Source organism: Amphibalanus amphitrite, unplaced genomic scaffold (genome assembly GCF_019059575.1).
Source record: "Amphibalanus amphitrite isolate SeventyFive unplaced genomic scaffold, NRLGWU_Aamphi_draft 000065F_arrow, whole genome shotgun sequence".
In the NCBI taxonomy this organism is placed as follows: Eukaryota; Metazoa; Arthropoda; class Thecostraca; order Balanomorpha; family Balanidae; genus Amphibalanus; species Amphibalanus amphitrite.
The window spans coordinates 167477-442473 of NW_024881561.1; the positions used below are offsets into that span (position 1 = coordinate 167477).

The 274997-nt window shown below is 49.8% G+C and overlaps 11 protein-coding genes and 2 long non-coding RNA genes across 18 annotated transcripts; 8 read left to right on the plus strand and 5 right to left on the minus strand.

Moving 5' to 3' along the window:
• Positions 1–18988: 18988 nt before the first annotated feature.
• Positions 18989–23404, plus strand: LOC122378800. Its single transcript, XR_006256079.1, has 2 exons — positions 18989–21148; positions 22732–23404. It is a non-coding gene; the product is annotated as an uncharacterized LOC122378800 (long non-coding RNA).
• A 16820-nt stretch (positions 23405–40224) lies between these two features.
• LOC122378766 (adenomatous polyposis coli protein-like) lies at positions 40225–69904 on the plus strand. Its single transcript, XM_043360232.1, has 20 exons — positions 40225–40507; positions 41424–41566; positions 43093–43180; positions 46749–46854; positions 47493–47603; positions 50066–50236; positions 50722–50943; positions 51108–51276; positions 51948–52128; positions 56664–56793; positions 57157–57339; positions 59097–59245; positions 64516–64801; positions 65228–65497; positions 65561–66517; positions 67722–67819; positions 68112–68461; positions 68811–68832; positions 68941–69138; positions 69733–69904. The coding sequence occupies exons 2-20, from the start codon at positions 41479–41481 to the stop codon at positions 69902–69904; spliced, it is 3951 nt and encodes a 1316-aa protein (XP_043216167.1). The 5' UTR covers positions 40225–40507; positions 41424–41478.
• LOC122378801 (lectin BRA-2-like) lies at positions 47985–48961 on the minus strand. Its single transcript, XM_043360306.1, has one exon. The coding sequence runs from the start codon at positions 48921–48923 to the stop codon at positions 48300–48302; it is 624 nt and encodes a 207-aa protein (XP_043216241.1). The 5' UTR covers positions 48924–48961; the 3' UTR covers positions 47985–48299.
• Positions 69905–71060: 1156 nt separating the features above from the next.
• LOC122378802 (MAP7 domain-containing protein 1-like) lies at positions 71061–79018 on the plus strand. 2 transcript variants are annotated; one of them, XM_043360307.1, is made up of 2 exons: positions 71061–71281; positions 76511–79018. In XM_043360307.1, exon 2 carries the CDS (start codon positions 76519–76521, stop codon positions 78499–78501), a length of 1983 nt encoding a protein of 660 aa, XP_043216242.1. In that variant the 5' UTR covers positions 71061–71281; positions 76511–76518; the 3' UTR covers positions 78502–79018. The 2 variants fall into 2 exon arrangements, with proteins under 2 accessions (XP_043216242.1, XP_043216243.1); XM_043360308.1 differs by having other exon boundaries at positions 71061–71181.
• On the plus strand, positions 72380–73797 carry LOC122378767. The gene is made up of 2 exons (XM_043360233.1): positions 72380–72773; positions 72989–73797. Exons 1-2 carry the CDS (start codon positions 72380–72382, stop codon positions 73795–73797), a joined length of 1203 nt encoding a protein of 400 aa, XP_043216168.1.
• Positions 79019–79650: 632 nt separating the features above from the next.
• On the plus strand, positions 79651–101196 carry LOC122378803 (cytochrome b5-like). Of its 2 annotated transcripts, none has more exons than XM_043360309.1 (5): positions 79651–79938; positions 90746–90895; positions 98682–98810; positions 99334–99398; positions 100649–101196. In XM_043360309.1, the coding sequence occupies exons 2-5, from the start codon at positions 90779–90781 to the stop codon at positions 100722–100724; spliced, it is 387 nt and encodes a 128-aa protein (XP_043216244.1). In that variant the 5' UTR covers positions 79651–79938; positions 90746–90778; the 3' UTR covers positions 100725–101196. The 2 variants fall into 2 exon arrangements, with proteins under 2 accessions (XP_043216244.1, XP_043216245.1); XM_043360310.1 differs by having other exon boundaries at positions 79936–80024.
• A 580-nt stretch (positions 101197–101776) lies between these two features.
• On the plus strand, positions 101777–114321 carry LOC122378804 (small nuclear ribonucleoprotein G-like). Of its 2 annotated transcripts, XM_043360312.1 has the most exons (5): positions 101777–101874; positions 101918–102061; positions 108404–108426; positions 108737–108861; positions 114148–114321. In XM_043360312.1, exons 2-5 carry the CDS (start codon positions 102030–102032, stop codon positions 114196–114198), a joined length of 231 nt encoding a protein of 76 aa, XP_043216247.1. In that variant the 5' UTR covers positions 101777–101874; positions 101918–102029; the 3' UTR covers positions 114199–114321. The 2 variants fall into 2 exon arrangements, with proteins under 2 accessions (XP_043216247.1, XP_043216246.1); XM_043360311.1 differs by having other exon boundaries at positions 101816–102061.
• Positions 114322–115633: 1312 nt separating this feature from the next.
• LOC122378805 (high mobility group protein I-like) lies at positions 115634–117700 on the minus strand. 2 transcript variants are annotated; one of them, XM_043360313.1, is made up of 4 exons: positions 117542–117700; positions 116786–116863; positions 116485–116628; positions 115634–116326 (listed from the first exon to the last, which is right to left on the minus strand). In XM_043360313.1, exons 2-4 carry the CDS (start codon positions 116861–116863, stop codon positions 116243–116245), a joined length of 306 nt encoding a protein of 101 aa, XP_043216248.1. In that variant the 5' UTR covers positions 117542–117700; the 3' UTR covers positions 115634–116242. The 2 variants fall into 2 exon arrangements, with proteins under 2 accessions (XP_043216248.1, XP_043216249.1); XM_043360314.1 differs by lacking the exon at positions 117542–117700 and adding an exon at positions 117369–117514.
• An 830-nt stretch (positions 117701–118530) lies between these two features.
• On the minus strand, positions 118531–120953 carry LOC122378806. The gene is made up of 2 exons (XR_006256082.1): positions 120670–120953; positions 118531–119565 (listed from the first exon to the last, which is right to left on the minus strand). It is a non-coding gene; the product is annotated as an uncharacterized LOC122378806 (long non-coding RNA).
• A 3541-nt stretch (positions 120954–124494) lies between these two features.
• LOC122378808 (probable inactive tRNA-specific adenosine deaminase-like protein 3) lies at positions 124495–127808 on the plus strand. 2 transcript variants are annotated; one of them, XM_043360317.1, is made up of 2 exons: positions 124495–124705; positions 126056–127808. In XM_043360317.1, exon 2 carries the CDS (start codon positions 126126–126128, stop codon positions 127386–127388), a length of 1263 nt encoding a protein of 420 aa, XP_043216252.1. In that variant the 5' UTR covers positions 124495–124705; positions 126056–126125; the 3' UTR covers positions 127389–127808. The 2 variants fall into 2 exon arrangements, with proteins under 2 accessions (XP_043216252.1, XP_043216251.1); XM_043360316.1 differs by having other exon boundaries at positions 126095–127808.
• Positions 127809–127943: 135 nt separating this feature from the next.
• On the minus strand, positions 127944–138286 carry LOC122378807 (phenylalanine--tRNA ligase alpha subunit-like). The gene is made up of 10 exons (XM_043360315.1): positions 138175–138286; positions 133374–133522; positions 132741–132878; positions 132219–132436; positions 131636–131973; positions 131232–131419; positions 130791–130926; positions 130177–130399; positions 129834–129935; positions 127944–128973 (listed from the first exon to the last, which is right to left on the minus strand). The coding sequence occupies exons 1-10, from the start codon at positions 138227–138229 to the stop codon at positions 128226–128228; spliced, it is 2295 nt and encodes a 764-aa protein (XP_043216250.1). The 5' UTR covers positions 138230–138286; the 3' UTR covers positions 127944–128225.
• Positions 138287–139688: 1402 nt separating this feature from the next.
• Positions 139689–173103, minus strand: LOC122378809. Its single transcript, XM_043360318.1, has 3 exons — positions 172912–173103; positions 169843–169958; positions 139689–142272 (listed from the first exon to the last, which is right to left on the minus strand). Exons 2-3 carry the CDS (start codon positions 169929–169931, stop codon positions 140652–140654), a joined length of 1710 nt encoding a protein of 569 aa, XP_043216253.1. The 5' UTR covers positions 169932–169958; positions 172912–173103; the 3' UTR covers positions 139689–140651.
• An 84727-nt stretch (positions 173104–257830) lies between these two features.
• LOC122378810 (zinc finger protein SNAI2-like) lies at positions 257831–259682 on the plus strand. Its single transcript, XM_043360319.1, has 2 exons — positions 257831–258032; positions 258261–259682. The coding sequence occupies exons 1-2, from the start codon at positions 257951–257953 to the stop codon at positions 259268–259270; spliced, it is 1092 nt and encodes a 363-aa protein (XP_043216254.1). The 5' UTR covers positions 257831–257950; the 3' UTR covers positions 259271–259682.
• Positions 259683–274997: the final 15315 nt, after the last annotated feature.

The following is a 274997-nucleotide window of genomic DNA, read 5'->3' on the forward strand; positions in this document are numbered from 1 at the left end:
CTTTTTCAGTTCCCCGTCATTTGACCTTTAATTTGACCTTGAAGTTTGACCTTGATGAAAATGGTTTTCGATGTGCGGCTAGTACTTTGCACGCGCTACATTTTGGTGCCAAAATTTTGAAAATCGGACAATGTTTAGTGGCACTTTTTCAGTTCCCCGTCCTTTGACCTTGAATTTGACCTTGAAGTTTGACCTTGATGAAAATGGTTTTCGATGTGCGGCTAGAACTTTGCACGCGCTACATTTTGATGCCAAAATTTTGAAAATTGGACAATATTTAGTGGCACTTTTTCAGTTCCCCGTCCTTTGACCTTGAATTTGACCTTGAAGTTTGACCTTGATGAAAATGGTTTTCGATGTGCGGCTAGAACTTTGCACGCGCTACATTTTGGTGCCAAAATTTTGAAAATCGGACAATATTTAGTGGCACTTTTTCAGTTCCCCGTCCTTTGACCTTGAATTTGACCTTGAAGGTCAAGGTTTAGGGGTGAATGGGTTCGATGTTCGTGATCCTCATGGTCCAATTGACCTTGGACGAGGTTTTGGCTAAAATCGGTGCTCGTCGCTGGAAAAGTCGCTGGTGACGTAGCATTTTTAAAGTTCCCCGTTCTTTGACCTTGAATTTGACCTTGAAGTTTGACCTTGATGAAAATGGTTTTCGATGTGCGGCTCGAACTTTGCACGCGCTACATTTTGGTGCCAAAATTTTGAAGATCGGACAATATTTAGTGGCACTTTTTCAGTTCCCCGTCCTTTGACCTTGAATTTGACCTTGAAATTTGACCTTGATGAAAATGGTTTTCGATGTGCGGCTAGAACTTTGCACGCGCTACATTTTGGTGCCAAAATTTTGAAGATCGGACAATATTTAGTGGCACTTTTTCAGTTCCCCGTCCTTTGACCTTGAATTTGACCTTGAAGTTTGACCTTGATGAAAATGGTTTTCGATGTGCGGCTAGAACTTTGCACGCGCTACATTTTGGTGCCAAAATTTTGAAGATCGGACAATATCTAGTGGCACTTTTTCAGTTCCCCGTCCTTTGACCTTGAATTTGACCTTGAAGTTTGACCTTGATGAAAATGGTTTTCGATGTGCGGCTAGAACTTTGCACGCGCTACATTTTGGTGCCAAAATTTTGAAAATCGGACAATATTTAGTGGCACTTTTTCAGTTCCCCGTCCTTTGACCTTGAATTTGACCTTGAAGTTTGACCTTGATGAAAATGGTTTTCGATGTGCGGCTAGAACTTTGCACGCGCTACATTTTGGTGCCAAAATTTTGAAAATCGGACAATATCTAGTGGCACTTTTTCAGTTCCCCGTCATTTGACCATTAATTTGACCTTGAAGTTTGACCTTGATGAAAATGGGTTTCGATGTGCGGCTAGAACTGTGCACGCGCTACATTTTGGTGCCAAAATTTTGAATATCGGACAATATTTAGTGGCACTTTTTCAGTTCCCCGTCCTTTGATCTTGAATTTGACCTTGAAGTTTGACCTTGATGAAAATGGTTTTCGATGTGCGGCTAAAACTTTGCACGCGCTACATTTTGGTGCCAAAATTTTGAAAATTGGACAATATTTAGTGGCACTTTTTCAGTTCCCCGTCCTTTGACCTTGAATTTGACCTTGAAGTTTGACCTTGATGAAAATGGTTTTCGATGTGCGGCTAGAACTTTGCACGCGCTACATTTTGGTGCCAAAATTTTGAAAATCGGACAATATTTAGTGGCACTTTTTCAGTTCCCCGTCCTTTGACCTTGAATTTGACCTTGAAGTTTGACCTTGATGAAAATGGTTTTCGATGTGCGGCTAGAACTTTGCACGCGCTACATTTTGGTGCCAAAATTTTGAAGATCGAACAATATCTAGTGGCACTTTTTCAGTTCCCCGTCCTTTGACCTTGAATTTGACCTTGAAGTTTGACCTTGATGAAAATGGTTTTTGATGTGCGGCTAGAACTTTGCACGCGCTACATTTTGGTGCCAAAATTTTGAAAATCGGACAATATTTAGTGGCACTTTTTCAGTTCCCCGTCCTTTGACCTTGAATTTGACCTTGAAGTTTGACCTTGATGAAAATGGTTTTCGATGTGCGGCTAGAACTTTGCACGCGCTACATTTTGATGCCAAAATTTTGAAAATTGGACAATATTTAGTGGCACTTTTTCAGTTCCCCGTCCTTTGACCTTGAATTTGACCTTGAAGTTTGACCTTGATGAAAATGGTTTTCGATGTGCGGCTAGAACATTGCACGCGCTACATTTTGGTGCCAAAATTTTGAAAATCGGACAATATTTAGTGGCACTTTTTCAGTTCCCCGTCCTTTGACCTTGAATTTGACCTTGAAGTTTGACCTTGATGAAAATGGTTTTCGATGTGCGGCTAGAACTTTGCACGCGGTACATTTTGGTGCCAAAATTTTGAAAATCGGACAATATTTAGTGGCACTTTTTCAGTTCCCCGTCCTTTGACCTTGAATTTGACCTTGAAGTTTGACCTTGATGAAAATGGTTTTCGATGTGCGGCTAGAACTTTGCACGCGCTACATTTTGGTGCCAAAATTTTGAAAATCGGACAATATTTAGTGGCACTTTTTCAGTTCCCCGTCCTTTGACCTTGAATTTGACCTTGAAGTTTGACCTTGATGAAAATGGTTTTCGATGTGCGGCTAGAACTTTGCACGCGCTACATTTTGGTGCCAAAATTTTGAAGATCGGACAATATTTAGTGGCACTTTTTCAGTTCCCCGTCCTTTGACCTTGAATTTGACCTTGAAGGTCAAGGTTTAGGGGTGAATGGGTTCGATTTTCGTGATCCTCATGGTCCAATTGACCTTGGACGAGGTTTTGGCTAAAATCGGTGCTCGTCGCTGGAAAAGTCGCTGGCGACGTCGCCAACTTCACGGACATGGTTGATGCGTGATACTGTGATTGATGCATAAGGTGATGGGCACATTGTAATGGCGTTTTCTGTTGGGATTCATTACTAGTTTCTTGCTTTATTTCTAAGGGAAGGGGAATGTAGTGTTTGCATGTTGAGTTCATGGTGCTGCCAAATAAAGGTATTTCCCTATGTGGCAGCAATGGCACATTGGTGGCGCACACGTGACAATTGTAGTACGGTTTTGGCGCCAAGAGTTGACCTCTGGTGACCGGTGACCTGAGGTCAACAGACTGGTCTGGATTGTGGCTGAAGAAGCATTGATACTGTTGCCATTTATCTTGTTATATACCATGTAATTGTCAAGACTTGATTGTGTCAAGACACTACAAAAGCAATGCAAAGACCGATGATAGTGCCAGTTTTGAGCTTTCCAATGAAGCATTGCAATTAATAGTAAGGTAATTATTACCTAAGATATCTTCCATCAAATATTAGAATTCTGCCATTGTCTTGCTGTAGAACAGGGTTACGTTCAGTCTCTTGGGAACACGATTTGCCGGTCTCAGATCGAAAAACACTTCAAAAAGCGGTAATAGACAATGAAATTTCCCACCTGATAGCATCTCGGGTTTTTATATATCCTGTCTAGAATTTTCATAAATCAGATGTAAAAATGGCCAATTTCGTCAGATTCCGAATTTTTGCCATTGGGTCTAATGTAAAGCATGGCTACTGTCAGTCTCTTGGGAACACGATTTATGTACCTCAGATTGAAAAACACTTCAAAAGTCGCAGATAGTAGACGATTTAATCTACAAGATAGCATCTCGTTTTTTCTGTATCTAGTCATGCATCTTCATAAAACCCTCTCAAATACAGTCAATTTAGCATTAAAGTCTATGGATTTAGAAGAATTTTCATATCCGACTAGATTTGGGCTACCATGTCTGTTGACCGGGGCCCGGTCTGTGGAGTGTAGCCTGCAGTTAACGCGACGCAGATTGACGGTGACACAGAAACATTTTTCATACCGAGCGGCGGCGGCATGGAACCGGCTCGCACCAGCAGCACGAACCGCGGCGTCGATGGCAGCTTTTAAAGCTATCATTAGAAGTGCCTGATGTATTTTATCGAGTGTGCTCTGATGTATAGGTCAGTTTTAATTCGTTCTTAATTTACATTGTATGCTTTTACTTGTCTAGTTATTACACCTTTTTGCGTTGTTCGATGGCCAATCGTTATAACCATTCGGCATCAGTTTGGACAAGCGTCATTCAGAATAACCCATCGGCGGTGTGCATCACTGTTTGACGGTCGGCAAAACAGGCTGGACTCCATTTAGGTAACCATTCTGCATAACTCTTTGTCATTGAGCACAATGTTCGTCATAGGCAAAACACTGTCAGATTGTCATTATGCTTCGACATTTCACAAAATGGTTAGTCGATGTGCAAAATTCATCGGCACTGCGTAAACAATGACTGTTTATTTAAAACTTTCGTCAATGATCAAAATGTCAATGATGTAGTGCTTATCTAGCCATATTCAATGTTTAACGTTAATCACGCATTCAGGGATGAGGCTTATGACAGTTCCAGCTCAATTTGCAACCAATTAACCATTGAATTCCGAAAAAGGCAGTTATACCATAGCTACGAGGAGACTGCCGGCGCCATACCGAGTAGGCATGTAGATTCTTGAGCGTCGGACTCCTAAACGCTTCGATACAAACCACGAAGTCGGCCGTCATTATCGCGTCACTGTCCGTGCGATGTCATGGGACAACGCTTCGGGCGGCCGCGCCGGTCGGACTCGCGAGGGAATGGCTGACAGATGGCAAGCCGGGCCCTGACGGCCGGACACCTTGGTTTTTGGGGCGGGGCTGACTTATCCAGCCTGTGGCCCGTTCCTTGGTGTTTGAGGCGGGGTTAATTTATCCAGCCTGTTGCTCTGTTGCCTGTCCATTTTTCAATCAGCCGATAACATGTCAGCTACGTCCATCTACATTGTATAACTATTCTATTTTATGTACCTATGGCGCTCATGAACGCTACCGATTTTTATGTGGATCAATGGTCTACGAGTTTCGCCACCTATGCCTCGCACTGCACTGTATAAACGCGGTCATATTTATGCTTCTCTGTAAAGGGGCGATCTGTTTTTAGTTTTGACGAAATGTTATGAGGAATGCCGAAATTAGCATGGGGATGTTTTGGTGAACGACGAAGGGATATTAACGAATGACGAAGCATTTATCCAAATCGTCAAAGGTTTTGCCGGAACTCAATCAGTTATGGCGAATAGCGAAGGTAATACCAACTGACGAGCTGTGGAGTGGGATCAGCATTCCGTTTTGCCTGCATATGCTGAAGGTTTTGCCAGAATGCCTCTCACTGGCGCCACCTATGTGCTGATCGGACGAATGGGTTTTGCTGATTGGCCATCGAACAACGCAAAAAGGTGTACTCGCTTATCTTTGTATACCCATTGTACTGACGCTAAACCGTAAAAGCCACCTTGTGGAAGGTTTAAATACACTGATATGATATGATATATGATATATGAACCTACATGTCTAAACACTTATGCAGCCCTGACAAGGCCGGTTTTAGAAGAAAGCTTATACATAGAGTTGTGTCGCTGGCCGCGCGGTGGCCGGCTGGTGAGCGGGCCGACCGACCGGTGAGCGGTCACCGCCCGAGGCCGCCGACCGGTCACGTGACTGGACGCGGCCGGGCGGACGGGGTGCGCCCGGCGGCCGGACAGAACTGGCTGGAGCACGGAGCCGGACGGGGCGCGGTCCGCGGCCGGCTCGCTGAGTTAGGGTTAGGGTCGTACGCTTGATTCACTGCTTGTTAGTCTTATTTGCTTCGGTTTTCTCATTCTCTTTTGCAATCAATCATGGTCTAGTTTCGGTTCTTTCCTTCGCGATAAGCACGCACTACGCTTACAGGGCAGTTTTTTCACTTTCACACTGGGATATCCTGGCATGGACTTCACCGGGGCAGTTACCGGTCCCCGCCAGCTCCGGCAGCGGCTCCTCGCGGCCCCGACTCCGGCTCTGCCAGCAGCGCCAAAGACCAAAGTCTCGGACTTGCCGTGCCGGCTGGCGTACAGGCGTAGGCGTCGCTGCAGACCCAGGCTGCTGATAGCATGGGTCACTCGCCACCAACAGGTACCCGAACAGGTCCGACATCGTGTGGAGGCTCGAGTCCTTGCGTATGCCGCCGCAGCCGGTACTGACTGAGGCGCTTGTTGGCAACTTCGGCAGCCTCCTCGGTCATCCCTCCGATTGACAGGTGGCACGAGTCCACAAAAGCTGCCGAGTAAGCCAGAAGCTTGTGGAGAGTAATCAACATCGGGCGCCAGCTGTAGCCTGTAGTGTACAGGGACCGGAGACGTACAGTTCAGCCGTCTGCTGGCAATGGCTGGACAAGGCGGCGGTGTCCAGCCGGTGAAAGCAGCTGACTGCCTGAAGGATTGTGTTGATCCGGCTGATCAGCTGCTGGTCGACGCCGGTACAGGCCACGAAGTCGGCCGGCGAGCGGAAGGCGCGGCGGGCAGTGTTACCGTCGTTTGAGTTGCCGCTACCTCCCGTCCGCGGCTCGTCCACTCGCAGCCCCATCCGCGACCTGAACACCTCCTTCACCTCTTCCTGGCGCTGCTGGCGATGCTCCTCGCTGTCTTGGTCCTCGAGAAGCTGGTAGCTTAGATGGAGAAGCTAGAGTAGCATCTGATCCAGCAGTGCAGAGTGCTAAGCCCGTACTGCAGGTTGGAGACGAGCTGAGCGACGACGGCTGGCAGGTCGTTAAACTCTTCAGTACGAGGCCACACATGCTGCAGCGCTGCGAAGAGGCCGTCCCTGTGGCGACGTTAACCACCTTCCCGTCTACCTGCCGGAGAAGTGAGCAGTGAGTTCGTTACATTTGCGACACACATGTATCGAAATATTTGGTACAGAATCGGATTAAAATTTAGTTCCGTCTCGGCTGCATCGAAATACATCGAAATGCATCGTGTATCGAAATATTTGGCACAGTATCTGAGTAAAATGGAAGTCCGTCTCATCTAGTTCCGTAATCGGTTATCTATGCATTCTCCTGTTTGATATTTTCATACTTCTCATTGGTCATGTTATCTATTATCTTAATATTTATCCTTAGATGGTTCTGACAGCTAACCATCTTTCGACTAAAAAGTTCATGACTTTTCCAATTTGAAGTAAACGCTGGTTATAATAGCAACACAACGTAATTGCCGGTTATGAAAGGTATTTGGTGACGGATGGGCCGGCAGAAGCGGGTGGAGTTGGGCGTCGCATCCTCCAGACCACGGTACCGCGCTCCGTCTGTCTGCAGCTGCAGAGGCACGAGTGTCGTGGCGTTGGTCATCCTGCCGAACGCCGGCCTGCTTGTAGGTACTGGCTGTGGCCAGACGAGCCATCCATTCCCCACTTGCAGTGCAGGGTGAGCTGGATCGGCGCCTCGTCCGTCAGGCTCTCCAGTACCGGCTCTTGCAGCCGCAGCAGTCTGGCTGCCGTGTGCTCCAGCAGCAGTTGCAGCTCCGCCTGTGCCTGTTCCGGTAGCACCGTGATGGCCTCCGGCAGCGGCAGGCACTTTGTATTCGCCTTGAGCACCTTCTTGTAAGCTGGGTACAGCGTGCAGCCTCGATCGACGGCAGATAGCCGCATGCTGTTGTACTGCGCTGTCGTCAGATCTAGGTCGACCATCAGCGCCAGCGCCTCGTCCACGGTGTAGCTGCCGTGCGTCTCGGGGGGTCGCTGCCGCCCTGGCCACCAGCAGGCTGCCTCGCCGGGAGGGCCAGCTTCCTCCAGGGGATGAGACTCCCAGCGTCGACCATCCTGATGCACGGCGGAGGCTGCAGCGAAAACCAGCGCGGGCGTGCTGGCTGAACGACGCAGTGCACCTCTGGCCTTCTGCCTCGACCTGCGTCCCTTACCGGTAAAAGGCAGAGCTGGCCGCCCCCGTCGGGCCGTGTTCCTCCGGAGGTGCTGCACATGGGCTCTGCGAGACACTCATCAGGCCCCAGCCATAGGCGGCTCTTGTTCTCAAATATCGCCTTCGTGCAATGTGTTTTTCCAGCGGCTGAGCAATGGCAGTAAGATGTCTCTTCGAAACTTCTTCAGCGTTTCTTCCGTTACCTCGAACTTTTCACCAATGGTCTGCTTTTAAAAACAATGGAATATCTTCGGTAGCTGCAGTAATTATGCGTTTTTTTCTACAAATAAATATACAAAAATTGCCCTTCGCTGAAAACAAATGATCAGCAGTGCAGGACGATGCGGCCTTACTTTAAACGACAGTGCAAACAAGTTCATCACTCTGTACAGAACACGAATGAACAAGCTTCGCCGAAAGTGACGAGTTATTAACACCAGCCAATCATTTGTTTTTTAATTTTAAAGTGATGGTATTCCAGAGATGTCAGTGTCAGACCCTGCTGTCCTTCGGACCTGATTGCTCACTGATGGGTCATTTTTGCCGAGGTTCCCGATGACACTCAGTGCGTAGGGCGTGGCTCCGACCCGCACCCCTGCCGTCCCTCGCTCTGCGCTATAGGAGTAGGCAAACTGGACGCCCACGTTGCCATCAGGTGTGTCGTCTCCCTCGGGGAGTCTCTCCATCACGGGTTCACGGTATACGCCGTTATCATCTGGTCGAAGTGGCTCAACAAAGATCATTGGACTTGCAGTAATCTGTGTGTTATCGACATACCCGGACGACGGACGTGACAGACGCACGCCGCGTCTGCGCTACAATCCGTCGATAAATCGACGCGGACACACTGCCGGCACGCGCTGCCACCCGAGGAGGTATGGGCAGGATATGCACCGTCTCGGCACCGGCGGCAGCTATGCAGAGGACCAGCTCCTTGAAATACAGGCTGATAAGCCTAGGGCTGAACTGTGGGCTGGCCACATCATTGCCTCCGACATTGACCAGGACGTCCGAAGGCTGCCTCAGGTGCACTGTTCTGATCGCCCAGCGTCGAAAGTCCTCGTTAGTTTCTTGTTGCGAGTTAGCTCTTTCAGCGGCGCATCGTTGCTCATGTGTAGTCGAGGGTAGGCCCTCTTCAGCTCTGTAGGGCTGACTCTTCTGGACAGTTTTGCCATTCAGGGCGTGCTCCTCCCTGTTATGGGCGGCCGCCAGGGCATCCAGAAGGGATACCAGGCAATAGTCTTTGATTTTCGGTACCGAAGATGTTGATCGATGAAAGTCTTTATCCACCCACGGCTTTCTGTTTCCGGGAAGGAGGCCTCGATCCCCCATCCGCCCTATGAGCTCCTCAACAGTCGGAGGATTACCGAGTCCCCGTCCCTGTCAGCCAGCACAGAGGGCACACCTTTGACGTCATCAGGACACTCACGGCCCTAGGGAGTTGGACCAACGCACACAATAACCCGGCCCACATCTCGTCCTCTGGGACCTTCTTCCCTGAGATAATAGACATCATGGTCTTCGTGCCGACATACCCGATCCTCTCACCAACCAAGGCTCAATATCACCAACACCTGACCGAATCCATCGGACATTCCCCGGGCAGTACGAGTGTTGCGTCTCAGAAAGTCAGGTCTCTGCTATTCCTTGTGTCCAACCCTTGTCGATCGCGCTCAGGATTGAATCTGTCGCAGCTCGGTATGACCAGTTTGTTGCTTCGAGGAACTTAGGAGATCTTGCGTTCACCTTATAGGGTCTGGTCCTCCTCACGGAGTGCGCCTCTTGTCCAGATGATCTCGGTTGCCCCACTCCGGCTACGTTCTCTGCCAGCGTGTGTTTATCTTCGTCAGGTAGGGCATCGTTCTGAGAGGGCCCACCCCCGCACTCAGCACTCAGCATACGCGTCGTCCGAGCCGTGTGGTGCTTTCACACCTGTGGGGATGAGCAGAGCCTCTTGATACTTGAGTCCGTGGTCCGTACCGTGATGACCTACGAGCACGTAGAAACGTCCATAGGTGACGAACGTTTTGTTTGCTGTTTCAGGACCAAGTGTTTTCTCAGTGAACTTTTCCATCGCTACCACAGGGGATGCAATGGACTGAGTGTAGTATTTGATCAAGCCGCTGAGTGTCCTCGGATCCTGACGGATGTCTTCAACCGGGACTACCGACATCACATATTTAGTCAGTTGCTCTGTTTTGTCATTGAAGAGCGGGACTTCCTCGATGTCAGTCTCCGCGATGTTTCCGTATAAGGGTGCTTTGTGGACGACGGGTGCTTCAACCTCCGAGACGGACCTGACATGTCCCACACTGGGCCCGGGGTCGGTTAAGCTTGGCTGCCGAAATCCGCGAGCTTGAGAGGTCCGGAGATGGTTTCGACGTCCCCAGCCCTGTTAAAAGAAATCCTTCGCACCCTACCATTTCGCGTTTTGAGTGGTTTCCAGGTTACCCACCCCGCTGATGGGACTGCGAAGGGCGTCCACCGCCCGAACGGTTTTTTACGCCTCCTCCACGCTTTTCAGGATTGCCGCAGTTCCCTACGTGAGAGAAGGTTATGTCCCTCTCCCCCGGCTGATAATCCCGGTGAAGCCGAAATCGTCCCCGAGCAAGGACGGCGAGATCGTGAAGAGGTTGAGGGTGTCTATAGTTCTACAAATTTTGGCCGGAGAGGACATATAATGAATATAAAAACTAATATAGAAACTAAAAGAGGCACTCCGCATTGTCCATTTCATTTTGGAATCATTTGAGGACGTGGGTCAGACGTGGGTCACGGCAAATATACACCCAGTGCCATTGGTGGCTGTATGAAGTGACGTTTAACAGTCGCAGGGCGGCAGCGGTGCGGCGGGCGCGAGCCTGTCCGGCCGCGCCGCCCCGACCTACCTGACCTTTTTTAGGTAGGTCAGGTCACGCCCGGCGGGCCGCCGAGACGTGTTCAAAGTTGAATTGACGGCAAATAGGCAAATACTGACAGCCAAAACTTGCTCGCTCATGTTAAGAAATGTGCAGAGTTCAGCATCATATCCATTTTTATCCATTTTGATATTTTTCATCTTCATGAAATACTATTTTGAGAACAGTACACATGCAGGGTTCCTGTTCTAACTCCATTAACTCGAAAACCTTTCATCAGAAAGCTACCATGATAACAGCAGCTTCATTATGAATTATGTGCCAGTTCGTATAAGTAACTTGGATGAGCGCGCAGCGAGATATTCGGCTAGAGATGATGACGCCAGAGACAGTCCATGCCAGCTTGCTCAGACACACCGCAAGAGCAGGATGTGTGACACCCAGTGTTGCCAGGTCGAGTGATGCCAATACCTCCAGAAAATGTTGTAAAAACCTCTAGAAACCTCTGTTCCATTGCCGCTGATTATGAAGTATATAGAGGATTCTTCATTGCTCCGAGTGGAAGATAAGGATATCTTTTCCAAGCGGGTTACTGAAAACCGAGCGACGAAGGAGCGAGGTTTTTCTGGAACACGCGAGGAAAACATATCCGATCTTCCACGAGTGAGCCATGAGGAATCCTATATCTTTCTACGTTGAGGTTTATTCTTAATTAATTAAACATTATATTAAATGTTCTCATCTATGGAAAATAGATTTATAATACTTTGTTTTATTATTTCATAAGTTTCATACACAAACAACCATTAAAATGGTTCGATTATTCACCCATCATCACTTGAACTCTTGATTTTTAGCTATGAACCCTCGAGACCTTATCTTTGCATCTCAGAGGAGTGCGAGATAGAAATATCCCTGCACTGTAGACCCAATGGCAAATAAACCTCAACTAGAAAGATATATACCTCCATACCTACCTCCGTATCACAAACCGTGGCGCTGTTTCAAAGCACGCTGCCATTCGCCGCCAGCGCGTGATGACATCATCAAGCCCATTGCTCCAACACTACCAAAGGGTCTGTTCCAGTCGCACTTCCTAACACCTCTAAACTCCTCCAAGATAGCTTCCCTGTCACCCTTCCCTGGCACCAGGTTTACATAGCCTTGGCGCCCACGTTCACATAGCCTTGGTGCACCCACGGTATATATCGAAAACTTTTAGCTGCAGCCGGCGGCCAGAGCCTCAATAGTGAACAAGCCAAAAGTAGGCTTTTCGTTTCCATCAATCTGTAAATAGTGTGTTTAAATATTAACATGGAATTTAGTACCTAAATAGTTCTCAAGAGACCTTGATGCTAATTGTCTTTTCTCGCATTTTCGTATTACCTCTAGAAAACCCTCTAGAATCCGGCATTTTTCAAAAACCTCCAGGAGCCCCGAAACGCTCCCCTAAAACCTCTAGATCTGGAGGTTTACCTCTAGGCCTGGCAACACTGGTGACACCGGAGCGGAGCAGCCGACTGTGGAAGTCGCTGCCGCTCCAGCAGCACTCAGTGATGTCGTCAGAAGCCAGCTCCCTGAGCCCGCTGTCCCAGCTGCCGGCGAGAGCGCTCAGCAGACTGTCGATCGGCCGTCCGAGCGAACCCCGATCCCTGACCGGTTCGACAACAGCGGCACAGAGCCGACAGCAGCGGGGAACCCTACTCGAGTACAAGCTATGGCGCAAAGATCGCCTGTTCAGCTTACCCCTGAGATCTCGGCCCCCCTTCCACGCTCACCCACCAGTACCACTGTTGCCGCCACTGGCGGCCCACACGTTACTGTGCAGCGTCCAGGCCAAGAGAGCGCTGTCCGCTCAGCACCGGACGCGGTCGATGATGTGACTCGTTCTATGGACATTGGCCGACTTGCAGAGGCAATAGTGTCTAAAATGCAACGCTGTGCTGGCCTCAAACATGGCACAGACGGCAGCGATAGCGACAGCGACAGCGGCGAACGGCTGAAAGTAAATCGGGGGAACGCCCAGCCGATCCGGGGCCGACAGAAGAACCAACTGCAGTCTACGCGCGCCCCACCCGGACAGGGCTCTCATGATGCCGGCCGCCGACCACAGCGCAATAAGTGGAATGAATCCGAGCGCTGGAGCCAGAATCAGCAGCCTCAAAGGTCTCGGCAGGGAGCAATGCAGCGCCGCAATCGCCAGTTCCAAGGAAATCGTACTCAGCGTAACGAGTTTCGGAACTCACTGTATGCCCCAGCAGCAGTGCCGTCCATTGTGCCTCTGCCGGGCCAGCTGCAGACGCCGCAATGGCATCCACAACAGCATCTGGCTTACCCTACCCAGTCTCTTCAGGCCCAAACGGTTGAACAGCCTCAGGGATCACAGAGGCAACAGCTTGCGCCGCAACAACCTTGCCCATGGCAGCACCACACACAGCTACTGCCTCAACCGTGTGGCTGCCAGCAGATGCAGCAATTCCAAAGGCAATGGGCACGGCCGTCTCGGATCCAATGTCCAAGCTATCCGGATCTCCATCGGACAGTACCTCAGCCTCAGGCGACACTATCCCAAGTGCTGCCTCCACAGAAACTCCATACCGCGCCTCAGCAGCATATCGCAGGAGCAGCCACAGCCATGGCGCACCGAGCACTCCCGGGACTGGAGCGCTCATCAGCCGCCACCCTGTCTCCATCCGTCCTGGCCCCAAATGGTGCCGGCACCGTTTGCGGCCCCGCAGCTACAGCAGCCGGTCCCGCCTCTGCAACAGCAATCAACGCTGAGCTCACCTCCGTCGCTGTACCAGCAGGCTACAGGAAATCACTTTAATCTCGATCGCAGCCATTGCTTCTTTTGGTGAGTTAGTTTTCTCTTTGAACGATGAGGAAAGAAGTACTGTCCGACGTCTCGAAAATGAAACAAAAAAGCTAAATAACACCAAACATGCTGTCGTGTTTAATGACATATATATATATATATATATATATATATATATATATATATATATATATATATATATATATATATATATATATATATATATATATATTTTGGGAACAATCCATTAGCTAGGCATGTCTCGTTAAAGATGACCGAGTTTCTCGCGTGAACTAATTTCTTTTGAACTTTTTTCTAGAGAGCGAACTACGTTAGGATTACATAGTTGAGAGAGGAGTTGTCCAAGTACAGTCATGTATATTGTTAAATTGCAACCGGTTTCATCATAACCTATGACATTTTCAAGCAAATTGTACCTAATACATATTTGTTTTGTACCCGTAAAGGTGCAAATTAATGGTGTAGCACCTGTTTATGATGTAAAGACGTCGTGTAGCACCACAAACTGGTGTACTTACAGTGATTTAACGCCATACGCCAGTGTATGTGCCTGGTGTTACACCAGGATTCAATGTAAACTTACACCAACGCTTGGTGTTGAAACTACACCGGTGCAGGTGCTCAAAAACGGTGGGGTGTAATGTAAACATTTCCTAAGAAGGTGTAAACACCAGCAGCGGGTGTGAATTTATTTTCAGTGTATTTGAGGTCACTGATACTAGGTCAGGTCACAGAGGTCATGTCACTGAGGGTCACAACATGAACATATCATGTGATGCATGTTTTATGGTCCATTTTATATGCCAAATACGATTATGTGGGTCAGGCAGCCTTTTGGGTCAGTTTAGATTATGTTCCGGTGAAAGTCAGGTCAAGGTCAGGTCAAGATCAGGTAAAATTAAGTCAGATTTCAAAGTTGATATTTTTGCATAAAATGGGTATTGATTCGATGCAGCTCGTCACGGGGAGTTCAGTGGTGGTTTTTGTTTTGCGCTACGTGGTCTAGAATTGCTAAAAATTGAGTTACAAATAGTACGTCATTAATTTTGAACAGTTTTTTCGCTACAACTTGGCCAAAAATGGAGTTATCGATCTAAAATTTGGTATGTATATAGAAGAGCGCAGGGACTATCACGTATATTACGCTGTTTTCGAAACTCGGAAAAACTTTTGGATTTTTTTTTGCGTTTTTCTAAAAAAATCAATTTATTGAATTTTTAGGGGTCAAAATCCCATAGTTCTGAAAATTCGAGATAGCAGTTTTGTGGCGCTGTCTTTTGTCTACATGACCCACTGAACTCTATAATGTGGAAGGCGCATCGGCCGCCAGATGGTGTCCAACGGTGCCGCCATGTTGCGCAGACCAGGAAGCGGCCGCCGCCTGTGTTGGGGAATAGGGAATTCGGGACCTCGATTTACGTTTGCGGTCGCTACATCCGTTACGTTCAAGCTATGTGGACACGGAACCCGGCATCTTACGCAGAATTGAGTGGAGAATAAGATAAAATCATAAAAAAATTCTCAGATACAAGGAACTAATACGTTAAACCCTTATAAGTCAATGGGGAAATATGAAAATTGCTATTTTGGCGCCGAGAATGATCTGAAACTATCTCAAGCATATAGAATCATGATTTCATGCACTCCTTGCAAGGTTCTATGCTTCATATTTGCATTGTTGCCCTTGCGTGACGTCATTTGTGACGTCACAGGGGTCACAGTTTTTCTTCAATAACTCCCGATCAAATTGAGCTAGCGAGTCGGGAAAGCCACCAATTGACTCAGGAAGACCTGCCGAATCGAATGATATGCGACATGACCTCTTTCGACCAACTTCGTGACCTGGGGGTGCTGACCAGACCTTGACCTGAGGTCAACACCCTAAGTTGACCTGACCCGAACAAAAAGTATATCACTCGATGCGCCTGAGCTAGCTTAACACGATGATGCCAAAATCGCGGCTCTACGGCCATTTTTGGCGAAGTTATTTACCAAAAACCGAACCCGTCCCTTAGATCACTTGACCTGACCTCAGAGGTCACCGGTTGACCCGGGACCTTTACAGTGGGTTCCTACCAGTCACTCTGCATTATAATTTGTCGCAAACGACCACTTTACCGCTTAATTCTAGTTTAATTAGCGGCGCACTAGCGAGGTGGGTTCAATCAACCCCCTCGGCCGGGGCAAATGTAGGTCCGGCGAGTGAATTTGAGGAATTCAGAAGATACGATCGTGTTCCCCACTCAATTCTGCGTAAGATGCCGGGTTCCGTATCTACGTAACTTGAACGTAACGGATGCGGCGGCCGCAAACGTAAATCGAGGTCCCGAATTCCCTATTCCTCAACACAGGCGGCAGCCGGTTCCTGGTCTGCGCAATATGGCCGCCACCGTTAGACACTACGGCCAATAGGGTTGAAGCGGCAGTGCTCCCCTGTGACATGACCAGATAAAGAACATTGCAATTGCTTGGTAACTGTAGCTTTTGTGAGCGTTTCAAGATTTCATTTTTTTTTTTTTGCTCATTTTTGCTCGAACATGACCTCAGTTTGACATCAATAACTCCTGACCTAAGGTGACCCAAGACTTGAAATTTTGTGTGAAGGTCTCAAATTGATGCCCGGGAAGGTATTGAAAATTTGGCGGCGTTTTCTTGCTATTCAGGAAAAACCACAGGGGGGGGGGGGGCAACCCCCAGCGGGGCGAGGGATATAGCAGTTTTCCTTCTACCGCTGGCATAAAATCGTGTTACAGCGTACTTTTTATGATAAAGGCCATGACCTCACTGCTGGGGTTCTCAAACTGCATGGAATAACACGTTCGCGGAGCCGCCGCCGCCGCAGCCGATGACGCGATACTTTCAAGAGAGACTATATTCCTCGTTCATACCCTCGTCCGTTGCGACGAGTTGGTGGCCCATGGTCGCCGACCTGCGCGCGACCTGCCGCACCCTGGGGCGTAATCAGCTGACGGCACGTCCCAACAAGGCTTGGGCAGAGGACATATGCCAGTTGCATTGCTATGTGAAGGGAGAAGAGGAGAAAGGGCACCTGCAGCCGGAGAGCGAACGACTTTGGTGAGTGACAGTTGGTAACTCAGAAACTGCTATCATTGAACTATGAAATATATGTTTCTTGAATATTAATTATGCGTATTATAGGTAGCGCATGTCGGTCTATAACAGACACCTTCATTGCACCGTGGCTGTTGCAGCAAAATCGTAGATTGGCTCTGGAGCTGTATGTTCGCTACACGTGCTTCCTTGATAATTTATTAGCATAGTTCAGTAGGTACCTGATAACCGCAATTAAATAATCATTATGTGTCCAGTTTGTGATGAGATTGTGAGCTGAAAGGTGGCTATGACTTATGAGGCCTGCCACAGCACGCACAGCTGATCACGATGGTCGGCTTTTGATCGTGCATTACCTGTGAGTTCGGCAGGGTCACCATGGAAGTTTTCTGTCAGGATTTATTCTCTCAGTAAAGTGTTCTATATAGTTCTGGAAAGCTGATCGAGTCTGCCAGATAAAGTGTCCGTGCGTCAGGAAGCAATGACGCAACCTATATGCTTCGTCAAGTGGGAGCGTCTCCCAGCCGATCCATCAAAGTCGGAAGAGCGCAGTCCTGCCCGCCGTGACGGCTGCCATCCGGTCACTCCTGCCCCCGATCGGCATGTATAGTGAAGAGGTGCAAGAGAGTCGAAATAAGCACAACCGCGAATACTGCGGCACGACCATAAAAGGGCAAAAAACGGCACGCCAAAACACCATGGTGAGCCTGTTCCGCTGTCTGCTGATGATCAGTGACCCAAAGGTGGCGCAAATCACTTGTGAGGTGGATAAACCGCTGCGCAAAAAAAAAAAACCGCACCGGTGGTCACCAAACGGACATCGGCAGCAGCAGGAGGCGTCAATTAGTATGCAGGGGAATGATTTTACATGCCAATGCATATTGCATATCACATAATACACCATACGTCATGTTTTGTATGTCAAATTGGTGATGACGCTGTTCCCGCATTGGGAAGTCCAGAGTCTTATTTTTTTAACTTTAAATTGCGTGAATTTGATGAAAGAAATGGTAGAAGGCAGCCCGAAACTTTTACCAATTTATATTGCGTTTAAAAAGCCTTTGAAACAAGCCTCTAGCCACGAAAGGGCGTTCAATGTCCCCTAAGGTCATCAACGTTAATAAACAAGGTCATGTCCACAGCCTTAACTTGCCTCGTCGGTTAACCTTGCTCGGGTCTACGATTACTCCAAATCTACAAACGAATGCTCTTGAATCATAGCGAGGACATAAGGATATTTTTCATTTTTGAAAATCGTGACACTTGCGACGTCATCAACTATCACATAGATATCTGGTTGAGAGGTGGCAAAACTGGAAAATTCTGGGAACCGGACCAAGACCCGGTCCGACTGAGTCATCGTTGGAGCCGGTCACACCCGGTCGAAGTCAGAGTTGGAACCAGATGGACCCGTTCCCAAAAATGAAAAAAAAAATGAAATTTGAGTGCACTGTTGCGGCAAGTATTCTTTTTCACAATTGAAAAATACTTTCTTTGCAATTGCACAGGCTTGAATAGCAATTTGAAAAGTGGAAACATCATGACAAGGTCAGTGCCCTGGTACGACATATTTTGCACTTACAATGATTTTTAATTTCAAACGTTTCGTTTGAGCCCAAAAACACGTCTATATCTCGTATAGTTTCTAAGTTACGAGCCCTGGCCAGTTATGGGCCCGAGTTAAAACAAGTGCGCCGGGATGGACTCCCCGGCCGCTGACCAGCCTGCTGCCTGCTGACCGTCCGCAACAGGGCAGAACGGCTCGAGTTCGCCCGGCGAGAGCTGCAACTCCATCCGGACGAAGCTTACTGAACAAGTGTCATCAATGCCAACGAGAATTGACCTTCGATACGGCGAGCCATGGGAGACAAATCGTGTATCGCGTGGTCGGCACCCGCTTCCACCCCCAGGACGCGGGTCATCGGCAGGTCAGCGGCCGTGTTACGATCCACTGGCGGGGCTGTATGGACGGCCAGGGGCTTGGCACCCTTCGCCGATCACCAGGTCGGTGCAACCAGCGTGCATCACAGTCGCGCTAGCAACTGTCGTCCAATTTCACTTCTGCCAGTCATGTCAAAAATCGCTGAACGTGTCGTGTGCACCCAATTATCCCACTATCTCAAAGAAAATGATTTACTAGGTAACAGCCAGTATGCTTACCGCAAGGGCCATTCAACGGAAGACGCTATCCTCGAGACCATTGCCTGGACTACTGATCAAAGCGATGAGGGCCACATTGCTTCAATAATAGCAATAGACCTGAGCAAAGCGTTCGACAGCGTCAATCATGAAATGCTTTTAATATATTTTAATGAAACTAGCGTGGCATGGCGTCCCATCACACTGGTTCAAAAGTTATCTGAGCGGTCGTGGTCAAATGGTTCGAGGTCAGATTCTGAGGTTCTTCCCGTGAAATTCGGCGTCCCACAAGGATCAATCCTGGGACCTGTTCTCTTCAGTCTATAGTCGCAACTGACCTACCGCTCGCCGACCGATAGCGAGTCTCATCCAGTTCAAATGGCGTTTGGAATCTTCAATGGCCTCAGTGCAGACATGTTTCACTGCAAACTCATTTAAAATGAACGCAACCAATTTGCCTTTCTTGACCTTTGATTAAAGGGACTATCCCACCTTTAACATGGGGTTTGAGTTGAGATAGCCAAGTTTGCGGCGAGGTTCAGAAACCACTATCTATCTAGGTTGCAACCCCCGCGGCCTCTTGGTGTTGAAGAAATTCGTTCCCTTCATTTGAAAATGGGCCTTGCGCAAGGCCCTATCTTCAACATGGAGCGACCGTTAGTGTGACGTCACCTCGTTTAGTCATTCTGATTTAAATGGGTTTGTTCGTTGAAAAATCGCTTAAAACTTGGTCTGAACTTTGTTGTGGGCATGTTTTTTAATCCCACCCAGAAATGACAAACAAGCTCCCTGATTGGCCAGTTGCCGGCCAGTTGGACTTGAGCCAAGGCCATATATCTTGAGCGGTCGCCATGGTGGTATGGGGGACTCGGCCGGCATCGTCGTTAGGTGTTGAATTATGTGTTTCGTTGTGCTAGATATTGCCAATTTGCTTTGTTATTTGAAAAATAACGTTGGCTCATTCTTTGGTGACCTTGCATACTAATACGACGATATTTTGATACCGATTATTATGCATCAAACATCATGAGACAAATGTGGCGATTTCTACACCCTTTTGCAGTGCCCCCTCCCCTTGTGTAGTGAGTTAACAGGTTTGTAAGAACCAAGTGAACCATTTTTTAGTCAAGTGGTCATGATCGTCCCTACATCTAATGGATAATAGTCTTGCGCAAACTTATAAAGTACTGGAGGAAGCAGAAGTTACGATTTTGGAGTACGCAAACTTGATATTAAAAAATCTCAGGTATTTTGGCTATATAAAGTGGGAAGAAAAGTTCAATTGATCATTTTTTATTACAATTGCAATAATGATAATATCATGATAATTATACTGTCAGGTATTGATAATAGTCATGTCACGTCATGCCACTAACCAGGCACACAGACACAACACATTTTCATCTTTATGTATCTAGGCATAAGGTATTACAGGCATGTTTTTGCACACCTCTCATGTGCGAGTGGGCATGACCTCCTTCACAGTTTAGTTTTGGCTGATTGTGCTCAAATTTTATAAGTAGGTACCTACATGTAAAGGGATGTAGATACAGTTAATCGGGCACTCTTCTTAATTCAGTTTTGTGCACCACTTCCTGCTTTCACCATGCTGTGCCCACTCTGCTTTACAGTGGACAGCTGCTTCTGTGGTGACACGCATTAATCTTGCGTTCATTGAAACACTTAGTTTTGAGTGTTTTGACTCAGCTTTGTTGTAACGTTACCTGTGTTTATATTTTCAATAACTTGTTTTGGGCTTCTCATATTTATCTTTTTTTCTTGGCTTAGCAGGTTTAGTGTAAAACAAGTTTTAGCTGACATTTTACATGTTAAGATTACATGAGTGCATACATTTTATAAAAGCTATTTCAAAGTACTGTAGCCATGTGTAACATGCATATGTCTTAGTGAATGACTACTCAGCATGCTGCTTGGTGCTCAATGGTAATAGTTTGATTTGTTTTTGACATAAAGTAAGAATTGATTTTTGTTTCTGAGATTCCAATGTTATTTGTGGCAAATATTTTCCAAAAATCCTCCATCTAAAGCTTCAACTGAATTCTAAAATGCCTGCATTTTCTACCAGAAACATTATCATTGATACCTCCTACAATATTTCATTTTGTCACCAGGTACCTGGACTGGTGAAAAGTGAAAACTGAAATTCATTCATGTCACCATTATCCTACGACCTACCCCTAAATGGAATTGATCTTGTTTCACAAATGAGTTGTACATTGTACAATGTCTATCGGCTGATGTCTATTGTCTATCTCTCTTTCAGCACAGAAGATCCTCAGTCATAGTTAACAAAATGGAAAGAAATTAGCTGTGTTTTTAAGATTCCAGTGGTGGCCATCAACTGCTCAGGAAAGCAGCCCAGAATCACTTCACAACAGGTATGCTGATGCATGTACATTTACATTGACATCAATGTCTGAATGCTGAAGAATTGTTGAACAGGGAACACATTTACCTAGCCTCTAAAAACCACAAATCCTACATTACTTACATAAACATTTTTTCTATAGAACTTATAGTATCTACTTTCATCTGGCTAAGGCTTTTTTACATTATATTCCCTCTGTTAAACATGAAAATATGATGAGTTATAGACTAGTATAACAAGCTGGTAATTATATCTGCCTTGTCAGCTTGGCCAACATCTGCATCATGTCTATCACAAAATATGACTGCTTTCCTGACATTTGCATTTGTTCCACTCACCAATTGACCACTTCTACCATCTGCTTGCTCTATGCACAGACGTTGTCATAAGGTCTGTTCCAGTCGCACTTCCTAACACCTCTTAACTCCTCCAAGATTGCTTCCCTGTTCCAGTAGCAGCTTTCGCCCCTACAAAGCCAAGAAACAGATTCGGAATTCGGAAATTCCGGGAAAAGTTTCATATGTGCCGCGGAACGGACTTCGGATTCGTGATCAGCGTATCCTGTTTGGTCTATATGCCCATTTTGAGCCGATTTGAAATTGTCCGGAATCTGCATGCAGATTCGGAATTCGGAAATTCCGGGAAAAGTTTCATATGTGCCGCGGAACGGACTTCGGATTCGTGATCAGCGTATCCTGTTTGGTCTATATGCCCATTTTGAGCCGATTTGAAATTGTCCGGAATCCGCATGCAGATTCAGAATTCGGAAATTCCGGGAAAAGTTTCATATGTGCCGCGGAACGGACTTCGGATTCGTGATCAGCGTATCCTGTTTGGTCTATATGCCCATTTTGAGCCGATTTGAAATTGTCCGGAATCTGCATGCAGATTCAGAATTCGGAAATTCCGGGAAAAGTTTCATATGTGCCGCGGAACGGACTTCGGATTCGTGATCAGCGTATCCTGTTTGGTCTATATGCCCATTTTGAGCCGATTTGAAATTGTCCGGAATCTGCATGCAGATTCGGGATTCGGAAATTCCGGGAAAAGTTTCATATGTGCCGCGGAACGGACTTCGGATTCGTGATCAGCGTATCCTGTTTGGTCTATATGCCCATTTTGAGCCGATTTGAAATTGTCCGGAATCTGCATGCAGATTCGGAATTCGGAAATTCCGGGAAAAGTTTCATATGTGCCGCGGAACGGACTTCGGATTCGTGATCAGCGTATCCTGTTTAGTCTATATGCCCATTTTGAGCCGATTTGAAATTGTCCGGAATCTGCATGCAGATTTGGAATTCGGAAATTCCGGGAAAAGTTTCATATGTGCCGCGGAACGGACTTCGGATTCGTGATCAGCGTATCCTGTTTGGTCTATATGCCCATTTTGAGCCGATTTGAAATTGTCCGGAATCTGCATGTACGAGATTGATATCAATCTGCATGCAATTATACGAACGTAGCCAAGAAGGGCCCTGCTCCAACCTCCTCTATCTTGCTCTTTGAGGAGTTTAGATGTGTTAGGAAGTGCGTCTGGAACAGACCCATAGCAAAACAGTTTCATCTCCCTGAGTCTGTACTGTCCTTTTCCAGGTTTCCAAAGGATCATCATTCATCAGCACAGAAGGGTGGGAAAGAGAAGGCTGTTCAAATTCTGAAAAGCCAAAGCTGCAAAGGAGGTCAAAGATGCAGTGCAGTTGGCCCACTCAGTAGAGTTTCACTAGTGATTCTGATGTGGACTGAAGATTACACGCTGGATTGAAGTGGCCGGTCTGGAGCAGCTGTAGTTCATCATTCTTGCTGATTGTGGACGAGTAAGAGCCCGCGTTGGCCCCGATCGGCGATCGCTGGCCAAAGCCCACCACCAGTTTGGTGATAGGCGTTGGCTGTGATATCTAGTGTCGCCTATGTGTGAAAAGGACAAGTTCATAACAAAACCTGTTGCGCCATGTTATTAACCCGCGCCCGGGTGGCCCTCAGCCAACTCGGTGTGGGGGGGGGGGGGGAGGTGTATTCGGCCACACCAGGTTATCTTGGAATGTAGCAAAGCTGGAAAGACGCAGTAAAATCAATCTATAGATCGCTATTTTTCTTCAGAAACATGCAGGTCATTTTTGATCAGGTCATCGCTGAGGTCACTGGAGGTCACCAAAAGTAAAATGATGACGAATTTTGGCCCCCGATTTTGACAACTTCACAAATTGGTTCATAATTCGGGAACCAAAGAAGCTACAGCGCCGCGGAAAAGCGAATTCGATAGCTCTTTCGAAAATCTTTCAGGTTCTCAGATTTGAGCTAAGGTCAACTAGGGTTAAGCCTCCAAAGGGCAAAAAACTGAACAATCGGCTTGCTTCGGAAGTCGTCTTTTCTTTAATTTTTTTTTTAACTGATTCCAACCTTTTATTACGTTGATTTTACCGGCACTGCGTTTCTCTCGTCTTCTTGGCCTAACAAGGTCAGCTTAATAAATTTGACCTCAGGTCAATGTCGCAGAAAATGCCATTTTGCATGTCATTGATTCGTTACATTGAAATTGAGATTAACATCAGTAGCGGCGGAACACCTTCAATTAAAGGTAGTGTGCCACCTTTGAAAGATTTCCCATTTTATTTTTCCTAGGATAAGAAGCTTCTGTTTTTACCTAATATCGCAAAAAAAAAATCAAAAATGGGCCTGGAATAGTGCCTTTTTCGCCTAAAAGTTTTTCGGTTTTTAGATATGTATAACAACTGTAGTGGGCTCACCTGCAAACAGGCGTCGGGCAACAATCGCGAATGCGGCGCACTTGTGACAATAAGCAAAGGTCATTATAGTGTTGCATATTTACGTCTGGACAACGAGTTGCGGGGAAAAGTGCTGATTGTGTTGCAGTTTTAGGAGTCGGTGATTAGGCTGGATTTTTGGGTTACTTTTTCGTTCCGATTCATGTATTTCATAGTGTTTGGCTTTTGAATATTTTAGTTCTTTCAGATAAATATTACTTGCTATACAACTTTTGTAAAAACGTTTCATTTTTTATAAGCCGACGTTCAGAGTCCTAAAAATACATCAGCACTACAATCATTGTAAACAAACAAATGGAGCACCACTTGGCTCTGTTCCAAGGCCATTTTTTAGTTTATCTGGTGGTTTTCTTTCTCTTGTACGTCGTTTTGTTGGATGTTTTGAATCCCTTAAGATTGACTTATATCACATTTAAGAAGCATGTTGACTGAAAACAATCTGAAGTATCCAGGAGGCTGACAGAGGTCCTGACTACTGAGCAATATCAATATCAAGTTGAATAAGTTATGAAATTTTGGTTAATAAACGCAAGTTGAGCGGGCTCATATATCAGCAAGAAAAAGTAAAATTAAAAGAGCTTATTGTCCAAAAACAAGCTATAATATTGCAGACCTTGGAGCAATAGGTACTGAAGAGCACGCTGAGCAGGATCATGCCAGAAAATGTTGACTGATGAGCGCATATTGATGTATTGGTATGAATATTGAATGATAACTTACAACAGCAAGATAAATTAGTGCTAACTATCAAGTTAAAATCTAGAATGAATGGACTTGGGCAGTTTTACTATGCTTAGATGCTATGCAGATTGTAATGTGCATCAGGTACTCAGTGTCTGGCAAATGAAACATGCGATCATTCCATTGCTACTGGAGGAGAAAGCTTGGATCACTAAATCCACTTTATGTTGATTTTGATGTTAATCATCATCACTGTATTTCTTGAAAAAGGATTGTAGTAAAATTGTAAATGTGACAATCCATGCAACGATGTGATCATATTATGTGTTCATAGTCATTCGTGATAGTCATTATTGGTCCAATATACAATGGCAAAGCTCTCAGTCTCAGCGTTTCTTCCTGTGGATGGCCAGCAGTGACTCAGAGCTTAGAAGTATTCGTTTTCTTCACAGGGCTGGGATAAAAAGTACTGAGGGTAATCTTCCACCAAGGAACTCTACTTTGACATGGTATGAGATGTAGGCACAAGTAGGTAGGTGCTCAGTTCCTATAGTCAGTAGTTGTGTATGTTTAGTCGAGTTAGCAATGAGCATACCTGAACCTGACTAACCTGAGAGCTGACCTAGCCTCAATCATCACACATATTTGCAGCCTACCCAAGACCTGCATGGCAGTAGCACCCAGTTATAGGTAGGCACTCACCCTAACTCAATCTTACCTGCTAACCTTCAACTTCAACTTGCCAAAAGTTAGCTCACATTGCCAAGCTGTGTCCAGGGAAACAGTCAACTGAGGAACTGGCTCATTGGGTGGCTGGTGTGAGTCTGTGCATTTAAAGCGTTTCTTCTCTGAAGCTGCTCTGCACTGCTGTATGTCATGTTAGATGCTCAGAAAATGTGGGAAATGATTACTTAGCTACTTTAGTGCTTTGTTAATGCTCGAGACATGAACAAGTACAGATCCTGCAGGGTACAGCTGAGTTAGGTGCTAGGTGAGTATGTTATGTGAATGTGCTGTTCCCTGTTTGACCGTAAGTATACAAACAAGCACAGGGTCACAGTTATATTCAATCTCCACATAAACATACAACAAAAACGGCCATATAGCCTAACTCCGAACACACCACAGATAACTTAAGCCTTTGAAGGCACAAAAATGTTTTGATTAACAGGACAGGTTTACAATATATCCTCTGTCCTTGGGGGATCTTGCTGCCAAGTTGAGGTATGATGACTGAACTTCAGGATTGATCAACCTTTTCTTAGCCACTGCTTATATACGAGAAAGACCAAATGCTTGTTTGTTTTGATTTACAGGACATGTATACAATATATCCTCTGTCCTTGGGGGATCTTGCTGCCAAGCTGAGGTACGATGACTGAACTTCAGGATTGATCAAATCAACCTTTTCTTAGCCACTGCTTATAAACGAGAAAGACCAAGACCAAATGCTTGTTTGTAAGCTGCGTTGAAAATTTAATGATCCACCTTCAATTCTGACATGAAGGCACAAACGAAATAGTTCCCTCTACTTTTGGAATACACAAAGCAAAATATTTAATAAATTTTAGTGGATGGACAAGAGCAATTACCATAGCTTTCCCTCAAGTTTACTTCTTGCACTGTTGATGAATTACACCAAGGCTGTTGTTGTTGTTGTTGAAGAGTTAGGGCGCGCAGCAGCTTGGCTCAAGCGTCCAACAATTACACCAAGGCAATTACACTGACGCTTATTCGCTTCATATTTTGTAACAAACGCGCTAAAACTGCAATATAACAGCACTATATGCTTCTTGACAAAATGCAATAGTATTAAAAATTTAGCCCTGATGGCATTCATTCTTGGTGAAAACGTTATTAAAAATATTTTGTAGTAACTCTTAAATTCCGGCCGAGAACAGTGCACGGTTTAAAAAAGAATCATTCCAATGACGGTCCATTCTTGCGGTCCTGAAATCGCCACTATTTCCGGCCTCTCCAACGCAACTCGTTGTCCAGACGTAAATATGCTATAGTGTTACGACCATACGACGTACGGGAATGAGTTATCAGCTGTCTAATCGTAGACAACACAATGTCGAGCCTTAAACTGTAAGCCCTTATTGGTATTGTTTCTTTTATTTGGCTGTCGAACATTATTTATGGTTTGAAATATGATTTTATGTAAAATAATTGATATGAAAAAGCCGTCTTATAAGTTATGACCCCATTTCACCACACGCAAGTGGCAGAAATGACAATGATCAGCTGACGCATTTTTCTTGGCCGAAGTCAGAGCGCGCGGCCCGACGCACCACGCGTATTTGGAAATTCCGACCTCGACGAGCATCAGAAGCCACCTAACAGGCGTGTTCGAAACCGCAGGAGATGATGATGAACGGGTTTATCGAAACTTGATTGGATGAGCATATCGGTAATAGCGATTTCAGTGTGTGCATTTATTGTTCATAGTGGTGTGAAATGTGGTTGGGGTACGACCGACAACCCGTCGGGGCGAATTTCGCACTGGGGTACTCAAAATTTGAAGAATTTAAGACGTTTCCATGAGTTTTGAAGGTATGGATAAGTTCTAAAAATCCGGTTCTCCTTATCTGGGCCATTAACTCCATACGGTCCAAGAAAGCTGGCACACTACCTTTAAGGGGGCATTGCCGACTTTTGGTCTCATTCTTTCCATGCAACGCCCATAGGGCTAATGTTAAAATGCCAAAATCAAAGGGGGCACGGTCCCCCGGTGCCCTCGGCCTGTTCCGCCGCCTATGATTATGATGCTTTTAGCGCTCTGGCCACGTTCCATCTAAAATCGATGTACAAAAATAAACTGTTTGGAGGCGTTACATGACCTGAGATGACCTCAGGAGCATACGATAGATCCCGATGTTTGAGTGCTTTTGTTTCAAAAGCAGAACATTTCGAGTTCCTCATACTGACTGAAACTGGAGACGTCGCAAAGTTGACCTGACCCTAGGTCACCACCGATATCAAAATTAAAGATATTCAAGATGTTTGTACTGATTCTCTCATGCAATAGATCGAGTTTCAAACTTCTACTTCATGGTGACCTGACCTGACCTTAGGTGACATGGGGTTACTTTTTTCACAATTGATGCGAATCGATGCATTATACATAAGCTATATACTAAGTTTCGTGTCGTTTTATCTATGCAAGCACAAAATTGTCAGGTGTGGCCAAAAACGCCCCCACGGCCCACCCACCTGGGGAACGTTAAAGCAGTGATGTATTTTTTCGGTGTATTCCACGATGCATCGATCGGTGTACTTGATAATGCATTATTTATTGCTGCGTGTGTACGCTTTTCCTCTGTTCAGTGTGATCTGTGATAGGAAAACTACCGATATATCTCCACGCGCATGACTGAAAGAGCTGGCGTGATCTATAATATTGGGTGTCTGTTTTTGTTTGGCATTTTATAAATAATGAGTCAGCTGTGATCGTTTGATGAGACACTGGGACAGCCGGCCTGTATGATCAGCGAACGGCAGGCGGTGGGGCAGTGGTCCGGTGGCTGCTGCATGGGACTGACACCAGCAGATTCAGAGCTGCGATACGCGGACGTTATGTTCACAATACCTTTGCAAAATAATATCTGATAGATATCATGTCCTCGAAAATGTTCTCCAATCAATATGATTTTACCTCCTGGCTTATTCCATGGGGGCCGAAACCGATCGTTTTATGCACGCCTTTTCTGGGCCTCGTTCTCCTCTAAATGCGTGTAGGTAGCAATTTTATTCAAGGGATTGAAAGTGCCTCCGATTGGTTTTCAGCGTAGGTGGGATATGGCCGTTGAATGTGAGGCAGTCGATAAGGAACGTCGAGCTGGAACGGTCATTGGGTAGGTACCTACTAGGTAAGCTATGTGAAAGGCAGCAGTGGAAAACAAGGAAGAGAGGCGTTTGGTGTGAGGTTTCAAATGCTCTATGCATAAGAAAAGCTCATTTGATTATATGACACCGTCCTTTTTATCGCGATACGTGAGCAACGCATGAGACGCTCACTGTTCAGACTTGTAGCGTTAGAGACAGGCTGAGAAGGGCTATTTCCGCGAAAGGATATTCTGGAATTTGAATTGATAGGCATTTAGTTTTGAAAGCATCAGTACTTCTTAACACGATACTGACTCATTTAAAATTTCAATTTTTCCCCATTGCGATAACATAAGAAACAGACTGCGGTGTCCCCGTACGCAGGATTCTGGAGACTGTCAGGCGGATGTTAGTAGCTAAAAGCTTTTGTTCAGCTTTTGTTCTTTATTTAACAGATAACAATCATTTCTTTTAATACTTTGTAACACCTAACTCACTAGAAACAATCTGTACGGGCTTCCAAAAATGTTATATTTAACATGTTAGATCCATTACAATATTTTAGCTGCCCTAACCTGTAAATGTAACGGATGCGTCATTATTGAAAACGTGCTAAAGCATAGTATTCTATTGCTGACAAATATTCTGCGTCTGTCAGCCAAAACTGGCCAATCAGAGGCTTTGTTTGTCATTTCTGGGTGGGATTAATAAACATGCTTGTTGTGGTGCCTACAGAGTAAAACGAATCAGCTTTATGACAGTAATGTGGCCTGGGGAAGGAGGTAATTTTGGGCTGTGACGTCACATATTTGAAAGTTTGTGTTTGGAATATGGGAAGCCTAAGATGTTTAATGAAAAATAAATGCCAGAACCGTGTTCCTGGTCATCCAATCTATAAAGTCGGGCACAATTTAACTGGTTTTAACAACATTTTAGAAGGTGGGATAGTTCCTTTAAAGTCAGACCTTCAGACAACTAATAACTTTTTTCAGTTTCAGGTCAGTATGCTGACCTATGGGGTCACTAATAAACCTGTGCATGACTAGAAAATACCGTAACCTAGCAACACTGACACAGCAATAATAATTTCTGAAGTGGATGTTATGTTCAAAATTCGGGAAGTAGCACGCTTTCGCGGGCTGACCTTTTTTCATATCATATTTTTGTGCACGGGTCAGCTGGAGTCAGCTCAACCAAGAAATATTCCATTGTAAGTGCACGTGAGAACACTGACACTGCTCATTTTGCAACAGCTATGACGTAATCCACTCCCCGGCCCGGCATATGAGCATTGCTTTCATACGTCGCTTACATGATTTCGTGGCGTAGTTTTGTGTTTTCATGGGCTTTCTATGACTTCACAGGTGACGTCAAGTTGATCCTTATAGGCCGTCACTGTGTGTCGTTAATAACTCAATGGTGCAATGGCAATAGTGTCCCAAATTTAATTACCTATACCATACCATGTCATGGCATCATATCGTATTGCCTCCGAAGTAGTAAATCGCGTGGCTCACCCAAATGAAATTAAGTGATAGTGAATGCGAGATGATTTACATAATTAATCATCGCAGATGCTCTTAAAACACTACTCGCGTAGCATTCCGTTCATATAGATTTATTCACATCTTAAAGGAAAAGGGCCACCTTCGTGAAATATGAAGATATCGTTGTTTTTCATTTTGACATTATAATTTTTCATTTTCTTTTTAAAACTGGTGCCAGAAGTGCACAATTCGCGAAAAAGTATTTAAAACTATTAAACATATTGGTACTATGTTGATACTCTCTACGGCACCTACTATATGATGGCATAGCGATGACGTCACACTCAAGCCAATCAGCGTTCAGAAGACAGACTCGTCGGATTGTGTCAGATAAGCTGATTGGTTAAAGCTGAGCTGGTTGGAGCTGATTGGTAAAAAACCAAAGCCTCGCCGCGGGTGGCTGTATTGTCGGATAAGAACGCATTCCTGGGATAAGGACGCATTCCTGGCGTATTTTCTTTTAAAATTGCCGATAACTACGAATGGAGGCCGAAATCGGCCGTAAGGAGGCAGTCGGAGAGGTTTTCGGACACGGGCTACAAGATGGCTATCTCAGTTTCAATCCCCATGTTAAAGGTGGCCCTTTTCCTTTAACTTTCCAGGCGGGGGGGGGGGGGGTGCATTTTTGCCCCCTTTAGTTTTTCGATATATCTGCAGAACCGCTGCGCCGATCGTCACCAAACTTTCAGTACCCTCCCGTGAATAGCTTTTGCACATTATGACCAAAAATATTTCCAAAGGCTATGATAGGTTGGCCGCTAATGCCGTCGGAGTGACATTATCTCTGCCATTTTCGACAAAAAAGGCTTCGCGGGAAGAGCTGTCAGGCCTACAGATTTAGAGATACAGGAAAATGTTTAACATAAAAGGTGAAGAATTAACAGGGCTACAAAACTGACATCTCGGAGTTTTGAAAATTTTGGATTTTGACCCCCAAAAGTAAAAGATTTTTTGAACATAATAGCCCAAAAATCCTAAGAGTTTTTAATTTCGAAAAAAACGGAATATATGTGTTACATAAAGTTTCAAACTCAATTTTTGGCAATTCTGGACCTCGTAACGCAAAACAAAGACCACCATTAGACTCCCCGTGACGAGCTGCATCGAATCAATACCCATTTATTGCAGAACTATCAACTTTGAAATCTGACCTTTTTTGACCTGACCTTGGCCTGACCTCCACCAGAAAGTGACCTAAACCGTACCTGATGGTCTTATAACCAACACCATTGAGTTGAAAATGAAAAATTGGCCATAAATCATGCATCGCACAACCTTAGTAAAGTTCGGTTCATGTGCTGACCCTTGGTGACCTGACCTGTGACCTGACCTGGTATTATCAGTGACCTCTAATAGCAACACATGTACTAGGCAACTGACGCCCTATCGCTGATTTTCGACGAAATGCGTTTTACTCGGTGTTATAACGCATTCCCTAGAAGACCCGTGAACGGTGAAACATGTTATCTTTGACCTGACCTGCGACATCATCGGTGACCCCGAGGTCAATGAAATTTGGTTTCCTTCGACAAATTTGACAGGGCTATCGAACGCCGTTTGAATTTTACGAATCCGTCCAGTAGTTTCGGAGATACGGGGGGGGGGACAAAAAATGCCCCCCCCCCACCGCGCGGAAAGCAGCCAGGAGGCCCACCGCCTGCCGGGTTAACCCTCGCCCCGCTTGGGGGGCCAATTTGACCCCCCTGTGGTTTGTCCTGAAAAGCAAGAAAACGGCGGCGGGCAGCGCCGCCAAATTTTCGGTACCTTCCCGGGCATCAATTTGACAACTTCACACAAAATTTAAAGTCTTAGGTCACCTTAGGTCAGGAGGTATTGAGGTCAATCTGAGCTCATGTTCGAGCAAAAATGACCAAAAAACATGAAATCTTAATTCTTAGCTATAGGGTACCAAGCAATTTCAAAGGTCTTTATATGGTCATGCAGACAAAAGACGGCGCTACAAAACTGGTATCTCGGATTTCTAAAAGTTTGGGATATTGGGATATCAAGTTTGAGCTCAAAGTTCAAAAAGTTGATTTTTAAAAACGAAAAAATCCCAATTTTTTTCCGAATTTCAAAAAACGGAATATATGTAGTAGTCCCTGCGCTCTTCTATATACATACCAAATTTTATATCGATACCTCTTTTTTTGGCCAAGCTATAGCGAAAAAAAAAACACTTCAAAATTGATGACGTCGTCATATTGTTGAACTCAATTTTTAGCAATTCTAGACAACGTAATGCAGAACAAAGACCACCATTGAACTCCCCGTGACGAGCTGCATCGAATCGATACCCATTTCATGCAAAAGTATCAACTTTGAAATTTGACCTAACCTTTGAAATTTGATCTAGCCTCAGGTCAAGGCCAACCTTCACCAGAATACAAGCTTAACTGACCCCGAAGGCTGCCTGACCCACATAATCGCATTTGGCATATAAAATGGACCATAAAACATGCATCACAATTCACATGATGTTTTCATATTGTGACCCTCAGTCACCTGACCTCTGTAACTTGACCTGGTATCTGACCTCAAATAGCAAAATATGTGCTTGAAGAACATTTCCCCATCGATGATTTTCAATGACATGCATTTTACTCGATTTTGCAACGGAATTCTTGAAATCCCTGTTAACGGTGAAAATTCGACATTTTACCTGACCCGTGAGGTCATCGGTTTGATCTAGGTCAATGAAATTGGGTCACAAGGTAGTTGTTCCCTGTTGGGGCTATCCAACACCGTTTGCTGCTTGTCGCTATGTTGCGTGGTTTTCGAGATCTTAGGGGGGGGGGGGGCAAATTGCCTCCCCCAACAGGGCGCGATGCTCGGCAGACCCCAACGGGGCGCGGGTTAATGCATGTTAAGATAACGAATAACAGCACACAAAAACTCAAAGGCACAAGTATGATTTTCGTGAGATGTCAAATAACAGCAAAAATACAACATTTTTGATTGTGGAAATTAATGCGTCTTCTCACGCATTAAATGACAACGAAAAGCAACGCAGACGAACTGCAACATAACAGACTGCACATGCAGCCAGCACGTTTGAGACTTTGCTGTCAAGTTCTGGCAAGATTCACTGCGATTCGTCCTGCGGCTGACTTTGTGCAAGTGCCATTTGGCACGTTAGTAGCTGGTCACTCATCTAGCAGCTTCAAGTTTCAACAACCTGCTGTAGTCGGCGAGGCACAGAGTCGGCTAGGTTCTCCAACAGGTTGTGTCTGGCTCGCATGCTATCCCACTTTCTATCTACCTGTTTCCAGAGCTCCTCGGCGCCGATGCGATCACCGTTACTGCTTTGCGACAGCTCTCGAACCATAACGGACCAGACGTTCTCAATAATGTTCAAATCAGGGCTTTTAGCGGGCCAGTCTAGCACGGTGATATTTTGTTGAGCTCCGAACCACTGCCTCGTGGACCGGGCGGTGCGTTGTGCAGCGTTGTCTTGTTGGAACACATATGGTGCTCCTCCCGGTCCTCCAGTGACGGAAGCAGCACCTCCTCCAACAGACGTCTGAGTCAGCGGTGCGGCGCCCGGTAATGCGGCATAGCTCGCCGCATCCAGACCCATCCACCCATCCCCAAACGTGAACACTGCCTATACGGCCTTCACTCTGCCTGCCACTTTGGTATTTGATGACAGTGTAGGGCTCTTCTTGTCGCGCTCTCCTTACACGGACGCGACCGGAGCTGTCTGTTCTGAATATTTTCTCATCCGAGAAAATGACAGACCTCCAAAACTCCGCCGGGTGGCGTTCCAAGCCGTCGGACGCAATCGCAAGTCTCCCTGCCTTATGCGCATCCGTGAGCCTCAGCTTCCCACACGGTCTGTATGTTTTCAGACCACCCGCCTTCAGTCTGTTGGAGACCCATGTGATGTGTGCAGGGGCACCGATCCGGTGGCCACCAAGACGTCTTGCAGCGGCTTGAAAGGGTTGTCCTTGGCCACCTGTGGAGAAAAAAATGGAATAATGTCAAAATATGAGACTCTTAACACGAAAACCCCAGGCCCATGTCAGGTATTACGCCATAAGGTTTTTGGAATAGTGTGGATGATTCAAGCTTAAAATACAGGGTGTCCCAAAAATGTCACACCTTTCCAGCGTCAACCTTTTATGAAAATAACAAACATGATAGGCGCGCTTTTCTTACATATGCAATATGCATCCCACCTTCTCCCTGATGCGGACAAGCATACGGTCCGGGACATCAGACATCAACATGTCTAGCTTCTGTGGACTGATCTTGGACCAGACAGATCGAACGTTCCTGGTCAGCGTGCGTTCAGGTTATCCTGGCGCCGTTTTGCTCAGCTCTTACAGGACGATCGCCCAAAGATTTTCTATCGGCGACAGGTCGGGGCTATTCACCGGCCATTTGTCCTTCTCCCAGAATGCTGGGAAGTTCGATCTGTAGGTACCAGTCCTTCGTCGTTCTAGCTCGATGAGCCGGGGCGCCAACTTGTTGAAAGATGGCCCTGGACATGTTCAGCAGAAGTTTTCGGCTGGAAACGTGGCTCGTTGGGCTTCAGCTTTAGAGACATCCTCCGGTACCGATGGATTATCAATTTGAAGACTGGATGACTGTTGGCAATCAGCCTCCTTGCCAGTTTCCTTGTGGATAAGCCCGTCTTTAGCTCCGCACTTCGCGATGACTATCTGCGCTACCCGGCTGGCGGAAGTCTTCCTGCTGCGACCTAGCTTGTTCCCAGGCGTCTATCCGCTTCTGTCGCGTGATAACCAGCGCCAAATCGTGCGACAACTCATGCCCAGTACCTCGGCGACCTGGCCGTGGGTCATGCCACCGGCAACCATGCCGACTGCCTCGCTGCGGGACGATTTGCTCTGCAGTTTCGCCATCCTGGACACCTGACTGGTCCGCGCGCGCTGGGTACTGCCCCGGAAATGACCTCCGGCTCCGTACACCCCTTGACCGGTCAGGGTTACAAAAATTCGAAGGTCACAAGACTAGAATGTAGCCGATATGGTCTGGGAGCCAGTACCGGTGAAATTATATTGATATTGCGCAGTAGAAGGCAAAACAAAGGTTGTGGGAGGGTGTGACATTAATTTTGGGACACCCTGTATGGCTAACACCTTGAGTGATTATCATGTCAGTTCCCGTCAGTCATTCCGAAATCCTGTTGAACTAAGCCGTATTGAGATAATCCCGCGGATGATTTTTCACTTAGATCAATATCAGGATAACCAGAAGTCACCAGAGCTAGAGGTCAAATTTCACAGAATGCATGGATATGTTGTTAGTCAACTTGCTATGCCAATAGGTAGATGAAGACAGAGAATATCGCAATCGGTAATATCAAAGTCCCTGAAAAAAGGTTTGCTCACACCTCAAAATGTGTAAAACTAACTTCTGAAAATGTCAACGTTTGATGACGATTATTTGCAAGACTGGAAAGACATGGGAGGAAATCCGCCCTGCCTCCTTCTCAGGGCGCGGAAACCAGCAAATAGACCTATGAAAGTGGCGCAAACATAAAACAGTAATTAAAATGATAGGTACACGAATGTATTTCGGTAATCACACCAACCATTATCAGCAGCTTCATCATCCCCTACATTATAATATGTGCAAAATGATTCCCTCTGATATGAACTTTGATATTAAGTAAAACTTGGAACTTGAACTTATACTTAGTTAAATCCTCGCACTTATAGGGGGGGGGGTGCAAACAACGTGTGACGCGAGGCTTACTGATGGCCTTGGTTCACTTTTTCGTTCGAGTTTTACATGTTTTATGCTAGTTTTTGGAGCTGATTTCGAATTCAGCAACTACTTGAACATTTACGAAGTAGTTTTGGTGCCTTCGTAACAGGCTACGAAGCATATGTCCTTGTACGAAGCTGTCAGTGCTGGTTGACACCTATTGTGAATGAGGCAGGACGCTTAATGGTTGACCTGACTTGACCTAACCCGACCTGGCCTAAATGCCTGAAGACATCAACTGTGATCAAAACTAACATTAAATTCGTTATCTCATCACCCCGAAAAAACGTAACAGCCTCCCTTTACCGAAGTTCTGACAGGTCCCGATTTTCCCGACTGTTGGGTATTGACCTGACCTGGTATTAGGTCACCAAATGACCCGGGACCTTAGAATTGGGTATCAACGGCTTCCTTTCGTCACGGGCAGCACGCTCGTTTTTTTATTTTGTGAAGCTCTTGCTCGATCAGAAGCCGAATGGCACCTTCCTCTACAGTCGTTCGCGGCTGGCAAAACGCCAATACGGGTGAGGGACGAGGGTTAACCCTCGCCCTGTTAGGCATAGGCGGTCCCAGGGGGGCCACGGGGGCCATGGCCCCCCTTTAGTGCCGAAAGGTGGGGCCATGCTTTCTTGCGCCATCAAAGGAAGTAAATTTCACTCATGAGTGGGCTCAGTTTCACATTCTGTCAATTTGGCGGTCAGTGTCGCTGGCACCGGTTCACGAGGACAGCCAGAACTCATGTGGAATATCGGGGTGGGTTTACTTGAGGCTCTCAGTCTCGTAGGCACAGAATTGGCTGGCATGAGACTCTCCTCGGCATTAGAGACCCACTTCGGCACGCTCATTTGGCCCTGCCAAATGAGCGTGGCTCTACGACACTAAAGTATGACCTCATTGGATGGCGCTGTGCAACTCAGAAGCCCGGTGGTGACCCCGTATGCCGGCCGGCTTGGTTCCTTAACCCGCGCCCCGCTGGGCTATTCAGCCATACGCGCCCTGCTGGGGGGGGGGGGGGGCAGATTCTGCACCCCCTGTCTTAGGTACTTCCGAACTGATGGTCGTAGAAAGACGGGGAAAACTGCAATCGAAAGCTCTCAACAAGACGGATCTTAAGAGCCCAATTTTTTCGCTTAATTAGGTCAGAGGTCAGGTCAAGGGTACAAAATGCAAGTTTCTACAGTAGGTATCGGCCTTGCACTGTAGTTGCCGAAGAATGGACTGAGACTGATTGCCCAAAACGTGTTCTTAGGCCACCAAGACAATATACATTGCATACAATGTCATGCAAAGGTCAAGGTCAAGGTCAGGTCAGGTCACCAAAAACGAAATATAGAAAAGGGTATGTGCGACAGATGTTTTATGGGTCATTTTATTCATAGAATTCAATAGGCACACTCAATAAGTGATATGGACCACATCTGGATGAAGTTCAGGTCAAGGTCAGGTCAAGTGAAGTCAAATTTTGAAGTTGATTGTTAAGGCCTAAAAAAGTGTCTATATGATGCAGTTTTTCACGGCAAATCGAATGGTGGTATTTTTGTTTCCGTGCGAGGTCTAGAACTTAAAAAAATCATTTTTCAAAAAATTTTGTGTGTCGTGACGTCATAAAATTTTGCACAACTCCCACACTTTTGAACGGATTCTTAAAAAAATGGTATGTAGGTGCACATAGGCCACTTCTCTGACATATATTCCGTTTTTTTCGATACAGGATTAGGGGCCATTTGGGATTTTTAGTTATTTTTCCAAAAAAGTCAGTTTTTTAAATTTGGGCCAAAATCCAACATTTTCAAAAAACGAGAAAGCCATTTCATGGACAAAGTGGAATCACGTATTACCTTCTTTGTTACGTCTTGATTCCTTTAAAAATGAAGATGTTTGCGGCGTTTGAAATTTTACCGTTTTTGAGGTGAAATTGGCGGACATGACGTCACTAAAACGTCATTTTCTAAAAAAAAAAATCCGACGGATTTCGCTCAAGTTTTCAGGAAACATCTTAAATTGATGTATGATAAGGTACTGTAAGTTTGACGTCGTTGGCGTAACGCGTTTAGAAGTTATTGACGAAAAACGGGAGGGGGCAGATTCTCCCCCCCCCCCCCAGCGGGGCACGGGTTAAGGATTAGCGCGGGACCTCCAGGGCCTGCGTATTAGAGATTGCATGAACCAGTATGTGATCTCAGAGGCCTGTGTTATGTGATGGGAGGGGGGGATCAGGGCTATCCCCCAAAGGCAAATAAGGGGGCATCATATAATTTGCTCCTTCCCCCCTCCAAAGAGCCGACGGGCCCCCATGAGCGTATGTGGCCCTGGCCCTTATCCGATTGTCACGAGGCTCAAGAAACCCACGCCCAGCTATTACCTAATACATAGCTCCCACACCGGTCTTCGAGCGTCCTACACTGAACTCGTGAGGGCCCTTCAATGGCGGTCAAGCGCACATATTGACCGTTAAGAGCCCAGAACGACCTCTGATGGCCCTCCACTGGCCTTTGAGGGCCCCTAAACCGGCCTCAAGGGCCCCAACCGGCGTCTGAGGGCCTCACGCCGGTCTCTGGTGGCCTTATTTCTGTCTCTGGGGCCCAAAGGCCAAAACTAACCTTTAGGTGCCTATGAGGGCCCGTACTGGCTGCTGAAGACCCGATGCCGGCCTCTTAGGGCCCGCATCGGCCTCTGATGGCCCATCTTGGCCAACGCCGGCCCATGCCGGACTTTTAGGACTTACGCTGACATCTGAGGGCCCCATGCCGGCCTGTAAGGACCCACATTAGCCTCTGAGGACCCAACTCGGTCTCTGATGGTCTCAACCTACTGGCCTTTGCAGGCCCTGCACTAGTTTCTGAGGGCCCTAAACTGGCCTCTAAGTGAAAACATTCAGGGGTGGACTTCTTAAGTTCTGAGCCAATCTGAGGACTCACGTAGACTCCTGCAGAGCCTAACGTTGGTCCCGATGGCCCCGCGCAGATTCCCTCATATTTCGGCGCCGGGGCCGCATGAGCCGGTGTGGGTCCTTGGCTGACAGGGACCGATGAAGTCTACAGGGCCCAGGGAAGTCTTTTTGAAACATGCTATACGATCCAGGGACTATACGATCCAGGGACTATACGATCCAGGGACTATACGATCCAGGGGCGCAGAGAGGTCAGAAGGGCGCCGAGCAATCAGTAATGCTAAGTTAGTGGGGACGTAGGGGCGCCAGACGGTTACGAGGGCGCCGTGAGACCATGAAAAGGGGCGCCATTCTCCTAGAAGGGCGCCAAGTGATTTAAAACGCTATGTGGTCCAGGGGATGCACGGAGTCGAGGGATGCACGGTGGACAGAGACATACCTAAGAGAGCGAGACTTTCAGGAGGGCGCCGTTAGACCATGAGAAGGGCGCAGTGCTGTCAAAAGGGCGCCATTTTCCCAGAAGGGCGCTGAGTGATTAAAAACGTTATATTATCCAGGAACGCGAGACGGTCAGGAGGACGCCGTTAGAGCATGCAAAGCGCGACGTGGTCTCGAAAGGGCGCTTGTAAAATAAGACTTGTGGGTGCATTTTCATCATTGTGGGGGCCCATATTTCAGGATTGTGGGTGCACCTGCCCTCACAAAGAGATATAAAATTACACCCCTGAAAACACCACCAGTCGATTCAGCGCATTTGATTTAATCAGCCGTTTCGAATATGGTGACATCAGGTGACCTCGGTGACCTTTTGAGGTCGTGTGACCTCAGTCCCAAGGTCAACGAGGTCACCTGAGGTCACCATATTCGAAACGGCTGATGAAATCGCATCGCTGAATCGACTGGTGGTGTTTTCGTCGCTATCGGCCCAGTAGTTCCTGAGTTATAGAATGGCTGCCATAGGGGCCACAGCGGTCATGTGACCTCCCCTCCCAAGGTCAACGAGGCCACCTGAGGTCACCATATTCGAAATGGTAGATGAAATCGCATACGCGGATTCGACTGATGGCGTTTTCGTCGCAATCGGCCCAGTTGTTCCTCAGTTATAGAATGGCTGCAATAGGCGAAAACGTCAAGTTGACCTTTTGGGGTCACCGAGGTCACCTGAGGTCACCATATTCGAAACAACTGATGAAATCGCATACGCTGATTCGACTGGTGGTGATTTCGTCGCCATCGGCCCAGTAGTTCCCGAGTTATAGAATGGCTGCCACAGGCGAAAACGTAAACTTGACCTTTTGAGGTCACCAAGGTCACCTGAGGTCACCTTATTCTAAACAACTGGTAAAATCGCATACGCTGATTCGACTGGTGGTGATTTTGTCGCGATCGGACCAGTAGTTCCTGAGTTATAGAATGGCTGCAATAGGCGTCAATGCCAAGTTGACCTCTTGAGGTCACCAAGGTCACCTGGGGTCACGATCTTCGAAACGGCTGATAAAATCGTATCCTCTGATTCGAATGGTGTTTCGTATGTTTCGATCGGTCCAGTAGTTCCTGAGTTATAGGATGGCTGCAAGGGTGGCGGCAAGATACCTATAAGAAACGGTGGCGGTCGAATAGTGTTGTCCGGTTACAAACATTGCGCGGAAGTTTCGATAATTGCGCAAGCGTTTATTTCCTCTCTCTATCTATAGGAATCTTGCCTCTCTCATGCTTTGAACACTCATCTAATGCATGAACTCATACTAATGCTTTCGGTTAACATATTTTTCTGGCAATTTTATTTTAATTTTAATTTTGAAACGAACTGAAGTTCGTCCCGGCGTATAAAGTGCGGCTCAAGAAGGGTTTGGCAATGAAACTTCAAAGTGATACAGCCATGAAGAATATTGGATGGAACAGTGGTGAATCAAATTCAAATTTTATCAATGAATTCGGCGGAGTGCCGAACCTTTTGAATAATTCAAGCCATGCATTACAAAATTCATGATGTAGAACAATGCTAATCAAGCAAAGAAAATGAATCTAGGTTAAGCTGTATCGGAATGTTCCATATTTCTAGATTTCAGAGCCAGGGACAGTCGCTTACAAACATCTTGTAGGCTATCAAATTAATGTAAAAATTGTGCTGTGTGCTTTCAGCACAACTTATAATTATCAAGTGGTTTAGCTTTGATGTTGATGTAAGGTATGTTTGGAACACAACTAAATGGTGCTGGTGGTGCAAAAAGTAACATCTGATCTTTACACCAATGACTGACGTTGATCGCTACTGGGCGATTTCAGGTTATCAAATGTGATTGTAGCACAACTTGTAAAAGTGGCACAAACCCTGTTACTTTGAACACCTGATGTGATGTGTAACACTGATGGCTGATTTCGAGTCTAATTGGCAAATGTTGTTGGTATCAGCAGTCTGTGTTAGAGTGGGGTTGCCTAAAGAACTGCTGCTTTGTGCAGCAGTTCTTGCAGGCCTATGCTGCTTTGTGCGCAACAAGTGCCACACTTTCAAATAAAGTCGCTAGGAACAGCAAAGATCCCAAAAAGTAAACAAAAGTAAATGTGTAATATCTTGAAAACCGGTGAACATTTTTTGATGAAACTTGGCAGATACTCATTTTCGCTTTTTCTGAACCATGTGACATCACTTTCATGCTAATTCATTAACTTTTATAAAGGTGGGATGGTCCCTTTAATCCAAGGCTATATAATCTGCTTAACCCCAGCTAAGACTGAAAAGTTGGTAATAACATTTGATATCATGTGGAGCTGTCATATATTTTGTTACCATAATACCATACTGATGCGATGTATTTCCAGGATACGTTGATAATGATTCATGATGTGAAAAAGTACTTAGTTTTGTAGAACCATCATGTCCACCTCATCTGCCAACCACTGCTTTGCTGTGGCTGATTCCGGTGCAGCCGGAGTCCAGGAAAGACCACAACTGCCCAGGCCTGGTCAGTGAAGTGAGCTAAGTCTTTCCTCCCAGAATATCTGCATTCAGCTGTCAGTTAATCATCTCTGTCAAGTGTCATATCAGTTGGGCAAACTAGGCTTCTGGATCACAAAATGGAGGCATAAAAAAATTGATTCTTCATGACCATATTTGGGATAAATGTAGACCGTTTCGTAATCATCAATCATCTAAGAATAAGCCAGTGTTTCAAGAAGGAACATACTTATGTTGAACAGAAATGTTGGAACTCTACTGAGCACAATAACATTGCTTTACCTACTCATAGTTATCTGACTTCTGAAGGGTAGTGAAAGGCAATCAATAAATTGATTCACTTTAGACAGATGATCAAAATATTGATTCCATGCTCAGCTGGCTAATCATTATTTTGATTCACAGGTAATGTTAACAGATAGGCAACAATGGCTTGCAAGAATACAGCATTCATCTTGCCGTCATTCTCATTTAGTGGTATCCTCAGCACCACAACAGATACCTATAGTGTTGTTGTACTTTGCCTTCACTACATTTGATAACAATTCACCATTTTTAAATGTCAAGAATACAAAAACTGAAGCAACAGGTAAAAACCATATAATAACTGGGAGAGCACTACAACAATGAAAATTAGGGGTTTGAAAATTTCATTTTCCCATTTGACACAAATACCACTAGAAGTGTGTGATCATGATACAAAAATAACATACAGTGTGATTTTTCCAAAGCAGCTTTTACATGATGCAGAGTGGCTCTTTCTTTTTCCCATTCACAAGGCCAAAGTGACAATTTCTTAGTTTTGAAGTAACACTTTTTGCATACCTACCACATTTTTCTACCTACTTGAAGAAAAATCTCACTACCGTCATGGGCCTTTTTCAACCGTAACGATACATTTGATTTTGAAGTCAAAAGTGTACCCAAATGAATAAAAAATTGATTCCATGCCCATATTTGGTCATGGCTCCTACCACCTGAAACAAATTATTGATGCATCCATATTTTGATTCCAGAAGTCTAGTTTGCCCAACTGATATTATCAAAACTTTCATTTCATGAACAGCTGTCAAGTGTCACCTCACCTACCTACTTTTAGATGTTTCAATAGTCTGGTGTATTATTTGTAGCAGTAGATCAGATGTCCGTTGGGATTGGTACAACCTTTGAATATCATGAACCACTGTATTTGTAAGCAAGACAGTTTCTTTTTTTTTGTGCCAAATCTCTGAAAGTTTATTTGATTACTATTATGGCTAAGCATCAGGTAATAAAAGGAGCATAGAATACCTCTAGATAAACATGGTAATCAAATGTAGGTACCCAATATACCTACTTGACTTGCAGCCCCCAAGCTATTGCTGTTTGGTTTTTGTATTCTCATTAATAAACAAAGCATAAGTACAGAAACGTTATATAATATACATTTGCCACAGTTGCCACACTGTAACCCATAAATGACGCAAAAGTTTAAAGCTGCTGCGTCATGGAGTCTGTCCCACTGACAAACATCTTTACCTATGTGCCTACCAGACGAGAGTCCGCCATCGGCGATGACCATCGGCACGTCGTCTCGGCGCCAGGCGCTGCTCAAAAGCATCGCCGAGCTGGAGACTGAGAGGTGAGGACGGCTCGGCTCCATCGGCTGGCCTAGTGGATACTGGGCTGGGAGTGCACGGGCGCGGGACCGGTGCACTATGGTTGGAAACGGCCTCACGGATGGCCGGGAGTCAACGCGAAAAAATGTTTTGCCCATAACTTGTTAATGCGTAGACCGACTGCGATGAAACTTTGCATAGGTATACCAGTGTCTTTCGTGCATCATACAGTAACTCAGAAATGACGAGGTCACGTCACGTCACGCGTGTGTGACGTCATCATTGCAAGTATGCTATAAGTCGCCTATGTCTTTCGTTATGTTATCGATATCGCTAGGCATTTTGAACATGTTTTGAATACTGCTATTACTGAATGGATATTGTTGTTATGCTTTAGGGCGAGAAATATCAACGTAGTGACGCACAGTGTCTTACTATTGGTCATAAAGGGTAAAAAATTTGGAGAAAGAGTATTTATGATTTTTTTTTAGATTGGGCAAAAAAGTAAGAAATAAAATGACGATCAAATGACAAAACATGCGTCAGATTAACCCAGCAGTTGCTGGGGTATTTCCCCATCCGCCGTTTGCCGGGGGGGGGGGGCGTTCAACGCCCCCAGCCGATAACTCGCGAACAAATAGGCGCAGCGAAACGCACGAGGCGCGGCAAACGAAAGAAGAACGCGACGAGACGATTCACATGAATACTTTAAAGTTGAATTTCGAGGTCACAGATCGGGTCAAGGTCAGGTCAAACACTTGAAATCGGGCTTTCAGTAGCATGGACTTTAGAACCTCGCAATCGGTGCCTCGCGTTTCGCGTTTCGATTATATCGTCATCAGTTGGTCCTAAATAAATTCAGTCATCAGTTGGTCCTAAACAATCTGTCACAACTGTCATAACTGTCACAACCCTTCATATAAGTGCTAAAAGAGTGTCAGATCAATGTAGGGGTCAGTCAAACACAGGCCACTGGCCAGGGTCAAAGTCAGGTCAATCAGGTAAGCACATAACCCCGAAAATTAAAACTGGTACCTATTCGCAGCCCATGCATGACACATGTTTTATGGGTACTTTTGGGCGTAGAACACGATGGTGACATTCATTTTATCATACGAGTACGTGGCTGGTTGAAAAAGAGCAATTTCAGAAATGCATGCATCATGGTCGTGAAGTAGTCACGAGAAATTGCCAACATTCAGTTCAAGATTTTGGAAAATGTAGAACGATGATCAAAAACCATAGATAGCCATTTGATTTGCCATGGTATTGGCAGTGTAATGGCGTTTACAGCATGTCTGTATGTCTGCTCTGTCGGTGGTTATCCATATCCATACTCCAGGATATCCATACACGTTTGCACGATATCCATACTCCAGGTGCAGGGGCGAGCAGTTACTTCTTACGAGGGGTGCGGAGTCGAAGTCAGAGTCGGAGTCAGAGTCGGAGTCGGAGTCAGAGTCGCCCAGAGTCGTGGCAACGAGCCAGGAGTCGGAGTCGGAGTCGGGGTCGGTCAGGAGCCCGCAGTGGAAGTCGGAGTCGGTCCGAATCGGAACAGCTCCATCACGACTCCGAAACACTGGCAGGGGTCCGGAGTCGGAGACAGAGTCGGCCGGAGTCATGGCAACGAGTCAGGAGTCGGAGTCGTAGTCGGAGTCGGATTTGGCGCCACCACGACTCCGCAAACCTGCTTCTTACCATCATTTATAAGGATAAGCGATTGCAAGACTGACGAGCCGACCTGGTGCTAACGAAGCGACGGGTAGGTACGCCTCGGGAGATGAAGCTTCACGGACGATTTTGCGCACAATTGCGCAGTCTGCTTTTACGTTCCCCTTACGCAGAATTGAACAGAGATTTATTCTGCCAAAAAGCTCAATGGAGGTCGATGGAGAACTTTTTGTATGTCCAATGAAACATAAACGTAATTTTGCAAATATTGCTGTGGTGACACTGCAAACAGAATGCAATGCCGTTCCTGATTTTGAACACGCATGGGAAAAAGAGTCACTCCACTCGATAGCCAACATAACAAGGATTATTTTGATATATAATAATCCAGTTTTACAACGTCATGGAGGTACTCCACATGCTATCACCAGCGCGGTTGTTTAAACCTTTGACGGCGCACCAAAAAAGCCACTATCAGAAACTCCCGATTCCACGTACAATAATGGAGACTAAATGCGCAACTAAATAATTTTTTCTGCCCAATTCAAAACATTTCATCAATTTCCAACAGAATGACACCCCAAATATACATAAATTCCGAAATTGCCCACGGCCATCCGTGAGGCCGTTTCCAACCATAGTGCGGTGGCCGGGGAAGGTGGACTGGGTGGTGTATAGACGTGGGACGGTCCTCTGGTGGGCTGGGGGGCGGGGGGGGGGGGGTTGGCGGATGATCCGCACGGCGCCCCAGGTCTCCGGGGCGCCAGAGAGAGGCGGTTGAACTTACCACTATCGCTTGGAACTAGGAGCGGAGTCAGAGTTTGCGTAAGCACCATCAGTTCTATTGTTGTGTATCCGGTGACACCAGGGCGATTCGGAAGGGAGAGATGCGATTTCCGCGTGGGAGGCGGGCTGTACGCGATTTGTGAATTTAATGGATGGGAGCAGGAAGCGATTTACCAACTAGGCGCGATTTGTACGCGTTTGGAGAAGTTCAAAGGTAATGAACTCCCCATTCTGAACCCCAAGGCTGTGACCAGAGATGATCTCTGTGACCTGACATGACCCAGCGGTAGTGGTATTACCCCCCAGGTGGGTGATGGGGACTGACGTGTTACCCTCCCCAGACGGGCGGTAGGTACACTGACGTGTTTCCCTCCCCAGGTGGGCAGTGGTGGGTATTGAGTGACATGTTACCCTCCCCAGGTGGACAGCGGTGGGGACTGACGTGTAACCCTCCCCAGACGGGCGGTAGGTACACTGACATGTTTCCCTCCCCAGGTGGGCAGTGGTGGGTATTGAGTGACGTGTTACCCTCCCCAGGTGGACAGTGGTGGGGACTGACGTGTTACCCTCCCCAGGCGTCTGGCGGTGGGTACTGTTACCCTCCCCAGGCGGGTATTGACGTGTTACCCTCCCCAGACGGCTGGCGGTTGGGACTGATGTGTCACTCTCCCCAGACGGGTGGTTGGGACTGGCGTGTTACCCTACCCAGGCGGGTGGTGACCCGGGTGGGTATTGACGTGTTACCCTCCCCAGGTGGGCAGTGGTGGGTATTGAGTGACGTATTACCCTCCCCAGGTGGACAGTGGTGGGGACTGACGTGTTATCCTCCCCAGCTGGGCAGTGGTGGGTATTGAGTGACTTGTAACCCTCCCCAGGCTTGTAACCCCCCAGGTTTGGGACTGACGTGTTACCCTCCCCAGGCGGCTGGCGGTTGGGACTGACGTGTTACCCTCCCCGGGCGGCTGGCGGTGGGTACTGTTACCCTCCCCAGGCGGGTTTTGTCCCTGGTGGGTACTGACGTGTTACCCTCCCCAGACGGGTGGCGGTGGGTATTGACGTGTTACCCTCCCCAGGCGGCTGGCGGTGGGTACTGTTACCCTCCCCAGGCGGGTATTGACGTGTTACCCTCCCCAGGCGGCTGGCGGTGGGCGCCGTCTCGGCAGAGGACGAGGAGAAGCGCTGGCTGTATGGCCAGATCGCCGCCCTCCAGAGGAAAATTCAGCAGCTTCAGACGGGACAGGTGAGGGAAGGGGGGGGGGCTGAGGAGGGCACTGTGGTCAGGTGAGAACACGAGGGAGTCAGTGCTGACTGCGGGGCCAGGCCGGTCCTACTCCGTGGGGAACTTGCTGGGACGGGTGTGTGCTATGCTAGCGGAACACCATGTGCTAGCCAGCGTTGTATTTCACATGTCAGCTCGCCGTGAAGGAACGGACCGGACAGTAGACACGATACGTTCACGGTTCAGCAGGCCGTATCCCAATTCCCATGTCTGTCACTGCTTCACTTTAGCCAGTCGGTTGGAGTCTTTTTGGTTGGCTTTGATGCTGGTGGATGTCGAAAGCCACACAACTATTACTCCATGAGTCCAGACCCTGTCCATTTAAGTAGAATGTGACCCGTCAAAGTCCATCTAAGTAGGGTGTGGCGTATAAGATTTATAATAGTTAAACCTTAAAGCAGGCGGCATAAAAAGGCCGGCTAAGGTAAAACAAAAGGCCAGTCCATTTACGCCATCCAGTGTGGCTCTCCTCTTCTCACCTCCTCTCGTGGAACCACCTGTTTCTGCACCGGGCGCCTTTCATAGGTCGCCCGTTTCGCCCCGCCGTCCCCCGATGCGCCGCCTGTTTGACCCGCCGCTGACCGGCCCTGTGTTCGCAGGTCGGCGATACGCCGGCCGAGAACCCAGAGCCGCCAGTGGCCGGCTCCCAGGCCCGCCTGGAGCGCATCGATGCCGAACTGAGCGGCCTGCGCGGCCAGCTGGAGGCGCTGGTAAGTCTCCGGCCGGCGGCCGCGGTACCTCGAGTCTACACGTACCACTGGAGCCTAGGAGCGACGGGGTGTCGCTCGCCGCCGTGTCTACGCTATCCGCGAAAACTTTGGCGGGTGGGGGGGGGGGGGGGCATGCCTGACTGGGCGAGGGTTAGGTACCAGATTATCATCATCATGACTCCCGGGCGCACTGATCCGGCCCAGCGAGCGAGCACGGCCCAGCATTCGCCACTGAGTGCTCCCTTTATAGCACCTTCCAACTGTGTCGCTGAGCTAGATGAGAACAATCATGCTTTCATTGCTTCTCTGTAGTCAAAAGGTGTCCATTTATACGCTTGGACCCCACTGTCTGTGGTGGTCATTTTTCGTAAAACGTCACATTTGTACAAATTTGCTTGTTTATTAACAGAGAGGCATACAAACGCGGTAGCGAACCAGTTTATGAACCAGAACCAGACCCAGACCACTGACTAGGTTATGACATTTCGCCATCTGGAAGTTTCAAAGCGTTTTTTTTTCTCTCGATGCGTAATAATTATTCTCAGTATATACAATTCGGCGGGTTTTTACGCACCCTGGGTGGCTTGTCAGCACTCCAACATTGGTCTTAGGGGTCTTGTAATATCGGTCTTCTATAGGGTCCTAAATAATCAGAAACAGCCAGCTACCACATGCCGGAAAGGCTTACCGGCGAGCTCACTGCACATTCAGGTCAATACGACACAGGAAGTGAAACGAGTCCGAACACGAGGCATCATTCCAGTGTCCGGTGACCGACTGGTGCTGCGGTCCGTACACGTGCACGCAGTGCTCGGACGGGTTGTTTGGCTCGCTCGGAGCCCAGCTGGCGAAATCCACCGGGCTGCCGTCCGTCCAGCCGAATGTGGCGGCGCCGGTGCGCGCCAGGCCGATCCAGACCATTGGGTGGCCGGCGCCGCTGACCAGCTGCGCCACGAACGCCTGGTTGTCGGGGTGCACGGAGGCCAGTCGGGCGCGCCGGTCCAGCTGCGCACAGCCATGCTCTGCCGCCGGCCAGGAGTTGGGCAGCGGCGGGATCAGGTAGCAGCTGTGGCCATGCCGGCTCCAGGACGGCGGGCAGGCGGGCGGCGGCGGCGGGCGCGGCGCCAGCTGCTCGCGCAGCGCGGCCACCTCCCGGCGCAGGCCGGCCATCGGGGCCGAGACGGCGTCGGTCAGTCGGCGCAGACACACGTCGGCCAGGCCCGCCACCAGCCGGTCGCTGGTGTCGCTGGCCGACTGTGTGGCGCCGGAGCCGGTCAGCCAGCACGCGCACAGGACAGCGGCGGCAGTCGAGAGCAGCATGCTGGCGCTGGGTCGGCTGACGGTGACCGCCCGCCGGCGACTGAGTTCGCAGGGGCCGCCGCCGACCGACCCAGGCGGGCACTGTATGCCTACACAGTAGTGTTGAATAAACAGTTTATAGCGATAACTGGGGCCAGAACCCTGCCCTTTCAATCGTGTTAAAGTGCGACTGGAAATCCCGTACATTGTTAGTGCACAGTTGGAGCACTGGCTGCCGTTTTTGTCCGAGATTTAAATCATTCTGCAATGCTGCATATCATATTTGCTCAAAGCTCTGACTTTTGTGTAACGATTGCTTGGTTTTGTTTTCTACAGCAAAACAATTATGTCGAATAGTGGTCTTATCTTTTAAACAGAACTTTTAGTTGCTCCATTATCATTTTGTATAATATATATATATATATATATCTATATATATATATATATATATATATATATATATATATATATATATATATATATATATATATATATATATATATATATATATATATATATATATATATCTATATATATATATATATATATATATATATATATATATATATATATATATATATATATATATATATATATATATATATATATATATATATATATATATATATATATATATATATATTTATATATATATATATATATATATATATATATATATATATATATATATATATATATATATATATATATATATATATATATATATATATATATATATATATATATATATATATAACAAAAACATTAATAAGCTGTCATCTTCTGTTTGTGGGTTTTGCTTCAGTTTTATCCATGAATCCTGGGCTCCCCCACTGGTGACTGGGCTCAGTAAGGAGTTTTCCTTATAACAGTGTTAGAAGTTCATATCGGAATATACAGACATTTGCCGCCAGAGCTGGAAATTGACTTTTTTATGCGTGCAAAGGTAGAAGTTATTGATGCTGACAACTTTGAGAATATATGCAACATCTTGTTGCTTGTTGCACCCATTGTGTTTCTAAATGTATGACATTTAAAATTCTTGAATTATGTGCTTATGTCCATATTTATATGGATAATTGCATCCTGTGGTGCAATATAACGAAGTGTGCACCTCCCTATCACTATGACCTACATCGGTGTGTGTTTGCGTTTCCTTTCAGTCGAGTTCTGCGTCCTCCTCTGACGAGCTGGCGGACCAGGAGGAGGGCGGCGGCGGCGGTGGGCCGGGTGGGCGGCGCGGCGGCGCCTCCGAGCGGCCCTCCAACGGCACCGCGGCGCGCGGCCGCTCCTCCGCCGACCGGCCGCGCTCGCCGCTGCCCGCGCCCGCGCAGGTGAGGACCGAGCGGCCAGTGACGGTCTGCCGTGCAGCCACTGCCGGCCGGAGGCGCGGCCGAACGTCCGGTGTGGACTGACTGTCCCTCCCCGAGCTTCTCGTTGTGAGCCTACAGTCCATTTCTCCCTGCTCAACGTGCACCGACCTTTCCTCCTCTCTACTCTGCGTGTACTGATTGGTCCCTCGCTCTGTACTCTGTGTGGACTGACTCCTCCTCCCCTCCCCGCCCCGCTCGATGTGCGGACAGGCGGCAGAACTGACCCCTCCCCTCCCCGCCCCGCTCGGTGTGGGAACAGGCGGCAGAACTGACCCCTCCCCTCCCCGCCCCGCTCGGTGTGGGAACAGGCGGCAGAACTGACCCCTCCCCTCCCCTCCCCGCCCCGCTCGGTGTGCGCGGCCGGCAGAACTGACCCCTCCTCCCCGCTCGGTGTGGGAACAGGCGGCAGAACTGACCCCTCCTCCCCGCTCGGTGTGCGCGGACAGGCGGCCGGCGGCGAGTCGGAGCTGGTGGTGTCGCTGCTGGGCCTGCTGCGCTCGGCGGACAGCGCGCTGGTCACCAGCACCCTGCTGACCATGTCTGCTGGCGCCGAGAGCGGCGCGGCGCTGCGTCAGGCCGGCGCGCTGCCGCTACTGGTGCAGCTGGTGCACCGGGGAGCGGCCACCGGCGACGGCGGCAGGCAGGGCGCGCCGCGGCCCGACAGACAGGTGCGCTGGCAGACTGAGAGGCTTAGTCATAGTATGGACGGCGACTGAACATGTTGACCGACTCCTGTCATCATAGTATAACTCTTCACACTCTGTGCGATATCCTGTCTTGCCAGCCGCTCGTGTTGTACCGTGTCTGACCGGGCGCTGCCGGTGTGTTGCAGCTGCGCGCGGCGGCGGCGCGCGCGCTCCATAACCTGGTGCGCAGCCAGCCGGACGGGCGGCGCGCACGGCGCGAGATGCGCGTGCTGCGTCTGCTCGAGCAGCTGAGGGAGTTTGCCGAGAGTCTGTGGCAGCAGGTGGACGAGCGCGGCCAGCCGGGTCTCGCCGACGGTGAGAGGGAGGGCGGGGCCGGCGAGAGCGGACAGAGGGAGGGGGGATGGATAGAGGGGGAGGTCGGGCAGCTGGATGGATGAGTCCAAATGGTCACATGAGATGCATGGAAACTGCGTGGAGCTGTCAGGTCTGAATTAGTTTGTTCAGTTACAGCAGAACTTTGGTAGCGCTTTGCGTTGTTAGTTTTCTACAGGTCGCTGACGGACATTCGATGGTCAGTGCGGTAGTGTGATGGCCGCTGGCACAGACACGTTAATATCCGACTAGTGGCTGGGTACCGCTCGTGTCTCAGCACGCCAACCTGCTTCTGTGACCGCGCTCCCGTGCTCTGATCCTTCCATCTGCCACGTACCGCTCATGTCTCAGCACACTGACCAGTGTCTCAACTGCGGCGCTTCTGACCGCGCCCGCTCCGGCAGACGCAGCGGACCAGCTGCGTCGCCCGGTGTCGGCGACGGGGGCGCTCAGCTGTCTCTAACGGTACCCGCTCCTTTCGCTCCTGACCAGTGTCTCTACTCTCTAACCGCGCCCTCTCCTGTCGCCCCTGACCAGTGTCTCTAACCGCGCCCTCTCCTGTCGCCCCTGACCAGTGTCTTTGAGTCTAACCGCGCCCGCTGCTGTCGCCCCTGACCAGTGTCTAACCGCGCCCGCTGCTGTCGCTCCGGCAGACGCGGCGGACCAGCACCCGGTGTCTGCGATGGTGGCGCTCATGAAGCTGTCGTTTGACGACCAGCAGCGCGCCGTGCTGTCGCGCCTGGGCGGCCTGCACGGCCTGGCCGAGCTGCTGACTGCTGAGCACGAGGCGCACGGCGCGCACACGGACTCGCCCGGCTGCTGCAGCACGCGACGGTAAACAGCGGCCGGAGGGGTAGCAGAATCGGCGGCAGCTGAGACTTGAGAGAGTGGAGCGGACAAAGTCAGAGATTGCGGCGTGCATTCTGAGATGTCGGAGGCGTTTGCCTTTATCATTGTTTCACTTCTACACAGTGTTCCATTTTTGGGAATTTTGGGTGGAAAATCACACCTAATGGGCAAAATATTTTCATCCCCAAAACCAGGTAAATTGGAATTCTTTCATCTTTGAAAAACGCTCAACGCATGCTCAACAATGAACAGCCAGATTACCACATACACCTAGCAGCGCCACGATTGAACTTACAGGTTTGCTACATAATGCATAATTTCCATGAAAAAAGATGCTAAATCAAGGCACAAACCCAACAACTCACCCTGACTGACAACGAAAGAAAATAACCTTGCACACTTCCAGCTGTTAATAACAAATATGCGTTGAATGACCTTGATCACCTCAACTGTTTGTAAAAACCAGGCTTGTGTTCTGAATAAATGCTTTTGGATATTCATAACAACTATTATTGGTGGTTTGCTGCCAACGCAAAACGGATGAGCCGCTGCTTGCGCAAATTAAACACTACCTCTGCAATTCGCTTTTGACTAAGTTACGCAGGATACGCCTACAAAATTTTCCTCTTTGGACCCGCAGTCAGCTGGGCACACCCTGCGCACACCCTAGGGATGAATTTAAAACTTGGTGGGCTATAACTTGTTTCATATACAAAATAGGGTTATAAGACCGATACCAATTTATTCTACATTCATTTCTGATCCTATTGTATCAATTTCACCACAAATTATGTCCGTCAATGGTTTCTAGAGGACTTTAAAGCTCGATGCGTCGGGCCTGGCAGAGGTCCAAGATGAGAAAAGCCACCCTGCGCACACCCTAGGGATGAATTTAACCCGCGCACCGACGGGGGGGGGGGGCGGATATCCGCCCCCCCCCCTGAGGTTTTTCGCGAATAGCGGGAAAACCGCGGCGCGTAGCGCCGCGAAATTTGGTATGACTATAACCTCATCAATTTTACACATGGTGTGCAAGTTTGAACCTCCTAGCTTTTAAGGTCAGGTCACCAGGTCACTTTGAATGACCCAACCTCAAGTCACTTTTTTGCAACTTTGTCACCGTGCCAGAGCTACAGTAGATGTCGGAGGCCTTTGAAAGTCGCAGGATATTATTAGGTCATTAGTAGCTACAATTTGTATATCTCGGAATTTTGATATCGGTGACCTAAGGTCAGGTCAATTTCGCGACCTCCCCATTATAAGTCAATGGGGGAAAAATCAACTCCCTGTTTTTACCACTAAAACGGGTCGGAATGGCCCCATATACCATACATGACTTCATATACGATCAACCTTCACTACCTTGAGGTCTGTTTTGCTGTTGGGCAGCTGTGAGGTCATGTGACGTCATCAAAGGTCACCAAAGGTTTTTGGCCAATAACTCCGTACAGGAACAAGATACAGACGCGTGGATGGTCTCATTGTGTTCAGCTCGTCAAGACGCATCGAATGATATACATGATGACCTCGAGGTCACGTGACCTGAGGTCAACCTTTGACCTTGACCTTTCGAGGTCAACATATATATCATTCGATGCGGATTGACGAGAGGATCACGATGATGCCCTTAGTTTGTTCCTATCTTGACTAATTCGAAAGTTATTCGAGAAAAACTCTCTCCATATCTAGCGCCGCCATTTTGACTTTTTCGACCCCTGTGACGTCATCTTTGACCTGACCTGAAAATGACCTTAGTAAAAATTGTAGATCTTGGCCGTGCGTATCCGATGCCGTCTACCGCTTGTCGCTATCTTGCTTCGTTCTCGAGATCTCAGGGGGGGGGGGCGGTCATCCGCCCCCCCCCCCCGTCGGTACTAAGTTGGCGCAGACCCCCGTCGGTGCGCGGGTTAAAACTCCGCGGGCTCTGGCTGGTTTCATAGGTAAAATAATGTTTTGAGACCGATCCCAATTTATTATGCGTTTATTTCTGATCCTATCGCATCAATTTCGCCACAAATTATGTCCGTCAATGGCTTCTAGAGGACTTTAAAGCTCGAGGCGTCGCGCCTGGTAGAGGTCCAAGATGAGAAAAGCCACCCTGGGCACACCCTAGGGATGAATCTAAAACTCCGCGGGCTCTGGCTGGTTTCATAGGCAAAATAATGTTTTGAGACCGATACTTATTTATTCTGCGTTCTTTTCTGATCATATTATATCAATTTCACCACAAATTATTAACGTTATTAGTTTTTAGATGTCTTTGAAACTCGAGGCGTCGGGTCGGGCAGGGGTTCAAGATGACTGACATGCCACCCTGGCACACCCTAGGGATGAATATGAAACTCTGTGGACTCTGTCAGGTTTCATACGCGAAATGAGGTTATAAGACCGGTAATGATGTATTTTACGTTAATTTCTCATGCTTTTGCAATAATCTTACCGCCAATTATTCATTTCAATTAGTTTCTAGAGGTTTTTAAACACGAAGCGTTCGGCCGAGGGAAAGCCAAGACGAGTGAAAGGATACCTTGGCACACCTCTAGGGATAAATTTAAGATACGGTATCCCCAGATCTGCCCAATACATGTTCTGAAGCTGGTAGATGGGATTAAGAAGGCCCTAGCTTTTTAATAAATTATCCCTCGCCCGTATGGGGGGGGGATCGAACGAACCACCCCCTCGTTTTTTCGAGAATAACTCGCGTAAAAAGCGGCCGATCGGGACGACACTTTCAGGACCCTCGAGTCAATTAATTGGACACCTACTCTGAAAATCTCATATTCCTGACCCAAATGACCTTTGACCTGTGACCTATTTCTTGAGGCCATGTTTGGCCGGAATCGCGATTCGGCGTATGTCGGCTCGCATTATGTCCTGATGTCCTGATCAGCGATGCCCTCCGTTCCGTTGCAGTTGCTCTGATCACTGATCACTGATGCCCTCCGTTCTGTTGCGGGTGCTCTGATCACTGATCACTGATCAGTGACGCTCTCTCACTCAGCACTTACCACGTGACATGATAGGTAGCTACCGCTCAGTTTCGGTGGCCGGTCATGAGGTCGGTGGCATCCTTTTATCATTTTTTTTTGCATCCCGTTCCGTTCCGATACGGATGCCCTGGTTAGTTGCACGCTTTTTATTGCGATGTTGCGTATTATGCTGCGCAGTGCACATCGTTCCGTTTAGGGTGCCCTAATCAGTGACCCTTTTTCTAGTCTCATGTAGTGCACCGTTCCTTTCGAAGAGTTGCGCTGACACCGTTTCCATTTTCACTATGCGTAATGAGTACCGACTATCGCTGGCCGTTCCGGCGTTCGGGCCGGGAGATTTCCGGCGTATGTCATGCTGCATAGTGCGACTGCAATTGCATACTCAATGCTGCGTCCCGTTCCGTGTGCTCAGAGCAAAGGCACCATTTCCAGTATCATCCCGGCCATTGTCATATCTGTTGAAAATGGAAAGCTCAAAGCTATACTGTGTACACTGTACGAATATTACCAGGTCAGATGCGAACGGAAACTACAAACTTATATTGCCGCATATTATCTCAAATATACAGTAATCTTGGAAGCAGTGCTGCCATATTGTAGGCGCAAAACGTCCCAGAGGCCAGAACACATGAGTTACAGATTTCAACAGAATCATTGCATCTTCTGCTTCTTAATTAAGGACCTAGTTCGCTCGCATGATGGCGACTGGCGTCGCGAGGATGGAGGTCCGCGGATGATCTTCTTTAGGAGAAATATACAGGCAGAAGGACCGTCCTGGATCCGTGCCAGTAAGCATGAGTAGGAACGTAGCAGATGCTGACGGTAATATCTGCTGTCTGCATCTGAAACGGAAAGGAAGGCATTGATTTAAGGCTAGGAGAAGGATGGCCACTGGACAGTCATTCAATTGTGACAATGCATTTTGACTTGTGAGGAAAATGAAATATCACTGGTTGAAGTAGGTATTCATTCTTTGCTGTATAAGAGACAAGGGTGATTCTGAAATTCATTAGTCTCAATCAAACACAAATGTTGGGATAAAATGGGACGGATTTAGAAACACTTGGCGATCAGATGTTAAAGTTATAATTCTGTCGTAGATCATCCTTACCTATTTGCATCGTCTTTTTCGGTTAGTTTTGGTGGTCAGGAATGGTATGTTCTTTTATTATCAGCCAGCGTAGCGTTACGCCTTTATTGCGAAAGTGATATAGGTTTTCACTTGTTTTTTTTTTCTCATCCTAGATTTTTTGGTCATCATCGTCACACCCAACCAAAATCCAATTTTAGAACACTGCTTCACTTCTATAATATTTCTATATCATGTGTGGTGTGCAGTACAAAATTTTAAGGGCGGGTTCAGATTGTTGATATTTTGAAAATGTTGCCATTTTGTAGCAACGCTGTGGATCAATAAGCTTACCATCCGCTGCTTAGTGTAGCTCGTCGCCCTCTAATCAAGGCATGGCTGCCCCCCCCCTCCCCGGAGGCTGAGGGTGACCGTGACCCCGTCCCGCCGGGTGTGTGCAGGTTCGCCGGCATGGCGCTGACCAACCTGACGTTCGGGGACGGCACCAACAAGGCGCTGCTCTGCGGTCTGCGGCCGTTCCTGCGCGCCTTGGTGGCGCAGCTGCTCTCGCCCAGCGACGACCTTGTCCAGGTGCGCGGCGGGCAAAGGCGGGGTCATATTATCACAGGGAGGGATGGGGTGCAACAGGAAGCCCGCGTGGGTAGTGCCTGGCCTGGTATGTAAGTACATACGTGTGGAAGGGGCTACATGACAGGTAGAGGATACGCTTGATTGGCTTTTATTTCGGAACGTTGACATTGTGGGAGGCTTTCAGGAAACAAACAATTTATTGATTTTTTTGCCATATAACACGATATCTGTAGACTGCAATTGGTTTAACTGATTCAGTTCACAGCTGCAAGCTAAAGCTTACATTTCCAACAATTTCCGTCAACTTTTGTTAAGGTTCCACTTCACCACTATCGGGACTCGAACGGGCGCCGGCTGTTTCAGGTTACTGCCAGCGTGATGCGCAACCTGTCGTGGCGCGCCGACCCGGCCAGCAAGCAGGCGCTGCGCGAGGCCGGCGCGGTGCCGGCGCTGACTCGCGCCGCGCTGCGCACCGCCCGAGAGCCGTCGCTCAAGTCGATCCTGTCGGCGCTCTGGAACCTCTCGGCCCACTGCGGGCTCAACAAGGTAGGGCCGGCCGGTTGGCCGGAGCGGCGCCGTACCCGCGCAGCGCTGGCAGCAAGGCGAATCGCTGTATGGGGTAGCCAATTAGGTAACTGGTGTCGAATCCTTGGTAGCGAAATCCTTGAAAGCAATGCACTGTTTATAAGAAGAGTGATAAGCCGTCTACATTGAAACCGATTTTGCGATAAAGCGCACTTTATCGGATCACGGATGTGAACTGTCAAACACCATGCTTGTCTGTTACCCTCGCTTTTAGTAAGCCCGATTCCATCGTGTAATATGGGAGGTGTGAACGGCTGCTCTGACCCGACCGACCCTGTGTAACGCCGGGCCCTCTGGCCGGTCTGTGTACTGTGTACTTTGTAACGCCGGGCCCTCTGGCCGGTCTGTGTAGTGTGTAACGCCGGGCCCTTTGGCCGGTCTGTGTATTGTGTAGTGTGTAACGCCGGGCCCTCCGGTCGGTCTGTGTACTGTGTAGTGTGTAACGCCGCGCCCTCTGGCCGGTCTGTGTAACGCCGGGCCCTCTGGCCGGTCTGTGTACGGTGTAACGCCGGGCCCTTTGGCCGGTCTGTGTATTGTGTAGTGTGTAACGCCGGGCCCTCTGGTCGGTCTGTGTACTGTGTAACGCCGGGCCCTCCGGCCGGTCTGTGTACTGTGTAACGCCGGGCCCTTTGGCCGGTCTGTGTATTGTGTAGTGTGTAACGCCGGGCCCTCTGGTCGGTCTGTGTACTGTGTAACGCCGGGCCCTCCGGCCGGTCTGTGTACTGTGTACTGTGTAGTGTAACTCCGGGCCCTCTGGCCGGGCTGTGTACTGTGTACTTTGTAACGCCGGGCCCTCTGGCCGGTCTGTGTAGTGTGTAACGCCGGGCCCTTTGGCCGGTCTGTGTATTGTGTAGTGTGTAACGCCGGGCCCTCCGGTCGGTCTGTGTATTGTGTAGTGTGTAACGCCGGGCCCTCCGGTCGGTCTGTGTACTGTGTAGTGTGTAACGCCGCGCCCTCTGGCCGGTCTGTGTAACGCCGGGCCCTCTGGCCGGTCTGTGTACTGTGTAACGCCGGTCCCTCTGGCCGGTCTGTGTACGGTGTAACGCCGGGCCCTCCGGCCGGTCTGTGTACTGTGTACTGTGTAGTGTAACTCCGGGCCCTCTGGCCGGGCTGTGTAACGCCGGATCCTCTGGCCGGTCTGTGTACTGTGTACTGTGTAACGCCGGGCCCCCTGACCAGTCTGTGTACTGTGTAACGCCGGGCCCTCTGGCCGGTCTGTGTATAATGTAGTGAATTCCGGGCCCTCTGGCCGGTCTGTATACTGTGTAGTGTAACGCCGGGCCCTCTGGCCGGTCTGTGTACTGTGTAACGCCGGGCCCTCTGGCCGGTCTGTGTACTGTGTAACGCCGGGCCCTCTGGCCGGTCTGTGTACTGTGTAACGCCGGGCCCTCTGGCCGGTCTGTGCTGTACATATATTGTGTAACGCCGGGCCCTCTGGCCGGTCTGTGTACTGTGTATTGTGTAACGCCGGGCCCTCTGGCCGGTCTGTGTACTGTGTAGTGTAACTCCGGGCCCTCTGGCGGGTCTGTGTAGTGTGTACTGTGTATGTTTAACGCCGGGCCCTCTGGCTGGTCTGTGTACTTTGTACTGTGTAGTGTGTAATTCCGGGCCCTCTGGCCGGTCTGTGTACTATGTAGTGTAACGCCGGGTCCTCTGGCCGGTCTATGTATTGTGTAGCGTGTAACGCCGGGCCCTCTGGCCGGTCTGTGGGCCCGCAGGCGGCCATCTGCGCCGAGGAGGGGGCGCTGCCGTTCCTGGTGAAGACGCTGACGTACGACTCGCCGACCAAGTCGCCGGCCGTGTCGGAGAACGGCGGCGGCATCCTGCGGAACGTCTCCAGCCACGTCGCCGTCTGCGAGGAGTACCGGTCAGTCAGGGGGAGGTGTCTGGCACAGGGGAGGAGTACCGGTCAGTGGGGGAGGTGTCGGGCTGAGGAGAGGTCGAATACCGGTCAGTGGGGGAGGTGTCGGACACAGGGGACGGGGAGGGGGAGGAGTACCGGTCAGTGGGGGAGGTGTCGGGCAGAGGGGAGGGGAGAGGAGTACCGGTCAGTGGGGACTGGGGGAGGTGTCGGGGAGAGGGGAGGTCGAGTACCGGTCAGTGGGGGAGGTGTCGGGCAGAGGTAGAGGGGAGGGGAGGAGTACCCGTCAGTGGGGTCAGCTGGGGGGGGGGGGGGGGGTGCCGGGCACTGGGCAGAGTGTTCGCTCTCCTCTGGTGAAATGAACCGGTCAGCTGCAGATGGACCGTTCAAAAGAGGACCTTTCAGTAAGTTACGAATGGATTTTTACGAGCGAGCGAGCGCAGCGAGCGAAGCGAAGTCTTTTCAATATAACGGGAAAATCTCAGTATGAGCGGCCCGGCCAATCTTGGCCCGGCCCGGCCCGGCCCGGCCCGGCCTGTAGCGCTTTTGAGAGGCTTATATCTCAGCAACCGCTGGACCGATTTGCCTGCGGTCTTTTTTGCTGGGTAGCCCCATCCCTTCTACCCCGTAATTGCCTACTTTTGGCACATCTCAGTGACCGTCGTGGCACGTGCCACGTGAAAGTCAAGGGTGTTCAAGCTGTTTTGCAGAAGTAGTGATTTTGAGAGGCTCATATCTCAGCAGCCGCTTGGGCGATTGCCTTGCGGTAATTTTTGTAGGGTAGCTGCATCCCTTCTACCAAAGGTCGGATACTCTTGATCTATGTGAGTGACCCCCGCTGCACGTGCAAAATGCAAAAAGAAGAGGTGCCAAATTTGTTCCCATTTTAATAACTCGGTAATTACTTGGTCGATTTCGCTGAAACTTGGCATAGAGGTAGGCAGTTACTATGTATTTCAGACCCCATGAGACCCTGTTTTTTGGCGATTATTTATTTAATATTTGTCCAATTTGCTTCAAATTTTCACAATGCACATTTCAGCTCAAGCGCCAATTTTCGCTAATATGGTCTCTTAACAAAATATCAATTGTTAGGGTACTTGTCGTTGCCTCGCAATGCTAAAATCATCTCCGTAAATCCGTCAGTGGAGTAGAGGCTATCCATACGTAGGCGTGACGTCACAGGCACGTGACCATTAAGCTCCGCCCTCCCGGCGGACGGAGCGGTGACCTTGGCCGGTCAGTCGGATGCGTGGAGCCGACGGGGCAGTAGCTGCCGGACCCAAGGCCGTATGCCGGACCGGGGCGGCTCGCATTGGACATGGCTGCCTTGCGGTTGCCGTTGCAGTAATAACGATACAGCAGAAACTAGCGCTCGTAATTAGCGCACTAGCCTTCGTTATTGAATTTATCGCAAATTAACCTACACCATGTCAATCAATAAAGATATACCTACTTTAATGCTAAGTTCAGGGCTAGTGACTGCATTTTTCTTGATTGAACGTCATTAAAAAAAAAAAATCATGGATGTCAATTGACTGTGAACTGATGCAAGACGTCGGTCAGCCTACGTCAAATTTGCAAGACATGGTAAACAGTTACACCGTAGCATTTAAGAAGTGTGGTTGCAATATGAAATATATTATGCTTATGCGTATGCTTGAGATGGATTCATGTGATTACGGTGCAACATGAACACCTTCACAGCTAACCCATTTTATAATTGACTAGATTGAGATCACCGGACTGACTTGACCCCAGGCTTTCGTGTTGAACTGCAAATAATCAAAACACCTGTAAGTAAGTAACCTACTGCCTCACTATTGGAGAGCTTGAAAAATTACTTTAGTTTCACAAAAAGACGCGATTTCTTTACTAGCCTATGCGCCTGTTTCCCTTATTTTGATGTCACATTACATTTCTACCATGCGCAGTAAATCGCACATCACAATTCTGCTTCCCGAATTACGAACACAGCTCGTGGAGCGATGTCTTAGGCAATCGGAAGTGCTCGCGACTCATCATCCTACTCTGTTGTTTTCTGCATAGATATAACAGCGTCTTCAGAAACAGCGATTGACGCAGCCAATCATATCGATATTTTCGAATGGTGCAGAGACTTCTCATGATGTCATAGGTGACAGAATAGTGGCACGACCTGACCATGAGATAGGCGCCAGAATGTGCATTCATCCAGATATTCAGATAGTGCATGACTCAGCTGAGTCAGCTCTCTATTTAAAGTTGGTTCTGGGGAGGTTAATATCCTCATTATGAGTATTCTTCATATTCTGAGCTGGATCGGTGTTGATATACTAAGAAGGGAGAAGCGGTTACCAACTCCCCCAAATGAAGAGCAAGCTTTCGCTCAGACACTTCCTGTCGATTCCATGAATGTTTCCAGTGCGCGGCCCCCGTGCGACCTCTCCGCGGTGCTGCCGCCGACTGAGCCGGCATAGACCCAGCGCGGTCACGGCCAGTGGGCGGAGTTTAGTTGGGTCCGGCGCAACGTGATTGGCCAGCGCTCCCATCCAATCCGCTGCGGTAGCGAACGAGCCTCTATCCGGGTGCAAAATATTATTAGCATTACGAGCCTATGACAAGTGCTCTAAATATTGATATTTTGTTGAGAGACCATATTGATGGAAATTGGCGCTTGAGCTGAAATGTCTAATGTCAAAATTTCAAGCCAATTAGACAAAAACCGAAGAAATTATCGCCGAAAAACAGGGTCTCATGGGTCTGAAATGCATAGTAGGCACCCACCAGGCAATGCATTCCCATGTGTTGCGGTTAGGGTGCTTCTGCACGTGCGCACGTGCAGGGGGCGTTTCCAGATCTCGAGAACGGCTGGGCCGATTGCGCTCAAATTTGGTACACGGTTGGGGACCGGTAAATAGGGTGCCGTGCAAAAGTCAGTTTGGACCCCGTTTGCACGTGCGCACGTGCAGAATGCCGCTTCCAGATCGCAGGAACGGCTGGGCCGATTGCGTTCAAATTTGGCACACCGCTAGTGACCGGTTAGAAGGGTGCTTTGCACAAGCCCCGTTGGAAGTACCCTCTCGCCCTTCCGCACGTGCAGGGCTCACTATCTCGCTCGCTCGTTCTTCGCCCAAAAGGCGTTTTACTGGTATTATTCATGACCAGCTTTGTGATTTTGTTTGGTTTGTTGCTAAGACAGGCTTCCTTCCATCAGCAGTGGTACATGGGAGGGCGATGTGAGTTTTGAACGGTCCGAGTGTCCGACACCATTATCGGAAGCCCGGCGTTGCGCTCGCCGCCACCTCTGGTATCGATGTCGGGCCGTTCAAAACTCTATATCATGCTCCAAAGTCGCGTCATAATTTGCACTTTTATTGTCATGATACTAGTTACGATTCGCAGCACAATTCCTAGTTTGCGTGAGACTCGGATTGTGACTTAATATGTGCAAGATGCAGAGGTGTCATAGAGACATAGACATTCAGCAATGGGTGAAGACTTCCACTGGTGTCCAACTGGCGTCTAACTGAGCAGACGTCCAAGTGGGCGTCCAACTTAGCGCGGACGGAGACTTTCAAGCTAGACGCGCCCAAAGTTAGCGGTCGGCAGCCAGACGCAGTCGCCGTCCAGCTAGACGCGTCTAAGAGTTAGACGTGTATAGCTAGACGCGAAATGGAAGTATCCACCCAATATATTCGTGACATATCGTACACTACTATGCATTTCAGACCCTCTGGAACAGTCCTTTTTGGCTCTTTCTCGTCACTTATACGCTTGATTTCAACCAAACTTTGACACAATGAGTTGCAAGGCCCTACCTAATTTTTACTAATATGGTCTTTTAACAAAATGTCAAAATGAAAGGCATTTGTCATTGACTTGTAATGGTAAAGATTGATCGGAAAACTCTGCGCCTTGGTAGAGGCTAGCATGGCGTAGCAGCGTCAGCTGTTGCGCTGCAGCTAAGCTCCGCCCACTGCGCCGCGACACCGAGACCGGTCATTCGCCGCCCGGGGTCAGAGCAGTGCGGAGCTCTGACTGATTGGAACAAGACACACGCTAACGCAGGTATCCTTGCGTGAATTTATGTCGTATCTCGCGCGGAGAGAATAAGGATGAAGAATGCAATGCATATCGGTGTGTGTATAAAGCGATAAGCACTGCTTCCAGCGACAAATAAGATCCAGAATGTTATTCCCTATAAAATTAAAAGAATCTTATATAATTTATTGGGAGCTTCTCCGCTGCCCTGTTTTCCTACAGGCTATGGCGCAGTTAAGGAGTAACGAGACAGAATCTACCGGATTTTCTTTAGGTACGCATCACGCATGTGACATTCAGCGGCCTTATTTAATTGAGGATATCCACATACCTATGCATGTACCGGCGTTTAGTTTTTTTTATTTGAAAGATTTTTTTTGGGGGGAGGTAAAAATAGTCGATCTTTCCATAATATTTCCACAATGCTTTAAGGATATTGCTGATAGATCTTAGGGCCGAAAAACAATAGAACAGGGAAAGATAGGATGATTCAATCTGAAAATGCAGATGTGCAATATCGAGAGTTAATGACCTCCCATCCTTCACTCCCCCTGTCAGTCTCTCGTCTCTAATCTCTATCTCCGTCACTTGTCTCTGGTCTACCATCATTGTCTGTCTTTCGTCTAGTCTTTGTCTCCGTCTCTGCTCTAGCGTTAATGCATATGTATTGTTTGCTGTCCACAGACCACTAGCCACCGTCTACCGCTCGTCTCATTTTCACTTTGTCTCCTCTTCCTTTTTCTTACTTGCTCCGTCCTTATTTGTTGTAGTAAAAGTTCATGACATGCAAACAAGTGCTCCACTCCGCTGCGCTGCGCGTGCGGCCGGCACGCCGGCCGGCCAGACGGCGACTGCCGCCGACATGACCCGAGGCTGGACCGCAAGTGGGCGGAGCCAAGCCGCAGTGCGCTAGCACGCCACGACCAATCAGAGGGGAGACAGCGCCCAGCCTGTGGCAGCCTCTAAGCAGGGCTCTGACGACCTTAACATTATCTGTCAATGACAAGTGCCTTTATTTTTCATTTTTTGTTATTAGACCATATTGATAAAAATTAGGTAGGGATCTCAAACTACTATTACCAAAGTTTGGTTAAAATCAAACGCATATACAACGAGAAATAGCCTAAAAGGACTGTTCCACAGGGTCTGAAATGCATAATAATTGGATGCGCTCTCCTGATCCGTTGTCGAAGACCAGGTTACCTCACCTGTACACCTGTATTTAGACTCCCGACTGTGTGTTCTGTTCGCAGTCGGGTTCTGCGGCAGCACAACTGTCTGCAGATCCTGCTGGACCAGCTCAAGTCGCCCAGTCTGACCATTGTCAGTAACGCATGCGGCACGCTGTGGAACCTGTCGGCGCGCTGCGCCCATGACCAGCGCACCCTCTGGGAGCTGGGCGCCGTCAGTCAGCTGCGCGCGCTCGTGCACAGCAAACACCAGATGATAGCCAGCGCCAGTGGCGCCGCCCTGCAGAACCTGCTCTCGGCGCGCCCGGAGGCGGCCGCCGAGCCCTCCAGCGCGCCGGCCACGCCCGCGCGCCGGCCGCGCGCCGCCGCCGGCTCGGCGCCGCCGGCCGAGCCGCCGGAGCCGCCGGCGGGCGCCGAGCTGTCGGCGGCGCGTCTGCACGGCGCGGCGCCGCTCTCCAGCAGCCGCGACTCGGTGCGCAGCGCGCTCTCCGACCAGAGCTTCGACCGGCGCCGCTGGGCAGAGCCGCCGCCGCCGCCGCCGCCAGTCGGGCCGGCCGCCGGCGGGGCGCCCGAGCGCGCCCGGCTGGCCGGCGTGGTGCGCGAGGTGGCCCACCGGATGGGTGTGACGGAGACGGAGCTGCGGCGGCTGCTGCTGCAGCCCGACCTGGCCGGCGGCGGACCGGCGCCGGCGGCCGACACCGGCTGGCGGCCGCGCCGTGACCGCGCCGGCTCCCTGCCGCGCGAGCTGTCCGTGCCGCGGCCGGCGTCCGCGCAGGAGCACGACACCTCTTTCCACGAGGAGGAGAGCGACCACCCGACCGACTTCAGCGCGCTGTATGCCGAGGGGCGCGAGGAGGACACGGTGGTGTTCAAGAAGCCGCCGCCGCCGCCGCCGCCGCCACCGATGGGCCGCCCGTCGGCCAGCTGCCAGCTCGACGAGGACACCGTGCACACGTACGCCACCGAGGGCACGCCCTACCAGGCGGGCACCCCGTACAACTTCAGTACGGCCACCTCTCTGCTGGACCTGCGCGAGCCGCCGTCGGCTGGGCCGCCGCCGCCGCCGCCGCCGCCCGCGGGAGAGACGCGCGGCGGCGGCCGGCGGGGCCCGGGCCCGCCCGGCTCCTCGGCGCCGGCCTCTGCGCTCGAGACGCCGCTCATCTTCTCGCGGTCGAGCTCTGTTGGCTCTCTGAGCAGCTTCGAGGGCGCGGCGGCCACCGGCGAGCAGGGCTCGGTGATCAGCGAGTACAGCCGCCAGGTGAGCGGCGCCGTCTCCCCCAGCGACCTGCCCGACTCGCCCAGCCAGATGCCCGGCACGCCGCAGCCGGTGCGCAAACAGGCCAGCGCCGAGCCGCCGCCGCGCGCCGCCAAGCCGGCCGCCGCGCCGCCGCAGAAGGCCGTCACCACCGGTGTTTTCGAGGAGGCACCGCGTCACTTCCAGCAGGAGGGCACGCCGCTAGGCTTCTCGCGCGCCACCAGCCTCAGTTCGCTGACGATTGACGAGCCGCCGCTGGCGCTGCCGCTGCCCGGTCCGCCGCCGCCGGACAGCGACGGGCCGCAGCAGCAGCCGGCGGCGGCAGTCAACGGCGGCGACGGCTCCGACGGCGGCGGGCAGCGCCACTCGGCCGACAGCGGCTCCAGCGACGACGGCGACGACGACATGATCTACGCGTGCATCAAGTCGGCCATGCCCACGCGCAAGTCGCACAGCGTGCGGTCGTCGCGCGAGTCGGGCGGCGGTCCTGCGTTGCCGCCGCGCGGCGCCGCCTCCGAGCCGGGCCGCCGGGCCGGCTCCGGGCGGCACCAGCACCCCCCGCCGCACGCGGCGCGCCGGCCGGCCGCCGCCGCCGCGCCGGCCAAGAGCGGCTCCCGGTCTCCGGGCGGCGGCCGGCTGAACGGCTACCCGCGGCTGTCCCCGCGCAGCTGCGGCGCCGGCGCCGACTCGGCCGCCGACAGCCGCCGCCACCGGCCGCCGCCGCCGCTCATCGAGCGCAACGAGTCCGACTCGGGCTCGTGCGGGGACGACATCCTAGAGCAGATGATCCAGCAGACCATGAACCGAAAGGTGGGCGACCGTCGGCGCGGCTGTCGGGGCAGTGCTCGGTCGTAGTGGGAGCGGGTATAAGGCTGATCGCTTCAGGGTGCTACCTTCCAGCTGGCTTTACTCCTCAAGGTATAATGCAAGTTGTATCAAGCTTGAATATTTACATTGGTTTTACTCGCGTATTTTATTATGAATTTTCATGTCTTTCTTTAAATGTGCCAAGGCTGAGCACCTTAACCCTAGAACGCCTAGGGGGGGGGGGTTGTATCAACCCCCCCCTGAGGTTTTTTCGAAGTGCACGCTAAACGGCTTGTCGTAGCGGGCTGAAATTTTCAATACCCTCTGGGGCAACCTTTGCGCATCTTTTGCCGAAAAAAATTGATCGGGTCATGTCAGGTCACGGAGTTATGACGTCATAAGAGGTACAGCCTCCGGCCGGATTTTCACAAACTGAGTGCCAACGCCCGAGGTTTCCTGCCGGTGGTACGGACATCGGTTGATGGATCGTGATGAAACTTCCCATGCATGTTGGGGCAAGTATTGGCTATCATATGGTATAAGAAATTTGACCGGGTCAGGTCAGGTCACGGAGCTATGACGTCACAAGAGGAACAGCGTCCGGTACTATTTTTGAAAAGCGCCCGAACCACTATTTTGCTAATTCTTGTCACCTCAATGGGAATATGCAGCAATATTAGCTTCTATAGGGAGCAAATGGACCTCCCAAATCCAAAAATACAATCAGATTTCAAAAATTTAAATTTTGATTTTTCGAATTTCTGCCGCCGACTGTGACCTTGCCGACTTCCGGCGCTCCCAACGCGCCATTTTTAGAGCTAGGGAAACGAAATACATACCAAACGATAGAGAATGGATCAAGGAACACGATAGTGAAGGTTTCTAGTCGATATCTCCCACCGTTTTGCCGCAATCGCCGCCGAAAGTTGAAAAAAGTCTATTTTTCCGAAAATTTGACCTTTGACCGGTCAAAAGTAGGTCAATGCTGACCTAGGACCAAAAAATATACCACCAATCGCGAGATCTCGTTGAGAGCAATCCGTTGGTTTTTTCCGCTAAGCTCTACGACCTTCCGTTTCGAAACGCCAGGGGGGGGTCGTAACAACCCCCCCCCCCCTGGTCGTTCGTGTTATGAGAAATGGCCTGGTCGTGCGAGGGTTAATCATTATTCCCGTGCCGCTGTGTGACCGGCCGCCCCCGCACGCAGGATGACCGATCGGGGCTCGGCGACTCGCCCTCCCGCCGGGCGGCCGGCGCTTCCTCGGCGCACCACGGCCAGAGCTGGAGCGTCAAGCAGTACCACCGGTAAGTAGCTGTATTCAGCGTGACAGTCCACTGACCGGTCTGCTCCCGAGGGATCGCAGGGACCGACTGAGCTCACCATTGACCGCGCATTGTTCTGTATGCAGAATACATATTGGTACCATTTTCGATGTGCGTACCCGGGGAGTACCTCTGGCAGTGTCTGTTACCATCTGTAGTGCAGCAAGCGCTTTTATATTGTTATGTTCGATGCTTTGCAATTGTGTGTTAAATATGTCCTGACGTTATTCCTACACCCCTGTTCTGACCTGCCGTTCGCTCCCCGTCTGACCAGGTACACGGAGCGCCAGGCGAGCGGCGCCGCCCGGCTGGCGCGCGCCGGTCTGCCGCTGCCGCCGCCGCCGCCGGCCGCCGAGCGGCCCCGCCAGTACGCCGTCGAGGGCACGCCCGTCAACTTCTCGCGCGCGGAGAGCCTCTCCGACCTGGAGCTGGAGGAGGCGGAGCCGGCCGAGCGGGCCGCGCCGCCGCCGCCGCCGCCGCCGGCGCCGGCCGGGGACACGCCGACCGTGTACGCCACCGAGGGCACGCCGGGCGTGTTCTCGCGGGCCGACAGCCTCAGTGACATCTGCGCGGCGGTGGAGCGGCCCGCCGGACCGGACGGCCGGCCGTCTGCGGCCACTAACGGTCAGTGGCCGGCGGCACTGCTGCCGGAGGGAGCAGGTGGTGGGCTGGGTTAGTCTGTGAGACATGTGAGTGAGGATTGGTAGCTCATGCATGCGGAAGTCAGTATTGGTTGGAAGGATTCAGCCATGATGGCATCATTTCTAAGTTCGGACTGTGGTGTTACAACTGAGTAGGTTTCCCGTCCGACGTTTTCGACATCATATGCATTATGAATTATGATCCATGTCTGACTCTGAAGTCACGTCACATGCTGACCGTGCCCTCACGCTATGTCTTCTGTACTCTCATCCTGTCGGTATTTCGCGCCTGGCTTGTCTGACAATGTCCCGACCTCTGGTCTGGTCTGCAGGTGTGGACGGCCACGACTGGCGGCAGCCGCCCGCGGCTGGCGGCGGCGGCGGGCGGTCCGTCGGCTCGCCGCCGGGCGCCGCCGGCGGCACGTCCGCCCTCTCCCGTCCGAGCTCGCTGAGCTCGCTCAGCCTGCACTCGAGCGGCGGCGACACGGACAGCGAGACGGACGACATGCTGCTGGAGCGCTGCATCAGCTCGGCCATGCCCAAGACGAGCCGCTCCGACTCTGCGCAGCGGCGCCGCCAGCGCCGGCGGGCGCACAGGAGGAGACGCGGCGCCGGCAGCGGCGACGGCGAGCAGTGGCCGCAGCACCAGCAGCTCGACCAGCAGCCCCAGCAGCAGCAGCAGCAGTCGCGGCGGCGGCCGTGGCCGGCGGACGGCTGGTCCCATCTCCCGGAGGGTGGCCACTCGGAGCCGGCGCGGCCGCTGGCCGGCTCGCGGTGGTCGGAGCCGGGCCGCGCGCCCGCTCACCACCGCCGGCCGCCGCCGGACGCCGGGCGCGCCCCGCCGGCTGCCATCTGGGTGGACGGGTACCCGCCGCCGGCGGAGGGCGGCCGCGCCTCGCGCCGACAGCCCGGCCCGACACCTAACGGCCACCGCGGGCCGGGGGAGCCGGGCGGAGCGGACCACCCGACCGGTGCTCCTCAGCAGCAGCAGCCTCAGCCTCAGCCGCCGCGCCGGCCGACGGAGGCCGGGGAGGGACCGGCACCGCGCCGGGACTTGGCCGGCGCTGGAGACGGTGCCAGCGGTGCGGAGGGCGTCCGCCCGGCGGCGGCGCCGGCTCTGAGCGGCGGCCCGGCGGCGGACGCGGTCGGCGGCGCCGGCCGGCCCGTCCGGTCCCCCGAGCCGGTCCGCGGCGCACCCAAGCCGTGCGTGCCGCCCAAGCCGAGTCTGGCGGCGCGGCGCGGCGCTCCGGCCAGCCCGCTGCTGCCGCCCGCGGTGGCGCCCAAGCCGCGGGTGGTCAGCGACCGGGCCGCCGCCGGCGCGACGGGGAGGACGCCGGAGCCGCCACCGACCAACGGAGACCAGAGCGACACATCGGCGGGCGACGGCGCGCCCAAGCGCAAATCGGTCATCATCACCTCCCTGTGAACCCGCGGCGGCGGCGGCGGCCGCTGTGTCGGGTACAGACGTGCATTACAGACGTGCCATAAGACGCTGTGAACGCTGTTTGTGAGGAGCGCGTAGCCGGCGGCGACAGACGGGCTGCTCCTCGACCGGGTTTCCTCGATGAGCCGGCTTTTTAAACATATGCTGAAAAGCAAGCTTTTATGCGCCCATGCCTGTGGCCCGTGCTTTTTGTGGCCATATGCTATTTTGGTGGCGTGCCATGTGATTTTATACTCATGCGCGTGCAATCGTTGCAGTCCGAAAATAACATACCCTCCCCTCGCTGTATTACCATGCGGAGTGTGACGTAGTGGTTGTGACGTGGCTGCGCTTGGCTCGTGAATCGTAACAATACACGTTTGAACAATTTATCTCGGTCATGGCTACCTCTCGGCATAGGCTGACACAGTCCGTGAGTGTTTATAGGGTCGGGGAGCAAGATAAACGGTCTTATGCTTATGTCAAAGCCATACATACCACTTAATAGTTTCTCCCGTCTCCCGAAACGTTTTTTTTTTTTTTTGCAATGGGTTTATGATTTTTCTAAGCTAATAAATGATCAGCAAAGAAAATAAAACCTTTTTATAAAAAAAAATATTCTAGGAACTGAACTCTTCAGTTTTAAAACAGGGAAATGACCCGTGCAAGGCATACATTACTCAGCAAGGCACTTTTTCGGGACGAGAAATGGAATATCTTTGCCTAGGATGATCGTTGGGCCGTAAAAGCTCCTGATTTGTGCTTGTCTCAGCTCAAGCTACGGAACTGCTATTCCGGTTCAAGACCCGAAAACTCCATGTGGCCATGTTCCCTGCTAAATACACTGTAGGCTTTGGCCGAGGGCTTTGAGTGACTGCGTGAAATGTGGCATTGGGCCCCACGGATTACATCGAAAAAGTTATCGCATTTCGGTGAATTTGCGCGCTGCTGATATCTGGTTCGCGACTGGAGATGCTGACTTTTCAGTTTTCAAAGTATATTAGTGCAAAGTGAGTAATAATTAGTATTGTTTTAAAAGAATAGGTTCATACTGAGGCAAAATGGCTGCTATTTAGCACACGTCGTTTTGAACTCCGTGGCGCTTTTTGCATTTCTGGCGCGGTTGGCGCTTGGGGCAAGGCCCTATATACCGCTTGGGGGGCCTGGGGCTTGAGTAGTTATTTGCCGTTTGTTTCCCAAAATTGTTGTTGACTGTGTTGACTGTTGACCCTCAAATTTTGAGATCAAGATTGGGCCCTTGAATTAAGAAAGATAATTCAGTAAGCAGTCTCTGGGTGCAGGGCGAGGAAAGCTTATTCAAACCTTTCAGTCCGAGGGGAACAGTCAATTTTAGATTTCTATTCTTGTCCAAATCTCTGGGTAAGAAGGTTGGTGCAGCATGCACTATTTTTAGTTGTGACTTTCTCTTCTTTCGTATGCTTGCTTGGAATAAACTTTTGTGACTTTCTCTTCTTTCGTATCAGTATGCTTGCTTTGAATACTTATTGGTCAGAGAGTGGCACATAACCATAAAGGTGGGCATCCACTGGTTAGGTGCTTTATGCGCGCAATCATCTGTCTTGTGCTTAGTGCGCACAAAATTGGAAGCATTTTAAGTTGTGAGGAGAAGAGAAGTTAACTAATCTTCAGTTATCAGTGTGTGATTCAGCGCCAAACAGGTGCCAAATAATCAGCTGACTGCAATTCATAATGCATTTGATGCTGAACAATGTTTGGGGCACCGCCCATAGACTCCAATGTTAAATTCAGTGTGTAATCAACCAGTGGATGGTGACCTTAACATATCCAAATCACATGCAGGTAATGATTTGAAGGCACATTTGATCTTGATGCTTGTAGTCTTTTTGAAGTTGTCTTTTCAAAAGTTTGCAACTGGGTTTTGTGTCCCTATGTTTTTGTTTATGCTTGACTCCATGTGTCGGCGGTTGCTGTGGTATTGAATGTGACTGTAGTGTGTGAGTCAGGCATTGCAGCATGCCCTGTGAGCCCGCGGCGGCGTCGGCGAACAATGGGGCCGGGTCGTCTTCTTCACTTGACCCCCGCCGCTGAGTGATGGCCACCGCCGCGACGGGCTGGTGTGGGGTGAGTGTGCCGGCCAGCCAGTCCTGCTCTGGCTGGCCGGCCGTGCGGTCCATATATACAGTCTACTCGTGGTTGTTCCCGTTTTACTTTCTACAAGCTATTTCGGCCTTACGCCAGAGTGAAGACGTCTTGACGACGACAGCTTCCGCGTCAGAGACGGTGCTGACGTCAGTGACAGGGCCGGTGATGTCAGTCACCTGGCCGGCAGCAGCGGCGGCTGCCAGTCACCTCAGCAGTAGCGGCGCCCCCAGCCAGTCGCCTGGCCGTCAGCGGCCGGCGGCCCCAGTCGTTTTGCCGCCATTACCCTTCGACGTCCGCCTAATCCCCGAGTATGACGGCAGCACCGACGTCGTGGAGTGGTTTGGCCGGACTGAGATGCTGTGTCGGCTGCGTGGTGTGCCGGTGGAGTCAGTGCTGCCGCTGCGGCTCTCGGGCGGTGCGTTCGCTGTTTGGTCACAGCTGCCCGCCCACAGCCAGTCCTCGCTGGTGGCCGTCCGCGGCGCACCGTATGCAGCCTTCGCCCTTGACCAGCACGCAGCGTACGAAGCCTTCTCAGCACGGCGGCTGAGGCCGGGGGAGTCAGCTGACGTGTTTCTGGCCGACCTGCGGCGGTTGGCGGCCCTGTTCGGCGGACTGCCAGAGCGCGCGCTGACCTGCGCGTTCGTCGCGGGGCTGCCGGACGACGTCCGCCAGACCATTCGCGCCGGCTCCAAGGCTGAAGGACTGGACCTGACTACCATCGTGGTTCGCGCTCGAGCCATTCTCAGCAGTGAGCGAGTCTCAGCGGCGGCAGTGCAGCAACGGGCCGTGGCACCGTCCCCCGACCAGCGTCCTGCCTCGCCGCGTAGTCGGCCTCGGCGCCCTCCGCGCCGCATGCGCTGCTGGGCTTGCGGGGAGCTCGGTCACATCGCGGCGAGGTGCCAGCAGCGATCGGGAAACGGAACCGGGGAGGACGGGTCAGCACCGCCGTCCTCTCCTGCGCAGCACTGAGCGGTGCGCTGCCCATCACGCGGCTGAGGGTGGAAGGCCGCGAGTGCAGCGTCCTGATTGACACCGGCAGCACAGAGAACATCATTTACGCTCCCCACTGTACGCAGTGGAGACCGCGGCAGGTGCGCGTGACCACCATCAGTGGGGGTCAGCTGGAGTGCTGCGGTGTTGGCGCCGTGGTCGTGGAGGCGCCGACGGGCCACCGCGGCACACTCGAGACGGTGGTGGTGGAGAAGCGGCCTCTGGGAGTGGATATGGTCCTCGGGATCGCAGGCGTCTCTGCACTGGGTGGCGTGACCGTGCTCTCCCCATCTGAGGTCCGCTTTTGTGGAGCGGTGTGCGGTGAGCCACTGGGCGTGGATGCGCCGGACTTCCGTGTGTGCTTTGACTCGGCGGAGCGGAGATGGACCGTGGCCTGGAAATGGCGTGACGGCGAAGGTCCCGAGTGCCTGACGAACACTGTCGCCCAGTATACAGTGCCGTCAGCCGCACGCCGTGAATATGACGCGGAATTGGACGCATGGATCGCACAGGGCTGGCTAGTGCCGTACGATGAGGACCGCCATGGGGCGGCGAAGGGGCTGGTGCCGCTGATGGCTGTGCAGCAGAGCAACAAGGCCAAAGTGCGCCCGGTAATGGATTACCGCGAGCTGAACGGTTTTGTATCGGCTCACACAGCCGATGCTGATGTGTGTGCTGATCAGCTCCGGAAGTGGCGCCGTCATGGCGCAAACGTGGCGGTGATAGACCTAAAGCGCGCCTACCTGCAAGTGCATGTAGAGGAGCGGCTCTGGCCGTACTAGACTGTGATGGTTCGAGGCCAGAGGTTTTGCCTGACACGCTTAGGTTTTGGCCTTAATACAGCCCCTCAGATAATGAAGGCCGTTGTGAGGTCCGTGCTGGAGCAGGACCCGGACGTACAGCGTGCCGTCCTTCCGTATGTGGACGATCTTCTGGTAAACGAAGACGTGCTGAGCGCAGACAGTGTGGTGGCGCACTTCGAGAAGTTCGGGCTGAACTGTAAGCCCCCAGAGCGGGCAGCCAGCGGAGCTCGGCTGCTGGGCCTGCGCGTCCAGACTCCAGGCAGAGGGCGGCAAACTGCAGTGGACTCGGGACAACGCGGTGGGAGCGCCGCCGGCACCTGTCACGCGCCGTGCCGTGTTCTCGTGGTGTGGGCGGCTGGTGGCACACCTGCCCTTGTGTGGATGGCTCAGGCCTGCGGTGGCCTGGCTCAAACGGCGTGTGAACCAGATGACTCGGGCGTGGGATGACGTCACCGATGACGCAGCGCTGCGTGCTCAGCTGGACTATGTTGCAGGCCGCTTGAATGGTGACGACCCAGCCCGCGGCACGTGGTGCGTTGAGGGTGACGCCATGGTTGTTTGGACGGACGCCAGCTCCCTGGCCACCGGAGTCGTGCTGGAGTCAGCGGACGGTGACGTCATCGAGGACGCGTGCTGGCTAAGACATAATGAGGCCACGCACATCAACATGGCCGAGCTGGACGCCGCCATCCAAGGCGTCAACCTGGCTGTCGCCTGGGGAGCGCGGACAATCGATCTCCGCACCGACTCGGCCACTGTTCATCGCTGGCTTGATGACGCCATCAGCGGCCGCGCGCGCCTCAGAACAAAGGCGCACGGTGAGCTGTTGATTCGGCGACGTGTGGGGATCATCTGTCAGCTGGTCGGTGAGCTGCGGCTACGACTGTCGGTGACGCTCGTGCGGTCGGCTGAGAACCGAGCTGACGCACTGACGCGAGTCCCCAAAGACTGGCTTCGTAACGTGAGTGTGACTCGAGAGTGCGAGTCTCCATCGCCCGGAGTCAGTGCGGCGGTCGTCTCCGAGCCGCCGCCTCTGGCCTGGCCGGTGCCGCCGCTGGGCGTGCCGACGGCGGTACGGCGGACGAGCTCCGTGCAGCCGTGTGCCAGTCACACGATCGGGCCGGCCACCCCGGTGTCCGTCGGACATTGTACTTTGCCCGCCGTGATGTGTCGCGTGACGTCACCCGGGCTATGGCTCGTGCGGTGGTGGAGAACTGTGACGCGTGCCGCTCGATTGACACGGCCCCGGTGCGGTGGAGACATGGCTCGCTCGGCGTGTCTGTCCCGTGGCAGCGCATATCCATCGACGTCACCCATCACCGCGGACAGAACTACCTCACCATCATTGACTGTGGGCCATCGCGCTTCTGCGTATGGCGCTCGCTGCGTCGCGCCAACGCCATCGAGATTGTTGGCCACCTAGAGCAGCTATTTCTCGAGCGCGGAGCCCCTGAGGAGATCCTGACAGACAATGACACGGTGTTCCGTGGCCGTCATATGGCTGTGCTCGCGGCGCGGTGGAGAGTGGCTCTCAGATTCCGAGCTGTCCACGAGCCAGGCGGGAATGGTGTGGTGGAACGGTGCCATCGGACAATCAAAGTCATCGCCGCGAGGCGCCAGTGTACCGTGGCCGAAGCGGTTCACATTTACAACGTGACCCCGCGCGATGGAGTGACGGCAGAGTCCGCCCCGGCATCCGGGGTGTATCAGTACACCGTGCGGGATTGTATTCGGTCCGCGCCGTCTGACGCCGCTGAAGCTAGCGAGCGGCACTCACCCGAGTCTGACGACCGGTGTCGTGTTAGGCCGCCGCTATCTGACGCCACGGAGGCTGTGGGGTCACCCCCACTTGTATCTGACGGGGCGCGTCTCAGAGTGGGGGACAGGGTGTGGGTGCGCCGACGTGGGACACGCTGCACAGATATGTCACGGCGCGGGACGGTGACGGGCTTGGTGTCGCGACAGGTAGTCGAGGTCGATGGGGTCCCATGGCACGTCAGAAGCGTTCGTCACCGATGTGACCGGCAGGACAGCGACGGGGACAGTGACAGTGTCGATGACGGCGACGGGGACAGTGACAGTGTCGATGACGGGCCGCGATTGTACGTGGACTGTCACTGGGAGGCAACCGAGGACGGCGCTGACGCGGTTGTAGACAATGGAACGACCGTGCGTGCTGTGCCTGAGACACTGCAGCACGCCACGGAGCAGACGGGGACTGAGCCCCCTGCAGCCGAGCCGGCTGTGGCTGAGCCTCCTGCAGCCGAGCCGGCTCAGGTCGAGCCGGTGCTGCTGCGGCGGAGCGCCCGCCTGCAGAGTCGGATGGTCCGTTAGTGGTGCGTACTGCAGTGTGGTCCACTGAAAATGTACTAGTATGATTCTTGAGTATCAGGTGGGAGTGTGTCGGCGGTTGCTGTGGTATCGAATGTGACTGTAGTGTGTGAGTCAGGCATTGCAGCGTGCCCTGTGAGCCCGCCGCGGCGTCGGCGAACAATGGGGCCGGGTCGTCTTCTTCACTTGACACCCGCCGCTGAGTGATGGCCACCGCCGCGACGGGCTGGTGTGGAGTGAGTGTGCCGGCCAGCCAGTCCTGCTCTGGCTAGCCGGCCGTGCGGTCCATATATACAGTCTACTCGTGGTTGTTCCCGTTTTACTTTCTACACTCCATTCACAGCCCGCTTTGTGCCGACAGGATACCCCATGGAGATGGACACCTCAGGGGACTGGCCAGAGGAGCCGCTGCGGCTGGCCGGCCTGCCGCCTGCCTGGGATGAATTCAACCAGCTGTCGTCACCCCCGGCGCCATCACCGTCGCCGGCGCGGACCGCCAGCTCGGCCCGGCGCAGCCGCCGGCGCCTCTCCGGGATTCAGCCCTGCTCCTCGCACCGTATGACGCTGCGGCGCCGCAGCGGCGTGGCCCCGCTGTCCCCAGTGGAGCGCTCCCTGGGCGCCCTGCAGCTGGGAGACGGCGGCCCCGAGGAGCGGCCGTCGTCGACCAGTCCCGCGCCGGCTGCCGTCGACGTCCCGCCGTTGTCGCCACCGCCGCCGCCGCCGCCGCCGCCGCCGCAGCCTGGTACGGCGGAGAAGCCGGCGCGGCGTCCCGCCCGGCGCCGCTCGCTGGTGCTGCTGAACGCCCCGCCGCCGGCGCCGGCCGCCGAGACCACGCGGAAGTCGCGGCGGCGCTCGTTCGGCGGCCGGTCCGCGGCCGACAGAGACCTGGCCGACGCGGTGCCGGAGCCGAGCGACGGCGTCGACAAGGAGAACGGGTGGCTGGGAGACGGGGAGCGGCCGTCGTCGCCCGTCCAGTCCGGCCAGGACCGGGGCCGGTCGGCCAGCGAGACCGACCTGCTCAGGGAGGTGGCGGAGTGGCGGCGCGGGGCCAGCGCGGGGAGCCGGGCGGCGGGGCCGGAGGGAGACACGGCGGACGGCTGCGGGTCTGTGGCGGCCCGCGACACGGCACAGGACGCCGCCAGTGCCGACGAACCAGCCGCCAGCCAGCAGCCCCGCCGGCCAGCGGCGGCTAGCCGGCGGCAGCGGCGCCGGTCCGCCGGCGGCGCCCTGTTCCCTGCCGCCGAGCTACCGGCCCCGCCGGACTCCGCGGCCGCCGGTGCCGAGACGGAGACCATGGAGTCGGCAGCAGCAGTCACCTCTGTCGCCTCCGACACCGCCGCTACAGACACCGCCGCCGGCCCCTCGGCGCCGACGCCCGCAGCCGGCACCTCGGTGCAGTCCGCGACTGGACTCCCGGCCGAGCTGGTGATGTATTATTTGAACCAGAACTACCAGCCGCCGGCCGAGAGCCGCCTGCCCACCATCGCGGAGGAGGTGGCCGAGCCGGCGGCGCCGGCGCGCCCGGCCCGGACGGCGCGGCGCCGCTGCGCAGCTGACCTGGGTGTGGTCAGGAAGTGCGCCATGGAGCTGACACCGGCCAAACAGCGGCTCCGAAAGCTGAAGGCCCAGCGGTTGAACGGCAAGGCGCGCAGCCGCAAAGGTCGTCCGACTACGCTCAAGTTGAGTAAGCAGCTGGACGCGCGGCTGAATGAGCTTGATTTGTTCCACAAAGAGCAAGAGGCGCGGGAAAGGGCGGAGCAAGAGGCTCGGGAACGGGCGGAGCAAGAGGCTCGGGAGCTGGCAGAGCGAGAAGGGCGGGAACGGCAGACGGCGGCCGTCCCAGACTGCGCCGGGTCCGCAGAGAACGAGCCTATGGACGTGGAGTCGGCCCCTGCACCGCTCCCGTCGCCGCCGCTAGCGGGGAGCGCGGCCCGCTCGCCCGGCTCCGACTGCGGCCAGTCGCCGCTGCTGGGCCGTCCGCCGCGCTCGCCGGCGCCGCTGGGCCCGCTGCCGCTGGTTGTGCCCGACCTGGACGCCACCTGGACCCGCTCGCCGGCGCTGGGCGACGTGGACCTGGACGGCAGCGTGCTGAGCCGCGCCGGCTCCGAGCTGGTGCTGGAGCTGACCCGCTCCAGCGTCGACTCGACCCTGTCGGACGGGCGGTCACCGGACGGCCCGCCGCCGCCGGTACGGAGGGCGGCCGCGTCTCCTGTGATCGTGGGCGGCGGTGAGTTGAATCTGGCGGCGCTGCGGCGCGCCGACCGACTCAGTGACGGCGAGGAGGCGCCCTCGCCGTGTGTGGGCGGCCGCCTGGACCGGGCTGTGCTGCTCTCCCCCGGCGACTCGACGTGACGGCCCAGCCGCGTGCCGGGCGCTCCCGGGACGCTGGGCGGGCAGAGTGGGGACTGAGGCGTGGGCCCAGCGAGGCGTGTGCTGAATTCAGTGTCGGTGGCACGTGGCGGTGCTAATGCTACGTCAGTTGTGATGACGTGACTCTTAGTAGATTTTCGGACTTGTGTGATGGGATATGTTGATATGGTGTCGGCGTTACGTGATGCATTGATCGGAGCTGTTTTCGGTGTGGGTACCGATCCGAGGACCACCCTGCTGCTCTGGATCTGAGGGGTCGCCCTCAGATTCTGCAGCTTCAGATCCCGTCTCTGTGCACGCGTCGTCATGTCAGCAGTGGGTGAAGTGTCTTGCAATCTACTGTCATACGTGGAAGTAGTGGAATATTTTAGATCTTGCCCAGATCGTGCCATTACGCGACATCCAATTCTCGTGTGCTCCAATATGCCGAAGTTGTCGGCTCTTTGGTTCTGTGTTCTTCGCTAACGTGCTACACTGTAAATACATACGAATGTCGTAATCACCGCTGTGATCGTCTTCGGCCTCCTGTCAGTGTGCGACTGACAACGGCGGAGCTTACGCGACCAACAAATAAGGCGATAAATCGGCGTGCCTTACTTTTATTGGTGGTTTCTTGTTGACAAAATATTGCTAAGAAAGCGCTATTTAGTATGGGAAATTAGAATGAATGATGGGATTTGGGGACCCTATCTTATTTACTGTAAATCTGATGATCTTGCAGGCGGGGAATCAGCAGAACTGATGTTGACCGAGCCGAGCCCATCTGAAGACGTTAAATGGGTTTTGGAGTTGAATGAATTTTAGATAATAATAAGATCCAGCTAATCATTGACTTCTTATTTGTACAGCATGACGTTCTAGGACAGATACAATTTGTATTGAAATTGCCGCAGCCCTCAAAAAGCACGACTGAGTATGTATGCATAATGAATGAATGACCTTAGAGATTGTGCCGATTGTGCTATCTTGCAGAATGGCTTTTTATTTATATATTTAATGAAATAGTAATTATTGATCAATGATGATCCAACCATGACGTCTTTAGTAAATGGATCGGCGGATCTCCTGTTTTAGTATAATGATGAAACATTATTTCTCGAAATTAATCATTTGGTGGCGGTGTTCTACATCAGAAACGTATCATGCAGGCCATGATCGAGCAAGTTTATCCTCATGTGCTTGCTCATGTGTTTCGTGCTCTTCGACTTCCATTCGCACACGTTCACGGAGAGGTTTTGTTGCGGATTGGTTTATATTGCGAAACACAAATTCAACTGAACAGTTGTGGGAAATGGTCATTGGCAAGGCGTGTCAGGCTTGAGTGTTTCGAGTGACGCAAGGAAGGAAAGAAGGAACGGAGATTTCATCCGGCGACGAGTCAGAGTCGTAATTTGAATTTATTTTTAGTTAGAAACAAAGGTAAGCTGATTGTTCGACATATCATTCAGGTATGTGTGCGGCTGCCTGTGCTGTGTTATTTTTTACGGTGATTGGTGCCACTGCTGGTGAGTGGAGTGGTGCCCGACTGGAAAAAATGCCTCCACTACGCTGAAGTTCTCGGCGGAGGCAGGGGGCGTCGAAGTCTAGTTCCTACCAAACTGGCACCAAGGCCCTATATACCAGGTAGGGTCGTCCGGCGATTCTACCTTTTCGTGACGTCAGCTCGTGACGTCATTTGGAGTCAAGTCTCGAAGCCCCGTTCAATCCCCATGTAAATGAGCGATTTTCGAAGCACTGTAGAATGAAGTCTGCACAAGATATATCAAACCTAAGTATCTTATCTGAAAGAGCAGACAATTTTCTGCAAGTTATCTATTACATGTTTTTCGCTAAATCTTTTGCTTTTTTCACAAAAGCGTAAAATGTCCCCCTATGTCTCCGCAGCCTCCCTGCCGCCGGCCGCCGCGCGGTCGCGGTAGTGTAGTGGTTAGCGTGCCCGCGCAGTATTCCAAAGGTCCCGAGTTCGAATCTATGCGGTGCGGAACTTTTATTGCAATTCCAAGCTGAATATACGCACATCCATAATAAATTATTATTCGTATAGCTAAACTGTCACCAAGCTATCCATATAAATTGACTTCACCCAAAATATCGGCAAGATTCTATTAAAATATATTTCAAATATGGCGGCTTGGACTGCCGCGTGCGTTAGGCTCCGCCCATAGCTCCGCCCACATGCGTGACGTCATTCGTGTTAGTGGACACGCAGAGAGATAGGGGACGACATGGGCCTGACTGGCACTCCCATGCCTACGTCACCACGAGGACGCCCGAGGGCATTTACATGTTGAAGATAGGGAAATTGCCATAGTTTAGAGCCGCCTGGAGGGCAACCTTGAGATAGATGATAATGTAAATGTGTGCTAATATGATCTTTAACATGTTATTTATCCAAATCCAGGGCCAATTAATCGATATCTTGTCACGTTTTCCAGTGGTGATGCGCTAGCTTTCGTGGTTCTTGCAGCCAATAAGGGTGTTTCATAGTGCGATTCATCCGCATTATCGACTTTAATGCCATAAACCGCCACGGAACATGTGATTTGCAGCTCCCTGGCGTGATAGCTGCCAGTAGGGCTCCGGAGTCGGAGTCATGAAGTCGGTCGGAGTTGACAGTTCTGACCTGAGTCGTCGAGTCGGAGTCAGAGTCGATTTTATAAGCTGGAGTCTGAGTCAGTCACCGAAATTCGATCCCCTCCGCAGACCTTTCAGGGTTCCGTAGTCGGAGTTGTAGTCGGTCCGAGTCGACAGTTCTGACCAGAGTCAGAGTCGTCGATTTTGAAAGCCAGAGGCGGAGTCGGAGTCACCAAAAATCCATTGCCTCTGCAGACCTGCTAGGGCTGTGGAGTCGGAGTCGGTCAGAGCCGACATTTGAAATCAAAGTCAGAGTTGATGTTTGAAAGTCTGAGTCAGAGTCGGAGTCATCAAGAAACCCATGGACGATCTGCAGTGCCATGCAGTAAGGGCGCTGCCGATCGATGCCCTGAATTGCCTATGATTTATGAATTGAATGAATAGATGGCAATTAATTAGGTACCTTCTATTATTCATCCCTTGCCACTTGGAGGACTTACTTTCAGTAGAAAAAGACGCATTATTTGTTTGTTTATTTATTGACAAATATTTCTTTAAGCAGTTAGGGATACAGACACAAAACACAATGATAGCATAAGCACCTCGCTGGTGCAAATCATTGCTAGATAGATGACAGATGTTGAAATGTGTTGCCATTGAAGTATCTACTGATTTTCCTGGCGGCTCTCGTTTTCAAGTAACTACTGGTCTTGTAAGATCTCTTGATTGCTCACCGTCTGGCGTCTAGTTCCAAGGTTTTCTGAAAGCTAATCAAACGTTACCATGGCTGCTCTTGATGGCATAGCGCTTGCTGGTTCTGGGTTCTTATTTGGTGGTTCTTGCGTCTGATCTTGTTGCTTCATGTTCCATCACATCACATTAAATTTCTAATGGAACAGACACTTCTACCTTTTATTTCACTATCAGTCGACTTGCATTTACCCATGTGGCCTGCTGGCCCTTTTATTTCCACGAAAGAATCTACCAATTATTGAAAAAGCCTCGGATAAAAAGCAAGAAAAGTATGTCAAGTTAAATAATTGCGACGGTCCTAGAAAACCAGAAAAAAATATCAAATAGCCTGTCCATCTCACTTCCCTCACTTCATAACAAAAACTTCGCAGCAAAACATGCGAAAGAGTCCTTAGCAACGCCTTAGCAACGCACTTGTCTGAAGTGCGCAATATGTGTCACATCTGGAAAATTTAGTAGCTACTTGATTATTCAACTAGAGTTGGACTATATAAGCTAGGCTTTTAATAATAATAATAATAATACCGTTTATTTCATGCCATCAGAGGCACATAACACAAATACAGACAGTCACCAACACAAATACATACCACAGAGAGACACTGAACATTCCAGCTCGTTCGTGTTCACAGGCTAACCATTTTCGACTATGCGTTTGAGCGCTGAGCTAAAAACATTTGACACATCAGCATGACTCACAGAGCTCAGATCCAGCTGCATGAGACGGTATTCACGGCGAATGGCACCATGCAAGGTAGCCATAATGCCTGTTCTGCCAACCTCACCATCAAACATAGTGCGTATGATAGCATTATCACATGATAATAGTCGTATGTAAAACAGAAACTGCCTATACGCCACATACATTTTGCAAGGCAGAATGGACAGTGCCTGGCATAGTGGATGATTCCTTGACGATTTAGGTACACCTACTAATTTCTTGATGCAAGAGTGATAAGCAACACATAGTTCACGAAAGGCCTTCTTATCACTCATCATATCCCAGAGCTCACAGCCATACATATTTGCACAATATGAGCGAAACAACTTCACCTGAATTCCCTTGTAGGCATCTCCAACAAGAGAAATAAGCATATTTGTATTATAATATAAGGTACGTTTGATCCTACGCATGTCAGAGCCATCGCCAAGCTTATTATCAATTATGTGACCCAAGTATCTAAACTGATTAACCCAGCTAAGGTTACCGCCTCTGAGAGTTATGACCGGTGGCTTTGAGTCCGACAAGTGAGCTGATGGGTATGAGCGATGCGGAGAGAATTCCATGCATACAGTTTTCTTTACATTGAATTTCAGGTCCCTGGACAGTGCAAACTCTTCGCACTTGTTTACTAATTTCTGCAGCCCTCCCCTCGATGGCGAGAGCAGGACAATATCGTCTGCGTAAGCCAGAGCATTCACAGGCTGACCATCAATATGACAGCCAACATTCATTGCCCTCAAACTCTCAAGGAGCTCATCAATATAAACACTAAATAACAGTGGAGATAAGTTTCCACCCTGTCGGACACCATTTGTAACAGAGAAAGAAGACGACACACTATCAGCCCATTGGACTCCCATTTTTTGCGACCTGTACCATCGAATAAGAAGTTTAAGATAAGGCAAAGGTGCTCCTCTTCCAGCTAGAATTTGGAAAAGCTTCGAATGACAAACTCGATCAAACGCTTTGCTTGCATCTAAAAAACAAGCATATACAGGACTTCCCTGTTTTGTGTAAAAGTGGACCGTTTCTTTCAGAACAAGGGCTGCATGTGTGGTTGAGCTCCCTGGCTTAAATCCAAACTGAGCATCGTTCGTTTGCAAATACGGCTGTAAGCGCTCCACTAAAATAAGTTCCAGAATCTTTGAAATTGTGGTGGAGAGGGCAATAGCTCTATAATTTGAAGTATCATCAATTGTTCCGTTCTTATCCTTGATCAAAGGAATTAGCAGTGAAAAAGTCAAAGCATGCGGTATTCTTCCATGGTTGAGGCAACTGTTAAATAGGATCGACATGACATTAAGCAAGTCAGGCTGAAGGGAATGAAAATGCTCAGCTGTCAAATGATCCCACCCACCTGATTTCCCTCTTTTGAGTTTCCCTACTGCTCTGCAGATGTCATCCGTAGTTACAGGAGGGACCTCTACCATGGGTGCTTGAATGAGCTGAGCAAGTAGAGCAGCATCACTAGTACAACTAGCATCATTGAGCAGCTCTTCAAAGTGTTTGGCCCACATGTTAGCAATATCATTACTTCCGCAGACATTGCCAAAACTAGGAGGAACAGGGGTACCACCACCTAACCTCTTCCTAACTAGAGCCCAGAACTGCCTTTGGTCTTTGTTAAAGAAAGAAACAGCTAGCTTATTAGCTTTAAGAGCAGTTTGCTCTCTTCTGTGTTTCCGGTAAGCATATTTAAACGCAAGGCGGCTTGTTCTCATTTGAGCAGCTTCCTGGCCCGCAGCCGGTGAGCCGCATGACCTCCACCTAAGGAATGCAACACGAGCAGCATTGTGCTTATTTTTAAGCAGGTCATTCCATCCAGCTACAGCCCTTGGGTGACGGCAGTTCTTATTTACATGCTCGAAACATTCAAAAGCACAATCGTGAAGTGTCTGAGCAAAGTTATCAAAGCATCTGGTAACATCATTAATGTGAGAGTCGTGCTCGCAGTCACTAGTGCAAGAAGCTTCGAGATCTCTTATTACGGCAATCAACAGCTCCATTTTATTTCGAACTAAATCATTATAATCAGCAACCTGCTGATTAGTGGCACTACCCCAGTCAACCTTTGAACGAAATGTTACTTGTGTAACTTGAGTGAAGGAAGAGGGAGAGATTCCAAGCTTTACAACAAATGGAATATGGTCGGAGAGACAAGCATCGTATTTAATAGATAAATCACAAATAATGGAATGCAGGCATGGGCTACAGATACAGTGATCCAACCAAGAACAGGTTCCATGAGACCCACTTACAAACGTGTAAGTGTCCTTAGTTAATCCCAATAATAGCACATCAGACACTACTAGTCCATTTTCTGTACAAAACTCTTCCAGCTCATTAAAGAACACTGAGCCATGAGCATTGGCATTACAGTCCCCAATTACTCCAATATATTGGGTTTTTGTAAATGTGGTGTCTATAATACAAGCTAACTGTCCAAGGACCATGCAGAACCGGTCATAGCTATCAGAGTCACGGTAGTCTGTTGGCAAATAGACATTGTAAAGAGCTACAATGCCAGCATCAGTCGAAATTAACATTTCCATAATACGTTCATCAATCACTTTAACTTTGACGCAGCTCTGCAAACACTTTTTCCATAGGATAGCAACTCCACCGTAAGGTCTACCTCTCAGTAAGGTATTTGACGAATTAACAGCTGAGACACCCATACCAAGAAAGTCAGGGTGAATACGATTGACCATGGATAGTTCAAATTTGCACAACCAAGTTTCCTGCAAGAATATGACATCATTTCTATCACAAAGCTCTTTAATATCAACAACGGAATTTTTCAATGAGTTGCAATTGTAAGAGCAGACGTTGAGCATGACAATCAGTGATAGGATGAGCCGCATAGGATCTTTACACACTGACCATTAGATTACCCAGACTGGCACTGCGAGAAATGGCACTATGACGGGTAGCTAAGGGCACTGACTTCACAGCTCCCTTCGGACGGAAATATTTCCGCACGGCTACATGATTGGGCCACTTATCCGCATGCAGTACTAGCTCAGCTGTTTCAGCAGGGACAGTGACTTTGAATCCCTTGTACCCGTAGGAGGCTGCACAATGCAGAATCTCCGACACAGCTGCCTTACCCTTTCCTTGCAGAATCCAGTTCACGTGACACTCGACGGCCTCACTGGTTGTCGATGCGTCAAGACTTTTATATAGAAAATAAGTGTTTGCTTATCGAATTTATAGCAACTGGTTGCTTAACTTCGAAATAATGATTTATTACAGAAAAAGCCTGTTTGCGACATATTTGTAAAGAAACAACGGAAATAGCTTTGACTCGTACGCTATTCTAGTACATTTTTGGTAGAAAACTTCGTCCAACCTTATGTTTTAGGGCCTTGGGCGGCTTGGGCGGAGGTGATGCGCCGAAATTTCGGCGCAATGGTTTATGCGCCGAAATTATTTTACCAAGCCATGCTTCATGCGCCGAAAATTTTCAAGGCTTACTGATGGCTGCAGGCTGTAGCCACGTACTTTTCGTCGAGGGGGGGGGGGGGCTGGCGTGTGTGTGTGACTGTCTTCCAGTGACTACTGTCTACAGACGGTTGTTGGCACGGTCGACGGGATCGGGCAGACAAAAGACATCAGCAGGCCATGCGGGACCGAGCACCAGGGTTCGCTATCACAAAATCTCCTAACTCACAAACTCACTGGCATGTTCCATAACGTAACCTTTATTTTGTTGCCCGGCTCTGATCAGCAGTAGTGCCCAGCCGGTGACTGACGCCTGACGGGGCCTTCAACAGGCGTGGTGCAAGCACGGCCGATGGGATCGGGCAGATACCAGGCCACGCGGGACCGATTGCAAGCGTCCGCTCACAAACCACACGCCGGAAATACAGGAATCACAACGGTCAATACGCACACGATAGCATACGTTATCTGAACTAGGGGATCCGACAATCCATAACCTCACTCTGGATCGTTGAACTGTTCCCGCCGTGGGAGAGTCGCAATCAGGTTCACTGAACATGACTTAAATACCCTGAGACGAACACGAGACAAGATAAGTGATATTTAAGATGTTTAACTCCCGAAGACATTTAACCCTCGCCGGCCGAGGGGGTTGGTGCCTCCCCCCGGACGTTTTTTTTTCGCGATTTACGCCGAAGTACGCCGAAAATTTCGGCGCAAGCCGTCGATTTACGCCGAAGTACGCCGAAAATTTTCGGCGCAAACGCCCAACTACGCTCGAGTTCTCGACGAAAGCGTGCATTTTTTCCAGTCGGGGAGTGGTGCGGAGAAGGATGTGTTGAATTTTGACACATATCAATATTGTATATTTACATGCTTATGACTCCACATATATAAAATATTTACCGTACCAAGTACAGAGCCAAACTTCCCAAAAAACACTAAGCCGATGTAATTAATTCCCCCATTGCCACCATGGGGCTGGCACGTCTGTTCGATGACATGGTTTTCTTCTCATTCCACACCTCCCTCGTCGGGCATGGTGCTGAGTGAGGAAACCCAACGGGTCAGTTTTATCAAGTGGTTTTGTGATTTCAGTTATCTTTGTTGGCAATTGTAGCTCAATAAAAATGTTTGTTTAGTGCTGCTACTACATTATCTGCCTACGGTAGGAAAGGTAAATTTCAAGTGAATAAAGTCACTTGATGTGAAGACTTCAAGTGATTTGAAGTGTAGACTGTGTGTAGGTATTTCTGTGGTAAATCATAATGATGATCAGCTGAGCAAGTTATAACAGGCAGATATAATACTGTAGTTTTTAATACTGTAGCATGGAAATGCTGTATTAATAATTTCGTGTGACCCTGAGATCATATCTCAGGTCGTGAAAGGTCACCATTAGTTTTTTTACTTTAAAGGAAATAGTTCACTTTCACGAAATTATTTTTTTTTGCAACGATTTATTATTTTTTATGTTCAAAATAATCAGCAAAGAAAATAAAACCTTTTTATAACAAAAGATTTTTTTTTCTATCTTTTGATATAGGAAGAACTTTTCAGTTTCTGTAAGGCACAAGCGATCCAGTATGAAAAGAGCATGGGTCCCGAAAATTCTTCAGAAACAGAGAAATTATCGCAGCCACCGGCATTTGGGCGAACTGCTCGATCTGATAATGTTCCCCTGAATGTCCTAATTGATCAGAACGAGAATTTCTCTAGAGTTCTCGTAGATAATTTCTCTAGTTTCTGAATAATTTTCGGGACCCATGCTCTTTTCATACTGGATGGAAATATATGCAAGGCACACATCCTCAACGCAAGACACCTTTTTCGGGACGAGAAATAGAATATCTTTGCCTAGGGTGATCGTTGGGCTGTAAAAGCTCCTGATTTATGCTCGTCTCAGCCCAAGCTACGGAACTGCTATTCCAGTTCAAAACCCATGTTAAAAAGTGAACTATTTCCTTTAACTTAGAAATGAGCTAGAGCGGTGAAAGCATCAGATTTGTTCAGCTCGACAATACAGATTGACTGATATGCAACATGACCCTTTCTGGTCAAGTCATGACCTTGATCTGAGGTCAGATTTTCAAAATGACCTTTCAAGGTCAATTTATAGTTCATTGGATGTGTCTCAACAAGAGGAACACAATGCTGGCAAAAGTAATGTGGTGGCCCCCTTGAGTCAAAACACAAAAGCTATTACCGGAAACTTTTCCATGAAAAAGGCTCTTTTTAGAGCTATTGCCCTCTGAAGGCTAAATCGTTGACCTGAGGTCAAATCTGAGCACATGTTGCCGAAAGAGTGTTGGAAGAGCTATGGAATGCGCTTTTCCGCGGCGCTGTAGCTCCATTGCAGTGGTCGGCAGGTCTTTCGGGGTCGTACCACCTTTATGGGCACCAGGCAGGGCCATTGCCCCCACCTACCAGACCCCATTGCTGACACAATGACCAAGTTTACTGAAACTCCAAACCTGACCGTAACTCTTGTTTTTCTGCATTTCCAATGCATCAAATTAAAAGATGACAGGTCTTTCACAAAACATCGCATGTATCAATTTAATTATCGTACATGTTGGGGCAGCAGGTGCTAGCGTAAATAACTCGCGTAAAAGCGCGGATCCAGGCGCGTAACCACGAGGCCGAAGTCACTGGGGACCACATGGAGGGCTGCGAAGACCAAAATTTATATTTCAGGATCAGCCTTCGCCCGAGTGGGGGAGGGGGGGGGGGGCGTTTTTGGACACACCTGCCATTTTTTGCGCGTTTAAGGGAAACCGCCGCTCGCACCGCCGCGAAACTTGGAATAGCTTATGATGCCTCAATTTCGCATCATGTGTGAAGATTTTGACCCCAGGTCACCTGAGGTCAGGTCACCAGGTCAAGTAAAGTAACCATGCCTCTAAAAAACTATGCGACTGTCATTCCTACAGTCAACATTCCAAAAGTTTGAAACTCGAGCTTTAGCATGAGGAAATCAATGTGAAGAATTCGTATATCTCTTAAGTCTTCACATCGGTGACCTAAAGTCAGGTCAATTTTGCGAGCTCTCCATTTTCCAATTTTCCAATTTTCTCCCATAAGTCAATGGGAGAAAATTGAAATGATCTTAAGGCCGAAGACACATTGAAACACAGTGACACAGGTAAAAATGGCACACTGAACCGGTTAATTGCAACTGTGTACAACTGTATGCCCTTGAGGTCATCTCAGGCCATGAAACATCTCCATGAGTTTTTTACCATAACTTTAGGTAGAAATATGCTAGAGCGCTGAAAACACGATGAATGTGTTCAGCTCAACAATACTAACCGAATGACATGCAACATGACCTTTTCCGTGACCATGACCAGAGTTCAATATTTCCAGACTTATAATTTATTCGACGCGTCTCAACGAGACGAACGCGATGCCGTAAAATCAGCGTCATTTGGAGGCAAAAGTTATTATACAAAAACCTATCCCGCAAAAACGCCAACCTGGAGGCTAAACCGTTGACCTTAGGTCAAATCTGAGGACATTGATCAGAAAGGCCTTTAAAAGAGCTATTGAATGCGCTTCCCCGCCGCATTGAAGCTCTATTGGTTCCCGACTTATGCGCCGATTTGTGAAAAGCTGTCAAAATTGGGAACAAAAGTTTGTGAAAATTTTACCTTTGGTGACCTCCAGTGACCTCAGCGATGACCTAATCAAAAATAAGCGTAATTCTGAAACATACGCAGCGAGCTATCTATTGCTTTTTAATGCGTCTTTCTAAATTGCTTACTTTCCGAGATGATCTGCAGTGTGGCCAAAAAGCCCCCTCCCCCCATGGCGAAGCTGGCTGAAACTTGAAAGGCCCACCCGGGCGAGGGCTAAACAAAACATCCATAGTTTTGTCTTATGTTGACTACATCGATTTAGATGTAGTCAACAGAAGACAAATCGACTCTTCACGTCGATTTAGAGACAATATTTGGCTATTTAAGCAAATTGAGGAGGTCGTCGGTTTTACTGGGGACGGTCCCCAGTAACCCAAAAGCTACTGGGGACCGGTCCCCAGTGTCCCCAGTGGTGGTTACGCGCCTGCGCGGATCACGGCAAAATTAGCTTCAAACCGGTCATTTTTTTACCCGCCCAGAAAACATGGCTTTGACCCAATTATAAGCATTGACTTGTGAGCTCTCTTCTGAAATCAATGGAGGCCATAAGATCTCACTTCTAGAAGTTACAGTTGGTCCCGATTTTCTCGACACTTGTCATTGACCTGAATAAGCAAAGCTCAAGCCTAGAGGTCGAGAGGCCGGAGGTCCGATAGGCACCTAAAATGATTCCAACGCCATCCCTCTTTCCATCCGTGGATGGATATTGGACTGGACAGTGCATGGATGCATGACTTGTATGGCCTTTGGGTGCGGCGCGCCGGCGTGACTGGCTGCTGAAGTGCTGAGCCGATGGCGGCGCCACCGCCCTCTTTTGTCCCCCTCCCCTCCCCGGCCGGGGAGGGGGGGGGGGGTGCGCCGCGGCGGCCGGCGCGGCTCACTGCCGCTCCGTCGTCCGCCCGGCGCGCCCGTCCCCGCTCCGCAGTCCGCTCCCGCCGACCTGCCGCGCCGGTGTGACCACTGACCAACCCGGGTCTCAGTCGGCCGCGCGGGACGTCCGAGCTGTGTGTGACAGCGGCGCCGGAGCTGTGCCACTCGCCGGATCCGGCTGACTGGACTGGCTGTGACGCACGCGCCGCCGGGTGTTCAGTGTCCGCAGGAGCGCCGCCCCGCTGCCGCCACCATGCCGGCCGAGATGAAGGTCTACTCGCTGAAGGAGGTGGAGGAGCACGCCAGCGACAAGGACGTCTGGATGGTCATCCACGACAGGGTCTACAACGTCACCAAGTTCCTCGACGAGGTGGGTGAACGCCGGGAGAGGGGTTAACGCCGCGTTCAAGGGGGAGGGCGTCAATAAAGTTTCCCCCAGCATGCTAGGTATGAGGGAGATTGGGCGTTGAAATGTCATGTCCACCGTCCATCCATTCATACCGTGACTGCTGTGGCCGCTGGTGATGCTGCCCTCAATTTTTTTTTGTGGCTGATGGTTAAGAAACGCATGCCTTTTCTTTACTGCACTTTTTGTTATGCAGTGGTACAAGGCACAGGGTATTACACTATTACAGTGCAACGGGCGCCAATCCTCATTTGTTTATCTCTGTCTTTATATCGAAATGCATATGATTGACATGTAGTAACCTATTGACTAGAAGTACGTAATGCAACGTAATACGGCGATCCGATATCGTGTCGTGCATAAGCAGTCTCACCGGATGCAGTCGCGTTCCATCCAGGGTTTCGTGTGGGTACATATGCCGGTTCGTTGATAACCTGCGGCTTCTTGGTAAGGCGAGTAGCGTCTCGACAGCCCCGGTCCGGTTGGGTCCGTTGGAGCGGGGCGGGGTGCACTCGGTCGGAGACTCACAGCTGGGCGGCCCTAACAGCTAACAGCTGGAGGCAGATTGGCCGGCCATGGGCAAATTGGCCGCCACACCTGGGCGGTAATCGACACAAGTGAATCAAATGGCAAGTCTAATTATTTGTCATTACTAGTGCCACTACACGGAAAGGTATCAAAGCTCTGCTTTCCGCCCAAATAGAAATACATATTATCTAGATGGGCTATAATCGATCAAATTACTCGGCTAGGGGCCACTTGGCCGCTTTGCAGCCATGTGTATGAAAATAAAAGGAACGTAACGCCTGCCAGGGTTAGAAGCGTACAGGAATATACCTAGCTACTATCAGCTTTGTTAATGAGCCATGCTTAGGTATTTCATTTATGAATGGTACGTTTGCCCCCTAAAAAATCTGAGCGCGTTTGTTTTTCCTCTTAGTTAGTATCGTCTTTTGCTAGCCTCTAGTGTATTCAAGGAGGGCAGGATTTCCAGTCTCCTTTCTTGTATTGTCCGAGTCAAAGATCGCTGGGGCGGCGGCCGATTTCATAGAGCTTGAGAGTATTTTACACCAAGGTGTATTTTACACCCTGAGAAACTAGACCCTCAGGAAATGGGTGGTTTCATTAGGATTGAAGGGCATGCGGGATGATTTGGTTTGATTTTAACTGTAAAATGTGATCATTGGGAGTCAGATGACCACGATCTGTTTGCGTTCAGCAGAGACTTCGCTAATCAGACATGTCCATGATCCGCGTGATGGGCCTATGATCTCAGTGGATATCAAAGCAAAGGATAACTTGCGATCTATGATCCCACGGGAGCCCGCAGGAAATATACCTATTATATCCTGGATCTATGGTCTCATAGGATCTGTCGATAAACCGAGAACATGGATCTATATCTGAGTGGATCCCACCATGCACAACATTTGAAATTGTGTTTCCACCGCTGCGCGCGGCCGTGAAACGCTGCCCCGGTCTCCCCGATACCGTATACAGACAGTGTCCTGAAATTGATTTTTCGGAGAGTGTGATTGAAGCCGCAAGGACGTCACTATTTCAAAAGGACGTCGATATCGGTGCGGAGCCTAGGCCACTGAAGATCCCTTAAATCTCCTAAAATTAGCGATTTTTACTAGCAATTTTGACTAATAGCACCTCAAGGCACCTCAAATGATATATAGACACAAAGCAATGCCAGTTTACCCCTAGTACAATACAAAATTCAATTGTTCACCACAAACACCAAAACAACACTTTGAAGTTTAGTTCTTGTCCATGATCGTACAAAACAGTCAACAAATATGCTTCAACAAAAATCAGCCCAAGAGCCAGCGGCTATCACTAAATATTGACGCCATAAGAGGGACATTATCAAGATACCTATAAGAAACAGGTAGGTCCGATGTTTTGAGTAAAGCCCAGTAAAGCCCTGGTGACGTCACTGACATTTCTTATATGGAGAATTTCGCCCATAAGGAAAATATTTTACATACGGAAATTTGTATTTCATTAGGAAAAAATACATTCTTTCAATTTCATCATGAAACTTATATAATTTAATTAAAAAACTTGAAATCCTTTGAGTGCTTGTCCCAACCCCTGCTATACCTTTGGTCACGTGACTTCCATGATAAACTTTGCGTTTTGCAATGTTATGACTTAAACAGAAGCAATAAATGTTACAAGCGTATTATTTATGATGTTTTAGGCAGCAATCGTGTAATAACATCCTTGAATTATATACATTCTGCTTAAAAGAGGTCACGTGATGTTACCAGATTGTGCTCGGACAGCATCTTCTTGAACTTCGATTTTGAGTACTTTTTACCTTCATTGAGTCCTAATAACGGACGTTTTTAGTTATAAAATGAAGCAATGAATCTATTGAGGGCAAAATTTAATCATTTTTGCACTTTCAAGCCGGGCTATCCTGGCATGAACTTCGGCCGGTTTGTGTGTGAAGCCTATGGTGAAGGGAAAACTTCACGCCCGGCTGACGTCACAGACCTCGGCTACCAAATCGTGTCCGGTGGGGGTCGGACATTATATCGAGCAAGAGGAGTGACGTAAAAAAACAGACGTCCAAACAAAGAGATGGAATACAGTTCGGAAAATTAATTCCCATAGCTTCCTGTTATGAAATTCAATTAAAGGGACCCTCCCACCTTCAAAAAAGTTTATGAATTGGCATGAAAGTGATGTCGCTCGGTTCAGAAAGAACGTAAACAAATATCTACCAAATTTCACCGAAAAATATTCACCGGTTTTCAAAATATTAGACTTTTACTTTTGTTTACTTTTTTGGGATCTCCGTTGTTTCTAGCGACTTTATTTTAGAAGTGCGGCGTTTGCGGCAGATGTTGCGCGCAAATAGCATATACCACCGCGTGCTACAAAACGTTTTAGTCAAACATTTAAAAATCGTTAGATATCTGCGCTGACGTCACACATTCAGAGGGGTATTCCTAAGCATTAGCCCCTCTGAATCAAAATGCTGCAATTTTGAAATTCAATATTTCCGATTTAAGGCATTTCTCGATGTTGTGAGTGCCGAAACCGGTAATTGTGAGCCAGGGACCCCATTTTGGCTATCTCAACTCAAATCTAATGTTAAGGTGGGAGGGTCCCTTTAAGAAAACTCCAAGGTAGACGCTGAATTTTTCTTGGCTGGAAAAAATGTGAAATCATTGTGCACTTTTCAGTTTTGTACCGACGTCGATTAACTGGGAATGACAAGGTCAATCGACGTCCCCAACATTGCGTGTATTTTTAAGCCAAGGACGACCTACTGTAATTAAAACGGTTGAAATTCGGTAATTTTATTTTAATTCAAACAAAATAAACACAAACTTTTTCCCCAACCACTATCAACATATGCAAAATTAACTACTTTTGAAGGGCATGTTCAAGGGGCAGCGTAACCCCGTCACTGTGACCTTCTGAGGGGAAAAAATAATTAAATATGTTACAGTGATTTGATACAAAAGGTATGTTGTGTGCTTATAGATAAATGTCGAAGCAATATATTCACATGATTAATTTCTATCTATACACTGCACAGTTACTAAAACTGAAAAGTGGAAAACGACGTCCTCAGATCCCTTTATTCCGACATCTTTCCTCCTTCATATGGCAGCTATTACCTTCACATGGTAAAGGAAAAAAAACTATCCATATCTGACGCACAGAAAACGAAAATAAAACCGCGTTGTTTACTGTTGCGGCAGTTGGCCAGCGGCGTAGGAAAGGGGAGCTGAGTATAAGAGTGGGTTTGTGAGGCCTTGGGATATATTTATTGTCATTTTGCATAGCCGTGTTTTTAGGCCACAGATGTGATATTTCTTTTTGTTAGTTTGCTTTTGGTGTTCGATATACCTGTCGACTTTTATCTGTCAGGGACGTCGTTTGGCATTGCGGGACGTCGCAAAGAGAGTCTGTTCAGGTGTGGGTTTCCACCCAAATTCACGAAAATCAGGACACTGTATACAGAGGTCTATGTCTCACTGGATCTCATGTACAAAATTAGATTCGGGTATATGATCTAGATGTATCTCTCAATAAATCAGGGCTGGATGATGGATCTATGTCTGATACCATCTGATACGAGAAATTGATCTGGGATCAATTCCATGGATCCTGACACAGAGGTCCGTATCGAGAGGTCTGACTATGTCTCACTGGATCTCATGTAGAGAATCAGACTCTGATCTATGATCCAGATGTATCATTTAATAAATCAGACAGCTGGATCTATGTGTGATCCCATCGGATCCGAGATCAGAATCCGTGGAATCACATCCCAGATCGATTTTCTCGGATCCACGCACATGTCTGGCGCCAGTCGTATTTTACGCCTTTTTATGAAACCGGCCGCAGGTATCGGAAGGTGGCATTACCAGAACTGTCCCACATCGGGGCGGTGATGGGATGTGGCGGGGCACCTCGCTGAAACTGGATTCCAGTTTGAATGATGCTCGACTCCGCCGTCATTCGGCAGTGTGGAATGGGGCAACCCTGCAACAGCGCCCCCTCAAAGGCGAAAACCCCTGCTTTTCGAACCGCGGGCTGTTGCCGACACATCGTCGTTTCTTCATTTTCTAGCTAAGATGCCGGGGAATCTTGTCGAGAGCTCCGTATTGCCTCCAGATGTCATCCCTTAAATCGCTTGCGATTTTTGTCATCTCACTGCAACTTTCATTCGCCAAGTTTCACGCCGTCTTTCCCAATCCCAGCGAAATCTGTCAAACCAGCCAGCACCTGTACCCGTTGGGGAGGAACCTGTCGGGTGGTCCAGGACGCACTATTTCCGTCCCGTTCCGCGGGTGGCTGCCGCGCGGTACGCTGCCGGTGACCCTGGAGGCCAATCGCGCGCCCTGCCGCCGAGCAGGGGCTCGCGCCGGCCGCGGGGGGCGGCGACCTTGAGTGCCGGTTGGCCCGTGGCGTGTCGTCATGCTGACGCAGCAGGATGAGCAGGGGGAGGGGGGGGTGGTGGCCGGATTAGGCAGACTCCGCGCCGTGCGCCGAGACACCGAGCTCAATTTATAGGATCGGTCCGTTCGGCATGACCGCATCACTTCTGCTCGGAAATTCTGGTCATTGAATGCCAGAATATGTCAAAGAAGGCGCCCCCCAGACACGTATCATCATCTGTTATGCCACTCAGCAACATTTGATCAATCGTCCGCATTTTTTTTTTTTACTAGATAACGGCCTAATCATAATATGCTAGTTTTCTTGCTTCATTCAACCATCACTACGTTAGCGCGCTAGGGAATTTCAGCTGTTTATGATTCATCCATCAATGGAGCGTCCTGGGAATGTAACAGAAAACATCCGCTTCCGAGTGTCTACTGCAGTTCGTGTGGTTGCTGCGGAGTGCGGTGAACAGAAGGCGGCAAGAACTGTCCGCGTTAGGATCGGTCGTTGAATGGCTGGTCCGTGGCTGGTAGTGCTCCTATTGTGTTCACCGCGCCTTTGAATGAATGTTGCCAGTCAGACGCGATAAGTAGCAGGTCGGAGGTCACTGGCGAACAGAGGTCAGCTGATGTCCCGTAGACGGGGTCGGCACCCGGATCCTCATTGAGCGAGGTCACGGCCCGCGTCTGGCCAATTCTGCCCGCCGCCCTCCCCACCTACACTCCGTGCGGCGCGCAGTGTTACATTTTTCAGACTTTTTGGTGGCAAATCACACCTAATTGGCAAAATATTTTCATCCCTAAAATATGAATGACCGACTTAACTTCATCTCTGAAAAGAGTTTCATGTATTCCCAATAGCCAGTTCACATGTCACTTGACAGTTGATGCACCCACATCCTTTTGTTCCACACCCTGTCAAGACCCTGACATGAAATCCTGGTTTATCAGTTGGCATAAAAATTTGCATTACACCATTTTGCAAAAATACTTCAGTTATTTACTTTTTTCTCACCCTAGGATTTTTTCTTCTTCTTCATCGGTACACCCAACCAATATCCAATTTTAGAACACTGGCGGCGCGGCACCCGAGCTGCTGGCCGTCCTCTGTCGTGAATGGCCCAACGCCAGCGTTTGTTTGGTTTCATAATAATGGCGGCGACTTCAAACATGTTTGACATGGGGACGAGACACGCAACGCAGCGTCACGTCGGCACGAATTTTAGCCGCTCGTAATTATTTCTTCGAACTTATTTGGTAGCTTCAGAAGAAGATGCCCTCATACCTAGCGTGCATTCGGCATCCGGATACCTAATCAGGGATAATTTTCCGGGACCACCAGGATCATTCGGTGTTTTAGGCTGACACCGTGCACAACGGACATGACAACGAGCAAAAGAGCCATTAGTGAAGCTAAAACAATATAAAAATGTGACTTATTGCATCGATGGTTCCTGCAATACCAAATAATTACCGGTGATCCCGAATAATTATCCCTTATTTTCCAGATGTCGAACGCAGGGCTAGAATCACCATTCGACATTGTTGTAGCTTCTTTGCAATTTCATTTTACCTGATTGTCATAAGCTGAAGGCGTTGTTAGAGCTCAGGGCTTCTTACGCTTCACCGGGCAATGTTCCACCCAAGTTGATGATCCACTTCCTCTAAGGGCCTGTTGTGCCGCCCGGGGCCCTGCCACCGCGAGCTGGGACCGGGTCACGCTGTCCGACTGATGGCCCACTGGCGTGTTTACGGTGTGCAAATGGCCGCGACACCACCGCCTGTTTATTGGCACTGGGGCCGCACTCGTGTGAGGCGGCGACTGTCCCAGACATCGGCTGACGTCTGCTGTCCGAGACATCCGTCTGACGTCTGCTGTCCCAGACATCGGCTGACGTCTGCTGTCCCAGACATCGGCTGACGTCTGCTGTCCCAGACATCGGCTGTCGTCTGCTGTCTCAGACATCGGCTGTCGCCTGCTGTCCCAGACATCGGCTGACGTCTGCTGTCCCAGACATCGGCTGACGTATGCTGTCCCAGACATCGGCTGACGTCTGCTGTCCCAGACATCGGCTGACGTCTGCTGTCCCAGACATCGGCTGACGTCTGCTGTCCCAGACATCGGCTGACGTCTGCTGTCCCAGACATCGTCTGACGTCTGCTGTCCCAGACATCGGCTGTGGTAGCAGCCTGTTGTCAGAGACATGAGTTTGACGTAGCCTCTGCTGTCTGAGACATCGGTCAGACGTAGCCAGTGGTCTGACAGTGGTCTGAGACATTGGTCCGGCGTAGCAGCGTGCTGTTACATTCATATCTGTGTAAACTTGGTGTAAACGGGTGTTTTTATGGGTTTATGCGAATCCTTTGCCTTGTGTTGACAGACGGAAACGAGGGTTCACGTTTTACGGTGGTGATTGAGGGTTAGAGTAATGTTCACGTCTATTCCACACCACTGGATATGGAATTTGCAGTGCACATGGCAAACGGGTCTTTTGGAACAGGACTGTCGTTACACCATTGGAGCACGCCTTTGGAGCTAATCGTATTTTCAAAGTAATTTCTATACGAATTCTCTATATAGGTTTGTAGAGTACTTTGAAGATAGAGGAATCCTGATTTCCTGAGGCACATTATACATAATCGCACCTGAATTCGACTGCATCACCTCCTGTGACCTCTTGTGACCTCGTGTGACCTCGTGTGACCTCGCGTGCCCTCATGACCTCTTGTATCCTCATATGACCTCGTGTGACCTCATGTGACCTCGTGCTACCTCGTGCTACCTCGTGTGCCCCCTTGTGACCTCTGTTGTACCCGTTGTGCTCCGGCAGCACCCTGGCGGAGAGGAGGTGCTCAAGGACATGGCCGGGAAGGTGGCCACGGAAAACTTTGAGGACGTGGGCCACTCGACCGACGCCCGCGAGATGATGAAGGAGTTCCAGATCGGCGAGCTCGCCGAGGTACGCAGCTGACGGGGACACACCACTGACCGGGGTACACCACTGACCGGGGTACACGAGGGACCGGGTTACACGAGTGATCGGGTTACGGAGCTGGGAGGGAGCCAGCTTTTGTACGGAACTGACAGGGGTGCCAAATGTGTGTTTTTTCCTCAAATGCAGCACCTGCCAGGCAGTCGGCAATCGGCAGTAGGCAGCGTTCTGCGCCATGCCATCTCCGCTGACCTCGGCACTCGTCCCGACTGTCCCTCCTGTCCCCGTCTGGACCATTTCTGCTGTCCCCGTGCCGGCCACCCCTCCCTGGTCCGTGCCGGCCACCCTCCCTGGTCCGTCCCGGCCCCTCCTCCTGCGCCCGTTGATCGCTCAGTCTCCGGCCACAGATAGGCCGCTCCTCTGCCGGCCCGGCCCGCGGCCCGGCCCCCACTTTGGTCTGAAGTGGGGGAGCCGGGCGCGATACGCCGGTGTGCGGCTGATAGTGGGTGAGTCACGACGGAGCTGACACGGCCCGCGCCCCCTGTTTCAGGAGGACAAACAGCACACCAAGGAGAAGGTGTTCACGTGGTCGTCCAGCGACCCGGCGCCCAGCGGGTGAGCGGGGCTGGGAGGTGGGGCGGCCGAGAGGGCTCCAGAGGGTACAGAGAGGGCTCCACAGACACACAGAGCGCCACGCACACTGACGGGCTTCACTGGACACCAGACACCGGTACAGTCTCCACAGGATACCTGAGAGCAGATCCACAGAGCGGGACATTGGGCACAGGTGGGTCTGCACGTGGTACAGAGAGGGCTCCACGGGGCACTAGAAGGGCGACGCAGTGGCTAGAGGATCACTCCCAGGATGATTTAACGCACTTTTATATGCCAGAAGTGAAATTATTTTTCCTAAACAAAAACGGAACGCGGTTAGGCCGCTCTAATGGACGTTTCCTTGACATTTATATTTATTACCAGCAGAGGATCAGATATAGAAATTCGTTGATAATCTGTCAATGGATGGCGTATGTTCGGGATTGGGTGTGTATGGGGGATTTGGCTGGGCGGGTGCGGTATCCCCCACCGTCCGCCACTACCGGCGGTGGCACTCTGAGACTCCGGGTATCGCCCAGAGAGCCGTGTCGTCAGCCGACTCAGACGGAAAGTTAGGATTTCATCCCCGCGGAGGGCGAGCGGGTCAGATTGTATGGAGAGGGGGTCCTCTACAGATTACTTCTAAATATTCTGGTGATGGGTATTTCCTTCTAGATGGCTGTGCACAATCTACGACACGTGTTGTTCATTGATTTATCGATTACACCAGCTGTCATTGATTCACGTCTGGACGTGGGTATGACTCGCCGCCCCCCCCCCCCCCCCCGGCTGCTGATAGTGGGACATATAAAGGTGTGATGACAGGTATCGGATTCAAGGCCACGAGCATGGTAGTTATCAGAAGACACTATTGAAAGTGACGGAAGATGGCTGTCGGGACGTGATAAGAGCGTACAAAAGCCGCTCAGATATTGGAGCTCATGGTGAATTCGCTTTTTGTGTTCCTGCATCGTGTTTTCTTCTTCACACATGCGCACACACTGACACATAAATGAGCGTTTGTGAATGATGAGCAATCAGCGCTGTGGATATTCGTGAAACTCTCCAATTTACCGTACGAAATGCCTATTCATTCATTATTTAGGTCTCTATGTGTGTTCTAGGACTTTTCTATGGATTTTCATAAATGTTTTCTTCTCGCCATTTCCTGTCGCAGCCGTCCCCGAATGTCTCTCTACACCAACCCACCAATGCTGTAGCGTCGAGCCCAGAGCGCTGGGCCTGTTCAACATGGTTCGGACTGCTTTCAGCGGAGCCATGAACTGGGTGGCACCGATAGTGGCCGCCCTCGTGGTCGCCCTCGTCTACCGGCTCTACGTGGCGTGAGCGGCGCGACTATCGGTGCGGCTCGGCCGCGGACTTCATACCGGTCACTGCGGACGAACGGGGGCAGCCTGCGGCGTAGTAGCGGCCGGCCCGGCAGCCAACTGGTGGCGCCACCTACAACGTTCGTGTGGCGGAGCTAGCGCCACCTGTGTGGTGTCATCGTGCAGTTAATGGAAAATGTCTCGGGTATCGTCAATGCTGCAATCCGGCTATGCGGTAGCTGGTCAACGATCGACGCGGGGTGTGAGCGAGTGTGGGACTCTTATTTTTGTATGCTCCTTACACCGGTCTTGTCGCCGTGTTTATTTTAATCGACGAAGCTTGTATCTATGATTGTGTGCCAGTGAGCGTGACGCGTGCGGCCACTGACGGCGGGCATTGGGCGGGGGAGGCCGGCTGCCGCGCCGGTGCCGAGGAGCGCGGGTGTCGTTATGATGTACAACTGCTGATAAATATACTCTGTTCGAGCGTAGCGGGTGTCTGCTTTTTTTCTGAGCGGTGGTGGCGGTGCTTTAAGGAGGCGATTAGCGGTCAGTGGTCACGACGACTAATATAACACAATATATAGGGACGAACAAGTTAGTAACAGCCCCTGCTAATACAGTGTCAGTTAATTTATATTAAATGTTGAATTAGTATGTGCTGGGCCCTGTTTGTGGCGCATCCGACCCGTCATTTCCAGGCATTGGTGCCTTGGGTTTCGTTGAAACGTTTGCAGACATTGAAATCTTGCTTACCTTTCCAAAACCAAAGCGCAAATAACCTGAGTGACTGGTAGCATCGTGAGTACAAAAAAGGAAAAACGGCTGTAGCGTATTGTTAGGGGAGACGCTTTTTCTGCCGTGCCCGAAATTCGAAGGAAGTGGCCTGAATTTTTATGTAAATAGTAGCGCTTCCCCACCATTTATTCTAACCGCAGATGAACAATGGTTTTAATTTTGACCATTGGACGACACGAGTGAAAACATCCATGATCTTACGGTGAAAACGTTGAAATCTTGCATAATAAAGGACCACGCGAATCGACTGGCATCAAATTAGTACCGGCATCTTCTGAAACTACCGCCAGTTATGTCGAGCTGCGCCACTTCTGTCAAGCCTATAAAAACGTGTGGAACGTTTTGGTTTTTGGCGCCGGCGTGTATAATAGGCGCCCTAATCCACGAAGAAGAAGAAGAAGAAGTGTATAATAGGATATTGTGAAATATTGTACATTTTTTGAGCTTCTGTCCTATATTTGCTTTGGACACTACGCCCTTTCATAATAATTTGATCCGTTGACACATTGAATAAAGAAAGCCAACCATGAGCAAGGCGCATCCTCCGGAACTGAAAAAGTGAGTAAGAATTTCAGGACAAATTCAGTTTGAGTTGGGGAAACTACGAGGCGAGGATCCAAAAATTGATTGGTCAATCAATAGACTTGATTACCATATATGGACATAAATGCAGCCCTTGCTACTACGGGTGAAAAACGGTATAATGTACCGGTACTTGCGATATCGTGTCCACTTATTGCAGAGAAAAGGCTTCCATTTTCCACTAGGAATTAACGCGACTTGAGTAAATTCGACAAATTAACTCAGAAATGGAGGCAGTAAAACAGCTATTCTGCAGGTTCGGGGCATCACAATCAGCTGGCCATTCCATAAATGGATTGGTATTTTGAAAGAAAATTGTTATAAGATTTATTACAATAAATAAAGATGTAATTTTAAAATAATAATTAAAGCACAGTTGGAAAAATCATATGCAAAACAATAAAAATAATGACATTTAAAAGCCATGGAAGTGGTTACATGTTTTAGTGCGCAGGTATGTTTCAATCCACCATATTTGCCAATCACTTTTTGACCTTGTATTGTATTTCTGGGGTTTCAGTAGGCGGAACTATGGTCAAGCGTACCCATTTTCGGGAACGCATTTTCGTTCCCATGTTTGGGAACGATAAACCCAAATATGGGAACGCCATGTAGGCATTATTTAAAACAAGAAAAAGAACCGTTAGATGACATCCAAAAAATATAAAACGATCGTGAACTGCCTGATATTTGTCTCAATATTGTTGGGAAAGAGTTTGATATTGTAAGGCCCATCGTAGTTTCAAATCCTTCCCCTATTTCTAAAGCAGTCCATCATCCGGGCCGCGAGCCCAAATTTGGGAACGCTCTCGTACACTGGCGCTGCAAGCGTTCCTTATTATGGGAACGGCGTACCCAAAATTGGGAACGATTTCACTGACGCCTTTCAGGGGCTCTTTTCATTAACAAGCATCACGTCCAACGCCGCAAATTATTGTTAACGCAACAATCATCAGATGACCTTTCCGGCAAGACCGTTGCATGTTTCGCCGAGTCTTCTGCGCTCGTATTCCCGTCGATCCCGCAGGGGGCACGCCCCCCTCTGCAGGATTACGTAATTCACAACGCTCGGCGATGCTCAACAAGGTCTTCCATACCTATATCCACCGTCCGCGCCGAGGGTGGAGACATGTCAAGCACCTGTCTGTTTATCACCGATAGTTGACGAGCACAAGGAAGTATCCAAAAATGGGAACGCTGAATATGTTACACCCTCAAAACACCTAGTCCCAATGAAAATCTAGTTTTTTTCTTTCTTAATGAGTGTAAGTGGCAAAAGGCCTGGTACGATGGGCACGAGGAATGATCGAAATCAGCATAAAAATTATAAATAAGCCACACAGAGCGACCTATATAAGAGAAATTCCCCCAAAACGATCATGCTTAGAAACACGGAAGACAAAAACCACGCTCATGACGTTCCTTATAAAACAACGCTAAACAGCTAGAATCCAAATAAAATATGTCTTTCCGGGCTGATAAAATACAGCTGAATAATTTTAAACCACTGAAACTGAGTTTACAACAGTAGTTCGGTAAATTCACTCACGTTCCACGCGGTTATGCACCCCGACACCAAAAGTCAACAATATTACCTCGGGACCGTCCGCGTGTTTGCTTGCGTATGTCAGCATCTGGTGTCGCTAGAATGAAACTTCATAACCAGGCGAAAATTATTATACTTGACCTCAAAATGTAAAAAACACCTCATTTTCCTTAAAATTGCATGTTAAATGTAGTATAAGCCATGTTTACACCGTTCTGTCATTTTCAAAAAATCATTAAAAATATCATTCGACGGTCAATTTTCTTGTTCAACGGTCAGATTAAAGATAATTTTATAGAGACTTAGTAGATACTTAAATTAGCGTGCACTTTTTTGAGACGTGATGCACTAATGAGTTTTAGTGGGCGAACGGCCGGAAAATTACCTTCCGTTCTCATAAATGGGAACGCCCGTTCGCATATTTGGGAACTCCGTTCCCAAAAATGGGAACGTTCCTATATTTGGGTACTCATGACCATAGTTCCACCTACTGGTTTAGAGCCGCCAGTGCATCGTGCACTGAGTGAGTATAGCCCTTGTGTGGTTAAAAACATTCTTATGCCTTATTTTTTCATTTAAATGCTAGGATGCATGGAAAAGATTAAGCTTTCTGATTTTATGACTATATATGATCATCGCCCCACCCACTCCAGCTGTTGATAGGCTTATCAAATTTTAGTTGGGCGCCTCACAGTTTCCCCAACTGAATTGAGCTGGAGCTGGTCCTGGTGCACTAGCAGGGTTCAGGGTAAGTAGCTTCCTTTGTTCTGCCATTGGTGTTATCTTGATGTAAATGAGCTTCTTCTTCTTCTTCTTTACCAGCTTAGTCCGGATCCCGTGGGACCCGACCTGTCTCCACCAGGTAGTCCACTAGGAGGTCAGCATCGGTGAATACCTCTCCCAACGTCGGCAGGGGCGCCATCGGCGGGTCCGAGGCCCCTGGTGTGCGGGGCAGCCCAGCACCAGGTGTGGGGCCGAATCTGGCTCGCCGCAGTCGACGCACGCGTCGGACTCAGCCAGTCGGTGTCGGGTGTCGCCAGTCAAAGGCGAACATCCCACCCGGAGCTGCGCCACTGTTATCGACGCTCGGCGGTCCAGTCTGTCGAGTCCGGGCCGGGATACGGGTGGCTGTGCCTGGCGCGCGCATCACACATCGCCCGCGCCCGACGGGCCACTGCGGCTCTCGCCGACCACAGGTCTACGGGGATCTGGTCCTGTCTTCGCGAGCTCCCGATCGCTGCCAGACGGTCCGCCTCCTCGTTTTCCGGCAGGCCCGCGTGGCCGGGCACTCACTGTAAGTGGAGCCTGCGGCCCGATCAGGTGATTGTATCCAGCAGGTCCCTGATCTCCGCTACCAGAGCCGACTGGGAGTCCGCCGTGTCTTTCAGCGACTGGATGGCCGCGCGCGAGTCGCAGCAGAGGAGGAGCATGCTCGACCGGTCAGGCAGGTCACCCGCGACCTCGGCCAGCGCCCCGCGAATGGCCATGTCAATGAGCTCCTGCGTCGGCCCTTGAACAGTGAGGACAGGTGCTTCACAAAGCTCCTCCTGGGTGAACACGGAGCCAAAGAAGTCGTTCAGGATCGTGGCCTTGGCGTCGCCTCTGCTCTCCAGCGTCACGGTCTCCGGCGTTCCAGAGTTCCGGAGGTCATCCAGAGTCGGCTTTGTCTTCAGTGTGGAGTTCGTGTACCGCCAAAAACTCCTGGGATTCTTCAATAGATTCGCTGCCAGCTGGGATTCGAAACTTTTACGCAGTCTCCTGGTGAGCAGAGCTGCGGAGTCGGAGTTGGTCAAAGTCGACAGTTCTGACTGGGGTCGGAGTCGGAGTCGATTTTGCGAACCGGAGCCGGAGTTGGTTGTTGGTGGCAGTTCCTGCTCCTGGAACCAACCGCCACAGTAGGTCACGACAGAAAAAAGGAAACCAAAGAAGAAAACAAAATGAGACGCAGAAACCGTGACCGACGGTGCGGCCTCCCCGCCACGTCCACGTCGTCACGCGCGGCTGTTCCCCTCCCTCCCGCGTCGCTCCCTGCACTCCCCTTGCAGTTTGCACCTCCTCCGCCCGAGCAGCCTGGCGAGTGCTGTCTGGATCTGGATGGGAATATGAACCTGGGGCAGGGGTACTTGCTCTCCTCCGACCTCCTGATACAGCATCAGTGGCAGCAGCACTGCGCTCAACAGCCTCTTTAGCAGATTTGGTCCCAATTCTGACAACCCTTCCCCTTCGGATGGTGAGACACGTCTCTACAGCTGCTTTGCGGGCAGCGAGCTCTTTCCTCACTGCGTGGGTTGCCTCTCGTTCGGCTCTTGTTAGGTCAGGGGTGACGTATGTTTCCCCATCTTTCAGAACCACGCGGCAGTGTGGCCATGCAGATTTCGTGCTTCACCCCAGGCGTTTTGAGTGTCACTCTCGTCTCGAGACGTCTCGATCAGAAGCCTATGTCTGCTTGGCACTGATTTTCATTGCAACTTTTCATAGGTATATATGTTACAGGCAATGTGTGGAATCAGGCATTCTATAGAATGCCTAGGCATTCTATAGAATGCCTGACCGACCAGGCATTCTATAGAATGCCTAGGAAACACTATTCTTTCCAACATATTAGTGTATGTTGTATAAGATTATGAGCACAGACCGATGTGTAGCATTATTATTTTCTGCCAGGCTACCTTGCGGTCAGCTGTTTATGTTCATTCAGTCAAATGTTCATTCAGTCATTCATGTTCATTCAGTCAAATTTTCCGGTCAGGTATTCAATCTAACCTTATTAGGTCAAATTGTATCAGGATTTCATTCTGAGAGTACAGAGTTATTTATCTTCAAGCTAGAAAGACGATGGTGGTAATGTCAATATCGGAGACGCCTTTGGTAAAAAATTACACAGAAAAAAGTTTGACAAATCGTCCATTTTTGGTGGTGTTTGCTTTCTAAGGAATTGATTACGAGCGAGCGAGCACAGCGAGCGAAGCGAAGTCTTTTCAATATAACGGAAAAATCTCAGTATGAGCGGCCCGGCCCGGCCCGGCCTGTAACGCTTTTGAGAGGCTTATATCTCAGCAACCGCTGGACCGATTGGCCTGCGGTCTTTTTTGTTGGGTAGCCCCATCCCTTCTACCCCGTAATTGACTACTTTTGATACATCTCAGTGATCGTCGTGGCACGTGCCACGTGAAAAGTCAAGGGTGTTCAAGCTGTTTTGCAGAAGTAATGATTTTGAGAGGCTCATATCTCAGCAGCCGCTAGGGCGATTGTCTTGCGGTAGTTTTTGTAGGGTAGCTGCATCCCTTCTACCAAAAATAGGATGCTCTCGATGCATGTGGGTCACCCTAAGTGCACGTGCAAAATACAACAATAAGAGGTGTCAAATTTGTTCCCATTTTAATAACTCGGTAATTACTTGGGCGATTTCGCTGAAACTTGGCATTTAGGTAGGCACCCACCAGGCAATGCATTCCCATGTGTTGCAGTTAGGGTGCTACTGCACGTGCGCACGTGCAGGGGGCGTTTCCAGATCTCGAGAACGGCTGGGCCGATTGTGCTCAAATTTGGTACACGGCTGGGGACCGGTTAGTAGGGTGCCGTGCAAAAGTCAGTTTGGACCCCGTTTGCACGTGCGCACGTGCAGAATGCCGCTTCCAGATCTCAGGAACGGCTGGGCCGAATGCGTTCAAATTTGGCACACCGCTAGCAACCGTTTAGAAGGGTGCTTTGCACAAGCCCGTTGGAAATACCCTCTCGCCCTTCCGCACGTGCAGGGCTCACTATCTCGCTCGCTCGTTCTTCGCCCAAAAGGCGTTTTACTGCTTTCTAACATCCGAACAAAGCCATCGTCATTCGCAATCACTTTCGATTCAAGCCTACGTTCCGCCCTCCCAGCCAACACTCTTCTAATGCAGCTTCGTATCTGTAGCAGCATAATCCTCCGAGGGTAACCGTTTAAGCGACTGGTTGGCCTGTGGCTCTCCCGCGTGCCTTGCGCCGTGGCTCTCCCGTGCCAACGGGATTGGATCAGTTGCTGCTTGCGGCGCACCGATTGGGTGGTCGGCATAGCCCAATTTCTCCCTCGCTTCCTCTCAACTCATTGCCCTGAAATGGTGTGAGGTGACGACCGGCCTAGGCCAACAAAGAAAATTAGGTTAACAAATAGCATTACTGCCACTGACCTCTAATTTTCGAAGTGTGTTTCGGACAATCAAAAAACTTAGGCATAGGCATTCTATAGAATGCCTGGGAGCTTAAGCCAGGCATTCTATAGAATGCCTAAGCAGTCAGGGATTCTATAGAATACCTAGGGATTCTATAGAATGCCTGGTCGGTCAGGCATTCTATAGAATGCCTAGGCATTCTATAGAATGCCTGATTCCACACATTGCCTGTAACATATACATTTACACCAGTCATTACACTGGTTACGATGATTAGTTACAATGAGCCTAAAAAGCGCTTGCCAACATTTTACTGTGTCTCCCATTGGCTATGGTGATAGTCAAGGTCAGGTGAACGTCAGTTCTCAGGCTTTTGGTGACCTTTGCTGACTTTTAGTTGAATCACTTTTTAGAGTAATTTTAGAGAACAATGCTTGCATAAATATGGTTGGATTGATATTGGTGTCAATGGCTAAAGGCATACCAAGGTAAAGGTTTCATTGAAACATGTCGAGAGCGATCGCAAATGTCGTGAGATGGCATCTATCAACCCTTCTCTGCCTATCGGGCTTGATTTTAGCCGTATATGCCTACCGGAGTGATAACCGACTTGTTCTTCTTTTTCAGGTTTATGGACAAACACATGACATGTGAGTATGCAGATAGCATGTTGGGAAATTGTGGATGACCTGCACCAGTGTATGTGTAAATACAGAGTTTGGGTAAATGTAGTTTTTTTACAGAACGGTGCAACTTTGATGCGAATCCGCCATTTATTTTTAAACAAATGATCAAAACATGGTGTAGCTGAGCCGTATTCACCGAGCCGTATTCAATTTCGAAGGTTAAAGCTCTGGGTGAAGTGGTATTTCAGAAAGTGGTATTGGTTCTTGGTGACTGGACATTGTGACAAATACCAGTCCAGGTGAATTTCACCTCTCCCCGTGTGTCTCTGTGCAGTGAAGCTGAACGGCGGCCGCCAAATCGAGGGGGTGCTCCGCGGCTTTGACCCGTTCATGAACCTCGTGCTGGACGAGAGCCTCGAGGTCTCAAAGAGTGGCCAGCGCTCCAAGATTGGCATGGTGGTGAGTGGATTCGGACCGTCCTCACAAAACATGGGATTTTTGAAATTGGCATTGCTTGGAATAGGACACATACACACTATTTGTCAGCTGTATAACAGTCATTGCGTGATTTTAAACGCAGATCTCCCTCTCACGGTCACATTTTGTCTGCGCCGTGTCGATTTGCTCTCGCACGCCCTCGCCCCGTAGGCACGCCCCGCCCCGCTCCGTCGCCCCGTTTGGTTTGGTGGTGTGTGGCTTCTCGGCGCGTTATTACTGGGCGGGCTGACCCAGTGCCGTTGGTGCGTAGTTAGCCCAGTGTCGGTGGTGTGTAGTTACCCCAATGTAGGTGGTGTGTTGTCAGTTACCCGAGTGTAGGTGGTGTGTAGTTACCCCACTGTCAGTGGTGTGTAGTCAGTTACCCCAGTGTCGGTGGTGTGTAGTTACCCCAGTGCCGGTGGTGTGTAGTTACCCCAGTGTCAGTGGCGCGTAGTTACTTCAGTGCCGGTGGTGTATAGTTTCCCCCAGTGCCGGTGGTGTATTGTTACCCCAGTGTCAGTGGTGTGTAGTCAGTTACCCCAGTGTCGGTGGTGTGTAGTTACCCCAGTGCCGGTGGTGTGTAGTTACCCCTTGTGTGAACTGTGAAGTAACTACACACCACCGGCACTGGGGTAAGTTAGAGTCAGTGGTGTGAAGTTAGAGTTACCGGCCCAGTGCCAGTGATGGGGCATTCCACGATAGATCGTACCACTTTTTTCCAATTTTACACCCTCATCTCTCGGAATTTGATGATAATTGGTCCCAGGGGTAATCAGGGGCTCTGAATCCACCTGTAACAATTTCAGGCTTATCAGACAAGTATTTTTTAGTTATGGTGTATGACATTTTTTGGATCTTGCTTTGCAGCGGTAAGTTTGGCGGGCTGTAACTCTAAGACGGATTATTGAAATGCCAAATGTTATATAACATTGAACTTGCAATGAAATGGAGATAAATATGTATTTTTGAAATTTTGAAAAATACGCTATTTATGATATATGACATATCGAGTTTTCTTTCATTTGTATTTTTTGGACCTTGGGACCAAATTTTTGGAATTTTTATTTCTTTAAAAAAATATTTGGTCCATTGTGAAGAAGTATGCAAAAAAATTAGGAAGGTGTTCTTTCTATAAATGTTTTTATTTTACGTCACAATAACGGTTTCGAATAGTGATTTCGGGAGGGAAGCTTACAAATGGCGTGGTAAAGCTGCCTAGTGACATCACGGGTTACTGAAATTTCAATTGAAGTCTGAGTCATCTAAAAAAAAAATGAAAAGAGGGTTCATCCAACCCTCTTTCCTATGGATAAGCGCGAGAGTGAAAAAGGCTGTTTGGTTCTGATATTGTTTTGGACGCCAATGACCATAGCTGTCCGAGATGAAAGTTACAGGACGCATACATGGTGTCCTCCAGAGGTCTCACAACTTGTATATCAGGGAATTTTTTTTTAAGGTCACATGAGGTCAGGTCGGTCACGTGACATCACTGTTATAAGTCAATGGGGAAATATAAAAACTGCTATTTGGCGCCGAGAATGATCTAAAACTATCTTACGTACATGGTATCGTGATTTCATGCATTCCTTGCAAAGACCATTGCTTCACTTTTGCATTGTTAGCCTTGCGTGACGTCATTTATGACGTCACTAGGGTCTTACGAGTTTTTTCGCCAATAACTCCCGATCAAATTGAGCTAGAGAGTCGGGAAAGTCACCAATGGACTTGGGAAGACCTTCCGAATCGAACGATATGCCATATGCTGCCCTTTGCCCAGCTTCATGGCCTGAGGGGCTCTGACCTGACCTTGACCCGAGGTCAACTACTTAAGTTGACCTCACCCTAACAAAAAGTATACCATTCGACGCACCTGAGCTAGGCGAACACAATGATGCCAAAATCGCGGCTCTGCGGCCATTTTTTGCGAAGTTATTTACTAAAAACCGAACCCGTAACTTCAGTCACTTGACCTGACCTCAGACGCTACCGGTTAACCCTCGCCCGCACATGGGGGGGGGGGGGTGGTTGCCACCCCCCCAGGTAGTCTTTCTGCTCTGCACTCAACATTTTTAGAGCTAGAAGGCTGATTTTTCGTATAGCTGCTCCTCTATTCTTTCTTGATGTCCACTAAAAATTTCAAGTTTCTGTGATTTTTGGTTTCGGAGATATGACCTTGTTTTTCAGGTCATGTCATGACCCAAATGGCCAATTCTCAACATCTTGCGTTTGCCATGGGCCTTATGAGCTTTTGATACCCTGATTTCGGCCTTTTTTGCCAGTCTTACCTCCCACCTATCATGGAACATGTCGTTCGACGATGTACAGGGGTCAAGGTCAGGGTCAAGGTCAACCTAGGTCATCTAAGATAATTGCGTTCTAGGCAAGCTGAATTTACTTTTTTTGAAGTTTTTTGACTGCATTTTTGGTAAAAGCTTCTCAGATCATGATTTCATGTAATATGGACCCAAAAACAATCGGTGCACACATCAGTATACACACAGACACACACAGACATACACACACATATAATTGACCTTGACCTAACTTGACCTGAAATGACCTCAGCAGCAAAAATATGGTCGGGTAGTGTGACAAAGAGGTTCTAGCTGGCTTGGCACCAGAAAACAGCATCGTCATCGGTATTTGCTAAGCAGCACACTTGATATCCAACGGTGACCCAAAACAGCAACATTTTTTAGTTTGACCTGACCTGGAAGGTCAATGACTGACCTGAGAAGGTAAAACTGGGTATCATTGGATTCGTCTCTTCCCAAAGAATCTTTTTGGTCTTTACTGCTAAGCTCTATCTCCAACAGGAGCGAATTGGCGCGGGGGGGGGGTGGCAACCACCCCCCCCATGTGCGTTCTAGGATGGGAAAATGGCATGTGCGGGCGAGGGTTAACCTGAGACCTTAAAATCGGGTACCAATCGCTGCGACTTGTAACGGCACACACGCTCGTTTTTTCCGCGAGGCTCTAGCTCTATTACTAGGAGGTTCAATAAATACGAGAAAATCGCTCGTATCTCCCTTAAGTGTTGTCGTGGAGCAACAATGAAAAAAGCACGTGAAACTACGAAAAATTCTCTACAAACTGGCTATTTCAGATTTTCTTTCTGGTTGTATGTTGGTGTCGTGACGAAATGGACCATGTTTTAAAGCAACGTTCAGTTATTGAATTTTACGTTAAACTCGGCGAAACATCGGCCACTGTAATCCACCGGAAACTGCGCGAAGCCTATGGCGATGATGCACTGGCGGTATCTGCCATTTGGAAGTGGGTAAAGCGCTTCAAGCATGGAAAGCGAGGCATCCGGGACGAACCCCGACCGGGAAGACCCAAGGTATCCGCAACACCCGAAAACCTTCAGAAACTGGATGACCTGATCAAGGCCAATCGCCGGATCCGAGTCACGGACCTGGCTGAACAGCTGGCTTGTTCGGTGGGCTCAGTGGTCAACATGGTCAGGCAGCTGGGCTACCACAAAGTCTGCGCCCGATGGGTTCCCAGAGAACTCACCCAGGAGCAAAAGCAGAATCGGCGACGAATCTGCGAGGATCTCCTGCAAGAGTACCGGGCGGCCGGAGATCAGTTCTTCAACGGAGTCGTCACCGGGGACGAAACCTGGGCACATCACTATTGTCCGGAAACTAGGCGCCAGTCCATGGAGTGGAGACATCCCGGCTCACCCGTCTCCAGACACTTCAAGGTCGCTGCGAGTGCTGGCAAGGTCATGGTCACGGTCTTTTGGGATCGTGACGGGGTCATCCTGGTTGACTTTTTGGAGGCAGGGCAGACCGTGGACAGCAACCGCTACATCAAGACGCTACGGAAGCTGAAGAGAGCGGTGAGAGAGAAGAGACCGGAACTGGAGGTCAGCGGCATCAAGATCCACCACGACAACGCCCGTCCTCACACGTCGCGCGCCACCGTCCGCGAGATCGAGAGGCTGGGCTGGTCGGTGATGCGACAGCCGCCGTACAGCCCGGACCTGGCGCCCAGCGACTACCACCTCTTCGGGCCCATGAAGGACCATCTGCGTGGCAGACGGTACGAGGACGACGCAGCCGTGAAGTCTGCTGTGAAGGAGTGGATTCGCGGCTGCAGCCCTGACTTCTTCCGCGCCGGCTTCCTACACTGGGTGGAGCGCTGGGAAAAATGCGTGCAGCTGAACGGAGACTACGTGGAGTAGTTTGTTCAAGGGATATGTGTGATGGCAAAATACACTTCCGTGAATGTTGGAGATAGCCATTTTGTAGAGAATTGAACGGGAATTCAAGTCGTATTTTATTTTTTGCTCTACGACAAAATTTGAGGGAGGTACGGGCGATTTTCTCGTATTTATTGAACCTCCTAGTAGAAGCGGAACGGCGTGCTTGGGTCGTATCAACCCCTCCGAAACCCATTTTGTTTGCGGGAAAATGAGGAACTTACAGAAAGAACACCTTTCTAATTTTTTGCATGTCGATTTGCAATGACATGAAGTTTATTTTGGAAAAATAAAAATGTGAAAAAATTTGGTCCCAAAAGTCATAAGAGGCAAATGAAAAAAGATTAAGGTTTTTGTTCAACAATGAAAAATTTTCTTTGGAATTTTTAAAAAGTAGTATTAATTTTTGATTCATCGCAAGCTAAGTGTTGTTTACCGTTTGTTGGTTGCTTAACCCTTTCTTGAGTTATAGGCCATCAAACTCACCGTTACAAGCCGAAGTTAGAAAATGTAATGCAATATAACTGAAAAAGTTTTGAGCTGAAAAGTCTGCCAGGCGTCTTTGGGGCCTATGATTACCCCTAGGACCGATTTTCATTAAAATCTGAGAGATGAAGGTGACGGACCTGGTACGATCTATCGTGGAATGCCCCTGGTGTGAAGTTAGTTACCCCAGTCCAGTGTCGGTGCCGGTGGCGTGTAGTTACCCCAGTGCCGGTGGCGTGTAGTTACCCCAGTGCCGGTGGCGTGTAGTTACCCCAGTCCGGTGGTGTGCAGTTACCCCAGTGTCGGTGGTGTTTAGTCAGTTACTCCAGTCCAGTGCCGGTGGCGTGTAGTAACCCCAGTGCCGGTGCCAGTGTCGGTGGTGTGTAGTTACCCCAGTGCCGGTGGTGTGTAATTACCCCAGTGTCAGTGGTGTGTAGTCAGTTACCCCAGTCCAGTGTCGGTGGCGTGTGGCTACCCCAGAGCCGGTGGCGTGTAGTTACCCCAGTGCCGGTGGTGTACAGTCAGTGGGCGTGCTGCCCGATCTGACCCGCTGTCGGTGCCGTGGTCCACAGGTGGTTCGCGGTAACAGCATCATCATGATGGAGTCGCTAGAGCGGATCTGATCGGACACCCCGCCCCCTTCGGTCGCCGCCACTCGCCGCTCGAGCGGTTCACCTTGCATCGTCACATCGTCCTGTGCCGTCTCATGTCATCATGATCAATAAACAGGTGTAAAGCCCTCACAACCAGCGCGTGTGATCTCCGGGGTGTGGAACGCTTCCGGAAGCAGCTGATAAAGGTGTGTTCGAGGACGGCTTTTCCATGGTGAGCCTGGAACTGCAGTGGACCGTACTATGGTAACGCAGACGCCGAAATGTCCGGTACATAGCTGATGCTGCCCGCCGGATGCCGACGATTCTCTCAGTCGCATGGTAAGGATCCAGTAAGTCGATATTTTCGTGTGAGGTCTCGTGAAAAATCCACTCATTCGCCACTGTTTTACAGCAAGTCGTAAAAACGCACGCACGTACCTACTTAGGGGCTTTTGTGTCCCGTTTCCCCGGATTCCCGGGCTGCAATGATTTTGTACAGCTCTAGCTTTAAATTATGAAAAAGGAGAATACAATCTTTAGGTACCCCAGGTTGAACCGCGAATTGGACCATTTTCACATCCATTTCAAGGGTAAAGATTGGTCTGAAGGTAGCGTTCAGCGGCGCAGAGCGCGTCGGCTGCTGCGCCATTGTGGAAACACTCGGACAGGGTCGCAAACGCACCTTGTACCACACTTTCCCACACTTTGCACACAATTATTTTTTAGGCTGTCAGTTGAAGTTTATGTAATTATTCTGTTACTCCTGGGATAAACGAACAAACTTTGTATCTACATGGAGTCTGGATTTCAGACGTTGCGGCGAACGCCAACCCCGATGATGACGCTAAGGATATCTAGGCGTAATTTCAGGTAGTCTGGTAAGAATCGACCATTGGGTTTTGTCTAAAATGTGTGGTTCGTGAGTAGCCAGACTTAAACATGCCAACAATACCCAAAACTAGGATTCCCATGAGGCCGGGAGCGTGACCTGAGTGACCTGAAGCCAGCTTTCCCGACAGAAACTTCGCTGGATGCGGGTATTTGTTGTCTAGAGCCCCCCCCCCTTATCGCCAGCCAAGGCAAAATAAAAAATGCTTTGCATACTTGAAGATAGGCAGCCTGACATGTTTTCACATCAGCGGTTATTTATTCGCGTTGGTGATTTGAATTTCTATTGTAAGACTAAGGAACACAAATACCAGGATCCTCCGAATAGTCTGTTGGTAAAACCGGCCTCAGTTCATATTGGGCTTTGCCAGCCTGAAGTAAGTTTGCATTAAGTCGGAAAAGTATTGAAGCATTTAGGCGTAGTGTGCCTTTAATGATACCTGAAATGATTTGCATGTAATTTTTATGCTGCTTCCACTCTGTTCACCATGCTCGCGGGAGCCTTTACCATGCAAGTTCAGTTCACCGTAGGGTAGAGCGCACGAAAATGGCCGCTGTCCGCAACGTTAGAGATCTGTGAAGGGATGAGCGTTTATTGAACATCGAATGTGGGCCCTCAGGATGGGACCGATGCTTGTTGTAATGTCTCGTCGTGGGGCCGCTTATGTCGAAGCACATATGAAATATGAAACACGCCCTACAAACATCTGCCTACTATCTACGCCAGTCTCTGCGCAATCACCCGCAGCTGAACTTGGATTCTGCCGAACGAGCGCAAAACAATAAAAAAAGTTTCCATAAGCGATAGATGAGCACAGGTAAAAGCAACTCCTTTGGTGAACAGTAAATTACACGTCCACAACACAGCTACGAACACCGACAGACACATTCAGGCGCTCTCCCGCAAACGAAGCTCGTGGTACACAGGATGAGAGACAAGCTCACCGAGTAAGACGCTCGGTGATCGAGGGCAGAACGCGAGCGCCGGCACGCGACGCGACACCTCATGTCCATCGGAAGTCGCCGACACAGCATTTGAAACTCAGTCCGCCCGGTCAGTGAAATTGCGGCCCGCTCGGTCCGGTGGCGGGAGAGCGCAGCGACATTGGAGCGGCCGGCTCACTGGCCCCGCGCGCGGCCGGGCCGCCCGGACTCGTCAGCCCCACTCCTGGGTTCACTCGTCTCATCACTCGGACTCGTCATCACCCGACTCGGCCTTCTTCGGGGCCTTGGCCTTCTTCGGCGGGCGGCCGCGACCGCGACCCGGGACCTGCGGCACGGGGGAAAGGTCATCTTAGCAAAGCAGGACTTTATACTGGCTTAAATTAATCTGGTCGGGGTGACAAACCTGAAAACACTCGTTTTGATAGAAACGGATGTGAATTGGAAAACGAGTGGACACTGGACACAGCCCTATCTCTATCATACCTTAGCCTTCTTGGCAGCTCCTCCAGCCTTGGGAGGCCTTCCACGGCCCCTCTTCTTGGGCGGTGCTGGCTCCTCGCCTCCACTCTCCCCACCAGCATCCTCCTCAGACTCAGCCGGCTTGCGTTTCTCAGCAGGTTTGGCAGCCTGTTGAGAAACCAAACATCCATGGTTATGAGGAAGCATAAGACAAGTGTATGAATGATAAAATCATGCAAACTAATGGAATTACATATCTAATATCTTCCCAATCAACTTATGAAATAGGTAATGAAAGATGTGGTAAACATTGGATTAAAAATACCTTATCCTTGGGTGGCCTTCCCCTCTTCTTCTTCTCTACCACAACATCATTGCCATCAGCTGCTGCATCTTCAGGCATCTGAAAACAGGAATATATTTTAAAAGGTTTTGTTAATCATTGGAGACAGCTTGATTTCTGCTGTAGTGATGACTCAACACCAGTTAACAAGTATGAATGAATATTTTTAAAATGGCATAGCTCCTTGCATGGGTATGCCACATTTTTCTATTTTACAAATATCCTCAGTATATCTGCTTGTGAAAACTGCTGCTGCACTGATCCCTTACAAAATGCAGGCCAGCAAAATCCACTATAAACATAATAAGTAACTACCTAGTTTATGGTTACAAACTGATACAAATTCTGGTGGAACCTGAAAACAGGGCGCCGGAGGGCATTTTAGTCACGTGATTATTGGGATATTCTCCCAATCTTAAAGCTTTTAATCGACTATTTTTTATGTGATCAGGTCAACTGTCAAGTGAATTTCAAGATCCTTGATAAAATCACCCCAGGTTTTCAGATTCCACCCAAAGTCTGGACTGGTGCTTCATTGTCATAGGATTCAAGACAAAAATTTTACCTTTTCACTATGTTGAGTGTATAAGAATAAATCATTTCTTTCTATGGCTCACATAGGTACCTATTTTTGGCTGTTGCCTCATTCTCTAAAGTCAACTGCGCCACCTAAAAATCAATACAAAGTGAACCCTGAACACGCTATATCAAGCATTGCATTAATTTTCCTCTGCTTACCTTGCTTGACCTTTAATTCGTTTAATACAACAGAGCGATCCGGGGCTGCCCTTTCGTTGTATTCAAGGTAAATTACCAAAAAAATTAGGCACTGGAGCACTAAACCCCTCACGCCAAAGCCGCAAAGGAAAGGACGCCGGGAAATTGCAAGGGGTGCAGTTATTTTTTTACATCTTAGTTTTGGTTTACGCGTTTTTAGACGTTTCTCGGCGCACTGTTGTTGAAGTTATACAGGCCTATTTTACAGCTATTTTTGATTCCCAAAACTGCTGCAATTTTTAGAACTTTTTTTTCGCATATTGACATTTTGATGGAATTGGAATGCATTATGAATGCCAATATAATAACAATGTGAATCGAGCCACGCTCATAGCGAAATATCACGAATCAATGATAATAACAGTAACCGGCAGAAAATATGTAGTTACCGCGATTGTATAATACTATATGTTCCGCGTGAAATTGACAGGAGATACCACAAGAATAATAGCCTGAAATGATATTGAAATAACTGAAAGCTCATAATACCCGCTTAGCACTGCTAACGCTGACCATTTTCTTCGAACATTAAATGCTTATCATACCATAACATCTGAAGATAATGAACTTGAACCTCGAAAAGCGAGTTGTCCAGTTTCAGTCTCAGTTTGTGCGGTACTGGGATACATTCATTATCAGTGAATCAAATAAAAATTGGCCGGGGCATCATGCTGTGATTATATGAACCAGTTAATATGTATAAAATCTAGATATTGGCCAAACGCAACGGCCACGGACCGTAGGTTGACGACCCCGAAATTTATAGGTTCAAGCAATTTAAATAATGCTGGTGCGTGGAGTTGAATAGTGATGTAAATGTGGCCACAGTCTACAAACACGATAACAAATATCGATTGCGCTTCGCTCAACCAGAGCCATGCTCGTTCTTGCTCATGAAGCAGTGCATCCCTATAAAATGAAAAATCTGAACGAATGCATTCAGGTTCCTACCTCTGAATCACCTTATATTGAGATCCGTTTCTTAACAGGAACACAAACGCGGCCCGTCAATTCGTCAGTACTAAGGCAACAGCGTCTGACAAGTGACAACGCATCAAATGGCCAACTTCTGACACTATCTACCAATACGGTAACGGCAATAAAATTGCATTGCAAAATGCAAATAAAATTGCACGATTTCCAAGCGCAGCTTGAAACCAAATCCGACCAGCTAGTGTCATTTTCACAACCAAGTGCGACCAGTTAGTGTCTCGAGACACATTCCAACTGCATAGGTACCGCAGTAACCCATTAGGGGCGAAAGGAAACACATGACTTGTGTACGACCAGCGTTCTGTCAGCGTACGACGCATAAAGCAAACTGCTCAAACAACTGCGGTCCCGAACAACACAACACAGAGCTCCGAAACGAATGGTTTACAAAAGTCTACGACTGACGACATCGAAACAGTACGTTCATCGGGACTAGTCACATGACTCGCTCAGCCCAGCTGGGTTAGGAGTACTAATTGCGCTTCAAATCGACCTCTGGGCTCTGACAGCCATTTACTTACGCTAGTTTGATGCATAAAACTGTACATTGAAACTCAAGTAGCAGCACATAGGTCTCCATCAAGGTGGTTATATACAACAGAGCACCTCGCTAAAACGAGCGCGAGCCGCACTGTCACGCTGACAGTTAACACTGAGCCGCGAGTCGTGACAGTTGCACTGCGTCATATGCACGCAGATGTCGCACTCACGGCACCGTTGCTGGCACTGCGCTGCGGGTGGACACGCGCGGTGCAGTAGCTCCACGGTGTGCGGCTCACCGGAGGGATTACCAGTCTCCGACCAGACAGTCCAGGCGGGAAATGCGGTGTCTTCAATCATGACCGCCGTCCCCGTCTCCGCGGAGTGCCGCACGGCGGCGACGCGGCGGCGTCGGATCTTGAGCTGGTGGACACTTGGACTCCTGCCAGAGCTACCAGCTTCAGCCCTTCAGCATCCTGTCATCAGCAAACTCCAGCAGAGCTCCAATGCAACTGGGAAAATAAAATTTATGCTGTTAAGCTATATCATGCAAAACATTTCCTTGCACAGGATTCTCTTGTGCAGTTCAGCAAAATATTCTGTGATATCCATGGCCATGACAAGAGGACTTGATGCCATTGTAAAAAAAATATAGGTTCATTGGTTCTCATTTACCAAAATCGAGCTTCTATAGGTACAGCCCAACGCTAAAGTAATGTAGGGTTTACCAATCTCAACGGTTGGTTTTGACTGGCGATTGTTTAATGCGGAGTGATCGAAAAGAATATGTCAATAGCTTAAGTTGCAGCTGCAAGGGTGACGATACATATAAGCTACATTCAAAGTTTCATTGTAGTCTGGCTAATCGTTCCTAAGCTTCAGAAGCAGAGCATACCCATGACTGAAACCCCACATTACTTCTGCTGTGGACTGTACCATTCATTTGTATATCATGAAGTATGTTAACTACACAATTTTTATGCAATAGACATTAGACTGACATAAAATATGTAGGAATGGCAAGAGAGATGGGTAAATAAGCCAAATAGGTTGCAGGATTTATTGGCACCAAACAGGTCAGAAAGTAGTTCAAACAATCTTACAAACTACACCAGAGCAAGTCTTTGAATTAGGTACAAAATTATGCCACAGAAATAAAAACAATGCAGTTTTGCAGAGCATTTCCCAAAAGATAATTGTGATTCAGCCTTGCTCCCATTCTGAGATTGAATAAATACAAATTATGAGGTGAAAGTTACTAAAAAGCAGGTTTTTTTTTTTAGAAAACAGCTTCAATCCATCTTTGCTTGATTTGAAACTCAAGGCAACATCTCAGCTTTGACAGCATGAAATAACACCAAATCAGCCAACCTTGTATCTTTATCTGGTGAAACTCAAGAAACCAATAAAGCAAACAATTTCTGAGCAAAACATTTAGGTATTTGACAAGCTCAAGCACCACCCACTGGAGCGGTATGATGGGGTCTCGTAACTTGAACGTTCAGTCTGTAAGAGCATGCCTGACTTGGCTTAACGGTTTTGAGGCATCACAAAGACCTTTTTCTTTGCAGCAGCTCCTCCTATTCTTTTTTAACATAAACTTAAACTATCATTACCATCCCATGATGATGAGGTGGCTGGTTTCGGGAGCTGGAGCATGAAATGTAGCAGCCCTTCTTTCATTCTATTTCCTTGTTTTCACATGCTGCACAAAATGTTTTTTCTTCCACGTTCCTTCTGTCATTGTAAAAAATAATAGGTATCATAATTGCTTCACTTCTTCTCTATATTCCAAGTATTGCCGCTGCAATTCAGTCGGTGACACACCAGGGAAATAAGCTAAAATTAGAGCGCTCTATTTATTGCTCCCGCTACTTCACCGTCTCCCATAGGGTCCTGTGTTGAGCTGGTGTCGAGGCTCTAAAAATGACGCCGATTTTTGCACCCTTCTCACGAAAACCGCTCGGACCTCCTGGAAACTAATTGTTCCGCTCTAAAAATTTCATGATCGACGGGAAAATGAATGAGGAAAAGATTGGTCCTGAAATAATTCTGAACTCCCTGTAGAACATATCGAAATATGGCTGCAAACTAGGAGCATGTCAAAATCGACAAAACGATACAAATAAACTTACCGGGATTTTTTTATTTTCCATGCATCTGTGTATGAAATCAGTCGGTTTTTCGGAAAGATAATCTTCTGTTTAATAAATAATTCCACAATTGCAATCGAGAAAAAAAAACATTTCTGCTGTGACGGCAGTTTTGGCATTGTGCCAGTAGTGTGGCGTGCGCGGTGCTGCGTGGTCGTCGGGACGGAGTTGTGAGTATTTTCGGTGTTTTAAATGGTTGATGGCCATTTGAACCAGCTTTATATTATTTCCTACAAATTTTTGCATCAAATTACTGCTTTGAAAGACCATTGAAACCCCTTATCTCTTCATGAAACACGATCATATTTATCGTCGACGAAAATGGCGCGGGACCCCATGTGCGTTCAGATCGAAATAAATCTTAAATTAAATAATATTCGATGATAAGTATCATATTCTAGTGACACATTTTCATAAAATAAGGCATAAACTTTGCAAGGAAGTCAACATTGGATGATTGGATTCTTATTTTGCTCACATATCCTTGTGTAGTCAAATGACTCAATTGTTAGATATATGTAAGCATATGTTTTGGCTTGATGTTTGCTGTGAAACCACCCAGCCACTTGCTGGTTGAGTGGTTTTTGATAATAACCTGATAATCATTTCTCCTTTTCCTTAAAAGAAACTAAAATTCTTTTCAAAGTAATCCATTTTAGGAAAGGCGGCTTGCTCATTGACATTTCATGTTCTTGTTTTGTTATTGCTGGCAGTATTTTGATACAATAATGCAATATGAATTTTTTGCAATAATAAAACCTAAGACAAACCTAGTTAATGCGTCAATCAAACACCCAACAGAAAGATTGTGAGTCCTTGTGACGTGAAGTAGAACACTTTATGAATGTGTTATATAGAATATGCCAAATTTTAAATTAATTATACTGATAGCTGAGCATGTGAATTATGCCACAATATAATTTCATTTTCTGGTTTTGAAATAGCGGGCAGTATTTTACTTCAACAAATGTAATATACATGGAATACATGTTGTTATGTTATGTTAAAAGTTTAATAACAGCAAACAGAAGGGGCTGTTTCAGCAGATAATGTTTGTACCTTATGCATTACCTTTCTTTTCTGCAGGACCATGCTTCCGCTGGGTGGTCGACATTTGCCTCCTGAAGAAGTTGAGCAACATGAAGACCACCATATGAGGTGTCTGCACTCTGCAGTTCATGTGGAACTCTGCAGACTGCAAGTGTTATGCCAACCACAACCAAAGTGCTGTGATCATGGAGGCATGAACCTCATGACAACACTTCAGATTTGCAGTTGTACCAAAGTGTGATTCAAACCACCTGTGGCATCTCACTCAATGTGTGAACAGTGTGATCATTGTGCAGTGTTCAGCTGCAACTAAGACATTTATTAGTGACTTGTTTTGCAATTAGCCACCAAAAGCATTTTTGGGCTGGCTGCTGTAATTTGTTGTGCACTGCGCAATAGTGGTAGTGTTTTGTCACTTGTCAAGTTGTCAGTTGTGCATGTTGCATGTTTCTCTTCCCTCGGCCCTCATTATCAGTTAAGTGGTGAATTGGCATCACTCAGTCTCCCCAGATCTCCATTGACTGTCTGTCAACCACCTAACTTGAGATGGTATTTGCTAACAGTGTCAGAAAATAAGTGATTGTAGACATTTTTAGGAATATGAGCTCCGTTTCATGCGTGTTGCGGTGGTCATTTTGTCACTTGTCCCATAGTGTAATAAATGGAAACTGCTGTTCCCTTTTCAAGGTACTCGCGGATGCAGAAAGCGTTGGGCCTAATTATTAAACGCACCCTTCTATCAGCGACGCACGAAATCGACAAATAGGTATCATCCTTTTTAGAGCAGGAGGAAACGAAAACTTGTGAACATAGCTGTACCTACAACAGTGCATAAGGAATTGGAATTCTGGGAGTTTTTGAAATTCGGAGAAACTCAAGTTGTCGACAGGTATGCCCCCTTGTACGTCAAAGACCGCCTAAAAAACAAACGTCTACAAATGAAGGCAGTATTCGTAAGTTCGTTGTAATTGCAGCAGCCTAGCAACATGCATTGCGGTCCGATGGCGAATTACACTCGTGCTAAAAAAAAACTATGCCGGTAACTGCCAACGTACTTAGGTCGTAGGTGAGGAGAGGAAGGGTTATGTCAAATGTCAACATCAAAGAAATGGCTTCATCTGAGCTGTGCCTATTGTACATAATTCAACCAATCTATGCATTTCGTTTCTTGCTAGCTACTCATGCTTTCACTCCTGCTTCAGAGTAATCATCCCATATTGTACGTCTTAAGATATTGATTTCTATGGCAGTTCGCAATTGCTAGCCACGTCTCACCTCAGTTTGGTGGCCCCGCATCGGCCCACTCGGCCGCTCTAAAATTGACGTACGGAGGAGGATGGTGGCTTTTATTTTAGCTTCTCCGCTGACTGCGGGGAGCGCCGTCGCCGAGGTAGGAGCAATAATTAGCTTAAGTTTGGGACTAATTTCCACGCTTAATTAACATTTTAATGTTATTTTAATTAATTCATGTTAATCTTTGACGCATTCTCTTTCTATTGATACCATCCACCGGCCTGAGAAGTACTGCCTTGCTGCGTAAGGGCCGATAAAAGATCACGCTTTTAGGGGTATCTCTTCAACATGGGGCAGGAGCAATAAATAGAGCACTCTAATTTTAGCTTATTTCCCTGGTATGTCACCAACTGAATTCATCTCATCTCCCGTAAGTGAACCATTGCCCTATGGCCGCTAAAGTAAATAAGTGGAATGCGCCAGAAATTGTCAAAATCGCGCCAAAATAGCAAACTAAGATGAGAAGAAATAACCGCACCCATTGCAAGGCGTCCCTCCAAACGTGGCTGCCAGGCAATAAGCGGTATAATTGCTTAAAAAATCCTTTATGTGACGAATTCCTACGAAAAAGAAACATCAGAGCCATTTCCTATTTTTGGTGGAAAAATATAAGAAAATAAATTTTTTAAAGTACGCTGTTTGAAACCTTATATGTGAGGAAAAATTGGTATTTTTTGTTTTTCTAGTATAACGACTAGTTTTGAACTAGCTCTTTTCTAGTATACAAAAGGCATTTAAAGCATTGAGCATGGTTTTGGAAGCTAACTTTCGTACCTTAGTTATATTTTCGGGTAAAACCATTTATTCATCATATATTATGCTCATTGATCGGAAAGGGAGAACGATTGAAAAAAATAGATGTAGACATGTAGTAGACTCTGCTTACCAGATTTGACAAACCCTGCGCTTGTGAGACAAAATACGGTAGATTTTGGCTGCCGAAAGACAAATGTGTGATTTTTGTGTTTTTATTTGCTTTGGCTTAGGATAGAAACTGATTGAACAATTTTCATGTTTTGCTAGCATGTTACACTCGCTTTTGTACCTTCTATGTTTTTTTTAGCATTTGATCCGAATAATGAAGAGATAGGTTAGTTTTTTTAGGCTTGGTAGGTAGGTACCTAATTGACATGGATGGTGAATTTTGCAGCTTGAGGTAGGTACCGTGCCTGTTTACCTGCACGGAATTTTAGAGAGGCTAATGGCTATTGACTAGCTTGCTTTTGTTTTTAATACGACTCAGACTATGGGTGAAAATGATATGTCAGTTGGGCAAACTAGACTTTTGGAATCAAAATATGGAGGCATCAATAATTTGATTCTGGTGGGAGGAGCCATGACCAAATATGGGCATGGAATCAATTTTTTGATTCATTTGGGTACACTTTTGACTTCAAATGAATCGTTACGGTTGAAAAAAGGCCCATGACGGTGAGATTTTTCTTTTAAAAGGTAGAAAAATGTGGTAGGTTTGCAAAAAGTGTTACCTCAAAGCTAAGAAATTGTCCCTTTGGCCTTGTGAATGGGAAAAAGACAGAGCCACTGTCCATCACGTAAAAGCTGTTTTGAGGAAATCCCACTGTATGTTATTTTTGTATCATGAATCACATACTAACCAATCAGTATTTGTGTAAAATGGCAAAATGAAATTTTTAAACCCCTAATTATCATTGTTGTAGTGCTTTTATATTATTTATATGGTTTTTACCTGTTGCTTCAGTTTTTGTATCCTTGACATTTAAAAATTGTGAATTGTTATCAAATGTAGTGAAGGTAAAGTACAACAATGCTATAGGTATCAGTTGTGGTGCTGAGGATACCACTAAATGAGAATAATAGCAAGATAAATGCTGTATTCTTGCAAGTCATTGTTGCCTATCTGTTAACATTACCTGTGAATCAAAATAATGATTAGCCAGCTGATGGGGAATCAATATTATGATTATCTGTTAAAAGTGAATCAATTCCTTGATTGCCTTTCACTACCTATAGAATTCAAATTGTTATGATAGGAGCAATATTATTTTGCTTAGGAGATAGTTCAAGCATTTCTGTTCAAGATCAGGCATGCTCCTTCTTGAAACACTCTCTTATTTTTATGTGATTGGTAAGTTAGAAATGGTCTGCATTTATGCCCAAAAGGAATCAATCTTTTGATGCCTCCATATTTTGATTCCAAAGGTCTAGTTTGCCCAACTGATGTTGGTGATTGATAAAATTATGTCTTGCCAAGTGACATTTCAGCAGGCATGAAGTTTCATATCTTTGTACTATGCTTTCAATTCAACTGTCATTATGATTAATTTTAGCTTTATTAAATTAAATACCTTTAATTCAAGGTTGTGTCTTATCCGTAAACACTTATTAGTAGTTGGTATATATTTGCAATGTTTGCGGGCAAATACCATTTAATTGAACCAGTTCACATCCGAAATCACAATTGACTTGTTCAGCAATTGTAATAAAACCTAATAAATCTTGTTAATAGGGGCTTGCTTGCTTCCAGGTATATGGCATATTTCTGATCTGATGATGTTACCTGCAGTCAGCTATCCAGCACACTGAAGTAATAAAGCATGGAGCTACTGCCACCACCAAAAAGGCAGAGAACTGATGCTGTGATGCCTGCTGAATCTAAGTCAGCACCTGAGGTGCATTCTGTCACTGTGGCTGATGACATGCCATTTCATCTGACGCCAGTGCTGTCAGACAGTGTGGTGCGTGCCTTACCCGTGCAGACGGCCCTGGTCGCACACGTCTGTGACCGCCGGCAGACGGCCGCGCTGGTGGCTCGGCTGGCCGCCGAGCTGCCGGTGCCGGCGCTGGCGCACCTCAAACGAGTCCGCACGGCCCGGCTGGACGGCGCGCCGGCGCTGCTTCTCCTCATCGACCTGCTGGAGAACGTGTTTCCGACGGTGGGGGCCGCGCCGCCGGCGTGTGACGGCGCGCCGCGGCCGCTGGGCCGGCCCCTGTCCGACCTGCAGGCGGCGCTGGCCGAGCGCGGCGTCACGGCGCCGCTGACCGGCCTGGGCCCGCAGCTGTACTGCGCCGCGGTGGCCGCCGGCCGGCCCATCACGCGGCGCCAGTACGACCAGGCGGCCGCCCTGTGGCCCACAGTGTTCCACCGCGACCTGCGCGTCGAGGCGTCTCTGGCGCCGCCGGCGGCCGGTCCCGGCGAGCGGCGCCGCCTCCTCCGCTGGATGGCCACCGCGGCGGCGGCGGCGGCGGGCAGCGCCGGGCCGCGGGTGGGCTGCGCCGTGGTCGACCCGGCCACAGACCGGCTGGTGGCGGTGGCCGGTGACGCGCGCGCCTCCCACCGGCTGCAGCACGCCGTGATGCGCGCCGTGGACGCGGTGGCGGCGGCGCAGGGCGGGGGCGTGTGGACCCGCGCAGCGGCGGCGCAGGAACGACCGGAGACAGGCTCAGCTCCAACCGAGTCCGCGTCCCCGACACCAGCTGCACCCTCCAGCGGAGCTCAGAGCCAGCCTCCAGACCCAGAGGCACCACCTCCAGAACGCCGGGAGGGAGGCTCGGACGGTCCGAGCGTGCAGAGGCCGCCGGCGGGCGCGCTGCCCTACCTCTGCACCGGGTACGACGCATTCGTGACGCGCGAGCCGTGCATCATGTGCGCCATGGCGCTGCTCCACTCGCGCATCGGCCGGGTGTTCTACGCGGTGCCGCGGGCCGGCGGCGCGCTCGGCTCCGCCTGCAAACTGCACGTGGCCGACGGGCTCAACCACCGGTTCCAGGTGTTCTCGGGCCTGGGGGCGGAACTGTGCGCCGGACACGCTGACGGGGAGGCGACAAACGGCTGCGCTACCGATGATACGGCTTCGTGACATACAGTGCGGGTTACGTCTGGTTTGCGGTGTGATGAGAGGGAACCGAAGGCGTCTGGTATCATATTCGTTTTGATATGATTCTAAGCAATCTAACTATTCCAATTTTTACTTGAGGTGTACAAACGTCATCCTCACTTTCGGGCGTCCTTCCATCTGGTCATCTGTTCGATCTCGGTCGTTATTGCACTGTACAATGTACATGTCCTGCCAGCCGGAGGGCATTACCCAGCAAACTTAGTTCCCGAGGGGATTTAATTCCAGCGCCGTCTGCCATGCACGTGCGCAGAGCGGTACTCTGTCCGCCACGGTACCTGTCTAATCGGCTTTTGACCGTTGGGTTATGAATGCTCATCCTTGGGCAGATGGTCGGGGGTGTGCCTTATTGGTCAGTTTTGCAATATACCTATGTAAACGCGATAATTGGCTAGTGACGATCGATTTTGATTAGATGAAGTGGCGAAACGGGTTATCATCTCGGCAATGACGTCGCAGTTAGGCGCTTGGATTGCATTTACCATTGACTTCAACGTAGACGGCACCAAAAGCCACAAGTATCTCGTTCCTTGTGCACGTCTATGTATTTGGTCATGTGTGGGGCCGTGATGATTTTCACAGGACACTGACGAACCCATGTTCTGACGAACCCGCCCCACGTCCCGCAACCCGACTCCGTAACAGCGTCAATATTATTCAGAATATTATCATAGCGGCGCGCAGCCTCGGCAACCCTCACAGTCGATCCCTGCTCACCGGTGGCTCCCCATTCCTCCGCTAAGCGCCTCCCTTCACGTCGCCCTAGTGAAGACGCGCGGGACTCCCACAGGCTCTCCGCTGTCATGTGAGTGCCGCCACGGCGTCGGCCCACCTCCGGAGCGGCGGGCTGACGGCGTCGAGCTGCGTCAGCACCGACCACACCACCACGTCGGCCAGCGTCGCCTCGGCGCCGAGCAGCCAGCGGCGGCCGGACAGCGCGGCGGCCGCCGCCGACACCAGCGCGGCGCGCGCCTTGCGGTCGGCGCCGGCCGCCGCCAGCTCGTCGGCCTGGTCCAGCCACGCGTCCACAGCCGGGCTCTCGGCGTACAGGCGCGGCCGCCAGGGCTGCAGCAGGCGCGCCAGCAGCCGCGCCGCCACCGCCTCGCCCTGGAGCGGAGGCGCCGCCAGCGGGCTGACCACCGTGCGCAGCGGCCCCGGCCGCCAGATGAGCGTCAGGTGGAGCGCCGCCGCCGCCGGCGAGACGCCGTTGGGCGGCGGCAGCAAGCGCGCCGCGGCCGCCGCCGCCGGGGGCGCCGCGCAGCTGGAGTGCAGGTGCGCGCGGCACCAGACGGGCGCGTGCGTCGCCAGCAGGCGGCACAGCAGGCCGACCGAGAGCGGTGGCCGGTCCGGCGCGGCGTACACTGCCACGCGCAGCCGCTCGGGGGGCGGCCCGGCGGCGGCGGCCGGCGCGGCCGAGCTGGGCGCCAGGCCGCGCCGCTGGCGACACTCGTCCAGCATCAGTCCCAGGCCGGCCAGCTCGTCCAGGACGGCCTGCTGGCGCCGCTCCAGGCGGGCCAGCCGCGGGTCGGGCCGCGCCGCGCCGCTCTGCCTGAGGAGACGGGAGGAGACGGTCAGATGATAACGCCACAGAGTAGTGAGTTTCTGACGGGATTAAGGCGGACTGGGGGTCGAAGGGAAACGTGGCTTGGGCCCTGAAGCCTCAACAAACGCCACTGGTTACGTTGAAAAACAAAAATGCATATAACTGGATATTACTAACAAAATATTATTCCTGACAATTTCAGCGGAAGCAATCATTTTGGGACAACAAATAATGTTGCTATGAGGACACAGAGCGGACACAATTTTAAAATGTTTATGAGTTCAGATCGTCATGGTTGTTTATGTTTCCTCAAGCTAACTAGCGCGTATTATCAAACCAAAAGGTAGTATGACATGATGGTGATGCATAGGTGTGACGTGATCTGTAGGAAACATTCAGCCCGGTTAAAAACAGCACGGGATGAGTGAAAGCGAATTCCAATTCCTGGGTGAGGTTATTTAAGTTCTTAATAACTCATACTACAGGAAAATCATTCAGTGTCATCTGGTCAAGGCATGCCATATGGTCAGTGTCATGGTTGGAGTGTCATGTGGTGCAAATTAGAACCAACACACGAATCGTAAACTGACAGATCGTCTATGTGACAATTGCATCGATCACGCTCAATAAACAAAGGTCCGAAGTACCTAGTTCTCAATAGCTGCTGGTAACTGATGCAGCCTAGTCCGTCTGAGGGCCGATTATCATCTTCCTGTGAGCTAAGAGGAAAATTCAAGGCGATGACGGTCCGGCGACGAAGCTATCGCTATCATGAAGGACACTATGAAAAGGGCTAAACAGTCGCATCAGCATGCCAGCACTGTTTGCGGCCGCCGTGCTCGCGCCGCCCGGTCATTACTGATTACTTGTCCAGCCGACAGATGGGGTTGCTGGCGACCATCTGGAGGTCCACCCGATGTCCGCACAGGTCACGGATGTTGTCCAACTTGTACTTGATCATCGTCGGCCTGAAATGCAGGCGTGGATCACCGTCACCGTACGAACTCGGGACCAATAACACTAGGTTCAACACAGCTATATGATGGAATAAGTCATCACGAAAATATCAGCCTGGCCCAGACTACCTGAATTGTTGTGGCACTTCCTACCACAGCGGGTGAAATAGCACCACCACCAGCCATAACTGGCGCCACGGTCACACGCGCAGCAATACCCCCCTCCCCCGCGGAACACAGGGCCGCGACCTACCTCTCCAGGGAGAGTCCCCAGGCGATGACGTTGACGTCTTCGGGCAGACCCATGGGCAGCAACATCTCGGGCCGGAACACACCCGAGTTGCCGATCTCGACCCACTTGCCGAGGCCGGCGTGCCAACTGAATATCTCCATGGACGGCTCCGTGTACGGGTTGTACGCCGGCTTGAAGCGGATCTGCTCGATGCCCAGCTTCTTGAAGAACTCGTTGATGACGCCTGCCAGTTGGAGAGAGGAGGGGATCAGCGACTAGCGGACGCAGCAGACAGAATATTCGAGCTAGACGCTCGAGGGTGAAATTCGGTATATATGTACGACATACAACGTTCAAATACTCGTGCGCCAGCATATGGAGCAAGGGTGACGTCATCACGTTGATCCCATTGAATATAGTTGTCGAGTTATTTGTGAATATATGGCTGGTTTACCAGATGAAAAAAATTAGACCAGGATTTCCAAAGCAGGCATGATTGAAAGAATCCTAGCATGGCAGCAGTCTCCCGCTTAAGTGGTGTTCTAATACTTGAAAACGATACTGTTTTTGCAAAGATACCGAGAGACCTCTGAGATGCCTTCTATCCTGACTGACCCACACGACCCGCCGCTCACCCATGAGGTGTCCGAGCGTGAGGCCGCGGTCGGCCACCAGGCCCTCCACCTGGTGGAACTCAGCCAGGTGCGTGGCGTCCAGCGTCTCGTTACGGAACACGCGGTCAATGCTGAAATACTTCACCGGCCGGAACTCCTGCCAAAACAAACAAGCGGCTGTTTTACTTTTTACCACAAACTTACGAGTCAAGGAACTGACGCCCAATTATATGTAGGCTACCCTTATTCATAATTAGTTTTTGTCTATCAAATCTGCGTGAAAGGCAAACCAGAAGCTTACATCATTTAGAAAAGAGCTAATTAGCTAGGAAGCACTAAATAAATGGAAAGACACTGAAGTGTTCGATACCGTTTTCCTTCCCCGACCACTTATTTGTAACAGAGCACCCATGTCCCGCCTTCATCCCACTCTCCTCCCCTCCCTCGGCCGCTCCCGCGCACCTTCTCCTGCGCCAGCTGACGGAGCATGCGCGCACTGACGGCCGTTGTGTGCGTGCGCAGCAGGTTCTTCTGCGCCTCCTCCAGCTTCCAGTCGTAGCCGTAGCCCTGCGAGCCGAACCCTCCTTGGCTGTGGACCCGCTTCACCTTGGGCAGGTAGTCGGCCGGCAGGCTGACACTGGTCGCAGGGTCTGGGCACACAGGACGGGGCACCAATGGAGACAGTCAGCTAGCCATCAAATAGCAGGCAGGTCAAAATATAAATGTGTAACAAGTTCGGCGCGGGTGACATGGCACACATACTATTGAACGATAAATTACAAAAAAAAAAAAATATTTATCTAGAGACAAGCGTAAAAACTAATGATATATTGCAGTTTTCACTGAGCTGATCGCAGGCCACTGACCGGATATGAAAAAGGTATCGTGCGCGTCTCGCGCGGGGTGCTGCTGCGGCTGGAAGAGGGCGTCAAAGTTCCAGAAGGAACTCTCCACGTAGCGGTTGGTGGGCATCTCGGAGAAGCCCATCTCGAGGAAGATCTGTCGGAACTCGGCGCGCACTTTGAGCAGCGGGTGGAGGTGACCGCGCGCCGGCGGCACGCCCAGCGCCGAAAAGTTGTACGGCTTGAACGTCTTGGAGCGCCAGGATCCGGAGGCGATCATCTCGGGCGTGAGGTCCGTCTCGGGCTTCTCGATGTTGAGTGTGAAGTCGGCGCCCTTCGACACTGTGTAGCTCTTGGAGACGCTGCCGTGTGCCCGACGGGAGGGGTGAGTCAGCTGGAGAAACATCCACTGCTAGCGACCCGACGATCCCGGCGGCGCGGTGCGAAACCTTTACTGGCGCATAAACGTAGACGCATGGTTGAAGATTGTTGTGACAGCTGAGTGTCAGCGCGACAAACAAACCATTACACAATCAGTTCTGGTATAGCTACCAGATCACCTTTCATAGCCACCCCCTCCTTCCCACGCCCCTCCATCGTCACTCACACTTCCTGGAGCAGTTTGCGCTTCTTGTACTCCGCCTTGAGCTTCTCGGAGACGTCTGCGTCAGCCGAGTCCTGTAGCGCGGCCAGGTGCAGCCGCACCACGTCCGTCACCGACTGGACGCGCCGGCACACGCGCGCGCCCGCCGGGCCCTTGTCCACGCGCACCCAGCCGCACGACACCGCCTTGCTGAAGCCGATCTTGGCGTTGGGCACGCTCGACTGAGGGAGAGGTCAGAGGCGACGTCAGATTCGAGAGGTTACGTCAGATACGAGCGTCTAATGGAATGTGATGGAAAGGTGGTGCTAATCGCGGGTGTAATACAATGTAATACAACAGAACGTAGGATTTCACGTATTACCGAGGGCGTGGGTCAGAAGCAGGTTACCACAAAACAAAGATGCCTGGTTTGAGAATTGATCATTATTTCTTCACCAATCACGCACATCTAACCTCAACAGTACCGCTATCAGCACCAGAGCAAGCCGCAACACTGGGCCTGCGCTCCGAGTGTGTTCCACTCACCATGAGCTCCGACTGGGCGATGCCCTCTGGCGGCACGGCGTTGAACACCTTGGCCTCGTGGCTGCCGGTGCGCGCCACATCGCGTCCCTCGTCCGTCAGCTCCCAGTGCTTACGGGTCACCTGCTCAACGTTCACCACCTGCCCGGCGAGGGCACACGGCGGTCAGTGCTGCCCTTCTACTCCCTGACCTACACGCAGGCCAACGTTCAGCTGCCCGGCGGGGGCACACGGCGGTCAGCGCCGACCTCCTGACTCCCTGACCTACACAGTACACACCCAGGCCAATGTTCAGCTGCCCGGCGGGCGGCGACGGCACACGGCGGTCAGCGCCGACCTCCTGACTCCCTGACCTACACACCCATGCATAGGGCACAGCTATCTCATCCACGGCTACTAATGACGAGTATGTTTGATGCTATGAGAATTACAGACAACCTCTGTCCTACCCCACCGTCATTGCACTTCACCAATACCAGATATATTAATTGCTAAAATAGGCAAATAAAATCAGAAAAAGGAATTAATGAGGGCATGCAACAAGTTAACAAAAATAACATTTTCATGGTTGTTTGCACATAAAAAGCAGAAAATAAGGGCTGAACACGTGTTCCCATAGATAAAAATAGACCTCACCTGACCAAGGCCCTGTAGGCTCTTGATTATGCCTACAACTTTCTGATGATCCTCCTGGATGCTGTTAGCATAGTCCTCACTATTGAAGGGACCATTTTTGTCTATGTAGCTGAGGATGCCCTCAGCTGAAACTGCTTCCTGAGGCATTCCTGAGAATAGACAAGTACGTCCACCTTAAAGTGGCATTCAGTTTAAACCCAACTATGATGTTTTATCCAAAGATAGGCACTTAATAGGCATATGCCTAATGCACTGACAATAAAGTTACAGAGCACCCTATTGAAATCTGTAAGATATCCTTAATCCTTATGAAATAAATCCTGACTAGAGACCAAAACAGTGTTCATCCACCTTATTGGAATCTTGAAGGTGCAAGATCCTTCAGCTGGTATGAATTTATCGCAACCTGGCCAAAGGAAATCCATGTGTTCTGTTGTGTGTTCAGTGTTGTGGATCCTCGTGGTGTGGTGCAGATGCCTGATGTACTGCACCCCAAAACATTCAGAAAGTTGCTGAATTTTGGGACATTGAAAACTTGGAACTTTGTTTATGCTTCACAGAGGTGGGCATCGCTACCGAAATTTGGAAACCGCTACCGCTACCTTCCGCAACCTAAGGTACCCAAAGCGCAATCGCAACTCCGAAACTATTTTGCAGATCGTAAAACCGCAACTCGCAACTCCGCAACTCCGCAACTCCGCTACCAACCTCTATAAGGTTCCTATGTTTTATCAGTTTTAGTCCTGAAGTGCAGTGTTATGTCTGACAGGTAGGTAGTACCTTTGGTTGACCTCTGTTGGTGACCTGACTGTTGGTGACCTTTGATGACGTCACGTGACCTATAATGCTCAATGCGCAAGTCATTGCGACACCAGTTGACGTAAATGACCTGCCAGTGCTACTCTTTGCATGTTTTAATTGTTTGGGATCATTTTGCCGCAAATCCGGACGAGTCGTATTTTCTCCCAGACTTATAATGGAGAGGTCACACAGTTGACCTTACCTTAAGTCACAAATATAAAAAAATATGAGACAATACACTTTGTACCGATATCTTGTTACCCTTGTCACATGCAGACAGTTTCAAAGTGATCGGTCAATAGGTGTATCTACAAATTGCTATATTGCCCTGTATTGCTAGGGCGGGTGTTTAAATTTTTCGGAGATTGGGTCCCTTGACTTCACCTGGTGACCTGACCTGAGGTGACCTGGGTCTGACATGTTGATACAATGTACGTGGAAAGGATGTGTTAATAGCAGTGTCGAAAACAGCCGCGTTGCCGCCGCCTTTTTTATATATTTGCAGAAAACCTTACGGAGGGGTGTCCAAACACCCCCCCCCCGCCCCCGGCCCCGTAGTGGCGACCATAAAATTTGACTTAACCCTCGCTGTGTGCGGTGTTTTCCAGCGTCTAACGTGTACGTCGGTTGGATCCCCTCCCCCCCCCCCCCCTGCCGTTCGGCCCCTGATCGAGCTAGAGCTTCGCGGGAAAAAAAACGAGCGTGTTGCCCGTGACGAGAGGAAGCCGATGATACCCAATTTTAAGGTCATAGGTCATTGGTTGACCTTCCAGGCCAGGTCAATGGCCCAAAAGTCGGGAAAATCGGACCTGCTAGAACTTCGTAAAGTGAAGCTTTTATGCTTTTGGGGGGGGGGGGGGGCGCTGATAACAAATTTCATGTTGGTTTTGATCAAAGATGACGTCTTCATGCATTTGGGCCTGGTCGGGTCAGGTCAGGTCAGGTCAACCAGTAGGCGTCCTACCGCCTATCCAGTGTCAACCACCACTGAAAGCCTCGTAACATGTTACTAAGGCACTAAAACTACTTCGTAAATGTTCAAACGGTCATTAAATTCGAAATCAGCTTCAAAAACTAGCCTGGAAAGTGGAAACACGTGCAGTGTGCAGTCTGGAGTGCAAAGAGTACAGTGGCGCCCCCACCAGCGGTGGCGGCCCCGGTAGCGGTTGCGCTTTAGAATTTTTCGCTTCCGCAACTCGCAACTCCGCAACTTTTTTGGGCTCGGTAGCCGATCCGTAACTCCGCTACCAAGAGGGTAGTCCGCAAGTTGCGGAGTTGCGGAGTTGCGGACTTAAGTTGCGCAATGCCCAGCTCTGATGCTTCATATATTATAGGAAATTTACTGATGCCTTTAACACAAACTAAGAAAAAAACATGGATGAAATACTTCCTTTACAACAATATCAACCCTCGCCCGTTTGTTTTACCAGCCTCAAACGTATCAGGAGGGGGGGGGGGGTCCGTTGGACCCTCCTCGCCGTTTGACCCCTGATCAAGCTAGAGCTTCGCGGAAAAACGAGCGTGCTGCCCGTGACGAGAGGAAACCAACGATACCCAATTTTAAGGTTCTAGGTCATTGGCTGACCTTCCAGATCAGGTCCATGACCTAGAAGCCGAGAAAATCGGGACCTGTTTGAATGTCGTAAGTGTGGCCGCTATAAGATTTTTCGGGGTGCTGATCACGAATATCATGCTAGTTTTGATCACAGATGATGTCTTCATGCATTTAGGCCAGGTCGGGTCAAGTCAGGTCAGGTCAACCAGTAGGGGTCCTGCAGGGTATTTGTAGCAGGTGTCACTGTCAACCGCCTCTGATAGCTTCGTAGCATATTACGATTTACGAAGGCACCAAAACTACTTCGTAAATGTTCATTTGGTTGCTAAATTTGAATTCAGCTCCAAAAACTGGCCTAGAAACATGTAAAGCTCGAAAAAGTGAACCGAGGTCATCAAAGGTCAATGACCTGACCTCTTCAGGTGACCTTGACAGTTGACACCCACCCTTATGCATGGGACCAACATCATTTCACATGTTTGAATGCTTGAAACCACGAAAAAACTGCAAACGCGCGGCTAATGCGAGCCGATGCCGACATACGTCGAATCGCTATTCCGGCAAAACACGGTCTCGAAAAGTAGCTCACAGGTGAAAGGTCACTTGGATCAGGGTCCTGAAATTTTCAGGGTAGGTGTAAAATTGATTAAAGCGAAGGTACAGAAAGTTTCGTCGCGATCGGGCGCTTTTTACGCGAGTTATTCGCGAAAAACCGAGGAGTGGGGGGTCCGTTCGACCCCCCATACAGGCGAGGGTTAACAGATATAACACATTCAGCAATGCAATGTCAGTTAAAATTTTCCACTTTTCAATTGCATGAATTGCATCTTAGAGTAGCTACCTTACTGAGTGCAAGTGGAGGGCAAAACTTCCAGTATGCGTTTGGCAGAAAAAAAAACTATGTCATAAAAATAGCAATGTACTGTGCACTGAAATAGCATTCAAAACTTGGGCTAAGAACAGCATAATTAGCTGAATACCTACTTTGTTGTAACAGCTGAAAGATGCCCTGCCTCAGTCCTGTAGTGAATACACAATGCTGGACAGGGTGTGTGCTTAGGAAAAAACAATGCTCAGTTTTAGGCTTTAGCAAATATCAGCCACCTGCAAGTCACTGGCCAGACCCAAGGCCGTATAAGAGGCCAGACCAGCTGGCAAGGTAGATGCTGTCAATGGCTTTCCTTTAAGGAAATATATGACTTTCCTCAAATTAATTTTTTTGCTACCGTTTTATTATGTTTATAATTATTTTTTTTACCTCAGTTGGTTAGAGCGTTGGACTCCGCGTGGTGAGAGCACGCGTTCCCGGTTATGACAGTCCGGGTTCGAAGCGCGACGGGCGCTCGACATTTATGGGCCTCCTGACAGGTATGGTTGCGGTTGGTGGCAGGCCGTAGCCAGGCGAAGTCAGCGAGGGGACCGGCCGTGCGCGGCTTTGTGCGCACGTAAAACTTTGGACTCTAAATTCTGCCATAGAATCGGAATTGCGCGATCGGAGGGTAGAGGGCAGGGTCATCGCAACAAGCTTCGCTTAGCGGTGGCTCTGTCCTTGTGAATCCTTCCCATCAAAAGGTTCGGACTAAATTAAAAAAAATATACTTAAATGATCAGAAAAGAAAAACTTAATGCATACAAAAGGAATTTTTAAATTGTTTTCATTAACAGCATTATTCCATTTGCACTTTGCAGTAGAGGCTTAATACAGTGTTTGCAGCTGAAGCTAATAAAGCTTTGACCAATTATATTGCATAGTTCAAAACCAACTGCATGTTGATTGTTGATGGGCTCATGCTGGCCTCAACAGGTTGCTGCATTCCTGGAACTCTTCCATCAGGCACTACATTTGGTGGAATCTGAAAACAAGGCACTGGAGGGCATATTAGTCATGTGATTACTGAGAAGTTCTCTCCCTTTCAATGCCTCTAACAGGTCAATTATCACGTGATAATTTCAAAAGCCTTGAACAAATTGTCCCAGGTGCCCTGTTTTTAGATTCCACCCTAAATTTCTGTGCAAGGCAATGATTTGAGAAGAAATGAAAAAATATCTGCCTAGGGTAATCAATGGGATGCATCAGCTCCTAATTTGCGCTATTCTCGGCTAATGCTACACAACTGCTATTCAAATTCAAAACACCAGGTCAAAATTGGTAGGTATACTTCCTTTATGCTTGAATATGCGTTCCCTACATTATGTGCGGGATGCTCTAAAATATGGTAGCGGTCAGGAGTAAAAAATAAGCCATTTATCCTGTACTTCAATCACAAGTCCTCAATTTGTATTGTTCCCCCGAAAAGCAATACAAATTCTGAAAACATATGCTACCTAGGATTTAGGAATTTGGGAGCAGTGCACATTACAAAGCAATTTCTGCAGCACAAGGTATTAACTAACACAACATTCTGAGCTCTGAATCTAGCAGAGACAAACTTCAAAAGAACTCACCAGTTATATGGATAATATCCTTTGCTTTTTTATAATGCCGGCGCCCATCGAGCATACGCTTCTTGAATGATAAATTTTACACGGCATCCGCATCAGCATGGGAAATCCCAGAACGGTGCTGTTCGATGCTTGCTCTAGGTTGCTAGTGTCCCCCTGCTTCTCATTGGTGACTTTCGCGTAGGGCATGCGATCCACCAATGAGAAGCCAGGAATGGCCAAGAATTAAGTTCCGTATATGGGAAGACTTGCAGCATGAGTACAAAATCTTGACTCAGAACATTACCAGGCTGATGATATTAACTGTCTTATTTGCGCCAGTTTTTGTTAAGAAAGTTGTGCTAAATTTTAATGATTTTTACATGTCTTCGTAAAAGGCACCAATAATAGGTATACTAAACTTAAGTTAATTTTAAAATTAACTACAAAACGTGTGATATACGAAGATGGAATGTGAGGGTAAAAATCACCATTGGAATTAACCCCAAATCAAAGACGCTAGTATAACCAGCATCAAAGCTAGCTTTTCCAAAATAAAAGTTACCTTTTTCCTTTGCGGCGGGACGTGAACAACGTAAAAGTGCCAAAACCGCTAATCCCGGGACAGTTTTGTCAGTTATTAACCTGCATCCCGGCGTGGTCCGTGGATTTCCAAATAAATTCCACGCCCTGCTGGGGGGTCGCGTCCCCTACCCGGACTCTATCTACCTAGGTATGCATATAACATTCGTTCACCTCCATGGCCATTGGCCTGCGCATTTGAATACGTGCGATGAATACAGGCATTTACCATGGAAATCATAGGTATGCAGAGAACGCTCGGTGGCTGCGTATACCTCAATCCCTTCCATTCGAGCGCTGCCGAGCTCAGCTAGCCGAGTCAGCCCTGCGGTACAGCATAACTTCAGGCGTTAAGCGCTGCTGCCATCTAGTGAGGATACGTTGAACTAATGCTAATGCATCGAAATCGGGTCTTTGTGACCGAAATCTTCCGCAAAAATCCTAAATAGCAATTAGCAGCTCGTCAAAGTTTAGGCACCCGGCACCGGGACCGACTTCCCACCCCTTCTGCCTAGCTAGTCGGATATGCATAGGCTGACAGATACATCGACTTAGGTATGTTAGGTACCTATGTCCTTTAGTCCTGTAGGCAGGTAATGACGCCTGTCACGGATCTTGTGATGGTCCGCCACCCGGTGGACCTCAGCCTGATAAAAGTCTTAAAGGTACGGCTCTCGCGAGATTAAGCGGTAGGTTTTGCACTTTTACATTTCCGGTTATATCTCAGAAACTAATCGATCTACGATGAAGCCATTTTACACGATCATGGCCGACTTGTTACCCAACAAGTCGATCGCATCTTCAACACTTAAAAGCTTAAGACGACGAAGATATAGCCTGAAGTACCTACACTAAATTTTATAGGTGCAAAACCTACCGCTAAAACCCGCGAGACCGCAGGTCTCGTGGGTTTTACTCGGTACCCGGTAGTCGGTGAAAACATCAACTTGTAAACATTTTTCTACAGGTTTTGTGTATTGGAGTGACTGAGGCACGCACTGCATAAGTAGGTCCGATCGCAACACATTGAGAACGCCGGTAGAGCTGTATACAAAACAGTACAAAAATAGTAATACTCAACATCGTCTATCCTCACCCAAAGCAGGTTTGCGGGGTTGAAATAATCGTACCTAAATGGTTTAGTCGCATCGATATTTTATCTTCATATGCTGATCTCTGTGTAGGTATCTGCATAGATAACATGAATCATGTTATTCATGTTATCTATGGTACTTCTGTTATACGAAACAGAAAATAAACACGTCATGTAATTGAATAAGGTAAATTCCGAAAAACGTCGCCAAGCAACACATGCAGCGAACAACCAAAACTCAGGCTTCACAAAAAAAAAAACACGAGCAATACAAAGAGACGTCGTGTACCAAATGTGTACCTCACCATCCAAATGTGCCATCATCATATCACATCGGCTGCACATTATAGGTACACCATTATATATACCTACATAATGGAGTTGCAAAAACATCAAATGGTATATCAGATACGACCTGTAGGCATACACCTACGCTCAGTCACATCCAGTTCTCTGCTTGCATGTCATAAGCGCTTGCCGCCTTGCCGGTCAACCGGCGTTTGTGGTATTCATTTCTTAGGTCATCAGTCAGCATACGATACTCTCGATGGATGCTTTACAGAAACTCATCAAAGCAGTTTGATCTGTGAATATCGTGGGCGCTTACGCATTATACCTAATCGTGTATCACCATTATCATTTAAGCAGGGTATCTTCGGAACCGCATGTATGACATAAAATAACATCGAGCTGCATTTCGGCTCGACAGCCCGGTCAAACACCTACAGAGTCATGCACCGTGTCCTCATTATAAATCACAGACTGGACCTTCCCTAGAGAACACCAGAGATGAGCGATATCACCGTCTGCCGGTGATCCCGGCTCGCTACCGCGCCACGATGGCCGCTGACGCCGCGGAGCGTCCGCTGAGCAGCAGCTCGGTCAGCCGCTCCGACTCGGCCGGCAGGAAGCCGAGCTGCACCAGCGTGTGCGTGGCGCGCGCCGTCAGCGTCTGCTTGTAGCGCCAGATGGAGGTGTCGCGCACCGAGTCGCGCCGGAACTCGGCCTCGCACGTCTTCTGCAGCGGGCCCACGCAGTCGGCGCGGTAGTGCTGCAGCTGTGCGTCGCTGGTGCTGATGCTGTAGGACAGACAGCCGCCCAGACACGCCAGCGGGAAGTGGTTGTGCAGCGCCACCACCCGGTCCGTGCGGTGGAAGCACTTGATGTACTGGCCCGGCTTGGTGTAATTGCGGCTGCGCTGCACGTGCTGCAGCATGTGCATATAGCGCGGGATGTCCGGCTGCCAGGTGTGCTCGTGGCCCTGCACGTCGAAGAAGTAGACGTTGCGCGCGTTGTACGAGGCGATCTCCCTGCCGCGGAGGTGCGCCTGGTGGTCGGCGCGCGGCACCACCGACGCCATCAGCTCCGACCAGCTGTTGAACGCGGTCGGCATGATCACCTCGTCCGTGTCCAACAGCGCCACGTACTCGTAGCGGTAGAGGTTGCGGTAGAAGCAGTCGTTGTAGGGCACCAGCTCACTCTGGCGCCGGTTGGTGATCATCTTGCTGAGATAGAGCCGCTGCAGGGGTGACAGGTTGGGCTGCTCACCGGCCAGTGTCAGCGGCGTCACCTCGACCAGGCCCTGGCGCTGGTAGTAGCGCAGCACCTTGGAGATGTTCGGGTGCACCTCCAGCTTGTACAGGAACACCTTCTTGGCGCCGAGCACGCGCAGCGTCTCCAGCCACTCCACCAGCCGGACGGAGAGGTCGTGGTCGGGGAACGACAGGCCCTTGACGCAGACGGCGAAGTCCTGGCGGCGCTGTCCGGGCAGCGGCCGGTTGTTGACCACCTTCAGCGCCACGGTGGACTTGTCGCACGGCCGCTCCACGACTGTGACGGCGCGCGGCACCATCTGGCGGAACTGGCGCGGCACCTGGCACGCCATCAGGTACGGCTGCAGGATGCCCTGCTCGTAGTTGCCCCACTTCTCGTACCACACGTACTTGTACTCGATGACGGGCGCGATGATCGGGAAGGGCAGCTGATCGAACCACATCTGGCAGTGCGTGAGCAGCGTCGGCTTCAGACGGTCGATCATGACCAGCAGCCGCACCAGCGGGCCGATCGCCAGCGCCGGCCGGTTGTCGTAGTACGCACCGTAAAAGTTGTATGTCCCATTGCTCGTCTCCAGCACCTGCCAGTAGATGTTGTTGAACTTGATGTCGTAGAGCGACGGCAGGCGCGCGCACGTGCTGTTGACGCGCGAGGTGCGCATCACGCGGCGCGCCCAAAAGTCCATGGGCAGGTTGGGCACGGTGCGTTTGACGGTCTCGAGCGCCTGCCGCTCGGACTGGGCCGGCGAGGTGTCCACCAGCGGCTCTAGCTCCAGCAGGCGCTCCAGTGGCACCGCGTCCGTCGTGGACTCGGGGACCTGCTGCAGGATCTGTCGGGACGGAGACGCCTGGCCCGGCGCCGCGGAGCGCGCCTGGCGCTCCGAGCCGGTGAACCTGCCGGCAGACGCGGGGGACGGCGGTCAGAGTCGGTGACATAAGCTAGGTTTATGGTTAGAGCGGGTGAACCTGCCGACAGACGAAAGGGAACACTGCAGTGTGGCAGGGTATAGGTTGTGGCAGAGAACAGAACCTACGACAGATAACAACAACGGCGGTCACAAATTAACATATGAAGAAGACGGGAATACGAGCTTGTGATAAAGTTTGGACGGTAATCCGTTTAACTTTTTATTCAGTCTTATTTTATTTTTGAGCGTGTCTGCACCATGCACAGTGTACGGTGCTAGCTTTCCACGCCACCCACAGTGCAGTTACACCGGCACTATCTGCTGATTTTCACCCGGTGACGTGAATTGACGATAACTTCTGCGGAGGCTACGCTGACGTTGCCGTTCAGGCTGAAGACAGGGCTCGGCCGCTTCATTGGCTTCGGCCGCTTCAGGTCTGTGATCGCTGAAGAGACGATAGCTAGTATTTTCGACGAACGGAGATGGTCCATGGCGTTGCTTTGTTGGGGACCTGGACATGAGAGGTAGGTATGACGTCCGTTTTACGTGAGGATATCGTTCATAAGGTGTTAAACCGCCTCAACGTTCCATTTAAAATATAATTGTATGCAAACGTCGAACGTGAGGATGTGTTGCAACGTTTTACCTGGCGATGTTCTTACGCATTAAATGAGATGATAACTCTCGGGCCCCACACGCACGGGTCAAGGCCACCGTTTGCCACTATAGTAGCGGTGATGAGTTTTACACCACCCGGCTGCTCCTGAATAACAGATTGTGCCGGCGAGGTCACCGGGTGGACCGGCCCCGGAGGACGTGGTCCTTCCTCTCTGTCCTGCCCTCCTGGTTCTCAGACCGGCCCCCGGAGGACGTGGTCCTCTCTGCACCCCTGCCCTCCTGGTTCTCAGACCGGCCCGGAGTCGAGGCCAGCGGGCCAGCATCCACAGGAAATACTCCGGCCGTCCTGCTCGGCGCGGCGGAAGGACGGCACGGAGACGACTGGAACTGCGGGAAGCCCGCGGCGGCGTCAGGGACCTCTCTCCCCGTCCCTCCCTCCCCGCCGTGTGTGCGTCGGTTTCAGGGTGCAGCTGGACACCGCACGTCCGCGCAGCTGGCGGGGATGTGACGGCCGAGCGGAAACTATCGCTAGTGCCAACGTGTGTGTGCGCTGAGCTGAGTCTGAATCAGACATTTCCGTTCTGTGGCAGAAAGGCCTCGAACCGATCTCCTGGTACGCAGCCTAAGATAGCTTCGGATAGACGGCACTCGTTTGCCGGCTCAGCCGATTATCGACTTGCTAGAGCCTGCCGTTTACGTGTGAGCGCCTTGCTTGGACAATGTCAAACAATACGTAACTAAGACTTTATAGGTACTTAAGTTTCGTCAAAAGCACAGTCATAACGAATGTTAGGCTAAAGGTGAACAAACTGATATATTGGTACGGCCCTCCAGCAAAAGAGTGGTTGGTTAGCCTATGTCCTTTTGGTGTAATAATATTAAATGACAGGGACACCTCTGTGAAATGACTCAATAGAAATGAGAAGAGGGTTCGTGCACACACTTCGGCAATGGTTTTCAACAGCCATTATACGTATTCATCAATGCAGATCGATTATTTTGATGTTGGCAACCAACCAGGCAACCACTAATACCTGGAGGGCCGTACCTAAACTCTATGAGTTGAGGTCGAGATTACAGCCAAGTCGATAGATGCAAAACAAAATTAGCTTGTTCATTGTTCGTGCGACCCGCCAATGATCTTGTTATTATCTCGGTGCAAAATACCTTTTAATTGGAAACACATTTTAACTGCTGATCGGCACGAGAAGTGCGTAGCTAGCTGCGAACAGCTGCGGAACATTCCTACCGCGGCAATCAACACATCTGTGACTAGGTCGCCAGCTGCCACAGTTTGTTCTCGCCTCTGTTGAGGAGCACAATGGAACTGGGCCGCCCTTTAGGTAAGGCCGCGATCCACCTGGGTTGCGGCACGCGAGAAGGCACCGACGGCGAGGCCGCGTGCCACCGGCGCCAGTTTTGCAACGGACGGCTGCTCTCAGGACAGGGCTGGGCGGGGAGAGCACAGGTGCTCTGCGGCTGCGAGAAGGGTCAATTAGATCCTCGATACCGCTGCAGGTCTTCCAAATCGTCTGCAAATGAGGACCAGTTACCTCATTGCGCTGCAGGTAGGCATAACCGAGTGTATGTGTGGATTCTGTTTGATTTCTTATTTTGCTTGCATGCGATACGAGCATTTGCTTTGAGTTTTCCAGCGGTGTTTCGGGCTGCGTCCTCGAGCGATATCTTTCTCCTTATGGACCAGCGAAATGAGAACTGAAAAAACAACATCCATCCATCAACCCTGTCGCATCGTTTGGTTTCCGGCTAATTTCAGTCCCATTGCTCCATCCTTCCGGCCTTGTTCTGACAGTGCAGCGCGGCAGTTATAGTCCTGTGTCGCCGGCGGCAGGGTCAGGCCGGTCTCCATCCGACCCTGGCAGCCCCGCGACGGCCACTGCAGGCCTCGGTCAGCACACCGCCCCCGGCGCGAACGAGGCGCATCGCCGCGCCGCCAGGAACGCACTTTCACTGTCGGGGTCGGCGGCAGGCAAATGATATACCCACCGAGTATATAGATAACCGGCCTGTGCCGATGGCCGGGACAGGCGGCGAGCGCTGCATCAATGTCGAACGCAGCCAAGGGCGGCATTGACACGTGTGAAAGATTCTCATCGAATTAAGAAAATTAATGGCTGTGACAGCCAGGAAACAAAGAGTTCGTAATGGAATAACAGCCACATAGTCGTACCTCATGCATAAAACAACCCAAGGATACCCAATGATAATTTATTTTGTCTACCAAAGCGAAACATGGATCAAGTGAATTTGAAAACAACGAAGGGTTTTCTACAAATCTTCCGATGAGAAACAATCAAACCCTTGTTGAGGCGGTGATTCAAGCCGACCTTACACCTGCGAAGCACACCTGTGTGCCTTGCGTCGCCGTCGTTCGACCACGCCTCAGCGCCGGTCGCCAGCCTGTTCCGCTCGTCAGCTCACATGTGCGCCCAAGGCGGGCGCAGGTCGGTAGTGGCTGGCCATAGGGCCTTGGGCTGGCCGGTGAGGCAGCAGTTCAGCAGGCGGTACGGCCCAGCGGCCGCGGCCCAGTCATCTGCGGGGAGGCCGGCGAAAACCAGCTCGAGCCAGACACGGCCGGAGCTCGGCCGAGGCCAGTGTTTATGACGAGCGCGATCGGCGGCGCCGGCGCAACTGGCGACGAATGGCGGAGGCGGCGGAGCCTTCACATCTCGCACGAAGGCCACCCAGGCACTCATATTGGCTGGTGTTAATCATGCAAACAACAGAGATCGTCGTGATGTTCGATCGTTTCGCCATTACGAAACGTTTTCAATGATTTGATGGTTGGTATGACCCAAATGCAGCTGCAACATATGACTGGACACCGGCAGTGGCGGCGGATTCGATTTTGGCGTGGGGGGGGGGGGGCAAGATCCCAGTCGAGATGATGTCATAGGCGGATCCAGAAAGACGTTTCCGACACTGTAGGGGACATACCCCCCGAAAAAGTGTCCCAAATCCAAAAACTCCTTGGATTCCGATTCCTTACGGATCTACTGCTGAACAGTATAAAGCAAAAAAATAAAAAATCCTGATAAAAGTGTTATTATTAGGAAACATAACGTACGCTTTGTCTATTTCGGGCGATGCAGGGGCCAGGGGAGGGAGAGTAAATATTTGCTTTAAATGCCCGCTCCCTGGATCCGCCAGTGGACAATGTAACGCTTTTCGTATTGCTGTATTAGAAAAAAAGTTTCAATGGGAAAAGTTGTGCCATAACCCGATCCCATATTAGATGTTGAAGAACGGTTTCAAACCTTTTGAAGTAGGCGAGCGCTTTCCTTCAACATGAGGTAACTCGTTAGCATTTCCTCTGTTCATTTTACGTTCGATTTCCGTTTAACCTTCCTTTAAAAAGTATTTCTGAGACAGATATCAACTAGCTCACAGCGGGAGGAGACCGCTCAAACATTCAGAGACAGTCGGTCGCATCTAAACCTATTGGGACAGCGATCCGCCAGAAACCCTCCCCAAGGCAGTAGCTCGCCAACTAAGCCCACCGAGACGGGCTGTCTCGATGGGTTTATACAGTTAGCCTACAGCAAGGCTTAACTAAGGCCCAAATGCTCGTCAAGCTGGGAACGGAGGGCTGAGGTGAGGGAGCGTGGCGGTGGGCTGGGGTGAAGGAACGATGGACTGAAACGAGAATCCAGAAGCTCTGGGTAGGGCGTTTCTTTTAGGGTGCGCTGACTGCGGTAAGGTCCAAATTATCACACCAAATTTTGCCACGACATCTACCGATTCAGGCACTCGAGAATCAGCGGCCAGTGATATCTGCAAGAGCATTTCCAACCCAGATTCAGCCTGGTGTCAGGGTGCCTCAGGTGGCTTTAATTAAAGTTGCACATACCTCAGTGCAGCCAGTCTGTCGCCGAAACCATTCGGAACAGACTTCAACAAAAAGTGAGACAAGGTTAGTGCTATCGTTATAAAAGTGCCATTATAGCCTTGGGCCCCGTTGGCTTGACCCACCGGAAGGTGGTAGTTATCGGACGCTGCGGGGCATACTCATTTTTCCAAAATGCCTCAGATTTCGCTTTCGTGTTCATAGGCGGCGGAACGGGGAGGGCACCGGGGCACCGTGCCCCCCTTTGATTTTGGCATTTTAACGTTAGCGCTATGGGCGTTGCATGGAAAGAATGGAACCAAAAGTCGGCAGGCCCTTAATTGAAGGTGTTCCGCCGCTACTGTTCGTGTTTGATGCTCTTTATTCTATAGTCAGCCTTTAGACAGAGGGGGGCCCACTAATGATCAGTGCCCTAACCCTCAAAAGTTTCCAACACTAATTTTTACTTTTTTATAGTGAAAATTGAAATAAAGCGGATACTGAACTGTGAACATCCAGTTTTTACACTGGCCCCACACAAGCCTCCGAATGCCCAAAGCAGATCTCTGATGACTGGCCTTTGGGTGTCATACCATACCGTGCATTGGTCAATGTCGTCAATGTGTACGACCTCGGCGTTTACCATTTTATGCGCTGGAAACTGTTGCGCTCGAAGAAATCAGGGGAGTGGCTTATTATGAGCGCTCATCAGTCCTAACTACCCGCAAGCGAATGGCTAGCCATTCCGTCTCCGCTCGCTTGCGATTTGGCATTTATGTAGGTACAAAATAGAGGCAAACGACCACTGAAGGTATGAGTTGCGTCTCTTGCACACATCTATAAATCGAATCTGAAAAGACAAAAACAAAATGATATAAAGCGGAAATGGTTAGCATTTACACATATTCAAAAGGCACCGTTGGACATGCTGTAGGAGCGCATAGCTGCAATATCAGGTTATGGAAATTTTCCTCATGTTTAGGGCACAATATGGAGGGGCAAGAATATACGTTTGCCCCTCCTCCAAAAGTTTCTTAGGGAACGATGCCTCCTCTGCCACCCCGTATCCGTCGCTCCTGAAGCGGTCACTGAAGGCCTGGGTTTCCGCTGCGTCACGTTGACGCTTATAAAGCCTCCAAAACTAGGTTGAAGATAGGAAAACTTCAATTGAACGTGAACGCTTGCCATTTAACCCGCGCGGGGCTGGGGGGGGTAACTTTTACCCCCCCTCGCGAATTTTTGCGATATCTCAAAAACGGCGGCGCGCAGCGCCGCCAAACTTTCAGTACCTTTTCTTACATCAATTGGACACCTTCCCTGAAAATTTGAGCGAAATCCGTCGGAAAATTTTTGAGAAATTGACGTTTTAGTGACGTCATGTTCGCCATTTTCGCCTCAAAAACGGCAAAAGTTCAAACGCCGCTAACATCTTCATTTTTAAAGGAATCAAGACGTAACAAAAAAGGTTATACGTAATTTTACTTTGTCTATCAAATGGCTATCTCGGTTTTTTGAAAATTTTGGATTTTGGCCTAAATTTTTTCAAAAAACTGATTTTTTTGGGAAAATCATTATAAAATCCAAAATTTTGAGTCTATCGAAAAAACCGGAATATATGTCAGAGAAGTCGTCTATGTACACCTACATACCAAATTTTAGAAGAATCGGTTCAAAAATGTGGGAGTTATTCAAAATTTTATGACGTCACGACACACATTTTTTTTAAATGACTTTTTTGGAAGTTCTAGACCTCGTACGGAAACAAAAATAGCACCATTCGATTCGCCGTGAAAAACTGCATCAGATAGACACCTTTTTAGGCCTTAACAACCAACTTCAAAATTTGACCTCACTTGACCTGACCTTGACCTGACCTCGACCTGAAATTCATCCAGAGGTGGTCCATATCACTAATTGAGTGTGCCTATTGAATTCTATGAGTAAAATGACCCATAAAACATGTGTCGCACATGCCCTTTTCTATATTTTGTTTTTGGTGACCTGACCTGACCTGACCTGACCTTGACCTTGACCTCTGAATGATATTGTATGCAACTAATATTGTCTTGGTAGCCTAAGAACACGTTTTGGGCGATCAGTCTCAGTCCATGACTCCATTCTTCGGCAACTACGGTGCAAGGCCGATACTGTAGAAACTTGCAATTTGTACCCTTGACCTGACCTTGACCTTGACCTCAAACTTTAAATTAAGTACATGTTTTTAGTAGTTCGTGATGAGAGCTTTCGATTGGCGTTTGAATTTTCCAAATCGGACCATTAGTTCGGGAGATAACAGGGGGGGGGGGGTAAAATTTACCCCCCCCCCCAGCCCCGCGCGTTCGGCTGGAGACCCCAGCCCCGCGCGGGTTAAGAAAGGCAACGTATGATAAAGTTATGGGCATCTGGTTACATCTTCAGATGATCGAACAGAATAATCAGGTACATGGTTTCTTGTCTAAGCTTTGTCACAAATTATGGGGGGGGGGGGGCAAAAAGATACTTTTGCCCCCCCCCCACGAGTTTGCCAGAGGGGGCAGCTGCCCCCCTGCCCCCCCCCCCCGAATCCGCCGCCCCTGGACACCGGGGAAAGAAAATACGGAAGGCCGCCTTTCTCGTAGTTCAAACATTCAAGGGGTACACCCATTGTTTTCAGTTTTGTTTCTGTGCGCTTGTGCAAAGAAGTATAGGCTTCTTTGCGTACGTTCCAACTTCGGACTCTAAATTCTGGACTGCAGGAATTCGCCGATCGGAAAGTAGGTGTCTAAAGAGCAGGTCCAACGCAACAAGATCTGACGATCTGTTTAGCGGGGCTCTGTCCTTGTGAATCGTTCCATTCAAAATGTTCTGGACAAGCTTATGTCAAAATGCATTGCATCCACAGTTCAGCAATGTTAATTGTTAAACACAATACAATATAAGCATCTTCATTACAAATGCAGTCGATGTCGACACAGGAGCACAAGCACATCTCCTTCGCTATCACGATCTATTAGCGCGAGCGGCGATCTGCAGCATCAGCTACGAAGATCGCGCTGCTGTGCCAACTCGTCACAAGGCCGGGCTGGTGATATTGATAGACTGTTGCGCAATCAATGATCAGGTAGCTGTGCTAAATCAAGAGATCACCTTAGGGAACTGCAGTTTGGAGCTTGCAAGTCGCATGCACGCCTATTCAGATGCTTCTGCGATCCTTTATCACGATGCTAGGACGTCATCCAAGCTCTCATCATCGCTCATTAGGGCTGATAGTGACCTCAGAAGGCAACATTAGCCCATATCGACTGACGAACATCACATCTGTCATGGTCGCTGCTCTGTTCACCGGCGCGTGTACATCCTATAGTATGCCGTATATCGTTTGGCAAGGCGGGAGACCACCGGCGCGAAGGACATCAGCAGCCAGCGGGGGTGCGGAATGGTGCAGGTGAACAATGATGGCTCATCTGTTCTGAGCTAACTAGAACAGCGTGCGACTAGTCGGGACCAGCTTTACAGGATCGGATTCGGGACCGCCCTGTAACGTCACCCGGCGTACGGCCCTTCAGGCTGTACCTATCGTTAACAGATCTGTAACCGCCCTGTAATGTCACCCGGCCCGGTCCTTGAGGCTGTTACCTATCGTTAACAGGTCCGGGGTCGTCTAATTAGGACAGATGTGTCAAAACTCGGTAGCTGAAATTGCATGAAGACGGTACTTTAGTAGGTAATGAGATGGAATGTTTTGCACGTTGAGGTTTCGATGAAAATGTGCAAACACGACAGTTGTATTCGGGAGAAAATCGCAACATGATAGAACTAGAAGGTACATATTTGTACCTTCTAGAACCAGGGGTATTGACCACCCCTGGTTCAAAGCCTACCTAACAGATAGATGCCAATATGTACGAGGCTGTAGTGATGTTACAGGCCTTGTCTCATCGGGTGTTCCACAAGGAAGTGTCCTGGGTCCTTTACTGTTTAACATATATGTGAACGATTTGCCTACTGTCGCTCCTGAGCCAGGTTCCATGATTCAATATGCTGATGATACCCAGGTGCTAGTGTCTGGATCACCTCACGACCTGGTTGATATGGTCGATCGTCTTCAGGTTTTGCTTAAAAAGTTAAGGACTTGGTTCTCACAAAATCACCTATCACTGAATGTTGCTAAATCACAGGTTATTGTTTTTGGCTCCAAGGTTATCTTGAAACGGATCGACCTGAAGAGCATACAAATATTTGATACCGTCGTGCCTATCAAACGGTCCGTGATCAGTTTGGGTGTGACACTTGACAGCTGTCTCACATGGAGCAACCACATTGACACAATTACGGGCAAATGTATCGGCATGCTAATCCGTTTGAGTCAGCTGCGCCACATGATGCCTTTAAAAACTATTGTCCTACTGATAAACTCGTTAGTTTTGCCGCATATGCGTTTCTGTGTTTCAGTGTGGGGAAACTGCAGTATGACTCAAGCAAAAAGAATAGCTAAGATTGTTAAATTTGCCAGGCGAATCGCGGGTCGCGAAGGCAAAAGTGTGGCATGGCGTGTTGATCTTGCCACGGAATATAAAATTGCTGCTCTTAATATTGTCCGCCAATGTCTGCTTTTTCCTGAAAGTACAACGCCTCTCGTTTCGACGCTTTTTATGACACGACAATCTGAACGTAACACAAGACAATCAGAGAACCTTGATCTTGTTGCCCCAAGAACGGAATTCATGAAAAATTTTCTTTCTTACCAAGGCTCTAAGCTTTGGAACAGCTTGCCCCCTCAAGTGAGGAACGCCTCAAAGAATGAAGTAATAAAGTACATTCTAACTAAGGCAGACATTGACAAGCCATGATTATCGGTCATATGCTCGTACTTATACAATGTATCGTTTCAACGTGTGCAATTGCCAGTGTTTCATTTGATGTCACTCGCCAGTCACTGCACTTTACGTTTGAGGACTACTTCTTTGTATCAGGAGAATATTGATATGGTGGCAGTTTGAGTCTGTTCATGTAACGTGCATGTAGCCTGTAGGTAACATGCATAGGTAATAGGTATGTTCATACGTGGATCATGTAAAGTGTTGTGTACCTGGTGAACTGTATGTATGTACCTACCTCGTGCCTATTTTCACCGTAACGCCCACGTTTCTGTGGTTGGTGAAAATAAATGAAATAATAATAATAATAATAATAATTTTTGGGTGATAAGTTTCCAGTTCATGATGCAGTCTATTGTTAGCTCTTCGCTTCTAACGCCCCAGAGTGATCACGCATTTGTTGATCCCATTGTAAATATGCGTCAACAAACCAAGCCCCGCCGCGGCACAGCGAGGATCCGCGCCTACGTCCGCCTAGTAACAGGGCAGCCCCCTCCCTCGCCCCCCCCCCCCCCGCGTGGTCTCTGCTCCGGCTGCGTCTGCGTGTCCGGTGTTTTTGCTGCAGTTGCGAGGCAAATCTCTGGCACAGAGTCCAAAACATAAACAGAGGATGACGCGTCCCCCGTCTTTGATGCTTTCCACAGAGCGGTAGGCGGGCGCGAGGCTCACTCAGCGCCGCCGGCCAGCGCCCGCAGTTTGTTACCAGGCGAACTGGGGCCCTTTCACCACATCGAGGCGGCCCTCGGGGGTGACGGTCTGTTTTGGCCACGCTGCTCCATATACACGATACCGCCATTCCGTGATTTCCCCACAAAAGTGTATCGCGATCACGGCCGACCAAATACTACTGGCATGTGACGGTGCGATCGCATGTTGTCGGCGATGTGCTGTTAGATTCACTATCTACCGGGGTACGAAGGCAGCTCTACCGAGCGAAACACAACGGTATCGGAGCTATATCCTGGACGGCTCGGGTCCCAGGGTCCGCCGACACACGGCGAGCATTATAAACTCAAGACAGCATGGAATTGGACACTTGGCCAGCCCCCGGGCTGGCCGTTTGACCACCCGAACCAAAGCGTCGGGCTGATTCGGAGCTCAGCTGCAGCAGCTGGTGACATAACCAAGATGAACTGCTGATCTCTGATTTCTTATGAAATGCGATCTGTTGGCAAAACAAGCTAATAATTCCGACCAGTCGCAATTGTGCCATCATAATTGCAATTAGGTCTTGGGATTCAGGGCACATGTATCAGTAGGTCTACAAAAAAAGTCTCCGCCGTAAGCGGGTCACCAGTGGGCAGTTAGCGCCTGAGCGCTACTCGGGCGCCACCTGCCCGGATACGGAGAGGACTTATTTTGTAGACCTACTGTACCGTCGTGTCAGCCCATTTCCCTAACCACTCGTGTTTCGCTCCAAGTGTTGTTTATAAGGATTCTCTGCACGGCCCGCACCGCACTGGCCAGTCGCACAGCCCCCAGCCCACGCTTCCCAATTGCTGCAGCCGGCGGCACCCACTATCCAAGTATCCATCCCACGGCGCGGCGCGGCCTTCCGGTTTCGCGTGCCGCCGTCACCGAGGCTGGTCCGCATCCCTATATGTATCCAGGTGGTCGTAGCGACATGGCGTGCCTCCGTGGGACAGCCGGCACACCCCGGTAGCAGCCGGTGGGACACGTGTGTATCCGACTGTCAGCCGCAGACTGCAGCCGCCGACCGGCCCGGCAGTCCACGTCCTGATCATATAACGGAGCCCAGACCGTGCAGGAAAGTCGCCTCCCAGTGCCTGAATGCCTATCTTTAACCGTTATAAGCAACTCATAGACGTACTTAGTCTGAACGCCAATTGCAAATGTGGGCATATTTGCTTGCATTTTGCTTTGCCATAGCCAAATACCCAGCAGTCGGTCTATCGGACACTTGCCCTTCAGTCAAAGACCATACAATTTGGCAAAGGTCGTTGACTTAAAGGGACCCTCCCACCTTAACATTAGATTTGAGTTGAGATAGCCAAAATGGGGTCCCTGGCTCACAATTACCGGTTTCGGCACTCACAACATCGAGAAATGCCTTAAATCGGAAATATTGAATTTCAAAATTGCAGCATTTTGATTCAGAGGGGCTAATGCTTAGGAATACCCCTCTGAATGTGTGACGTCAGCGCAAATATCTAACGATTTTTAAATGTTTGACTAAAACGTTTTGTAGCACGCGGTGGTATATGCTATTTGCGCGCAACATCTGCCGCAAACGCCGCACTTCTAAAATCAAGTCGCTAGAAACAGCGGAGATCCCAAAAAAGTAAACAAAAGTAAAAGTCTAATATCTTGAAAACCGGTGAATATTTTTCGGTGAAATTTGGTAGATATTCGTTTTCGCTCTTTCTGAACCGAGCGACATCACTTTCATGCCAATTCATGAACTTTTTTGAAGGTGGGAGGGTCCCTTTAAATGTCATGTCATCAATATTCTGCTGGGGGTGGGGGATACCCACCCCCAGCAGAATATTGATGACTCCAACATTCAACAAGTATCACAGCGTCATGACATGCTGGGCAACTGAAGCCTATATCGCACCTTTCGTGGCGCTTAGCAAAGCCGGCCGTCTATCTGCGTAATACTAAACGTCCGTGGGATAGGAAGATTTTGCGCCGGCGGCTAAAAGATAGCCAACACGATAGAGCACTTCATGGGCCGGATAAATCCGTTATCCACGGATAAATCCGCGGACCGGATAGGATTGGATTCTAAATTTGTTGAAAAAGAACGGATATGGGCGGGCCGGATTTGGGAATTGAAGGTTGAACCCGGATCAAAACGGATCAAAATTTTAACATTCAACATTGAAGTTAAAAATTAACCTAATGTGTTAAGCGGCAGCAGAGGTTTGATTAAAGTAATAGGCATCATTTTATGACACTCACTTGTCACAAGACTTGTCTTCAAGTGGATAATGTATGCAATGTATGCATGGTTTTTGGAACCATGATGGTCTATGAGATGTATGGCTGTCTGGTCCCTTAGATTGAATTTGTTAGTCCAGTTTTGGGTGAAACCAGTTATTGGTGAAACGGATTATTACGGATATTTTTTGGAAGTTTGGCTGCAATACGGGCCATGGGTGGGCCGGATTCTGATATTCAAAGAAAGGCGGATAATGGGCGGATCTGGATATGACTTGCCGGATATGGGCCGGGCCGGATCCTAAAAAGCCTATCCGTGAAGTGCTCTACAACACGAGTCCAGACGGCAGACACATGAGTCAAATATTGACAGGCTTTAGGACATTAGCCAAACGCCGGCCCTGCCTCGCATGACTTCTACTCAAAGCTATTATTCAGAGGTCGACAAAATTCATGGAGTTTCTCCGACTACCTGCCAATTTTCTCCAGGCTTTTCTTCGCGATTGTGAGAAATGATGAATTTGGATACCTATCCACGCAACCCAAAACACTGGCATACGGCAGTCATAAGCTCTTGTTCAGGGGCGCGGGAACTACTTTCCGACTGAGGGGGCACACCATAATAGAGATCAACCTAGGGTACCCCCAAATCTAGTTTTCTTGCCGGTTTTAGGCCACTTATTTTTCACCCCTCGGCTTTTTCAACAAAAAAGAAAACATTTGCAAAAAAAGTGTGGTATTCCGTCTCAAAGCTGTGGGGGCACCGCCCCCACGGCCCCAGAGTTGGGGAGGCAAGCTGCCCCCACTGCCCCCCCCCCCGGCTCCCGCGCCTATGCTCTTGTTACACTGCCAAATTTTGGTACACGAATGTGCACGAATATGCAGGTCATCCTATGTCGCGGACCGATTCGGGATCTTTCTTCCCCGGTCTTGGCATTTCGCAGACCATTCGGTGTCCACCGCGCGACTTTTACGGCTCGTCACGACCGCCACAAATTTTTCATGAAAAAGGAAAATTTCGTGGCCGTTCTCCGAACTTGTGATAAACGAATATAATCACCAAACAGTCGCCGAGTCGGCGCCGACATATCGCTGCGTGCGCCGACTTGTTGCCAAGGTATCGCCGACTATTCGCCACAGATGAGTGCCAATGATGTAAAATACAATACAATATAATACAATACAATACGCGCACGCAGTCCTCTGCCGACTGAAACCCGTGTGTGTTTTGCTCCTGCGTGTCCCCCCCCCCAACCCCTACCTTCCCCGCGGCCAGCGCCGGCTTCCTGCCCTCCTGCCCCGCCTCTCATCTCCCCTTTTTCCTAGTCCCCCTACCCACTCCCTCCCTCCCTCACCGCGCGTCGCTGTCGGGCCCTTAGCAGGGGTCGGCAACCTACGGCCCGCGGGCCGGATCCGGCCCGCGGCTGGCATCAGTAACTAACATTGTGTTCCGGTCCGTTGCTCCTGCGCGTGATTGTAACAAATTGTGACCATGCTCCGGCCCGCCGGTTGCTTCCAAATCACATATAAGGCCCCCATCCAAAAAAGGTTGCCGACCCCTGCCTTAGCGTCTTTGCCGCTAAGGTGGCTATTTCCCGTTATTGAGACTTTTCCTTGTATTTGAAGAAATTCCTTCAGATTCGCAATAAACATCGCAAGAATTAGCGACCATTATTGATAAATCTCAACTATTTTTCTCTTGTCTCAAGAGTTTGGCAGCTGAAGAAAACAAAGCGGTCGACAAAAACACCACTTTCTCCGACTGCCAATAAGAGCGATATTTGGTTATGGATTGGTAGGGAAACCGACCTAATAGGCACAGGGTTGCTTCTGACCGGATCAGACCAGCTCTGACTAGGGAGAAAGTGGAGAAATGGTAGAAAACTGTCATCACTAATTTGTTACTCGTGCTGTTGTTAGTCGATGACATAGGTGTATGGATGTAACAATGCTGGCTTTGCTAATCTTAGAATTTCTTCCATGTTCCATGATATTTTCTTCTTTATGTGATTTTCGCTCGCTTATTTTTCTCTGACTAGGGTCAGATGGTCAGAGATTTTATCGACCTCTGCGTCCGGAGCTTCAGGTTATGAATTCAGAGACATAACCTGCCTGACTTGTTTTTCCGATTGCAATCTCTCCGTATCCGCATTTAGCCGGCAGCAACAAACAGAAGCGACCGTCACGGCTCATGTCACGGTGGGTATATCGCTGTGTGACGTCAAGGGCGTCACGGTAGCGGTAGAAAACCGGGTGAAAACGGTCTGGAGCGGATCGTCTGCCGTCAGCGGAGCTCGGCGGCGTCATTAGGGCCGCCTGGAGCCGGGTGAGCGTGACCCCGGTGCGCCAGAGGTTGCGTGATTCCCCGCTCCGGTGACGCTCAGAAGAAAGGAATGCAGCGCGCGCGCATAGGGGAGAGCTAATGCACGGCCCAGCCTCGGGGAGAGTGCGACAGGGGTGCTGTTCAGTGTATCCCGCTGCTTTCGCTGCATGCTGCCGCCCAAATCAAGGTCGGTGCAGAAGGAGACAGCATAATATGATGGTGCGGCATAACTGATAGCTCCCACCTCTTATCCCATCGATCATCCACCCAACTGACTGATTGTTCAGGCCAGGGACGGTGGAGCAGCAGGTAAACAGTGGACGGTCCCAGCAGCTGGCACTGGCTACTGGGTAGTCACTGGATATATCAGCTGAGTTGAGCGGCTGGCCGGTCCCGGCCGAGGACTGCTGAGTGGTAATTGGCGAGCCCGGGCGCGGCACGGGCCGGGGGGTCACGCCTCGCAGGCCGACCGGTGCCGTAAGGAGCAGGGGCCACAGTGGAGCTGCTGGTTAATTAGCGTGCTGCCAGGGACGGGGACAGTGACCCCACCCCGCTCCCCCTGCAGACCGGCCGCTGCAAATATGCGCCGGTACAGGACGTGCCGTTATCCAGACAAGGCCCAGACATGGTCAGTTCTGTAACTGATAGAAAGAATCTATGATATGCATTCATCCTGTTGCTGTCCATGTAACCTTGGCTACTGATGTTAGCCAACCATGCCATGGAGCTGAATGTGCAGGAAAGTCCACTATAGACCGGCGACTTCACATTTACATACGACGACTGCAGAACGACAAAGTGCGACAACGACGACGACGACAACGACTACAGAAAGTGCAAAACTTTGCTGCCAGAGTGATATCTGGCAGACGGAAGTATGATCATGTGTCCGACGTGATTAGGAATTTGGAGTGGCTCCCCGTCAGTGCGTTGATTGACATGAACGACGTGTGTCTGCTACACGGGGTGATTAGAAGGGGTGAGCCTGAGGTACTACGACAGGACATATCGTACAACAGAGATGTTTCCGAGCGCCAGACTAGGCAGTCCGGTCATTTACATGTACCACGTGTTCGAACCAGCCTTGGCCAAAGAACTTTTAAGCAGCGAGCGTGTAAACTGTACAACGAACATGTCATAGGAACGGAGCTTCAGGTCATGTCTGGTCCGCGCTTTAAGAAAGGTATTCAAAGCCACCTATTCAGATAGATGGATAGGCGACGATACAAACATTTTAGCTGTGCTTATATAGTTTTAGTGTGCTTTTATACTCTTGCAGGTTTAACTGTTTATGTGTCTTTTTAACGCGCTTACTGTTTTGACGAGGGCTCGGAATAGCCACCATGAGTGGAAGAGTGCCAATGATGTAAAATACAAATACAAATACAAATACGGTCGGCCGCCTTAGCACAAAGGCTCCCGAGGTCCGCGAGGTGGTAGAAGTCAGACGGATATTTGTGGCAAGGAAACAGTTTATCCTCAGCTGCTCAGCATGGACGTGACAGAATGAAAATAACGTCAGATATCCTTCATATCGAGTCGACTTTCCTTCTTTTTGCATGCTTACAACACAGCGGCTACTAGCTGCAGTTCGTGCATATATACGAAAGCGGAAAGTCTATAAGAAAATGGTTGCCTGCTGTTGGAAAAAAACACGACGACGACTAAGTTGCACTGGCAACACGAACTTTGTGAGTGCTATGAAAATCAATTTTGCAAAAATATTGAAGCACCTATTGGACAATGAAATATTGGACTATATTGAAATATGAAGCAATATTGGACAATGAAAATCAATGCAAGCTTCATAAGCCGTGAAAATTATTGAGCGGAGATCTAAAGCCGAGTGATGAAAATATATCCAACTTATACAGTATTTTCACTTAAAAGTGGCAAAACGGGTACCTCCTATATTTTAGAAATTAAGTGTAAACGCATGTCCGTAGCGCAGAGTGGAGCCCCTCGAGTTTGTGGGAGCATTTGACCATGTGGATTGTGGATGACATCACCTCGTGCCCGGCGGAGTCTCCTCATCGGTGACTGATGGCGAACATGAAACCGCGGTGCCGCCGTAAAACAATTACGCCGCTATTTACGATAATAACGCGGAGAACAATGGCCGTTGATGGCTTGCCGGCTCTGTGTGTGTTCAGACCGCGACAGGCTCGTGCTGGAGCGGTCGACGGCCGGCGGAGGAGCGGCGGTGGTCCCTCCCCCACAGTCAGCAGCGTACGTACGTCCATCCCGACTCTATAAGGACATCGCGCCGCTCCCTGCTAGGATACCGGCCACCTCCGGCGGCGGACCCGCTGGCACCTCCTCCTCCCCCTGAGGATACTTTCCGCCTCCACCAAGGATGCTTCCCATCCTCACCGTCACCGAAGCGGAGCGGATGGTCCACCCCTCCCCTGAGCGCGGCGCCTGCCGGCGGAGGACGCGCCATGACCTCACAGGAGCCCCGCATTCTGGACCGAGGTCAGCGGGACGGACAGCGATCGTAGAATACTGAGAAACGACTCACGTCCGGTGCTACCGTACTGCCAGCCTGCCGTCCTCGGTGGCGAAGGAGGACCGGTACAGGACCTATGGGATTCAGTGCCATCCATTCACATGGATTGCCTATAATTAGCTCCCTATGGCCATCGGCGCTGATCCGCGAGCTCGAAGCTTATCTTCAGCAGGGAGGGGACTAGGGCTGATAATCCCGGGACTTTTTGGCAATCCCGGGATCCCGGGATTTTAGAAATGCAATCCCGGGATATCCCGGGATCCCGGGATTGAGCAGTTTTTATTTTAACCTGTCTACAAAGCAGAATTTTCTTGCAATATCGTATGTATATGGCGCATCCTTACCATCATAAACACAATACCAGGCATACACCTTCACCCCGAACAAATATAAGAGCATGAATGACATTGATCATTGTATTTCTTGTTTATATTTCGAGTCAGGATACAGTAGACGTGCCTACGGATTGTGGTCGTCTGACCAGCAGCATGTCCTGGTCACATTCACTTGTTACGGTAGTAGCACTTGAGGAAGCAAAGTGCATCAACGACTTCGTCGCCGAGACTCGACCGCACTTTTGTGACGATATTCCCGACAGTGGAAAACACTCGTTCCGATTCAACGCTCGTAGGAACTATGCCCTTCAGCCAGTTGTAGGACAGCGCTACCATGCCTGTCCTTCCTGAGATAGGTAAATTTTCCAATTCTTTCCTTATGGCCTTCGTCATCATCAGAGAAGATTGCGAAAAGTTAATCCCAGACGGGCATGAACTGGTGCCTTGCTCTGGAGCTCTAACCTCATCTAGAGCTTGTTGAAGCATCGACTGAAGAGACGGCGCTGATTCAGGATCATCAGCGTCCATCACTTCTGTATCTACACCTACTTCGGTATCATGCATCTGTTCTCCCAATCTTTCCATCATGTGGACTTTCCATCATCAGTCCTGTGCTTCCTTGCGAGAGGCACTAGGAAAAATATCTTTCCAGTCTCTGTCTGCCGACATTTTGTTATGGAGCGATTGTAGGACTTTAGCCGCACGTGACCGTCTCTGTCGGATGCACTGTTTCAACGCATCAGACAGTTTACATGCAATCGCGCAGTCCTCCTTGTCAAGCGCGCTTAACATAAACTTTAGAGCAGCTTCAGCCTCCAATAGTCCACTTTCTCACCTGCATAGCGCTTCTGCTCCGAGTTTCATGATTCTCAGGCAGCGAATGAGCGCAGGTATGGCGGCGTATTCATAATCATCGATCATTTTCATACGTTTGTCTCCTATGTCAATGAGTGCTTTGTGGACAGATGCTTTGAGGTTATCAAATCGTTCTAGCATGTCATACAAACTATTCCATCGGGTTTTACAGTCTAGCACTAGCATCAGTTCCTGCCCACGCTCCTCTCTGACGTATTTCTGAAGGACTTAATTTCGTACGGGCGATTTTCTAAACCAGCGGACAATGTTTCTAATGCTTTTAACGACTGGAGAGAGCGAACTATGTAGTTCGTGGTGACCAGTAGCACCAGTAGTGTTTTCTTCCACGTTGTCGTCCTCATCCTCGTCATCACCGTCGGATTCATCTGACGAGTTCACCTGCAAGGCGACAATATCCTTACCTTATTAATCTATATAAGATGTACATATATTAAGGGGTCATCCTGCTGTGTTGGCTCCTCGGATTATTTGTAGATGAAGATTTACGACTCTTTATGCTTTAACCCGCGCCCTGCTGGGGGGGTGTTTGAACACCCCCCCTTGTGGTTTTTCGCAAATATCTCAAAAACGGCGGCGCGGAGCGCCGCCGTTTTTAGTACACCTTATCATACATCAATTCTACACATATTGTGAAAATTTCAGACCAAGGTCATTCAAGGTCAGGGCACCAGGTCACTTGAAGTGACCTCACCTCATAAAAAGTTTCAATGTCTGTCATAGCTACACCGAGTGACCGATCGCTTTGAAACTTTCAGCGATTGCTAAGAGCAATACCATGAACAAAATGTATATCTCAGAATTTTGATCTCGATGACCTAAGGTCAGGTCAATTTTGCGACCTCCCCATTTATAAGTCAATGGGAGAATTCAGGTATTGAAACGTTGAGTTGAGCATTGTTGATAAGATTATCAGGAGTATGAAAAATAACCTCTTGCTCATATCTGAAGGAATTAAAAAATTAAAGACCAATATATATTCGGGCGTGGCCCTTCCTCAGTGGTACAGTGTTACAATGGAACAAGAGAGACGTATGTGACACACATGAGACTAAATACATTATTTTGAATAAAATCACTCACAGATATTTTGCATGCGCTTCCAAAATAGGTGTCGATCTAGATTTACTTGGCAGGAAAATGAATGGTTGCATGAAACAAATTAATACAGTTCGATATGATAGGGATACGCTTGGTCTAAACCTTGTTATACATATTGCCAACATTTACACACATTACGTCGCAAGCTTCCACAAATCAGCGTCTTGTTCACAGTACATATGAGTATGATACCTATTCAACATACTACCACACCTTAACATTGATCGTATAACATTGCTAAGTAGTACATTGCTAGGTTTAGACCAAGCGTATCCCTATCATATCGAACTGTATTAATTTGTTTCATGCAACCATTCATTTTCCTGCCAAGTAAATCTAGATCGACACCGATTTTGGAAGCGCATGCAAAATATCTGTGAGTGATTTTATTCAAAATAATGTATTTAGTCTCATGTGTGTCACATACGTCTCTCTTGTTCCATTGTAACACTGTACCACTGAGGAAGGGCCACGCCCGAATATATATTGGTCTTTAATTTTTTAATTCCTTCAGATATGAGCAAGAGGTTATTTTTCATACTCCTGATAATCAATGGGAGAAAATTGAAATGCGCCTCTTTTGGACGAAAGATATTATAAACACTCCCAAACACTGAATTACAAGTGGTTTAGACACACTGAACATGAAAATGGTGTCCGTGACCCCTGTTTATGCCCTGAGGTCATCTTAGGTCACGAAAGGTATCTAACAGTTTTTCGCAAATAACTTTTGATAGAGGCATGCTAGAGCGATGAAAACGCCTTAGATGTGTTCAGCTCGACGATACGGATCGACTGATATGCAACATGACCCTTTCCGGTCAGGTCATGACCTTGACCTGAGGTCAAATTTTCAAGTTGACCTTTCAAGGTCAAGTTATAGTCCATTCAATGCGTCTTGACGAGAGAAACACGATGCCGGTAAAAGTAAGCTCGTACAAGGCTTGGGTCAAAAGTTATTGTAGAAAAACTGTTTCCGAAAAAATCGGCTATTTTGCAGTTTTTGCCCCCTGCAGGCAAAACCGTTGACGTTAGGTCAAATCTGAGGGAAATACTCAGAAAGGGCGTTAATAGGGCTATCGAATGCGCTTTTCCGCGGCGCTGTAGCTCTATTGGTTCCCGAGTTATGCGTTGGCTTCTTGGAAATTGTCGACATTCGACCTGGAAATCGGCGAAAGTTTGCCTTCAATGACCTCTGGTGACCTGACCTTTGACCTGACCAAAAAATTGACCGAAGTGATTTCCTCATTAATTTTTACGCTCTTTCGAACGCCGCCTTCCGCGTATCGCTACGTGGCCCAGGAGCCGAGTTAGAAGGGGGGGGGGGTGTTCAAACACCCCCCCAGCAGGGCGTGGAAATCCAGGACCCCCAGCCGGGCGCGGGTTAAGGAGAGTAATTGCGCGATGCGGATGAAACTGAGCTCGATGCTCTTAAGCCTTGTTCTCTGGGTGAAATGTTGTTTGTTCTTTGACTCTTATGAAGTGAAATCGCACAGTAAATGATACGAACTTTGGTGCACAATTTTCTACCATTTCGTCACTGTTATTCTATTTTCACGCTAGGTGCCTATATCAGATGTATGCATAATTGTATACTAAGCTCACCTGGTTAGGTCCACCACCACCACGGTCGTCATCTGCTTGTTCAGAGGTCTGCCCGGCGTCACCCGAGTACAGAGCGTCGACAACGGCGAGGTGAACACCGTGTGCGAAGCAGAGTTGGTGCTCACATGGCAGTGACTTCCCGAATTTCACCATCACCGAAGCTCCGTCGGTTGTGACGCAGGTGACGTGCTTACTGAGTTCAAGGCCAAATTCTGCCAGCTTGCCCTGCAGAAGATCCAGACATTTCTCTGCTGGCATCGATCCGTGACAACGCGCGACACCGAGACCCCACATGTTACCTTCGCAGTGGACAGTCACGCTCATATAGCGACGGTTTTTCAGGGACGTATACTCGTCGATCGTAAGTGAGAACCGTTTGCCATTTGACAATTCTTCGGCCAGCTTCGCCTTCACGTCACACTTCAGGCGAGCACAGTGTTTGAGGACACGCCGGCGGATCGTGTTGTGATGGGTTGGAAGGTTTTTATATCCTTTAGCAGCCAAAAGTCCGCGTAGGTCCGGTGAGGTACAGAAAACTGTAAAAGGTATCCCATCTCTCGCGCACATTTAGCTAGGATAGCATCCAGGTCGTCGTCCGTTTTGGAAACATAGTAGCAATCTAAGGTCTTCATTCCTTTTACATGCGGTGCCGTGGTTTTAGCGCTCTCACCTTGACCTTCGCCGGACACGTTTTGCGGCGTCTCTCTGGATCGGGATGGTCCAGCAACACTCATACCACCATGCTTGCTCCTGAGGTGGACGTGAAGTCCTTTGGTGGAACCTCCAGATATTTTCAGTACCTTTTTACAAAGACGACACTTTGCTGTGTGGCCATCTTGACTTCTTAGATAATGTTCCCACACCGCACTGCCTTTAAATTCAGCAAAATCCGACATTTTGGCAAAGTTAGCTATAGCTTATCACAAAGGCACGTAATTAATAATTATTCACTAACGGTAACCATGCCCAGGGCGCCCGGCCAGCCTCATGGATCGTCCAGCCACGGGGCACTGACAGTAACTGAGCCACCAGACGTGCTCCCACAGTCACACAGAGAAGACGGCCGACCTCCACCCACTCGATGGACTCGAATTCGATAGTCGGCATAGTATGTCATCGTGCAAAATGATCTGTTAAACCGAGTACGCGAGGGACGTCGCGGGGAGCGAGAGATGAGCCGAGAGAGAGCTCGTCTCTCGCCACATTGTGAAGGCTGAGACGGTGTGAAACAATGTAAATTAGGTATATATATGTAACCAATACTTGTGCATAACGACTTTGCACGGCGTAAGTAAGATCTTTGGACATAAAACTGCACTGTAATGCGTTGTTACTCACTTACCTTTTTTACATACCTACTATCAGCTACACTTTATGAACGATGTTTCTGTACGGAAAATATCGGGATCCCGAAATCCCGATGCTTCAAATCCCGGGATTCGGGATTAATACAATCCCGGGATCCCGGGATCCCGATCCCGGGATTATCAGCCCTAGAGGGGACTACACGTGTCGCACATATGTAGGCGAGGAGGGGTTTCCGACTTTTCATATAGTGCCTATAGTTTGTCAATATATAGTTTAACGAGTTGCCCTATGGTGACACCGCATCGTGCACGCATGTTTTTATAAGAGAAGTGCACATTGTACAACAAAACATCAGAATATGAGTCATCCATCGAATCGCGAGAGCACTTGATATAGGAAGTGCCACTGCGGGTGGATGCCAAACGAAATATTGACAAATCCGTCACGAAGCTAGCAGAACTTATAAGATATTCCTAGAGAGCCATTGTGTCGCGCAAAACTACATAGAATTTCGAATGGTACCATGTGCGATCCGTATCCCGAACAGCATCTTATATCATTATAAAGTCAAGTAAGCGACAAATCGTCTCTCATCCTACCTCAAGTGAATATAATTAAATCTCGAGTTTCCAAGGCTCGAGACACACCTGTGTCACAATGTCTGAGGTATCTCATTAACACTCTGCCCGTCCTTAGCTCAGTCAGCCGGGTAATGACAGTCTCCGAGCCAAGGATGGGCCGCGGCCTCAGTTAAAGGACGGCGGAAACGCCAGGAGGCGACAAAAACGATTAGAACTGCGTCTGGGCAGCAATGTTCCCCACCCTTCCGACCTTGGATCCCTCATTAATAGCCATTTAACTCCATCGCTGGTCGCTGTCCACCGCGGCCGCTTTCCCAAATACCGCTTCATACCTCACTAGTCACTAGCGTCATCGCGTGACGGGTAATCAGCGTAATTAGCGTAGCGCGGAACTGCCTCCGGGCACAGACAGCCACAGTCTCTTTGACAACAGATGACGACAGACGGGGACACGGCTGTTTTTTTTTTTAGCTATGCGGTTGAACACGGCTGATGAACACGGCAGTGCAGATGAATTTGTCCGGGTATGGATCCGGGCGCACAAATATTCAACTTAAATTACATCCTTGATCTTTCATAGGTATTCCATTCCCTGGTAATTGGTAATATGCCAATATGGCATAAACTTATAGTTTTGTGACTGAGCCTCATTATTTTCAAACCCTGTTCCCGCAATTTTAGTGGGTCTCATAAAGGCATCATGAGCTTGTAGAAAATAAGTGTTTTGGCGAAAAGCAGACTTGGGATTGGAACGAATCCCATAACGTTGTGTTGTGACGGATGAAATTATGGAGCGGAAGACATCACTTCCTGGTCCGTGCTTAGTGTTCACTGGGAAAAGACGTCGTCATCCAGTGTCCACCATGACCACGCTCCCTGCAGCTCCCTGGTCAGTACCGAGCCGAACAGGTACGGCCGACGCGGCGGGTCAAGGCAGGTCCGTGCCCGTGTCCGCGCCAGGGCCGCCGGGTCCGGACAGGACACCGTGTCCGGTGTCCGCCGTCCGCCCGGTGCACACTGGGCCGATCGCCAGGTCTAGCACGACATGGGTAAAAAATCGAACTTTGTGGATGTGCAATGAAACCTATACCAATTTGTTCAAAAATGATCATACTACATTGCTGTGGTCTTTGTTTTCCAACACAATTGCTATTTCATGGCGAAAACTCAGCTTAAACACGAGCTTCGGAATCGTTTGGACCGAACTCGTCCCCCGCACTCTTCGACAACGTATCTTTGATCCACGAAAACAATCACAATTTGAGGAGGAATTCCACATTTATATACATCAAACGATAGCTCCGGGTTTGCAGAACACACATAACCACATGAAAATGGCGAACTCTTACTTGGTTATGATGTATTGGCACCGCAAAGATTTAAAGACGAAAATATAATTTCACATAATTGATGTCACACACAAATAGACTTTTAAAAAAAGTACCGCAGAGTACCGCTTCGAAAATCTCGCGACATGTCAATGAGTCATTGCACTACAAGATACAACAGTCATTTTTTGCGACTTTTTGCGACTTTGGATGTAGCAGCCAAACATCAACCTGCGCCGGACCGGTGCTCGGCGTCAAACGCGCCGGGCCGGGAGGTGTTGATTGAACACTCCCCCTTCTAACTCGGCTCTTGGGCCACATAGCGACACGTAGTAAGTGGCATTCGAAAGAGCGCCCAAAATTCCAGATGAAGTAATTAGTCATTTCTAGGTCAGGTCAAAGGTCACGTCACCAGAGGTCATCGAAGGTAAAATGTTGCATATATCAACATTTCTCGAAAACCGGCCCTTACCTCAGGGACCAATAGAGCTACATCATCGCGGAAAAGTGCATTCAATTGCTCTTTTAGCGGTCTTTCTGAAATAAGCCCTCAGATTTGGCTTACCCTCGCCCCTAGTGGTGTTTTTCCAGCCGCGAACGTATAGAAGGGGTCTGTGGGACCCCCCCCGCCGTTTCGCCCCTGATCGAGCTAGAGCTTCGCGGAAAAGACGAGCGTGTTGCCCGTGACAAGAGGAAGCTGATGATACTCAATTGTAAGTTCCTAGGTCATCGGTTGACCTTCCAGGTCAGGTCAATGATCCAAAAGTCGGGAAAATCGGGACCTGTTAGAACGTCGTAAAGGGTGGCTGCTATGGTTTTTTTGGGTGCTGATCACGAATATAATGTTATTTACGATCATAGATGATGTCTTCATACATTTAGGCCAGGTCGGGCCAGGTCAGGTCAGGTCAACCAGTAAGGGTTTTGCCGGGTATTTGCAGTAGGTGGCAACCGCCTCTGACAGCTTTGTACCATGTTACGAAGGCACCAAAGCTACATAGTAAATGCTCAAATGGTTGCTAGATTCGAATTCAGCTCCAAAAACTAGCCTAGAAACATGTAAAACTCGAAAAAAGTGAACCAAGGTCATCAAAGGTCCATGACCTTACCTGACCTTCTGGTGACCTTGACACCCGCCCTAATGCATGGGAGCAACATATTATCCCATGTTTGAACGCTTTAAACCAAGAAAAGACTGCAAACCCGCGGCTAATGCGAGCCGACATACGCCGAATCGCGATTCCGGCCAAACATGGTCTCGAAAGAAGGTCACAGGTCAAAGATCATTAAGGTCAGGTTAATGAAATTTTCAGGTTAGCTATAAAAGTAGTTATCGCGAGGGTAGGTACTGAAAGTTTCGTTGCGATCGGTCGCTTTTTACGCGAATTACTCGCGAAAAACCAAGGGTTCCGTTCGAAGATTCAGGCCCTGTCGCGCTAGAATGGCATATCGGCCCACTGTGCGGTGATGGCGGGTATAGGGTGGGCCGTTGAGAAACCGGCGACCGGATGACGCAATGGGCCGACTCAGGAGGCAGGGTCGAACGGTGCCCCGTTGGTCAAGAGATGTCCTCTGTCCTTCACATTGAGGGGTGTGGTGTCAGCGGGGCCAAATTGCCCATCGTCGGCGGACAAAGTCCATTTGCTCCGACTTGTAATCCATAAACCATAGTCCCATAAATGCAGTACCTATGCCTCAGACTGTCTAGTTTTTCGTCCTTCGGCGGATCGGTTCAGGAATCACTCGGCACGTCGTTTACAGCCGTCTTCAAAGCGTGGCCTTGTGTCCGCCGTGACGCCGTCCGCGGTGACATTAGCTGGCCGTGTTTTTCTATGTCTTACAATACGAGTCGTGACCATGTGCGGTTAGGTTACGTGCGAAGAATGTTTTCGACACGACTGGTTTCAGTGGCGCTGGGAGGCATGGTCTGCTTTTATGATTTATGGAGCATCTCTGGGCCTGATATCAGCGTGAGGCAGGACAGGAATGGATTGGACCGGTGCCGATCGGGGACAATACGCAACTCTGACGGACTCCTGTTGGGAATTAGATGAGAATCGGCCGGCGATAGTCGCCTTTGTTCTATTTCTTCAGCCGTGCATCACCGGTCTGTGTTTCTTAACCGGTTTATTAGCTCAATATGGAGTTCTTTAATTCTGTATTCTTCATTAGCCTTTATCCATGCATCCACACTCACTTGGTCATTTGCTTTTTGCTTTTTGGTACTGATAGGTATCCAAGCTTGACGTGTCCACTGTCCAAGTTAGCTGGCTGACCTGTCCAGTCCAATGCCGTATTTAGACACAGACAGGCGACAGCTCTGTTGAGTCCCTGCACTTGGAGAGACAGTTCTGCTTGTTCGCTTTAGGCTCTACTTGGTACACTTAAGGCTCTACTTGGTACTTTACCTCCTCATAGACTGCATAAGCCGTAGCTTATCATTGGCATGAATACCAATGATGAGAATAAATGTAGGTCGAAGCGATCTTCACCTTCCCCGAGGCACTGACTGGGACTCCGTTCAGGTCTTCACTGTCAATGCGGTGATGTCTGATGAATGAACCTCTACCGAGCCTGTCATCACTGAGTGCTGCGGGACCTATTGTACGGCGGAGCCGACATTCCATTTCAGAACTCACACATCTCAGAGCCGAGGTCGTCTGAAGACAGCCATTAGACGTCTGGGATTAGGATGACTTCCTTTCACCGCTTGTCTCTTAAATGACATGGTTTGCGGGTCTTTTGGATACGCCGGATTGTTGAAGCATTCTCCGTTAGGTATGTTATACGCCCCTTTGAAACCACTGAATCTTGCAAAATCAGCTAAATGAGGGAAATGCACAATAAATATCTAGCAAGGTAGACCACACAGAAAAACGTCGATGCCACACTGAAGTAAAACAGGCGCATTCATTCATCAAATGTTGATCACGCCGCAATTTTATTCGTCGTGTAATGCAGTTGCACATTGAAAATGAAGTTCCAACTAGGTGAATCAGGAACTAACAAAACATAGATCATATTGTTCCGAGGAGGCAGCCGTTCGGATAACGCAGGCGGTGAACCAGATCATCGGGGCGCCAGTTCGCCCCGTCTCGCCATTCGCTCCGTCTAGCCAGCCGGAGCCCCGTGCCCAGGGCTGCCATTGCTCGCTGGCCGGAGCTGCAGGGCGCAGACTCGCCCATTTCTCTTCGACAGGCCTGGCTCGCCGGCCGGAGTGCCGTCTCGCCGGTCAGGTCCCAACCTCGCCCACGGCGTCAGTCAGTGACCCCAGTTCCAGTTCCGGCCGGCGGGCGCCGCGCCGGGTAACGGCGGAGGCGGTCCATGCACAGACGCCGTGTACGCCTTCCGGTGGGGCGAGGGCTCACCTGTATAGACCGTAGCAGGCCAAACTCCACACCACCAGCAGCACGAATTGGCGGCGCAGGAGCTTGGCCGACGGCAGGCAGAGGGCCATCGCTGCGGCAGGCAGAGAGACGCGGACCTGACACAGAGATATTGGTCACCAGACAGACAAACACATAGATAGACAGGCAGACAGACTGTCAGACAGACAGACAGACAGACAGACAGACAGACAGACAGACAGACAGACAGACAGACAGACAGACTGATTGTCAAACAGTCAGACAGACAGACTGATTGTCAGACAGTCAGACAGACGTGGGTTTAATCTAGGCGTGGGAGGATCATGGAAGACTGGACACGAACCAGCATTTGCAAACGCTGATTTGGGTGATCAGGAAATAGCTTGCTTGGTGAGAAACAGATCTGTGAAACCTGATTGTATTAGCTGGAACACATGACAGTGAAAATCTTAAGAGGTTCCTAAGTTTCCGCATTCGTCGAGGTACTCCAAGAATTGTCATGCACTACCGGAACTGGCTTGTGCTAGGTTGTTGCTCTGATGTGCAATCAATCGAGCAACCCTTCATCGAGATTTAGTTGATCTTTCATGTATTAGCAATGTGGACATTGTATGCAATGTTATCAATGTTGTCCATGCTGATGGCATGGACTTAATCACGACTTTGCAAGTCGTGATTATCTTAACCAATTGTAGCTCTTGCGTCTCAACCAGCCAATCATCCGTGCCCCTCTGATAACCACCCGTGCCCCTCTGATCAGCTGATCAACTCTCTGATCAGCTGAGCTCCCCGTGCCCCTCTGATCAGCTGATCGTCTCACGCGGCTCAGCTTGCGGTCACGCCTGTGTTAGCGGGTACCGGCGGTGTCGCGGTCGGTCGGCCGGTCGGTCGGCCGTGTATCACTCGGGTGGCGTGTGTCTGCCCCGAGCTGCACACTGCACACCCAGCCGTCCTGAACACGGTGCCGGTACTCCGGTATCTCGTGCACGCCATTTCGAGTGACTGGCGCGGGCCCAATAACGGCTCCCGTGCATAGCAAACGGCTCGCTCGCTCTCTCCCGTACGTACGGCAGTGCACGAGCTCAGCGACTGTGTCACTAGTAAAGCAGAACCAGAAACCGCCACCGTTAGGCTACCCGCGCGAAATTGGTGCCATTTGACAATCTGAGCTGAGAGGGTTTCGCATTAATCATGGTAAACTTTCCGGTAAAGTGCACTAAAAACGATCTGTAACCTAATAATATTCATGATCTATCGGCGTTCTTATGATCTATCGGCGTCGGCAGATTACGTTGTTATTGAACTACTATACCTACATCATATTTTTTGTGATTTTTTCTTTTCTTCACGTTTTTCTTCGAGTTGCGAGCTTCAGATATCGTCAGCTTTCACGATATATTTGGACAATTTACCAATGCAAAAAATGAACAATATGCAAGTTAGGACTAGAAAGTCCCAAATCCAATGCAAGGAGGAACGATGATAAAAGCGTCCCTTCCTATGCAAACTAAGAGTAGCTTATCCGGCCATCTGTCACAAGTCCAGTATTAATTGCCTTTAACTAGCCAACCAATTCATCGCATTCTTGAAACTCTTTTATCATTTATGTGATTAAAGATACGCAATCATCGTTAAAGTGCCCTAAAATCCAATGTCACAAGAGCGCGTTACCAGGCCGAACAAATGCAGGGTAATTAAAATACTACATATATTCATCAATAGAGAACTCAGTGTCCTTTTTCTAGCAACCTCCATTTATATCTTCTTATTTATTTGTGCAGCAAATTGCGGGCCATTATCAATACTGGAAATCTGATGAATAACTGATGTGACTCTAATTTCAAGAACTTCGGCGTATTAGCATATAAACGAAATAGGGATACAGCACTCATACCGGGGCACGGATGTGGTGTACTTGTGATACCGGAACAAGGCACACGCTGCCAGCTAAGGCGGGCGGGAGGAACGGTGGCGGGCGGGAAGAACGGTTTACGGGATACGGGATCGACAACAAACGCGGCACAAGCACGAAAAACACCTCACGACCATTCCAAACAAACCAGTCATCCACTTTTGGGAAATGTGGGGAGAAATGGTCTTTGTGCTGGGATTATTGGTATGTTTTGTGACTCTGCACTTACATATGGAATTTGGGAATAGCTCCTGCCTTGAAAAATAATTGAATTAGGCACATAACAGCGAAACTCAGGAGCTCTATCGACTCAATTCGCTTATATCAAGTGCTGTTTTCCTAGACGTTTTGTTAACGTCTTTGATGAAAGGTAATCTCTTCATTTATCACCGGATCAAGTATTGGAAATATTTATTGCTCAAGCTGCAAAAGTACCTGGAGGATAACATATGATGCTGCATTTCTCCCTAATAGTTGTAAGGGCAATTGGATTCTGCTGCAGTGCTTACCACTCTGATTGGGTTCGACTTGAGCAAAGGCGTGACCTTAATTCGGGACATTCAACGACTCTAGCAAATACTCTCGTTAAACGACAGAAAATGTCCTTTCACTTTACGTTAAAACACAAAGCTAAAAACAGTTAAAATAAAAAAAATGTCCAATGATGCAATGATGCAGTATTTGCTCGATTTACCGGTAAGTTAAAAATCGACTCGAGTGAGGACATTATTCTTAAATGTCATTCATGGCTGCGTTGGTTATGTATCTTTCGCAAGACATGCTGACGTCCTTAAAATACATATTTTGGTTTTTTGTTTTTATTTTTATTTGCTAATTATTGACTGAAATGATCAAACCCAAGGTCTACCCTACCTATATTTCGGTTCTTATGGATAACTTTAAAAAAAATACGATGTTAACAATTTTATGTAAGCAAAACTATATAGCTCTTTGCCCGTGCTCAATTTCCTTACACTGATTTAAGTACTCCCTAGTTAACGTATAGGAATAGGTTAGCCATGCAATTGGTTGAAAACATGAATGTGCGTGCCTTTACTACACAAAACAGCACTGTCAATAGGTACAAATGAAGCGCAAATTAGAATAAATCCGCAGGAAAATAAAGTTTAGTAGACCCAAACCTCCGGCATTCTTACCTGTTGCGGAGACTACAATCCAAGCACAAGCCGCTAACTTGTCGCGGCGGGAAGGTCTGTGGTGTGCAGACGCCTTCCCCACAGTGTCACCGTGCAACCCGTGCAATCTCCACACGAGCTGTCACGTGCGGACCGGGCCAGGCTCGCCTGCTGCCTACCTCGCTCTCGAGTCGAGCCCGCTCGACTGACTGCCTGCCTCCGCGGCCGGTCCGCGCACTGTCTGCCGACGTACGCTCCTGTGACGTCACTGACTGACCGGGACACGGCGTCACGGTCAAGGTCGTCTTATGGGGCGGTGAGAGTGGTCCAGACCGACTGTACTAGTCGTGAAGGGCAGGGGCAGACGAACGAGACGGACCGACGAGGTGACATTGACGGTATGGGCACGAGGGAGGACGGATGACAGGTAAATACATACGAGACAGGACTGGGACGGGACGCGGAATGACGGCATGAGACCGGAGGGACGGAACAGGACGAGACAGGAGGGACGGGACAGGACGGGACGGGAGGGTAGGACAGGACGGACGGGAGCGGAACGGAAGGGACGGGACAGGACGGGACGGGAGGGACGGGAGGGTGGAACAGGACGGGACGGGAGGGTGGAACAGGACGGGACGGGAGGGTGGAACAGGAGGGACGGGACAGGACGGGACGGGAGGGTGGAACAGGACCGGACGGGATGGTGGAACAGGACGGGACGGGAGGGGTGGAACAGGACCGGATGGGAGGGACGGGACAGGACGGGACGGGACGAACAGGATGGACGACTAGACGGAGAGACGTGTCGCGGATGGGCGGATAGGCACACAGACGGGTGGTATACAGTCACATGTAGACGGGACGAGGTAGGAGAAAGGGACGATAATGGAGGAGAGGACGATACGGGAGGACGGGACGAAACGGGAGGAAGGGACGGTACGGGAGGAAGGGACGGTATACTGGAGGAAGGGACGAGACGGGAGGCAGGGATGGGAAAATAACTAGCCGAATGAAGCGGGCTAGGAAGGACAGATGGGACAATTAAGATGGAATCGACCTGCGACCGTAGAGCCATGGTGGCTAGACAATGAACATACCAATAACTACCGAGAAAATAGCCAGGCAGGGCTCTCTCACGAGAAGTATGTCGATTGGCATTGAGATAACATATGACCAGTAAAACGCCTTTTGGGCGAAGAACGAGCGAGCGAGATAGTGAGCCCTGCACGTGCGGAAGGGCGAGAGGGTACTTCCAACGGGCTTGTGCAAAGCACCCTTCTAACCGGTCGCTAGCGGTGTGCCAAATTTGAACGCAATCAGCCCAGCCACTCCTGAGATCTGGGAGCGGCATTCTGCACGTGCGCACGTGCAAACGGGGTCCAAAATGACTTTTGCACGGCACCCTACTAACCGGTCCCCAACCGTGTACCAAATTTGAGCGCAATCGGCCTAGCCATTCTCGAGATCTGGAAACGCCCCCTGCACGTGCGCACGTGCAGTAGCACCCTAACCGCAACACATGGGAATGCATTGCCTGGTGAGTGCCTACCTGTATGCCAAGTTTCAGCGAAATCGCCCCAGTAATTACCGAGTTACTGAAATGGGAACAAATTTGGCACCTCTTCTTTTTGTATTTTGCACGTGCAGTGGGGGTCACTCACATAGATCAATAGTATCCGACCTTTGGTAGAAGGGATGCAGCTACACTATAAAAATGACCGCAAGACAATCGCTTAAGCCGCTGCTGAGATATGGGCCTCTCAAATTCATTACTTTTGCTAATCTGCTGGAACACCCTTGACTTTTCACGTGGCACGTGCCACGACGGTCACTGAGATGTATCAAAAGTAGTCAATTACGGGGTAGAAGGGATGCGGCTACCCAGCAAAAAAGACTGCAGGCCAATCGGTCCAGCGGTTGCTGAGATATAAGCCTCTCAAAAGCGTTACAGGTCGGGCCGGGCCGGGCCGGGCCGGGCCGCTCATACTGAGATTTTTCCGTTATATTGACCAGTATAACGCCTTTTGGGGCGACTAACGGAGCGAGCGAGAGGGTGGGCCTTGCACGTGCAAAATTGCGAGGGGGTACCTCCAACTGACTTATGCACGGCACCCTACTAACCGGTCTCTAGCGACGTGCCAAATTTGGGCACAATCGGCCCAGCCGTTCTCGAGATCTGGAATCGGCACCCTGCACGTGCGCACGTGCAAAATGGGTCCCAACTGACTTGTGCACGGCACCCTACTAAACGGTCCCTAACTGTGTACCAAATTTGAGCGCAATCGGTCGAGCCGTTCTCGAGATCTGGAAACGACCCCTGCACGTGCGCACGCGCAGCAGCACCCCAACTCTGGCACATGGATATGCAGTGCCTAGTGGGTGCCTACCTACATGCCAACTTTCAGCGCAATCGGCCAAGTAGTTACCGAGATATTGCAACAATTACAAAACGGACACACCTTCGTTTTGCACGTGGCACGTGCATAAGGGGTCACCCACATGCATCAGGAATAGTCTAATACTTGGTAGAAGAAATGAAGCTACCCTACAAAAATTACCGCGTGTAAATCGGTCAAGTGGTTGCTGAGATATAGGGTAAGGGCGGGTAAGAGTACGCGGGCGATAAGAGTACGCATCAGCTGTTTCGGTTGCTTAGCAACGCGGGTTTGTCGAGTTCATGAAGTGACATGAAGCCGCCAGTGCGTGCTTGTCACCAACGGAACGTGGGCGTTGAGCGGCGACGCTGTTGAGTTTAAGGCGATGAATATTATTTTCGAGCGTTATGATATTATTACGGTATGGTACAATAATTTTGATACTTGGCAGTTGAGATAAGGTACGTTTCCGTGATTGTTGTGGGAAACTTGTGAGGTTATCTGGGGAAATACTGTGCAGTGCAATATTCTGTTTGCGAAGTTTTGCACAACGTTTCGGGGTTGTTTTGTGCGCGAATTGCATGTACGGTAAGAGGACGCACTGTTCAGGAGGGTAAGAGTACGCAGAATTATACATTAAATCGTATATACAGAAATATAAAATTATTAATCTATCGCTCAATGACGTTTGTTTTGTAGGTATATCATCAATGGAGCATTGTGATGCAGATGCGTACCCGAAATTCTTCCAAATACCTACGAGTTATTCTCCCTTTTGATTGTGCATTTTTTTAAGAAACACACGACATGATTATTTCCTGATTTATAGACTTGAAAGATTTATTTTATGTTTTTCTTTTTGGATACTAGAATTAACTTAAATGCCTTCTGAGTTTGAAGTTAAGCATTTGGACAGAACAAGCTGCATAGGTGTGTGTTCATATGGTTGCGTACTCCACCCGCCTGGCGTGCGTACTCTTACACACCCCGTATGGTAAGAGTACGCAACTGTAGCGGTTCAGAAAATGTCAGTTTTAGACCACTTCCGTTTACGCTGAAGGATCGTTGCCCCATGGGTTGATGACTAATTCAATTAACTTTAATATTCCCTCTTTGCGATTTCTTTCTTTCAAATATTAAACAAATGAGAGCAAGAAATCCACTAAGTGCGTACTCTTATACGACTTCACCCTAAGCCTCGCAAAAGCGTGACCACGGCCGGCCGGCCGGCCGGCCGGCCGCTTATACTCAGAAATTTCCGTTAACCTAAGGAAAGACTACGCTCGCTTCGCTCGCTCCGTAAAAAGACTTCGCTTCGCTCGCTGCGCTCGCTCGCTCGTAATCAATAATGGATGAAACAGTTTCCAAATTTGACAGCGGGCTGTGGAATGAAAAATGCTGCTATATCTTTAACTTTTATCTGTATCTATCTCTTGACCTGAGCTCAGACCCGCCCGATCGCTAGCTGAAAGGTTCCTGACAATTGGGCGTACATACGGGAAGGTATCTGAAATGAATGGCTTCTGTCGCCCGCACGTGATGTCCCAATTGACAAGAGAAATGCAATGCGCACCACGATATTATGTCATCATTTTATACGGCAGAGCTCGTTCTGAACAAGTTTATTACGCATCAAGTGTGCAACGCTCAGTCATTTTGATGAGCCACAAGACAATACAAAGAGGACGCAAGAACAGTGAAACACGCAGCTGTGAGCAATTAACGTGAGTCCCGACCCGACAACCAACGCCCGCCAGTGAGTGTCTTTGCACCCATCGACATTCATTGGCCATTAAAATGCTGCAAGTCCAACTCCCCTTTACCTACCCATCAATGTCATTTCCACACTTATTCATGCATTACTTACCCACACAGTAAAACATCACCATTACGAGCCCATTGAAACACCTGTCCGCTGATATTTACTTGCGCCATTACGAGCTGCATTGTCCAATACCTTCTCGGGTCAAACCATTGTCGTCCCGTGGCACGCAACTGGCGGGCTCCCCTACCGCCGCTGGCGGGGCTCGCTCGCTCTACATGGGAACATCGTCCGTGTGCCGAAACTGGGCGAGAACAGACCCTGGGAGCGAGAACGGCACGCGTGACCAGCGTTCCCGGCCGGGGGCGGAGCCGTGGCGGCGGGTTCGGTGGCGCTGTGTCGGTACAGCCGTCTCCGGCCGTCTGTGGTGGCCGCGGTGCCGACAGACGTCCGACGCAGCTCCGTCCAGGTGACCTATAGCTCCGGGCCAGGGAAGTCGGGCGGCGGCGGTCAGTCCCAGTCCGGCGCTGACGCTCCGCTCCCATCCTCGCGGCTGGAGGGCAGCGGGGGCGGCGGCGGTCAGCGGAGAGGGGGGGGGGGGGGGCGGGGGCGGTCAGCGGGGGGGGGACACCCTTTGTCGCAAGAACACCACCCATAGAGACAGCAGCCAGCCCCAGTTCGAACCCCCCATGCAGCGAGTAGTTGCGAAATGCGGCGTGAATCTTGCGGCGCGGCGAGTTGTGATGTTCAGATCCAGTTCAGGGCCGGGACGGCTGGTCGGACCGTCCCAGGGGCGTGGTGAGATGATGGGCGCAAACGGCCCTCTGCACGGCTACCGATCAGCAGGCAGATACACCCGATCACAGCAGATCGGCCCGACCTCTGCACGGCCGGCGGCGGCTACCGACCAGCAGGAAGATACGCACGAGCACAGCAAATCAGTCCGGCTGCGGACGGTAACGGGCTGTGTAAATATCAGACGGTCGGTGTGGCGTAATCTCCGTGCCGATTGTTAACTGATGGAGTACGTAGACGGATAAGACGATTAGCACCTCATGACTTGCCGCTGGCTACTGATTAGTGATCGGCGAATGCAGACTGTAAGGTCGAGTGATTCAAGCCAGCTGTTAAACGTCTGAAGAAGTTTAACGAATTTCACCGTTAGGTGTTATAAGACAAGTGCTGAATTATTTCTGTGATTGATTGATCTATGAATTTAGTCCAGTTCGCTGCTAAGCAGGCTCGTTGCGCATCATCAGAGACCATCCACCCGATCACTTTGCCCACGCGCTTTTTCAGCGGCGTTAGCTTATAGGTCGCAAAAATTGACGGCACGGTCCCATTGGACTCTTCATCACTAAAGCCGCCCGGGCCTCAAATCACTTTTAGTTTCAACCGTATAGAACCACTTAGAATCTAGGTTTGCTTTCAATAACAGACAATGCGGCATGCATTGGCTGGTTATGGTTTAGAAGAGTCAGAGATTTTGGTTTTCTCACATTGTTTTTGTATTGCCATTGTCTGTGGTTATGGTTTCCTACATCCATCATTGACAAGTTTGCAGGAATTTGTGTGTCTAACTGAAGGGTGATTCATGCTTATTTTATGGTCTGCGATGATTGAGATTTTAGTCAGCTAGTTGACCAGCCAGTACAAACACAGTAACAAACAAAAGTAAAGTTGACTAACTCACCTTTAACTCCAACCAAAACGTCGAAGTGCCATTATTCACATCCTTTTAATTCCATATCTGGGTCTAGGTGCGGTAGGTAGAGGTAGAATAAAGGATATTATGTACATTACCATCTTCCTTGAGCATCTCAGCAAAGGGCATTCAGCTAAAACATTGTTTATGTTCTCATTAATTAAGAAAGGAAAACGGCGGAGTGTATAACGTTTTTTTTTCTTCTGGGACAAGTATAGGTAACTGGGCAGAGTGGCCGCCCACGACATAACCGTGTGGAAACTGTCACAGCACCGAGTGCGAAACTCCTCAACAGACACGTGTGAATCATTACACGCGGAAAGTGCCGGTGGGGTAATAACTGTTGCAGTCGCGCTTGCACGCCGGGCATTGCGTGCGAATATTGCTTGTGTTTACATGTGAAGTAAATGTCTGATGCCCGCGCGAAGTCGCTGCATCACGGTCACACGGGTCGTCAGCGCCCGGGATTTCAGCTCCTCGGCTTGTCAGTCATCCTGCGCAAAACGGCTATGATATGCCAGAGATTGACGGACGCCCATAGCACCCTTCTAGTGGCAAGGGAGCGTAATGTCCCCTAAATGCCCATTTTGGTCAGCATTCCAATCAACTGAGAGATTGTGAGGGATTGGACATCCATTCGACAATTGCTTTTCCAAACCATGTAATGTAAGAAACACAGGTGATTCATGTGCGCGCCTGAGGATCCTACTTTGAGCCGTTTCTTATATTTAGGCCGGAGCATGGTGTCAGACAGTGGTGGCCTGCGAACTGTTCCTATTTGACCGATTCCCAGGGAGCGCTGCTGTGCGGCTCTATATTTTATGACCGCTACCGCTCCCACGGCAGCCGTACTACCTCAATCCACTCCTCAGGGTGAGGGCACACGACAGGCAGGCGAGCAGAGGGCGCCACGGCTGGGGGCGCCCTCTAAGCACCTCGTGCTGACACAATGCGCCACGGGGTGGACCAGAGGGCGCCACGAGGAACGCTCTCTCAACGTATCGGCTATCGCAGCCCCTACAGGGTGGACCAGAGGGCGCCACAGCTGGGGGCGCCCTCTGAGCACCTCGTGCTCTCACATCCTACTACATACAGGGTGGACTAGAGGGCGCCACAGTCAGGGCACTCACTGTCACTAGCTGAGCCACACTGCAAAGCCGGCAGGCAGAGCTCCACAGGTTGACACATCCTCTCAGACAGTCACGGAGCCCACACAGGACGCAGGTCAGAGGGCGCCACAGTCAGGGGCGATCTCCCAGCACCTGATCCTGCAGCAAGCACGCGCGGAGGGGCTCCATCCACGGCGCCCAGGGAGCGCCACAGGAGCTGCCAGCAGACCGGGCGCCACCTGCACCATCACACCGCTCAGACGGCTGCGGCTGCGCTCAGCAACAGTTCAGCTGTGGCAGACCTCGGCGACATCTTCTGAGGGGAGCTGCTGATTTCAAACCCAATTACCTGAGAAAATGACGTTGCCGGTGCCAGTGCTGGCACACATGGAGGCAGGTAAAGGTAGGCGCCAGGCGAGGCGCAGAGCCGACTGGGTGCAGACTGCATTCGACACCTTGGCTTCAACTATTATACACCAAAGCGCAGCTCCCCACCAGGGCCTTTGACTGACGTTCTACAAGTGCGTCAGAGGACGCCACTGAGGCTTCGCTCGTACCTTATGTTGTGCAGACTGCAGACTTCATTCGCAAGATGGCTTACTCGAGGGCAGCGCTTTTCGAGGAGCGCTGTGGCCCGAAGGTTTGAACTTTGAATTGTGAAAAACGCCCGCCCACCGCAAAACGCAAACACCGCAAAACGCGCAAAACGCACGCCCGAAACGCCAACGCAAAGGTCGCAAAAAATAAACAAACGCCCGCCCGCCGCAAACCGCAAATAAAAAAAAACGCAAAAACACCGCAAAACAATAAAACCGCCCGCATCGCCCGCCCGCTAACGCTAACCGAAAACGCCTAAAAATCGCCCGCCCGCCGCAAAAAAAAAAAAAAAACACCGCAAAAAACGAAAAAGCGGCCGCCAACCGCAAACAAATTTAACACCGCAAACGACGCAAAAAAAGAAAACCGCCCGCATCGAACGCCCGTTCGCAAGATGGCTTACGATAGACGTTTGCCTGTGCCATCAAATTGCCGTTATCATAACGTACCAATTACCGACCATACCTACAATCTGCAAAACTGTAAAAAGAAAAAAAAGATATTTAGGTCTAACAGTGCCAAAAATAAATGTAGAAAGAAGTGACGTTGCACGAGTACGCCCACGGTCTAAGCCATCTTTTTATGGGTGGACGGACACTATGTCGTACGACTCAACGAATTCGATTTAGACGAAGGTCTGCGACCGAAATATCATCAATTCACCAATAAATAATCATTTTCATTCATTTCGTCATTTTCCGAGGAGAAGGTCATATATTCTAATGATATTTCCTACTTTTATCATGCTCCTCGCGGCAGCTCGATTTTATTAGGGAAGAGTGGGGTAAGATGCCCAGGGTGGGAAAGACGCCCCACCCCCTCTAGCGGCGAAACAAAGAATCGGACCTGGAAATTAATGTTCTTAGCATAAAGCGGAAACCTGACTTGTTAACTGCACAAAAAATTGCGACGCTCATTTGGGCAACGGCTGGCTGATGACTGCATGTTTTTTATTTGCTGCTTTCAAAAAATATTTTGGTGTCAAAACATTGTAAATATCAAAGAAGGTAAATAATTTTTGCGTCCCTTGCTATAGTCGTGATACATTACCATGCGTGTACTGTGTCCCAAACAGTTTGTTTCAGGGTGTAGTTTTATGGCTAACAAATTGTACTGATTTAATGTTACTTCGGTACCTTGGGGTAAGATGCCCCCAGGCCCCCTGTCCTGATGGGGAAAGAAGCCCCCTAAATCCGTAGGCTGTCCTTCAAACAGCCCGTCAAATCATTTATTACATACTTGTGATGTAGACAAAAGCCGATCTGGGACTACTGAGAGTCCAGTACGGTCGGGTGCTCCCCATGCCGGTCTCTCGGCCCACATAGCGACTTTTTGGGCGGCATCTGACTCTGAGAGCCCTCACGACGGCCTCTGTGGGCCCCATTATTGGCTCCAGGGCCCCTCACGACATCCTTTGAGGGCTCCCACGTTGGCCCCACGGGCCGCGCTGGCATCGGAGGTCCCCACGATGGGCTCGAGGGCCCTCAAGCATCATGAAGACCTATAAGAGCCCCACAGTGGTCTCCGAACGCCACCACGGAGGCTTGTTTGGCCGCGCTGGACTATGATGGCCCTAACGATGACCTCTGAAGCCCCTTACGACTACTTTTGCGGGCCCTTATGATGACGTTTGGTGTCTACTGCAGGCTCGAAGGGACTACTAATTCGTTCATGCGATTCACGTGCCCATTTATGTCACTTATAGTGCAGGGGGCATCTTTCCCAACGTCAGGGGGCGTCTTTCCCACCCTGTGGGGTAAGATGCCCCCTTTCACTTCTTCAGGAAAATGCTTAATAGCAAAAAAGTTATAATATTTCAGGCACGAAAGTGTAATATTTTTGGAGAAAAATGATGTCGGCTTCCGTTGAAACTCCAAGTTTTTGCTTTCCCATCGTCATTTTCGAATAATATATGACATAGCGAAACCCTGGGTATCTTTCCCCACTCTCCCCTACTTTAAGTTCACTTAACTTTTAAGAATATTTTGACTTCACTTTAATAGCTAACAAAGTATATCATTCGATGCGCACGAACGTCCTGAGTTCATTAGTGCTTTTATTTTTGCTCTATCTTTACTAGGTTAAAAGTTATAAGCGAAAAATGACATGTTTTAGCGATTTTTTTTTGCACTTTTACCCCTCCCTAAAAAGCCTATATATTGACTAAGAGTCACCAAATTTTCACGGGGGCGAGATCTCCTATGGGCCCACCTATCATGTAAATTTGACGTTTTTAAGCGCCATAGGAACCAATCGCCAGGGGGGTCGTACCAACCCTCCCCCTCGCCGTCCGTGTTAAGGAAAAGGCCCTCGCCTGGCGAGGGCTAATAAATCTGATGAGGCAGCGCTCAGATCCTCAGCTCATAACTGTATCAATCATCATGAACGATTGGACAATGACAAAGACATGTCTTTAAGAAGGTTCCGACGTCATCACGTCATATTTCAATGGTCACAAACGTGGATACTTTACTTGGTATTGAGAGAGCTAGCACGCGAGCCGCCTAATCCTGATAATTTGATGAGACAGTAGATATTTTTGTGAGAAGAGTTTTTAACCCTCGCCCGCACATGGGGGGGGGGGGGTGGTTGCCACCCCCCCAGGCAGTCTTTCTGCTCTGCACTCAACATTTTTAGAGCTAGAAGGCTGATTTTTCGTATAGCTGCTCGTCTATCCTTCCTTGATGTCCACTGAAAATTTCAAGTTTCTGTGATTTTTGGTTTCGGAGATATGACCTTGTTTTTCAGGTCATGTCATGACCCAAATGGCCAATTCTCAACATCTTGCGTTTGCCATGGGCCTTGTGAGCTTTTGACACTCTGATTTCGGCCTTTTTTGCCAGTCTTACCTCCCACCTATCATGGAACATGTTGTTCGACGACGTACAGGGGTCAAGGTCAGGGTCAAGGTCAACCTAGGTCATCTAAGTTAATTGCGTTTTAGGCAAGCGGAATTTACTTTTTGTGAAGTTTTTTGACTGCATTTTTGGTAAAAGCTTCTCAGATCATGATTTCATGTGATATGGACCCAAAAACAATCGGTGCACACATCAGTATACACATAGACACACACAGACATACAAACACATATAATTGACCTTGACCTAACTTGACCTGAAATGACCTCAGCAGCAAAATTCTGGTCGGATAGTGTGACAAAGAGGTTCTAGCTGGCTTGGCACTAGAAAACAGCATCGTCATCGGTATTTGATAAGCAGCGCACTTGATATCCAACGGTGACCCAAAACAGCAACATGTTTTAGTTTGACCTGACCTGGAAGGTCAATGACTGACCTGAGAAGGTAAAACTGGGTATCATTGGATTCGTCTCTTCCCAAAGAATCTTTTTGGTCTTTACTGCTAAGCTCTATCTCCAACAGGAACGAAATGGCGCGGGGGGGGGGGTGGCAACCACCCCCCCATGTGCGTTCTAGGATGGGAAAATGGCATGTGCGGGCGAGGGCTAAATTGGATTCAGTTCAGACCACTCTACGAGAGCTGACAGCGGTGGTAAAAGAGAAAACCTCAGCGGCACCACAATAGAGCAGGGGAACCTTGTGGTTTGACCCCTGGCGGAGAACAGCTGCCCCATCAACGGACGGTCACGAAAGACGGGCATTTTACGATGCCACTATGTATATTAAAAAGGCGGCGGAAGAAGAAGATAGTCACAGTGTATTTAACGTTGTTCAAATGATATCTAATATATTTATTTTCGTCATTTTGTGGTGAGTCAATGCCTGGTATTAAAAAGTGTGAATGTAGGTACCCCTACCCACATTCCGAAAATTGAAAAAATTATCAACTGCCAAATGCATTCATCGCATAAATGCCATGGTAACTACGGGAAGGCATATTGAGTCAAATGCACTTCAAAATCACCTAGATGATTACATTCACATTTATCACTACCCACAACGCCAGTATGTTTTAGGGCCTCGGCCGGTGCCAATGAATGCATGCTGACATGTGAATTAGGTACCTAAGCACGAATCTGTTTTGCTCGTATGCTCGTATCGCTCGGCGCTCGCACTCAGCTCGTGGGTAGGAAGTCCACAGCAGAAGTAATGTGGGGTTCAGGGGTTTCAGTCATGGGTATGCCCGGCTTCTGAAGCTTAGGAACGATTAGCCCTTGGATTAGCCAGACTACAATGAAGCTGCGAATGTAGCTTACATGTATCGTCGCCATTGCAGCTATAATTTTGTCTATTGGCGCCTTCTTTTCGATCAATCCGCATGGAAAAATCGCCAGTTAAAGCTATTTCCGTTGAGTAAAGGAAAGGACAAACTTTGATAGGAATTTCTAGTATAACTTCTAGAAAACCTACCATATGCAAGCTGGTTTAGCAGCCGGAATTCAGTTCTAACTAGAATATGGTAGCACTTATTGTAGGCGCGCCCGTAACATCTCTAAAATTTCTTCAAAAAACAACTAGCAAGAGGTCGACAGGCAGGTAAATATATTTCAGTAGCTATTAACAAGCGCACCGACGGGGGCGGATATCCGCCCCCCTGAGGTTTTTCGCGGATAGCGGGAAAACCGCGGCGCGTAGCGCCGCGAAATTTAGTACGACTATTCTCTCATCAATTTTACACATGGTGTGCAAGTTTGAACCTCCTAACTTTGAAGGTCAGGTCACCAGGTCACTTTGAATGACCCAACCTCAAGTCACTTTTTTGCAACTTTGTCACCATGCCAGAGCTACAGTAGATGTCGGAGGCCTTTGAAAGTCGCAGGATCTTATTAGGTCATTAGTAGCTACAATTTGTATATCTCGGAATTTTGATGTCGGTGACCTAAGGTCAGGTCAATTTCGCGACCTCCCCATTATAAGTCAATGGGGGAAAAATCAACTCCCTGTTTTTACCACTAAAACGGGTCGGAATGGCCCCATATACCATACATGACTTCATATACGATCAACCTTCACTACATTGAGGTCTGTTTTGCTGTTGGGCAGCTGTAAGGTCATGTGACGTCATCAAAGGTCACCAGCGGTTTTTTGCCGATAACTCCGTACAGGAACAAGATACAGCCGCGCGGATGGTCTCATTGTGTTCAGCTCGTCAAGACGCATCGAATGATATGCATGATGACCTCGAGGTCACGTGACCTGAGGTCAACCTTTGACCTTGACTTTTTGAGGTCAACATATATATCATTCGATGCGGATTGACGAGAGGATCACGATGCTGCCCTTAGTTTGTTCCTATCTTGACTAATTCGAAAGTTATTCGAGAAAAACTCTCCATATCTAGCGCCGCCATTTTGACTTTTTCGACCCCTGTGACGTCATCTTTGACCTGACCTGAAAATGACCTTTGTAAAAATTGTAGACCATGTCCGTGCGTATCCGATGCCGTTTACCGCTTGTCGCTATCTTGCTTCGTTCTCGAGATCTTAGGGGGGGGCGGTCATCCCCCCCCCGTCGGTGCGAAGTTGGCGCAGACCCCCGTCGGTGCGCGGGTTAATTGTTGTTAGCATAAATAGTTAAGCCATCATACTTCAGTCCCGATAAAACACGCGGCGCTTCCGGGATGCGAACCCACGACCTACGGATCCGATCCGAGACTACCGACAGCGCTTATAATGGGGACCGGGCGCCGCCGCCCGTAGAGACGAAGCGCGGCTGCTGGTTTTCCGGATCTGCAGATAAATCTTGACCCTATACGCGGTAGAAGATCGGCCGAGTTTCGTGATAAATGGTAGATAAATTTTCGAAAGACAAAGACAATTCTTCGGTCTATCATCTGAGACCAAGAACCGTAAATGTCTTCAAATGTTTATCGAGATATGGCTCACCGAAAACAGGCCATTCAACACGTAAACCCTAAGGCTAGTAGGAAATATACGCTGCGGAGCAGCATTGCCGCCAACGAAGTCCGGTGGGGCTTCATCTTCAGGTACACGTGTTAGCTATGTTTCGTCTGGTTTCGTCCCCCATTCAGATGCAGGGATGGAGCGACAAAGGGAGAGTAGCGGAGGGGCCACCTGGAGAGGAGGGGAGGAGGACGGGAGCGGCAGGTGCCCACCGGCCGATTGGGGCGGGAGGAGGGGCTCTGACGTCACAGAGATACGGAGGGGGACAGATAGAGAGGAGGGAGGGAGGGAGGGAACGTTGTTGATTTGGTACACCAACATTCTTTGGATCGTGTTCCCCTGCAGAACTGCTCTGAAAATGGTTGTGGTAGAAGTGGGGAGTTTCGCTAACAAGCAGCACGAATCTGGGAGTGGTTTCGGAATATTCCGCCGGCGTGGGAGTGCAGGAGTTGCAATATGTCTTAGTCGCTGTCCCTTACTGACTGGGCGGGCGGATGTGAATGGTACATACCGCCGCCGCTGTTCGTAACGCTCCCCGCCCCAGGGCGATGTTTCGGGCGGGCCGCGGACGCCCCACCGACGCTGCGCTACTGCTGTCATTCTCCCGCAGCCGATATTTCGGCCCGTGTCTGGTTCGCATGCATCTGAAGGTCTCGGCTTTGTTATGCGGAATAACTTACAGCTTGTCAACGATATCGTTACAACACGCGTTTCGCCTACCTACAGCATCTATTCGTGACTGATTTCGTGTTCAAGACCGGCTGTTGCATTTGATGCCTTGGTCCTTGTTGGTAGGTGCGTTAATTGATAAAACCCTGCTAGAATATCGGCATTGAAGCGTAAACTCGTGACTAATCAGATATAAGTCAGCCACCAATCACCGAGCATCACAACGCACACGCCCTCTGAACATGACGAGCCTGTGCTGACCTGATGGTCTGATATCGTCCAACCAGTGCAGTGTGTACTGTGTAGTGTGTGTACTGTGTGTACACAGTCCAGTGGTATGGTGTGACATCACACAGGTGATGACACGCTCCCAGCCGCCGATCGGGTGACTCAGCGAGGCGGGGCGGGGCGCGCGCCCGTTCCGCCTCAGGTAGCGGCCCGGGGCTCCCCGTCGCCGCGACCTTGCGTGCTAACGGGCCACGCGTGTCGGCCCCGTAGTACGCCACTGCTTACTACGTGTCGGAAGGCGCCGGCTCCGATCGAGGGCTGGCGTGGGACCGATCGGCAAGGGCGCACAGACGCCGGTGCTTGGATAGGTCCGCTGTTGAAAGTGTTTTTGTCAATTGGCTTAGCTCCAGTTGTTAGTTATCGTTCTTCGGAAAGGAAGAAAATTGCTTACTTTTATGTTCGTGTAGTTTCAAATAAGCTTGAAATGAATACTCTAGACGTAATAAATAGGATGGCAAAGGATGTCGCTGCAGGAAATAACGAAAATAATACGAGTCATTCTGATGAAAAAGTTTACGGAATCTGGCGTGTGTGGCTGACCTTGCTCGGACGAGTCCAAGGGGCCAATTTCGGTGTAATGACGACCGGCATCTCGGCTGACCAGCAGCTGTTGTTGATCTACCGCGCCATCCAGCTGTACAGCAGCCCAATCAGCCGTCAGCGATATGTGTGTTTGTGAGCGGCCAGTCTGTTCTGCCGCCCGCCCTGGGAGGTCACGCCGCTCGTAATGCTACTCAGAGGCGGTCCGGCATTGGAGGGGTCAATTTCGAAAATCTGAGGGCCGCACGTAACGAAAATGGAGCACTAAATACCGCAGCGAGACCGCGCAAACGTTATGTTATTGCAGATTAGTGCTGTATAAAGCTTCTGCTAGCTCCATTAACGATCATAGCGGGCAGCTATGCGGTCAAACGGTGCATGCTTTGTTAGAGGGAGGCGGGCACAGTTGTGACTCCCAGGCAGATGTGTGGTTATAACGACAAGCGGCACAATCAAGGCAAGCGTGGATAAACGACACACTTAACTGCTCAAATACAGATAAGAAACAATGTTTACTGAACAGTTCACCTGCTGCATCTGTTCACCTGCATGTAGAAAAACAAGGGTAGGAAACAGGAATTAATATCGGCACCCACGCACCAGCTCGGGATTTGGTTTTCAGGCGCACTGGGCACTCGCCCATCTCTATCCCCGAAACCCAAGAGCGGGCACTTCGGAGACCGAAGACGCACCCTCTAATGACCGCAGTCACCCCAGTGGTCGAAGTGTCGTTTTCCGGTAACGTCAGTGACCCCAGCAGCGTCCCCGGTGACCTCCGAGGTGACAGTAGCTGGGCCGCGCCCCTCTGATTGGCCCATCGCTCAGCACGCGGCGCAGTGCACACCTGACGGCCACTCCGCGGCGCCCCTGTCGCCCCGGCGGGCGGCGGGCGGGCGCTGGGCGGCGCCGGCGCTCTGTCATTAGACGCCGGGGCGCGCGACACGCGCACTACAGAGGGCCCGCCTCACCCCTGACCGGGCCATTACCGGCTGAGACGGCCGGCATTAGCGGCGAATGAGACGGCCGGCCGCCCGGCGGTTTTAGCGGCGGTCACAGACCCCGCGACCACCGGGGATGTGGTGACAAGTGGTGGTGGTGTCACCGCCGAGCAACTGCCAACTGGTGCCCTTGGTCGGACACGTGCGACACGAGGGGTCATCAGAGGTCGTCATAAGACACCGCTCCCCACTCTTGTTCCAGGCACTGGCGCCACAAATCAAGTCCTGTAAACTCGCAAATCTAGAGCCAAGCAGCGAAGTTTGGCAGTATCGATCGTATACATCGATCGACTGTATGTATAAGAAACAGATAGGGGAGCTTGTAATGCACATCGCACGTCACTGGCACGTCCGTCTAGGTGCAGATATTTTTCGTTCGACACTAACTGGCTTTTAACGATGAAATGCAATCATACACGCTCCTTATACCACAAGCGCTTGGCACGCTGCAGGTTATAACCAATGAGCAACATTGTTTTTAGCATAAATCCGAACGGTTTTTCGAATGTATCTGGAATGTGTTTCTAACTAAATAGTTCTATAGAATTTCAAACGGTTGCCAGATGAACATTAGAATGACTTAGCCCTCGCCCCGTTGGGGGGGGGGGCATTTTGGCCCTCCTGTGGTTTTTCCTGAAAAGCAAGAAAACGGCGGCGCGCAGCGCCGCCAAATTTTCAGTACCTTTCCGGGCATCAATTTGACACCTTCACACCAAATTTCAAGTCTTAGGTCACCTTAGGTCAGGAGTTATTGAGGTCAAACTGAGGTCATGTTCGAGCAAAAATGAGCAAAAAACATGCAATCTTGAAACGCTCACCAAATCTACAGTTATCAAGCAATTTCAAAGTTCTTTATATGGTCTAGTAGACAAAAAGCGGCGCTACAAAACTGCTATCTCGGATTTTCAAAATTTTTGGTTTTTGACCAAAAAAATCAAAAAATTGATTTTTTTGAAAAACTTTGAAAAAATCCAAAAAATTTCCGAATTTCGAAAAAACCGGAATATATGTGATAGTCCCAGCGCTCTTCTATATAGATACCAAATTTCAGATCGATATCTCGTTTTTTGGCCAAGTTATAGCGAAAAAACTGTTCAAAAATGATGACGTCAAATTTTTGAACTCAATTTTTAGCGATTCTAGACGACGTACGGCAAAACAAAGACCACCATTGAACTCCCCGTGACAAGCTGTATCGATTCGATACCCATTTTATGCAAAAATATTAACTTTGAAATTTGACCTAATTTGACCTGACCTTGACCTGACCTTGACCTGACCTTGACCAAAACGTGATCTAAGCTGGCCCCAAAGGCTGCCTGACCCATATAATCGCATTTGTCATGTAAAATGGACCATAAAACATGTATCACACGACACTTTCATATTGTGACCCCCCGTGACCTGACCTCTGTGACCTGACCTGGTATCAGTGACCTCAAATAGCAAAATATGTGTTTGAAGAACATTTCCCCATCGATGATTTTCAATGAAATGCATTTTACTCGATTTTACAACGCATTTCTTGAAGTGCCTGTAAACGGTGAAAATTGGACCTTTGACCTGACCTGTGACGTCATCGGTTTGACCTAGGTCAATAAAATTGGGTCACAAGGTAGTTCCCCGTTGGGGCTATCCAACGCCGTTTACCGCTTGTCGCCATGTTGCGTGGTTCTCGAGATCTTAGGGGGGGGCAAAATGGCCCCCCCCCCAACCAGGCGCGTTGCTCGGCAGAGCCCAACGGGGCGCGGGTTAGGAGTCAAGACGCTCATATTTTACATAAGCCTAAGCCACAAACAAAAATATTTATCTAAAAATTAATCTACCTACCTAAAGGTGAAATTGTATGAGAATTAAGTTTGTGTTCTATATGCATACACCCAATGAAATGCCTACAATTAGACATAAAAATAGCAATAGATCATTAATTAACAGAGCTCCGCTCAATGTGCGTCTTCAAGTCGCCTGCCAACACTCTAGCCAGGCGTCAAGCATGCATGTCCCGATACACTTACTCCTATAGGACGTGTCACATTTCACAGGCACATGACACATTCGATGGACGAGAATTCACAGCAACGAGAAGGTCAGAACCGGGTAGAGAGCCGGGAGAGAGAGAGAGAGAGAGAGAGAGAGAGAGAGAGAGAGAGAGAGAGAGAGAGAGAGAGAGAGAGAGAGAGAGAGAGAGAGAGAGAGAGAGAGAGAGAGAGAGAGAGAGAGAGAGAGAGAGAGAGCGAGAGAGAGAGAGAGAGAGAGAGAGAGAGAGAGAGAGAGAGAGAGAGAGAGAGAGAGAGAGAGAGAGAGAGAGAGAGAGAGAGAGAGAGAGAGAGAGAGAGAGAGAGAGAGAGAGAGAGAGAGAGAGAGAGAAGGAAAGATAGGAAAGAGAAGGAGAAATAGAGAGGGAGATGATTTGTAACTTTTAATGGGGATATCTCAATGTAGCCCGGCCGACAGGTGGCAGCACGAGCGATCCAGACACGCCGGTCTCGGTAGTGGCTATGGCGGCCGACGCATTGGAAGCGTTTTACGTGATTTACAGGCGGACGGAGCTAAGATCATAGCGATTTGGATAAGTTTTGGGGTATTTTCCTTGCTTTCAGGCTTTGAGACGCTTATTTTGTGCCTCTCCGGCCGAGAGGGGCGGGTGCGGCTCCCTCCCCATTGGTTTTCCTGCGATAGATCGAAACACACCGGCGATAGAGAACTGCCGAAACTTGACATCCCTGACCTTTCATTCAAGGCGGATCTTGTGACAACGACCGCATTTCGAGGCTAGGTCAGTTTACTGAACTATGACGTCATAAGTGAATCTCTGCATGGTCCTCAGATGTCGCAACTTCGCACCGCCTCAGTACCAGAGGAATTTTCACAGGGAGAATAATGAAACCTATAGGACGTACTATTTTCCGGATGTCTCACATTTGCACATGCCAAATGTTTTCTAGAGGTTGCATGAGGTCAGGTCGGGCACATGACCTCACGTGACCCCATTAGCTTGCTTCATAGGTAAGCTAATGGGAAAATATGGATACTGTTATTAGTCTGGTACCGGGAATAATCTAAAACTATTTCAATCACATGGCATTGTGATTTCATGCACTTTGCAAGGTCATATACTTCACTTTTGCATTGTCGACCTTTCGTTACGTAATTTTTAACGTCACTTTGGTCACAAGAGTTGTTCGTCAATAACTCACGATCCCATTGATCTAGAGAGTCGGTAGAGCGTAACACGTCGCTGGCAAAAGCAAAGTTGTGCCTTTCATTGTGTCAAAAATTATTAAAAAAGAAATTTTTCCGTGAAAATGGCTAGAAGTTTATGTGTTGGCCTCAGAAGCATGCATTAGTCATTATGCGGTTATCATCAGGGGTAGCCAGTAACAGTTGGTAGCATTAGGCCAAATGGGCGCTCAAAAACTACTACCCCATAGGGTTTGCATGTTAAATCGACCTTTTTCAAGCGAGCCCCACACGTAAGCTAAAAGATAAATTGCCAATATTATTGTGGGGAAAGGTAGCCTAAAGCTTTCTCTACAACCTTTTTATCTAGCGTTTTTCGATGCGGAGGCCATAACAGGTCCAAAAAGCATTGGGCGCTGCCCGAGGTACCAAAAGCCCCTCCATGAGAGCACTAGTTCCTGCGCATGCGCACATTGCCTCAACCCTGTACTAGCGTAAGTCAGCGATACTGCTCACGGACTCGATCAGCCAATGGGCGTTCCCGATTACGTTAATAGATGTCGCTAGCATCAGGTAAATCCTGCTTGCGAACACATTTTAAGAATGAAACAGCTGCGCCATTTCCGCCTTCCATAGATTCCTTCCATCTTAGTATCAACTATAGGCTTTTCAACTAACTTTATGCTAAGTTTTAAACTATGGTTAGTATGTTATTTCTGGTTCATATAATTTAAAAATAACTGCTTTATAAATTTGGCTTTACTCGTCAGAATGGAATACTCTATTTATTCCATATTCAAAAAATATATCACCTTTCATGTAACTCATTCAGGTAAAATGGGCGCTTTCCGCGTCGTTGGTGTACCCGTTGTTCTATATACCCTGGTTATCATTGATCCTCAGCTCCGTCAGATTTGGTGTTCTCCAAGGCTGAGATGGGGTGGCGTATGGAGAAACCTGGCGCGAAGCACGGTGTTCAATACTTAGAAGCAGGGATGCGGAGCCGTGGAAATTTCAGACGGCTCCGGATCCGGCTCCGGAGAAAAAAATCGGCTCCGGCTCCGAGTAAAATGTCATATGGCGGCTCCGGCTCCAGCTCCGGCTCCGAGTAAAATGGCCCGGCTCCGCCGACTCCGGCTCCGGCTACGGCTCCGGCTCCTATTCAGTACATCCCCTATGCGATTGATTAAATACGGGTGGAAGAAAAAAGGCGGTTGGATTGGTGCACGTTGCTTCTGTATTTGCATGACAAGGCTATTTTGAATACCACACATTTTACTGCCTTGTACTGTCAAACCGAACTAGGTCAATTTTTTTCCTCTTAAAAAAGAGCCGGAGTCGCCCCCTTTTTTGACGGCTCCGGCTCCGGCTCCGGCTCCGGGGTATGCTGTTTCACGGCTCCGGCTCCGGCTCCGGGCAAAATATGCCGGCTCCGGCGGCTCCGGCTCCAGCTCCGGCTCCGGCTCCGCACCCCTGCTTGGTATTGTCAGGGTTGCATTCTGCCCATGCGCACGTCCACTGTGCATGGTCCACAGACCACAGTCTAGTTTCAGGGCCAACTTTTGCCATGACTCGTCCCTCGAATTCGCCCATGATGATTTGCTTAAAGGAAATAGTTCACTTTTTAACATGGGTTTTGAACTGGAATAGCAGTTCCGTAGCTTGGGCTGAGACGAGCATAAATCAGGAGCTTTTACAGCCCAACGATCACCCTAGGCAAAGATATTCTATTTCTCGTCCCGAAAAAGGTGTCTTGCGTTGAGGATGTGTGCCTTGCATATATTTCCATCCAGTATGAAAAGAGCATGGGTCCCGAAAATTCTTCAGAAACTAGAGAAATTATCTACGAGAACTCTAGAGAAATTCTCGTACTGATCAATTAGGACATTCAGGGGAACATTATCAGATCGAGCAGATCGCCCAAATGCCGGTGGCTGCGATAATTTTTCTGTTTCTGAAGAATTTTCGGGACCCATGCTCTTTTCATACTGGATCGCGTGTGCCTTACAGAAACTGAAAAGTTCTTCCTATATCAAAATATAGAAAAAAAATCTTTTGTTATAAAAAGGTTTTATTTTCTTTGCTGATTATTTTGAACATAAAAAATAATAAATCGTTGCAAAAATAATAATTTCGTGAAAGTGAACTATTTCCTTTAAACAAAATGTTAATGTTGTCTATGTTTATGTTTATTGTATAAAAAAAACACCAACATGTCGAATGATTTTGCCAGGTTGAAATCATTCGACGGATCATTTAAGCTCATCGACGGCACGGGTACCTACTCGGTCATTTTGTCCCTCCTTTTTTCAGTGCAGTAAGTTGAATACTCCGCTTAAACGTTCTAACTCTACCTCATGAGCCAGAGGAACTTCAAAGGGCATACAAATAAGTGATGGCTCTTTTAAAGCTTTTAAGCAAGTTGTCGAAATTTTCCTCAGGCCAACATTTCAGTAGCTCACAGTGCAGGCCAGTATCAATGGGAGAAACACATCAGCCCACGCTTTCTTTGTGAGCTCGGACCATTTCTTCAGTCCATCGGCATCATATACCATATCTTGTAGTCTCAATCCACAATGACGACCGTTTTTTAAAGGAAACCAGTAAATAATTGTAAAAACTTCCGGAGATCCGCGCATCTCCACCGCAATAATAACGCAGCAAGCGGCCCTCGCGCCGCGCGCCGTGTCTGAATCGACTCATGAGACATCTGGCGGCAGAACCTGGTACTGCTTATTGCGCGAAGCCCCATTGCACGTTACCCAATGCCCACACCACGTCCAGCAAACTTTGTCTTTTCAAAAAGGCGCCGCCTATTTCACTCTTTAGCAGCATAATATAACAAGACAAGTCGATTTGTTGAGTGCCTGATGTAACGACATTCCTTCCCAACAATGATAAGCCGCAGACGATTCTTTTTCTCTTCATATTTGCTGTTTTTGCACGTTGACCAAACGAATTTCGAAAGCCGGCCCACATGTTCCCCGTCAATTATCACAAACGTTTCTGGTAACAGCTCTATATCTCTGACCGATCCTCAGTGATATCAGTCTACGCCGGCATATCCCTAAGTGGATAAAATAGTTTGATAGCTGTAATCAGTGGAAACCGGCCGTCCCTGATAACTGGGTCATCCGGCGGCGGCCACATCCCCCAGACACGCCTGGAATGTCCCGCTAAACACCCACCAGCTGATGGGCACCAGCACGCGAGCGCCGTGTCATTGCGCTCCTCAGCGGCGGCGCAGCTCGCTGGGAGCGGTCACCGACGGCCGGCCGGTCAGCTGGGGTCGCCGCCAATCCATCACTCCCCGCTCCGGGAGTGGCCCGACCGCGGCGCGACCCGTCACCTCCGTCAGCCCCGACCCGTCACCTCTGTCAGTCCCGACCCGTCACGTCTGGTCGGGTAGTGTGGTACGGTCCGTCCCGCCCACTCTCCCCTGTTTGTTCCGGGGGCGCCCGGCTCCCTGGTGCGCTGCGGGGGGCCACTCGGGAGGTTAGGGAGGGGCCGGGTGAGGGACGGGGGTCGGCCGGCCCCCTGTGCCCCCGGCTGACCAGCCCGCGGCCCGGCCCGGCTCGGCGGTCCTTGTGGACGGCAGGTGATCCGAGTCCACCTGTCGGCGCGTGCAGCCGCCGCGCGGCGATGTTTTTATCGGCGGCGAGCGGCGGCGCGGGCGCGGCGGGCGGCGCGCCGCGGCGAGCGGCACCCACCTGCCGGCCGCGGTGGCCCAGTTTCTGGTATGCCGGTGCGCGCGCGCCGGCCGGCCCTCCAAGGCCGCCCCCTAATTGGCCGCTCGGCGACCAGTCTGCAGGTGACGCCGCCACCTCTGGCGGTCGGCAAACAGCCGTCTGGGCGGCCCACCGCGCTCCGCCGGCGCCTGCACGACAGCCGGGACCGACCCGCAGCTCCTCGGCATCATGACACCACCTGCCGCCGTCCAGGCTCCCTCCGCCGCCGCCCGTCTGCGCCGCTGTCCTCCGCCACCACACGTCTGCACCGCTGCTGGAGAAACGGAGAGCTTCTCCAGCGCTACAGGAACGAGTTGACAGCTCCCGTTCTGCACACCTATCCGTGCTTCTATCCTCAGGATACTGAAATCCTTCTCCTCCACGCCGCAACCCCCCTCCGGGCTGGACAGGCAACTTTATCTCATGCGGGCTGCTCCCATGGAGCGGCACCGCTGCTCCTGAGGGAGCGCACCCCGTAGCCGGGTGCAGTGAGTGCCTTGGGGCTGGGTGGCCTGTCTTCGGACGGGCTCAGCCCCGGCGACTCACTAGGGTGCCTGCCCAGACCAATGTCTCCCCCTAATTCCTATCATCCTTCCGGCTCTGCAATGGTCTTGTCGACCGAAAGGGCCTAACCCAACAAAACAAAAAACAATCCCGTTCTGCAGAACGAGCTACGAACTCCCAGCGCTACTGGACACTGAACATACTACAATTTCGCTACTGGATAGACTACACACTGAAAACAATTTAACCCAAGGCTGGCGAGTAAACCGGTGTTTCGCGGGTACCCCTATCCGCAACCATTTTTAACCACCCTCCCAGGAGTACAGTAAGGTCCCATTGCAGTGTAGCCGTATCTGCCTCAGCGGTTATATCCGCTCAGAGCAGGTATGACTAAAAGGGGTTACCCTCCACGCCTACCCTTCGCCGACCAAGTCACGAGGGCCAAAAAAACTCCCACGTTCGACCATATTTGAGGGAAATTATCTATATTATGACAATCTCACACCTAGAAAACATCGGTGAGAAAGTTTCACGTCGATGGGAACGGTCAAATCGAATTCCCATAGAAAATTCGACATGGCCCAGTCATCGGAAGTCGTACAGACCGCCCGAGATCAAAAAGATGTCTCGCGACTGCATTCGTGACCTATATAAGAATCAAAATGGTCTCACTTGGTAGTTTCGGAAGAAAAGGCGTTGCCAATCGTCCCGTGATGAATATTGCAGAGGTTTTAAAGATGCACCCTAACAATTGTACTTTCGCCCCCACTTGAAACCGCCAAACAATGTGCCAATATATCATTGGTGCAAAAAAAAAGTTAAAAAATTGCTGTAATTCAAAACTGTATGAGACAACGCCATCTAGTTGTGCCAGTAGATCCAACTCCTTCAGGGCAGGTTATGTAAAGGTTCGCCATCCACGGATACGCGTTTACGATATCTCGAGTAGTTCCAACTCTTTCAGTGAGGGCTATGCCAATGACTCGACACCCGCGGGGACAATATCCGGTGCTGAGTAGCTACCTTACTGCAGACTGTGGGTACGGTGCATATTTACGAGTAATAAGGCAGGCAAGTCTGCTTACCCTCTAGCTAGAATCTGGACATGGCGAGTTAATACACATATACCACCCGCAGAGCAACGCTTAATTCGCCAGCTTCGGGTAAAATTGTTTTCAGTGCAGAGCGTCCAGCGCTAAAGCCGAGCAACAGCTGCACAGCTCCCACCGATACTGGACAGACTGACAGCTACCACCGCTGCTACTGGACAGACTGACAGCTACCACCACTACTGGACAGACTGATAGCTACCGCTGCTGGTGGACAGACTGGCAGCTCCCACCGCTGCTACTGGGCAGACTGACAGCTACCACCGCTGCTACTGGACAGACTGATAGCTACCACCGCTGCTGGTGGACAGACTGACAGCTACCACCGCTGCTGGTGGACAGACTGGCAGCTCCCGCCCCCACTGGACGGAACCTCTGACAGCTCCCTGCTCCCGTCTCTTATGCTGGGCAGGCTGACAGCCCCTGTGTCCACTGATAGACAGACTGACAGTTCCCGTCTCTACTGGTTGTCAGACTGACAGTTCCCGTCTCCACTGGTGGTCAGACTGACAGCGCCCGTCTCTACTGGATGGACAAAGTGGCAGCTCCCGTTGCTACTGGTCGCTTGGACTGACAGCTCTCAGAATGAGCTAACAGCTCTCGTCTGCACTGAACGAACTGACAGTCCTTGCCGTTATTGCATTAGTTGACGGCTCTTGTTTTAAGGCGTTGGGTGCCCCTAGAAGTCCTCATGACGCACAGCTCTCTCAACTACTGCACTGGCGAGACTGATGAATCAGAGGAAATTCCATATTAGCCGTTTTCACGACGGGCCACATGGCGAATGCATCTAATTTGACCAACTCTGCACCTTATATCTTTTTATAACAAATGTCTTCGTATCGTGAATTTATTTCAGTGTTTCAATCGAAAACAATGTCTGATCACTGATGATATGAACAATAAGGTATCTGTGCAACCCAAACTGATAACTTTTAAGAAACACAATGAACCTAACTTCACCAAATCTGCATCTAATATACACCAAATGTGCACCAGATGGCCGTCGTGAACACGGCTAATGCCTACTCTTGTATGTTTCCGTGGAAATGCTCAAAAGCGATATGCTTTAAAAGCTGAGATGTGATAACAAAAAGGCACGGATGCGGCATAGCTGGCTTCTATGAGCGCTAGATGCTTATTTCGAGATATATTTGGAGCACTGCAGTACCTACATACAACGCAAGGATAATTGCTGGCTCATGAGATGACAAGGAAATGTATACCTACAAGACTAACAAAATTCTTGTAGCTTGTTTGGAAGGCTGATGTTCAGTCACAATGGCGCAAATATGATCATCACCAATGCTCATTGTTCGGTGAGCAATTGGCATCCGTCACCGTTTACTAATTCAGGCTGGGAGAACGTGCCGATATTAAGGGCAAAAATGGTCGCATGAACCAGACAGTTGCAATGGACAACGGCACAAGAAGCAACAACACGCTTCGTTATTGTCCGTCCCCAGTCCCCTTGGACTGGCGTTGAGCAGCTGTCCCTCCCCCTCCCCTCCACCGGGCTTCCCCTGTGTCCTGCGGGGCCCAGCAGTTTCGTCAACACGTGTCACCTTTCGTCAGCAGGTGGGCCATGGTGGGCCGGGCGGCGCGGGGCAGCCGTCGGCCGCGTGCCGCCCCACCTGCCGCCTCGTGCCGGCCCCGACACTGCCCCCTATTCTCTGTTTGTTCCCCTGTGTTGTCCTTTAGTCTGCTGAATGTCCCCCGATGGGGCCTCATCGGCCTCTTTTTTGTTCCCTCTTACCCGTCATCAACTATTCTCTTTAGTAAGTTCAATGCCTATCTGAAAGCAATGCAACTGTTCTGGTCGCTTAGGAAGGTCGAGTAATATAGGGGAAGCGGGGGTAGCACCGCCATGTGGGAAACACCGCCATCCTCTCTATCGGCAAAACTCTGAATTGTAAATGTAAACACACGCCATTTCGGTGTCCGAACGGAAACGGGACGCCGCGTGAGGTAGGTTTCGCTAAGATTTATTTGATTTTGAGATCGCAATTGTCCATTTTGTGAATTTCAAACCATCGTTGTAATCATTTGGCATGTTTTAGCAGCAAGTAAGTGGTCATTTCAAGTCAAAATGTCTTGATTTTTACGTTAAATTTGAGGGCATGAAGTGCTCTTCGTTTAGAAAGGAATTACAGAAGAATCGCGTCCCGGCTTGTTTTGCTGTCGAGTGTCGGGGCGTTGTCGGTCCATGACTGTGTGTGGGGTAACACCGCCATGCTCGGCGGTGCTACCCCAAGGGGTGGCAAAATGGATAAAGCCGCAATGATGATTCACTCAGCTCGGAGAAGAGCTTTAGTTAGGCCGCAAACGTCGTCTGTTTTTTAACCTCACGTTTGACTTCACTGGATGTTTCGAAATAAACGTGAATTTGTCATGCTTTGTATGCATATTGTCCGCAACAAACAGTCTGATCTGTGACAAACTAACAACCAACTCTTGTGTGTCTTATATGAGTTTGAGTTACTATTTCAGACAGCAGTAACGCTTCCAAGGGTGGCTGTTGCACCGTAAGGCCGATCTGTGGATAACATCGCCATCAGTGGCGGTGCTACCCGCACATTTTTTGGAGGACGGAAAATGCAGGACTTGTTTTCAATGTCTGTAAAGTAGCGAAATTTTATAATGGAGCGCTAGAAACTATGCCAACATGTAGGAAAACATTCCTACTTTCACATGAATGCAAAAGAGCTTCGTTTTTACTACGCATATCAGCTCGGTGAGCAGAAATGCTTAAGGTGGCGGTGCTCCCCCCGCTTCCCCTACATAGGCATAGGCCAACAACGTTGCTCAAACCTATTTTAGGCATAAAACAGCGTGAAAATACCTGTCGAGAAGTGACGAACGAATAGGTACTTTGATAAGGAAAGCTTGTGGGAACAAAGTTTCGTCGTTTACCAATGTTTGGTCTGTAATTAAGCCATAACAGAAGAACAGAAGGTCAAAAATAAGGTTTTAATATTCTTATTAAAACTACGGATCCTGAGAATACAATAACTTTGTGATGCATGAATCATTATTGATGATATTACATCTATCTGCAATGACTAAGCTCAGGACCAACAACATAAACATGAGTGACGATAATGTGAAGAGAAGCGGGTTACTGTAAATTTAATACCTACGTGCTTACCTACTGGAAGGAAAATGGAAATCTTAACAGGTAGTAAATATTTTCGTAGGGCAAAGGCTTCTTAAACACCAGATTTTCCATGCATTATCGTCAACCATAAAGATAAGAATTATGAGATATATTTGAGCTTTTAAGATTTAGTCTGTCCCTTTGCTGACGCTCGTGTACTACAATCACCGTCACAAAAGTGAAAACGCAGGACATTGAAGATTGAAGACCGCCGGTTGGCTTATCGCGTCTCGGTGGCGGCCGCTCTGATCACGCCCGCATGAGGCACGCTTCACGTGCCGGTTATCAGTCCGTCAGTCTGCCGGCCACCTCATCTGTTCCGAGAGCGCCTCGAGGGGCAGGTGGCGGCCCCCGGCCCCGGCGGAGCCCCGGCAGAGCCCCGGCGCCGGGCAGGTGTCTGCCGCCGCACTCCGCATGGCCTCCACCACCCCCGGCGGCCAGATTTTCTCCCAGATTCGACATCTGCAGCGCGGCGGACAGACGGACAGACAGACAGACAGACAGACACTGGTGGTGCCGGCGAACACGTGCCCCCGGCAGGCACCACCAGCACCCGGCTCTCTGGTATTGTCCGCCGCCGGCGGGGCTGTTACGAGCTCTGCTGCCAAAACAGGCGACAGAACGGTCACCTGCCGCCGGGACGGGTCGGTTTGAGTCGATGGCGGAATGGGGGACAATACTGGGAGAGTGAAACTGACGTATTGAGTTGTTCTCTGGTTTACGACGGTTTCCTTGTCTCGGGTACCCAGCCGGCGGCGGTCGGCGCGGCGGTGCCGCCGGCGGTTGTCCCATCCTCTCCCGATCCCCTCCCGCAGGCCTTCGTCAGCAGCAGCAGCTGCAGCACCAGCAGCACCGGCACCAGCAGCAGCAGCAGCAGCGGCAGCCGCCGTGCCCACCTGCCGTACCTCCAGGAACAGCGCCGCCCCATAATGGATTTGTAGCGCGCCGAGGTCACCCCAGTGGCCACATGTTACCCCTTTCGGCGCCCTTCCGCCGCATTAGCTCGGATGATGGTGCCGCCGGCCGGCAGACCGCAAATGGACCGCATGGTCCCCGGTCGGTGGACAGCGGCCGGTGCGGTGGTCTGGGCTGGTCCGCGGGCACCCTCCGTCCCCCGTCTGCCACCCACCGGCGGCTCTCACTGCAGCGGCCCTCCCCATCTTACGGTGACAGCAGGACGGCGCGGCGGCCGCGGCACCTCCACCGCGCTGGTCCTGTCAGAGAGCAGACGCGGGGCAGCCGTCCCTGCAACGGCCGGAAGGCGGCCGGGACTGTGTTCATTCAAATGCCACGCAGGGGACCCACGTGCTGAGTGTAGGACACCACTTGGAGTAACAAAAATAAAATTAGTTTTTCCTTAAAGGTGACTAGACACTTTTAGAATGTGATATTACATGCTAAATCGTCGTGTGGGTGAATGTATAGATTCATAAGTCGGACACAAAAGAAGGGTAGCGCAAAACATAAAGCTGAGGAATCCAATGTTCATTTCACATATTCTGAGGAAAGGTGAGGACTACCTGACTGTCCTATGAACAACTAAGCAAGCATGCCCGATCGCGGAGCCTCCTTGATGTGAAGTACCGTTTGTTGACTTTGTTTACTGTGTCAACTGCATCGTACCATGAAAATAATGCATACACATGACCCCCTGAAAATCGCCTCATGGTACGGCTTTGCGGTTGAGGAACAAGCGAATAAAGCGCGAATAAAGCTGTCTCAGTGGCTATTTGGTGGCAAAGCTCACCAAAAGGCTCCGTCGAGAAGCTGTTTTTGTGTGCTGAGCGGATTATGCATGGCATAGTTTCTACTTTGCCTAAAGTGCCTGCCTTCGGTGTCTAACCACTAACCGGTGCAGTGGTTTAGAGTCATAGAATAAAGAACAAATGAAGAAATAAGTGTGTCCGAAACATTTCCACAAGAAATGCTCGTTGATGGCGTTCCGGACCAATGTGACGTAGCTCCCAGTCATGTCGGGATTGGAGCAAGGAACGGAAATACCGTGAGAGGGATGACTGGCCGAGCATCAGCCGATACGACGACGGAGCAGGGTCTCCCCGACGCCTTTAGTAGTGGAAGATTATTTATGTCATTAAAAATTGGCACCGATGAATGAGTGCAAGTACTTTAGCCCGAATTGTTATCAAGGTGTTGGATTGAAGCCATGATATAAGGAGTTCAGAATAGAGCATATTTAATTGCCATCAGTAGGCCCCGGCCAGTATGTTACGAGAGCTATACGCTCGTAGTCACCTCCTGTTCGGACCTGGAACGCCGGCGCAGACCGCGGTCAGACACGGCTCGACTGTCTGTCTCGGTGGTCTGAGACGCCGGCACAGACTACGACCAGGCACGGCTCACTGCCGGTCTCTGTGGTCTGCGACACTGGCACAGACCGCGGTCCGGCCCGACACGGCTCGTCGGTCCGTCTCTGCGGACCTGTGACAGACAGTGCGGCGCGGAGAGGTGTGACCTCGGAGCGAGGGTCACCACGGCGCACCTGTCCATGGGCGTCCCAGCCCGGCCAGTGTCGCGGGCGGCGCCCTTTGTGCCCTGCCGGTCCGCGGCGCCCTCAGCCGGCGCCCCGAGCCGCCGCCGTCCGGAAGGGCTCCATTCAGCCGGGGCCGAGTTCTAACCCTCTCCCGGCCGGTGCCGGCGCGGCCTTTCTGCCGAGCTGCTATTTTGGGGCGATTTAAACCGGCCCGGGTGCGCTCACACAAAGGGTGGACGCCCGGGAGAGACGGGCAGATCGAGGACGGCCCATGGAGAGACCGTCCGCCGTGACATATAACCCACCCGCCTCCGTCTCCGGGGCTGCTGGAGGCCGGAGACGAGGCGGAGACGAGAGACGACCGCTCGGGCGAGAGACGAGAGCCAGCGCACAGGAACCAGCCAAAACGTCGCGGCCGTCAGCCAAGGCAAGAGAATCAACTGATCTTAAGATCATGAGCGAAAAGATAAAGATAAGAGATTAGGCGACCCACGGCTAATTGAGGACACCAAACCCAGCCCCTCGGTCCCTCATGGTTCGACCACCGCGCCTGGTCTGACCGAGGGACCGGGCACGGGCCGAAGAGGGCCGGAGAGGACCGTCCGGGGCCGGACGGGCCGCCGAGGCACAGGTGCAGTGCGGCGCCCTGTCCGCGCCCGGTCAGCCCATTAGTGGCCGCCGTAATTGAGGCGGCATCCGGACGGCGACATCAGGTGAGCGGCCAGCGCCGCTGCACCATTACACGCTGCGGGGGGCGCCGCACGTGGCCGCCGCCCGCCCCGCCTGTGGTCCGCCTGCCGTCTCGGCTGCTGGGGGTCACCATTTGGGTCATAGGTCACTGGGAGGGAGGACTGGAAGCACGTGTTAGGTCACACGGGTCAGTGGGAGGGAAAGGGGAGCACGTGGGTCAAAGATCAGAATAAAGGAGGTAGAGCAAGTGGCGGGTTACCCAGGCAGCGGGAGGGAGGGTGTACGGACAATTGGTGGGTCAGAGGTCATTGAGAGGGAGGGTGCAGGCACGTGGCCGGTCACACGGGTTACGGGTCAATGATGGGTGTGGTGGGATGAGTCACGCAGGGTTGTATACCAATCAAGTCGATTGAATTGATTGATTTGATTCAACGCGTATTTTGAGTTGATTGGATTGAGTCGATTGACTTTTCGAGATGACTGGTTGACTGACTCGTTTGACTTTAGCGACTGGTTGACTGATTTGATTCCCGAAAATTAGAGTGACTCGTATGATTGAGTCGATTGAATGGAAAGTTCAAATAAGTTTTAGTTGACGAAAAATAATGACACCAATTGATGACATCAAAGATCACAAAACTACACTGAAAACTGCTTGTCATCACAACTGCAATATGGGGTAGATGGCCAAATAAAGAACAGGGCCTAAACATGAACAGCCAACTTTGACTTTCAACTGCAATAACTGCTCCAGTCCTGTGATAGAACCTGGCGATGCACCTACCTACCTTTCTGCACTCAGCTAAGTCAGCAGGAAACTTTTTTTTTAATCCAGATGATAAAGTGCAAGGCCCTATACTAATAAAGTGTGATTAATTAATAATTCACATCTCCACATCTCCTCAGAAACAACCCACTGAACTTGCCACTGAACTCTATAAATATCTGAAATCCCTACAAAAATAACTGAAACAAAAGCGCCGTTTTCGTCTCTCTAATTACGTTTACGTCTAATTAATAGCTAATTTGCTGCATTGTTTAATTTGCAGCAGAACGTTTGTTGATCCTTTTCTCCTGAGAGCCTAAGCATAACATATTTAATATATTTCATTTTCCTTAAAATATTTTACCGAATATTATTAAGTGGTTTTATTTCAAATGAAATAATAATTAAAACGAAATTGGTGTTGTACAACCGATTTATTTTATGATGTTCTGCCATACAACATGATAATCAATGACGTCATCTTACCAAAAAATCAAAAGACGTATAATAAGGATTTATAAAAGCTTAGCACACTTATTGGCAAAACCAAGGCGGCAAAACGTTTTCTTTGTTTTTTCGCAGTCGCACCGTGCCGTTTTCGCGTTTTAATTTTCCGTTCCTACTTCCTTTGTCCTTAACTTATCCTGTGGTTCCAGAGTCCCTGTCCTTTCCATTTCCTTTTAAATATATTTTTAATGCTCATCCCTATCCCCCAGTCCTAACAGTTTCAAATTGTATTGCAATAAAATGTTTTGAATTCTTCACATATAACCTATCTACCTTCGTTGGTACTGTTGGTAGCCAGTGACACATCTAGACACATCTAGGCAGGTAAGTAGGTACCTACCTGCTTTCCTGCTGTCTTCATAAAGCATACCTAATGAAGTTGTCAAATTTGTAGCACATTTTCAACACTTTCATATGGTGTCAGTGTGGCATGAAACCTAGCTAGGTTCATTATGTTCAGGGTTCAATTCAGAAGAGCTCCGCATAACTCATATAAGAGACAGACGGGGGCTTTACATGGGGTAGATGGCCTGATGACTTAGCTGGAATATGACCAAAATTAAATTGACAACTTTTAGGTGAAAGGTGGTGATTTGGGTTAATGGGCGTTTGTTGAAGTCAACTACTGGGTTATTTTGCACCCATTAAATGAAACTTCTGCTCCAATTCTACCCATTGAACCTCAATATCATGATCCACCTGTCCATCACTAGGTATCCTTCCTTATTGCATAGAAACTTTGAATGACATGGCAATTTATAATTTTTAATGACAATATTTTTATGTTTTTTTCTGTAGGTAGGTAGGTAGGTAGGTAGGTAGGTAGGTACACCAGACTGCTATGGACACTTTTCCAAGTTGGTGGGGCAAAAAACCTAATGTATATCCTGGTTTGAGTCGTTTGATTGAGTTGATTGATTCCTTTCATTGTCGCGTTTGAGTCGATTGAATCAATTCCCGAAAACTGCTCTGACTTGATTGATTTGATTGGTTTCCCAAATTTGTCGTGATTGAATTGATTGCTATTGATTGAGTCGTATACAACCCTGGATGAGTGTTGGCCTAACAGTCACTGCAAGGGATGGTTATGGAAAATTGTGGGATATGAGGATTATACAGAGAGAAGTATTGGAACGATGGAAAGTTGGATGGGTTATAGACAAGCGTAAGTTCGCGCAAGTGGGATATTGTATTAGTCGGGCTGACGAGAAACATGCCACTTGATGACCTGTGACTCATTCGTTTCATAAAGTTGCATCGGCGGAAGCGTCTCATTATTCCGGGACTTCATAGACTCGCACGTGACTGACGATAGATTCGGCCAAGAATGGAAAATTCAATGGGAAATTCATTGGCACTGTAAAGCGTGCACTGTACTATCATGCACTGTAAAACGTGTAGCATTCAATATTATCGGGAACGCTTCGTGACGCTCCTCGGACGAGACGCCTGCGCCAAGGTCGGCCTCACCAAAAAGCGAATTATCTCTGAAGTGAACGAGGATAATTGATAAAACGTTGTAGAACATTACGCAATCAGGGGAGAGTGGTGCAAAGCGGCCACCCTAACGCTTTTAACGATGCTGAAGTTCGATTTTTAAGCTTGGAAGGATTCTTTTCATACCGATGTGATCCTCATTGAATTGTCTTTTATTTTAACCGCGTTTCATTTCCAAATGCGCTCACATATATGGAAGATATTAGCAAAACTTTAAACATATGCATTTTGGCCACTTTGTCCCATACCCTGGGGCAAAACGACCACCGGTGGCTTCTAAAGTCCCGATATGAGAATCAGAATCCCGATTAAATTGTCTTATTTTAGCTGCGTTTCATTTCCAAAGGCGTTCACATATGGAAGATATTAGCAAAACTTTAAACATATGCATTTTGGCCACTTTGCCCCATACCCTGAGGCAAAGCGACCACCGGTGACTTATATAAAGTCCCGATATGAACATGGTAATGGTATAAACCAGGATGGATGTTTAATTTGTCATCTTCCCACCCGTAGGTAAACAAAGAAAGGATATTCATGAAAAAAACACATTTAATTGCATTGTCTGGTAGCTCATGTAACCGGAAAGTGGCTAAGATGAATGCATGACGACACATTGTAATATCAATACCGTTTGTTGTTTAGATGGAAACAGCTTATGGCCAATTCGGAGCTGGCCACTTTGCCCCGTCCGCTTTGCCCCGGGCCCCGAGCATACCGTCCGAGATAAGAAATAATCCAGCTCAGCCATAAGTTGGGCAAAAAGCATTAAAATTGTAAGACCTCCACGATAACCACATAATGCATGCACAAGACCGCTTGAATACAATTCCAAACGGTTATGGAATAAAACAAAATTTACAAATCGTAAAAATAGTAACCTAACAAGAAATAACTATGTACTTTTCCGTGTATCACAGAACAATGCCGATGGGCCGGAAACGCGGTGTGGCTCATTCGAACGACCGCGAAGAGAAGTGTAATTGGCAACCATAAATCGGAGCTGACGCCAGCTGTGGAGGGCTAAAACGGTGGGTGGTTGCTTTGCCCCACTCTCCCGTAATAATTTGACAAAAAAGACTCTTAGAATCATTAGCATTTTTGTTTGTAAAACTTAAATCATCTTCATTTCCTTTTCAATATTTTGGACGATAACCTCCGGTAGATATATCATGAGTTGCGCGTTAACCCAAAGATTTAAGCCACTAGGAATGCTGGTTGGACTGTTCATTGTTTATATCCGCTCGCGTGCAGCGGTAATCGATCGCGATTCCATGTGGTAATTGAAGCGCTGCCTGCCTGTATATTTAGTCTCATGGCTGGTCGGTTTTCCGGGGGAGGCTGCCGATCCCCTCTTTGTGTGGTTCATCTGTCATCTCCTGCCCCTGCTGACGGGGCACAGGGACAGCCCCGCATCCCCCGCTTACCTGTGTGGGAGGCAGAGCACCTGAGATCGGGGAAGCTGCGGCCGCCGCTCATCCCCCGAGAGCCAGTTGGCCCGATTCGCACCATTTGCCGCGCGCTTAGCGGCCGTCCGCACGCAAAAACCGATCACCTCTGGCGTCCGTCCGTAATTGACGCCATCCATAATAGGTGGGGCAGATCGGGTGTAATCGCGGCCCGGCCGGCTCCCGCCACTGCGCCGCGCCCGACAAAGGTGGCGGCCCATCACCTGGCCCTCTGCGGCCGCCACCGACAGCCCCTCGTCAGTCGACACGGGGGCGCCGCCGCGCGCTACCTGCCCCGCCCGACAGCACGCGAGCACCAGCCGCCTCGATGAGGCGTTTATGTGCGTTTTTCGTCTGGTGTTTCCCATCGAGATTGATCCGGTCCCGTCCGGTGGCAGAGGGGGCGGCAGAGGGACCGAGAGGAGATGAGAGAGCGCTGGAACCGCCACACGTGGCCGTAATTGAGAGTGTTTACTGTGCGTGCCGCGCTGGCCGCAGCGCTCGATAGGCTTTGTCTGGGCCGTGGCACCCCCAGCTAGCCGCAGTTCAGTGATTCATGTGGTGGGCGGCCGGAGTAAGCCGCTCTGGCCACAGGCTCCATGGATTCATTGTTGTAGTGCAAGGCCGCCGAAACAGTACATTATATTCATTATTCAATTCATATACGTACTGCCAATAGTCAAAATATTTTAGCTAAGACGAATGACGGAAAGGCTTTTTCTAAAGTAACCATACCAAACATCAAAACGATGGATAGCAAAAATGATTTACGTAACATATTTGTATACGAATACGTCACGTTTTGGAATAAAACATTCGTGAGATTACTCATCACTTCTTCGTGTCGACCACGAAACTACGTCGTATCGTTACGTTATCTATTAACATCGGAATAGACACTAAGATGTCGTCCAAAGATCAACGATAAGCGCGAACTGGTTTTCCGTCACATCATCAGCACTCATATCAGTTACATAGGCGTAGTAGTTTGAAAGGTGAGTCATCGGATAATCTACAGGTCAGGAATTTGTGACAGCTTCTTCATGCCTGGTGAAACTTAGCATTACACATGTTTGAGAGATGCTGCACATTATTGTACAATCATCATAACAGTTCACGTCTTCTAATTACATGACAAATCTGTTTGTTTGATTGTTGATTTTTTGCCCGATCTGAAGAATCGCACATTCTGTTACCTGTCGCACTTACCCAGTGGAAGTGAAACCATTAGGGCAGGAATTTTCGTCATTTTTTTCTCCGTTAAATTCATACCAATTATGGATAAATGCGGTGGCGTCAACAAATAACTATATCTCTCAAAAAGGCTGATCCCATTTTGACAGCACACTCCCGGGCTAAGTAGTGCTCCACAGAACAAAACTCCAGGAAGTTCGGCTGTTTTCTCGTTTTACTTGCTTCCTCTTTCCACCTTCTGTTGTCACCGATTTCTTATTTAATTCCGATATACCGCATCATCACCAAACGCTAATGTGCTAGCATTCATGCTAGCAGTAGCGCTTGTAATAAATTGAATTAAAATGTTATTTGCGTGTGGTCTCTAAGTTGTAAATTCTGTAACAGCTACACATGTAAACAAGTCAGTCTCATTGTTGTTTTTGTAGGAGGCCTGGCCACGTGCTCGGCGCGCTGTTGTTGAGTCGTTTCCTGTCTACTGGTGGCGCGGAGACGACTCCGTCGCTGGCTGCAGTCAGCCGGACAGCTGCCAACTGCCCGTAACAAGGGCCCCTAATGACTGGACACTCCTCCGCGCCGTCGTGCGCCCTTTGTCCGCACAAGATTCTTCGTCTGCTTCTTTACTGGATCCAAACAGCGCTGCCAATGCCACGGACGCTGGAATTCCACTTCATGTCAACAATGTCGGCCGGTGGACGGGCGGCTGCGCGGCGACAGGACGGCTGAAATGCCGCTGTCGACGGTAACAAGGTGCCGGCCGCCGCGCCGCCGGGGTCGGCGCTCTGTCCAGCGGCCCGCCGAACGGGCTCTGTTGATCGGCGACCCTCCGAGGTGACAGGTTCCGATACATCAGGTGAGGAATACCACCGGCGGTCAGCGAACAACGCAGCGCCGAGCACCGCTCCGACCCCGGCATTGTTTGTCTGAGGATCGGCAGCCGGCTAGGACACTCGACACAAAACGGTCCGAGTTTAGGGACCGTCCCCGGAGCGCTGAGTGTGAACTCTTCCGCTGCCAGCCGGTGACCCCTTTAATCAGACGCTGGTCCCGCCTGGCGGCCACCGACCACTGGCCACCCATTGTCCGAGTCCCGAGTGGAAAAATGCGCGGAAAAAATGCCCGTTCATCGGGTGAGCCAGGTCGCGCTTTGGAGGCTCGGGGTTTACGACCTGCGCGCCCTGGCGAACCCATACAGAGTGGCCGAGCCGGGGCGGCCGGCCCAAAACGGGATATATGATTACAATGCGCCCACTCTGTGTGAACCAGTCGGGATCGGGCTGCCGACCGTCCGCGGGCCGGCCTTTAAACGGCCGGGTGTGGGCCCAGCGCCGGCTGAATAGCCCCCGAGGTGTCAGCGTCCTCCCGGCTCGGCGCATTGTTTGTCCGCCTCCGGTAGGAAGCGTCTGTTGTCCAGGAATGAGTAAAGAGAATGCGACTGTTAGGGCTTAGGCTTCTGGACGCGCCGTGGTTTCGGGTTTCTAAGAGGGAAGAATGTCTTTAATACGTTGGGCGGGCGCTGTGCGGCCTGCACGTGCGCGGCGCGTCTCTCCAGGTCGGCGTTTATCGGTTCAGGATCGCCGCCGACGGGACGACGCTCCGGTCTCGCAGACGGACGAACGGGAATGCCAGCTGCCATGGCGTCGGCCGAACAGATTGCAAGATTTCGGTGAGGAGTTTTACGCGGTATCGGCTGAGGAGTTTTCAGTGGCCCTGACCCGCTGAGGGGCCGATGTGCCATGACTTTGGGATTATTGCGAGTTCGTTGCTCCCGGTTACGAGATTTCATGGAATTCAAGATTAACGGCAGGTGATGAGTAAAGTTGATTGACCGGCGTGAGAGAAAACGCGATCATAATCGGGGAAAGTGCCCTTGCATTAGCTGCGCTGTTAGCATTCTTTCAAATGGTACACTATGGTTCGTGCTGAAGTGTTTTCACTCACAAATACCCAAAATGTGAAGCAAGGTAAAGCACTCTCGCTGAATGTTGTGCAGGAGTCCGAAGTGTTACGCTGGTCATTGCTGCTCAAACTGTTGACCGATCCTGCATGCATAAAATAGGGCGATTTAGAACTGTGTGGCATTATCTCGTATTGACATTGATGGTTCGATACAAGACGATACAAGATGGTACCTACTCTTAACCACATCACAGCACGCCTTGCCAGCTCACCATCACACCAGACTATTGCAGTTCACAATTCGCCTCATATCATTATTATTAATTATATATTCTACTCTAATGACAGACATTAGGTATCCTCGTAGTTAGAAAAAAGCTTTAAGCATAACATTTGCTACAAGTAAAAAATGCAGTTGACTTGGTATTCTGATGAAGAGCTGTGCCTGCAATTATCAACAAACAAGTGTTTTGCAGGCATGGGCGGCGCCACCGGGGGGGACGGGGGGGACAGGTCCCCCGCTATCGAAAGTTAGGGGGGTACAGTACCCCCCTATCGGCGAGGCCCGTTCAATAGTTGATAATAACGCATTGTAGAGTTATCCGTCGCATTTAATGCATCGTTGGTTAATCAAGGCAGGTTCTGAATAAAAATTGCTGTTGGGATGTATTGCAGGGGGTCCTGGCCATCTGCAAAAGGTGTGGAGCTGTGATGCCTGTAGTTATAAGGTGATCGGTAGCGGGGATCGTGCCCCCCCCCCTTTTGGGGCGCCAGGCACAGGGTTATTACCTCCCCAACCCACTGCCAGATCCCATTGCCGACAAAACCAAGTCTACTGAAATTCAATAGATTTCCGTTACTCTATGGATATTTTCCATTCCTAATATGTAAGTCAAATTCAAGCATGGCAGTTCTACCACAGGAACCATTTGAAATCTATGCCATTTAACCCCAGCACTTGGGGAGAAGTGTTCGGATAGATTACAGGCAGGACCAAAAAGCACGCAGTAGCCCAAGACCTTATAATTGGGTAGCATCGGCTCCCTCTCGTCAAGGGGTTCGATAGCACTCTTTTTTTCTTCAAAACTAAGTTCGGTGGGCGGCCGAACGGCTGGGGGTCTAATCGAGCCCCCCACCCCTCCCCTTCTTACGTCAGCGGCTGTGAAAATGCCATTACCAGCTGTTGAAACATGGCAGTTGCTTTTGCATGAGTGCACGAAAGGGTTTTAGGTACGTGATACGTGAAATGTTCTACATGAAAATTGAGATACCTACACCAGCTTATCAAATTGTGCTCACTGTGGTGCGCTCGGTTTTACCTTGACTAGTCTTTGAATTCTGGGGTGAAACAGACCAGCCAAGAGACCTGTTCCATAAGGAGAGCCACTAATGCTAAAGAGATGAGGGATGAGGTTTCCAGAGACCTTCATTACCTCCCAAAGGGGGTGCCCCGCCATTTGCCAATCCCTGCTGTAGTTGTTACGATTGGAGGGTGAATATGAGAACGATGCAGGTCGTGCCAGCTCGATCATGACGAACACAATGATGCCGACATCACAGCTCTACTGCCATTTTTGACGAAGTTAATCAACAAGGACCGGAATCCAACCTGGGGCATTTCACCTGCAGAGGTCGTCGGACCTGAGACCCTTTCACTCAATTTTTTTCAACGGTGCATGCGCTCGTTTTTTCCGCGAAGCTCTTGGTAAGAAAATCCATCAGAAAGTGTGATCAAATAACGGCTGGTGACCTTCCATGACCTAGCATGACCTTTTGAGTGACCACCGATGACATGACCACTGACGGCTAGCCATTAGCTGCACCCTGCCCGTTGCATATATGGATCAGGTGGTGATGTCATGATTCTGAAATTATATAGCAGTTTTGGCGCACTTGTCAGAGCAGAAGACATTCCCACTTTTCCTCCATGACTATTTGATGGTGAAGCCATAAAGCTGACCAGACGTAAGATCGAAAATTTGAAAGTACGAAACGTAAGAATAGTTGGCACTGCTACTCATACCTAAGCAATTCGCAGCTTGTAGGAAACCAGCTTTGAGTTGGCAAGACTGCAAATTTTGATTTAGATTTAGAGGCAAGGATGCTTGAAAAGGTGATCGATCTTAGGTGTCCTAGGATAAGTTTGGAAACGGGATGCACCATTCGATGTGTTTTGGGCTTTGCCAAGTTTCGCGGCGTTACGTGCCTCGTTTTTTTTTTTTTGCATACACGATCAGTATCTACTTTTGGGATTTTCGGTCAGGCAAGGTCCCCGTCCCCCCCTATCGAAAACCCGTGGCGCCGCCCCTGTTTGCAGGCTTAAACTTTCTTAAACTACAAGGATCAGGTCATAAACTAAAATGTTTTAACAATGATCCTCACACAAGCACCAAGCAACCAGCAATTAAATTGATAGAGTATTATCTTAAGGATCATGCTTCAGCCTTTTTTCTGCACTTAGCCATAAACGGATTCACCGGGTTCAGGATCATTCTTTCATATGAGCTTTCGAATCTTAAGTGGATGCTTTCGGGAGCGTTGGATGCTCTGCCATTCATTATTTTCCATTCAGATCAGAGTCATTTCGACACGCAGGTACATTTGGATGAAATCAAGGGAGCGAACATTTCGTGCATGTGTCACTGTGTCGCTGGTCTTTTCAAAATCAGCTCGAGGCCCAATCTATCACCTCTGGCGGCCCGATGCCGCCCTCCCCAGCCGTTAACAAATTCCTCGGTTGGCGTGTTCCCACCTTCCATCTCACACTGACGGCCCTTATATGCACCGCTGACGGCGAGTGCCCCGCGCTACGTCATCTCTCGGCGTTTAATGAAGACTGAGGAGCTGGGCGCCCCGTGACCGTGCTCCGCCCTGTACGCTCCGACCCGGGCGGACGGAGGCGAGAGGTCAGTCCGCTGACCGTCAGCTTGAATCCACCACCGCGCAGACCGCCGCGCCTCCTCCTCCGAGTGAGGCTGCCAGCTGTGCACCTAACGCAGTAACGTCCCGACCCGCCGGGTCAGGCTGAGGACCAGCCTGACGGATCAGGGCGAGGACTAACCCGCCGGGTCAGGCTGAGGACGCGTCGCCGTCCCGAGCGGCCGGGCCAGGCGGAGGACCCCGTCCCGACCCGCCGGGTCAGGCTGAGCATAGAGATCTTATATACATAGAGATGACACGCCTATGTTAAAGCACTTGATTTCGTGGCGATTCAGTGGGTCTTTTTAAGCAAGGTTTTCTGGGGTGCCATGGCCCGTGACTTGCATTTTGTAAGGATTCGGTCAAGGAGATAAGTGTTCACATCCGCTTATTTTTAAGTACAGTTTTTCTTTTTTGTCTAGCTGTGGCGCTTTCGAGCGTTATTATTAAAATGAAATTAGGCATGTTTTAACCTTATGCTCGTATCAGGTACTGCATGTATCATTAACCCTCGCCGTCCGACGGGGGGGGGGGGGCGGCGGGTGCCGCCTCTCTATAGGGTTTTTCACGATAGCTCCGAACACGCAGGCAATAGAGAGCTGAAACTTGGCATACCTGACCTTTGATCCAAGCCGCATCTTGTGACACCAACCGCATTTTCAGGTCAGGTCAGGTCACTGACCTGTGACGTCATAAGAGAACCTCTGCACAGTCCTCAGATGTCGCAACTTCGCAACGCCGTCAGTGCCAGAGGAACTTTCACAGGGAGATGAAACTTACAGGATGTAGTATCATCCAGAGGTCTCACAACTTGTACATATATCTCGGATTTTCCCTAAAAATCACATGAAGTCAGGTAGGCCACGTGACCTCACCATTAGGTATAAGTCAATGGGGAAAAATGAAAACTGCTATGTTAGCGCCGAGAACTATCTGCAACTGTCTCCAGCACATGGAATCGTGATTTGATGCACGTCTTGCAAGGTCCGATGCTTCACTTTTGCATTGTTGACATTGCGTGGCGTCATTTATGGTCACTTGGGTCATTGATTAAAGAAAGCGCGGTTTTGAGGCTCATGATTACATATATAACTGCAATGAAAACCGTAAGACGGTTTGACAAAAGTCAGTTTGTCAGTTTGGCCAACATGTCTCATTTTCTTGGCCCTATTTTGAATATAATTATTAGCATGAGGCTTACGGTTTTCATTGCAGTTATATACTTGGGTCATTAGAGTTTTTCATCAATAACTCCCCATCAAATTGACTCCCCCCATTTGACCTGACCTGTGACGTCATCGGTGACCCCGAGGTCAATGAAATTGGAGTTCCGTCGACAAATTTGACAGGGCTATCGAACATCGTTTGAATGTTACGGATCCGTCCAGTAGTTTCGGAATTCGGAGATACGGGAGGGGGCAAAAAAATGACCCCCGCCCCCCCCCCCCCCCACCACCACCACCGCGCGGAAGGTGGCCGGGAGGACCACCGCCTGCCGGGTTGATGAGAGCCTGAATGAGAGAGAATGTTTTTAGGCGAGCTTTTAAGGAATTCAAAAAAAAAAAAACACACAAAATGAAATCATGCTACAAATTTCATTGCTTACCTCAGGAATGAAATCAGCCAGGAAAAAACAGCAATATTTTTAACCAGTAAAACGCCTTTTGGGGCGACCAACGGAGCGAGCGAGAGGGTGGGCCTTGGACAAGCGAATTTGCAAGGGACACCTCCAACTAACTTGTGCACTGCACCCTACTAACCGGTCCCTAGCGATGTGCCAAATTTGAGCGCAATCGGCCTAGCCGTTCTCGAGATCTGGAAGCGGCACCCTGCACGTGCACACGTGCAAAATGGGTCACAACTGACTTTTGCACGGCACCCTACTAACTGGTCCCTAGCCATGTACCAAATTTCAGCACAATCGGTTCAGCCGTTCCCGAGATCTGGAATCGACCCCTGCACGTGCGCACGTGCAGCAGCACCCCAACTGTGGCACATGGATATGCATTGCCTAGTGGGTGCCTACTTACATACCAACTTTCAGCGCAATCGGCCAAGTAGTTACCAAGATATTGCAACAATTGCAAAACTGACACCTCTTCGTTTTGCACGTGGCACGTGCATAAGCGGTCACCCACATGCATCGAGAATAGTCCAATACTTGGTAGAAGGAATGAAGCTACCCTACAAAAATTACCGCATGTAAATCGGTCAAGTGGTTGCTGAGATATAAGCCTCGCAAAAGCGTAACCACGGCCGGCCGGCCGCTCATACTCAGAAATTTCCGTTAATCTACGAAAGACTACGCTTGCTTCGCTCGCTACGTAATAATTTCTTTAGACTAACAATGCCTCAGCCATATTGGCACGCTACCGGCTGAAAATAAGTTGCTTAAAAAGACCCACTGAATCGCCACGATTTTAAGTGCATGTCATCTCTATGTATATAAGATCTCTATGAGGCTGAGGACCAGCCCGCCGGGTCAGGCGGAGGACCCCGTCCCGACCCGCCGGGTCGGGACGAGGACCCGCAGACAATGCCGACCGGTCAGGCCCGTCTCCGGGCCGCTGCGTCCCAAACGTCTCTCTCCGGTCTCCGGGTCCGGGCGTCTCTCTCCATTAGCATGACTGAGCGCCGCGCAGTGTGGCCAGCCGGCGACAAAGAGGAGCGAGCGGCTGCCCTCTGCCGCCGCTGGCCAGACGCCCGCGACGAATTCCGCCGCTCTAATGAGCTGGAAGAGCGTCTTGGGATTTTGGCCGGCCGGCCCCGTCGATTCGCCCTCCTTTGCGCGCTGCCTGCCACTTGGGTCTCCTCTCGTTCGCCACCGGTCTGGAGCTTATTTGGGCCGCCGATGAGTGGCCGATCTCGCCACGTGTGTCTTCAATCAGCGCTTCTTCGTCCCTCCAGCTCTTTTAGATAAATTCTGACAATGGTGAAATGTGTTTGATTTGTGCCCGTAAAAAAACTCTTACAAATATAAATTCATTGGAATATTGCGGGAAGCTTTATGACAGTGACTTTACCTGACAGTGACAGTGACACTTTGGTTGAGAGCAAGTTCGAACGCGCACCAGCTTTCTGTTTCTCTCAAACAAAAGCATCACACGCCCATTTCTCGACGCTGCTTTGACCACACGGTGATCGATCCCCGACTGGCCCGGACTGGGAAAGCCGCCGCCGGACGGTGGGAGTCGCCTTTCTGGCTCGGCTCACGCCTTCGTGTACCCGCCGGCCGAGTCCTGCCGCTCCCCGCCGAGCCCCTCTCAGCACCACCTCTGTCGTTAGTGCTCGTGCCCACGGGTCGGCCCGACCGTGAATGGTGGCCACAGCCCTCCGACAGGTCTCCCGTGAGAACCGGGTCACATTCCGAGTGGCGGGCCGCCCAAAAAGTGCCCGCGCGCCGCCGCCGCCCGGCGCTCCGGAGGACCCGTTCGTGACGCTGGCGCCTTTATGTGCGCTGCCGCCCTGTGGTCAGTCCGTAATGGGGCCCGCCGCCACCGACCACTCTCCGATTTAGCCCGGTTTGGCTCCGATTTATCCCGGTTTTGTGCGCTGTGTGGTGGTGGTAGTCCGTGGTTTTTCTTTCCGGAGGATCCAGTGTTTTAGGCTGGAGCAATGAGCACCTTTCATATTCGGATAACAGAGCGTGTTTCACATTTTTCATGTAATCAAAACTCCGTATGGAAACGGTGCTTGGTCCGTTGGAAAACTCCTGCTAATCGTTACGGCTTGCACGATGGGATGAGCAAAAGGTGTCCATAGTTCTTTGCTGAAAGAAGAAAGGATTAACGGAAACTACGAAATAGCCGTTTTTCACGATGGCTATATACCTGACAGGTACATATTTGTTCACATTAAGTTTATAAGTGTTTTTAGTAGGTTTCCAGTGTATAAAGCACACTCGTTGATCATTTAACTGATTTGCCAAGATATAAGACGTTAATTTTCATTAGCAGCATATTCCTTAGTCATGTTGGTTCGTAGATGTTTGTACTGCGCCAGATTTGAATGAAATATATGCGGCGTGGCAGCTTGGTATTATTTGTGACTACGCTAGCTGAATTGCAAATTGTATGTTTTTCAACACACATTTTCATTTAATTTATCTCCTTTGTTTGTTTTAATACAAAAGTATCGTCTAATGATTTAACTAATCGTTAAAGTGATCAACGATTGTTTCCTCTTGAAACCTACTAAAAAAACAACTATGAACCAATTTTGACCAAATCTGCACGAAATGTGAATCAAACGTTCACCAAATGTGTACTTACCACATAGCCATCGTGAAAACGACTAATATGCTCTTCGTTGGATAACTGAAGCTTGAGATCAACATAACACACTCCTGCGGTCAACATTGCCTATTGCAACATTGCCTGTATCCCAAACTCCACGGTATAGCTCTTTAGATAGGTATAACTTATAACTATATGACCATACTATACTGCTACTTAAATATTTCGCTCACGTTTCTAAGGAAGGTCGGATTTTGTTCGATTTGACTTGGGACCGGACCACGCACAGCGGAAACTTGTGCGCTTACTTACACGACACACGTCATACATTTTATCCACTGCACTATTCAGTTGCCGTTTTCACGACGGGTTATCTGGCAAATGCACCAAACTTGACCGAATCTGCACCAAATATCTCTTTCAACAAGTCTATTCATATCAAAAATTCATCTAAGTGTTTTAATCGTAAATAAAAGCGGTTTTCACGACGGGCTATGCGGCGAGTGCACCTAATTTGACCAAATCTGCACCTAATCTCTTTTACAGCAAATATCTTTATTTTATTAGTTTATTTCAGTGTTTTAACCGATGATGCTCTCTGATAATATAACAAAGCAGGCATATAGGTAAGCAATTAGTGCAACCCTAGCTGATAGCTACTAAGAGACACACTGAACCTGATTTGACCAAATCTGCACCTAATCTGCACCAGATGTGCACCAAATGTGTAGCAGATGGCCGTTGTGAAAACGGCTAATGTCTAGTATATGTATAATACAATATTGTATCAATATAATGATGTCCAATAATTTGATAATCGGGTGTAAAAGCAACTGTGCAACCCAAACTGATAGCTCCTAAGAAACACACCGAATCTAATTTGACCAAATCTGCACCAAATTTGCAACAAATATGAACCAAAGGTGTAAGTACCAGATGGCCGTCGTCAAAAGTGAAAACGGCTTGTATTCACTTGTACGACTTGTGTACCGTGTACTATACATAAGTGTCTCAGACAAAAGATGTGCGCTTATTGCGTACCTACAAGGAGATAACAAGCGAAGAATGATTACGGAGCGAGCGAAGCGAGCGTAGTCTTTCCTTAGATTAACGGAAATTTCTGAGTATGAGCGGCCGGCCGGCCGGCCGTGCGGACGCTTTTGCGAGGCTTATATCTCAGCAACCACTTGACCGATTTACACGCGGTAATTTTTGTACGGTAGCTTCATTCCTTCTACCAAGTATTGGACTATTCCCGATGCATGTGGGTGACCCCTTATGCACGTGCCACGTGCAAAACGAAGAGGTGTCAGTTTTGCAATTGTTGCAATATCTCGGTAACTACTTGGCCGATTGCGCTCAAAGTTGGCATGTAGGTAGGCACTAGTGATGTCAATTTCAGAAATTTTGGAAACCAATACCAAACCGATACCGACCAAAACCACTGAGAGTATACCAAAACCGAACCGATTTTCAGAAATAGGGTGAAATACCGACTAGGTACCGAATTCAGGGAATCATGAAACAAATGCTTCAAACTTTCTCAAAACAAATGATAAGCATTGAAAGGTACCTAATACTTTAGAATAAGGCTACAAAAACAAGTCAGGAAATCTCTAAATTATTTGCAATGCAAAAAATATAACTGTATTGTGTAACTATTAACAAATATTCAGGTCAGTTACTTGGGATGTGGATTCAAGTCATCTGGATGAGGTGATAGGACAAGAACTTGAACCCTGAATCTCATCCATCTGATCCATGCCTGAACCATCAAACGTCCTTTCAGTTCAAGTCATTCAATTTGAGTCCAGTCATGAGTCAAGACAGGGTTACATGTGTTATCATGATCCAAAAATGGTAACCAAATGACAGTGATGGGCTGGGCTACATCATTAATGTAAACAAAATCCATGATACCTACAGTTTGAGTTCAACTCAAGTAGCAATGGTGACGATAGTGACGCAGCCAATTTTCATCATAAACAAACGTTTAACACAACAAATCTTGATAAATAATTACTTACGAGGCACACTGATAGATAGCAGACACCACTGTAATGATATCGCGATGAAAGCTAAGTAAAATGTCCATAATTTTACAGAATCATTGACACGTGTCACGTGGCATCTCTTCCACAATGGCAGCCTTGCAGGCGGCCAAGGCAGGCGGCGGCCATACGAAACGCACGGAACTGCATAAAATAAAGTTTTCCTTTTTTACACTTCGTACACTTAATTTAGAAATATGATGTTCATATTTTGGTATCTTAAAATTAATTCAAGAAAGATTGAAGGCCGCTATTGCTAAAAAATGAAGAACCAGAAAAACAAATTTGCTCAATTATTTTCAATTAGTTGTTGAGCTACATCGGGTTTTGGCGCAGCTGCGAAATTTAAAAGTTCTTAGATGTGTTCAGTTTTAAAACTGCTATTTGCGATTCAAGCCAACACCCAATTATATTTTAGTAATGCTTTTGATTACATTGCTAGCGATTTCTATCTGTTGAGGAGAGCAGGAAAGAGAAAAGGAAATAAATTATCCACAGGATCTTTTTGAAGTTGACTGCGAAGTTGAGAATTTGTGGAATGTTGCGAATGTGGGATGATGATGAAGTGATAAATGCTGCCTTCAATATTAGATGATAATGGTGAAGCTAGTGCTATAAAAAACAGGGTTTTGACTTTTGGATAATGTAACTGCATTGCAGTGAAATGGAGAGCAATACAAGGTCAAGATCAATCACAGACTCCTCAAAACAAAGTCAAATTTGTTACTAATTAAAGCTTTGGAAATTTTGAGTAGCTAAGGTAGTTAAAGTGTGTTTTCCAGTATACAGTGAGTTAAACATTGATACATGTTTATGTCTTGCACATTAGCTTTTTTTGTAAGATAATTATCCTCATGGTGTTGGAATTTGCTAGTACTGATAAGTTGCCATTTAACATTGGTAGACTGATGTGTTTGATGTTACAGTTAACCCGCGCCCTGATGGGGGGGGGGCTATTTTTTGCCCCCCCCTCCAGCCTTTTCGATATATCTCCAGAACCGCTGCGCCGATCGTAACCAAACTTTCAGTACCCTCCCGGACATCAATTTTACATATGGTGACCAAAAATTTTTCCAAAGACTATGATAGGTTGGCCGGAAATGACGTCAGAGTGACGTCATGTTCTGCCGTTTTCGACCCAAAAAAGGGTTTCGCGGGAAGAGCTGTCAGGCCTATAGCTTTGCAAATACAGAAAAATGATACGGACATAAAAGCTGTAGAATTGACAGGGCTACAAAACTGCTATCTCGGATTTTTGAAATTTTTGAATTTGGACCCCCAAAAATCAAAAAATAATTTTTTTGGATAAAATGATCGAAAAATCCAAAAAGTTTTTTGAATTTCGCAAAAACCGGAATATATGTGATAGTCCTTACCGCCTTCCATCCACATACCAAATTTGAGATTGATACCTCTTTTTTTGGCGAAGTTATAGTGAAAAAACTGTTGAAAATTGATGACGTCAAATTTTCAAACTCAATTTTTAGCAATTCTAGACCCCGTAGCGCAAAACAAAGACCACCATTAGACTCCCCGTGACGAGCTGCATCGAATCAATACCCATTTTATGCAAAACTATCAACTTTAAAATTTGACCTTTTTTGGCCTGACCTTGACCTGACCTTGACCTAAACTTCACCAGAAAGTGACCTAAGCCGTACCTGATAGTCTTATAACCAACACCATTGAGTTGGAAATGAAAAATTGGCCATAAAACATGCATCACACAACCTTAGTAAAGTTGGGCTCATGTGACCTGACCTGTGACCCTTGGTGACCTGACCTGTGACGTGACCTGGTATTGTCAGTGACCTCTAATAGCAACATATCTACTGGGCAACTGACGCCCTATCGCTGATTCTCGACAAAATGCGTTTTCCTCGGTGTTATAGCGCATTCCTTAGAAGACCCGTGAACGGTGAAACATTTCATCTTTGACCTGACCTGTGACGTCATCGGTGACCCCGAGGTCAATGAAATTTGGCTTCCTTCGACAAATTTGACAGGCCTTTCGAACGCCGTTTGAATTTTGCGGATCCGTCCAGTAGTTTCGGAGATACGAGGGGGGGGGGCAAAAAATAGCCCCCCCCCCCCCACCAGGTCGCGTTATAAACAGACCCCACCAGGGCGCGGGTTAAAGGTAGTGTGCCACCTTTGAAAGATTTCCCATTTTATTTTTCCTAGGATAAGAAGCTTCTGTTTTTACCTAATATCGCAAAAAAATCATAAATGGGCCTGGAATAGTGCCTTTTTCGCCTAAAAGTTTTTCGGTTTTTAGATATGTATAACAACTGTAGTGGGCTCACCTGCAAACAGGCGTCGGGCAACAATCGCGAATGCGGCGCACTTGTGACAATAAGCAAAGGTCATTATAGTGTTACGAGTACGACCATACGACGTACGGGAATGAGTTATCAGCTGTCTAATCGTAGACAACACAATGTCGAGCCTTAAACTGTAAGCCCGTATTGGTATTGTTTCTTTTATTTGGCTGTCGAACATTTTTTATGGTTTGAAATATGATTTTATGTAAAATAATTGATATGAAAAAGCCGTCTTATAAGTTATGACCCCATTTCACCACACGCAAGTGGCAGAAATGACAATGATCAGCTGACGCATTTTTCTTGGCCGAAGTCAGAGCGCGCGGCCCGACGCACCACGCGTATTTGGAAATTCCGACCTCGACGAGCATCAGAAGCCACCTAACAGGCGTGTTCGAAACCGCAGGAGATGATGATGAACGGGTTTATCGAAACTTGATTGGATGAGCATATCGGTAATAGCGATTTCAGTGTGTGCATTTATTGTTCATAGTGGTGTGAAATGTGGTTGGGGTACGACCGACAACCCGTCGGGGCGAATTTCGCACTGGGGTACTCAAAATTTGAAGAATTTAAGACGTTTCCATGAGTTTTGAAGGTATGGATAAGTTCTAAAAATCCGGTTCTCCTTATCTGGGCCATTAACTCCATACGGTCCAAGAAAGCTGGCACACTACCTTTAATGCGTTTGCCCATTTGTTATGACATCATGCATTTGGGAGAAATGTGTCATGATTGTCCTTTTTCTTCATCCAATGTCATTTAGCAAATCAAATTTGAGTTCAGAAGGTTTATCAAAAATGTTTTCAATTTTTTATGACAGTAGTTGACTTTCATAATACCAACAAAATACCAAATGCTTTTAGTATAAAATACCGAATACCGAATCGGTATTGGTTCGGTATCGGTATACCGAAATATTGGTAACCGATTGACACCACTAGTAGGCACCCACTAGGCACTGCATATCCATGTGCCAGAGTTGGGGTGCTGCTGCACGTGCGCACGTGCAGGGGTCGTTTCCAGATCTCGAGAACGGCTCGACCGATTGCGCTCAAATTTGGTACACAGTTTGGGACCGGTTAGTAGGGTGCCGTGCACAAGTCAGTTGGGACCCATGTTGCACGTGCGCACGTGCAGGGTGCCGCTCCCAGATCTCGAGAACGGCTGGGCCGATTGTGCTCAAATTTGGCACATCGCTAGAAACCGGTCAGTAGGGTGCCGTGCTAAAGTCAGTTGGAGGTGCCCCCTCGAAATTTCGCACGTGCAATACTCACCCCCTTGCTCGCTCCGTTAGTCGCCCCAAAAGGCGCTATACTGGTTTTAACTATTGTTTTAGGGCCATGATTGGTAGGTAAAACTTGACAGACCAGTATAACGCCTTTTGGGGCGACTAACGGAGCGAGCGAGAGGGTGCGCCTTGCACGTGCGAAATTGCGAAGGTATACCTACCTCCAACTGACTTGTGCATGGCATCCTACTAACCGGTCTCTAGCGATGTGCCAAATTTGGGCACAATCAGCCCAGCCGTTCTCGAGATCTGGAAGCGGCACCCTGCACGTGCGTACGTGCAAAATGGGTCCCAACTGACTTGTGCACGGCACCCTATAACCGGTCCCTAACTGTGTACCAAATTTGAGGGTAATTGGTCGAGCCGTTCTCGAGATCTGGAAACGACCCCTGCACGTGCGCACGTGCAGTAGCGCCCCAACTCTAGCACATGGATATGCAGTGCCTAGTGGGTGCCTATTCCTACATGCCAACTTTCAGCGCAATCGGCCAAGTAGTTACCGAGATATTGCAACAATTACAAAACGGACACCTCTTCGTTTTGCACGTGGCACGTGCATAAGGGGTCACCCACATGCATCAGGAATAGTCCAATACTTGGTAGAAGGAATGAAGCTACCCTACAAAAATTACCGCGTGTAAATCGGTCAAGTGGTTGCTGAGATATAAGCCTCGCAAAAGCGTGACCACGGCCGGCCGGCCGGCCGGCCGCTCATACTCAGAAATTTCCGTTAATCTAAGGAAAGACTACGCTCGCTTCGCTCGCTCCGTAATTATATGAGAACAATGTCTTATTGCATGACTCACCGTCTCTGTGAGGAGTCTTCATCAATAGCTGCCGACAAGATAACAAACTTCGGCAAAATGAGTTGAGTTGGGGTTACGTGACTGGTGACCTGACCTTTTCGGATTCGAGGTCATACATTTAGGTGCATGTGTGCAATGGCAGACGGAGCAGTTGGTCTCATTTTTACGCTATTCCGTGACACTCAAAGGGGCAAATGCGTGCCCCCGTCCAAGCACCAATACATTTTGTCTTTTTTAGTGCTCTATGTAGATGTGGAACAAATCAGAAAATAGGTGACTGCAACGCCACCACGACCCATACAACCCACACTAATGCGGCCCTTATTCATCATTTTAATAACTGTGACTTGTGAAATGTGACACAGTTTCTGCTTACCTCCTCTATCAAAATGCTCCAAGAATCTGAGCCTGAATGCGTGGAATCCAATGAATCAGCCCACTATTGCTGCTCGGCACTTCTGACATAATGTGCAGCATTCAGTCCGGGTCGATAAACACGCCATTGCCGTGAAAGGCTGACTCATGAGCCGCGGCCGGTGAGCTCCAACTCTTCAGTGCGCCGCCCGCCGCCGAATTCCGGTGTCTATGGAGCCGACTATGCGGTCATTGCGAGGGATAACCTATCACTGTACTCCCAAACCGCGGTAGCCCACTGAATACCTACTGACAGAGGCGAGCGCCGCCGTGTGGGGATAATCGATTTGAAGAGCTTCCCTGGTATTCCATAGGGTAGGGAAGGTCGAAAGTATTTTTTGGTGGCTTTTATACACGAGGCCGTAAGGTCCGATTCATGCTTGCATGCTTTGCCTTGTGCAGATATATATTGCATCGGCATCACATTGGAGCTTTATTGCTTTTTTCATTGTGTCAGCGCATTTCAATGCCTTATCAACAATTTTATCAAGCATATGCGTCATGAAACTGGAGTCAACCTAAAAATAATCCGAAACAATCCGTTTAGCAGACTCAAAATCAACATATGGTAAGTACAAGGGTACAGATTCTTGGCTTTAATAAGAGATGCCTGTGGAAGTTTGTACTAGATCGGAGGGAAAGTGTCCTTATTTGATTTAGTGAGCTCTATCGTTGGCTACATTTGTATCATCGTTGGTAAACTGACGTCCATTACTCTTTACTTTTACGTGCGGTTGAGTTAAATAATCATCATATTTGGATACATGCAGTACGATGAAAGAGCGGATAATAGCCGTTTTCACGACGGCCATCTGGTACACATTTGGTGCACATCTGGTACAGATTAGATGCAGATTTGGTCAAATCATTGTGTCTCTTAGCAGCTATCAGCTGGGGTTGCACTAATTGCTTATATGCCTGCTTTGTCATATTATCAGAGAGCATCATCGATTAAAACACTGAAATAAATTCAAAAAATGAAGATATTTGCTGTAAAAGAAATAAGGTGCAGATTTGGTCAAATCAGGTGCATTCGCCGGGTAGCCCGTCGTGAAAACGGCTATTGTCTCCTTTTTTGACTATCAAAGAATAGCGCGGGCCCACGCCAGCTAACACCCAATCAATTTCAGCCAGTCAATGCATGACGCTCAGCCCCCTTCAATCACAATCTGCTGATTTGGACATCCTCTCGATTTGCGTGTGAGCGTGAGTTGACATCCCTGAGGGAGGCAGTGAGGGCCAGCGCACCTCCGCCAGCCCCACACGGTCCGCGCCGTCCCTTCCGGCTCAGCTCGGTCGGCGGGGCGCTCAGTGACCATCTGACTGATCTCCGTCGCCGTCACCGCCGCAGCCAATCACTGTCCGACCGCGCTAACCGCCGCCGTCGGTCGTCGGTCGTCGGTGAGACGGTGAGCCATGGGTGAGCCATTTGAATGCGTCTCCTCCGTGGTGCGCGGTGACGACGGGCGACAGATGCGTCTGGCCGGCGGGCGCGGACCAGGGCGGTCTCCAGTATCACTCAGGGGGGGGGGGGGACAGAACGCCACCTGCCCTGCGGCGCGGCGCGGCGTGTGCCAGGTGGCCTCCGGCCGCGCGCCCGGTGCCACCGCCCGGTGCCACCGCCCGCTGCCGGGTGCCCGGTGCCGGACAGGTGACGGGTGCGCGCTCTATGGCCGCCCGATCGGCCCGCGGCCGAACCACCATTGACTTCATTCATCGCCGGCGCACGGTATCAATCGGGGGCCCGGTCCGGGTATTGTGCGGCTCCGGCCGGCGCGCGCGGCCCCATCACCTGGCGCGCGACACTGCACGCGCGCGCGCCGCTCCTTCAAGGCTGCGGCGCCGGCCCCGACGGCCGACCGTATACCGGCGCCGATTCAGAACCGATTCAGCTCGGCCACCGGCGGGTTAGAGCGCCTTTATGCCGGACGGGTCGTGATCAGGATCCCGGGGCGGCAGCTGCCGCAGATAGATGATCAGTGGAGAATGCCAAGGTCCCGCGCGACTTTCTCAAAGCGCGCAGTCTCGGAACGCGAGCATGGCCAAACATTGGGACAGCGGTTTTGTGCTTTGAGCCGACCCGTTTCCATCTCGCGGTTATCACAGGGCAGGGTATTGGTCTGTGAGCGGCGACACAGGGGGCACCCAGGAGCTCAGGGACGATCCTTCCGCTGGAAAAACTCACTGGAAAAGCTGATGATAGCCGTCACTCTTATTTGACACAAAGGGCACCGTTCTCCATGCTGGAACCACACCTAATTATCAGTTTACGTGGATGTTTGGCTTCTTGTAACTCCTCAAATTTTGACAGCACTCATAACAGTAGTGCTTTGCTTGCTATTAGTTATTTTATGTCATTATTAGATGTTCCGGTACTCACACTGGCGGATCCAGAAAGGCGGTCTTAGACGCTGCACGGGGGGGGGGGGGGCACACCGCCAAACATTTTTTTTCGAAATTAAAAAAAAACTCGTCGGATTTCGATTCCTTACGCACGGCTGTGCAGTTTAAAGGGACCCTCCCACCTTCAAAAAAGTTAATGAATTGGCATGAAAGTGATGTCGCTCGGTTCAGAAAGAGCGAAAACGAATATCTACCAAATTTCATCGAAAAATATTCACTGGTTTTCAAGATATTAGACTTTTACGATTGTTTACTTTTTGGGATCTCCGCTGTTCCTAGTGACTTTATTTGAAAGTGCGGCATTTGTTGCGCGCAAAGCAGCATATACCACCGCGTGCTACAAAACGTTTTAGTCAAACATTTAAAAATCGTTAGATATCTGCGCTGACGTCACACATTCAGAGGGGTATTCCTATGCATTAGCCCCTCTGAATCAAAATGCTGCAATTTTGAAATTCAATATTTCCGACATAAGGCATTTCTGGATGTTGTGAGTGCCGAAACCGGTAATTGTGAGCCAGGGACCCCATTTTGGCTATCTCAACTCAAATCTATAGGTGGGAGGGTCCCTTTAAAACAAACTTTTCCTCATAATAGCTGTTTAATTCTCTTTATTCTCGAAAACCGCAATTTTTTGCCGATTTCGGGCGCTGCGGAGGGGGGGAATATTTGCCCCAATGCCCAAATGCCCAGCTGGATCCGCCAGTGGGTGGTTACCTACTCTCTAAGCCCTCTCTAGTCGACTTTGTCCTAATCATGAAAGTTGATAAAAACATTTATTTCTCGGTTTGTAGATCTCACAATGTCAACTCTTGTCATCACTGATGCGAACCCTGTCAAAATGATTTCAGTTCTGCATGAAACAATATTTGGAGTCGTGTTTAAAGTAGTTGACCCACCTCATTGAAGTTAAGTTGTCAAGAGGCATGTGATAAACAGAATACATTCCAATTAAGAAAAGCGAAAGTAAAATGTACATTGAATAGTAATATCGATAGCATTTTGCTTCGCAAATTTTGCTCATTTCTTTTCATGCCGAAGGTTAAACTCGATTTGTTTTTGTCTCAAATCAGGTCGTAGCTGCATCATGAAGCATGACATATCCTCCATACTCCATGGCTCCGCTAGAACTTACCAGCGGAAGGCAAAACAGGACTAGAATGCGATCCCGATGAGGACAGAGGAACCATGTCATGCCACAAGTTATTTGAATAGTTATGGCTACATCATGGTATTTCTCTGTGATATGGCAATTTAGAAATTGAGCATTGTAGAAGAAAAGTATTGCCTACATATAGAATCAAGTGTTTCGATATAATAATCTGTAACATCAGATAAGTTTTATGTATCGGTTAGAGCCTTCTTCTCACTCGATCTATTACGGCTAGGAGACAGCATCCACCACTCATCTATTACGGCTAGGAAACAGCATCCACCACTTCCGCCAACACCCTGCGATCCACGTCAGCTGATAGCTGGGAGCCGAGCCCCAGACCGGTGAGTCAGTCAGTCACTCCGGGCCCGGAGATCCCCGCCCGCCGGCCGGAAGTGTCCGGTTTCCGGTGTCTTCCTCTGCGGCCGGGCACGTGTCCGCCGCTGGGGGATGGAGTCAGAAAGGGGGACGGGTAGGGGCGGCGCGTGCCTTCCACCCGACCCTCCGGTGGCATGTGCGACATATTGCAGATGTGGGTCCGCCGGTGGCCGTTGGGGGGGGGACGCCACCGACAGCTGGACCGCGCCGGGGGAGGGGGGGGGGGGGGGCGCGCGCACACGCGCGGCGCAGGTGGCACGCGCTGGCGGCTGAATAGCTGTAGAGGCGGCCGATCCTCCACGCTCCTCCTCCCCACGCGCCAGCCGGCGTCCAGCGCGCGCGCCGTTCAAATCACCGGCAGACGGCCGCAGTCTGAGGGGGTATGGGGGGGGGCGACCCGACCCCGGCGGCCCGCAGTCGGCAGAATGGCCCGGTCGCGCGCCCGGCTTCGTCTCAGGGTGACGGGCGGTTCTCTATAGATCTGACCACCCCGGAGGCTGCAGCCTTGGTCCCTGTGTCTGTGTCCTGCCGATCGGCCACTGAAAGGGCGCCGGCATCTGCCGTCACTGCCACAGTGACGTCATCACAGAGTGGCCTCGAAACGAGCACGGTAATTATACGGGTCAGCGGTCAGCAGTGGCTGGTTATCATCGAAATCCCTTTGGAGGTGGCAGTTAGAAATTTTCGATAACGGAAAAACATCACAGTGGATCGAATACGGTTCGTGACTGACTCGCTGAGCTGAGCAGCTTCCTGCAGCTTTTCACTCAAATGAATATCTGCCTGACTTGATAAATTTAAAGAAGCTGATTGCCAACTATTATGATGTCTGCATACCTATCTAAGAAGGGCTAAAAAAAATATCAGGAGAAAACAACCTATAAAGTGGGAAAATGAAAGCAATACCAAACATTTCCCGTTAACTTCATCGAGAGAATCTGATGGATTACGATAACGGAAGCTAAGTAGGTATTCGGGAACACTGGCGTTGCAGTTAACTGTGGTTATTGATGTCATGAGGTGCGATAGGCACATGATCCCTTCCTCAGAGCCGTCTAGTGCATTCCTACAGCTTTTTTTGTCTTGTCTATTGTTTGTCGTCCTCAGACAGAAAACTGCGATGATATTTATGCTCATTATTATTATCAATAATTTTTAAAGATAACCAAATTGTATCGGTGAGCACATTTAGTGGTAACGCCATGGTAACTTAACAAAAAGAAGAAGAATGTTAGGTACCATATTTCAGGTATAACAAATAATCTACTTAACTGGCATGTTGAGAAATGCAACATTTTCAACTGTTGCAAATGCAGCCCCTATCCTTTTACACATGCCATTACATTAGACGATTATTTTTTTTTATTAATGATTTGACGTTTCACTTCCATGGTAAAATGACAAACACTGTATTGTTTTGTATTGCCCTTTTGTTGTAACATTCGCAACGACAATTTGCTCTGCCCCCTGACAGTGGCCACACCGCCGCCAGCCGCTCCGTTTCCGTAAACACCGGGCCGACCGCGGTCCATGACGAGGCCTCTCGGTGGCCGTGTTTTGTGTCGGAGTGGCTGGACATCTCCCCATCAGATGGAGAGCACCGGTCAGAGGGGAGGGGAGGGCAGCGCCTCCGCGCCGTGTCGGCGAGCCGGAGCGCTCCTCAGCCCTCAGCCGCGGCAGCCCCCCGCCGGCGCCGCGCCGGAAGCCCGGCTCCCGGGGAGCGCTCGCGCAGAGGGGAGCCGGCCGACGCGGTGCGACAGAACCAACCCAGTGCCATCTGCCGCCACCGCGCCGCCACGCCGTCCTCTCAAACAACTTGTTTATCGGCGGCGGCGCAGTGGGACCCCGTTAATTCTGTTAAAAATCCGCCGTCCGGCCGGCCGGCGTCCTTTGTGGCGCTGCTCTGCGCCCGTCTCTCGGCTACCTGCCCCTGGCCGGCAGCTGGCCGGCGACAAAAACAGCGCAGCGCCGACAAACGCGCCGCGACGGCGTCAACCGCGCCGCGTCGGCCGGTGTCGGTCCGGGCAGGACAGGACAGGGCAGGGAGGAGGCGTGCTGACGGACCGGGCGACAGCCGGCCGACCCATCCCGCCCCGTCGGCTCCGTCCCACAGACTCCTGAGTCCTGACAAAGAGTGGCAGAGTCCGACACAGGTTCCAGGACAGACTCCGACACCTTCTCGGATACAGATAGACTAATGGACACGACGTTACGTGACACACCCAGCACTTGCGTCTTGCTCAATACAGCCTCACAGACAATGGCAAAGAGATTCTAACTTCTGGCATTAATATATCAACAGACAGGCGAACTTTCCGGACAGACGCCAGTCCCAGTGCCGTCGATGTCACCGTGTCCTCACGCTCACCATAGCATATCGAGGGTAGTGGGCGCGGTCTACAGAAGTTGATTTAGGGCCGGTGCCCGGCAAGCAGTGAAACATCATTACTAACCACACATGCCTGAAGTAATCTGACGACAACTTCACACACAAAATAAAAAAACGCTCACACATTGAAGCACAGCCTTCGACACAGACAGAAGTCTTCCAGTCCGACCCAGACAGACACATGACCTCCGAAACTTGCTACTATGTACACAGTACACAGCCTTCGACACAGACGGACAGCCGCGCGGCCGGCCGGTCCAGTTTTTGCGGCGCTACTCCTATACCTATCGCGTGACTCAGGAGCTGTCGGCACGGACTCTGTCGTCGCCGCCGTACGTAGAGATTCGTGTTTCGGCGGTGATTGAAATGGGGAGGATGCCGACGGAAATCGTCGGAAACGATTTCAGACTGGATACACACTGAAAACAATTTAACCCAAGGCCGGCGAGTAAACCGGTGTTTCGCGAGTACCCCTATCCGCAACCATTTTTAACCACCCTCCCAGGAGTACAGTAAGGTGCCATTGCGGTGTACTCGTCCCTGCTCTCAGTGGATATGTTCGCTGACAGCGGTTATATCCGCTCAGAGCAAGTACGACTACACCGCAATGGGACCTAGCACTACTCCTGGGAGGGTGGTTAAAAATGGTTGCGGATAGGGGTACCCGTGAAACACCGGTTTACTCGCCGGCCTTGGGTTAAATTGTTTTCAGTGCATTCATCAGTCGGCCACAAAACAGCGAGGAATGCACTGACATCGGACCTGCTTTCAAGTGGATTAGCTAGCCCGAAATATTTGTGACGTCACTTTTTATGCTTCATTCCTTTTAACTTGTTCGATTCTTTGTTGTAGAAATGGAGCAGTGAAAATCTTTTTATAGTGAGAAATGTTTGTGGATTGTTCTGTGCCTGTTGTTAGCTTCTCGCGAACCAGTAGCAAACCCACTTCAAGCCCGCTCTCTCCAAAGCTAAAAACTTAATTCAGTCTTCGCCTTTCGGTGATTGATCAAAGGAATTGAACCAGTTGTTTGCCACATGAAGTTAATTATGTCAGGTAATGACAGACCAACAGACCGACCGACCGACAGACAGACAGACAGACAGACAGACAGACAGACAGGCGGTAGTATCGCCGGCCGGCCGCTGACAGACAGACAGACAGACAGACAGACAGACAGTAGTACCCTGCCGCCGGCCGTTGACAGGTGCTGTAACCACCTGTCGGGTATTACACCTCTGTCTCCGTCACCCTGTCACCGCGCCCCCGGTGTGACCCGGCGCCGCGCGCCCGCCCCAGTCGCCGCCACACCTTTTTATCGCCTCATTGTCCTTGGTGCCCGTGTTGGACGCACGCGTGCGCTGTGTTTGTGTTTGTTTTTGTGTGGCCGCGCGACAGATGCGGCGCGCCCGGTGCCCGCGGCGGCTGATTACCACAGCGGAGGACGCGGAGGGCTAATAGGGAGATTAGTGCGCTGAGATTATGCTGATCAGGGGACAGTGGTCATAATTAGGATGACTCGTAGGATATCTCAGTTAGGAGAAGGCAGAATTGAATGTAGAATGGACGTCGTGTTTTTACAGGGCATAATCATTGTTTAGAAAGGTAAGAAAGGTAACCGGTCCACTGAAAAAGAAAAGCCTGGAAAGCGGTTATGCATATTATAACAAGAGGCATGCTTTCGACATAATTCTCTAAAAATAAACAATATTCGTGTAGCAATGCTTTCCACGTTGCTATTCGAATGAATGATCAAAAATCTAGATCAATGATGCTTATTGAACATCATTGATGAAAGATATACCACAACACCTTGCATCTATAAAAGTATCACCTACTCGTATATTCCTTATTCAGCGCTCGATGATGATCATGATGATGATGATGATCATGATTTGGGGGTTTAGGACGCCCGTACTTCAGCGGTCATCGCGCACATTATTCAGCGCTCGTAAAATCGCTCGTAAAATATGTAAGTTTTGCTGGCTCACAAGACAAGCTCAAGTTCAGTTTTATCTTTAGACGTTTATTATGGCAATAGATGTAAACTAATTGCTTTTGTAAGAACATCAAAAGGGAATTATTGCAATGCTGGTTGGAATTCATCATAAAAGATTGATACACCCTTTTAGGTATGCGAACAACATTCCTAGCATTATAGCAACCATAGATTAACAGGCATTAATAACGAGCATCAAAAGCATAAAAAATAAAAACAAAACGATGCAAGACTTAGCTAGAACAAAAGCGACAAGTTATATGCCTTTACTAAGCAAAAAAGCTGCAAAAAAAAATCATAGAAGGTCTAACGAAACACAAAATATTACAGAATGTTCCCGTCACAACCCGATTCGGCTTCCAACCGTTTGTTTTATTGGTCCAATTCGTTATCGCAATAAATTTCATCACACACAAAAACAGCAGCAAATGAACTACAGGCAAATTTTATTGAACGAAACACATTCAGCTCGGAGTTTCTGTGGTGATGAACAGAATCTTATGGTTGTTGAATAAAATGCAGATCCTAGCTAAGTTAGAAAATGTTAGGACATTTATGCTTGAAGGTCTTCCAGAACTTTTTGAATCAAACTAACTATGCATGCAAGGCTCTTAAACAATGGTTTCCCACGCCCCGTAGGGGGGGGGGGGCCGAAACTCCCCCCTGTCCTTTTCCTTCAATATCTCCTAAACGGGTGGAGATATCGCCACCAAACTTTCAGGACCCCTCTGGGCATCAATTTTACACATTAAAATTTTTCCAGAGGCTATGATAGGTTGGCCACAAATGACGTCAGAATGACGTATTGTTCTGCCATTTTTGACCGAAAAAAGACCTTCGCGAGAAGAGCTGTCAGGCCTACAGCTTTGAAGATACAGAAAAATGATCAGACATAAAAGGTGTAAAATTGACAGGGCTACAAAACTGTTATCTCCGATTTTTGAAATTTCTGAGTTTTGACCCCCAAAAATCAAAAATGCATTTTTTTTTGATATATTAGCCAAAAAATCCAAAAGTTTTTTGAGTTTCGAAAAAAATGGAATATACATATATGAATATATGTATGTGATAGTACCTACCGTTTTCTATCTACACGCCAAATTTCAGATCGATATCTCCTTTTTTGGCGAAGTTATAGCGAAAAAACGGTTCAAAAATGATGACGTCAAATTTTCAAACTCACTTTTTGGCAATTCTAGACCACGTAGGGTAAAACAAAGACTAGCATTGTAGTCCCCGTGACTAGCTGCATCGAATGGATACCCATTTTATGCAAAAATATCAGCTTTGAAATTTGACCAAATTTGACCTGACTTTGAACTGACCTTGACCTGACCTTCACCGGAACATAATTTAAACTGACCCCAAAGGCTGCCTGACCGACATAATCGCATTTGTCATGTAAAATGGACCATAAAACATGTACACACGACACTTTCATATTGTGACCCCCAGTGACCTGACCTCTGTGACCTGACCTGGTATCAGTGACCTCAGATAGCGAAGTATGTGTTTGACGAACAATATACCATCGATGGTTTTCAATAACTTACCAATTTACTCGATTTCACAACACATTTCTTGAAATGCCTGTGAACGGTGAAAATCTGACCTTTGACCTGACCTTTGACGTCATCGGTTTGACCTAGGTCAATGAAAATTGGTCACAAGGTAGTTCCCCGGTGGGGCTATCGAACACCCTTTAAATTTTGAAAATCGGCCGGTAAATTTCCGAGATCTTAGGGGGGGCCGAAACGCCCCCCCCCCCCTACGGGTGGTAGGGTCCGCCGGTAGCCCTACGGGGCGCGGGTTAAGAATAAGGATCTTCATTTTGACAAAAATGCAGGGCCTCCTCTAACATACCCACTGGGTGGGCAAATGCCCACCCAGTCACCACAATTGCCCACCCAGTGGCGTCGATTTGCCCACCCAGAAGCAAATGCAAAAATTCTGGTCCGGCCGGACGTCCGGTACTACCTTTCTGATCTTAAGCAAACTGGATGCTGTTTGAAGGTCAAAAAAAAAGTTTTCTGGTTGCCCGATATTCAGGGGCGTAGTCAGAATTTCCTCAAGGAGGGGGCCAAACGCACAGGGGCCCAAAATAACCCCCTCAAAATCCAAAAAGCCATCTGGTTGGATCCAATATTTTTTGGAGGGGGCCCAAATAAATAGAAAAATATTTATTAACAAAAATATTAGAACTGAGGGGGTCCATGGGCAGTCCATGGGCCCTGTTAGATAGGCCCACGAATAGCTTCATAGAGTCGCCAGTCGGTTTTGAGGGCGGTCTGAGGGCCCGTAGGTCGGATGAGGGTTCTTCAGACCGTCACAGGCCCCTACAGCGCATGAGAGCCTCGTAAGCCGTCTGAGGGTCATATAAGCCGCCTAAGGGCCACTAAGACCGACAAAAGCCCTCTTTGCACTTGCAGAGGCCCAGTCATGCCGACGGAGGGCTCTCTCAGACAAACTAAGGACCCGTTCAGGGCATTTGAGGGCTTCCTCAAACCGATAGGGGCCCCTCAGATCAACAGTGGATCCGATCCGAGCTCCCTCAAACCGATATAGGGTCAGACCAACAGTCGGAACGCATTGATTCTGTTTACACACCGTTGGACCCAAGTTGGACCCATCCCATCCAACTGACCCCCTGGTTTCAATAGGGCCCCAAGGCTCTAAAATTGGGGCTCTCTTGGCCAAAGTATAACTACTCAGCTGTGTCAAAGGATCTGCCGCAGGGGCCTTTGCGTCGCCAAGGGCCCACTGTGTCAGCCAGGAGCCCCTATATAATAAGGACCCCTGGCTTCCAGGGGGGGGGGGCATGGTCCCTTTGGCCCCCTCCTTGGCTATGCCACTGCAGGTGACAAGCGTTCTTCCAGGCGACCAGGGGGCAGGGGCTAGGCGACCAGGCCCCCAGGCGACCAGGCGCCCCCATGCGACTAGCCCCCAAGCGACCGGGGCCCTCTAGGCGACCAGGGGCCCCAGGAAACCGGGGGTCATCGGGTGAGTGCAGGGGCCCATTGGGTCATCAAAGGGCCACAGAAATGAATATTCGATATCAATTTTCTTCCGAGTAAAAGACGTTTTATCCAGTGTTTGAAAAAAAATATCCCAGGGCCTGAGGGGCTCCCCCATGGCGTGTTTTGCGCTCAAGGGAGGGGGCCATTGCCCCCGTGGCCCCTCCCCCTTGGCTACGCCCCTGCCGATATTGTTATTCATGGACAAAGCCAGCTAAATCTCTAAATACGGCTGAGCTAAACAAATAAGCAAGAACCATTACCGGTTCTTTACTACAATGTATTATGTTAGTTAGCCCTCGCCCGGTGAGGGAGGTTGATGCACCCCCTAAGGTTTTTCACAAATAACGTAAAAACGGCGGCGCTCGAATTTGGCATACCCTCTGGGGCAACCTTTTGGCACTTGACCTGAAAATTTCAGATCTCTAGTCTTTTCAGGTCAGGTCACCAGGTCACAAACCCCGTACAAGTTCAGGGGAAAATTGGACTAGTTTAGCGGCAACTGAATGGCAGAGTTTTTCGTTGATAACGTGAGTTCTATAGCACTGGTACATTGTCAAAATAGCAAGAATACCGAATAAGAATACCTACCACGCAGTTTGCGGAGGGCTGTACCTACATGTAACTCTGGATTCTGGAACGAATCGCTCGAGCATCGATAACCATAAAACATACGACAAACGTTAAAGGGACCCTCCCACCTTAACATTAGTTTTGAGTTGAGATAGCCAAGTTTGCGGCCAGGCTCAGAAACCACCATTTATCCTGGTCGCAACCCCCGCAGCTTTATGGTGTTTAAGAAATTTCTTCCCTTTACTTGCAGGGTGGGACCAGCGTGGTCCCTATCTCTTAACCATTACGGGAATCTGATGACGTCATCAGGCTTTCGAACGTCCGTCATTAATTTGACTAAAACGTTTTGTAGCACGCGGTGGTATATGCTGCTTTGCGCGCAACAAATGCCGCACTTTCAAATAAAGTCGCTAGGAACAGCGGAGATCCCAAAAAGTAAACAAAAGTAAAAGACTAATATCTTGAAAACCGGTGAATATTTTTCGATGACATTTGGTAGATATTCGTTTGTGCTCTTTCTGAACCGAGCGACATCACTTTTATGCCAATTCATTAACTTTTTTGAAGGTGGGAGGGTCCCTTTAACCCGCGCCCGGCTGGGGGTCCTGGATTTCCACGCCCTGCTGGGGGGGGGGGGGGTGTTTGAACACCCCCGCCCCTTATAACTCGGCTCCTGGGCCACTTAGCGATACGCGGGAGGCGGCGTTCGAAAGAGCGTCAAAAATAATGACGAAAATACTTCGGTCAATTTTTTGGCCAGGTCAAAGGTCAGGTCACCAGAGGTCATTGAAGGCAAAATTTCGCCGATTTCCAGGTCCAATGTCAAAAATTTCCAAGAAGCCAACGCATAACTCGGGAACCAATAGAGCTACAGCGCCGCGGAAAAGCGCATTCGAAAGCCCTATTAACGCCCTTTCTGAGTAATCCTCTCAGATTTGACCTAACGTCAACGGTTTTGCCCGCAGGGGGCAAAAACTGCAAAAATAGCAGATTTTTTCGGAAACAGTTTTTCTGCAATAACTTTTGACCCAAGCCTTGTACGAGCTTACTTTCACCGGCATCGTGTTCCTCTCGTCAAGACGCATCGAATGAACTATAACTTGACCTTGAAAGGTCAACTTGAAAATTTGACCTCAGGTCAAGGTCATGACCTGACCGGAAAGGGTCATTTTGCATATCAGTCGATCCGTATCGTCGAGCTGAACACATCTAAGGCGTTTTCATCGCTCTAGCATGCCTCTATCAAAAGTTATTTGCGAAAAACTGTTAGATACCATTCGTGACCTAAGATGACCTCAGGGCATTAACAAGGGTCACGGACACCATTTTCATGTTCAGTGTGTCTAAACCACTTGTAATTCGGTGTTTGGGAGTGTTTATAATGTCTTTCATCCAAAAGAGGCGCATTTCAATTTTCTCCCATTGACTTATAATGGGGAGGTCGCAAATTTGACCTGACCTTAGGTCATCGATATCAAAATTCTGAGATATACATTTTGTACATGCTATTGCTCTTAGCAATCGCTGAAAGTTTCAAAGTGATCGGTCACTCGGTGGAGCTATGACAGACATTGAAACTTTTTATGAGGTGAGGTCACTTCAAGTGACCTGGTGACCTGACCTTGAATGACCTTGGTCTGAAATTTTCACAACATGTGTAGAATTGATGTATGATAAGGTGTACCAAAAACGGCGGCGCTCCGCGCCGCCGTTTTTGAGATATTCGCGAAAAACCACAAGGGGGGTGTTCAAACATCCCCCAGCAGGGCGCGGGTTAACTTTGCAAACTATCATCGTATTTCCAATAACGGCACTGCTTATTTCGCCTCACCCCCGCCCCCCCCCCCCCGTAACAGGTTTTGAAATTGGTTGAACCCCAAAACAGTGGCTGGATTCGCCCTTGGGCAGGGGAGTAGCGAAAATTCTGCCCACCCAGTGAAAAATCCTTAGAGGAGGCCCTGCAAAAATGCTAAAATGACCAAGATCTTCTCACTAAAATTGACAAAGAGCCTTTGATGTTAGACAGTTTTAAACAAAACTAAAGGTTAAATTAAAACTAAACTAAACCTAAACTAAACCTAAAGGTTAATGATGCCTAAATCCAGTACCTATCTATGAAAGAGACCCTTAGTGGCAAAATGCATCTAGCATTCTTGCTAGTTACTATATAACTTTTTGTGATAAAGACTAGCGATACAATCTCTCCTGACATACTAATTCTCTAGGACAGTCACATGTTCTTGCCCACGCTTTTCTGGAACAAATGCATGCCTTTTTTAGTAAGCGAAGGTTGCGCACAAAATGCTCGTTAGAAACTGTATGTGGCGAGTGGTTGCCGCGAACACAATAATTAGAACATTATTATTGCAGAATGTGGTGAACATTTGTTCAGAATTCCGACCCCGGGTGGCGTCGGTCTGCTCCAGGGCTGCCAGTCTGGGCCCCCGGAGTCCCCTATCAGCCGCCCCCCTGCCCGGACCCCCTCACAAGTGGGGCGCAAACAGGGCCCGACAAAGCCGACGCCGGGCGCCGCGTGCCTTCCAGCGCGACGCGGCGCTATCGGACATTCCTGGCCGGCGTCGCTCGACTCGCGGCACGCGCCCGTCGAAACCGACGCGGCCCGCATCGATTTCTGACTTTTCCCTACGACGGCGGCACGTGGCGGCCGGGCCGACGCGCGTGCCATCGGAGGGGCCCGGCAGGTGGCCGTCCCCCCCTCTGCGTCCGCTCCCCTCTCTGTCCCAGCTGCCACAATCAGCGTCACAGAACGGCGCCCAGATCAGAGCGCGTCGCCATGGCAACGGGAGCGCCGGCCGGCCGGGGCAGGTGTCCTGCAGGTGATCGCCGCGCCGCGCCGGCACCGTCTCCGGTCCGATTGTGGCGCACAAAGCGCGCCACGAACGTCGCGCGCCGCGGAAGTGCGCCGGCCGTCTTGCCGGGATTCGGCTCCTTTAGAAAGGGCCGCAGGTGACGGGCGATGAAAGAAGCGGCGCCGAGACGAGCGCAGACCTTCGCGCGCGGGACGCCCGAGCGCCGGGCAGCTGGCGGGCGCCGGCGGTCCGGTCCGGTCCGGTCCGGTCCGGGTGGTGGTCCGCGGCTGGTCCATCGATCCGGCTCCGCGGTCCGCTCCGCTCGGCACAGAGATCTGTTTGCCGCCGTGTCGCCACTGTGCAAACAGCGGGCAGATGCGTGTCGTGTGTGCTGCGCCGGTGCCCTGTGGGGCTCTCTGTGCACCAGTTCAACCGCCGCCGCCGCCGTCCATCAGTCTTTGTCCTCTCGATGGCCGGATACGGGTCTGCCATGGCGGACTGCTGGCGCTGCCGAGTGCAGGTGCCCCGGTGCACGGCACGAGGCCAGGCACCGGCCCGGGCAGGGTCAGCAGGACCGACAGCTGGACAGCTAGACAGCCGGGCAGCTGTTCGGACACCCAGCCGCCCGTCACCGCCGCCGCCACCGCTCCCTAGCAGAGCTCGATAAGCCATATCTTGGCGTGGCCTTATCTCGCCTGTGCATGTGGGATGGAAAGTCGACAGCATCACCGTGAAAGTACTGTGTGGCGTAACGGTACGGAAAATGTACGTCAGAAAACACAATCGAAGGCCTAATAAACTCGGTTACTATTACGTACCTGACATTTGTTTTGCTTTTTCGCTGTCAATCAAAGAAGCAATCGCTACCAGCTACTACGTCATGTGTCCACCGTAACATCTCTCTCCATCTATCATCTATCTATCTTCTCTATCTGTAACATATATCACCTCTGTCCTTTAACACTGAACTCAACCATCAATCACAAAACAGTCCTATCACCATTCTCCGGGCACGGCCACGGGTTGACCATCCTGCATCGATGGTGCACCTTGCTCACGTATCTACTCACCTCGGAACCGGTGTGGTAGCACCTGCCGGGAGATGCATAGCACCCGCACGGGCCGTGCACGAGCCCCCCCCCCCCCACCCGCAGCCCCCCCCCCCCCCCGGAGAGCGGAGAGGGCACATACCGACGCGCGCCGCGGTTACTACAGAGTCTTCGGCGTCAGCACTTGGTATGGATGTGGGACTTTGGCGGTGTAAGGACGTATACCCATAGTCGCAATGCAATATGCCGATTCCTGCGGGTTGGTTGCGGTCAGGATTACTTTATCTTGGCATAATGCATCACAACGATTGCTATTGGGGCTGATCGCAGCGGACAACTTTTAAATGGGCGATGTTAGTAAGGTGGCTGACCGGTCAGGAAAAGTGCCCTCGCAATTTTCCTGACCGGTTGGAACGATGGTGGCTTGTACGGCTATACACGAGACCACTCATAAAACTGACGCCCGCTGTTTCACGGGAGGGTGGTCAGGGGGAGGCTGTTCAGCAGGGTGCAGGCTGTCGGGGTGGTCGAAATGACCACTGATCAGGGGCGGCTGTCAGGGTGGTCAAAATGACCACTGATCAGGGTGGCTGTCAGAGTGGTCAGAATGATCACTGGCCAGGGGTGGCTGTCTAGGGGATGCGCTGACGACCAGCGGGGAGGTGTTAATAGCCGCGCCCATCCGCGTCATGACCGGCGCACCGCGGCGTAATGCGGCGCACGGGGCGCGTCAAACGGCGCGCTGGGTCGGTCACCAGCTGCCGGCTGAGACCCGACCAGCGGCCAGCCAAATGTGCGCCACCAGTTAGTCAATGATTAATGTCCAAACTAAATGGCCTTATTGACCGTCTGAATGAATTCTTGATTACACAGTCATTTGTTATTTGGATCGGGATGCCGGCTGGTTTCGTTGATGAAATGTGGGAATTACAGCTGCGTTCAATTTGTGGCGCGCGTGCCTGTCGGACCGCTCTTTGTGTACGTAAGTACCTGGCACGCGCTCAATGTGATGACGCTTATTGACCGGTAAAACATAACCTATCAAATGTGGCGTCCTTTTATTACATTACAGCTGTAATGCTGACAACTAGCAGCTGGAGGTCCGTTCAGCACCAATAATGCAGCAGTAAAATATCTACATTTATATATTTGTGAGAGATGGCGAACACGCACATCTACATAGTGCATTTATTTCATAGGCTGGACACAGCCCTCTTCTTACACCACTACTCTCTGATGACTGCCCTCTGCACATTATTTAGCCGCCACACCCGAGTTCAGGCTGATGTGTTTCACCAGTTCCGGCACCTTCTAAACGGACCGGCGCGGCGGCGGCCCACCTGAGCACTGGCCGATAATTACAGGTCCCCGGACGGGTGACCAATTACGCCCCAATTAGCGCTCCGACTGATCCTGTCACGCCACGCGCCGCGCGCCATAAGCGCCGCGTGTAGACGATATACGCCGTGAGAGTCGCATGTAAACGTCGCTGTATACGGCCAGCGTGAGCGCTTCTTCAGTTCGCTTGACACATAACTGATACGCGAGGAAAAACTTAGAAATGCGTTTTGATCATGAAATGATTGCGTCAAACGTCAAATATTAAAAGCATAGTGGGAGTCAGTTTATGGTATTACTTATTGAGCCTGCAATATAAAAAGTGTCATAGAAGATCACGTCAAAAGCCATGAAATCCGTGAAATTATCCGAAATGGTTGCATATCGTGTTGAGCGTCTCCATCAGTAAGCATCACCAACCATATCATGTCCCCGTTAGTTATTAATGATACGGATGCGCTCCTGTCCCACATGCGTCACCCCACCGCCCTGCCCATAGGGTCCAGTGACGGAGATTGCGTCTCAGTGGAGGTCGCGATCCCAGACGATACCCTACTGACGCCTATCGCGCCATTTAACGCTCACCCCATCTCCCCTCCGTGACTCACATCCCACACACAGCCTCTGAATAAAACACGACTTGTTCGGCCGATCGTTGTCCAAACTGGGTGTTCGGGACCGCAGTTACCACCTCGTACCGCTCTCAAACCATTTATCAGAGCCGGCGGCGGCGGCGGCGGCGGCGCCGGAGATCTCGACCAGGTCACAGGGGTCGCGACCCGGCGCGGCGCCACACGCGCCGACATCAGCGGACCATCGCGCCGCACGGGCCGGTGAGACGGACTCCGAGACCAAATCGGTGCTGTGCGGGGCGGCGCATTTGTCAACACCTACCTGCGGTGAGTGTTTGGACAGAGACGCTGATGGGGCGGTATGTCACGCGCCACGGAGCGCCGCCGACCACCGACCGGAGCTGATCGACTGATCGGCCACTGGTGACCCGCTGAGGTCAGCGCTACACAGAGTGGTCGGTGACCGGAATTGTAATGGGCACCGCGACTGCAGAAGGTAGGTCAGAGCACTCCGAGCCATTTGGAGAAGGAGGCGCCGAATCGTCAAATCTAAGTTCCCACTCCAAGCGAGCTTTTGTGTTGTTCATCAGACATAGGTATGGGATGATCTCATGCCATTGACATGCATGTAAGCATTTGAAGTGTAAGCATAAGCGAAATTCGCTAAGGATAGCTTTAAGATCAAAATAATTTTCACATCAGAAACACATATTATGATTTAAGCAAGCTTTTCCTTTTAATATAACGTTGCGTGTTAGCTGTCAGCAATTTTTTGTCAAGCTTATTGCGTGCAAAAGCCGGTGTTTTGAGACACTAAAAATAGACGCACTTAATTTGGTTTAGGTGTATTTCGGCATTACGCGCGGCTTCATGGCAATAAACCTCCCAGAAAATGTTCCGCCGCGCCTCCGCGACGAGAGCTATAAACCCCAGCCGCTGTGCAGAGCACAGAGGAAATCTGCATACGTCGTAAACTGCAAATGGCCTCGACCTTGGAACATGTGCAGCGCTCGCGTCAGCAATTAAGCCATGTGGCAGGCAGGAGTGCTAAAACACTTTCACTGAGAGGCTCGGCTAAGTGGCTGCACCACCGGGAGAAAATCACAGTCCTAATTACGGATATCTTATACATTATATGCAAATTATTTCACAGCATCCGGTTGCTGCACGTTTATTGTAGCCAATTAAAGACAGCAAATGACTGGCATTGACAGCGAAAACCCGTCCAGCGTTTTATTTAATACAGCTTCATAGTCTATGATTAATACTTAAAACATAAGGATACAGCAGAAGAAAGCTGTGAAAAAAATAACTGCTTGCTTATTTGAGCCATGGGTTGTCATCGACTGGTAAGTAACTACGAGCTGTACAGTATATCTAAAAAGTATGTCCCCTGGTTTGGCTCTCCCACAGGAGGCGAATCGGTAACTTGGCTGAATCCCAGTTGCGGCATCCGGCCGCCAGGGTCGCTGCCGCGCGAGCGGCCTTGACCGCTCGCATGTCATTGGCAGTTCGGTCCCTCCCCATCTATACCGAGGTGGGGAGGGGAGAAGAGGGGAAGAGAGGGGAGGGAGCGGCATCCGCTCGGCACTTGGCGATACCTGGCTGACCCCGCGCTCCCTCGCTGACCTTTGTCCTGCCCTCAGGCGAAGACCGACTTCCTGGCCTGTAGCGGCCCAGCGGAAAACCGAGCTCGCGGGGCGCGACTCCATTGGCCCAATCTTATAAATGGAATGCTGTCGTATTCACGGCATTAGATAATATTAATAGTGATACCAGCAGTGGATGTGGTAAAATACAGTCCAAAATAAACGAAAGCACTCGATTCGTGCATAATGCGCCCTCCCATTCAAATAAGCCCGCCCACTTCGATAGATGGTGTAGTTTCTTAGGGCGTAAAAGATGCAAAACACTACCGATTTTTTTTAGCTCGGCCACTGGGACCGACAATATACAATTGACTGAAATGCATGAAAACCATTTTGCATTTAGGTAATAGCCGTTTTCTGCACCCAAACTTTAGCCAGTGACGCCCTGTCCATTCTAAAGCGTTTATAAGATTGGTCCCAGCACCCGATTTTATGAGGAAGTCGTTTAAAAAGCATCTTATTTCTAACGAATTTATTATTATGGCCACTTTTACAGGACGTCTATAGAGCTTTGACTTTTACATTTCTTCCTCGTTCAGGAGAAACGTTTTAACCCTCACCGGACCTTCAGGTTTTCTGAATACCGAGGGACGTTGGGGGTTGGAAGTGAGGAAACAACCCCCTTCGCCGATTCGCCCCTAATTGAGCTAGAGCCTCACGAAAGAAACGATCGTGTGTGTCGTTACGAAATGCAGCGATTGGTCTCCGATTTAAGGACCAGGGTCAGCCGATGACTTCGGAGGTCAGGTCAAGTGGCCCAAGGCACAGGTTCGGTTTTTGGTAAATAACTTCGCTAAAAATGATCGCAGATCCGCGATTTTAGCAGCATCGTGTTTGTCTAGCTCAGGCGTGTCGAATGGTATACTTTTTCTTCGGGTGAGATCAACTTAACCCTCGCCCGTATAGAGGGGGGTCGAACGGACCCCCCTCCCTCGGTTTTTCGCGAATAACTCGCGTAAAAAGCGGCCGATCGCGACGAAACTTTCGTTACCCTCACTTTAACCCTATTAGTGGCAGGCTCCTGGCTACCCCATATTAGTGGCAGGGGGGGGGGCTGTTTACGACCCCCCCCCCCCCTTGATATCTCGAGATCTAACCGGCCGATTTTCAAAATTCAAACGGCATTCGATTTGGCTAAACGAGATCTACATTTCTAAAAAAAAAATTAAAAAATGTCAATAGGGGGGTAGAGGGGGGTAAAAACGGGCAAATTGCAGATACATTTTATACTGTTTATCACGGCCAGGTTTCTGAACCAATCTTAACGCAACTTTTGCCGATCGATAGAGAATGAACCAGGAATTCACATGGATCCTAAAAATATGCATTTTCAAAAATCATAGGCGGATACAGATCATTGAGATTGGGGGTACACAAAAAGTATAGTAAATAAGGTTTTTGTTGGTACTGTTTCTAAAAAGGGTGGCAATGGTCTTGTTATGTTACAATTTTCTTATGAGAGAACGACTAAAATTGTGTTGGTCATGCATAGGCGGTGTCAGGACACCTATGTTGGGAGGTAAAAAATAACCCCCCTTTTTGGACGCCTGGATCCGCCTATTATAGCAAAAACGTGTCAAAAGAGGATGCACAATAACTTTGTATATGTTATCACATGATACCTTTCATTCACTGTTCGTAAAACTGGTGCAGCATCGTGATCTTCGCCGATATGATGTTGCTTCCATGCATTAGGGTGGGTGTCAAGGTCACCGGAAAGTCAGGTCAGGTCATTGACCTTTGATGACCTCGGTTCACTTTTCGAGTTTTACATGTTTCTAGGCCAGTTTTAGGAGCTGAATTCGAATTTAGCAGCCATATGAACATTTACGAAGTAGTTTTGGTGCCCTCGTAACATGTTGCGAAGCTGTCAGAGGCGGTTGCCACCTGCTACGAATACCCTTACTGGTTGACCTGACCTGACCTGACCCGACCTGGCCTAAATGCATGAAGACATCATCTGTGATCAAAACTAGCATGATATTCGTGATCAGCACCCCGAAAACCCCATAGCAGCCACGCTTTACGACTTTCTAACAGGCCCGATTTTCCCGACTTTTGGGTCATTGACCTGACCTGGAAAGTCAACCGATGACCTAGGACCTTAAAATTGGGTATCATCGACTTCCTCTCGTCACGGCCAACACGCTCGTTTTTTCCGCGAAGCTCTAGCTCGATCAGGGGCGAAACGGCAAGGGAGGGTCCAACGGACCCCCCCCCCTTATACGTTTGCGGCTGGAAAAACACCAATATGGGCGAGAGTTAAGGTGTTAACCTCGGGTCAAGGTCAGGTCACGGCCCGTCAGGTCTCGAAGCTGGTCAAAGGAGGTCATATTGCATATCAATCGATTCGGCAGGTCTTTTCATGTCCATTAGTGGCTTTATCGACTCGGTAGCTTTAGTTGATCGGGAGTTATTGACGAAAAACTGATACCCTTGGTTACGTGATAAATGACGTCACGCAAGATCAACAAAGCAAAATTAAAGCATCAGACCTTACAAGGAGCGCATGAAATCATTTTTTTTCTTTTGCACCAATCTTATAATATTTTTGTGTATGTTTTGCTCATTTGTAATGTTGAAAATAAATGTGTATGTATGTATGTATCACGATTCCGTGTGCTTGAGAATTTGAGATAGTTGTATATCATTTCCGGACCAAACTAGCAATTTCCATATTCCCCTGACTTTTAATGGTGAGAGACTGACCTGATCTCAGGCGACCCTTCAGAAAATCCGAGATATACATTTATACAAGTTGTGAGACTCTCGATCATATAATAAGATCCTGTAAGTTTCATCTCCCTATGAAAGCTCTGCACTGAGGGTGTAGCGAAGTTGAACATTTTAGGAGTGTGCACACAGTCCTAAAATGTTGAGGACAGTTTAGGACAGTTTCACACAGTTCATTTTAGGACTGCTCATTTATGACGTCATAGATCAGTGACCTGACTTGACTTAAAAATGCGGTTGGCGTAAAAAAATCTGACTTATCAAATCCCGACTAAACAAATCGACTTATAATCCGGTTAATCAAATCCCGACCATGTTTTTACCTGGCCATTAATGTTCTAGCCTTACAGGTGATTGTTTGAACGCGGAAGATGCTGAATCTTGGTTAACCCCATACTTATCGTATGATAAAGAACGTCAGTGTTAGAAAGTTAATTAACAATTTTATTTAGGATAGTTTAATTCAAGTGGGTATAATCCGACTTGACAATTTACTAGGAGGGTTTTGCAGCGCTATTAGTTCGGCATTTAATTATAAATCATTGCTAATTTCGATCCGGATATCGTTATTCAATGCTGGCCTTTGCGTCCTCAGAAAGTTGTTTATAGTCATGAAGGCTTGCATTGACCCATACTTTCCATTTTTCAGCACTATTATTCGCCGTAGTTGACCAGGTGTTTTCTTCAGCTCTCCCCTGAATCCTTTGGCTTAGACCTGGCGTATCACCCGTGCATCGCAATACGCACCTACCACACACAAGTTCATGATCCCCACGAACCCACATCAGCGTCCGTTCGCTTGGTGTGTGACCCCTTGACCTTTGGCCGCGACAACTGCCAGCTTGCTGGAGCACCCCTCCCTACACACGCTGCCCCGCCCGCTCCCCTCCCTCCCCCCCCCCCCCCGGGGTCGTGTCACGAAGGTTCGGGCTTACGCTACTACCGGCCGCTGCGCAGCTGTCACCTAGCGCCTGGGAATGTGTGGTCTGGTGCGGATTCAGCCAACTACCGGCTCGCGACACCAGCGCCACGTAGTGGCGACGGTACATTCTTTTTAGACACACTGTACAAGAGTCGACGTCAGTTTGTAACTCATAACTCGAAATGACAGCTCGCAATGTACTTTATAATATATAGTACATTGCAAGCTGCCATTTTGGAAATGGCCATCTATGGATGGCCATTTCCTCAGTTCTTTTTTGTGGCCTCATATCTGGTTTACCTACGGTTGCAGCTTAGTCGACCGCTATTCTTCGATCTTTTGTTTATTTTAGTTAATATTTGAAAGCGTCCGTCTAAAGGTCAACTAGCCGTAAAATAAATTTCAAACCTTTTAAGTTACACGAAACAACTTATTACACAAACGCACCAATTTTACACCAACTGCGATAGTCACAGCCCTTTAGCAGCTAGGCCTGATTCGCTTGCAGAGGAGCACATCATGATTCGGCAAACCTCTCGGAGCCTTTAAACACCATGGCAGTCAGCGTGGCTGGCTGGCTGAGCGCCAGTGGCCGTCCGTTACGTTAAAGGGCCCGCTCCGCTCCCGGCGAGCGCTGCCGACATCTCTGAATAAATAGTGGCGTCGCCTTCTGATCTGTCCTTGTCGGAGGCTGCGCGCTGCAGAGAAAGTGCCGCCGCTGCCGCCCGGGCCGGGCCGGCCGGTCGGCGGCGGAGTGCGCCGCCGGGCGGGCAGGTGGTAATGGGTGCAGACCGGCCGCGCCGGCCACCGGCTGCCGACCGGTCCGGCCGGCCGGCCAGCAGGAAATGCCGACCGGCCGGCCGGGCAGGTGCATCTCATGGCTGTGGGCCACTGGGCCAGCAGCCGGCGCCGGCTGCAACCGGCCGCGCCGCCACGGGCCAAGGCCGCGCCGCCGCCGCCGCCGCCTGCAAGACGCTGCCCAGCTGACTGCAAATTGGCGGCGATCGCGGCGGACGGCAGCCGCCACCGGCCGGGCGGGCGGGCCATCAGCTGGACGGCGGCACCGGCCGGCCGGGGCCCGCACCAAATGGGCCCCAGTCGTCAGCTGTCCCCCCTTCCCTTACAACGCCCCAGGGCAAACAGCCACGTGGCTTAGAGCCTCTGGGACAGAAAGGGTGGACCAAGATACTGCCGCCTCGAGAGCAAACTCTTGAACGCAGTAAACTCAGTATAAAACAAACTCTTGAAGTCACGTTTGATTATCGCAAGCTGAAATATATCGGCTGTGAAGTGGAACATGTAATTGTGCCTCAAAACTCCGAGTCGCTCGGTCATCGCTTACTTCCCGCACACATGGAAACCTACCGGTCGCCGAAGATGCAGCGACATCCGATGAAGTGACACATGGAATTTCGATAGCTCCTAGCGTGGTGGAAACCCATCAGGACCGTCGTTTCTCGGCCACTCCTGAAGGCCTGTCTGCTCTCCTCTGTTCGGCGTGGCGTCTGGAGATAGCCATCACCCGGTCTACTCAACGCAGACGCCCGATCCGGCCACCGGCCCATTATAAATCTATCGAGGAATGTTTGACGCGTCATCGCGACGCGCTGCTCATGGGCTGCGTGCCGATGGTCACGGGTGGTCCCGGCGTCTCTCGGTCCGCGCCTCCGCCGCCGCGTCTCCGCTTACAACAAGTGGAATGCCGCGTCTGGTCGACACACTGCCGGAAACGTGGTCTGTCTTTGTGTGGCCACAATGGTGCCATCTTGGTGCGGCTGAGCCCGTCCTCCGGCCGGGCCCCGGCACTTTAAACTGTCCCCGGGAGAGACATTCCTGGAGCAGTGCCTGCAGCGGGCTGAGGGCCGACCGGAGCGTCGGGAGGACAGCGGGGCAGGGAGGGAGAGAGGGAGAGAGGAAGTGGGAGGAGAGGAGTGCGCTGACCTGGGAGGAGAGGGATCAGAGTGGGAGGAGAGAGAGAGAGAGAGAGAGAGAGAGAGAGAGAGAGAGAGAGAGAGAGACAGAGAGAGAGAGAGAGAGAGAGAGAGAGAGAGAGAGAGAGAGAGAGAGAGAGAGAGAGAGAGAGAGAGAGAGAGAGAGAGAGAGAGAGAGAGACGATAGATTTAACAGCGGAGGTGAAAGAATCGGTGTCTTTGTAGTAGCGTTCTCAGCTAATTGCTCTAACGACGATAGGATGATTGGAATGATTGGGATAAGTGTTGGCTGATAGTCGGATTCCTACCACCGAGGAACGGTGATTCAGAGGTCGGCTTTAGTTCGGCTCAGAGAACAGATATATTCCGGAGCAGAATACTCATACGCAGAATACGAGACAACTGACTGAAAATAGCTGAGGTCAACAACATTCAAAAAGTAAACAATGAACGCATTGTCACAACCCTGCCACGGGGTCGTCCCTCAGCACAGGTGAAATTGGCATCCTTAAAACAAGAGAAAAGGAGCACCTCAGACTGGTTGTTTGGATAATAGCCGGGGTTTGGAGACACACTCGGGCCGACCACTAATCCAAACAAACGTCAGCGTCATCCTCTCCGTTCGCTGGGCGTTCCAGCTCCCCATTGCCACCGTCCCCGGCAGACGGGAAGATTACACCCTGCTCGTGCTGATGTCGCCGCGCCACCGGCTAACGATCCGCCGCAGAGCTACCCGGAACCGCTCCTCCACCGACTCGACTATACCCTGCTCGGCTCGGCGCCGCGCCGGGCACGGTCTCGATCGGTGGAGATATTTGTACAGCTGTTTGAGCAGCTTAGCGCGCCGTCGCCGTGTGATTCGGGCGTGATAGGCCGCTCTGTGAGCCGCGCTCCGGCGGCGGGCAGCTGCGACGGGGCGGCGCGGCGGGACGGCCGGTGGGTGCCGAACTGATCCCATCAGCCGTCCGCGGCTGATCGCCACTGGTTCCGGACGGTCTCCCCCCCCCCCCCAGCACCCGGCCGGGCCGGGCCGCGACCCCACCACACCACCGCGTCACGGCCTGCGCCAAATGAGTCTGAGCTGCCTCCATAACGGAAAGGGTTCTGAGCCAGCGAGCCCTGCCTCCCCCCCCTCCCAGAGGGGTAGGTACAGGTGACGCATGGACCCGGCAGCCAGGAGAGGGGAAGGGGAGGGGAGGGGGCCAATTGAAGCGTGGCGCAGATGGCGAGCATTTGAAAATTGGCAGATGTATTTGTATGAGCCGGCGGCTGGTGCGGACGTGTTTGGAACGGTGTGCCGCTCAGATGCGCACGCCCCTCCCCTCGCCTCGCCTCCCCTTTCCTCTCTGTGCTGAGCACATCCGGGCTTCCCCGCTGGCCGGGGAGAGTGGGGAGAGTGAGGAGAGTGGGCCAGGTGCTGACCGGAGCCCGACCACCTGACCGGTCACCGGCTGACGGACCGCGCTGCAGTCTGAGGGCGTCTGACCGGTCACCAGACCAGTCTGAGGACGTCTGACCGGTCATCAGACCAGTCTGAGGAAGTCTGACCGGTCATCAGGCCAGTCTGAGGGCGTCTGACCGGTCACCAGACCAGTCTGAGGGCGCCTGACCGGTCACCAGACCAGTCTGAGGGAGACTGATCTCTGCTCCAGACAAAGGTCGCTGAGTGCCATACGACAGTGACACATGACCAATATCTAGGTATAGCAGTTTGGAACAGCCGGGAAGGCTTTCATTTTAAAGCGTCGTTATTCAGTTTTTATGCATTTTTAAATAATTTTATAAAATAACTTGCTTGTCATGCTGTAAGGGCAGCACTAATAAACGTATTTTCAGATTTGCTGGATTTTTAATCTTTATTTTATAGCGGAAAGGCAGGTATATTATCTCCGAATAAAATGTTTCAACATGAATAATGCATCACAATCATGGCAACTTTGTTCCAAGCTATGTAAATCCTAATCTGTCCCGCTGGCAGCTCGCCTCAGTCGGCGTTGCAGGCGAGCAGGTGCCGCCGGTGTTATGCTCCTGTGCTCGGCGGTGTTATGCTCCTGTGACGGCGGTGTTATAGGTACTCCGATGTCAGCTCGGTGTTATGCTCCTGTGTCGGCGCAGTCTCCGAGTTAGTGTTGCACGCCCGTTGCAGTTGCCCAGTGGCGCTACTAAGTCAGACAAGCCACGTCGGTGGTCCGCCGAGGCAAGGCGCCAGTGGTTGCTGTTCGAGTATTTGTGGTGTCATTCGGACCACATTGGATAAAAGTAGACGAGCTGATAAGATGAGGCCTGGATTAAGGAAAATATGCGACACATTACCGTCGCCGTTATATGATTTATATGCTTACTTATCAGTTATCATCTACAGATTTAATTGTGTAAATGTCTGAAGCCATCCTTAACGGAAAGAACTAAGAAAGCTTAGATATGGAATGCGTTAGATATAGAAGCCTATTATAGAATCGCAGTATAGGAGACTCCGAAATCGTGTGTTTCATTCAAAACTAGCATCTGGGCATCACTTTCTCCCTAGGCTTCAGTCTATCAGGTGGCACATGAGTTTCAGAATAAGTGCTTTACTTGAAAAAAGGCATCAAGTGTTCTCACTTGCCCTTGCTAATGACAATTTTCTCTTTATGATAAAAATCATTTCACAACAACTTCTATGGGTAACGGCAGACATATTTCCACATTTCTCACCGATTTCCACATTTCCTGGCCGAATCTCGGTCCGTCGCCCGCCGGCTGCCACCCCGTCGCTTCCTGCGCACATCTGGGCAGTGGGCACCGCAGAAGAATAGTGTAATCTATCCTCGGGTAGACGCGGCCGGGCGGGATTTTTTTACCGGAGCACTTTACCCAGATTCAGCGAGAAACAACCGAGAGTAAAGTGATAAAACGTCGAATATGTGCCGCTCGCATGCCACCCTGGCTGGGTGAGGTGCGATGGGGTGGGACTGGGACAGGTCGGGAGGGGGGAGACTGGAGGTGGGCCAGAGCACGGTCACAGCCCCCGCTATAGGTATAATAAGCCATTGTCTCAGGACTGGGAATGGGTGCTCGGCGCCGTGTGCCGATGGAAACCAGCAGTTAGGAGCGGACTACCGGCAGTTATATGTGGCGTGTGGTAAAACGTCCGCCGATCCAAGCAGGATCATTTTGGGGCACAGATATACAGATATGTAGACAAGCAGGCCGTGGCTAGATCGGCCTCCCGTATTCACGTATTATACACAGACCGACTTCCGTATTTTGAGGCTTATCCAGCTTGCCCCGTTTATCGTCCCGCCGGTGCTATGCGCGCTCCAAGGAAGGACCATAGGTGGTCGCTGCTAACGGACGGCGTGGTCCCAGACCATGGTCTGGTGGTCCGTCCCGGACCTTCGCCACTTCCGGCGTCATTCACTCGGAGAGGCCGCGCCGGGAGGTGCCCGATGACTTCTTTCAACGTCCCGGCGCCGGAGAGCGAGACTGTCAGACGCCGACAGAAAGAGTGAGAGAGAGAGAGAGAGAGAGAGAGAGAGAGAGAGGGGGGAGGGAGCGAGAGGAAGAGAGAGAGAGAGGGGGGGGGGGAGAAAGAGAGTAGGTTATATGCGAGAAAATTACGACATTTTAAAGTCAATCAAGTAATTGCACATGTAAGCATGAGTTAGATTGACTCAGCATTTTTATTGTGTTGTTTGTTATTTTCTAACCACCAGTTCCGTAACGGCAAAGGCCAATGTTTCATTAGAATTTTATTTACTCATTTTATGCATAAGCTTACTCTCAAATTGAGAGGCTCTGACGGCGTTTCACCGGTGCTGCTGTCCCTATTATCTTAGCTAATGAACAAAAGTTATTTATCATACATCTCCTGAGATCAGGCAAAAATATTGATGGCGTCATTGATGACAGCTTCTGCTGAAGATATTATCTGTGAAGACTAGACTAGGCCCAAACACTTGAGATCGTTTTGCAAAGAGAGCCTCGCTTGCAATCATGAAGAGCATAAAAGTTACGGGAGAAAGTTTGGAGAAAGCTGACTTGCGCCGTTTGTGGAATGAAAAAAGTCTGAATGAACAGAGTCCGTATTTATTCACTGTTGCTGACTGATGTTATTTATAGTCACCGTGACTGATGTGATCTTAGCTCTACCATCACCGCGGAACCCTGTCCACACCACACAAACACGGGGATAACATCAGTGGGCGAGACGGTGGACCGGGCGTGGAACCCCTGGGAACGCGATACACCTGTGAGCGCCCCACGGACAGATATGGGACGGACGGACACCGTGCTTCTATTCAGGGCCTCTGAGACAGTGCGGCGGCCTGTGAGCCACTCCGGCCGCTCTCCAGACCCTGTGTGTGGTCAAAGGGTCAGCCGGCGCCATTATCCGCCCCTGCCCGCGCGCACAGTGGGCCCTGTGTGAAATTGGAGGGTGCCACTCTCTCTGCGGACCGGGCCGGGCCGGCCGACCGACCGGCGGCCGGCAAACACCTCGGAGCACCATTCACACCGCCACCGGCCGGCCAGGTATGCGCGTTTGTCAAACAAGTGTCCGGCGTCTCGAGACACTGCGCCCCCTAACCAGGACCGGGGACCGCAGCGTCGGCGCCCGACACAGGAATGCGGCGTGGGAGAGGACAGGTCGCCGGGTCGCCTTTCATTACTGGTCGCCGAGGTGGGACGGTGGGCCAACAGACATTCCGAGGGAGCGACCGCAGAGACCCCTCCCCCTTCCCCCGACCTGTGAATCCACCCTGACCCATGGACCTTTTTCCCACACCGTCCTGCTAACCACACTAAAATGACAGCACCATACGGAATGCTCACTGCTGATAGCACAGGCTCCATTCGACGATCCTTGAGGTGTGGAAACTGCTAGTCATCAACACTGATATAAACCGATAGCGTCGCTCCGTATTCTTTTCATGCCGAAATGCTTCCCTGGAAGTGTTGAGTCATTGCCAGCAGTACCGTGCATTGTCCTGCGTCAACTTTCGGTTTTCAAGCGCCTCTTCTCAAAACTGCTTTATATATTATAACCTATTCCATTTTAAGCCTCCCAAACCTGAGCCTGTTGTCCAGGAAACCTAACCGACCAGTGTGATGCGCCAGGAAAACCGGTGTCTGGACATAAGCTGAGCGGGGTAGACAGTTGACCCACATCACCGCCACGAGCACGACTGTCACGGCCGTGCCGGGCGGCGTGGCACCGAGTGAGGCGGCGTGCATCCACCTGTCTCTGGGCAGCTCAGAGGCCCAGCCCTCCAGTGCCGGCTCAAAGCCGGCTCAGGGCAGCTTCCTGGGCTTTTCGCGCTCCATGTGTCAAGGCCGCCTTACTTCTGGGAGTGGTGCGGAGTAGCCGGGGCTCACCGACGCGACGCTGCTGATCCCGGACCGCTGGCTGTCCTCCGGAGGCAGACCTTCACGGGGACTGCGCCGCCAGAAGGGATCAGGGGCGCTCTGTCGACCGGGATACAGGTATTTGATGCGACGAACGCTAGAGTGATCCGGATCGGGGAGCGGCGAGCCGGCACATCCACATAGTTCGACAGTGAAATGGATATGTATCGAGCAGTGTTGGTATACTGCGGAAGGTGAGTTCGATAGACTATACGAAGTGCGGGCGGATGGTAATCATTAGAGATGTCAATCGGATACCGACTTTTTGGTATACCGATACCATCCGATACCAAACCGATACCAACTCGGTATTTGGTATTTCAATCCTAATGTGTTTGGTATTTTGTTGGTATCATGAACCCTCGCTAATGTTTAACTCTCGCCCGCACATGCCATTTTCCCATCCTAGAACGCACATGGGGGGGGGGGGTTGCCACCCCCCCCCCCGCGCCATTTCGTTCCTGTTGGAGATAGAGCTTAGCAGTAAAGACCAAAAAGATTCTTTGGGAAGAGACGAATCCAATGATACCCAGTTTTACCTTCTCAGGTCAGTCATTGACCTTCCAGGTCAGGTCAAACTAAAAAATATTGCTGTTTTGGGTCACCGTTGGATATCAAGTGCGCTGCTTATCAAATACCGATGACGATGCTGTTTTCTGGTGCCAAGCCAGCTAGAACCTCTTTGTCACACTACCCGACCAGAATTTTGCTGCTGAGGTCATTTCAGGTCAAGTTAGGTCAAGGTCAATGATATGTGTTTGTATGTCTGTGTGTGTCTGTGTGTATACTGATGTGTGCACCGATTGTTTTTGGGTCCATATTACATGAAATCATGATCTGAGAAGCTTTTACCAAAAATGCAGTCAAAAAACTTCACAAAAAGTAAATTCAGCTTGCCTAAAACGCAATTATCTTAGATGACCTAGGTTGACCTTGACCCTGACCTTGACCCCTGTACATCGTCGAACAACATGTTCCATGATAGGTGGGAGGTAAGACTGGCAAAAAAGGCCGAAATCAGGGTGTCAAAAGCTCACAAGGCCCATGGCAAGCGCAAGATGTTGAGAATTGGCCATTTGGGTCATGACATGACCTGAAAAACAAGGTCATATCTCCGAAACCAAAAATCACAGAAACTTGAAATTTTCAGTGGACATCAAGAAAGGATAGAGGAGCAGCTATACGAAAAATCAGCCTTTTAGCTTTAAAAATGTTGAGTGCAGAGCAGAAAGACAACCTGGGGGGGTGGCAACCACCCCCCCCCCATGTGCGGGCGAGGGTTAAGAGGCTAAGGAATCGGTAAAAAGTTGGTATTTTCCTCATGTTCCCAAGTTGGTTTGGGTTCGGTATTTCTCCACAGTTTTGGTTGGTAATTGGTTTGGTATCGGTATTTCGATTTTCCGTAATTGACATCACTAGTAATCATATCCTGGCAGAGCCGACAACGAGCCAGTTCTGGTCTGAGCCAACACGAGCCGCTTTTGCCAGGCTGCACAGCATCTCCGGGTGATACAACTCAAATCCTAATCGGTATCCAGCAAAGCACTCGTGTCATCTCAAATCTTCACCACGGCCAGGGGGCAGGGAGGAATCCAGAAGGCAGACGCATCTGTCTCAATGTCACCCACCGCTCGGCTTCCGGCTGTCCCAGTGCACAGTCGGAAGTCCCTTCCCAGTGCACCTGAGCTGAGTGCTGTTTAGCGCCGTCCTCGGCTACTTCAGAAGGGCTGACGGGCTGTGGCTGGGAGTGACTGACGGGCGGACGGACGGATCACACGAGCCGAGTGTTCCGGCGGCGCCGACACACCGATTTGGTCGGCCGCGCGCGCCCACTCCACTGCTAATTGCGGGTCCGCCGGGCCGGCATCACGCCGGGTCAAGGGGGCAGCCCGGCTGCGCCGCCCACCGACACTAGACGCGCGCGGAAGTCCAGTTCCGGCGCGTCTCGCTGCCCCGAAAACAGGTTCGCGGCGAGTGCGGCGGCGCGCGCGGTATGGTGGCGGTGCGGGCACGCTTCTATTATGGATGACGGGCAGCTGCAGAGGGCGGAGGATATCCGCCGCCGCCGCCGACGGATCGGGTGACGCCGGAAACGGGAGGGACGGAGCGTCGCGTCGGCGTCGACTATACAGCGGCGGATGTCGGCCGGGCGGCGGACGGGTGGAGGAGGCGCCGACGCGCCGGTCGCACGGGGAGGAGTCAAGGATCACGGCGACGGCGGTGGGAACTCCGTCACGGGTGCTCGATATTTCACAGACAGTCCCAGTCAGTCAGTCAGTCACACGCTCTCCCGACTTTTCTCTAGTACGGTGTTTATCGGTACGCGCGTGAAAACGGTCAGCGGCGGCGCGGCCGGCCGTTATCAGACGGCATCATTAGCCGATCAAACCGGCCGCCGGCGCGCCCGTTAAATGGGTGATGATTTTACTACGGCGCTGCACCTGCCGCCGGTGGCCGCGTGAGGCGCGCGCCCCCATTGGCCGGCGGGCAGCGCGCGCCGGCCTCCCATTGGTCGACGAGCACGTGCGGCGTGAGCCTCCAGCACCTGCTGTGCGCCGGGTATTTCTGGGCCGACGGCGCGCCGCCGCGCTCAGTGAGAGCAGAGACGCGACAGGGAGAGGACGGTCCGAGAACGAGAGAAACAGGACGAGAGCGAGGACAGTGAGAATCGAGCAGAGTGCGCAGAACATGGTATCCATGGATAACCCGTCGCACAAGCCATTGAAGAAGAGGCCTCTGGCCCTTGTGGACCACAACGCGGCAGCAAACGGTGAGTTTCGCAGCGATGAATGATGGGCATCCTGACACTTAAAAAAAAATTGAGCTGTAGATTTGTCTCATCTTCAACAATGTGTCATGCATTAGACGTGCGATGTATTGCAAATCAATGGTACGCTGAGTAGGTACTGATAACCGAAAAAAAACGATTTCTCAAGCTCGTGTTCGTTTTTTCTGTTTATTCGGCCGAGATTTGACCGTGCTCGTTCCTCTGTTACAGATGACGTGCTGCCTCGTCTGAAGCCGGACCAGCCGCTGAGCAGCCCGCTGCTGAAGCCCGAGAGGCCGCTCTCCAGCCCGCACATGGAGCCGGAGAACCTGAGCGTGCGCCACCCGCCGGCGCCGGCGCCGCTGCCACCCTACGTGCCGTTCAGCCTGTACTACCCGCTGCCGGGTAGCACCGAGCGGCCGCGGCTGCCGGCCAACCTGTACCGGCCGTACGCGCTGCCGCCGCCGCCGCACCACCACCACCAGCCGCCGCAGTACGGCTACGGCGTGCAGCCGTACGAGCGCGAGCTGCCGCCGCACCTGTCGCCGCCCGTGCAGCCTGAGCAGGGCCTGCCGTCGCCGGCCCACGGCCTGTGCTCGCCGCCGGCCGGCGCCGCCAGCCCCGCCGCCGGAACAGACATCCTGCGCACCATGCTGAACCAGCCGCCGCTGCCCACCGGCGCGCAGCTCGGCGCGCAGCTACCCTCGCAGCTCAGCTCGCAGCTCCCCACGCAGCTCAGCTCGCCCAGCGCACAGCTCAGCGCGCGGCTCAGCTCTCCGCTGGGCAGCCAGCTCAGCTCGCCCCGGCTGGCCGGCAAACACCAGTGCACCAGCTGCCGCAAGGTGTACACCACTGGTGCCGGCCTGGCCAAGCACCAGCAGTTCCACTGCGAGCCGCGCCGCTACCCCTGCGAGGTCTGCGACAAGGAGTACACATCGCAGGGTGCGCTCAAGATGCACGTGCGCACGCACACGCTGCCCAACAAGTGTCAGTTCTGCGGCAAGGCGTTCTCGCGGCCGTGGCTGCTGCAGGGCCACATCCGCACGCACACGGGCGAGAAGCCCTTCCAGTGCGACCTCTGCCATCGCTCGTTCGCCGACAAGTCCAACCTGAGGGCGCACAAGCAGACGCACACCGAGATCAAAAAGTACAAGTGCGCCGGCTGCCAGAAGACCTTCAGTCGGATGTCGCTGCTCTCCAAGCACGAGGAGCACGGCTGTCCAGCGGCCGGCGGCCAGTGAGCGAGCACTGCCATCTAGCGGCGCACAGTCAAACTAACCAACGAACGAAGTTCCATGAGTTTTTATCTAGTCGACTTGTACATAAACAAAGTGTTTGCCTTGATGTCCTGTGCGTGGTGCCACCCTTTGGCGCCGCGCCTTTTTCCCATGTATCGAGTAGCTGTGAGGCCGGTGGGTCCTTTTCACACCCATCGGCTCACCTGTCAACGATAGAGATAAAACGTTCGCTGTGTACCATTGTCAGGAACTTCGAGGCTGTTCTTTCGCTCAGTGTACATACCTGAAGCAAATGACGTGAATCAAGTGCCAATATCGTGGAAACTTGCTCATGCCCAACGGCTAGTCACATTTTGTACTTGTTTGTGTCAACATGCGTATTGATATGATGAAATATATGCTAAACTCGTTTTCATAAACGGTTTTATTTGCCAGACACAATGATGAAGATATGAGAGAGGTGGAGGAAAAGAAAACATGCGAAAACAAAATAACCAGTAGCGGCGGAACACCTTCAAGTAAGGGGGGCACTGCCGACTTTTGGTCCCATTCTTTCCATGCAACGCCCATAGGGCTAATGTTAAAATTCCAAAACCAAAGGGGGGCACGGTGCCCCGGTGACCTCCCCGTTCCGCCACCTATTAAAATAACAATTATTATTGAGCAGATTCAATATCCACAAAGTAGCCTTCGGCCACAAACCCGTCGACTCATTGGTTTTCACTCTTTTGTCAAACTAAGCGTGAAATGAATAACCGCTTGAAACATTATGAAAGGTTTTTACAGGATATCTGTCTAGTGCTGAAATACTTGACAAAACTCTCACATCTGCCTCGATGTCAACAGCTCAAAGATCCTTTTTTGGGAAGAGAATGAATAACTACAACGAAACACTTCGGAAAAGACGAGATGCTTTAGCATTTGATGGAACGGCAAAATTGACTAGAAGTAAAGCTAAATCAAAAGGGGAGCAGCACAGAAGTATTCGTTGCGCATATACTTAGCACCGAGAAACCCTACATTACGTCTGTAAGAGCTGACTCTATACCTCAACTCAGCCGTTCGCATCGAGAAAAAATATTTTGTGAGCATCGACATCTTTTCGTCAGCAGCTGCCCTGTCCTCCGTCTTTGGTAAGCATCGCCATAACGGATTATTCCTCAACAAGAGAGGACAACGACGATTATACCGCGCAGTGCCCGTCAAAATGCTTCCCGAGGAGACCATGAGCTCGCTGCTATTACATTTTTTAAGCTGAGTGAAGGTAGAGATAAGTTTCCTGCACATGAGCTTGTTAAAAGGAACCGCCTTATAAACGTTTATGATAGAATATGATAATAAGACGAGGTGCTGCGAAGTAATTTCTCTATTAGCCGTGATGAGATCAAGTGGCGATTTACTCCGCCTTGTCTGCCCTTTGAAACAACTGCATTGCAACATCGCACGACCAGCAACGGGCCCATCAGACACTGAATAGCAGCGGTCGGCGTGTGTGTGTGTGTGTGTGTTGAAATGTCTGGCCAGCGGTCACTGGCGATGACCCGGCTGGACGCACGTGACCGCCAGACGCACCTGCCTCTCTGCAGAGGAGAGAGCACGCCAGGCGACAGGTAGCACAGGCAGGTGCGCGCAGACTGGAGTAACTGGTTGCAGGCTTTAAAGGGCGACACTAGTGACTAAGTGCGCCGGTATTTTGTCGTCTGACCGGCACGCTGGACGTTCAGTGAACCAGTGAATGATTCGTGACCTTTTATGATGGTTCCTGGTGCAGCTTGGGGTCGGACAAGTGCAAAGTTCAAACTTCAAAATTTCGTCTTTGGCAAAAACATCTGAAAATTTCATTGAAATCTCATTTATTTTTGTGTAAGCAGATGTGACAACTTACCGCCTTTTGACGTCTAAACACTCACTACCATACCCTGTCATTTATAGAAGGTAAATGTCATCAGGTATATAATTGCACTACATCGACGACCAAGCAAAAAATACTGCACTGATTCTTTTTCTATCCCTATAATACGGCAAAGAAAAGGCATGCTATATAATTTAATTAAGCTGTTTATGTCTGAGAGTATAGATGAAGCAAAGAGCTTTCGTTAATCGTCACTTTACAATCGTCATAAAAAGTTCCTTGCCGTTTCATTGGATACGCTCGGTTATTTCCCTGATGAAATATAGAGCACTGCACGGAGGTGCTCTCGTTCATTGGTCATGCAGCGTTCCATTGAAAATTTTCATTTTTACAACACGTCATGGGAAAGCAAATAATCAATTTAGGGGTATTTTCAATTCATTTAAGTGTATTTTCTAAATTGGGCATGCCAACATGTAAAATTGTTGTGAAATAATGCAACCACCATTGACGTTTGAAAATGACAAAGCGTTATATTTGTTGCTTGTTTCTGATATTATCATTTGTCGAAAATGGAAGACTTCATCAGCTGGATGATGACACAATTATTAATAATGTAAGCTTAAATAGTCCAAGCAAAAATATAAAGCTACTGGATTTAGAAGACCCTCAACCGAATTCGCAGTGTAACATCGATGCAGCGAATTCAACATGTGACGATCGAGCAAATGTCCAATCAGAAAACGTCCCAAGTCGAGTTCGACGAAAAGCTGTTTTAAAAGGAAATGAGAAGCATGACACCTTCAACATCACGGGAGTATTCTGGGGCGACGTCTGGAAATCCCCAGACGTTAACTGGGTCGCAAAGAGAGTGGATAATAAAATTCGACCGTCTGATCGGCAATTCTTCCATACCCTCATACCGGACACGATCTTCGGACTGCGAGACACTTGCATTCATCTCGACCAGAAGGATGAGCGCGACTTCACCGTGCTGGCTAACATCAGCTGGAAGGACCGCGAGCCGTCGCTGCGCTACCCGCCGGTGCCTCCTCAGTGCACGTTCGGCCGCTCCAGTGGCTTCATCTGCGTGCTGCTCGACGACGGCAACTCGTGCCATTACGTGTCCGGCTGGGGCCAGGACCGGGTGCAGGCGCTGGTGGACGGCCGCTACTCGAGCTGTGGCCACCGCCAGCACCTGCGCATGATGCTGCACGCGCTGGGACTGATGCACGAACACGACCGTGGCGACGCGCTTCGGTTCGTCTCGCTGCACCCCCGGCTGCGGGTGCTGGCGCGCCTTCACGACCCGATCGAGTACCGCATTCCCCAGGACGACTGTTCGCTGTTCCGTCAGAACGCCTCCTCGCTGCCGTTCGACTTCGCCTCCGTCGTGCTGCACGACGGCGCGTTTGAAGCCGAGTCTGTCGAGATGGACTACCAGCTGCCGCTGGTCCCAAAACGCGCCGGCGACGTGCACCAGCTTCTCGCCAGAAACCCGCCGGGATTGTCCCACTTTGACCGGCTCAAGTTACGCCACTTGTACGGATGCGAGGCGAAAAACTGTCCATCGGCGCGACCATGCGGCAACTTCGGCTTCCGGAACGAGCTGTGCCAGTGCGAGTGTGCACCTGGGTTCACCGGAAATCACTGCGAGCTCCGCCGGCCGCCTCCCGAAGACCCGTGCCTGCACGCCGTCACCCACTCGCTGAGTTTCGCGCTGAACGAGACCAGCTGCCTGCCGAGGAGCCGGGAGCCGTTCAACTTCACCGTCGAGCTGGCTGGGGAGGCGTCCCACCGGTTCGCCGTCACGGTGGACCTGACGGCCGTGCGTGCCGTGCTCGAACCGCTGCGCCTGCTGCCCAGCTGCGAGCACGCGCGTCTCTACTTCAGCGGCAGCGGAGAGGCGCGGCCGCAGGTGCTGTGTGCCGAGCGGCTGGTGCTGTCCCCGGTCACTCTGCGGACCGCCTACCGCTCGGATCTGCTGCTGCTGGTGCTGAACCTACCCGACACGCCCCGGGAGCGCGGCCAGCCCGACCCGGCCACCGCGGCCATCGGCGCCGTCCACCTGAGCATCATCAGCGAGCCGAGTCCGGCGGACGAGCTGCGCGTGGACACGTCCCATCCCCTGCCGCCGCCGCCGACCACCACCCCCACCACCACCTCCACCGCCGCCGCGCCGTCCACCCCGGAGATCGACACGGAGCCGCCGACGGAGCCGCCGCCGGCGCCGACGCCGCCGACCGCGCGGCTCACCAGCGGGCCGCCGACGGAGCCGCCGCACGCGGAGGCGCTGCCGGTCGCGGACCTCGGGCTGGCGCAGCGGAGCGCTCCGAGCAGCGCGGCGCGCACGGCCGGCATCGTGACGGCCGTCATCCTGGTGGTGCTGGCCGCCACTGTGCTGCTGGTGGTGGTGATGCTGCACTACCGCCGCGACCCGGACGAGATCGAGTTCGAGCAGCTGCGCCAGGCCAACGACGCTGGAGAGGAGTCGATTGCACTGTACGCCGTCACCCAGCAGCCACAGCCGCAGGAGCCGCCGGAGCCGACCGGCGGCGCGCAGTGACCCACCGTGTGCGCCAGACTCCACGGGCGAACGATAGGAATTGACGTGTTTTAGATCATTCAACACCGCAAAGTTTATCTAACATCTTGTCATCTTGTAACAACTGTGACATCTAACATCTATCTAACATCTATTGTTTAGACCGCGTTTTTTATTTCTTTTTTATTATTATTTTCTTTTGCGCTTCAGTGTGCTCCACATAACATGTCAATGCTTAAATAACAATTAAGTACTCAGCGGTAACGTTTTTGTATATGTGTCAGAGGCAGCAGCTATAGGAAGTTACAAACTATGATGAAATGGTGACGATGGACACCATGCTAGTCAGAAAGACGTGTGGGAAGCAACAGACGAAGTAATGGAAAACAGCAACCAATTGGACCGACAGGTCCATGCAGCAGTTAGGCTATTGTCAATAACTTACATACTAGCCACTTTTCTTTTTCTCTTCTCTCTCTCCCCTTCCTCCCTACATCCCTCCTTCTCTTTATTTTTCTCTCCCCCTCTTTCTCTCTTTCTCTCTTTCTCTCTTTCTCTCTTTCTCTGTCTGTCTGTCTGTCCTACAACTCTCTTGTAGGAGTTGTAGGACCGTCTCTCAGCAGTCTCCGTGGCCTCACATCAGACTGCAAGTCTGTCTGCACAGCCGTCTCAGTGCAGCAGTTATCCCCCAGCAGGTGTGGTCCGGCGGTATACCGAGGTCAGCAGCAGCAGCCCACCAGCCGGGCACCGGGCCCGGTGCCCGGTGCCCGGTGCCCGGTGTCCCATCAGCTGCGCATCGAGCGGCAGGTGTCGGCCGGCCGGCCAATTACAGCCGACTTCGCTGGCCGGCGCGTGCCCGGCGCCCCGGCCGGCGCCCCGCCCCGGCCCGGCGCCCGGGGCGCCCAGTGCCGCCGGCCGCACCGCGGCGCGTGCAGCCGCCGCCGCCGGCACGAATCGACACCACCCCGGCGACGAAACCCATTGTTTTTTGGGCGCCTAAGAGATTTATGTTTCCCTTATGAAATTGGCGAAGTGGGCTGGTAGATGAGTTCCCTAAATTAATGGCCGTGGTAAGTATGTGGTTAGTGAATGTTCGGTAAGGGCTGCCAATATATACCGATGCTTTATGAGCTGTGCTATATAGAAATTTGGACCCCTAATGGGATACGTAATACACTTTGGCCTCAGCGGCCCCGGTCACATTAAGAAATGGGGCACGGAAAATAGCGTGCCAGACTGGGTTTGGTAATTTCACATTTATGCCCACATGTCAATTTCCTCGAAACCCGTTTAGAAGGGCAGTCTATCTTCCATAGCACTGTGGAAGATAGCACTTTTGTAGTGTCAGCTTCTGAAATGTGTTGCAAACACCACCTCGACGGAGTTGGATCATGCATGATGACGTCAATGCCTTCTGGACCATTCACATTCAGGCTGCTTGGAAGCATTGTGATGGAAAGAAACCATATGGTACTATTTTCGAAAGAAATCTAGCTCTGATAAGTTGCATTTATAGACTGCACTTTTGAGCTGCTGCTATGAAGTAAGTGACCTCCGCAAAAGACCCACAAATTTTGCATTATTTTCGGTCTTTCCTTTTTAAGAAATTTTGTCCGAATGAATGAATAAGTGGCTATGGGCTCCTTGGTCGCTTTTTTGTGAAGTGAATATTACTTTGTGTTAGATTTGGATGATTGGAGAGGGATTCCGGATTTTATTGCTCTTGAAGATGCGGCCGAACACATGAGATAATTCGACTGATGTTATTCACCCCTTTCATGTATACCTATGCATGTAATGCTTCACTCTACGTTCTAACCGTACGTCTTGAGCAGTGAACACTTCACACAACGTTCTGGAAAAAAATTATGCTCGCTTATCTCCAGACATTGCAATGGGTTGTATGAGTTTGTTGCGTCGGTCATCCATTACGACTACCGTTATGTGAGTGATGTTAGCGTTAGTATGTATGTACCTATACATAAGTGCGCCACTGAAGAAAATATCATTGCCACTGGCAGCCGCAGAAGCCCATTGAGCACAACTAAACCATCAACAAACTATAAATGGAATCGGAACTAACCTCTAAAGAAAACTGAGTGCCGCCCAGCCAGAACATAGGAACTTTACAGCCAGTCCCATGCTTCCGTGTTCAAAGCCCACATTTGTTCCCAACAAGGCACCTGCCGAACATGAAAATTACAGTGTCCCACAAGGTAAGCGAGAGCACAAACACACGCTCTCGGCGGCCTATTTCATTAGAGGCCGCGACAAACCACCCAATTGGGTTCAAATATGCGTCCGGTGTCCCAATCAATACCCAGCCGGCCGGCGCGACGGCCTTCCGGCGGCTGCCTATTTCGGGGGGCTCTGTTTTTGTCCGGCTGCCGGCCCGGTGGCACCAGCTGCCCTTTGGGGCCGTGAGCGCGGCGGCCGGCCACTGGCCGTGACGAGACGGAGCCGGCCGGAACCAGCGGCCGAGACCGCGCCGGAACCCGCCGGGTCAGCCGGAACCCACCCCTCCCCCACCCCTCCCCGGCAGCCCTTCCTCTGCGGCGGCAGCACGTGCCCCGCCCCGCCCCACATCCGACCGGCGCCCCGGGCCGGCCGGCTGACCCCCGCCCGGGGCGCCGGGGCGCCGGGGCGCCACCTGTGCGGCCAGCGGCGCGGAAACCGGGCGCCACAGGGGCGCGTGCTCATTAGGAAATGCTCAATTGCACCTGTGCTCGTTCCAAATATATGGGACGGCGCGCGGGCCGGCTGGCGGCGGTCGGATGACGGTTGGAGGACTGGTTCAAACGGCGCCTGCCGACGAGGGGGAGTTCAAACTGGGACCAGACTCGCCGGATTATCGTCAATGGTGATGAATGATGTATCAAAGCATCCTGGCCATGCGGCTGTGAATCGAAGCTCGTAGAAAGAATTGAAAAGCGCTACTTAGTTGAGCGAGCCACACAAAACAGATCCGACTATTCCATCCTTAGAACTCATGCTTTACCAACCTACGTGTACATATGTAGGTTAAAGGTAGTATGCCAGCTTTCCTGGACCGTATGGAGTTAATGGCCCAGATAAGGAGAACCGGATTTTTAGAACTTATCCATACCTTCAAAACTCATGGAAACGTCTTAAATTCTTCAAATTTTGAGTACCCCAGTGCGAAATTCGCCCCGACGGGTTGTCGGTCGTACCCCAACCACATTTCACACCACTATGAACAATAAATGCACACACTGAAATCGCTATTACCGATATGCTCATCCAATCAAGTTTCGATAAACCCGTTCATCATCAGCTCCTGCGGTTTCGAACACGCCTGTTAGGTGGTGCGGTAGACCACGCCCAAAGCCAGGGCCCCGGTAACGTGAGGTAGCCGAGTCAGGGCAGCGTGCGCTGACCCAAGCCGGGGCCGCGCGTCCTCCCGGTGTCATGTGATAGCCCGGGGCTGCCCGCGGGGATGCGGTAGACCGCGCCCAAAGCTGCGGCCCCGGCTTGGGTCAGCGCACGCTGCCCCGACTCGGCTACCTCACGTTACCGGGGCCCTGGCTTTGGGCGCGGCTTCTGCTCATACTTTGTGGTGCGGTGGTGGTGCGTCGGGCTGCGCGCTCTGACTTCGGCCAAGAAAAATGCGTCAGCTGATCATTGTCATTTCTGCCACTTGCGTGTGGTGAAATGGGGTCATAACTTATAAGACGGCTTTTTCATATCAATTATTTTACATAAAATCATATTTCAAACCATAAATAATGTTCGACAGCCAAATGAAAGAAACAATACCAATACGGGCTTGCAGTTTAAGGCTCGACATTGTGTTGTCTACGATTAGACAGCTGATAACTCATTCCCGTACGTCGTATGGTCGTAACACTATAATGACCTTTGCTTATTGTCACAAGTGCGCCGCATTCGCGATTGTTGCCCGACGCCTGTTTGCAGGTGAGCCCACTACAGTTGTTATACATATCTAAAAACCGATAAACTTTTAGGCGAAAAAGGCACTATTCCAGGCCCATTTTTGATTTTTTTTGCGATATTAGGTAAAAACAGAAGCTTCTTATCCTAGGAAAAATAAAATGGGAAATCTTTCAAAGGTGGCACACTACCTTTAAAACACTGAAATAGCTTCATGATATGAATAGATTTGCTGTTAAAGAGATTAGGTGCAGATTTGGTCAAACTAGGTGCACTCGCCAGATAGCCCGTCGTGAAAACGGCTTATATACAGGGTGTTTCACTAAAAGTGTCAAAAAGTAAATGCTTATTAAAGATATATAAAATACGCAAAGCACGTGGTTGCGCACGTGGCTTTGTTGCAAATTTTTGGACATTTATGCTTTGGCTATTTAAGATATATTTTACACTCATACGGAGCGAGGGCAGGAGGTCAAAGTTACTAGTCGTTTTTTTTCTTATACAGAACAAGAACAGGTTATTTACACCGCAACAGGAGCGGTGGATTACACTTACATTTGGTGCTATCAGAAACATTGAAACCGTACGCCGACTTTTCAGGAAACGTTTCACTCTCTCACCTCGCTACGACCCAGATTATAAAAGTTTCAAAGGGCTTCTTGAGAGGTTTAAAAGGGTTCCTTTGATGCCGGTTCCAGTAAAAAAAAGGCGGGTCGCCCCACCTCTCGGCGGAAATCGTTGAAAAGGTCAGGGTCTTTTTTAGGGCCTTTTAAGATAACAAGAAGCTTATTTCAACATCAGACATAGCCAAGCCCCCAATTTATCAGAAACAACCACTGTAACGGCTGTAGCCACCAAGAACTGGCTGGACCAGAAGTTCCGTTCCCAGGCCGAATAATCAGCTGCCTCACCGCCCGCCCCTTGCCAGCGCGAGGCCCCGATCTGTCACCGCTAGCACTTCTGGTTTTGGTCAGTAGCTCTCGCAGAGCTGAGGAAGACTTAAGTCGCATCACTTTTGGAGCTGAAGAGCACAATGCAAGGCTTTGCCGACAGTCTGGACGCTGAAGATGAAAACGGGCTGTGAGGCACCTCCGGACACGTGCCGAAACGGTGCATCAAAAGAAGCGGCGGATATGTGGAATAGGTTTGAGTGACGGTGATATCATTTTTATATGTTCAAATGTCCAACAATCGCGGATGGAATGATGTGCAAATGTCCATAGAAAACATAGTTATTATGTGCATTAGGGCCTTTAACTTTTTGACACTTTTAGTGAAACACCCTGTAGATCTCCATCTCCACCGCTATCCTATTAGTCTCCCCTCCCAAGGTTTCTGGGTATTGTGTGAGCGCGGGGGAGGACTCTACCTACCATGGGTCACTACCGAGTCACGCCGTCACGCCGTTTCCCTATCAGCCCGTCACGCCGTCACATACGTTACACGTGTCACATGTGTCACGCAGCCAACAGGTGTGGACACTGCGCGCCCCCTCTCCCTCCTCTCTCCCCTCTCTCCCCTCTCTCCCCCTCCAGAGGGACCGGCCGCCCAGCTGCGGACGGGGAAGGCGCTAATTAACACCCCAGAGGACAGAGGACACCCCTTACCTGCAGCAGCAGCCAGCACAATGGCTGGGTGACGGTGATCACTTCTGAATGTAATTCACGTCCAACAGAACGTCTTTGACCAGCCTCCGAAACGCTTTCGACTTTAGTTGGATTGGCATCGTTGATTGCAAAACATGTAGGTAGATTTGTAATCCAAGGAGCAATGAAAAGAACGCACGGTACATACCTTCAACTAAAAGGCAAACAAACAAACAAACAAAAAGATTACGAGCAGTAAAAATTGTATAGGCAATAAAGGCCGTTTCACGACGATTATCTGGCACATAATTGGTTCACATTTGGTGTGATTGATTTAGTCAAATAATGTTCAAATCATAACTAGTTGATTTCTAATAGTTTTCAGCTTAGGTTGCCCTAGCTGCTTAGTTATTTGATGTATAACATTATCGAACGTTATTTTCGGTTACAACATTGAAATAAATCCATATAAACAAGAAGCTTAAAATAGGGGAAGCCGGGGGAAGCCCGGCATAGTAAGCTCTTTTTCATTTTTATTACATACCATACGTGCTGTATAAAATGTTGATATCCTGCTAGCTAGCTAAGTTCATTGGCCGTGTTTTCCCAAAAATTCGGTTTCGTGGAATAAGTATAAAGTTGAGAAAATCGAGTTTTAAAAAAAGTGTTGATTTTTCTGGGGTAAGCCCGGCATAGGGGTAACGCCGGCCACCTCCCCAGCGCTTTACAACGAGTTGATGAAACCATTATGTGTTTTCCAAATATTAACGGAAAGTGAAATATTAAGGTACTGATTAGCTCTGGACATCTTAGAGTTTATGTCACTACTGGTATTTTAGCTAGCGTCTACTACATATACAGTACAGGTCGATGAAAATCGTGATGCAAAATTGACAAAAAATGTGTATTTCAAAATTCCTTAAATTTTTTTTTTTTTTTACCTTAATGCATCATGTTGCATATCATTCGACTCGGCTGATGAAGAAGAACACAACGACACCATTTTTGAAGCTGTAGCTTCATTGTCTGTCGCGTTATCTGCAAAAACGTAGTTTAACCTTAGTTGACCTTAACCCGCGCCGTGCTGGGGGGGGGGCGTTTTTACGCCCCCCCCTCAGGTTTTTCGCGAATATCTCAAAAACGGCGGCGCGCAGCGCCGCCGTTTTTGGTACACGTGTTCCTACATCATTTCCGCACATGTTGTGAAAATTTCAGACCTAGGCCGTTCAAGGTCAGGTCACCAGGTCACGTCAAGTGACCTTACCTCAGAAAAAGTTCAAAGGCTCGCTATAGCTACACCGACTGAACGATCACTTTGAAACTTTCAGCGATTGATATGAGTAACAGTATGTATAAAATGTATATCTCGGATTTTTGATATCTGTGACCTAAGGTCAGGTCAATTTTGCGACCTCTCCATTATAAGTCAATGGGAGAAAATTGAAATGCGCCTCTTTTGGACGAATATCGTTCAAAACGCTCTCAAACATCGGTTCATAGGTAAACATGACACACTGAATAGGAAAAATGCACCTGTGACCCCTCTGTGTGCCCCTGAGGTCATCTCAGGTCATGAACGGTCGCCAGCAGTTTTTTGGCTATAACTTTTGATAGAGACGTGCTAGAGCGGTGAAAACACGTCAGATGTGTTCAGCTCGACGATACGGATCGACTGATATGCAACATGACCCTTTTCGGTCAGGTCATGACCTTGACCTGAGGTCAAATTTTCAAAATGACCTTTCAAGGTCAACGAATAGTTCATTCGACGCGTCTCGACGAGAGGAACACGATGCTGGCAAAAGTAATGTCATGGCGCTTATGAGTCAAAAGTTATTGACGAAAAAACGTTTTTCGTAAAAACGGCTATTTTTGGAGTTTTTGCCCTCTGGAGGCTAAACCGTTGACCTGAGGTCAAATCTGAGAACATTACTCAGAAAGGTCTGTAAAAGGGCTATCGAATGCGCTTTTCCGCGGCGCTGTAGCTCTATCGGTTCCCGAGATAGCCGTTGGCAGTTTCCAAAATGTTGAAATAGTCAACATTTTACCTTTGGTGACCTCTGGTGACCTGACCTTTGACCTGACCCAAAAAATGACCGAAGTGTTTTCGTCTTTATTTTTGACGCTCTTTCGATTGCCGCTTACCGCGTGTCGCTACGTGGCCCAGGAGCCGAGTTAGACGGGGGGGGCGTGAAAACGCCCCCCCCCCCCAGCACTCGGCGGAAAGTTCAGGCCACCAGCACGGCGCGGGTTAAGTGACATGACTGGCTTTGTCTATGATAACATGTTTATTTTCTAAACTTATCTTTGATCTAGGTGTAAACCAAACCTGCTCAGTACCTATTATCTCATGGAAAACAGTGGTTTAGTGGCATTGCTCTCGGTTGGGGGTAAGCTTGGCCACTCGCCCGGGGTTACCCCAATGTGCTAATTTTTATTTCAGAACAGCGATATTCGAAAAAATGTCATACTTAAGCCAGCCTGCCTCGTCACCCCTCACTACAAACACTTAAACGGTCCTTACATAACATTCGTATAAATATTAGTACTGTATGGTATAACATTAACAGTGCAAGATATCTCACTTTTTAGCTAAAAACCCTTAAAATATCATTTTTGCGCTATAACTTTAACAATATGCAATTTTTGTCAGCCTTAACTTTTTTGCTGGCGTTACCTTAGCTGCCACGCTGAAAGGACAAACAGTTGAGCATTTTATTGTGAATAATTTAGCCGGAAACGGGGTGGCCGGGCTTCCCCCGCGCCCGGGCTTCCCCCGGCTTCCCCTATATTCAAGGGATTCTGTGCATTATCTTGTGAAGATTGAGGGTTGGTGCATATTTGGTCAAGTTTGGTGCATTTGCCGGATAAACTGCTGTGGAAACGGCTTTGGTATACCTTTTTCAACAAAAGTTTTGGCTTCTGAAAACAAAAATTTGACTACCTTTCAGTAATCTGTAGCCCATTAGCACAAACAGTAGGCAAAGCTCAAAACATTCGGACACATATATGACTATGATGTCCATTGTGCAATGTGCATTCTTATTGGCAAATTGTCTCGTTCGTTGAAATGGATGAATTACAAAAACCCATAAGTGGGTGGCATGTTAAAGCTGCGATTGTGGACGGGGAATCGACACATCGTCGCTGATCACCGGGGTGGTGGGTGGGTAACGGGCTGAGGCTGTTCTACTGAAGTGTTTTTGTCCGTGATTTGACGTGATTAAATGAGCGAATGTTGTTAATTATTAGATTAGTAACCGCGTGTACGGATTCTGAGCAGTACCTACCTAATCGCCACGCCATTTGGAAGGTGGATCGCTCTTAAATGTAGAATACAATACAATGAATGTTTGATGGTCGGGAATGCTGATTGGGTGTCTCCAGGCGTGTAGAGGATAAATAATTGAGGTAGAAGAACTTCAACTGTCAACTCTCCTCACGTTGCCTAACACTTATGAACTGAACCATTGACGGACACTTTCAGTGATAAATTACCTTATACTTCCAATACTTTCGGCCATGGCTGTCCGAAATTCGAATTGTTTTGCTAGGTTATTTTATAGGCGCATCTACCGGACTGATGAATGACAACTATGCTTGGAAAACTGCATGCAAAATTTTGCATGCAGTTTTCCAAGCATAGTTGCATTTATGTCAGTGACATTTATGTCACTTTTACCCATGACTTAACCCACCCCTGTGCCGGACCCCTCTCGATGCCGGCGGCCCATTTCAGCGCAGCGCCAACTGTTTGTGCTCTGGCGTCATCTGTGGCGGCGCGGCCATCGTGCAGGTGCGCCGCATCAGTTGGCGTCTCGATCACCCAACAGCTGGTCAGGTGGGGTGGCCGCACCCCCACCTGAACTGTGACCCTCCGGCCGGGGGGCAGGGCGGCACATCTGCGGGTCACGCTCCAGCGTCCCGCCCCCGTCCGGTGCCGCCTTACCGCCTGTACCGGTGTGTCAGTGCAGGAGGCGTCCCATCCCCTCCCGACCACCTGACTGGTACGACACGCGCCGCGCCGGGTCACGTGACCTGGTCATTAGCCGGCACGTGCCAGCAGGCCGAGAAAATGGCGCCGGACGGCTGAGGCGGGGGCGGCGTCTCGGTAAGCGAGCTCGGCGCGTGCCGGCAGGAAGTAGCCAATGTTTTAGCGGCCGCCGGGCGGGGCGGAGCAATTAGCCGCCACCGACGGCGGCGGCGGCGGCGGCGGCGCGAGACGGCGGCGCAGTGGGTGGCGCCTGGTTGCGGCGCAGGCGCCCCGGGGACGAATCAGGCCCGGCTGTTTGTGAGTTGTGCATGGGAAGGAAGCACGTAAAGCTCGTGATTGACCATGACTGCTGAATGGTGGTGATTGTTCATTGGATATTAACTTTTGTGATCATGTTCTGCTAGTTTGACATAGGGGAGACACGGGAGGTATGGATGGGCCGGTTTTGTGAAAAGGCAATTTTCTTCAAGTGGGCAGTGGCTAGACCCGGGTTTTCACTCTGTGTACGTGAATTTGCCTTTCGCCTGCCAAGTGTGCCTGATATTAGGCATCTGGGGTCAACTTTTTTGTCTCGAGATAACTTTCAATAAATCATGCGCTTTTTCGATCCATCAAAATGCACCAGGACGTGTGGGCCGGTGCCATGTTTGACATTATTTTCTCGACGTTGAGAACAATAGTCGTATCTACCTAATCTCTCTTTTAGCCCAGGAACCGCATAAGCGGCCAACAGCTTACTTCATGGAGGTCACTTGGGCACATATGTATTTTGGTACACTCCATGAAATAAGATAAATAATATTTTTCTGTTCGACTGAAATTTGTAATTAAATTTTCGACCCTGCGCGACAAAATTAAAACCTTTTAAAGAGGACATTCAATGAAAGCATAATTTTATTGATTCAGGATCACCGGGGGTGGGTGGCCCAAACCTCCCGGTTAGGATGCCAGAATGTGCTTAGCATCTCAGCTCATAATCTTGCAAGAAAGCTTCAAATTGTCTATCCGGTCTTAATTTGCGTGCTTTAAACTTCATGTTTACGATGGTCTGACATCATAAAACGAGCGTGGTTCAAATTTATCACGAATTTTCTGTATGAACCGTATTTTACTCGAAGAGGGCAAAAACGCTTTTTCACCGCAGAATGAGAAGTGATGATAACCCAGCCCGGCCCGGTCTCATTCGACATTGGTACAGCGATGCTTTCTTACAATCAGCCGGAATATTTTGGGAGAATTGAGCTCCAAACTAACAGGTGCATAAATACAGCTGTATATTCAAACATTTCCAATGTGAATTTTTTGCATTGTGATTAAAAGTACACTGGGCGAATTCCACAGCCCACATTCAGTTTGGTGGCAGAGGCATGCAAAACTCGCACCAAAGAAGACCTCATTTTCAGTCGGTTTCAGCTGCCGGTGTGGGAAGTTCGGACTGATATAGGCGTCGGTGGCCGTTGAGGGCCTGCGAACTATGAGTGTGATAATGACGGCCGCGGCCCCCGGTGACTGCCAATCGGCGGGTGCCGCACCCCGTCGGAGCTGTCCCACACTCACAGCTGTGTGCCGCAGTCAGATGTCGACCGGAATCAGACGGAATGCCTCAAAATCGGCCGCCACATTCACACACAGTGGGAAAGGATGAATCAGAGAAAGCCCGGCAGTTGGGGGCGACATTCCGACTACACAGAGCCCTGAGAGGTGCGCGGGGCTCGGTGCAGGCGCGCCGCCAGGAGCGGCCGGCCGACACGCGGTGCCGGTGCCGGCCGCCGCCGCCCCGCCGGCACCGCCCCTGAGCCGCTGACCCAATGTTCCCACGTGTTTGTGCAGGGCACAATGCC

What these genes read in the sequence shown, in the direction of transcription:
- LOC122378808 (XM_043360317.1), top strand. Translation starts at nt 126,126, where the DNA reads ATGGAGCTACTGCCACCACCAAAAAGGCAGAGAACTGATGCTGTGATG.
- LOC122378767 (XM_043360233.1), top strand. Translation starts at nt 72,380, where the DNA reads ATGCTGTGTCGGCTGCGTGGTGTGCCGGTGGAGTCAGTGCTGCCGCTG. An exon ending in CGCTCGAGCCATTCTCAGCA is followed by an intron (nt 72,774 to 72,988) that starts GTGAGCGAGTCT and finishes TCTCCTGCGCAG; the next exon opens with CACTGAGCGGTGCGCTGCCC.
- LOC122378766 (XM_043360232.1), top strand. Translation starts at nt 41,479, where the DNA reads ATGTCCACCTCATCTGCCAACCACTGCTTTGCTGTGGCTGATTCCGGT. An exon ending in GCCGAGCTGGAGACTGAGAG is followed by an intron (nt 43,181 to 46,748) that starts GTGAGGACGGCT and finishes TACCCTCCCCAG; the next exon opens with GCGGCTGGCGGTGGGCGCCG. An exon ending in CCAGCGACGACCTTGTCCAG is followed by an intron (nt 56,794 to 57,156) that starts GTGCGCGGCGGG and finishes CGGCTGTTTCAG; the next exon opens with GTTACTGCCAGCGTGATGCG.
- LOC122378802 (XM_043360307.1), top strand. Translation starts at nt 76,519, where the DNA reads ATGGAGATGGACACCTCAGGGGACTGGCCAGAGGAGCCGCTGCGGCTG.
- LOC122378809 (XM_043360318.1), bottom strand. Translation starts at nt 169,931, where the DNA reads ATGGCCCTCTGCCTGCCGTCGGCCAAGCTCCTGCGCCGCCAATTCGTG. An exon ending in GCCTGCTACGGTCTATACAG is followed by an intron (nt 142,273 to 169,842) that starts GTGAGCCCTCGC and finishes GTCTGCCGGCAG; the next exon opens with GTTCACCGGCTCGGAGCGCC.
- LOC122378807 (XM_043360315.1), bottom strand. Translation starts at nt 138,229, where the DNA reads ATGCTCGATGGGCGCCGGCATTATAAAAAAGCAAAGGATATTATCCAT. An exon ending in GCCTACAGGGCCTTGGTCAG is followed by an intron (nt 132,879 to 133,373) that starts GTGAGGTCTATT and finishes CTCGCCGGGCAG; the next exon opens with GTGGTGAACGTTGAGCAGGT. An exon ending in CACGCTCGGACACCTCATGG is followed by an intron (nt 130,400 to 130,790) that starts GTGAGCGGCGGG and finishes TCCAACTGGCAG; the next exon opens with GCGTCATCAACGAGTTCTTC.
- LOC122378810 (XM_043360319.1), top strand. Translation starts at nt 257,951, where the DNA reads ATGGTATCCATGGATAACCCGTCGCACAAGCCATTGAAGAAGAGGCCT. An exon ending in CCACAACGCGGCAGCAAACG is followed by an intron (nt 258,033 to 258,260) that starts GTGAGTTTCGCA and finishes CCTCTGTTACAG; the next exon opens with ATGACGTGCTGCCTCGTCTG.
- LOC122378803 (XM_043360309.1), top strand. Translation starts at nt 90,779, where the DNA reads ATGCCGGCCGAGATGAAGGTCTACTCGCTGAAGGAGGTGGAGGAGCAC. An exon ending in AGATCGGCGAGCTCGCCGAG is followed by an intron (nt 98,811 to 99,333) that starts GTACGCAGCTGA and finishes CCCCTGTTTCAG; the next exon opens with GAGGACAAACAGCACACCAA. An exon ending in AGCGACCCGGCGCCCAGCGG is followed by an intron (nt 99,399 to 100,648) that starts GTGAGCGGGGCT and finishes GACTGCTTTCAG; the next exon opens with CGGAGCCATGAACTGGGTGG.
- LOC122378804 (XM_043360312.1), top strand. Translation starts at nt 102,030, where the DNA reads ATGAGCAAGGCGCATCCTCCGGAACTGAAAAA. An exon ending in CATCCTCCGGAACTGAAAAA is followed by an intron (nt 102,062 to 108,403) that starts GTGAGTAAGAAT and finishes CTTCTTTTTCAG; the next exon opens with GTTTATGGACAAACACATGA. An exon ending in GCTCCAAGATTGGCATGGTG is followed by an intron (nt 108,862 to 114,147) that starts GTGAGTGGATTC and finishes CGTGGTCCACAG; the next exon opens with GTGGTTCGCGGTAACAGCAT.
- LOC122378801 (XM_043360306.1), bottom strand. Translation starts at nt 48,923, where the DNA reads ATGCTGCTCTCGACTGCCGCCGCTGTCCTGTGCGCGTGCTGGCTGACC.
- LOC122378805 (XM_043360313.1), bottom strand. Translation starts at nt 116,863, where the DNA reads ATGCCTGAAGATGCAGCAGCTGATGGCAATGATGTTGTGGTAGAGAAG. An exon ending in GAAGGCCACCCAAGGATAAG is followed by an intron (nt 116,629 to 116,785) that starts GTATTTTTAATC and finishes GTTTCTCAACAG; the next exon opens with GCTGCCAAACCTGCTGAGAA. An exon ending in GAGCTGCCAAGAAGGCTAAG is followed by an intron (nt 116,327 to 116,484) that starts GTATGATAGAGA and finishes CCCGTGCCGCAG; the next exon opens with GTCCCGGGTCGCGGTCGCGG.